Genomic DNA, 281,258 nt, shown 5'->3' with positions numbered 1-281,258 from the left:
AATTTATGAAATAGTATATTTGTAGCAAATAAAAAATATATTTGATTCAAATAAATGTTTGTTTGACTTATAAGTAGACGCCTGCGCATATTGCATTGCTATAGTAAAACAATAAGATGTTTTGCTTTTAACAGTTTAACGCGTACAATTATAAGAGGTTTATTCATCATGAATAGTTAACAAATTTAATTGATTTAAGTACAGAATTTTTCTTTTTAAGTGAAAATTTTAATTAGTACAAAGTAACAGATTTGTATGTGATTTCATTTACATTTTAGTGTCTTATTTGAGATTTTGTGAGAAAAATGTGACAGTGGACTTTTACATATGAAGTGAAAAAGTAAAGTAAAATGACTAACAATAAAAAAACCTGACTTTATTTAACAAATATTCTTATAAAAATAAACATTTATTTTAATGAATATTAAAAGTTCCATTAGTGATTGTGATTGTTAAATTTATTTGAAGGTTATAAGTGAATTTTAATATTTTAGAATGCTTACAGGATTTATTAAAATGAAAAGTGTTTTTTATTTGTTCTAAATATAAAATATATTTAAAGAAAATATAAAATTTTTTTCATTTAAATAAAAATGGATATTTAAACGAAATATATTAATTCAAATAAAAAATATTATTTGAGCTAAATAAAAGTTTAGTTGGTTCTGTGACAAATATCCTTTTTTATTTGTTTGAAATAAATTTTATTTAATTCAAATAAATCATTTCTCTAGGTGTATATATTGAAATTCGAATAATTATTTTTTATAAAAAAATACAATCGACTCTAGATAAATTGAATCTAAAGGGCCATAACAAAAATAAATTATCGAGGGTTTTATTTGTTAAATATTTTAAGTCTGAAAATTTTTTTAGAATAGACAAAATCAACTTGAATTTATGGAAAGTTTAATTATCGAGAGATGACTGTATATGTAGATCGTCGCTTTTTTTTCTTTTTTGAAACGCAGTTGCGAATAGTAACAACATTATCATCGAGAGAGGATGCGTATAAACAGCGATTTTCCCATAAAATAGCCTCCCACATATCCTCCGCGCGCAACAATGTAAATCAGGCGCTTAATCAAACCATTTAATCAGCAACATGATTGCAACCACATCTGCTCTCCGTTTGTTCGCAACCAATTATATTATCCACCGACCATTTATACCCCTCTATATACGTCCAGATAATCAATACAAAAATTACCAACATCAATATTGTCAAAATGGTCATTCCATTTTCGTTAAATGATTATCATCTCGTCGATGCCAAAAAAAAAGAAGAAAAAAACAGTCGCGCAAAAATTACAGTATCGAATTTTAATGCATCTTTAATGATCCTATTTTTCTTTCCTACGATCATTAAGATATTCTATATAAACAAACTATTGTTTGTTGTTGCTGTTTTTCCGCCTAATAATCCTTTCATAACCGCAATAAAAAATAAAAAGTTTTTTATTTTCAAAAACTTGTCGATAACTCGAAGGTAGACAGATTATCCGAATATTAATCCTAATAATAACAAATAGTAAAAAAAAAGTATCTAATACTATATCATAAAAATAAATCGTTAAGTCTAAACACGAAGAGGATGTCATGAAATCTAGAAAGGATTAACTAAAAAGGGTTTTCCTCCTTCGAGTATATTTTTAAGTTGTAAAAAAATACTAAAGCTTTTATATATTTTTACCACATTTACCGTTAAGGATTAGGGGGCGCTAACCATTAAGAAGCTTAAGAGAGGAGGACCAACGAGAAAAAAAACAGGGTAAAAAAAAATAGAGAAAAAAAATGAGTTCTGAATGATTGCAATTATTCAGGGGTAACACTTTTCTTTCTGGACAAAAATTATATTGCTCAAGATACTTAACGACTATAAAATAAAAAGGACTCTGTATCTCTCGGTTTAAGCGGATTAGTTTCCGAAAAAATGGGCAAGGGTTCGCCATAAGGCAAATATAGATGTATCGTAAAGGGTTGGGAGAGAGAAATTTTTATTTTTATATTGCCAACATTTGTAGTTGAAGAAAGGAACAAGTTAGCGGTATACATATATACTTCGTCAGGTAGTCCTTTTTTTCTTTTCATAATTTTTTTTTTTCCTTTTTTGCTACCAATATTTAGAGAAAAATTTCCTACAGTCGAACCAAAAATGTGAAAATCATTAAGTTAACTCTTTTCCCAAACTTCAAGGTAAGGGTTATAAAAATGGTACTAGAATTATTATAAGAATGGCAAAATCATAAAAAAAAGGATATTTTTAGTGTCGAAAAAAAATAATTTAAAGAAAAAAAAAGTTAAGGGTTAAGGACTAATATAAAGTGGACAAAATAAATATAAAAATAAACGAGAATTTATTGTGTTTAATTATTTTTCACTTATTTGATTAAAATTAAAATGCGATTGAAAGGATTCTTAGTAGAAAGAACGACAAACAATATTTTTCTAATAAAGAAAACAAACAAAATGGAACAAAAATAAAAGAAACGAAGTACAAAAATTAATTAATTGAATAGACGAAATAAACAAAATTAACAAAATAAAAATAAAATAAACTTAGCAATTTTACAAAGACAAAAGTAAATTTTATTATAAGTTTTGTGATTAGAAATTTATTTCGAAAATGTTAAAAGTTTCTTCGGAATAAAATATGACAAGTAAATTTGACTAATTATCACTAAAATTTACATTAACAATAAAATTTGCGACAAAAAAAAATGTTGTTACGTCGAAAGTAATTTTTAGTAATTTTTATAATTATAAATTTACTTTGGAAATAGTAAACATTACTCTCGAATAAATTTTCTTACGATCATAGTAAGTTTTAATAATTTTTACTAAAATTTACATTCAACTAATTTTTTACTAATTTTTTACTAATTTTAAAAATTAGTAAAATTTACTATGAAATATAGTAAAAATTTATTCCGGAGAAACTTCATTAACTATTTTCGATGTAAATTTTGCATTTTTAAAATTATAGTAAATTTTCTTACGATAATTGTAAGTTTTAATAATTTTTACAAAAATTTACATTCAAAAGTAAAATTACTCTCGAAAAAAAATCGCTAGGTCAAAAGTAAATTTTACTATTTTTAAAAATCCTAAATTTACTTTGAAAATAATAAATAAAGTTTCTCTGGAATAAATTTTACTTCGAAAAAAAGTTTGCTATGTCGAAAGTAAATTTTACAAATTTTTACGAAAATTTACTTTGGTAATAAGTAAAAGATTCTCTCCGATAAATTTTGCTACATTGAAAGTAAATTTTACTAATTTTTAAAATTCTAAATTTACTTCGAAAATAGTAGTTAAAGTTTCTCCGGAATAAATTTTACTGCGTTAAAAGTAAATTTTTACAATTTTCAACTACTTTAAAAATAAAATTTACTTCGGAAAAAACATCGCTGGTCGAAAGTAAATTTTCCTTATAAACTTACTTACAAAATAGTAAATAATTTTTTTCGGAATAAATTTTACTATTTTCAATGTAAACTTTACGAATTTTTGAAATCATGAATTTACTCTGAAAATAGTAAATAAAGTTTCTCTGTAATTAATTTTACTAATTTTTAAATTAAATTTTACTAATTTTGTACGAAAATTTACTTCAAAAATAATAAATTTACTTCGGAAAAAAAGTTTGTTCGTCGAAAGTAAATTTTTACTAATTTTTATAATTATAAATTTACTTCGTAAATTGTAAAAGTTTACTTTCGGATGAAGTTTCCTGCATTCATAGTAAAATTTAATACTTTTTACTCAAATTTACATTGAAAATAAACTTTACTTAGGAAAGAATTTTGTTACGTCGAAAGTAAATTTTATTAATTTTTAAAATCCGAAATTTACCTCGAAAATAGTAAATAATGTTTTTCAGAAATAAAATTTACATCGTTCAAAGTAATTTTTAATATAAAAAAAAGTAAATTGACGTAAAAATTATTAAAAAATAGTGAATTAGTAATAAAATTTATTAAAATAAAGTAAAATAAAAATACAAATTATTAAAAGTAGTAAAAAAAATTAAAAAGTATTAAAAAATTGCTCCCATAAAAGTGTTAGATTTTCGGTTGTAAAATTTTAAAGAATCAAAAGTATAGAAGGTACTAATCGTCAATTATATAGAAATAATAATAATCTTTTTACGATGTTTTTTATTGGAAGACCTTAAAAAAGTAGGTGAACCATTTTTTCTCCATTCATTATATATTTTTTTATTTTTTACAATTTTTGGCTAAAAGTCAATTGCCCTATTTTCATTTTATTTTTCTTTTTTTCTTGTAACAAAAAAAAGTTAAAAATGCAAGTTGTAAAAAAATGTAGATTCTTATACCTGAAATATTGTCTAAAAGATGCTTTTTGGGGAAAAAAATGCGTTCATTTTTTGAAATGGCAAAACCAAAATTAGAGCAACGGTACCAGGAAAGTCATATTTTATATTTCATAACAGAACTTATTGGTCTTTATTGGAATGGTCAACAATTTTTCAAAACGGGATCGATCTTTTTCTTTTTTTTCTTCATTTTTTTTTTTGTATATTTTCCGGAATATTTTACCTGTGTTTATATGTCATAACTAAAACTTGTGCCTCATAGCGTTTTCTCTCATCAATGTTTTTGTGATATACAACCGTTTTTTTTTTTTTTTTTGTTAAATATGGAGCAGTTTTTTTTCGTCTTCATCGTAAATGCTGCAAAAAATAGAATAGAAAATTATGGCGCAGATTTAAAGTAGAGCAATATGTCCAACCGAAAAAAATATATGGCGTGGCATCTTTAAAAAATACGGGAAGGAACCAAATTTTTTTGCCTGTCATTATTTCTGATGTTGGTCATTTTATTTTATTTTTTTTTTGTTTATTTAATTTATTTTTTATTTATTTTATTTATTCATTTCATAGTTTTACGAACAAAAAATGTTCTTAATTACATATTTATTATTCTCTTTATTCCTTTATATTGTCTATTTTTATTTTTAAAAAATTATGTCAAACATCGAAATTAGTAAAATTTACTTTTTAAATTCCAAACATATGTTTCAGAGTAAAATTAATTCTTTACGTTTGATACTTTTCAAATAAATTGTACATTATAAAAAGTAAATTTAGAATTCTAAAAATTAGTAAAATTTACTTTCGAAGTAGCAAAATTTTTTTCATTAGTAAATTTAATATTCAAAGTAAAATTTTGTAAAAATTAATAAAATTTATTCCTGAGAAACTTTATTTTCTATTTTCAAAGTAAATCTATATTTACAAAAGTGCGAGTAAAAAATTCACTGTCGACGTCGTAAAAGTTTTATTCAACAGGAGTAAATATTATTTTTCAAGTAAATTTTAGTAAAATTTACCTTGAAAAAAGTTTACTTTAAATTAACTTAAAATTAATAATTAACAACTTTATATTTTTTTTTAATTTTGCTTTGTAAGAAAGTAAATTTTATTTCCGAAAAACATTATTTACTATTTTCGAGGTAAATTTGGGACTTTAAAAATTAGTAAAATTTACCATGAAGTTTATAAAATTTATTCCGGAAAAACTTCATTAACTATTTTCGATAAAAATTCAGCATTTTTAAAATTATAGTAAAATTTACTTTCGACGTAACAAAATATTGCGTCTAGAGTAAATTTTATTTTTAAAGTAAATTTTTAGTAAAATTAATTATAAATTTTTTTTTTACTATTTTTGAAGTAAATATTAATATTTTTAAGATTAGAAAAATTTACTTTGGACGTAACGAAATTTTTTTCCGGAGTAAATTTTAAGTAAATTTTCGTAAAAATTAGTAAAATTTACTTTAAAAGTAGTAAAATTAATTTCAGATAAACTTTATTAACTATTTTTAAAGTAAATTTATGATTTTAAATATTAGTAAAATTTACATTGAACGATGTAAAATTATTTTGGAAAAACATTATTTATTATTTTCAAAGTAAATTTATCATTTTTAAAATTTGTAAAATTTACTTTAGACGTAGCAAAATTATTTTCTGGAGAAAATTTTATTTTTAAAGTAAATTTTAGTAAAAATTAGTAAAATTTACTTTTGAACGTAGTTTATTATTTATTTCATTAGGTGTAATATTTTAACAAGTAAATATTAGTAAAAATTAGTCAAATTTACATTAGTTTAATTTTGGTTCCAGTGAAATTTATTTGTATTTGCTAATTTTTATTTAAGTAAATTTTATTGTATATTTGCTTCAGAAATACTGAAAATATTGGTTCAAATCCATGTTTTTTATTTACATAGAAATTATTTGATTCAAGTAAATATTTATTTGGTTCGAATAAAATTTGTTTGCATCAACTAATTTTTATGTAAGTCAAATAAATGGTATTTGCTTCAAAAATACTGAAAATATTGGTTCAAATACAATTTTTTTGATTTACATAAAAATTATTTGATTCAAGTAAATATTTATTTGGTTCAAATAAGAATTATTTTTTAAAAAATGAAATTTTTGTTCATTGTATACAAATTTTTATTAACTAATACCTATTATTTTCTTGTTTCAGATAGCAAATCGGCCTGAAAAATTGCCGATATTCAAGTTTCAAGTGTTCGAATTTTTTTAAAATCGTGATCGTTGATAGGGTAGTACTTTTTTTTGCTTAGTCTCGTGTGTGTGTGTGGATTAAAATAAATTTTTTAAATAAAACGATCGAATGAAATTATCTTTTCAACAACGGAATTAACGTCGATGAATTGGTGAGTTTTATTTACTAATTCAAATAGTAATATTTCTACTGATCATTTAGTTAAAATTAAAAATAACTGATTGTCAGTTAAAAATAAATGATGTTTCAGTTTTTTTATAACTGATGATTGAATTAGGAATGTTTAAGTAGTTTTTAAATTATTTTTTACTGAAAATCAGTCATTTTTAACTGATTCAGAAGCAAAAAGTCAGTCACTGATGACCAGTTAAAACTATATATGATTTTTAACTGATTCAAATTTTGATGAGAACACAAAAACAGTTTAAAGAATTATTCAAACAAATAATACTTTCGAATCAAAATAGTAATTATTTTCTATATTGGGAGTAAGCTTAGAAACTAATTATAATAATAATTAAACAAAATCACTTAAAATTATTTTTGTATTTGGATCAAGTAGTCTTGTTTGGTATGTTAATTTAAGCTGCAACGCTTGCAAACAGAAGTATTTGAAGAAAAACAAACATTCGGATAAATATTTGTCGAGAACTTAATACATTAAGGAGAGTAAAACCACAGCAAAATATTAGTCAATCAGCCAATAGAAGAAAAATGGAAAGTAATTTTAGAAAGATAATTTTCACCGCACATCCCCAAATACTCTTGGTCATAAGTTACTCATGCAAAATTTAAGAGTCGTAAATATTAGGAAATATTGAAGAAAAATAAAATGCGAAAAAGGTTTGTTGAATTGAGTTGAGAAAAGTTAAACTGTGAGCCAAAGAAATAAGGAGTTTCATGAATGGCTTTAACGTGAAGACTAAGAAGTCAGGTATAGAAAGTATTTGACTTTTAAACGACTCTTGATGAATAAATTTATTAGACTGGAGGAGAAGTGAGTGGTTTTTAAAGGACAAAAATAGTGAAAAACGGGGTGGAGAGAGAAGTAGAAGAAGAAGTAGAAAAAGTCAGTTTGTGGGGGTAATTATCATTAGGGTGTTAATCCTGTTAAGTATTGAAAGAAATTTTGATGGGGGGTCACCGTTAGAAAGAAAATCTTTTTCATATGCCTTGTAACGAGACCCAACAACCCCCAAATCTGATTTTAACAACAATGGAACACGGGCTTTAGGTCAATTTTATTGGCACTATCTCCATTATTAGTGCCCTTTGCGAAAACTTGACTTTTGCCCATTGCCTTTTACCGGTTGACCTGTCATATTGGAGGAGAGAGTAAGAGAGTGCGAGAGAGAAAGATTTTTGAAAAACGGATCCGCAAATTTGCGGTACCGTTGCCTTTTTCAATTATCTTACGACACAAACCTCTCCAAACAGTAAAACTTTAACTTATTATATTCATCCATTTTGAATAACTAATTTTTCTCATATTTTACGATGGGGGACGACGCACAGTATCACTAAAAGTCATTTCGTTTTTCTTTTCTTTACCTTTCGATTATATGATTTGATTTATATATATATGCGTAGTGCGTACTGTATACACAACGGGCCATTGCTCTTGGAGTCAAATATTTATAATCATGCAATTACCAAAATATTTGTCATTTTATTGCGCCCATCAATATTATGAAATAAATATTATATTGACGAGTAAATAAATTATGCAGTTAATTTACATAAATGTGGAGTTTACGAGGTTCTTTAGTTTAAATTATAACATAGAGCTTGTAAGTCATCACAATTTTTATCAACTTTCTCTCTTTATATTCAAATTGTTTGTGAATAGTCATAATTGTTTGGCGAAAATTATTTTCTTTTAATCATTTAAATCTTATTTCTTATTGTTACTGTACATATAAATTCTTTTCGAAATTTATTTTCATTTATTTTCATTATTTCTCGTATAACTTTAGTATACCGAATCTCAAAATTTTAGAAAAGCATAATTATACTTAATTAAATGTTTTAAAAATGTTTTGGTTCAAATAAAATAAAAATTAAATTCTTCAGATAGAGAAAATTTTGATGCCTTTTCAACAATTTAAATTTAAAAAACGAAAAAAGGAAAATTGAAGTAAAATATTTGAATTAATCACTAAATTGCATGTTGTCTGATTTAACTCGCATGCGTTTATTAATTGGTGCGCACTTCTCAAAAATCGGCGAAGAAAAAAAAATTTACAGTAATTTTTCCAGTAGTTTTAATAACATTTATTTGGTAAAATCGTGAAAGGTATACTGCGTGTAATAATAATATAAATTATAAATTTACTTCGAAAATAGAAAATAAAATTTCTCTGGAATAAATTTTTTTTTACGTTCAATGTAAATTTTACTAATTTTTACTAAAATTTACTTTAGAACTTAAAAATACACAGGAAAATATTTTCTTACATAAAAAGTAAATTTTACTAGTAAATAAATTTAATCTGAATTAAATTTTACTATACGTACAAGGAAAATTTCAATAATTTTTACTAAAATTTACATTAAAAATAAAATTTATTAGGGAATTTAAAAATACACATGAAAATATTTTTCTACATAAAAAGTAAATTTCATACTAATTTTTAAAATCCTAAATTTACTTCGAAAATAGTAAATTAAGTTTCTCCGGAATAAACTTTTTATTGCGTTCAAAGTAAATTTTAATAATTTTCTCTCACGTTTTGTTTACAAATAAAATTTACACTGGGGAAAATTTAATACGTCGAATGTAAATTTTACTCACTTTTATAATTATATATTTACTTCAGAAAAATAAAATAAACTTTCTCTGGAATTAATTTTTTTTTACCTTCAAAGTGAATTTTACTAATTTATACTAAAATTTACTTTAAAAATACAATATACCCAGGAAAAAATTTTTACTACGTCAAAAATAAATTTTACTAATTTTTAAAATCCTTAATTTACTTCGAAAATAGTAAAGAAAGTTGCTCTGTATAATAAATTTTACTACGTACAAAGTAAATTTTAATCATTTTTACTAAAATTTACATTCACAATAAAATTTACTTCGAAATAAAATTTCGTGACGTCGAAAATAAATTTTACTAATTTTGAAAACCCTAAATTTACTTCAAAAATAGAAAATAAACTTTCTTTGGAATAAATTTTTTTTGTTGAATGTAAATTTTACTAAAGTTTACTAAAATGTACTTTGAAAATAAAATATAGTCAGGAAAATATTTTACTACATCAAAAGTAAATTTTAGTAATTTTTAAAATTTTAAATTTACTTCAAAAATAATAGATAAAGCTGCTCTAGAATAAATTTTACTACGTTTAAAGTAAATTTTAATTAATTTTTACTAAAATTTACATTCAAAATAAAACTTTACTCTCTTTCATAATTATAAATTTACTTCTAAAAGAGTAAAAAAGATTCATCCAGAATAAATTTTACTACGTTCAAAAGTAAATTTTAATAATTTGCTTCCTCATAGAGGAAGGATTGTATTTTACTAAATTTTAGATTGAAAGTAAAATTTACTTCGGAAGAAATTTTGCTAATTTAAAAAATACTAATTTTATTTCGAAAATAGTGAATGAAGTTTCTCCGGAATAAATTTTACTGCGTTCAAAGTAAATTTCAATAATTTTTACTAAAATTTATATTCAAAATGAAATTAACTCAGGAAAAAATTTTGCTACGTTTCTGAAGTAAATTTAACTAATCTTAAAAATACTATAAATTTACTTTGAAAATAGTAAAAATTTTTTCGAAATTAATTTTACTAAAATTTACTTTAAAAATTAAATTTACTTCGAAAATAGTAAATGAAGTTTCTCCGGATAAAATTTTACAACGTCCAAAGCAAATATTTGAAATTTTTATTAAAATTTATACTTTAGAAATTTTTAAATTTACCCTAATATTAATTTTAATACGTCGAAAGTATATTTTACTTATTAACAAATTACTTTTAAAAGTATTTTAGATTTTTACAATTTTCTTACAATTTTTGCTGAAATATAGTAAAATTTTCTCTGGAAATTAAAAAATTTAAATTAACATAAAAATATAATTGTGATAACATCTGAAGTAAATTTCACTAAATTTTACAAACATTTACTTGAAAATACAGTGAATAAATTGTACTGTAGAATGAATTTTATTTATTCATTCAAAGTAAATTTTACCGTTTTCTACTAAATTTGTATTTTGAACATCAAAATTTTGCTTTTGTCGCGTTTTCTCTCCAAATCGTAAAATACTTTTACAAAATTCAAAATTATTCTTTTCGTTTGCACTTTATATTTTTTGCACTCAGTGCAAAGAACGTAAATTACAAATTCTTAAAAATATTGTTATTATTTGTAATTTTCATTGTGAATTTCAAAGCGCAAACAATGCATTTTTATATGGTAAAATGGGAGGAGGAGAAGGTGGAGTAAAATAGTTGTATTTGTTTCTTTAGCGGAGTATAACAATTATTTGAAATTTATTAATACTACTTAAGTATAATATATATAGAAGATTGTAGGATAATAAGTAATTTCCATAAATTAGTATATTAAGTAAAAATTTTTGCTTATTTATTCTTTCTCGTTAATTTTCGATAATTTATAACCAATATTTTGAAGACACTATTCAATAGGTGTACAGCTGGTTTTAAGTCAAATTTTTACTGTGGGTTGAGTCATTATTTTAAATTTTCATGGAAATTAGTTTTTCATCTTTAGAATTAATGTTGCAATAGTTGCATGCTGTGCAAATCTTTCTCCTCAAGTTTCGACTTACAAGATTTAGGTATTACCCCCCATAAGCCCATTGACTTTACACTTTGTGTTAATATCCCTATTACTGTGGCTTTCAATATTTATTTAATTTATTGTTTTCAATTAATATTCAAAATAATCTTTCGGTTTAGTATTTGTGGAATTTTACGTTTTCGAACGTTTTTTTGGATTTGGAAAAATATTTGAAAAAAAAATTTTAGAGAATGTTAGAAACGTTTTCAGAAATTCAATTTTGTTCAAAAATTTAATAAAGTTCTCATCAAAATTTCAATTATCTTTAAAAATAATAGAACTCTTCTCAAAAATTCAATTATTTTCATAAATAATAAAAATTTCACGGGAATTCAACTATTTACAAATTTTCTATAAATTTCTTCGCAATAATTTAATTATTTACATAAATAATAACATTTTTTACAGAGATTCAATTATTTTTATAAATAGTAAAACTGATTGCAGAATTTCAATTATTTTTAATACAAATTTAATAGAATTTCTCGAAAAATGTGATTATTCTGAAAAAAATTTTATTAAAATTAGTCAAAACAATTTAATTATTTTACAAAATTGTTGATAACATTCTTTATAATAATTCAATTTTAAAAAACATTCAATTATTTTTAAATTAACAAAATTCTTTGCAGAAATTCAATTATTTTTAAAAAATCTGAAAAAATTGTCAACATTTTAATTATTTTTAGGAATTTTAATAAAATTCATTGCAAAATTCAATTATTTTCAAAAATATTAAAAAATTCATTGCAGATTTTCAATTATTTTTTACTACAATTTTAACTAAATTCCTCGAAAAATGTAATTATTCTTGAAAATTTTATTAAAATTCGTCAAAAAATTTCAATTATTTAAAAATTTGTTGATATAATTCTTTATGAGAATTTAATTTTGAGAAACGTGCAATTATTCAATAAATTGTTTTTTTGTATTTAAATAATTAAATTCTTTGCAGAAAATCATTATTTTTTAAAATTCTAATAAAAAAATGTCAACATTTTAGTTATCTTTATAAATGAAAAGCAAAATTCTTCGACAAAATTCAATTATTTTCAGGAATTTTAATAAAATTCATTGCAAAATTCAATTATTTTCATAAATAATATTATTCATCACAAAAATTCAATTATTTTCAAAAATAATAAAATTCAATTATTTTCAAAAATTGTAATAAAATTTATTGTAAAATTTCAATTATTTTAAATACAAAAATGTAATTATTCTGGAAAAATTTATTGAAATTCGTCAAAAAAATTTCAATTATTTTATAATTTCTTGATAAAATTCTTTATAAGAATTCAATTTTGAAAAACATTCATTTGTTCAATAATTTTTTCATTTTTCTATTTAAATAAATGAAATCCTGTAAAGAATTTTATTATTTATGAAAATAATTGAATTTCTTACAACGAATTTTATTACATTTTTTTAAATAATTGAATTCTTTTGAGTGGATTTGGAAAATATTTGAATTTCAGCGAAGAATTTCATTATTTTTGAAATGTAATCGATTCCTTGCAAAAAATGTTGAAAAATTATTACATTTTTCGAGGAATTCATTTAAAATTATTATATTAAATCGTAAAATTGAATTGTAAACAAATTGATTTAAAAATTCGCTAGGAACTTTTGCAATAATTATTAAAAATAATTAATAATTAATCATTTATTTCTATCGAAGAATTTTAATACTTTTTTTTAAATTAATTACATTTTTCGGAGAATTTTTTTAAAATTGTATTAAAAAGAATTGAGATCCTGTGAAGAATTTTATTATTTAGGAAAATAATGGAGGACTTGCAATTAATTTTTATTATATTTTTTTTAATAATTAAAATCCTTTGAAGAATTTGATTATTTATAAAAATTATTGAATTCTTGCAACGAATTTTATTACATTTTTTTAATAATTGAACTGATGTGAAAAAATTTTATTACTTATAAAAATAATTGAATTCTTGGGAAGGATTTTAATTTTATTCAAATTTTTGTAAATAATTTTTTTTTTTTTTTAAATTTTATTATAGTTAAAATTATTATAAAACATGGACATCGTCATGTTTTATAAAAATATTCTAAAAATTTGTTGAATTTCAAAAGGTTTAAATTTGAATTTTTTAAAAATCTTACATTGATTATCAGTGAAATTTTTTTAGTGCTTAGGTTAATAGATTAATTTAGAAAGAAAGAAAAATTATCAAATTATCAAATTATCAAATTATCAAATTTAATTATAATAAATTCTATCAATAAAATAAATTTTACGAAAAATAATTTTCTTTTTTTTTGCACAGCGGAGAAGAGATGTAAATTTCGAAAATATTTTTATATTATTCATCATATTTTGAGTAAACTGAATGTATAGGAAATAAACGAACCTTGAAAATTGCACAATTCTTATGCGAGAGGAACTAAAAGATTTTTGCTTGTGGTGTATATAAGAGGATAAATATGACGACACAGTAAAATTTTTCGGGGTCCGTTCAGGGCCATTAGGAATTGCCCAAAATCTTGAAAATTTCATTATTCATTTTGGCCAGGGTATTTATTAACGCGAAGTCAGTTTCCTTTACCTAATGGCTTTATGTCTATATTGCGCATCCATAACTGTAAAACCGCGTTGGGTAACCTTCAATTTTCGCATCTTTTTTCTTCTTCTTTTTTTCTTTCTAAAGTTGAGAAAATTTTTGACTTTTCCCCTCTCAATAATGTTGAGAAAAATGTCCCTTTTTTATTTACAAAAAAAATAAAAAAAAATCATACAGAGAAAAATTTTTTGTTCTGTAACCATATAACGTCTTCCGTATAGTTATGGGTATTTTTTAGCGTGACTTTCTATCTGATTTTTTTTACCTGTTTTATATCTATATACATTTTTATATATATAGTCGGTTTGACTTTTGAAATTTTTCGAGTGTCATATTATTAGTCAAAATTACCTGGGAAGATTCTTTTATGATGGTGATAGTATCATAAAGACATTATTATAGAAAATTAAAATTTATTTTTATAACCTAATGGAATTAATGTTCGACTGTATAAAAGTGTGTGGATGAGTGATTCGTGCGCCTCTGATATTAACTAAATCTTATTGTGATTTTTACTACTTCTATTATAGACGTTTGAAAGAGAGGAATTTTTTTCACTAAGTGATTCATTATTTCTTTTTATTGTTTATTAGATTTATTTTTCTCTCTTTTTCAGTTTTATTTTTCTTTGTATTTTCATTTTTCTATTAGAATTTTTCTTTTTATTGTTTCTTTCAATTTTAATGTTTATTAATTTTTATCTCTCTTTTTGTTTTAATTTTTATTTTAATTTTAATTATGTAGTTTAAATTTTTATTTTCATCTTTTCTTTGTTTTTTAATTTCAATGTTTTTTATTTAAATTTTCCTTTTTATTGTTCTTTCTATTTTAATGTTTACAAATTTTTGTTTTCATCTTTTCTTTGTATTTTAATTTCAATTTTTTAATTTCAATTTTCCTTTTTATTGTTTTTTCTATTTCGATGTTTATAAATTTTTATTCCTCTTTTCGTTTTAATTTATATTAATTAGTTTTAATTTTTATTTCTCTTTTTGTTTTAATTTTTATTTTAATTGATTTTTATTTTTATCTTTTTTTTTGCATTTTAAGTACAATTTGTCTTTGTGTATTTCAATTATTTTTATTATTCTGTAGGTATATTTTATTATAGAGAGATAAACTAAATTAAATTTTTTAAATTTTATTTTCTTTATTTTGCTTTTTTTATATTTTAATTATTAAATTTTTTTTAAATTTGTATTTTAATTTGTCTTTGTAAATAATTGCACACGAGGGGAATCGAACCTACGACCTCCGGAGTTGTAGACTAACGCTCTAACCACTTTGCTAACGACGCGTACAATTTTTCTTTGTAATTTAATTTTTCTGTTTATTTTTATTTTTCTCTGCATTTCTATTTTAATTTTCCTTTCTATTGTAATTTCAAGTTTTTTTAAATTTTATCTTCTGTATTTTGTTTTTTCTCTATTTTAATTAATTTAATTCTTATTTTTACTTTTCTTTCCACCTTATTTTTTTAATACTTATTTTCCAATTAATTTTTCTTTGTATTTTAATTTTTTGTTCTGTTGTAATTTTAATTTTTTTCTATTTTAATCTTGATTTTATTTATTTTTTAATTTTAATTATTCTGTTTTAATTTCGGTTTTTCTTTTTATTTTAATTTTTATTGTGTTTGACGAGTTGAGACGTTTTTTTTTGTCTTTTATATTCTTTTAGATGCTACCGACACTTATGTTCTCTTCATTTGATTCTTGTTTATAAAGAATTTAAGATATCAGCGCTACATTGATTGCATTATGAGTGCAAATATTGAGTACTGATATAAAGACGATTGAGAGTAAAAAAAAACGATTCTCCCACGTTACCATAATTTAATTTCCTGTTGATACGAATATATCCATATCGACGGTTTTTAAAGTAAAAAATGACAAAATTTAAATTATTTATATATTTATTATTATATTCAGTTATTATTTTTAATTTTTTTAATCTTAACCTTTAGAGGGCCGGGGAAAAAATGCAAAAGAAGGAATTAAAAATAAAATATGAAACTAAAATTTTTCTTTTTGAGAGAAATAAAAAACTTTGTTGTAAAGTTACATAAGAAAGTAGCAGAGGAAATAAAATATTGTCGAGAGTATAGAGGAAATTTATCATCGCAATGATAGTTGTCATCAGAGGATGAAATATTTTTTCCCTTTTTGATTATAATTATATTAGCGTTTGTGTATAATGTCAGCTCATTTACATTACACGTATATAATAATTAAATACCGGATTGAGATATTAGTGACGAAAAAGGCGGTGGCACATCGAGCGGCAAGATGAAAGAAGAAATTTCCTTTCGCTAGGTCGTTGCTGTTGTCTTCCATCTTCTTTTTTTCTCCCACTAAGACTCTGAAACACGCGCTTGTATTCTGTTTATATGAATATATATATATATATATATATTGTATTAAAAAAAGCGACTGCGCTCAGCTACAATGTTTAGTAGCCCCACGTTAATTGAAATATCCCACAAAAAGTTGTAAAAATCCGCACTCGAAGGAACAGAACGCCCGGTAGTCAAAATATTAAGACAATATTAAAATTAATACAATATTAAATGCCCTGTTACTATTGAAAAAAATTTTTATTTCTTTTATTATTTATTTTTAATTATTCGCATTTGTATATTGCAGTCAATTTTAGTTTTTAAAATCCAAGATCTATTTTTAGTTTCAATATTTTTTTTTATAACCTTCCTTTTTTGTACTTGAAATTTTTTTTCATCCATTTGCAGTTGGCCCTTTGCATTTTTGATTAATGAGTGGTTGACAGATTTCAAGGTTATGGTGGTTTTTTTCCCATTGAGTTTGATTATTTGACAAAACGGATCTCGGTTCGAACAGGATAAGAGAGGAAATTTTTCAGTAAATTTAAAGAGAGAAGCACTCCATCCACTTAGACGGCAATTATAAAATCGCTGTTATTTAACATCATCCGCTCGTGCGCGCACTGACTATCCTATTTCCGGGGTTATTTTTTTCTTTCTGAAATTGTCGAGAGTTTTCCTGTCACCTTGCCTATATGGTGCTTATATGTTTGGGTTTCGAGAACTTAAAGTTTCTTTTTTATGGTCGAGAGTCCTTAATGCGTTGAAAACACTTCATACGCAGTTGCACTCATTAGTATTATTTTTTAAAGTTTCTTCTATTTTGATACTTGTGTTTTAAGTGTAATGACTGATAATTATTAATACGTGGAGATGTATTTGGAATTTTAAACAATTTTTTTTATTTTAAATTTTTAACTATAATACTTATAAAGATAATTGAAATTTCGGAGAAGAATTGAATTATTTCTAATAATAATTGAAATTTTGAAAAATTTTTGAACATAACTGAAGTTCTGCGAAGAATTTTATTACTTTTGAAAATAATTGAATTTCTGCAATCATTTGTAATTTCTCTAAAATTCTTTTTTCAAAAAACTGACTTTTACATGGACCTAGTTCAAACCCTGCTAATATTATTTTTTTTTGTTTCAGATGGCGAATCCACAAAGAGTTGTCAAGTTTCCAAAGTGTGCGAATTTTTCTAAAATCGCGATCGTTGATAGGGTAGTACTTTTTTTTTGCTTAGCCTCGCGTGTGTTTGGATTAAAATTAAATTTTGTGAATAATACGATCGAATGAAATAAACCTTTCAACAACGGAATTGACGTCGATAATTTGGTGAGTTTTTTTTATTAATATCTTGACGCCAAAAAAATGAAACTCATTTATACAGATATGAGAATAATTGTTAGGTTTCTGTATTTGTTTTGAAATATTTTGGAAGAAATTAGAGAATAGTAGAAATTAAGATTCTAGTATGGCCATCCAGAGAGAATTTTATTTTTAGTCTTTTTCTTTTTTTACAAGACTGTTATAAAGATCCATTTTCATATATCGTATAATTCTTGACTAACGCCCTACCTCCTCATGGACGCCATAATAACCCTCTACCGAGAGTAAGAGAGTAAGAGGGGGACGAATGTAATAAGCGCGCAAAGTTTATAACCAAGTTTGTGAAATCAGAAGAGGGAAGGGAAAGAGAGATTTCCCAAGCTATGTTTGCACGAGGGCTTGATTAAATTAGAGGATGATCGCATGAAATTAGAGATATTAAATTTTCTTCCACATCTCGGGTGTGAAAATATTCGACGAATTTCTCTAAAATAAAAAAAATAGAGAAAGAGAGAGAGAGAGAGAGGTCGCAGTTGGTCTGAAAAATAAATAGAATATTTAGTGTTAATTTAATATATTAACTTGGGAAATTTGATTTTCGAGGAGGTTAAATTTTATCCTTATTGGAACTTTCGTCTAAATCGAAAAGGAATTAATTATCTCGTTCTATAAATTTCTGTAATTCTTTTTGTTTTTTGTGCTTTATTCCTTTTTTATGAAATTGAAATTATGCTGTACTGAATAAGCGTTAGTTGATTCACATCCTGAGTTTCATTCTGTCTGTTTTAATCTCACAGTAAAGCAACTGTCCTTATGGACGTCTGCTCTTTCTGTCGGCACATCATAAAGTCTTCCTTCTGAGTAGCTTATAAAAGAGAGACACTTGTAATTTCAAGTGGCAAATCCAATATATTGAAGAATATCGTATCATTTCCTCGGTCCAGATGCGACTCTCTTAATGTGTCAGAGAGGCCAGCTTTGGTTTTACGCATCGATTAGGAAGTGTACCACACTCTCATAATGCAGTGACGCTTGTAAAAACAAACATTCACTAGATTTACAATTTCATTTTTAAGCACATGCAACGCAAAATTTTCAAATTCATCTCTAGATTTTTAATTTCGATTTCATAGATTTACCGGAAATACCCATAATTAAGAAATTATTTTTTTTATTGAGAAATAATTGATTGAGAATAATTATACAGATTTTATACTTGACGAATATGACGATTAATTGAATTAATTGATATAGTTGATTTAAGAACAGGGTTGCCACAAAAAATTAATTATTTTTTGGTGTTTTTTTTATTTCTACTTTTCCTGACCTATGGCACAATCCTAAAGAAAAAAAGAATCGGTTTATTTTAAGTTGTTAAACTGCGGTAAATTCTCGTTTCTTCGTGTTACGATTACATTTCTCGTTCATAGCACGTTATGTATAGGTGAAGATAGTTAGTGTAGAAAATGAAAGGGGTAGATAGAATGGCGAAATTATATTTTTTAATTAGATCGAGAGCAAGTTCATAATTGGTGCTCACTACGCGGGGGATGAAGCTTATTACTCGGCAAGGCGTTACCACCGGTTAGAAAATGAACATGGCTGCCTTGTGGAATATAGCTATAACTATATACATATACATACCCAATTCCCAGGAACGCATCTCGTCCAATTATCTCTTTATTTTCTGCAAATTTTCCCTCTTTCTTCAAAACTTAAATAAAATTACTATTTCTATACGATGTGGGGCATGTTGTAATTTTGCATATATAAATAATTTCTTATTTATTTGTAAACAAATCTCGCTTTATTTTTTCATAAAAGGAATAATTGCGGGTTTGATTAGTATTCCCCAATAATTGACAATCGAACTTTCATTTAACAGAAAAGCATATACGTTTTGCAAACCGAATTAGGGCCAGTTTCACTAATACCGATTAAAAGTTAATCAATGATTAAATCCTTAATCACTCATGAGTCCTCAATCATGAGTCGTTAAACTGTCTTTAATGATTAACTTTTATTTGAGGTTTGTGGAATTAGCCCTTAGTCCGCTCAGTTAATTTTTGGAATTTTTGTTAAATAAACAATAAGGGACAAAATCGGAGGTTTTTTTTGGATAAAATTAAGGATTAGTTGTTTGTATAGCTAGATGAAAATAAAACCGCAGAGAAATGAAACTATCCGGTGGAATTGAGCGGCTTAGCTTATCCATGGTATGTAATTGGTGTGAGATGAACATCAGGGATGTGTTGAAAGACGTTGGGGGGATGAGTCTGGTATTAGTGTGGTGGTAGCAATAAGGCGCTGGGCACCGCGATGTTACGATCTCTGATCTGACAAAGTCATACACCTAAAAGGCACATTCGTGTTAGTGCGGTAAACTCGCAATTTGGTGTAGGTGAGCTATCAACTCTGTTTAGGACCTTAGATGCAACCACATGAAGGTCGCTTTCTGTCTCATCTATTTTTAATTTACTATTGCTGCGTCTATAAGGAAGGTGATTTTTCTCCCATTATACCTTCGCTAATGAATTTTATAATAACATTAAATTACACTTTTCTCCGCAAATTGTCCAAGGATAAATTTTTTAACAAGCTTCTTTATTTTGCGAAGAGGGAAAAATTAAATTATAAAGCTGAAAGTATAGCATACAGTTAGCAGCATTCCAAATTTGGAAATTAAATTTTAAAATTAAATATTTTTTGCTTAATACCAACATAAAATTTTGGGTCCTGCAGCACCTAGTTCATTTTTCAGAAATCTATGTTGGTTTATTATGATAACTATAGGTGCCAGATTTCAGCTTCATTGTTTCGTGTAAAACCATAAAATTTTGAAAAATTAACAATTTCAGGGCTCGAACCATAGTGAAAGTATTTAAAAATACGGACTTTACGGACCAAAAATAAAAAATTACTTTTAAAAATAATTGAATTTCCGCAATCATTTGTAATTTCTCTAAAATTCTCCAAATTATATCGTACAATTTACGAACTTTTCGTCATTTGTCAATTAAATTACGGACCTTTTTTTTAAAAAAACGTGACTTTTAAGAACTTCAAGCAAATTTACGGACTTTTACGAGATTTACGGACCTAGTTCGAGCCCTGCAGTTTCAGCTTTATAATTGGCACTTAATTGTCAGCTCCCACCTAATTTTAAAAAAGTTTTTTTTTTAAAACCGCCTGTGGCGGTTTCAGCATTAAAAAAATTTAATTTTAAACATTAATTTCCAAAATGAAGTGGATACGATCAGTTTCAGCTTGATTAATTTTAAATCTGTAGAATATAGAGGGGTGAAGTCGAAAATATAATTTATTTGGATATATATGTAAATTCTCTGAATAATTTGTCTTCTGGGAAATGTGCCTTTCTTGAAAAATGGAATACATTTTTTGCGACGTTCATCGACTAAATTGAATCGCTTTAACGCCATTATGGGAGGAAATTGGTGGATGGTACAACACCGGGGCTAGGTCGGGTCAATACTTTGGTCCAGAGAAAATCTAAACCTGTAGACAGGGATAGAAGAGAGTGAGAGACAAAGGAGATGAAGTCAGAGGGGGATTTCAGTGTTTTCCACTCCTCTTGCTTACGTCACCAGAAACTTGGCGATTGGTAGGATTATAGAAAAAGAGGGAAAAATGAAATGAGAGAGCTACCATCTTGATCATATAAAACTTCTTGTTAGATCCGTTTCTTTTTTCTATACTCGAATCTGCAAATATTTTTTTTTTACTCTTTTTAACTTCCTTTTTCTCTTTTTTACATTCTTTTTAAGTATAGAAAATGGCTAAGTGCTAATTATTTCTCTTCTCTTTTCTTTTTTTGATCGAAATATGAATTGTTACCACGAAATGTAATCGAAAATTATACCAAAATTGTTGACAAAGATGTTATGCATTAGGGAAAGATTTCTGTAACTGGTGAAATTGAGCGGAAAGGGATAAAAATCGGGGTATAAATAGGTCTTGTTGAATAAAAATATTTGCATTTATCGGTTAGTGGAAAAATATGATAATACGCGAATCATGAATACTGATAGGACGATAAGTCGAGATAAAATCGTCGATGTATGCTGGAGCTTCGAGTTATCGCGCCTGAAGGTTTCTTGAATATCGGGTCGATATCTTGGTCCAGTGTATAGCGAAATTCCGATAGCGCAGAAAGAGTGGGAGGATTCACCATTTTCTACCCCTGGAGGAGACGTGGGATTGGTAGTCAAGGAAGCTAGGGGAAAGTCTAAAGGATAAGAGATTTTCGAAGTTTGTGCAGCACACATTTTACTCTTTAAAGATTTCTCTGTATAAATAAACTAAATAAAAAAAAATTAATTAAAAATAATATGAAAAATAATTGAAATTCTTCCATGGGTTTTATTATTTACAAAAATAATTTTAGGTTAGGTTCTTTTTTCCAGGGCATGAGTTTTTTAGTTCTTTTTTATGTTATCAAATGGATAGAAGAAAACGTTATTTATTTTTGCACTAATCGCTCAAAATTGATCATGGTAACGTGAGACGATAAAAAAAGATCATCAATTTGAATCAAGCCAATGATGACGCCTCTCGATTTTTCTCCGATTGACATCAGTCCCGTTGCTGGAGTGGAAAGGAAGATAAAAAAAAGTATGATATTCGAGAGAGAATTTACATGGTGTCAATGCTTCTGTTGAGCCACCCGTAAAATCACTCAAATCTCTTGGATCACGTAGCATATGTGACATAAGGGGTGCTTTACACAGTTATACCACCCGTGGCTAGGACGAATGTTTTGTCATTGGAATTTGATGATCTCTCATCACCCCTCGAGAATTAGGTTCTATAAATATTTCTCAATCAATTCCCGTATCGTTACACTTGTTTTATTTTCAGTTCTAATTCTAATTTGCAATTAAAGAAATTCGTAAATAATCGTAATAGAACATTTTCTTGAAGTGCCTAATAATTTTCATAGTATATATTCTTTAGGGTCAGGAAAAAAGTCAAAATTTTGTCTGGAAATCAGGAAAAAACAAAATTAAATTTTCCTGGCAACTCTGATTTTAATGATCTGGATTTGTAAGTACGAGATTCGATGTTGATAGATTTTTTGGAGATTTCTTTTTGATTTTCGAAGTAGTAAAAAGGAAATGAAAAGTGTAAAAAAAGGCAGTGCGGCGATTATTGCTGAGCAATGTTCTGATGAGAGTAAGCCCATGTTTTACGGTCGATTAATTTTATCAACCCTCTCGACATTATCCCCTTTGACACTTTCCGGCTCTTATTTACTACTGGTAGCCAGCAGGTTCGGATTATATACCCCTTTCGTCAAAACTACTCGCCTCGGTACCATTACACAATAGAATATAAGCACCATTATTTTTCAAAGTTATGATAATAATTGTATTTATACACTAAATATTTTCGGAACACAACATCTGCTGTCGAATAACTCTCTAAATTGCCCTACACTTGTTTCGCATTCAGTTTTCATTTTTCAGTCATCAAATTTTACTTAGTATTTAATAAATTTAATTATGCTCTTTTCATTTACAACTTCAGCCTTCAAACATTTTTTTTAATTCAAAAATAAGTAGCCAACAAAAGAAATATGTTTGAATTAAATATATTTTATAATTAACACCACTGCACTGTTAACTCAAAACTATCAAATTGCAACGAATTGATACCAAAAATGTGGATCAAATTAAAAATTGATCCAAATTTTTGATTTTTCGCATTAATTTGATCCGCACTTTAGAATCAATTTGATACTTTTAAGAAAATTGTGACCGTTTCGAATTTTAGTATAAAAATACTAATTATTTTTTGGAAGAAAAAGATATATTGTCATCGCGTGAAACGGGTTTAAAATCATGATATTTTAAGAATGACCAGATGTTGCAAACGATTTTTTCTTCCTTTTTTTTTATCAATAATGCAGAGGTCTTAGCCCTCGTGATTTGAAAACTGGGGTCAACATGGGATTGATTAATCGGTTCTTTTTTTATATACGTATCAATCGAGTTTTCATACTATTTTGATTCCCTCGAGAATCGTTTATAATTTCATCTCGCGTGTCTTAATTATGTGTTTAAAATTATTTTTAAAAAATTATTTTTTATCTCTTTCTTTTATTTGGTTATTTATTATTTTATCATATTATTAATTATCACTTTCTTATATTATTATTTATCATATTTATTATAATATTTTGTATAAAAACAGGGTTGTCACAGTAGGTCAGGGAATTCAGGGAAAAGTCAGATAGAGGATAGATTTTGTGAGGAAAATCAGGGAAACGTCAAGGATTTTTATTAAAGTACTGGAAAAAATTAAATTTGCAGGATTCATAATTAGTTACATACAAGAATTTTAGTTAAAAATACTAAAAAAAAATTGAATTTTAGAAAAATTACAAATGTTTGCAAAAATTCAATTTTGTTCAAAAATTTTTTTAAATTCTCATCAAAATTTCAATTATCTTTAAAAATAATAAAATTCTTCTCCAAAATTAAAATATTTTCATAAATAAAAATTTTTGTTTAAAGTTTAATTGAATTTTTCGGGAATTTTAATAAAATTCTCTGCAAAATTCAATTATTTTTATAAATAACAATATTTTCCAGAAGAATTCCTTTATTTACAAAAGTAAACAAAATTCCTCCCAGAAATTTAATTGTTCTCAAAAATTTTTTTAAAATCCTCACGAAGATTTGAATTATCTTTATTTTAGTAAAATTCTTTGTTAAAATTCAATTGTTTTTGATAATTTTTATATAATTCTTCACTAAAGTTCAATTATTTTCAAAATTTTTTTTTTAATTCAATGATTTTCAAAATTTATTATTCGAATAAAATTTCTCAAAATAATTTAATTACTAAAAGAAATTGTTGATAAAATTCTACGCATTTTTTTAGTTTTTTTTATGTAAATAATAAAAATTTTACAGATATTCAATTATTTAAAATAGAATTTGCCAACGTTTTTTTAATAAAATTCTACGAAATAATTCAATTATTTCCAAAAATATTAAAATTCTTTTAAGGGATTCAATTATTTTCGTAAATAATAAAATTATTTTCATAAATAATAAAACTCATTACTATGAATTTCAATTATTTTTAATACAATTTTAATTGAATTTCTTGAAAATTGTAATTATTCTTAAAAATTTTATTAAGATTCGTTGATAGAATTCAATTATTTGAAAATTTGTTGATAAAATTATCTTTATCAGAAGTCAAATTTGAGAAGCATTTATTTATTCAATAAATTGTTATTTTTGTATTTAAATAATAGAATTCTAGTAGAATTTGCTAATAAAAATTGTTTTAAAAATTAATTTTAATTAAAATTTTAAATAATTGAATATTAAAAGCATTATAGTGTGAATTTTTAGAAATAATTGCATTATGAAAAAGATTAATTGAATTTTTTTTTTTGTTAAAATTATTGCAAGTTTTTATTTTCTAAAAATTTAATTGAAGAATTTCCGAATATAAAATTTCTTTAAATTAAATTATAAACAAATAAATTTGAAAATTCTCTAGGAAATTTTGAAAAAATTATTAAAATTAATTGATAACTGTTCATTTATTTTTTCCAAAGAATTTTAATAAAATTTTTGAAATTAATTATGTTTTTCGAAGAATTTACTTAAAATTGTATTAAAAATAATTGATAATGATAATAATTGAATTCTTACAAATAAATTTTATTAAATTTTTTTAAATAATTGAATTGATGTTAAAAATTGTATTGCTTATAAAAATTATTGAATTTATGCAAAGGATTTTATTAAAATTTTTGTAAATAATTTAATTTTTTTTTTGTTGAAAAAATTTATAGAAATATAAAAATTGTTATACAAATCATAAAGATAGCGAGCACTCCGAGTCGAAGACTCGGAGTGATCGCTATCTTCATGTTTTATAATATTATTCCTCAAAGTTTTTGAATTTCAAAAGGTTTAAATTTGAATTTTTAAATAATTTTGAGAGTGAATCAGAATATTTTTTAGGGTCAGGGAAAAAGTCAAAATTCTGTCTGAAAATCAGGGAAAAGTCAGGGAAGAAAAAAATTAATTTTTTGTGGCAACCCTAAAAAAATATTATTTAATATTATTTATTATCTGATTTTCTCTTGTGCAAAAAAAGAAGGATAAATTTCTAAGAAGAGAATAAGTATAAATAAAATGCAAATGATAGAATAGAAATAAAGAGAAAACAAATAAATTAAAAATAAATTCGCATCGATCAAAGAAAATTACTGTAAAACATGATAAAAAATTTTCATTGTAGATTGAAAAAAATCACCTTTTATAGTTCTCAAGACTCGACGATTTGGCGAATCTAGCTTTATTTTGTCCTAATTCAAGGAAACGACGGCCATAAAACGAATCAGAGGGGAATCATGCCTCGGAATTTCTTCGACTATGGCTGCTCATTCGTTCTTAGGTTCTGGGTATAGGGAAGAAAGCTCCATTGGGTATATAAGCAATTCTGAAGAAAATCTACTCTGAATAGTCTTACTGCATACTTGATTTCTCTCTCTCTCTCTCTCTCTTTTTCTCTCTCTTTTCTTCAATTTTTTAGTGGCTAAAAGGGCACAGAAAACACAATCTATGTTCGTAATAGTCTCGAATGAGAGAAAGCGTAACCGCGAATTGCAAAAATTGCAAGTGCTTTTAGTGTCCATAAAAAAAGGGAATATAAAAAGAGAGGATAAATGACGCATTTCCTAATACTGTTAAATCCAATTTTCAAAAAAGTAATTGTATTTGTTATTACCAATTATTTTATTGCCACATTGTGAGGAATTTTAATTTAAAACAGTCCCCTGAAGTTTGCGTCGAAAAATGTTTTTTTTCGGAAAAATATAAAAATAAAACAATTTTTTTTTGAGGTTTCAGATTGAAAAAGTGTCTTTTTATTTTTAACTATCAAGGTGAATGAAAGAAGTGGAAAATAATTTTAATTTGTCATTGTTACAATTAAGTATATTTTCAAAAGAAAATGGTTATAGGGAAAAAAAATTTGGATGAAAATAGACGAGAAAATGTAGATAGAGTTTAATCTCGGTGTGGAAAAGAAGAGAAGAAAACGGGAGGGGAAATAATTGGGTAACTCTGATTGGTACGAGATTCTGAAAAACTCGCGTGAATTTCAGAAACAATTCTTTTTTTCTCGCATTCATCCTAGTTGCTGTGCACTGCGGCACTTGCCTCGATCGCCGACAGACAAATCATATTTTAAATATTCAACCGTAGCAGGGGAAAACTTCCACACGGATGGAGAGAGCGTGGGGTTAAAAAAGATTAGGGAAAAATAAATTTTATTCTTTTAGAAAAATATTGTTGTTAATAGAATTTCTTTTTGTTTTTTTTTTCAGTAGAATAATTATAATTTATGTATTGGTTATTTTTTATTCTTGGTCGATGCGAATTTATTAAATTATTGAGAGACAATTAAAATTTATAATTGAATTAATAATAATTAAATTGTTTGCTAATCATTGTCATAGTATCGCATCGGTTATTATGGAAACAGTGGCTATTGTAATTATTACCATAGCAACCATATTCAATTATTTTCAAGAGTAATAAAATTCTTCGCAGAAATTCAATTATGTTAAAAATTGTTTAATAATTTTATTCTCGTCAAAATTTCAATTATCTTCAGAAATAATTCAATTCTTCTCCAAAAATTCAATTATTTTCAAAAAATTTAATAAAATTCTTGGCAAAATTTCAATTATCTTTAGAAATAAATGAATTCTTCTCCAAAATGTTAATTATCTTAAAAAAAAATTTAATTCTTCTTCAAAATTCAATTAGATTTTCAAAAATTTTAATAAAATTCTTGGTAAAATTTCAATTATTTTCAAAAATTGTCCTCAATTTTGAATATCTACTATTTTAATAAAATTTTTCAAAAGAATTCAATTATTTAAAAAAAAATAATAATATTCTACGCAAACCTTTAATTATTTTCATAAATTAATAATAATTTCACAGAAATTCAATTATTTACAAACTTTTTATAAATTTCTTCGCAATCATTGAATTATTTTCATAAATAAAAAAAATTTCTATAGGGATTCAATTATTTTCATTAATAATAAAACTTATTGCAAAATTTCAATTAATTTTATTACAATTTTAATCCAAATTCTCGAAAAATGTAATTATTCTTAATAATTTTATTAAAATTCGTCAAAAGAATTCAATTATTTAAAAAGTTTTTAAGAAACGTGCAATTATTCAATAAAACGTTTTTTTTTTTTTATTTAAATAATTGAATTCCAGTAGAATTTTCTCATAAAAATTGATTTAAAAATGGATTTCAGTTAAAATTTTTGATTATAATTAAATATTAAAAGCATTAGAGCATGAATTTTTAGAAATAATTGAATTTTGAAAAGGATTCAGATTAAAATCTTTGAAAATTGAAATTTTTCATAATTTTAACTAACAATTCTGTAAAATAAATTTTTTTCAGAAAAATTTTATTAAAATTCGTTGATAGAATTCAATTATTTGAAAATTTGTTGATAATGATTCTTTGTGGGAATTGAAGTTTAAAAATCATTCAATTATTCAATAAATTATTTATTTTTGTATTTAAATAAATGAATTCTTAGTAGAATTTTCAAATAAAAATTAATTTAAAAATTCATTTCAGTAATAATTAATTGAATATTTAAATCACCATAGCGCGTGAATTTTTAAAAATAAGTGAATTTTGAAAAGATTTCAAATTAAAATCTTTGAAAATGTGAATTTTTTATACTTTTAACTAACAATTTTTTGGAATTAATTTTTGTTTAAAGTTTAATTGAATTTTTCGGGATTTTTAATAAAATTCTTTGGTAAATTTCAATTATTTTCAAAATTTTTTTTTTAATTCAATGATTTTCAAAATTTATTATTCGAATAAAATTTCTCAAAATAATTTAATTATTTAAAAAAATTGTTGATAAAATTCTACGCATATTTTAAATTACTTTTTATAAATAATAAATATTTCACAGGTATTGAAATTCTATTTTTATCTATATTATATCCATATTCATATATAGTATTAAAAAAAAGACACACAATTTCTTATTGATCGCAGAAAACCCTGTGAATTTGGTTTGTTTTACGTGGGTGTAAAGGATGAGATTATAAAGAAAAGAAAATAAGTGATTGATCGATAATTCAGTGGAAATTAAATTTTAGCATGCAGGGAAACGATGGTTTTTATTGGATGAAATAACGCTTCATTATTCAGCAAAAGAGTATATATAGTGCACATATAGGCAAAAACTCTCTATGGAGATGCGCGCCAGGATTTTAATATCCACACTGGGGGTGGGTTTTATTTTTCTGTCATTCACGTACAGCATCACACCGACCATGCTATTGCTATGGAGAATCGTTTGCACTTTACAGATTTACGACTGTAAACGCGGAGGTAAAATTCAACTTTAAATACACCCTCATCGTTGATGTATGAAAGTCTCAAAAAAACGTTTTTATCTTTGGCAATTATCATTTTTTTGTATACTCTTGAGGTGCGAAGATATAGTTGAGGGAATATGATTGACAAAAATATATAACATTTAAATATTTATTTATAGACACATTTCTGGTAACTTTTACTAGTTTCGGAGTAAATTATGATTATTATTAATAAGATTATTATTATTATTTACTCTCTAAATTTGAATCAGTTAAAAATAACTGATTTAGAAGAAAAAAGTCAGTCACTAATTCAAATAGTAATATTTCTACTGACAATTAGTGAAAAATAACTGATGTTTCAGTAAATTTTTTCTTGACTGTTTCAGAAGCAAAAGTCAGTCACTGATTGTCAGTTAAAACCATGATTTTTAACTGATTTAAATTAAAGTAATTTAATGTATTTAATCCCCAACAGCATCTAAACTTGCAGCAACATTAACAATATTGCTGCAAGTTTCACAATATTGAGTCAATGTTGCCATTGTTGCTACAAGTTTAGATGCTTTGGGGGATATAATGTAATTTGTTCTGAATTTTCTAATTAATGAAATTCTAATTTAATTCGTTTTAAAGATTAAATTATATCTTAATAAATTAAGAACGAAAATTAAATAAAATTCTTTTGAATTAGAAATCATAATTTAATTTGTAAATTCAATTTAAAATATTCGAAAGCACAAAAAAATAGGGGTGAAATATTTCTTTCCCATGGTGTCTCCCTCTGTTATAAATCCCCTAAAATATTTCTCGCTCACAGAATCCTATGTACCATAGATCCATACATTACGAGTTCTTCTTTGAAAACCCTCGTGCATCAACTGTCGGTAAAGCGTTTACTTTTCCGTCCTAAGATAATTGGGTAAACTTTATTATATTTTTAAAATTTTGCAATATTAGTTAATAATTAATTTCTTTTAATTTAATATTTTTAAATTTATCTATAGTTAATTGTAAGTAATTGAATTCAATTACAATTATTATTAAAATAAAATGAAAATTAAATTTAATATAGTCTCTAAATCTGAATTAGTATAGACAGAGTAGCAAGCTGACTGGAAATCCGGGAAAACTAGGGAAATGACCAGGATTTTAAAAATTGATTGGGAGATTTTTTTTTGGACCGGGAATTTCTTGTGTTCTTTTTTACTATTTGTTCTATAGAAGTTAGGAAAAAATTACAATTACAATAAAATTTTCTATCCTTTAGAATGTTGTTCTGAAACATCCCAGCAACAATCTCAATTGTTTACAGTCCATAAAATTTATTAAAATTTAAAAGACATGAATTTAAACTTCTTTCTATGACAATTTTGATCTTCTGCTGGTTGGCGGCTGTGGTTACTTTTATTTAAAAGCGTTTAAAACTTTCAATAAAATTTTTTATTCGTCAGGATGTTGTTCAGCAACATCCCAGCAACAATATAGATTGTTTACAGTCCATAAAAATTATTAAAATTTAAAAGAAATGAATTTAAAGTTTATGATAATTTTGATCTTCTGCTGGTTGGCGGCTGTGGTTACTTTTATTTAAAAGCGTTTAAAAGTTTCAATAAAATTTTTTATTCATCAGGATGTTGTTCAGCAACATCCCAGCAACAATATAGATTGTTTACAGTTCATAAAAATTATTAAAATTTAAAAGAAATGAATTTAAAGTTTATGATAATTTTGATCTTCTGCTGGTTGGCGGCTGTGGTTACTTTTATTTAAAAGCGCTTAAAAATTACAACAAAATTTTTTAACCTTTAGGATGTTGTTCAGCAACGTCCCAGCAACAATTTAGACTGTCAGCAGTCCATAAAAAATACTACAATTGAATGGAATTAAATTTAAAATCTTTTTAGGACAATTATGATCTTCTGCTAGTATTCGGTTGTGGTTACTTTTATTTAAAGGCGCATAAAAGTTACAATAAAATTTTTTATCCTTCAGGATGTCGTTCAGCAACATCCCAGCTATAATCTTGGTTATGAACAGTCCATGAAAAATAATAGAATTGTATAGAATTAAATTGAAACGCAATTTCAATTGCATTAAAATTGAGTTAAAGTTGATGAATTACATTAGAATTAGTATAAATTAAATTTATTTATTTTAATTCCATCACTTTTTTGGGTATAATAATGATTTAGTTTGTCAAAAAGAAAGTTTTTTGTTCATATTTTACTGTCTAGTTTCCAGAAAGAATATATAGTTAATTTATTTTTTTTTTATTGCAGGTGTTTGTTTCTTCAAGAATGGAGTTTTGTGGAAGTGCTTCTGGAGGAGATTTAACACAGCTGAGCGCAATATTAACGTACGTTTCAATATTTATCTGAACTTTTTTTTTAAATTTAATTTTATTTAAGAACAATAACTTTTAATTTCATTTTTTTAAATTTGCAGTAAATGTTTATTACAAGATTTTTTCAAATTCTTAATTTTACAGGGAAGGAGATTTCTACGGTGAGAAAATCAGCAACTGTGAGTTATTTTATTCCTTTTTTTTATTTTCTCATTATCGTATTTCTTTTTAAATACTTTATAGGGTTTAATTTTAAAAATATTTTTTTTTATTATTAAAATTCACAAAAATTAATGTAATTTTATTAGTTATTTAATTTGAATTAGGTATCCCCCCCAGCCCTCTTAGTTTTGAACAAAATTAATTTTTTTAAAGCATTGTTTTTGACAAAAATGCGCAAACCGTTTTCGTAAATTTTAGGATTTGTTAATTTTTATAATTATACAATTAGAGAAAAACTTTATTTAAACCAAATATAATTTTTTTGCATTTCAAATACAAATTTGATTCGATACAAATAAAATTTTTATTTATTTATTTAAGTAAGTAAATAAAAATTATTTTAGTAAACAATTCAAATTTTTATATTAAAGAAATAAAAGGTTTAGGAAGCAATTTAGTGATTCAAATATTATAAATACCTTTTTTCTAGGTGTTTAAATATTTTAATTTATATTGTATTTTATTAATAATAAATAATAAACAATTATTATTAATTATTATATATAATAATCGTCGTGATTCCAGATTTCCGGATCTCTGTCCACACTTGAAGTTAGTTATAGTTATTCTTTTGTTTTTTATACGTTTTGATAGAAAATAGAAATATACATATACATACATTATAATAATCGTAAGTTTCCTTTCCGTTAGCAAATTATCTGCATTCATTTGTTTGTTTTGAAAATTTAATTTTGTGGGTTAAGTATTGGCATTTTTTATATATTTCTTAATGTCAAACTTTTTAATGTGGAAAATACTTTACTTATTAAATTGTCTCGACTCTTTGGTAAAAAATCTAAAATTATCAAAAATTCGAAAAGAATCAAAAATTTGATTTTCTTAAAATTCAACATTTTTTCCTCTCTTTTATAGGATTTAGCTTCATTATTTTTGTGCTTTTGGAAAATACTTTACTTATTTAATACTCTCGACTCTTTGGTAAAAAATCTAAAATTATCAAAAATTCGAAAAAATTCAAAAATCCGATTTTCTTAAAATTCTACATTTTTTCTTCTCTTTTATGGGATTTAGCTTCATTATTTTTGTGCTTTTGGAAAATACTTTACATATTAAATTGTCTCGACTCTTTAGTAAAAAATCTAAAATTATCAAAAATTCGAAAAAATTCAAAAATCCGATTTTCTTAAAATTCAACATTTTTTCTTCTCCTTTATGGAATTTAGCTTCATTATTTTTGTGCTTTTGGAAAATACTTTACTTATTTAATACTCTCGACTCTTTGGTAAAAAATCTAAAATTATCAAAAATTCGAAAAAATTCAAAAATCCGATTTTCTTAAAATTCAACATTTTTTCTTCTCTTTTATGGCGATTTAGCTTCATTATTTTTGTGCTTTTGGAAAATACTTTACTTATTTAATACTCTCGATTCTTTAGTAAAAAATCTAAAATTATCAAAAATTCGAAAAAATTCAAAAATTTGATTTTCTTAAAATTCAACATTTTTTCCTCTCTTTTATAGGATTTAGCTTCATTATTTTTGTGCTTTTGGAAAATACTTTACTTATTTAATACTCTCGACTCTTTAGTAAAAAATCTAAAATTATCAAAAATTCGAAAAAATTCAAAAATCCGATTTTCTTAAAATTCAACATTTTTTCTTCTCTTTTATGGCGATTTAGCTTCATTATTTTTGTGCTTTTGGAAAATACTTTACTTATTAAATTGTCTCGACTCTTTAGTAAAAAATCTAAAATTATCAAAAATTCGAAAAAATTCAAAAATCCGATTTTCTTAAATTGCAACATTTTTTCTTCTCCTTTATGGGATTTAGCTTCATTATTTTTGTGCTTTTAGAAAATACTTTACTTATTTAATACTCTCGATTCTTTAGTAAAAAATCTAAAATTATCAAAAATTCGAAAAAATTCAAAAATTTGATTTTCTTAAAATTCAACATTTTTTCTTCTCTTTTATGGCGATTTAGCTTCATTATTTTTGTGCTTTTGGAAAATACTTTACATATTAAATTGTCTCGACTCTTTGGTAACAAATCTAAAATTATCAAAAATTCGAAAAAATTCAAAAATCCGATTTTCTTAAAATTCTACATTTTTTCTTCTCTTTTATGGGATTTAGCTTCATTATTTTTGTGCTTTTGGAAAATACTTTACTTATTAAATTGTCTCGACTCTTTAGTAAAAAATCTAAAATTATCAAAAATTCGAAAAAATTCAAAAATCCGATTTTCTTAAAATTCAACATTTTTTCTTCTCCTTTATGGGATTTAGCTTCATTATTTTTGTGCTTTTGGAAAATACTTTACATATTAAATTGTCTCGACTCTTTGGTAACAAATCTAAAATTATCGAAAATTATCAAAAATTCAAAAATCCGAATTTCTTAAAATTCAACATTTTTTCCTCTCTTTTATAGGATTTAGCTTCATTATTTTTGTGCTTTTGGAAAATACTTTACTTATTTAATACTCTCGACTCTTTGGTAAAAAATCTAAAATTATCAAAAATTCGAAAAAATTCAAAAATCCGATTTTCTTAAAATTCAACATTTTTTCTTCTCTTTTATGGGATTTAGCTTCATTGTTTTGTGCTTTTGGAAAATACTTTACTTATTAAATTGTCTCGACTCTTTGGAAAAAAATAAAAAATTATCAAAAATCCGAAAAATTGAATTTCTTGAAATTCAACATTTTTTTTCGCTTTTATACCATTTAGCTTTATTATTATTTGAATTTTTATTCAAGAAAAAAAATGGAAAACTGAAAACATTTAGAAACTTTTAAAAATTCCAGGCCTTTTCCATGATTTCCCTGATTTCCAGAAGCCTTTTAAAAATTCCATACCATTTCCATGATTTCCATGATTTCCAGATTTTGTAGGAACCCTGCTTTTGTCTGACTTTCTTCTAAATTATCGAATTCAGTGATTTCTGGGGTGAATTTGGTTAAGTTGTAAAATGATTAATTTCTATTTGAATTCGTTTTTTTTGAATGTAGAAAATCTGATGTTAATTTAATTCTTTTTTCGTTATGCACGCCAAAAAATATTTAGCTGGATGAACTACAGATTTCCTCTTAGTAGCGAAATTATTTAGTGCTTCAATTAATACTTTCGTTATTCTAGAGAAACTTATCGCTATTTCAAGTAAAACTTTTTTCAGTGTGTAATAATTATTATTTCTTTAAAAAGTATTTAATTTAAAATGGCTTTATAAAATAAGCAATGCAAAAGATGACCCAGATACTAATTGTAATTGTTCTAGCCATAGTTTAAGTCTAGTAATGTAAATTCTATTTAAATTGAGACCATTGAGTGAAATTATTTGAATTTTAGTTAGTTAAATCTCTTTGTTAGGTTATAATAATTATTTCTTTAAAATTTTTTAAATTGTTTAAAATAAGCAGCCCCATACAACATTCCCGCGCGCTTGCGCGCGGATAGTTTGGCTAGTTTATTATAATATTAAATTAATGTGTATAATAAATATTATTTTATTTTTATTTTATTTTAAACACATTATTTATTTTAAACATATTATCTCAGTTTCCTTAAGGATAATTAAATCGAGACAAAAACGAATTAAAATAAATAAAATAAATAAAATAAATAAAATAAATAAAATAAATAAAATAAATAAAATAAATAAAATAAATAAAATAAATAAAATAAATAAAATAAATAAAATAAATAAATACAAAATAATGATGGAATAATATAGAAAAAAGTTCTAAATAATAAAAAAATTGAAATCAAGCTTTTTGATTTGATTTTATTATTATTCTTAAATATACAATCTTTAAATGACTAGAGTTTTGTTATCGTAATTTTATTTGTCTACATCGTCGCATAAGCTTCTTAAAAATTAATGGAAGACGTTTTCAGTCAATATAATTTTTGTAATCACTATAATGGATGTTAATTTGGTAAATAGTAGTCCCGTGGAATATAATCTTGCTTTGGACTAGACGCTTCGATTCCCAGTAATTCTCCCATAAATGCAATGTATGTGATAGCTAGTCGAAGTGTTTCGATTCTCGATAGACGCTTTTCGTAGGCGAAGGTTGGAACCTGTGAAAAAAAACAAAAAAGTTAGCTTATTTTTTTATTTTATTATTTTTTTCTGTACTCTAGATTAATTGTATTAGCCCAATGGGAAATGCCAGTGTAGTGCCGATGTTCACCACTGGCTTAGTACTCAGACGATTGTTCGGCGTAGTCTAGCCGAGCCTCGACAATTAGTGCTGGCGCAGTACAGAATTTTTGTTTCGCCAAAGCTTGGACAAGCCACGGCGGCAAGTGCTGGCTGAGTATAGAAAAATTGTTCACAACGCTCTTTGCCAACATTGCTTTTTTGACATAAACTTGAAAAAAATTATAAAAAAAGTTTATAAATGTTTATAAATATAAATTTATTAAAAAAAATTAATATTTTACTTTTCAGTTGTTCATTTTTTATTCTTATTAAATTTAATAATAACAATTTAACACAATTGTCTAATTTTGCAAATAATAAATTATTTAAACAAATTAAAATTATAAACAAAATTTAAACTTTAATCTCAATAATAATTTGGTTTCTATTAAAATACTATTATACTTCTTACTATGAATAAAAAATTATTAAAAAATTACGACGTAATTTAAGAATTACGTAAAATGTTAAATGCAATAAGTAAAGTAATTTAATTTTTAAAAATTTAGTTTAATTTATTTTATTTCAATTTATTATTTCTAACGTATCCCTATTTTTTTCTCATCTTTGACTCAATAATTGTATGTCTGAATGATACTGAGATATTAATACTTTACTGTACACATGTGTCGTTAGCATAGTGGTTAGAGCGTTAGTCTGTTAGTCCGTAGGTCATAGGTTCGATTCCCCTCGTCAGCAATTTTGTTTATTTTCATGGGTTTGCGATATTTCTAGATTCCAATCGTTAGGTACTAAAATATGAAAACCAAATGCACACTTACTGTAATTGTTTATTATTTAATTTTTAAATGTTATAAACAATTTTTTTCTACTTCATTTACTATATCCATTGTTAGTCTCCATCTTTAATACAATTTCTTTAAGAAGAGAAATATCTTATGAATAATAACTATTTATTAATATTATTTACCATTTTGTTGTTAAATTATTTATAATTATGAATTTGCGACTAATTAATAACAATACGGCATTTATTGCGGCAATATTCTCAGCCAGCACTGGTCCAGTGCTGCGCCAGCGCTGTCTGGCAGCACTGACAGACAGTACTTCGGCAGCGCCAGACGGCGTTATCATCCCAGTGCCATGCCAGTGCTGGCTCTCAGCCTTGCCGCCAGTGCTGCCAGTGCTGGCGCAGTACTACGCCAGTTGTAAATTTCCCATTGGGAGTAGTTGAATGTTTATTTCCTACTGATTTCTATTAATTGAGGAGTAAGAATTCGCTTATCAATTAAATAGTTTGTATTTTAGAAATTTTTAGTAGAAAACTGTTAATTTTTTTTGGAGCAAACTACTAAATGAAGGATAATTTATCTATTAAGTGAATGATTGTAAAATTTCAGTGTTTTAATTAACAATTTAATTTAATTAAGTTTCTTAATTTTTTTGTAGAAAATTCTCAATTTTCGCATAAGGAAATAATTTGCATTATTTCTATTCCTTATAATTACAATTACTTTTAATGAAATTAAAAGTTTTTTAAAAATAAAGGGTTATACAATAAATACAGTTTTCCACTATTAAATTAGTGATTTTAGAGTGATTAGTGGTTTTAGTAATTTTTTTGAACTTTCTGATCTTTTTTTTAATTTTTGGTTCTTCTTACAAAAATTACTTCATTTATTCGTGGATAGAGTATGGAAATATTTTGATATTTGTAATTTTATCTTCTCTAATTGGTTAAAATATATTTTGAATAATTTACCTTTCTGCGAAGTTTGTCGAAAGCTTCATTTAAATTAAACATTCTACGTCTCTCTCGAATGTTGGCTGCTCTTCTTTGAGACACGGTTGCAACTCTGCGTCTCGGTTTTTTTGACGATGATGTTGATAGATTCTGGCTACGACTATTTTGTGTGTAGCGACTGAAAAAAATTTCATCCTTTTCATTTAGGCTCATTATTATTCTCTAAATTCTAATCGTTGTTAACTAACTTTCTTGATTTTTATATAATAATTAAATATTGAAATAATATTTTCCAAATAATCTACGCACTGAAAAAAAATGTATTGGATTCAAATATAACCGCGATTATTTGTCTATTTATTGCAGATAAATATTTACTTGAATCAAATAATTTTTATTTAAGTCAATTAAATTGTATTTGAATCAATAATTTCGGTATTTGATTATTTGAAGCAAATACTGTTTGAAATAATTTTCCCTTCCATTATAATATTAATAAAAAAAATGTTTTTGATTTTTGGAAGATGATGGAAAAAAGATAATTGTTTTTCAATTTTAATTTTTTTCATATATCGTCTTCCAAAAATGGAAAAAAAAATTTCTTTAAAAATACGCAATTTAGTTAAGTCAAATAAAAATTATTTGATTCAAGTAAATATTTAATTGATAATAGTCTGAAAAGCTTGCTTACAAATTAAAAATCACGATTTTTTAGAAAGGAAAAATTTTTTCCTCCTAAGTTTAAAGAAGATTTTAATTAAAATATTGAAAATTTACTATAAAAGGGATTATAAATTATAAATTATGAATTAAAAAGCTATAATTAATCAAAGTACCTTTGATGTAAGAGAGCACAGGGTTGTCGATATAAACTATGTTCATTGACATGAGAATGGGTTGGTGGTGGTGATTGATATAAAACTGATCCGTCCCACATTGGATAATTGCTTAATTCACTTCCTACGTATTGTGACATCTCCGAACTTATTATCTGTCGAAAGAAATTTTTTTTTAATAAAAACTAATTTCATTTTTATTTTAATTCATTTTATTAATTAGTTAAATTAATTTTTTATTTTTATTGTAAAAAATTTAAATATTAATTTTATTTAATTAATTAATTTAATATTTTGAAAATTCATTTTTTAATAAAGTCTTTTTAAATAGAATTTTAAATAAAATTGTCGAAAAAGAAATTACGCATTTTGTTTAGCAAATATTATTTTTTGTATAAAATAATATTTTATATCTGAATTTACACGCTAAAAGAAATTAATTAAATCAAACAATTGATTATGTATGACTATTGTCTCTTTAAATTTTAATTGGTAAAAATGTTTACTAATTTCACTTAGTGACTTACTTTTTGCTTTAGAATTAGGAAAATTCAATTCATTTTACTAATAAATAGTAATTTCTACTAATTTATTAGTGAAATTTACAAATTCATAAGCAAAAAGTCATTCACTAATTTAATTTAGTTAACATTTTTATACTAATTAAAATTTAGAGAGAGCTATAAATATTTACGAGAAAGAAATATTTCATAAAAATATTTTATGTAATTTATAATAAATAAATTAATTAATTAATCAAATAAATTCTATATTCGAACTGATTACTTCACGTATTTAAAGCAAATACTTTTTTTTTAATTTTAAATTTATTTTCTTTGTTTTTCATTAAAAAATATTATAATCATTTGATTAAATAATTATAATCCCGTTTATACGAATAAATAAATAAATTATTAAAGAATTAATTCATTAGATAATTAATTATTGAATAAATAATTTATTAGCTAATTAAAAGTTTACTATTTTCTAGAATTTATTTTATGTTTGAATTAGGATTGCACCCCAAAGACAAATTTTCTCTGAATCAAATATAATAATTTATACGAGTTAAGCAAACGTATAAAATTATCTCAGAACCAACTAAATTATTCATTTGTTTTAAATACAAATTTTATTTGTCAAAAATAAAAGTTTCATTTGTAACAAATAAAATTTATTTGAAAGAAAATAAATTTTATACGCTTTCACTCTGAACTTTTTATTTTTTTTTTAATTGAACTTTTTATTCTTTCAAATAAATTTTATTTGGTAAAAATTGTTGGTTTCGAGTGAAAGTATAAATATATTTTAAATAAAAATTAATTGATACAATTATTTATTTGATAATAGTCAACTAATCAATTGAATAAATTAAGCATTTTTTTAAAATTAATTAATTAATTTTTGTTTAAATTCCTGTAGATATTAATTTTTTTTTCATATTTATATTTATTTTTATTCTTTATGTTTCTCATTGAAAATTTAGCGACTTACCGGTGCTTGATTTCCATTAATTTCCCACAAAGGTTCGGAGTAGTTCATATCCTGAAGTTTGTTCGTAATAATTGTCTTGTTGAAAAAATATTTTTTTTTTGTAAATTTATATTGAAAAATGAAAATAAAAAATAAAATTTAACACTGTTGGTCGAAAAGAAACAACCCCTTTTCCCGGGGGGGACGTAAAGAAGTGATGGATAAATATATTTTTTTTAATGATTTAAATTCTTTTTGAATGACACTTTTACTGGCACTAAAAATCCTAATCGACTGTAATCGGCGCGATTTCAATTATCAATGTGGTGCAAATCAAAATTTCGACCCAACTTATCTGGTGTGAAGGTACAAAAGAAGGGTGGGTGCAAAATTTCCTTGGCGAACGCCCCTTTTCACAGGGGTGTAGTCATATTCCCCGGGACAAATTTTTTACTTTGGGGTGGAGAAAATTTTTTTGAAAATTTTATTTATTTAGTAACTTTTTATGATTTTTTAAAAAAATTTATTTAACTTTAAATTATTATTTTTTTATTATTATTAGTATTATTATTATTTTTATTATTTATTCCTATTATTATTATTATTCCTATTATTATTATTCCTATTATTATTATTATTCCTATTATTATTATTCCTATTATTATTATTCCTATTATTATTCTTATTATTTATTAATATTATTATTAAATATTAATATTAATATTTAATATAAATTATCATATTCCTAATATTAATTAGAATTTTGTTCTGATTTTCTAATTAAATCCAGGCAGGTATTTTTTTAAACAACTTTTTTTAGAAGATAAATTAAAAAATACAAAAATACTTTATTAGTCATATTTTTTTTGAAAACTTTAAAAATTGAATTAATTTCTGTTTTTAGAAACAAAAGAAATTATTTGTATAAAATAACAAAATTCCTATCATAAAAGAAATTATTTTTTTGTTATTTTTTGTTTTGAAAAGAAAAATTATTAAATAGATATATAATTATTTGTTTAATTATTTATCTATTTATTTATATTACAGCCCCTTGAATGAAAAAATTTTAAAACGAAGAATTTTTTGATTATAAATAAAATAATTACAAAGTACAAAATAATAATTTCTTTCGTTGATAGAAATTGAAATTAATTTAATTTTTGAATTTAAAAAAAATTGAAGAATTACGAATTATTTTTTATCAAGATTAATTTTTCAAGTTTTAATATAAAAATTGTGCTTTTAGTTAATTTATTTTTTTTAATACAAATAATTTCTTTTGTTGATAGAAACAAATAATCGATTACATCATCAGTATTATTAAATAATAATTAAAAAAAAAGAATTTACAATTTACAAAAAATGGTAAAAATAAAAAATTATTTTTTGTTACTAGAATTAATTTCAAGTGTTGATGTAAAATCTAATTAGTTTATTTGTTTATTTATTCGATACAATAAATAAATATTGACGGATAAATTAAGTTTTTCCCGCGCATAAAAAAATATTTTTTTAAATAAATTTTTTTTTTCTTTAACGACATTAATTATTAATTAAAAGAAAAATAAAATTTTTTTTCATTTAAAAAATAAGGAATATTTATTTATAAATAATAATTGCAAGGGTGGGAAAATGTTAGTACGTCCCTGATTCCACCCTTAATTGTAAGGGTGCAAATGCACGTGCGCCAGATTCCTGCTTCGCGATTGGTTCTTCCGGAGAAGTAATAATTTCACCGTTGAGTCCATTGGCCAAATTTTCTATCGAAGGAGGTCTCTAAGATCCGCCTAGTTTATTATTATTAAAAAAATAATAACAATATTTTCATTTTTGTCTGTACATAAATTTTCAACAGAATGAGAAATTTATGTAAAACTCGAAAAATTTTCTACTAGTTCACAAAAAAATCAATTTTTCTTCTCTATTTTTAGTTTGTTTTACAATTATTTTTTTTTGTTTAAAGAAAATATTTTGAAATTGAGTGAAAATTTATAAAATTTTCCCTATTCTTTATTTTTGTTTTTTAAATATTATTTTGTTCAAAAACAATATTTTGAAATTGGAAATTTTTCTCTATTATTTTGTTTTCAAACATTATTTTGTTCAACGAAAATATTTTGAAATAAAAAGCGAAATGTCTCGTTTATTTTTGTAAATATAAAATAAAACTAAATTTATTTTTTGTTTGAGGAATAAACATTTTCGAACTAAATAAGAAATTTTTTGTTTGAAAGAAAATATTTCCAAATTTGAATGAGAAATATTTTGTTTGAAAAAAATATTTACGAATTAGAAAAATTTTTTTTTTCATAGGAAAAGATTTTTGAATTAAATTAAAAATTTATTTTTCGTTCCATTAGAAAATATTATTGAATTAAATGAAAAGTGTTCTGTTATTGACAAAATATTCTTTTTTTTCTTGAATGTGCACTAATTCTTAATTTTTTTGTTAAGATTGCAAGAAAATTGTATTATTGAATATTAATTGTTCTTTAATGTGCTTTTGTTTCGAAAATTTAGAGTGTTTTCTTTCTTTAATATAAATTATCATAATGTTTTTTTTTATAAAAGAAATTTATTAGATAAATGGTAATTAATTTGGGTAAAAAAAATTTCTTTTTGCTTTCAAAGACTAAAAACGTTTCATCATTAAAAATTATCATCAACAGTTTTTTTTCGTTTTTTTTATAACTGAAATTTATTAGATAAACGATATAATTAATGATGTTTCTTTAAATGTCAATTACATTGTACATTAAACACTAAGAGCTTTTATAGATAATTGACTAATATCTCTGAGCACTCTAAATTTCAATCAGTATATAAAATTATACTAAAAAATAATAAATATAAATAAATAATAGTTATTTTTTCATTAATCTTCAGTATTAATTCTTTAGTAGAAAATTTTTTGATTTTTCGTTAATTAACTATTATATTCAAAAAATTTAGATCGAAATTAATTAAATTAGTTTATTTATTTACAACTTTTTTTAACGATTTGCTACTATTTTGAAATCAAAAAACTATTCTCAAAAATTATAATCAAATTCTTTAAAACGATTCAATTATTTACAAAAAATATTCGAAATTCAATTATTTTCGATATCTAGTATTTTCATGAAATTTCGCAAAATAATTCAATTATTTTTTTTTAAAATTGATAATATTCATCAAAAATTGAATTGTTTGGAAGAATTCAATTATTTACAAAAAATATTATAATTTTTCCCAAGAAATTCAATTATTTTCAAATATTTTAATAAAATTGTTCGAAAGAAATCAATTATTTTAAATATAATTTTAATTAAATTTTTTTGAAATAATTCAATTATTTTGAGGCATTTTAACAAGAATTCAATTATTTTTAAAAATAATAAATTTCTTCTTGGAAATTCAATTATTTTTAAAAAATTCTAATAAAATCGTTGTCAAGAATTCAATTATTTTCATAAATAATAAAATGCTTTTTAGGAATTAAATTATTTTCAAAAAAATTTAATAATAAGCTAAACAGATATTCAATTATTTTCATAAAAATGAAATTTATCGCAGGATTTCAAATATTTATAATACAATTTTACAGGAATTGTTCGAGAAATGTAATTATTCTTAAAAATTTAATTTCAATTCCTCAAAAAAATCAATTAAATATAAAAAAATGTTTTCTAAAATTCTTTGGAAGAATTCAATTATTTACAAAAGTATTAGAATTTTTTACAGGAATTCAATTATTTTTAAATATTTGAATAAAATTGTTGGAAATAAATCAATTCAATTCAAGAAATTCATTTATTGTCAAAAATTTTAATAGAATTCTTTGTAAAATTTAATTATTTTTAAAAACTTTTTGCAATTCAATGATTTTTAATATCTACTATTTTCATAAAATTTCCAAACAGAATTCAATTATTTAAAAATTTTTTTGTAAAAATCTTCGTAAGAATTCAATTTTTTTTATGAATAATAAAAATTTCTTATGAATTCAATTATTTAAATTAGAATTTGCATAGAATTAGTCGATAGAAATTAGTTACTTAAAACTTTTTATAAAATTCTTCGCAAGAATTAAATTATTTTTATAAATATTTAAATTCTTCCATGAATTATTATTTATAAATAAATGAAATTTAAATAAAATGAATTTGGAAAAAGTCAGGAAAATTAAATTTAGAATGGAATTTTTGTCAGTTTTGTCAAGTGTCTAAAACGATTTTCTTTTTTGGTTTTTATTTTTTTTTTTTAGTTTTAAAGCTACTTTTTGATACTTTTTTAAAATTAATTATCTAGTGCGAAGTCTGAATAAGAGAAAAATAAAATCCTGGCAAGATCGAATTAAAACTAAAATTTATTTATATTTCTTTATTTTTATTTTGAAATTAAAATTATTTTTTAAAAACATAAAAAAGGGAGAATAAAATTTTTCCAAATAAAAATAAATAAGGCTTCCTTTGAGAAGAAGCAACAATTTTAAAAGCGAAAAAAAATAAATAAAATAAAAATAAATAGATAAATAAATAAATAAAATAAAATATAATTCTAGTTATTTATTTTTCTTTATATTTTATTTATACAAAAATAAACGGGACAAATTTTTTTTTAATAAATATTATTTTGCAAGCAAGAAAACCACAAAGAAATATTTTGAGAAGAAATTAAGTAATTAATTAATTAATTAATTAAAATAAATTCTGAATAATTATTTAAAAAAAACAAAAATGAAATTTAATTTAGTTGATAATCTTTTTTTCCTTGATATAAAAGAGGGAAATCATAATTGTGATATTAAAATGAAAACGTAATAAATAATCGGATAAATTCTCAAATGATAATCTCATGACAGAAAGAGAAAATAGTGGCACGTGCTGGAGAGAGAGTTTTGAAGGATCCAACACAACATAATGTTTGATTCTGTCTCTCCTCCTTTTCAATAGAGCTCCGAATTAATTAAATAGATATTAGCTAACTGGATAGTTTTGACGCCGAAAGAACGAATGCTTTGGAGTAAAGTGCCGTATAAGCATCGTGCAATTTTTGCGTGTCAAATCGGATCTTATTTGCTTGGCTAACACTGAGGGTGAATAAATTTATTAATATATATCTTCCGGATGCGATGGTCCACACACATATAATATGAGAGAGGGGAATCCTTGCATTCACTTTTGCCCTTTTCGTTCATTTCAAAACCCGAACAGATTTTCCGCGATAATCGTCCTGAGGATTCGTTACGTTTCATTTTACACGATTATGAATAGGAGTAAAAAAAATAACCATTTTTCTAACATTTTTTAGTCAAAAAGAATTTTTCCTCATTTTTTTCGGACTGAAAGTAAATTTTTATTTTTTTTTTTAATTTTTTGACTATTAGAGTGGAAGGGATGGTTCACGGTTATTTTTTGTCTGATTCGGATTTATTTGAATGTTAGTCAAAAGTCATTTACTAATTCAAAGTTTTTTAGTTTAAAAAAAAAATTTTTTTAATTTAATTTAATTTTTAATTTTTTATTTAATTAAATTAATTTTAAAAAGTTAATTTTCTCTACAAATTGAAATTGGTAAAAATGTTTACTAATTTGAATTAGTAACTTACTGTTTTATTTTGAGTTAGTAAATTTTACTACAAAATAGTCATTTTTACTAAATTATTAGTAAAAAACTTACTAATTTTCTAATAAATATTAATTTCTATTAATTTATTAGTAAAACTTACTAATTTTACTAGTAAATAGTAATTTCTACTAATTTATAAGCAAAAGTTAATTCACTGATTCAAATTAGTAAACATTTATATTTTTTACTGATTCAAATTTAAAGAGTTAGTGATTTTTACCAAAACTTTAGTAAAATGTATTTTTAACTACTAAATAAAATAGTAAAAAATATATTTTATTAAAATACTAAATAAAATACTAAAAATTAGTGCCAATTTTTACTAAATTTCAATTAGTAAATTATTTTTAAAAAAATTAGTCAACTTTTTACTAATTCAGATTTAAAGAAAACTAAAATTAATATTGAATCTACATTGAAAAAAATACCAATTTTTGTCAAAAATAGAAAATTTTTTTCTTGTTTTAAAGAAATCATTTGCTTTGACTTTTGTTTCTTCGATTGAAAATTAATATTTCTTTGATTAAAAAAAAATTTCTTTGATTCAGAAACAATTTATTTGTTTCAACAAAATTTTTCTTTCTAAATTAAAAAATTAATTTTTTGATCCTATATATCAATGATAAAATTCCTTAAAATTAAAGAATAAATTTCTTGGATATAAAGAAAGTTTCTTTGATTCAAAAAAATTTGTTTGATTCAAAAACAATTTGTTTGTTTCAAAGAAATTTTTCTTTTTAAATTAAAAAATTAATTTTTTGACTCTATATATCAAAGATAAAATTCTTTTGAATTAAAGAATAAATTTCTTGGATTCAAAGAAAATTTCTTTGAATCCAAAAAAATTTTTTTCATTTAAATACAATTTATTTGTTTCAAAAAAATTTGTCTTTCTAAATTAAGGAATTATTTCTTTGACTCTAAATATCGATGATAAAATTTCTGTGATTTAAAGAACAAATTTCTTTGATTCAAAGAAAATTTCCTTGATTCAAAAAAAATTTTTTTCAACAATTTATTTGATTCAAAGAAATTTTTCTTTCTAAAGTTAGGAATTACTTTTAATTTGACCCAATATATCAATAATAAAATTTCTTTAATTTAAAAAACAAATTTCTTGGGTTCAAAGAAAATTTCTTTGATTTCAAAAATTTTTTTTACATTGAAAAACAATTTATTTGTTTCAAAGAAATTTTTCTTCCTAAAATTGAGAAATTACTTCTTTGACTCTAAATATCGATGATAAAATTTCTTTTATTTAAAGAGCGAATTTCTTGGATTCAAAGAAAATTTCTTAGAGTCAAAGAAAATTTTCTTGATTCCAAAAAAATTTTTTTGATTTAAAAACAATTTATTTGTTTCAAAGAAACTTTTCTTTCTAAATTAAGGAATTACTATTTCGTTGATCAAGTAATAAAATTTCTTTTATTTAAAGAACGAATTTCTAGGATTCAAATGAAATTTCTTTGATTCAAAGAAAATTTGTTTAAATCGAGGAAATTTTCTTTGAACGAAAAATCCTTTTTTATTTAATAGAAAAAATTATTTTTAATTTTGATCCTATATATATATATTGTATGGAAAATTTCGTTTTTGGTAGTTTTTTCTTTTTAGGGAGAAAAAAATATGGAATTAAAATGATTTTTCTTCCGTGTTTTTCTTTTTTAAATTAACTTTTGATGTTGACATTTTCAATTTGAATTTTGTAGAAATCTCTCGGGGGTCTCTGTGAATTTCCGTGGTTTCTGTCCATTTCGATATAGTAATATAAGCGAACAGTAATAACTGCAAGCTGACGCTCTCGATCAATGCACGTAGGCGTCGGCGCTCCAACTCTCGCAAGTTATCCCTTTCTTTCAGCAAAAATATTTCTTTTTATCTTTTGTTTTGTGGAAATATTTCATTTTTACTTTCTCTTCCTCTTTTTGTTTTGGGGAGTTGAAATTTTTCATTTTTATTTGTTTTCGAAACTTTTTCCATTTTCTCCATTATTTTCGAATTTTATTTTGGATAATTTTTCAAATTTTTCTATCTTTCGAATTTTATTTTTGAAAAATTTTAAATTTTACAATTTTTTCATTTATTCTGGAAATTTTTTAAATTCATACTTTACTTTGCTTTTCAGAATTTTGCAAATTTTACATCTTTTGCTTGATCTGCAATTTTTTTTCTTCTTGAAAATTCATTTCCTTTTATTTTAGAAAATGTTTCACTTTTTATTTTGGAAAATTTTATTATTTCTATTTTTTGCTTTTTATTTTGTAAATTTATTCATTCTTACTTTTTTCACTTTTGTATTTTAAAACAATATTTTATTTTTCTAATGTATGTTTTCTATTTTTTAGATTTTCTATTTTTACTTCTTTTGCCGTTCATTTTGTAAATTTTATTACTTTTCTATTCTTACTCTTTTATTATAGAAAATTTGTTACTTTTCGCGTTTTGTTTTGGAAAATTTTTCACTCTAACAATTTTTTTCATTTTTTTTTTTTTTAATTTTTTCATTTTTACATTTTTTGTCTTCTCTAATTGAAAATTCGAAGTTTTTCCTCGCAAGGATAGAATGATAATTAAAAAATTTTTTTTCTCCAAAATTATAAAGAAAATAAATTATTTTTTCTTTTTTAATTTAATGAATAAGTTGATATTAATATTAATAAATAAATTGTTATTAATATTAATAAATAAATTGTTATTAATATTAATAAATAAATTGATATTATTATTCATAAATGAAAATAATAATAAATAGTAAATTCAATTTTAAATAAAAATGTTGACAAGTGAATTTTTTCACGAGAGAGGAGTAAATGACAAGAAAGTTGTTTCTTTTCAAAAATTTTCTTTAATATTTATAACGCTATAATTTTTGATAGACGTTGATTCAAGTAACTAACGATTTTCTTCTTAGTAATTGAAAAAGAAAATTCTTTAAGTAACGTGGCGCTTAATACGTCTTAGGCATTTTATTCTTGAGCGCAATTTATTTCCTTTTTAGATGCAAGAATTTATTTGATTTTGATTTTATTTTCAATTTCATTCGAATTTATTGTCTAATAATTTAAAACTTATTTTTCTCTACTTTTTTTTAATCGATTATTATTACCTACTAATTAACTACTAATTAACTCAACTAGTTTTCTTAAAATTACCCAGTGTTTTTGTAGATCAAAAAAATTTTCCTACTTTTGTACTTTATTTTTTTTTCCTATTTTAATTATACCCTAGAATTTTACAACAAAGTTTTATTCATTATTTTACAGCGCGAAAAATTGGGTTTTTTTCCATATAATTAATTTAATTTTAATAAATTTTAATTTAATTATTAATTCTTAATTAATTCACTTATTAAAAATTTCATTAACTAATTATTAATTTAATTTATGTAATATTTCAAATTATTCGCAAATCTTGAGGCAATAATAAAAATTTCTAATTTTATGATTTAAATTAAGGAAAATTAAGGAAAAAAAAATAAATCGTAATTAAAAAATTATTTCTCGCATCTAAAAAAGAATTTATAAAATTCTAAAAACATACCAATCGTTAGTTATAAATCGACGTTTACCAAGAATGAAAAAAAAAATAAGAGAATATTACATAAGTACAATGTCGCACTAATAATTATACACCTGTTATAATTATTTGCCTGACAAAAAAATTATTTATATTTACAATAAGATAAATCTTTTTTTCTTTATGCCTCGTATAAGTACAACTCTAGAAAAATACAAGCTTCTGTATACATTTTTTTTTCTCAATATATTTAAGCGTCTCTCTCTGCACCTGCATATGGCTGGCAACGATCAATTATCCTGACAATTGACAAATTTATTCAGATTTCGCAATTTTTTGGGGAAAAATACTCTTATTTTTTCAAACAAAACGAATTAGCAGAGGGATTGACATAATATGGGATAAGGGAAGGGGGAGAAGAGAAGAGAGAGAGAGTTTATATTGCAAGAAGTGCACACGTGTTCACTTGATCTAATTCTGATGCGCTTCGAACAATACTTCAACCCTAAGTTTTTGATGCCGCAACGGGGTCACGCCTTGTCTAATCGTTGACGATATTATGTATCTCTCTCTCTCTTTTTTGCTATATATATTTTGGGGTTTAGTAGCATTAAATATGGCTTTTCGACTGTCCCAAATCTCTCGACGCTTATTACTCTAAATTTGTTACATTCAATGAACTATGACACTGGAAATTTCAATTTTTTATTTTTTTTTCATCCCTCTGAATATTATCTTCACTTCATTTCGTTCAGTGGAAACTAAATGACTTGCGGTTATTTTTTTTTTTTTGGTTTTCTACTTTTCTTTTTTCACTTTAACAAATTTTAGTCGCTTTTTTAATGTTCGGCAATTTTTTCACAACGTTGGTAAAGTTGACAGCATTTACAATAAACGAATGTTTGAAAAAAAATTTTGTTTCTATTCAAATTTTGTGCTGACAAATTTTCGTGATAATATTTCTTTATCAACAATTAAAAAAATATTTGTAAACAAAAAATATTGATTTGTAAAAAAAAAATGTGCAAAAAAAATATTTTTCTCTAAGAATTCTTTTTCTAATTTACAATTTACAGTTAAAAACGTTTTACAAATTTCATTTTATTAAAAGTAAATTCCAAAATACATAGTTGAATTTACTTCGAAATAAATTTAATAATTTTTTTTTTTACTAAAATTAAACTTTAAAAATCAGTAAAAGTTACTTGAGAATAAATTTTACTAAATTTGTAATAAATTTTACAATTTTTTTTATTCAAATTTATTTCAAAATAAATTTTAATTTTTTTTTTTTACTAAAATTGATTTAAAAAAAGTGAAAATTTACCTCGCAATAAATTTTACGACGACTAAAATAAATTTAACGATTTAATTCCCCTAAAATTTAGTTTGGAATAAATTTTACAATTTTTTTTTATTAAAATTTACTTCGAAATAAATTTTATTAATTTTTTTTTTTACTAAAATTGACTTAAAAAATAGTGAAATTTACTTCGTAATAAAATTTTTAATAAAAAAATGTTTGTAACAATATTTCTTTATCAACAATTTAAAAAATAAAAATTTCCAAACAAATATGAGTAGAAAAATATTTTTTTTCTTGCAATCGTTGGATCATAAAGGATGTAAATTTTACCCACGTTCTTCTCACTCTATATCAAAAGAAAAAAATTGCAAATCTGTGAGATCTTTTTTTTAATAAGAATAAATACCGCAAATTTACTGTTATATAAGTTTTTGTGTCAACATTAAATTTTTTCTATTTTTGTTTCTATATTTAAACTATCTAGGTAAGTTGATTAAAAACGGACGATTCGTAAAAGGAAAACAAATCCAATTCAAAAGAAGGAAAAAAAACAATTTTCTACAAATTATTTTCGTCTGATGAGTTTTGTTTGAAAAAAATAATTAAATTGAAAACTAGCCTCTATTATAATTGACACAGGAAATCGTTTTTACAACCATATACTTACAAAATATATTTATACGTAATACTATTTCTCTTGTTTTCGTGTTAATTTTTCATGCGCAAAATTACCTACGACTGATACGAATATAAAAAATAATACATTATACATTTCTAGGAATGTTTTCTTTTTACATAGTTTAAAGCACCAAGCAAATATTTTTATTATACAATTTTTTTTTCTGTCTCATTGTTGTTCTTTATTTTTCCCTAAAGGCGTGAACGTCAATTAATTAAAAAGTAGACGGAAGAAAAAAGTAAAAGAAAAAAAAATTTGGAGTAGTTTTAAATGTTTGAATAAAAAATTTAAAATATTTGGAATTTCGGAGCATTTTTTGAGAAATTTGTACTGTTTTCGAAAGAAATTTTAGCTGATTTTTATGTTTTACTTCAAAAATTGTAAAATTCATTTTAGAATAAATTTTACTGTGTCCGAAATAAAATTTACTATTTTTTTTTGTTCAAATTTACTTAAAATTAATTTTTATTATTTTTTTATTCGAATTTACTTTGGAAACAAATTTTACTAATTTTAATTCTGAAAATTTACTTTAAAAATAGCAAAATTTACTAAGGAATAAATTTAACTATTTTTTTTATTCAAATTTACTTCGAAATAAATTTTACTAATTTTTTTATTCGAATTTACTTCGAAAATAAATTTTACTAATTTTCATTCTCAAATTTAATTCAAAAATAGTGAAATTTACGTTTGAATAAATTTTCTTAGGTTCAGATTAAATTTTACTAAGTTCTGTATGAAAATTGGCTTCAAATACAATTAAATTAACATCGAAATCAAAAAAATTAACTTCAAATATTCAAATTTCCTCCTCAAGTAGTAAAAATTCTCAGAAAATGTAGAAAAATTAAAGATAGTTCAGATTTTACTTTGTAAACAGTAAAATTACTTAATATTTTTTTGCCTTATTGGTAAAAAAACGCAGTGAGAAGAAACGATAATTATTTTTCGATTGTCAAAATTATAAGAATAATTATAATTTCCCCTTAAATATTTAATAAAAATATTAAATCATTTTTTCAAAATTAAATTTTAAGAAAAAAAAAACGTTCTTCGTTTTTTGCATTTTTTTTCAATTATACGGAAAGAATTTTTTTCTCGTAGTAAATTTTGAAAAGAAAGTTTTCTGTGTGTGAAAATTTTAAAATCCAAATTTTTATTTAATTTATAAATTAACGTAATTAATAAAATGAATATTCCAATCTCAAAAATGAGAAACGCCAAACTTGAAAAGTCAACACGCCCCTAAAGGAATCAGAACTATCTCAGTAAAACTTAATAAAATTCAATTCCTCATTGTTAACTATGCTCATTTATTATGCAAAAATTTGAAGAATTTAAACTATTAAAAAATTTCCTAAAAAACACGATAAATTTAAAATATCTTGAACTGAAAAAAAATGTTTTTTTCTAATTCTTTTTTTTCAATAAAGCGCAATTTACTCTTTTTTGTCATCTTGAACGGTAAATCCTACTGTTATATTGGAATTGTCCTTCAAACTGCTAGCTAACGTTAAGACTGGTTGTTCCTTTTGAACGCTCGAGGAAGAAATTGGTGATGAGGAATCTTTTTTGGAAGATGATTTCCAATTTTGTAAATCTTCACTCGTCAGTGTTGAAAATGAACTCTGTTGAGAGAGTCGTGAATCTTGTTTTGAACTTTCAAATTTTGGATTCGAAACACTTTGTGAACGTAAAAATTGTTTCTTCTTTGCTGAAGTGGACGCGCTGCCGATATTGCGAAGACTTTTCAAAAATGACGTGTCCTTTTTATAATCAGATGATGATGATGATAGATTTTTATCACAAACCTCAGATTCGGATCGTTGGAGAAAATTCGTTTTACTTTTGTCGGAAGTGTAACTCGAACTTAGGGAACACGATTCTTTTATTCTAACGTCCTCGTCTGTTATATCCATACTTTCGACTCGAAACCTTAAAAAAGAAAAAAGAGAATTTCACATTTAGAGTGAAAAATAATTCAATTTTTTTCAGATTCGTTTACAGAAATTTTTATTTTTTTCTGATTTCCAGATAGAATTTTTACTTTTTTCCCAAAGCTGAAGAATTCACTAGAAAATTAAAAAAAAAGCAAAGTTCACTCCAAAAATAATTAGATACGTAAAAAATGTTAAGACTAAATTTATTTGACAACATTTTGAATTGTAAAAATTATACAAAACATCAATAATTTATTTGCAATAAATATTCAATCGTTAATATAATTTTTCCCGAGGATTTCAAATTTCGGGAAATTTAAATAAATTTAAAAACCTTCTGAATATCAATTATTTTTCATCATTTTGAGAATATTCTTCGACAAATCCAATATTTTTAAATGATTTGTAATAAAATTCTTTAAAAAAATCAATTCTTTCAAATACTTTCAAAACGTCATGTTCAACAAAAATTCTATTAATCGAAAAATTTTCAATTCTGCTCATTCAAAAATTCAACTCTTACAAAAATTTTGAATTCAATTTTTCAAAAAGTTAATTTTTTTTAGAATTCTCCAATAATAATAAATAATAATAGTTTTTTGGAATTATTATTTTGAATAATTTTTATTAAGTTTTGCGAAAATTTAATTATTTTCATAAACTTTCATAAAATTCTTTTAAAAAATTCAATTATTTTGAATACAACTTTACGAAATTTTAATCAGTCGACGTTTTTTTTAACTAAATTGAATTCAGTTCAATTTTTCAAAATAGTAATATTTTTAGAATTCTCAAATAAAAATTAAATAATTCTCTAAAATATGTATTTAATAATTTTACTCATTTCTCTGCAGCAGTTCTCAAATCTTAACTGAAATTCAATTTTAAATCAATTCTTATTAGACAGTTCTACGAGAATTCAATTATTTAAAAACAAAAATAAATTATTTATTCAATAATTGAATAACATTTTCAAAAATAATTGCATTTTTTGAAGAATTTATTTCAAATTGTATTAAAAATAATTGAAATTAAACAAAATTAAATTAATTGAATAATTGAATTTCTGTCAAAATTTTATTATTTATGAAAATAATAGTTAAAAATAATAATAAAAAAATTAAAATTTGTAAAGATACAAATTCAATTATTTGTAATAAAAATAATTGAATTCTTCTAAAGAGTTTATCACAGTTTTTAAAAATAAGTGAATTCCATCAACAAATTTTGTTAAAATTTTTAATAATAATTAAATTCGATCAAGAAATTTTGATTCAAATATTGTATTGAGAATAATTGAATTTTTCCAAAGAATTTTATAACTTACGAAAATAATTAAATTCTTGTGACGAATTTTGTTAAATTTTGTTTTAAATAATTGAATTCTTTTGGGAAATTTTATTGAAATTAGTAAATATTGAAAATAATTGCAATTTTGAAAAATTTTTAAATTCAAGTTTACTTAGAATTTTATTAAAATTTTTCGAAAGTAATTGAATCGTTACGAAGAATTTTATTAAAATTGTACTGAAAATAATTGAATTCTTTAAAAAGAATTATATTTTATTTATAAAAATAATAATTGAATTCATGCGAAGATTTTGTGTTTTAAATAATTGAACTCCAGTGAAAATATTATTATTCATAAAAATAATTGAATGTTTGTAGTTTGTAAAGAATTTTATAAAAAATTTTTTGTAATATTTGAATTCTTTTGCAGGAAAATGTATTAAAATAGTAGAAATTGAAAATAATTGAATTTCGAAACCCTTTTGAAAATAATTAAATTTTTAAGAAGACTTTCTTTAAAATTTTTGAAAATATATTCTTTTAAGAAATTTAATTAAAAATGTATTGAAAATAATAAATTCTAAAAAAACAAATTATATCAGAATTGTTTAAATAATTGAAATCTTTCGAAGAATTATCTTTAATTGCATTTTTCGAGGAATTTATTGAAAATTGTATTGAAATTATTTCTTAAAAAAGGGTATTTCATTATTTATATAGAAATAATTGAATTCTTGGGAAAAATTTGAAGAAATCTTTTTAAATAATTGATTTTTTTCGCAAAACTTTATGAAAATTGTGTATTAAATAATTGAACTCTTGTGAAAATTGTATTATTTATGAAAAGAATTGAATTTTCGCAACAAATTTTATTAAAATATTTATAAATAAAATTTAATTCTAGAGATGTTCATTATTTATAGAAATAATTTGAATTCTTGGGGAAAATTTGAAGAAATCTTTTTAAATAATTGATTTTTTTCGATAAATTTTATGAAAATTGTGTATTAAATAATTGAACTTGTGTGAAAATTTTATTATTTATGAAAATAATTGAATGTTCACAAAGATTTTTATAGAAAATTTTTTTAAATTTTAAATTTAGGGATTTTTTTTTTAAATAGTAGATATTGAAAATTGAATTTCGAAACATTTTTGAAAATAATTGAATTGTTTATAAAAGAATTTTCTTAAAATTTTTTAGAATTGTTTCCAAGAATTCAAAAATGTTCAACAAGAATTATTTTCACTTAGTTCCAGATTGTAAAAAGGAAAAATATTACAAAATTTAATTATAAAACAATTTTTTAATGATTTTTTTACTGTAATGAACTTTTAAAAAATTAAGTTGCTTTTCCACAGGTTTCACTGTAGGGCAAATTTTCAAACATAAAAGTAGCTTTTAGTGTCAAATCTACAAAAAAAAAAGGATCTAAATAGTAGTAAATCGTGAAAAAAAGTGGTAAAAAATTTTAGTAGATGAGTTCGAAGCCTGAGTGGTTATCAGTTTCCTTATTATTTTTTTGGGGAAAAGAAAACGAATGTAAAAAATAGGAAATGATAAATAATTGTACCTTCCGATTCTTTTGAAATTACTCGACTTATTGGTATTTTCCGTTTGTTCAAAAATCGACTTGAGATCCTGTTTCTTTTGCTCCTCGCTCTGCCTTAACGTTAATGTGTAATCTTCTTCGTCGTCTAAGCATTCGTTGTTATCAGTTAAATCATCAGTACAAACTGGAGCTTGTATATGTGGAAAAGTACTTCCGTTTCCACTTCTTCGAATTTGTCCGTCTTCATTGCTGTAGTAATCAGTGTAAGAGACACTACCTCTACTCTCTCGATTATCCTTATCGATTGTCACGCAAAAATCATGAAAATCAAGGTCGAGACGAGGCGCTGTAAATTTCGCTCCTGCATTTTGTGATTGATTTCTAAAAGTACAAAAATCATTTTATTTACATTTGTAAATAAAAAAAAAATACCTTCTTTTCTTTTTCTTTATTTACCCATCGATGCTGATTAGACTGATTGACATGCTGCTCTCTCCAGCGGACGTTGGAGCTGGAGACGAAGGTTCAGAGGATAAAAATGATTGTGGTTCACTACTCCAACCAGCGCCTATGCGAAACGATAATTTAAACAAAAGAAAAATTTTAATAAAGGAAACGAAATAGAAAACTTGTTTTGATTTTTATGATAACACACACGGCAGACAATAGGTGACGTTTTTACGTAATCAAAATCCACTTACTGTTTGGACTTGTTGGCGAGATCTGACTTCTGATATCAATAGTGTCGTTATCAGTTTCTGTTTTATATTGTAGTGGCGACGGTGTTATGTATCTATCAAACAAACAATTTCCCTCAGTATTATATTCTAATGAATTCAATTTTCATTATTTACGGAACAGGAAACTAAAGAAAAATTTGGCAACATAAAAAATGGTATATTTTACCTTTCTTTTGGATTATAGAACTGAAAAATACATAAATCTGAATGAAGGGAAAACAAAAAAAGTGCATTAGGTGCGAAAATAGGAGAAATCATAATATTAGTAGAAAGAAGAAGAAGAAGAAAATAGAGGAGAGCTAGAGATACTCACTGATTAATTTGCTTAAATATCTTACGGTACCTGACAGCTTCCGAGTCGGAAGAGTGGTACTCGCGATTGATATCTCGAATGTTGAGATGAGGAATCATTGATTGATTTATTGTTCCACCGGGTGAGGGTATTTTCGGTGGTGACGATGCTGGAGTACGGAATAAAGGTGCGCTCGTCATTATTTCCAAAAATCCGTCCAATTGTCTTAGTGACAGGGCATTGTGAAGGGTTTCCAGTGATCTTATTGGTGGCACTCCACCGAATCCTTCTATAGCTGAAAATACAATGTTACTTTTGATTAATTGCCCTTTGGACCTAATAGAAATTATTTTACTTTTTCCGAAATTTGTAGCGAAAAATAATTAGAAGCATTTACTTCTTTAGGGACAAAATAATTAGAAGCATTTACTTCTTTAGGGCCAAAATAATTCGAAGCATTTACTTATGAAGGGAAAAAATAATTGTATGCAGGAATTTAAAATTTCTGATGCACAACAACACAAGTTGTTTGCCTCTGGTTTCAAAATTAGGGTCCATTCCTCATTAGTTGTATAGAATAATATTTGTTTCCGGTTGTACCATATCAGAACTTGTACTATTGTCTTGGTACAACTAATGTGCCGATTCTGGAATCTCTATAGTGCACCAACAGTTCTGTAGATACCACTCTTGATGCGTCTGTTGTTCCAAAATTGGTATGTCTGCTATTCCAAGTTATTGGGTCAAAGGCCAAAAAATTTTTGTGCTAAAGAGGCAAATGTTTTTGTTTGCAATGGTGCAAAGACCAAAGAATTTTTCTGCTAAAGGGGCAAATTGTTTTGTTTGCAATATAGTGCAAAGGCAAAAAAATATTGGTGCTAAAGAGGTACATGTAGAAGTATACTACAAGTACTTCTTTAGCACCAACATTTTTTGGTCTTTGCTGCAGAAAAACTTTTGTTGCTAAATAGATAATAGTTTGCTTCTTTAGGCAAAAGTCTTTCCGTACAGCATTTATAATTATTTACTGACAACGAAAAAAACAACTCACCGGCAACAGCAGAAGCATGCGCTGGTATCATATCCTTGAGATTTGGAGCACTCGACGAACCGCTAATCACAGCAGTGCTGAATAGACTGTTGGCTGACCCAGTGAGTTTCTTACTAACGTTGTACCCCAACAGCTTGAAATAACTCATCTGTCCAGAGATACTGTGACGGTGGCGCCTTGCTGTGCAGGTAGGGTCAGGTTCAATGATTGAAGGTCGAGTGTCTGGAGATGAGAAGGACCTCTGATGCTGGAGTTTTGGGATGGGAGTCATTTTCGGATTTTTGGAACAATGATTTTTTAAATAACCATAACAATGACAATGCTGATGATTATGATGATAATGACGACAATTATAGGGTCGATTATAAGGTTGACAATAGAGATGACAATTAGGATGACAATTAGGATGATAATTTTGATAAGATTGACAATTAGGATGATAATTATGATATAGTTGACAATTAGGATGAGAATTATGATAATAATTTTGGTTACAATGCGCAGTACAATTGTTGAAGCCAAACTGTTTATTATCTACTTCTAAATCTAATGAGCTATGAGCATTATTGTGATAGAAATGGGAACAATTGTGGCACAATGGATGCAAAGAATCTAGAGAATAACTGGAATAGAGGATACAAGAATTTAAAGCCGTGTTATTAGTACTATCAACTCCCAAAATTGGACATGACATTGATTTTCTGATTTTGAATTTTAATAAATTTATTATAGTGTCCGGTCTGCCATTAGTCACTCTCTCAAAACTCTGATGCACTTCAAAAATATTTTCTCTACTTTCTCCACTAATTTCTTTACACTCTCCACTATTTTCTTTAAACTCTTTACCATTCTTCTGTCGTAAATTAGATACAGCTAAAGACCTACAATCTCTAATCCTTTCAGAACTGGATTTTCTATTTTCATCAGACAATTTTTGGTGGCAAATTCTCGCTTGAAAGTTTAAATTGTCAATTCTTTCGGATGATGCTAGTGAATAACAGGAGCAATTGTAAAATTTGTGCGACAATGATCTGATAAAATAGGTATTGAAATTTGATTTTTCAGATGGCGAGAGATCGAGACTTTGTTTTATTAGTTTTGAGACATTGCAGTTATAGCACAAACAATTTGGTGGGCATGGCGAGAGGGAACGTGATCTTTTACTTTGGGTTCTTCGATTATTGTCGACTTCGAGAAAGGGCGAACGGGATCTTTTTATTATTGGGTTAGACTTGGTGGATAAAAATTCGAGTTCTACTGATGATTTTTCATTTAATGATGCTGGTGCGGTTTCTAGAAAAGTTTCGATTGTTGGGTTTGGTCTTTCGCAAACATCTGTTGGGGTTACGGTTATTGAAACAGTTTCATCTGTTAGATTTGGGTTTTTAGAAACAAGATCTAGGTTTGGGGTTTTTGAAACAATTTGTTCTGTTAGGTTTGCCATTTCTGGAGTATTCTTGTCTGTTAGGTTCGGTGTTTCTAAAACATTTAGGTCTGTTAGATGTACGATTTTTGAAACAGTTTTATCTGTTAGGTTTGGGTTTTCTGAAACAATTTTTTGTTTTATTAGGATTGGGTCTTCTGAAACAACATGTTCTGTTAGGTTTGCGATTTCTGAAACAATTTTTTCTGTTAGGTTCGGTGTTTCTGAAACATTTAGATCTGTTAGATGTACGATTTTCGAAACAGTTTTATCTGTTAGGTTTGGGTTTTCTGAAACAATTTTTTGTTTTATTAGGATTGGGTCTTCTGAAACAACATGTTCTGTTAGGTTTGCGATTTCTGGAACATTTTTATCTGTTATTTTCCGCTTTTCCAAAACATTTAAATCTGTTAGGTTTAAGATTTCAAAAAGAGTTTCGTCGGTTAGTCGTTGAGGTTCGGTTAAACATTGAGATTTCGAGAAAACAATAAGTGATTCTGGTGGAGATTTTTGAGGATTTAATTGTTCAGCATCTCCGGATTTGGGAGATGGTTTAAACTCACCAGTGACTTCAATGTTTGGCAGAATCATTTCCGAGTGTGATCGACCGTATTTCTTGGGCAATAAATATTGAGCTGTGAGATCATAGGTGTCATTGAGAATAATCGATTCGTAAATATCGTCAGCTGAAGATATATTTGTATTGGGTGAAGCTAAAGGAGTGCTGTGCAAAGTTATAATGGGACTTGGTGGATCATTGGGCACTTCTAGAATTGGGATGGGCAAGTCGGGAGAGCTGACTGAGTGTGCTAGAAACACTGGCTTTCCGAGATATTTTGGCACACTTGGACTGCAAGGTGATTCAGCTTTGAGAGAAATTTTTTTTTAGTATTCAGTCAGTTTTTGATTTTAGTTTTTTGTCCGTTTTCGTTTTTGATTGTTTGTCAATTTTTGATTTTGGTTTTTTGTCCAGTTTCGTTTTTGATTGTTTGTCCATTCTCGTTGTTGGTTTTTTGCCAATTTTTGATTTTGGTTTGTTGTCCATTTTCGTTGTTGGTTTTTTGTCAATTTTTTTTTTGGTTTTATTTTTTTTTTACAATTATTTTTTTGGAAATTTAATTTCAATGTCGCAGGGAGTGTAGTAGAGTGATAATTTTGGATTTTGCAAAAAGAGATAAAAGGAAAAGGGAGTAGAAAGAAAAAGAAAAGAAAAAGATTACTAGTTAAAACCCATCACCAAACATTACCAATCATGTACCTAATTGAATCTCTGTTTTTTACTACTACATTATAATATTTAAACTGACACATTTTTATTTTTCTTGGCAAAATAATTAATTCTCTAATGCGAGAGAAATAAATTAAAATTAAATTTTTGATAGTCTATAAAATAAATTTAGTTGCATAAATAAAAATTTTTTTTGCTTAAAAAAAATTATTTTTGACTAAAAAAAATTATTTTTGCCTAAACACAACTTTGAAACAATAATATTATTTTAAAAAGCAAAATTGTTTAAAACAGTCTAATTTTATATCTATTTGTCTCGAAATAATTTAAAATTGATGAATTTAATTAATTTTTTTTTATCAGTGCAATAAGATTATAAATTATTTGGCAATTAATTAGTCTGCCTTAAAGCGATTTTTTATACAGCAAAAGCCAACTGTATAATGTACAAAATATTGAAACAACAAAATAATTACACAGAATTCAACACTCAAATTTTACTACTTACCTAGTGGAGTAAATTTTGGAAAAGTTAAAATTTACAAAAAATTAATAAAAAAAAATACAAAGAATAATAATTATTTTTTAATAAAATGAAAATTGAACGAAGAAGATATCGACACTAAATATATTATAGTTTAAATTTTTGAATTGTGTCAGGTGTAAAAAAGCTGTTAATTATTATATAATCTGGGAACTATTATAGAAGCACAAAAAAACACAGATGCAGCCATGCTATTAATAACATAGCTAAAAAGGTAGAGAAAAATGGAATTTTGAAACATTACTGACGTGTATGGTAATGGGTAACAGGAGTACTTGAATTTTCTTCAAAATTTCTGTTTAACACAATTTTTTTCTTTTAATCATTCTTGCCAATATCTTAAAATTAAATTAAATTTTTTTATTTCTTATTTTCTTGGACAAAATTAAATTAACAAATTTTTTCGAATACTATTTTTTCCAAAATATAAAAAATACTAAAATAAACTCTAAGTAAAAATATGAATTATTTTTATTGGAAATACAATAAAAATTGTGAATTATTTTTACTGAAAAAAAATAAAAACTGAATTATTTTTTCTGAACAAAAATTAAAATTGTGAATTATTTTTATTGTAAAAAAAATAATGAATTGTGTTTTTTCATGAAGAAAATAATTATGAATTATTTTTACTTAAAAAAAGTAAAAGAAGATCAAATTGAGTTTTTTTTTTTTGTAAAAAAGTAAAAATGTTGAATTGTTTTTTTTTCTTGAAGAAAATAAATATGAATTATTTTTACTGCAAAAAATAAGAGTAAATTAAATTGAGTTAATATAATTAATAATTATTAAACTCGTTAAAAGTTGAAAATTGTGTTAAAAATAGAAATTCAAAAATATTCAAATCCCCTAAATTTGTTTTATGTGCGGAGAAAAATTAATTTCACAAATTGTTTTTCCTCATATTTAAGTACTTTGACTTTAAATAAAAAGAAAAGTTCGAAATTCCTCATCTTATTTGATTTAGAAGATTTTTATTTTTATAAATTTAAATCCAGAATGAAAAATTTTTTAAATTGAATTTATTTTACAATGAATACTTTTTTTAGTCCAATTTTGTATTTGGAATTCATAGCTCATTTTTGAGGTATAGAGAAAAAATAATAAACTGGGCAAGAATGAAAATAATTTTCTAATCGAAAAAAATTCATACGAAACATTGACTAAGAATATTTTGAAAATAAAAAATGTTGCTACTATTAAAAAATATTGAACGACATTTGTGTGCTTAAAATTATAATTATAATTTATTATAATTATAATTATTATAATTATAATTATTATAATTATAATTATTATAATTATAATTTTAATTAATTCTAAAATATTGTTGCAATACTCAACAATTATTATGGGGAATTAAATGCTTTTTGTTAAATGTGAAAAATGAAAAAATATATTTTTTTTTGTTTTTAACGAACTGGAAATACTAAATTTTCAGGAAATTAGGGATTTAGGAAGATGACTGAATGGATCACAGAATGTTATAATTTTTTCTTTTTTTTGTGATCCAAACAATCGTCCGTTGAAATTAGTTGGCTTCCACACGCACAACTATCACAGAGCAAAGAGTTATTTCAACTGATCTGCCTTTTGCAGTTGATCATCCACACTCGATTTTCCATTGTACACAAAATTAAGCAATATTCTATTAATTACAATAATATAAATTATAACAATTTAAATGCAAATTGTTTTTTTTTTTTTCTTTCTGAACACGCACTTGAAATTTCTGTCAGTCTCAAAATGTCTGTATGCTGAGAGATTTGTTTACTGTGAAGTATAGAGAGATTTCAGAAAAAAGGAGAATATCACAAAAAAAACATTCAAGAATATTCGAGAAATTTTTTTCTTTTGTAAATTAAAAGAATTATTTTGAGGGGAAATTTTTTTTTAGATTTAAAGAAAATTAAAAGGGAGAAAAGAATTATTTTGTAAAATTATGTTGAAGAAAAAAAGGATAATTTTGAAAAAAAAATTATATTTTGAATGAAATAAGAAATTTGGAAAAATATTTTCAAGAAGAGAATAATTATGAAAAATTAATTCAAGAGAAAAGAATAATTTTGCAAAATTATTTCAACAAAACAGAATAATTTTGAAAAATTATTTTGAAGAAGAGAATAAATTTAGTAAATTATTTTCAGGAAAGGAAAAATAATTTTTTTTAAATTATTTTGAAGAAACAATTTTGGAAAATTATCCTTAAAAAATGGAATAATTTTGGAAAACTATTTTCCAGACAAGAATAATTTTGAAAGTAATTGTTTTGAAGAAAAAAAATAATTTTGGACAATAATTTTTAGAAATTTTCAGGAAAAATTTTGAGACGTCAAAAGATGTGTCCTTTTTTGACAATAAAGAAAGAATTCAGAGAAAAATATAAAAGTACAAAATGCGCAAACATAATTAAGCAAGACATGTTTTTTTAGGCCAAGTTTTACAAAAGAAAAAACAACAATAAGGATATTTTTTGTCTTTTCTAGTTTCAAATTTTTTTTTATCTTTTTTTTTCAAGTCTGCTGTTAAATTTCTTTTTCCAAAAAAAGAAGAGGAGAAAAAAAATATAATATGGGAAGAATGAATTTTTGCGAATTAGAGAGAGTGAAAAAAATTCTAACTATTAATGTGAATTGAGAGAGAGAAAGGTCCGCAGTGCAGTTGCAGATTGCAAGACATTTCTACGTTTTTTCTACGTATTCAAAAAAAAAATTTTTTTTCTTTTTTTTGTCATTTTGAGAAAAAAATTGCTCCAAGAGAAAAGATGGCTCTCTGATGGCAAAATGTGTGATTTCGAAAGCGTTTCAAATAGTTGGGGGAGCGAATAAAAAAAAACCGGTAACAAAATTTTTTTTTAATAAAAGAATTGTAAAAAAATTTTTATTTTCGAAAATTGGAAAAATTTTTAGAGAAATGGAAATTTTTTGGTTTAATTTCGAAACATGGGAAAATTTTTTAGAGAAATGGAATTTTTTTTCATTTCGAAAATTATGTTTTTTAATTTCGAATATAATTGAAAAGAAAATGTTTTTCTATTTCGAGAAATGAACAGAGGGACATACCTTCTTTATTGACCGCGTCCAAGCTCTGATACTGCAGCTTGTCCGCAGCTACAAGAAAAGACACGAAAACACAAAACATTTTGACACTTTGTTATGCAGACATTTTCAATAATCATTCAGCATTGACACTAATGTTTTTTTGTTTATTTTTTTCAACAGTTATTTTCAATTATTTCGCGAGCCATGCCCTTGACAATTTCACAGATAAGACATCGAAAATTAGAAATAAAAAAAACACACACATTCTCCTTTAGTTACAGAAAAATTGAAATCCAAAAATAATTTAGAAAAAAAATAAACAGTAATTAAAATTTAAAACTTCATTAAAAAAAATACGTAGCATTAGAAAAAATTAAATAGAAACAATATGTAAAAATCTGAATATTGCACGATTAAAAAATATTAACAAAGAGAAAAAAAATATTAATTGAAAAAATTTAATTATAAAAATGTAATCAAGTAATTTGGAATAATTTTTGAAAAGAGAATAAAAATGAATTTGTCTGTGGGTGTCAGTAGTAAAAAATAGAGACGAACAATTATTATTAATTATTAATTAATTAATTAATTAATTAATTAATTAATTAATTAATATAATGAAAAATTTATTTCTGGGATAAATGGGAATATTAGTTGAAAATAATTTTACGAGATGTAGAGCCATTTTTTCAGTTAACAATCGAAATTATTAAATGTTTTGTGACAAAAAGAAAACCCAATATTATAATCCCGAAAAGAAAAAAGAAAGGAAAAAAAAGATACAGCATGCAATCGGAAAAGAAAGTGTAAAAAAAGTAAAATTAAAAGGACATCCCCATTCTCAAGTTTTACGCATGCTTTTTTTTATTTAATGCATCTATGTGGAAAAAGTGGGAATTAATTATTTTTTCTTTTGGGGGATTAATGGGGAAAGGGTCAGAAATTATATTATCAATTTTTATCCTTTGATAAAAATCGAATTCCTTCATTTTTTAATGGAATATTTACATATTTGATAGAGAGGAAATATTGTGGCTAATTTGTAAGAATTTCATTATTTTTCTTTTTTTATATTTTATATTCTTTTTTTAGATTTTGCAAATGAAAGACTTACTTTTTTCGGGTTTCTCCTGTCTCTGATGATCGTAACTACGAGCTCGTGGTTCACAAATTACACCCGCTTCTCTTTCCCTTCTTTGCCTCTGACTAGCTGCCAATTGACTTCCCAGTCTTGCTGCTTCATGACCCGCAACTGTACGAGCACTGAAAAAAATTGACAATTTAAATTTAACAACAATTAAGTATTCATTTGTTTACAATTCAATTTTACACGAAATTTCGATTACTCGAAAATTCTTCAATTAAATAAACATATTAGAAAAAAAATTCCAAATTATTTTTAAAAAAATTCAATTACACTTTTTCAAAATCATAAAAAAAATCATCGAATTGTTGCAAAGAATATTATCAAAAAATTTCAAAATGATTGAATTTCTTCGCAGAATTTCATTATTTAGGAAAATAATTGAATTCTCGCGAAGAATTTTGTTAAAATTTTTGAAAATTCTATATAAATAAATTCTTTGAATTTTTTTTTAATAATGGAGTTTCTTTAATACTTTTAATTGAAAATTTTGAAAATAATTGAATTTTATGAATAATTTCTTTCAAGTTTTTAAAATAATCGTGCCTGTTAATAATTGAAGTTAAACATTTTATTATTAACATTTATTAAAATTTTAGAAAAAAATTGAATTCTTTTGAAATATTTTATAACGAATTAAGAAAAAAATTTAATTCTTTCTTGATATTGTTTTGAAGGATTTATTAAAATTTTTTTAAATAATTTAATTCTTTTGGAATTTTTTATAATGAATTAAGAAAAAAATTGAATTCCTTTAAGAAATTGTTTTAAATGTAATTGATATTTTGCTAAGAATTTTACTATTTATAAATATAATTGAATTGTTTCGAAGGATTTATTAATGATTTTAAAAAATAATTGGATTCTTACGAAGAATGTTATTATTTATGAAAATAATTAAATCTTTGTAAAAAAAAGTTTATTATTTATGAAAATAATGGAATCATTGCGAAGAAATTTATAAAAAATTTGTATATAATTGAATACTTGTCAAATTTTTATTATTTATCAAAATAATTAAATGTTTCCGCAGAATTTTATTAAAATTTTATTTAAATAATTGAAATGTTGGAAATAATTTTATTAAAATTCTTGAAAATAATTGAATTTCGGAGAAGAATTTTATTTTTTTTTTGAAAATAATTGAAATTTTGACGAGAATTTTTAAAAATTTGAAACATAATTGAATTTCTGCATAGAATTTTATTACTTTTGAAAATAATTGAATATTTCTGAAACCGAAGTTCTTAAAATTCAACATTTTTCCTTCTTTTTTATGGCATTTAGCTTCATTATTTTTGTGCTCTTCAAAAATACTTTACTTATTTGATAGTCTCCACCCTTTGGTAAAAAATCTAAAATTATCGAAAATTATCAGAAATTCAAATATTGCAATAATTTATAACTTCTCCAAAATTCAAATTTTTTTAGTTATTTGTAAAGAAATTATTGCCAGAAATAGAAAAATTTAAAGGTTTTGTATTAGATTTCAAGAATAAACACAACAACTTTAGAAAACAACAATTTTCCAGAATTCCGCTTAAAATTCCCTGACTTTTCCAAGGTTTATAAAATTCCCTGACATTTTCAGGTTTTCTAGGTTGCGTTGCAATTCTGATTTAGGAATTGTAAAATTTTAATTGACATTAAAATTTAAAAGTTAAAACTGAAAATTAAAATTTACTTACTGATTTAGATTTTCTAAAGTAAAAATCATAATTTTTTTGAATTTGAATTTTTCTAAATTTTTAGTTTTCTATAAATACGAAAACTGAATTATTTCGGAGACAAATCCGAGAGATTAATTTGCAAATAGAAATAAAAATCTAGATAATTATTAAAACCTGATTGGAATTGGCGCAGAACTTTGCAAAAATCCACTGTCGTATGGTTCATCCATTAAAGCGGCATCCAAATCCATCATATCAATATTTCTACTCGCAGTTGTTGGACTATCCAAATTAGCATCGACGGAATCGATTTCCATCAATGGTGGTGTAATATTCTATGAAAAAAGTTTTACATTTTTTTAAAATTAATTAATTACTCCTGAAAATTTAAAATTCATAATTTATCAATTCCACTTATTTTATTTTGTAAATTGTGTATAAATATACTCACACAGTGATGTTCATTGTTTGCTGAATCATCCTCCAAAACTCCCAATTCAGAATCCTCCTCTTCAATTCGCGTACTGCATTGCGATGCATTATCCTGATTTGAACTTGTCTCGCCCTAGGTGTCACAGAAATTAATTAATCGAAACTGAATTAAAAGAGGAAATTGAAGAAAATATAAAGTAATTAAGGAAAAGAATTTGAGAATTTTGTTTCTACTAACTTTCTATTCTCGTTAAATAAATAAATAATAAATAATTTCATCTCTTCAAAGAAATAAATACAATTAAATAAGTAAAATATTTATTTTTTAATAAAAAATATAAATAAGCAAATATAAATAAATCTTTGCAAATAAATAAATATAAATAATTGAACATAAACAAAAGTAAACAAAAAATAAATATAAATTATAAAAATAAAAAGTAGATATAAATAATTATATGGGAGGTAAAAAAAATAAAGAGTAAAAATATTCAGAAGGTACAAAATATATAAAAGGTAAAAAGTATGGAAAAGGTGTAAACTAGCTAAATAATATAAAAAATATAAAATATATAAAATACAAAAGGTATAAAATTTTCAAAACGTGTGAAATATACAAAAGGTATAAATTATAAAATATCCAAAAGATGTAAAATATTCAAAAGATACAAAAATGCAAAAATGAAAAAGAAATTTATCAAAAATTTACAAAAAAAAAAACCAGAAAATATAAAAATATAATTTTAAATAACATTTAAATTTAAAAATATTGAATGTATTAGTAGAAATTAAAAATTAGGCCCTTTTTCCATTTGAAAGTTGTTAAATGAGTCAGAAAAAACGTTAGTCAATGTTAATAGATATAATAGATAAAAATAAAATCAAAATAATAAGTACCAATTTCAGTTTTCTTACAAGATTGTGGCTACTTTCATTGCGTGAATGTGGCCTAAACCCTGGACCAGGGGGCAAATTTTTCTGTACACAACAATTGACCCCCGGACTAAAATGCAATTCAACATGAAATCTTTCTTCGCTGCATGGATCCTTGGTTGGATCCTCGTAAAGCATCACAACAATCTGTGACATGTAATTTAATTCTGAAACCATGCTGACGTATTCCATTGCTCGCCTCCACTGTTCGTCCTTCACCACCTTGAAAAATTTAAAATTTCAAAATTCAATCTATTTTATTATTTGTCTCAAATTATTTATAAATAGCAGCAATTAATTTAATCAATTTAAATCAATTTAATTAATTTACTTTCAAATATCAACTTCAATTTTCGATTAATTTCATTTAGTTAATTATAATTAAATAATTCGATTGAAATATAATTATTATATAGAAAAATATTTATTTATAATATTAATGAAATTAGTTTTTTCTCGAATAATTTATTGAAACTATGTATTTTTATGTAAATTTACAAATTAAATTATAATTTTTTATTCAAAAGAAATTAGTTAATTTCTGTTATTATTTAAGAAGCTTTAAAAATACTGAATTGGAATTTTATTAGTTTTAAAAATTAAATTGAAACAAAACATTTAGAACGAAAATTTTTTGAAAACTTAGAAAAAAAATCTATTTCATTTTTTTTTTATATTTTGTATTTTGTTTATGTAATTATATTTTAATTTACTCAAGTTTCAAAAATAAATATATTTTATTTATTAAATATTAAAAGTGTTTAATATATTAAAAAATTTTTTTTTTCTTAATTTAAACTCACATCGAGCAAGCCTCCGTAGCGAAGAACTGTTAGTAAAGAATGAACGTGACTTTCGCTGGTAAAATAAAGTCTCGTCCTCACGTGTCGTCCTGGACTTGAAACTCCATGAGAGTATCTGAAAAGAATTATTTTTTAACTATATTTATAATCCTGATTCAATTGAATTGAATTAAATTAAATTTTTTAATTGCCTTCAATTCAAATAAATTGTAAATTTAATTTTGAAAATTTGATAATATTCTTCGCAAAAATTCAATTATTTTGTAAAATTTTGATTAAATTCTTTATGAGAATTGAAATACTTACAATTATTAATTCAAAAGTTTTGATAAAATTTTTTATAAGAATTCAAATACTTTAAAAAAAATTGAATTGAAAATTTGATAATATTCTTCGCAGAAATTCAATTATTTTGAAAAATTTAGATAAAATTCTGTATAAGAATTTACTTATTTTTGTAATTAATTTTAATAAATTTCTTACCAAGATTTTAATTATTTTCATAATTAATAACATTTTTGAAAGAATTTAATTATTTAAAAAGATTGTAATAAAATTTCTCCAAAGAATTGAATTATATTCTTAAAAAAATGTTAATTATAACATTCTTCGCAGAAATTCAATTATTATTAAAAATTTGGATAAAACTTCATAGAAATACAACAATTACTAGTATAGAATTAATTTAATTAAATTAAATTTAATTTTGAATTAAATATAAAGAATTTATCAATTTTCTCTACCTTGGATTGAGTCTGTTGACAGACTCTTCGCCTGACTCTTCAATATTTCGCTGAAGATCAGCTCTAATTTTTTTCAAAAGTGGCGTGCAAATTCCTTGACCAATAGTGAGCTTTTCTTGTACTGTCAATCCATATTCCTGCAAAAAAAGTAATAGTTACAATCATTTTAGATATAACAGAGAAAAGAATAAAAAAAAATTCAGAGATACTTTTTTTTTATCAAATTTGATGAAATATTTTTTTAATTTTATATATTAAAATAAATAAATACCTCATTAAAAAAAAGGAAAATAATAAATTGCTAATTACCTGAGGTATAACAATGTCGGCGAGATATTTAGCGTAAATATACAATTCCTCGGCTTGCTCGAACTGTAAAGTGTGATTATTATGCTGTAAATCATACTTTATACAGTCGTAAATGTCCGGAATTTTTGAAATATCAAATCGCTTATGCTTTGTGCAGAAATCTTTTTCAATTTTGCCCCAACGTCTGCCCATCAATTCCCACGTTTCGCCGTGATAGAGAATTGCATCTATTTAGAAAAAAACAATCGAAAATACAATTCGTTAATTTAATTCAAACAGTTTAACAAAATTAAAACCTAAATAAAATATTAAAATAGTAAATAAAAATATAAGAACAACAAAACTATAATAGTAATCAATTAAATTAAATTCAGTCAATTTTTAGTCAATTGAAATTCAATCATTAAAATAATTGAAATAAATTAAAATTTAATTAAAATAGTGAAATTAAATTTACCTTTTCCTAAAAGTAAAAAAAAAACTAATTATTTAATTCATTAAATTAAAATAATAAAAAAAAGCTTTAAATGATTTAGAAAAATTAAAATTAATTTATTTATAATAGTCATATCATAAAATGAAAATTTTGATTTATAATTCTAAAAACAAGAGTTCAAACCTTTTGTTTTAGGATCGTCCTTTTTAATTCTAACAATATCCATTAGCTTCTGAATGAGAGTCTGAACATGTTGACAACATTTTACAGGATTCTTCACAAAATCTAACGCAGCATTAATACTGAGAGCATTGCTAGGATTTATTTCTTCTCTATCTTCCCGAGTAAATTCTTTATCTTGTTGGAGTAATTCATGCAGACGTGTCTTCACCCTAAAAATAATATTTTATTATAAATAAAATTAGAATTCAAATTTAATAATAGCTGTAACTAATAACTAGTTCAATTTTAATATTAATTTTAATTAGATTTCTCGAAAGAACTTAATTATTTTTAAAAACTTCAATTTAATAATTCAACGAAACAAATCAATTCTTTTTAATAATTTTCATAAAATTGTTCGCAAGAATTTAATTAATTTTTAATAAATAATAAAAATCTTTTTAGAAATTCAATTATTTTTAATACAATTTTAATATTTCTCAAAAGAATTCAATTATTTTCAAAGATTTTAATAAAATTCTTCGCAAGAATTCAATTATTATCATTATAAAAAATAAAATTCTTTGGAAGATTTCAATTATTTTTATTATTAATAAAATTCTTTGGAGAATTTCAATTTTTTTCAAAATTTTTTTTCCTAAAAATTCAATTATCTTTATAAAAAGTAAAATTCTTTTGCAGATTTCAATTATTTTCTTAAATAATAAAATTCTTCGGAGTATTTAAATTATTTTCAAAATAAAATTCTTCCTAAAAATTCAATTATTTTCATAAAAAATAAAATTCTTTTGAAGATTTCAATTATTTTCAAAAAATTTTTAATAAAATTCTTCCTAAAAATTCAATTATCATCATTTTTTTTTCATTTTTGCAAGGAATTGAAAAAAATAATTGAAAAGTGTTTTAAAGAATTTATTATTATTATTTTAGAAAATAATTGAATTTTTATTATAAATTTTATAACGAATTAAGAAAAAAATTGAATTCTTTTGTGAAATTTTATTTAAAATATTTCAATTTTCGCATAAACTTTACTATTTTTAAAAATAATTGAATTGTTTCAATGGATTTATTAAAATTTTAGATGATTAAATTCTTTCGTGAAATTGTATCAAAATTTTTTTAAAAATAATTGATTTTTTAAATTAAAAAAATTTTTTTTTCAAAAATTGAAATTTGTAAATAAAAAATTTTGTAATTTGCATAAGAATAATAAATTTAATGTCACGTTCCGCGCGTAACATTTGCTAGTTGAAAAAATTTAAAAAGAAAAATTATTAAATAAATTAGAAAACAAAAAAGCAAACAACAACTAAATTCCAACTGCGTTAAAAAACCCGGAATACAACAATTATTAATATAGATATTTGAAAATTAATTTCGAAGAAATTTGAAAAATTGAACGTACAAATTCTGATATTTGCTACTATCACAATCATTATCCAATAATCCGTTGGTGTTTGCACTCTTGACCATTTGCACCAAAATTGGAGTGAGCTCTCCTTCCAGGGCGAGTAATCCTTTGGCGAAAGCGGCCGCGGTCATTTGAACTCTACCCTCATCACTGGCGTAAATTTTCAAATCGTGTCGGAATGTTGAATGTAATCTGAGAAGGCCAAGTCCCTGCGCACCGGCGTATTCACCTGAATGAAAATTAATTTTATGATGAAACAAAATTAAATAATTTCATTCACTAGGACATAAACAGTGCCTTTTTTTTCTTTCGACACAACACGTTTTTCTTTTTCGTGCCGAACATTATTAAATTATTGTCTGTGCACTGTTTGTGTTTCCATTTTTGAATTTCTAGAACCAACAGATATGCGAATGTCAAATTAGAATAGAAAAGTAGACACTTTTTGATGAATGGACGATGGAATGATTTTTCGAAATTAGTAATTTTATATTAAGTACCTTAATTATCCTACGAATCGTGAATTATTAATTTTCTTCTCCTCTAAATTTTCTTCGAAAATGGAGAAATGGAGAATTTTAATTAAAGTGGTTATTAATTAAATTAATTAAATGTATGCGAATAAATAAATAAAAATAAATAAATAAACTAATTAAAAATTTCTTCTAAATTTTCTTCGAAAATGGAGAATTTTAAGAAACGTGGTTATTAATTAAATTAATTAAATTATTAACTTTGTTGAATGTATGCAAATAAATAAATAAACTAATTAAAAATTTAGTGAATTAATAATCAAAATAAAGAAGTAAGGAATTAATAAATTAATTAAATAATAAATAAATTAATAATTTAATGAATTAATTAATTAACGAATTAATAAATAAATGAATAAATAAATTGAAAATAAAATAAAATTATTAATTTATTTAATTACTACTTTAATTTAAATTGATTCTGATCCAAATCGATATGTGATGTGACTGAAAATTTGATTTTTACATTTAATTAAATAATAAATGCTCGTGATTTGTGACTATGTTGTTGATTTTAATGAATTTACAAAATATGATGAAATGATTAATATTTAATTTCTAGTAAAAATATTTAATACAGTTAGAAAAAAATCAGTCACACTAATACACGAACAACAAGCATTTGGAGAATTGATATAAAAAAATGATGATCACATTGAACTACATTTAGCGTCGTCAGATTGAAAATTCTTTTTTTTTTCCTTTTGAAATAGAGTAAAAGAGAATTTTCCTTTTCTGACTTTGCTGTTTAACACTTTTTAGGTTCTGATCTTAATATTTAATCAGTTTACTTTTGAATAAAATAACTTTTTTTCGGACTCAATTTTCAAAGCAAACTGTTAAGATCTGCGGACGAATTTTTTTTTTATATTAAATACTGGGAATTGAAAAAATTATTTAAAAAATGTAGAAATTGAAAAATTCTATATTTTATTAGCGTTAAATTAATTTTGATTTAAGCTTAATTTTTTCTAAAAAGGAATCTAGAATTTCTTTTGTACGAAAAAAAATAAAAAAACATTGTTTCTGTTTATTTATAAAAACGAAAATAAATAATATTCATTCATAAAAACGAAAATTAATAAATATTAATTCGTAAAAAGAAAAATTAATAAATAATAATTCATAAAAACTGAAAATAAAAATATTGATTTTAAATTTTGGAATCAAAAATATTAATTTTAAATATTGAATTAAAAATATTTAAAATAGTGAAATTCGAATAGCAAATAAAATATTGAATTCGACTTTTCGCAATTTCTTCAATTTCCAGTATCAATTATTGGGCGTGAAATTCTGGCAGACATTTATCTACAGCTACTAAAAAGCGTCCATTCAAAATAAAAAGTTACCGTGATTTGGTAACATCTCAGTGTCATCCTCTGAAATAATATTTAAAAATTATCTATGAATCACACCAATTCAATAGTAAATAAACAAATAATTAGTGAACGGTTCTACCAAAAAAATTCAATCATCAGGAAATAGAACATTAAGACATTATTAAATATTAACAATTTTTAAAAACGGATTATTAAAAAAAAATAACAAAATATTTTACAATTAAAAAAAAACGGTTCAGACAATGCAATCAGAAAAGAGGAAATTTTTCCTAGAGAGAAATTCAAATTTTTCTCCTCTCGGAGGAATTAAAGGATTAAACACCAATTATTGATAAATTCTTTTAAACAATACAGACTAAAATTTTTTTTTTCATTCGGTCCATTCGGTCGTCGAGCCCCAAGAGCGTTGAAATCAGAAATTTAGAGAAAAAAAAATAATTCGCTTATTACTATTATTATTTAAGTAGAAGAAAGAAAATGTATTCATATCTGCTAGTAAGAAAAAAAGGGGAAAAAAGAACAAAAGATACGAACCACTAAGATGTCTACCTTGACCGCCAGGATACATGCAGCGAAATATTCTGCCTAATTCCTCAGCTTGAATTCTACCGGCTGGTGTCAATTCACCACCCCATTTTAAAATCAAAACTAGAGACGGTTCTCCAAGTCGATCTTAAAAAGAGAGTAAAAAAAAGAGATTTTTTAATATTATCATTCTAAAAAATTCGATGAATTTTAATTAATAATATTTCATTTGAATTGTTGACAAAAAAAATATTAAGTAAATAAAGTCCTCAACAAACTTCGAATTATACCACTACCATCATCCGAGGAACTACCTCTCGGCCTTCCGCGGGGTTGGTATTTCATTTGCACCTTACGATTAATTCCTGAAAAATGCCCGTACCTGAAACAATGGAAAAGAAATTTTTTTTAGTTACTTTACAATTTTATATTCAATAATTCTTTTGTATATTTATTTAATTGCAAATTTTTGTTTCGTTTTAAATATCAACTCTGATCTTTAAATAATTTCTGATTCGAAAATTTTTAAAATCCACTTATTAACTAATGAATTATTATTTATTATTCTTTACATTGTTAATGAAATTCTTTGTTAAGAATTGAAATATTTTTTTCTATATAATAAAATACTTTGCAGAAATTCTATTATTTTCAACCCAATTTTAATTAAATTTGTTGAAAGAATTCAATAATAATTGAAATTTTTGAAAATAATTAAATTAATAAATTTAATTATTTTCAAAAATTTCATAAAATTCTTCGCAAAGTTCAATTATTTATTTTGCAAAATTTTGATTAAATTCTTTATGAGAATTAAAATATTTTCAAGACAAGTTTAATTAAATTCCTGAAAAAGATTCAATTATTTTGAAAAATTTTAATAAAATTCTTACCAAGATTTCAATTATTTTCATAATTTTTAAAAAATTTTCGCAAGAATTTAATTAAGAATTTTAATTAAATTCGTCACAAAAACTTGATTAATTTGAAAAATGTTGATAAAATTATTTTCATAATTAATAAAATTCTTCCTAGGAATTCAATTATTTTCAACACAGTTTTAAGGAAATTCGTCGAAAGAATTCAATTATTAACTCAAAACATTTGATAGAATTTTTTATAAGAATTCAATTCAGAGGAATTTAATTATTGTCAATACGATTTTAATAAAAATTCTGAAAAAGATTAAATTATTATATTATTATAATAAGAAATTTTTAAAAATGTTATAAAAATAAAATAAAAAAATATAAATAAGTATTTAATAATATTTTATACCAATTAATATTATAAATAAAATAAATGTGATTTTTTTAATTACATTTCTAATACGTTCTTCAATTGCTCGAGTTTTCCCTGTTTCTCCTCGAGTTCAGAACTAGCAGCTCGATGTTGTATTTCGGCCAATAAACTTCGAGCTGTGTCCAAAATTTCTTGTAATTGCTTAGGCCGTTTTAGTTTCACGTGTCCGTGCTTATAACCATCGTATTTGGCAAATATTTCAAAAAACCTGAGGAAAATTACAAATTATTTACTTCGTTTTTTCTATTCAAAATTAATTATCAATTAATTAATTTTTGTAAATTTATCACTCACTTGGGATGTCGAACTTCGACTTTCATTTTTTGCTTCGGAGTTCTGTCGCCGTGCCTTATAACCGCCACCACACATCTTAATTCCATCCTTAAAAAAATTATTGCTTAGTAATAATTTGAACTTTCGTATTTAAAATATTTAAATTCATTAGTTGATAACTTTTAATTTTCCAGGTAACGAAGAATGAAAAAAATAATTTTAATATTTAATTACTAATTAATTAAAAGAATTAAAATTACATTTTGCCGAATGTTGTCGGAACAATTGGAGGATCGTCCAATTGAAAAGGAACACTCCAAGGAATGTGTAACGTTGGCGCGAGTTCCCGAAGAATCATATTCCCCAATATTTTCGCGCAATCGTCGTAATATTTATTTGAATTCTTCACGAAACTGAATCCATTAACATCACAAACAAACGACTTTCCATTGGCTCTGGAAATTAAATTTCAAATAAATAAAAATTAAATCCAAATAAATTAATTACAAAAAAACTAATAAAAGTCTAACGATTTTAGGAATTATTTTCTTTTATGCACCTGAGGAGATCAAATCCGCAGACAGTCTGTTTGAAGGCCAAACAAACTTTTCTGCTTATGAGTTTTTCCACATTACTCAAAATAACTGGATAGCGAATTTCCTTGCCCTCGGAATCTCTCTCGACTTTTCCATCGAGTGCTGGACTTTTTCTCGCCTCAGCGTGAGCGTAATCTGGCCCCACTGTATAAACTTTAACATCTGTACCATCGGTGGGCATAAAATCCTCATAAATATACGATCCAGTCTTGCGAACTCGAGATTCTAACGAATATACACTACTGCGACTTCCTATCTGAAAATTTTAAATTCCAAATCAAAATCGTTATTAATTTTATTTTATTTATTTATATACTCGTCTTTTACCTTCTGAAGGATAGAATATTTTATTTTTTATCATTCAATTATTTTCAATAATAAAATAATAAAATTCTTCGAAAGAAATTCAATTATTTTCAATATCTACTAATTTAATAAAATTTTTCCTTAAGAATTCAAATATTTAAAAAAAAATTAATATAATTCTGTGCAAAAATTCAATTATTTTCAAAAATTATAAAATTCTTCGCAGGATTTCAATTTTATATCCATAAGTAATAAAATTTTGACGAGAATTCAAGTATTCTAAATACAAATTTCATAAAATTTTTCGATACCGTATTTATTTATCATCAAACATTTTCAAAAAATTTTTCTCGAGGAATTCAATAATTATTTTCAATATCTATAATTTTATTAAACTTTCTCGAAACAATTAAATTATTTACAGACAAATTTGGACAAAACTTTCCAAAAGAAATCAATTACTTTTTAAAATTTTGATAAAATTTGTTTATTCTTGGAAAAAATATTCAATTTCTTTCATAGATAATAAAATTTTCAATGGATTTCAATTATTTTTAATTCAAATTTAATAAAGTTTTTCGAAATAAATCAATTATTTTCCGAAATATTGATAAAATTTGTTGAAAAAATCCAATTATTTTTAATTTAATTTTTATTAAATTCCTCGAAATAATTAAATTATTTTTTAAAAACTTGAATAAAGTTCTTTGAGAAAATTTATTTATTTTCAAATATTTTTAAAAAAATTTTCTCGCAGCAATTTAATTATTTTCAATATCTATACTGTTTTATTTTTCTCGAAATAATTCAATTATTTAGATAAATTTGGACAAAATTTTCCAAAAGAAATCAATTATTTTTTAGAATTTTAATGAATTTTGTTTACATAAATCAAAATTATTTTTAATACAATTGTTTTAAGAAACAATTTTTTTTCCTGGAAAAAATTCAATTATTTCCAAAATTTTTAATCAAAAATTCTTCGAAAAAATTCAATTATTTACAAAAATATTATAATTTTTCCTTAGGAATTCAAATATTTAAAGAAATTAATACAATTATTTACAAAATTTCAATCATTTTCATAAATTATAAAATTCTTCCCAGGATTTCAATTATTTTCAAAAATACTATAATTTTTCCAAAGGAATTTAAATATTCAAAGAAATTAATATAATTCTTTGCAAAAATTCAATAATTCAAAATAATTCAAAATAATTGAATTCTCAAAGAATTTTCTAATAAGAATTGATTCAAATATTAATTTAAGTTCAAATTTTAAATAATAATGAAATATTTGAAGCGTAATTTGGTAGGAATTTTCAGAAAAAAATTTCAAAAGATTTTACATTGAAATTATTGAAAATTTTAATTCCTATTGGAAAGTAAGTAAAAGATATTTAAATATTTATTTAATGAAAATTATCCAATTTTTGTAGAATTTAAATTTTAAATTGAAAATTCTGTAAAAATAAGGTATTTGAAAGATTGTAATTATTCGAAAATAGTTAAATTTCCGAAAATTCTTTTAAAAAATTGAAACAATTGGAAATTTTGTCAAAAATGTCATCAAAATTTATTGTAAAGAATTTTATTTTTTGACTTTTAGCAATTCTTTTTAAATAGAATCGTTTTGTTGAAGAATTTAATTATTTATTTACAATATTCCATTATTATTTTATTAATTTTTATGGAAATAGGGAAAAAATCTGTATAATAAATAATCAAATTTTTGTGAATTTTTTTAAATCGACTAAATAATTAAATTAAAATTTAAGACTTTAGGCTAAATCGTCTAAATTAAAGTGACTGAATTTTGATTGTTTATCGAATTGATAAAATTCTGATAACAAAATTGGAGCAAGATTTTGGAGATAGAATTGAAGTTTTTTCAATTGAAGTAGGTCGAGAAATTAATATACTTAGTAAATAAAAGAAAATAGTGAAAATTTGATAAAGATACCTTTCTAAATAATCTTTGACTCCCTCCACCTGCTGAGGTTGGATAATAAATATAAATATTGTGATCTTCGGCTGACACTGGTTTCTCTACAAAGGGCTTATTGAACGTGACCCCATTTACTTCGACATGATCTTCAGATTCAACCAATTCGTGATCTGAAATTTCATATTCAAAATTAATTAAATTGAATTTATTAATTAATTTCAATCAATTAAAATTAATTAATTAATATTAATAATTCAGTGAAGGAAAAGAAACGAAAAAATTCGGACAAATAGTTTTAGTTTATTTTCCCTCATTATAATTAATATTTCTCGGACATTAAAGATTGATTAATAATTAATAATTAATTTATATTTATTTTTAACTTCCAAGTATATCGCAATTTAATTTTTTAATTTTTTTTTAATTTTTTTTTTTAATTTTATCATCTTTATTTAATTATTTTATTTACGTTTCGGATCAGGTGAATCTCTATCGAGAACTGCATATCGAGGTATTTCGATGCCTTCACTTTCCAAAATGGCATAAACCCTTCTGCGATCCTGAAAAATAATTATTGGCAATTTTACTTTTTGGTTAATTAATTTCATTTAATTAAATGCTTTTGTATTTTGATTGAAAATTTTATTTTCGGTTAATAAATTTCATTTAATTAAATGCTTTTTGTTTTTTTTTTTGGAAATTATGTTTAAATTATTACATTCTTTTGATGAAATCAAAAAATCAAAATTTTGATGAAAATATAATTTTTCTGCTCAAAAATTGGATTCATTGAATAAAAAGAGATTATTACTTTTACCTGAATATCATATTGCATTGGAAGATTATTGATAATAAAAGGATTTCTAAGATTTGCGTAACTAATTGCCTTCTCCAAGGGGAAGCCTTTGCTGTGAAAGCTGATTAGACAGTCGACAATAGGCCAATTTTCTACAGGTTCCTGAAAAAGAAAAACAAGAAAATTAATTAATTTTTCAAGTCCAATAATTACTTCTATGAATTATTAATTTATTTAATTTATTTATTAATTTATAAATAAATAACGGATTTTAATTTAATTTTTCTTAATAACGGTTGATAATTGCACATTTTTCTCATTTTTTTCCCCGTATATTTATTTATAAATAAATAAATAAATTTTTGAAAAGTATTTTTTTTCCTTTTTTTTTCTTTTTTGTAAAAAAGTTGATTATTACCTTCAGAATAACGTCCTCGGCGAAAACAATAATTTTGATGTATTCAAATTCCTCGAGACGAGTTAAAATTTCCTTCATCGGTTTACTTTGAGATTTTTTGGCCATAGCACATATTCCCACCAAAACTTGCTTCCCCTCACCCTCGAGATCGCCCTGAAGGCAACCATCTTCACTAACACACCCGTCCGACAGTTCGCCCTGTAAAAAAAATTATTTTTTAATTAAAAAACAATTTTTAAAAAATATTTTTTCATTTAAAAGAAAAAGCAAATTTTTTTTTTGTCGATCGTCCTGTTGATCAAACAATTTTAATAAAGAAAAAAAAAGAATTAATGGATAATTAAAATTTCATTTACGTAGAATTTTTAACAATTAATTAATTAATAGGATTTTAATTAACAGAGGACAATTTTTATATTTTCACAAAAAAATGTAGAAAATATTTTTCAAAATATGAAAAAAAAAATGAATCCGACTTTTTGAGTTTATTAAGCTATTGCAGAGTCAATTTATTGACGCAGTAAAAATTACGGAAAAAATTGATTAATTTAATTGATTAATTAATTAATTATTAATTTAAACCGAAAAAATGTAGAAGTTTTCAAAATGTAAAAAAACCGTAAATTAGACTTAATTTCTCTAATTTAAAAAAAAAATGGTATAAATATTTTTCAAACGGGGAAAAAATACAATAATTCGACTTTTTGAGATTTTTAATTTAATTTTGTAACATAATTAATTTAATTAGTGGAGTAAATGATTAATTTTAATTAATTTCAAAAAAGAAGAAATTTGAAACTATTTTTTTTAAATTTAATTATTTTCTACAGATTTTTGTGAAAAATGTAATTTTTTATTCAAAAGAGGGAAATTTTTTTTATTAAGGCCCTTATTTTGAAAGTAATTTTACAGTGAAAATGTAATTTCAATCACTTTCATTAAACAATATGAGAGAGAGAAACATTAAAAGAATGAAGGCCAAATTGAAATTGCACGTAAAACACGCGAGTGATATAATTGACACAAGATGGTGTGACAGATTAATTAAATCTCTTAACAAGAATGTCTAAAGCGAGGCGAAATTAATTTTTAAATTCTTCTGAATAAATTTTTTTTGATTAATTTCAATTTTTTGTTACTACTATAATTTGTTTTTAAACAATTTCTGTTTATTTTTATTGTTCAATTTTTTCATGTCGGAAAAAATCTCGTTTTCAAAAGGAGTATAAATTTCCCCATTTAAATTAAATTAATTTTTGTAAATTAAATTATTAAATAAAATTAAACCAAGTTAAAAAATTCCAAATTAAATTGAATTGAAATGAATTGAATTTTATAAAATAAAATAAAATAAAAACAAATTTCCCAATTTGAATTGAATTGAAATTTGTAAAATAAAAAAATGGATAAAATAGAACAAAAATAAATTAACCAATTTGAATAAAAAAAAGAATAAATTTTTGCTTTTTCAAATTTTTTTCCAATGAATTTAAACAATAAATCAAACAATTCATAAAAAAATCAACATTTACAAAAACACCAAAAGAAATTAAAAAATAAAATTAATAACAAAAAAACTTTATACCAACACAAATAATTGACGTGAAATTCAATTGAAATATCCTTGAGAGAATGAAAAATTCGAAAATTCCATTTGACGAATGAATGAGAATTGTAAGAAACACGAATGTAAAATTCAATAAAAAAACAAAGAATGTGATAAATTTTGTAAAAAATAAATCGAATTCTTTGATTGTCATTCTCGAAAATAAATTTTCCTTTGCCAAACGATATCGTTTTAGCCGCATTTGAAACGTGAAATCAAAATTGAGAGTCAGGAAAAGTGTGAGAGAGAGAGAGATAGGAAACGAAAATAGAAAATTAATTATAAAATTTTAAACTGTCGAAAATGAGACAATTTAAAGCGAAAATAAATAATTATGTTCAATAAAAAACAATTTTCCGCGACACTAAATTTTATTTTCTTTTTGACATTTAACTCAAAGATGTTATTCCGAGCAACTAATTTTCTATTGCGTTAGAGAAATAATTTTGCCAAGAGGGACACACGGCATTTTGTATTCAAACTCTAAAACCGTATTATTACAAAAGCAGAGATTTCGCGGATAAAAGAGTCGAAAATCGTAACGACTTCTCTCTCCCACTCTCGCTCACTTTCTTACTCACACGTGTAGTTTATTTACAGAAAACAATGTCGATTTTTGTTACAATTTTTTTATTTTTTGGTAAAAAAATTATTTTTTAGTAAAACAATTTTTTTACTAGACTAGAAAATAATTTTCATACTGGACACGAATTTTTATAACTAAAAAATTATTTTTTCACTAAAAAATTATTTAATTGCTACAAAATTATTTTTTTGTTGCAAAATTATTTTTTTACTACAAAATTATTTTTTTACTAGACATTAGAAAATAATTTTCATACTAAAAAACAAATTAATTCACTAAACAATTATTTTATTGCTAAAAAATTATTTTATTACTAGAAAAGAAAATAATTTTCCTACTAGAAAATATTAATTTTTACTAGAAAATACTATTTTTACTAGAAAATATTTTTGCAATTCAAAATTTTTTTACTAGAAAATTATTTTTTACTACAAAATAAATTTTCAATCACAAACTTTTGAGTAAAAAAATTATGTTGTAGTAAAAAAATCAGTTTGTACTAGAAAATTGTGTTTTTCCTACAAAATAATTTATTTTACTAAGAAATATGTAATTTGTAAAATTATTTTGTAGTAAAAAAATTATTTTCTAGTATTTTCTAGAATGAAAATTAGTTTCTAAAATGAAAATTATTTTCAGTCAATAGCAAAATATATATTTTCGAGTAAAAAAATTATTTTCTACTAAAAAAATTAGTTTCTAAAATGAAAATTATTTTCAGACAGTAGTAAAATATTTAATTAGTTGTTCAAAAAATTATTTTCTACTAAAAAAAATAGTTTCTACGATGAAAATTATTTTCAGTCTATAGTAAAATATTTATTTTCTAGTAAAACAATTTTTTTTCTAGTATGAAAATTATTTTCAAGTAAAATAAATTATTTTCCGGTAAAACAATTTTTTTCTAGTAATAAAAATTATTTTCAAGTAAAAGTTATTTTACTAGAATAGTATTTTCATACTAGAAAATTATGTTTTTACTACGGAATAAATTTTTTCCTAGGAAATCATTTTTTTACTAAAAAATTTGTAAAATTGTAATAATATTTTGTAGTAAAAAATTATTTTATAGTAAAACAATTATTTTTTACTAAAAAAATTAGTTTCGAGAATGAAAATTATTTTCTAGTCTAGTAAAATATTTATTTTCTAGTAAAATATTTATTTTCTAGTAAAATATTTGTTTTCAAATAAAATATTTATTTTCTAGTAAAAAAAATTAGTTTCTGTCTATAGTAAAATATTTATTTTCTAGTAAAAAAAGTATTTTCTAAAATGAAAATTGTTTTCTATTCTACAGTAAATTATTTATTCTCTATTAAAATATTCATTTTCTATAGTAAAAAAATTATTTTCAATTAAGAAAATTAGTTTCTAAAATGGAAATTATTTTCTAGTAAAAAAAATTATTTTCTAGTAAAAAAAATTATTTTCTAGTAAGAAAAATTATTTTCTAGTAAGAAAATTCAGTTTCTAGTAAAAAAATTAGTCTCTAGAATGAAAATTATTTTCTACTCTATTAAAAAAAATCTTTTTTCTATTAAAAAAATGGTCTTCTAGCAAAACTATTATTTTTTAGTAAACAAATTTGACTAGAGTTGCACCTGTTTAAGAAAATCTATGTCAAGTATTAAAAGTATGTATGTAAAATCAATTGGCAGGTCACATACCAGCATTTGTGAAGCTGGCCACAACAAAGAGGTTCTGTAAATGTCATTACTAAAATATACACACCTCTATACCACCCCCCAAAAAAAAGAAGCTCTTGGAACTAAATTTAGAAACGCACGCAGACGGAAAGCGAACACTAAGTCAAAACATTTTCAAAAGCATGCGGTTTTAGAGAGATTATTATAATATAGAGAGAGAAAAAAAAACACCAAGGGGAAAAAAAATAAAAACAGGCGATAATAACACACGAGTAAAAAGCGTCTATACAAACTATATTGTAACGGTGATGCCAAACACACATTATGCAATTTTTCCGCTTTTGCTTTCATTGTACAATTTTGTTACGAATATTTTTCGTTATTAATAGACAAGACAATATTGTGAATTAAACTGTGAACACGGATTACGTAAAATTTTTTTCTCTTTTCTACCAACACTGACGTAGTGATAAAAAAAAATTTCTTTTTTAATATTTTAGCAATTAAATATTTGAATTTACGAATTTGTCTAATTTTGGGAATGTTTTTTTTACAAATTACAGCGAATATTATTTCTAGAAAAATTATTTTTGTAAATTTTGGCTGCAGTTTTTTAATTTTCAAATTTGGCAAATTTTGTAATTTTTTTTTACAAATTACTGTAAATAACGTTTTTGGAAAAATAATTTTTGAAGGAAAAAAAAAAATTTTCTTTTCCTAAAAAAATAATTTTTTTTATGAATGCAAAATGTAATTTATTTTTTCAGTTTACAAATTTTGGCGAATTTTGTAATTTTTTTCTCTAACCAATTGCAGTAAATAATATTTCGAGAAAAATAATTTTTAATAGGCAAACAAAAATTAGTGGATGCAAAATGCAATTTCTTTTTTAATTTACAAATTTTCTCATTTTTTTTCAAGTAATAGTAAAATAATGTTTTCTAGAAAAAAATAATTTTTGTAGGCAAAGAAAATTAGTGGATTTTGAAATAAAAAAAAAATTTTTGAGAATAAAAGTAAAAATAAAAGAAAAAATAAAATATTTGATAAATAAAATTAAAATTAAATTAAAAAAATTTTAAATTAAATAAAAAATTCAATTTTTTTATTTTTTCTTTAATCGTTAGTGATGAAATAAATTTACGAAAAATAAATAAACGAAAAAAAAAATAATATTAATAAATGAAAAAATAATAAATAGAAAATAAATTTAAAAACTTGCAAAAAATTGAAAAGACAAAAAATACTGAAAAAAAATGATTTAAAAACTTGTAAAAAAAACTGCAAAGATAAAAAATATTTACTCTGAGAAAATAATAAATTTTTCATAAATAAATAAAGGAAGAAAAAAATTCAGATGACAAGCGTAAATATTGTGAAAAATTTCATTGTGTAGACATAAAAAGCTTGTGAAAAATGAAAAAAAATGAGGACATTTTTTTGTCGATTATTTTTTGGACACTCGATTGATGAACGTAATTTATATTGATTTGATATTTATTTTGTTATTTAATTATTTTTTTTTTTGGTTCTTATTTTTTTAACGTACGAAACATTCATCACAGTAGCAGCATGCGTTGTAATCCTCGATATCCTCGTCATCTGTTGCAGATGCCGAACTTGCACTATTATTTCGGTGACGCCACTTTCTTAACCGCCACCAATCCTTCCACCAAGTCCACTCCATTGTTATGTTTTCTTAAATATAAATATAATTCAGACAATAACGTTCGATTTATTGTGTCCGGCATCACTTTTTCGCTTTTTTTCCTCTTCACTTTTCTTGGTTATTTATTATTATTTGTTTTGTTCACTCACTCAAGATTTTAAATTTGCAAAAAGAAACATACCTTCAAAATAATGTCGCAACACTAAGAAAATAATTTTTTGGTCAATTTTTTTTTTTTTTGCTTTAATTTAAAAAAATGTTTTTTTCATTATTAATTTTTTTTTTTTAATTATCTTTTTCTAAAAATTAATTTTTGTCATTATTTACTTTTTCCAAAAATTAATCTTTTCCATAATTAATTTTTTTCATAATTAACTTTTTCCAAAAATTAATTCTCATCATAATTAACTTTTCCCTAATTAACTTTTTTCACAATTAATTCTTTTCACAATTAACTTCTTCCACAATTAATTTTTTCCCTAATTAACTTTTTTAACGATTAATTTTTCTTCTAATTAACTTTCTCCACAATTAATTTTTTTCTCTGATTTACTTTTTCCACAATTAATTTTTTTCACTGATTAACTTTTTCCACAATTAATTTTTTCCCTAATTAACTTTTTCACTAATTAAGTTTTTCTTACAATTAAATTTTTCCTAATTAATTTGTTTCTTTAAAAACCATAAAAATTAAAATTTTCATTTTTCAAATAAAGAAAGAAGAATAAAGTAAAATTAAAAATTGCGAAAAGGAGAAAAAGGTGTTTTTATTCTAAAAATTCTTTTTCTAAATCTTTTAAAACAAAATTTAATCTCTTTTTTATTTATTTTTTAATTATCGATGAAAATGACATTGAATTTTTTATTATTTTTGTTATAAAATTTCTTTTTGTAAAAATTATTAATTTTTGTTAGAAAAAAAATTTTTTTTTCTTGAAAATTATTCATTTTTGTGAAAAAAATTTTCTTTTTTTATGAAAACAATTTTATTTTTTGCGTTTTTGAATTGTAAAGATTGAAATTGAAAGGAACATTAATCAATATTATTAAAAGAAGAAAAAAATAATACCGACAATCGAGTGAATGCGTTTTGTGATGTGAATGAAAGTTAGATATGAATTATACTGACATTTTTAATAAATCACCTTCGGTTTATTTCAAGACGAAACGATTCAGCAAGTTTAATGTACTTTGAAAATTTATTATTTATAAGTGAGCGCGTTTTCTCTTATCAGTTCAAGTCTCGTGACAGTAATGTTGAAAATATATAAATGAACGCACGTTTTCAGCCAAGGTTTATTTTGTGTTAATGAAAGATGACTTAATTAACTTTTGTTTTTTACTTTGCTTATTAGAAAAATTACATTTCATTCGCGGTCATTAATTTCGCGAATCTTTTTTTGTTCATTTGCATTTTATTTTGTTTGTTTGTTTATATTTTATTTCGTATTAAAAATGATTAATTAATTATTAATTTTTACATTTTTAATAAATTTTTTTATGATTTTTAATTTTTCTTTATTATTATTGAATAATTTATTTAAATCTGTTTATTATTATTAAATAAGTATTAAATAAAATAAAAATTATTTAACAAATAAATTGAAAATAATAGTAATAATAATTAATAATAATAATAATTTTTATTATATTATATTGAAAATAGAATTTAAAAAAAGAACAATAATAATAAAAATATGGATAAAAAGAAATAAACAAAATTGGAAAAATGAACTGAACAAATGTACGGAATTATTTTACTCACAAAAAAAAATTGTTTCAACTTGACAAGAGAGAGAGCAAAAAATGAAGAATGCCAAGTTGAGAATAATTTAACGAACGTAATATTTTTGTTTTTATTGTTTTATTATATAACTCTAACAATCGTTTTGAAATATTTCATAGAAATTCTCAAAAAAAGAAGAAAAATAATAACTAAGAACTAAAAAATTCGTAATTATATTTTAGAAAAATTTTTTCCTTGCCTTTTTTTTGTTTTCTTTTTTAATCTAAAGAACAGAAAATAATAAACAAAATTTACAAAAGGACAGTTTTTAATACAATTCAAAATTTATAAGAGCACTGCGAGAATGTGAGTCACGAATTTTATGAATCATGTAAAATTTTTCATGCACTCTTGTGAAACGAATTTATAAAAAGACATAATAAAATCGAGAAAACAAAATTTTGACTATAAATGGAAAAATTGTTTGTGAAGTTTTTTCTTTTTGTGCAACTGATTAAAAATTAATTCATCTTTATACAAATTTTGAATTTCAGTTTTATATACAATAATTCTTTTTCTATTATTTTTATTCAAATAATTTTTTTTTCATTTTTTTATTCAAATTTTTTTATTATTCTTATTATTATTATTATTATTATTTACATAAGTTTGTTTATTTATTTCAAAATTTATATTATAAATTACTGTCATTATTTTTATTATTGTCATTTCTGTGATTACACTAAATTTTTATTAATTAAAATTTACTTTATTAAATTGATTTGAAATTGGAAAAATAATAATGATTTTCATTATTATTGAGAAATTATTTAAAAGAAAAAATAACGAAAGAGAAAGTATTAAATTTTTATTAATTGAAATTCAATTTTCTGAATTTAGTCGAAAATTGAGAAAATTTGCTACAAAATAAAAGAAATTTGGAAAAAAATAACGGAAAAAGAAACATCAAATTTTTTTTAAAAAATACAAGAAAAAAATATAATTAAATTTTAATTAACTGAATTTAGTCGAAAATTCAAAAAAAAAAAAATGAAGGGAAAGTAAGAATTAAAAATTTCAGTAATAAAAATTTGATTTACTAATTATTTTAGTCAAAAATTGAAAAAAAATTTGAAAAGTAAAAATGAAAATTTTCATTAATAAAAATTCGATCTACTGATTGTGAAAATTGAAAAAGAAATTTGAAGAACTATGAAAAAGGAAAAAAAGTAAGAGAAAAAATCGAATAAAGTTACATTGGAGATAAATAAAAATCCTTCATATTTAACAAGCTTCTGCATTAATCATGACGCTGAGCTCGTAAAAATAGTCTAATAGTAAGCAGATGTGCACATGGTGACTGATTAACACTCCTTTCTGATTGTTTACAATATTTGCAAGAAGCAAAAAAAAAGTCGACTTTTATTTTCAATAATATTTTAACCAAAAAATAATTTTGATAATATTTAGGAATTAAATTTGAAAATTTGTTTCTCCCTTTTTTTTGCAAATTTGAAAAAATATCACCATCGCGTATTTAGAGATTTTTGTTTTTTACTCAAATGCGAGAGATAAGAGTAAATGCAATGTTACATGCACGAGTATCAATGGAGAACTAATTCATGATTCCTCCAATGTTGCACTGCCTCTATTAATAAGGACAAGTGCGTGTGAGTATATCGACAAACGTGGGTAAATAAATATAGACTCTTTTAAACAAAGGAAAATTCTCTCAATTTACGAGACTCACTATTCTCAACACTCCAAATTGAGAATCATTTTTCCCCTCATATTTCGAAAACAGGAAGTTTGGGAAATTAGTAAATTTTGAAAGATTAATAGGTAAATTTGATTTCAATATTTTGGCAAAATTTATCAATTCGATTTGAGAAAAATAAGGAGAAAATTTAATTTGGTTTATTATTATTTGTATTTTTGTCAGTTTTTACTTTTTCCTATTTTCTCCTTTTTCAATTATTTTTTTCGATTTTTAAATTTTGTCAATTTTATTTAAAAAATAAAGAGATAATTTAATTTCATTTATTATCTTTTGTTGTTTGGTAGTTTTTGTATTTTTGTCAGTTTCTATTTTTTTTCTTGTTTTCTTCTTTTTACATGTTTTTCTTAGATTTTTAATTGTGGCGAAGAATTAATTTTTTTATAGACAAAAAAAACAGAAAGATTTTTTAAAAAAAGCCTGTTTTTTTGTAAAGAATGAATTTAATTTTTATGATTTTATTTTCACAAAAAAAAACCCCTAAAAAACATGAAAAAAGAAGAAATCAAGACAAAAAATGAAATAAAAATGCCAAAAATACAAAAATTACCAAAACAAAAAAAAATAATAAACCAAATTAAATTTTCTCTTTATTTTTCAAATCAAATTACTAAATTTTGACAAAATTTTGAAATAACAAAAAAAATACTGAGAAAACAAGAAAAAATAAAATAAAAACTGACAAAACTACCAAAAAATAATAAATAATAAACTAAATTTTGGTTTGTTTGTTTGTTGAAAAGTAAAAAAAAATTCAATTTCCAAAAATAGGGGAAACATTTTTTGTCTTATTTTTTATCTATTTATATTTATTTTATACTTTGTAATTTCTTTATTTTTATTAGTGTTTATTTTTTTCTTGTTTTCTTCTTTATTTGATTTTCTTGTTTCTTTTTCGTTTTTTTAAATTTTTGGTTTCTTTTTGGTTTTTTTCTTGCGAAGAGTGAATTTATTTATTTTTTTTTTTTGCTGGCCAGTCCTCAAAGTTAGTTGAGTGAATAAAATACTTTGTTTGTTAAAAAATAAAAAAGAATTCTGGTACTTCACACGAAAATAATAATCTCCACTCTTTAATAATAATAATCTCGAATCTGTTGATTGCCTCGCTTCTCATCCGATACATTTTTCACGATAGATAATCCCACTCACAATATTTACACTGATTATGCCGTTTACTTAGGTGTTACGAAGTCTAGATAAACCAGATTTTTACAAACTTCTATTTATGCATTAGGAAATTTAAATAGAAAAATAGTAAATAAATTTAGCATTTCAAAATTATATTTGCCAATTATCTATACCAAAAACAGTCATTTTTTCAAATTTCGAGTAATAAATTCGTCTCAATTCATAAAAATTGTAATTTAATTTTTAAATAAAAATTACATCGAGAAAAAATTATATAATATTCAATTTTTCAATTCGAAAAAACAAACAAAAGGTTTTTGTTTTATCTTAATTGTCTGTTATAAAAACCGGTTTGAAAAAAAGAACTGGAAATTTTATAACTTTTTGATTTTGTATTCGTATAGAAAAAAAAAATTTTCAAATCATTTATCTCTCGAGATGAGCGAATGCAAATTTGAATTCTCATCTCGTATGCTTCTTCACTATCGTTAAGTAACGAATCATATCCGGGTAAAATATTTTTTTCAATTTTTCATCTTAGTAATTATCATTATTTGGAATTAATAATTAATAATTGCTTTTGATTAATTCGTTTGTCAATATTCTTTGAGAAAATTTTAATTTCAATTTAATTCAATTTTACACCCTTTTTAGTAAATTAAATTTTAATTAATCCGCTAAAAAGGGTGTGAAATTGCATCACATTGAATGAAAAAGAATTTTACTGTAATATTTTTTGAATTGGTGTAAACAATTTTTTGTTATTTATTTATTCGTTATAAAATTAAATTAATTCAATAGGACCTCGAGAAACATAGTTATAGTAAATAAATAAATTAATGATAAATGTAGAATATTTCTTTATTTTTTCGTTATAAACCGAAATAATTAATAAATTATTTATTCGTTATAAGACGAAATAAATTATAAATACACAATAACTAATATTTATTTATTTATTCGTTATAGAATAAAATTAGAGAAAACTACGTGTAGAATTGTGAAAAGCAACTCGAAATTTGAAAGAAGACTAATATTTAAACAATTAATAAGCAAAAAGTTTTTTAAACCATTTAAATTAAGAAGCTCACAATAAGAGAGTTTGTTAAAACAAACATTATTTCTACCCTTTAAGTATAAAAAATCATAAAATTCCCGTGCAAAGAAAATTTCTAAATTACAATCTCAAGCTAAGAATGTAGAAAAAATTTCTATAAAATTGAAATTTATGAAATTTATGCATATTGAAAAATTTCTAATTTTCAATAGAATTTGAAATTTTTATCAACTCACCCGAGTGGATCCTAGAAAAATAGAAGTGTTGGGATCTACAAGGGCTGGGACTGTATTACCGTCTCCTACGTAGAATATCGGTCGATTTGCGCTCCGAAGACCCTAGAATTTTATTTCAAAATAATTTTCCAAAAAAATTTCAAGTTTCTAAAATTTAATTAAAAAATATAATTAAGTACCTGATAGCCATGTTCCAGTTCAGTGTAAGACATGTCAGAAAGAGTTTCATTGATGAAAGAACTGTTCCACACTTTCAGGAGTAAAAAATATTCCCTTTCTCTCTTTCTCTTCTCAAGAAACTAAAATCTTTCCTAAAAAAAAAAAATTAAAATTACTTTCAAGGTAATATTTTTAGTCAGGACATTAATTGTCTAAAATCAATTTTTTACTATCAACTTTCCTTTCTCAATTGTTGAATAATTTTCAAAATTCTGTCACATCTTTCTAGATAGTTGTACACAAAAAGAAAATTCCTCTTTACAAAGACATCGAAATTCCTAATATATTTCGTAAAAATTAAATTTGATATTGCTTTTTGAGTTCCGAATAAATTTCAAAAGTAAAAAAATGTTGCTATTTTTTTATATTATGTCGAATTTTAGTTCCTTTAAACAATAAGATTTACTATTCAAAAATTTGAAAAAGTGGGAAATGCGCACAAATAAAATATGTGTCCATTCATAATAATGAAAATCGATTCAGGGGTGAAATCGTTTTTCAAACCACACACACAGACACAAAATTCTACGTCGCAGATTATCGACCCAGTTATATTTAAAATGCGGAATTTTATTGAGAGAGAATAGAAGTGTCACTGTAGTTAGATGAGTATAGTATTATTGAGGACATCAATTAAACCGAATAAATGAGTCTATTTTTCAAAAAAAGCAGTCGACAATCAAAAGCAATAATCTCAACAGTGGAATAAATGAAAATATTTAACAACTAAATTTTACTACTTTACAATGTCAGAAGCAAATGACAACTTACCTTTATTATCAGAAATACGTTGATAATTGTATTCTCTCCAATTCACAAGTCAAAATAATAATCTTTTTTTCAATTGAGCCAAAATATATCTTGATAAACAGCTTTTGAATTTGTCAATATCACTTTAGCACCGACATTTTGTTGAATATGAAACAAACACGGAACGACGGTCCGTATTCCGAAACGTGGTTTTCCACTTTTTGGCGCGAAAAAATTAAATTGATTTGACTAATTATTTAATTAATATAAATTATTTTTCTATCATTTATTTATTTTACTATATATATGCATGAGTTTTTTTTTATTTGTTTATTTTTTATTTTCTTATTGTAAATTATTATTATTATACATTTTGATACACTTTTCAAAATGGCACTTGACACTTTATGTTATCTTTTTATATAATAGTTTGCATTATTTATCAAACTTATTTGATAAAAAACTAAACAATATCTTTTTAAATGATTTACAATCATATTCCAGTAATAAAACTAAATTAATCATTGCTTTAATTAATTAATTTAGGTAAAAAAAAGTTAGTTCCGGGTTTGTCCGCAAGATATATAGGTAGATGTCGCCCCAAAAAATGTCGTTTTTTGGTAGTTTTTGAGTTTTCCATGTAATTCACCTTCGTCGAAACTAGCACTCTCATTGGCTGGATTCAAATTTGCGCGGGGACTAGAGCCAATCATAGCGACTCCTGTGGAAACGCACCTTTAGGCTTTATATTACTCTCATTGGCCTGCTGAATCCCCGCGCAAATTTGAATCTGACCAATGAGAGTGCTAGTTTCGACAAAGGTGAATTTGCATGGAAAAGTCAAAAACTACCAAAAACTGCCATTTTTTGGGGCGACATCTACCTATAACTTGCGGGCAAACCCGGAACTAACGTTTTTTTACCTAATTTAATTAATTAAAGTAATTATTAATTAGTTTTATTACTGGAATATGATTGCAAATCATTTAGAAAGATATTATTGAATTTTTTATCAAATAATATTGTTAATATAATGAAGAATATTATAAAGTGTGTAAAGTGCGCAAATTTGTAAACAACCTAACCTCTAAAAATGACAGATCACGTGATTCTTTATTTAAGAAAACAACGTTTTTTATTTTCGAAACTTATTATTCTTTGCGAAAATGAGTATTATTTCTAAACAAAAGTGTTCAGATGGAATTAACGTATAAATTGGTTCATAACGAAGAAGAAAATCTTATTCATTAAAAAAGAGACAATTTTAAAAATATGTAAGTAAAAAAAATTACTATCCCATTTGTTGTTATATTTATTACAATTTCGTTATTAATTATTAAATTAATTAAAATGCCAAATTATTAATGATTTATATTATATTTAAATGATAATTGAAAATTATAAAAATAATTAAATTCTTCTTAGAATTTTATAACATTTTTAGAAAATAATTAAATTCATCTTAGAATTTTATTACCATTTTCTAAAATAATTTAATTCATTCAAGGAATTTTATTATAATATAGAAAATAATTGAATTCTTTCAAAAACTTTCTTTAATTTATTGAATGTAATCGATTTTGTTAATAATTGTATTAATAATTTTACTTTTAAAATTTTATTAAAATTATTGATAAAAAATTTAACTCTTTTAGACAATTTTATTAGATTTTATTTTATATGTCTTCAATTTTATTATGTTTTTGTACATAATTAAATTCTTTTGAAGAATTTTTTAAAGTTTTTTTGAAAATAATGTATTTTTTTGAATAATTTTAATTGAAAATAATAAAAATAATTGAATTAAACAAAGAATTACTTTCAACTTTCTAAAATAATCGTGTCTGTTGATAGGTAATTGTAATTAAATATTTGATTATTAAAGTTTATTAAAATTGTATTGAAAATAATTGAATTTCTGAAAAGAATTTTATTATTATTTATAATTATAATTAATTCTTGCTATGAATTTTACTATTTATAAAAAAATTGAATTTATTTCGAAGGATTTATTGAAATTTCAGAAAATGATTGAATTTTTTTTTTGAAAAATATAATTAAAAATTTATTTAAAATTGAATTCTTTTATGAAATTTTATTAAAATTGTGTATTAAAAATAATTTAATTTTTGCAAAGATTTTATAACGAATTAAAAAAAAATTAAATTTTTTCGTGAAATTTTATTGAAAATAATAAAAATTTTAGCAAAGATTTTACTATTTAAAAAAATAATTGAATTCTTGAAGTTTATTAAAATTGTATTGAAGATAATTGAATTTCTGAAAAGAATTTTATTATTTATAATTTAATTCTTGCTATGAATTTTACTATTTATAAAAATAATTGAATTTTTTCTAAAAATATTATTAAAAATAATTTTTAAAAAATTGAATTTATGAAATTTTATTAAAAATAATTTTTTTGATTTTTTGAAAATTTCATGCAACCGGGTTTATTTTCTTAAATTTATCAATTTTTAATTTATTATGCGTTTATTTTGTATTTTCTTTTTTACAAAATATTTGAAAATTGTTATTTTCTAAAAATTTTTATTCCTTTTCACTTTTTTTTTCGTAAAAAAGAAATTAAATTTCGAAAAATGTCTTCTAGTATTTAAAAAGAATACAAAATTACGATTACAGTTCATATAAACAGTAGTGTATAGCTAAATTTACATATTATTATTATCGTAAAAAAACAGTTTACGAATTATTGTAAAATTTGTGAGAATATTTCTAAATACTTAAAAAACTTTGTGCTTACATTTCCTAAGCATAATTATAATAATTAATAGATCGATACTTGAAAAAGAAATCTTTCGATAATAAATAAATTTGTTAATTAATCAAATGACAAAAATAAATCTATATAATTATCATAAAAATGGAAAATTGAAAAAAATCTATCTACATAATTTTTCTATAATATTAAATAATTTTCTAATTGGATGGCTCTATATCTTAATTGTATGTAAAAAAAAACAAATGCATTGTAGTTGAGCTACAATAAAAAAATAATAATCTCACGGATATTTTAAATTTTTATATGTAAGTGTGTGATTGAATGCTGGGATTTTAATCGTAATCTTTCTCGAAACGATCATCATGACCCCAGACTTTACTTGAGCTATTTTGTTTTGATGACCAAACTTGTTCGTCGGTTAATTTATCCTTTTTTCCACGCGGCGATTTTTTCATATTTCTCGGATCCGTTGCACCCGATCCACGAATTGCTCGCGGTACATTTCCACTATTCACTGGTCGTTCGTTATTAATAACACGTCTTAAATCTTGTTTAACGATATTATCCGTCTTTGACGGCGCTTTCATTAAAATTCCAATAGAATCAGTCGATTTTGTTTCATTTTTCACTGGAACAGTGTCTTGATCACCGTCTGGAAATTGGAAATGGAAAAATTATTACCGGTTCTGATTTGAATTCAGAATTTACATACTTTTTTCTCTTACCTTCGATTTGATTTTTTATTTTTGTATTCACAGTGAGAAGATCTGTGTATCGTTGAATACTTTTGAATGTTGATATTCCAAGTTGTCCGACGTAGAAATTTTGTAACTCACCCGAGAGAGGATTATATCTTTGATTAGCGAGATCAATTAAAAATAAAAGCATTCCACGTGATCGTGGACTTAAATTACGATTAATAATCACAATCTTCACCGATTCTACGAAACTCTCTAATTGCTTTTGATTTTCCTCGTAAATCTTTCGGCCGTTTATTGAAATCTAAAAATTTGATGAATGTTTGTCATTTCAGGGGAAATTTTTAAATGTTAAAATTAATAATTTTTTTATATTTATATTTCTTTATTTATTATTATTTTGTAAATTGAAAAATGTTCTATTTTCAAGAATAAACATTAATTTTTGAATGATTACAGATTTTAAATTTAAAGAATTCACTTATTAAGTACATAGTATTAAATATTCTTGATTATTATTATTCGAAAATTCTAATAAAATTTGTCCCAAGAATTTCATTATTCTCATAAATAATAAAATTCTTTAGAGCAATTCAATTATTTTCAATACAACTTTAATAAAATTTCTCGAAAGAATTCAATTATTTTTATAAATTGTAAACTTCATGACAAGAATTCAATTATTTTTGTAAATAATAAAATTCTTCTGAGAAATTCAATTATTTTCAATACAATTTTAATAAAATTTTTAGGAAAAAATTCAATTATATTCAAAATAATTTTAATAAAATTTCTCTAACAGGTTCAATTATTTTTAAAAGTTGTAATAAAATTTTTCTAAACATTTCAATTATTGTTCTCAAAAGTTTTTAATAAAATTCTTTATAAATTTCAATTATTTTCCAAATTATCAATTAAAATTATTTTAAAAAATTACATTATTTTTACGAATTTTAATGAAATTCATAAAAAAATGTAATTATTTACAAAAAGTCTAATGAACTTGTTTAAAAGAATTTCATTTTCTATGAATAATTTTAATATAATCCAATATGAAAATTATTAATTACAATTATTAATAATTATTAATTATTAATTATTTTTAATAACAAACACGATTATTTTGAAAAACTTAAACAAAATTCTTCATAAAATTCAATTACTTTCAAAATTTTCATTAAAACTTATTGAAAAAAACTCCACTATTTTCAAGAATATTGAAATAAATTCTTAAAAACAATTCAATTATTTTAAACAATTTTAATAAAAATCTTTTCAAGAATTAAATTAATTTTAATACAATTTTAATTACATTTTCTCGAAAGAATTCAATTATTGTCAAAAATGTTGATACAATTCTTGAAATTAATTCAATTATTTTCAAATTCTTGAATAGAATTTTATTAAAACTATTTTAAATAATTGAATCCCTACGAAAAAATTTATTATTTCTATAAATAATTGAATTTTTGCAAAATTTTAAAAAATAAGTGAATTTTTGAGAAGAATTTTATTAAAATTGTTTTTGAAATAATTGAAATCCTGTGAAAAATTTACAATTTATTAATATTATTGAATTCTTTCGAAGAATTTAAAAAACATGTTTAAAAATAATTTAATTTTCCCTAAAATTCAATTAATATTTTATTTAAAATAATTGAATTCCGTAGCGAAAATTTAATTATTTATGAAAATAATTTAATTCTTGAATTGAATGTTATTAAAAGTTTTTTGAATAATTGAACTTCTGTGAAAAATTCAATTATTTTTAAAAATAATTGAATTTTTCACAGAATTTTTACATGATTTTTAAAAATAATTGAAATTTTCGAAGAAATCTTCAAACCGGAATACAACGATTATTAATATTGATTTCTAAAAAAAATAGTTTGAGATTTTGAATATAAAATTAAGTTTTGTTTATATTTAAATAAAATTACCTGCGTTGTGACGAGTTCAATATCAATTTCCTCACAAATATCGAGTAAAATTCTCATATAATGAAGCAATGGCTCTTCGAGAATTCTCAATGGTAGTGATGCGATTCTAAGTCGATTGTAAACCTCTCCCAGTAGTGATGTTGCATTTCGAAATTGAAATAAACTCTTCTTTTTTATTTCCTCATGATCTGAAGTATAAAAATATTACGAGAGTTGAGATAATAAAATGGAAAAAAGAGAGGCTCTGAATTATTTTTGAAATCTACACTCACTCATATATGTATTTTGTAGTGCTCTCATTAAAGCAATTTGCAATTTACCACCGTCACTGGTCTCTAAGGAATAAATTGTTTTGTCACTAAAAACGATAGCGAACTTAATTCCAAATTCTCGATCGTCCATAGCACGTTCGTAAAGTTCATCGAACACTTCCCTGAAGCAAAGAAAATTAATTAAATAACAATAAACAATAAAATTTAGTGACAAAAAATTAATTAAAATTAAATAAATAAATATAAATAAACAATAAACTTTAGTTTCAGTTAAATTTCATTAAATTTAATTTAGTGACAAAAAAGTTAAATAAAAATAAACAATAAAATTTAGTTCGAGTTAAATTTAATAAAATTTAATTTAGTGACAAAAAAATTAAATAAAATTAAATAAATAAAAATAAACTATAAAATTTAGTTTAGTTTAATCAAAAGAAAAGTCTGTTACTTCAATTTGTTACTCTTCGCAGCGTCGAGTAGAATTTTTTCCATTTCATGAACTTCGATGTCCGTTGGATATTCACTAATTTGTAATTGATCAATTAATTTCAAAATCTCATTGGATTCGTCATTTTTTAATGGTTTCGGTGAGAAAGTTTCAGTACTTTGTCCCGGTCGTTTGAGCATTTGATCATTTCGAAACCCTCTACCTCGACCTGCCATTTCGTTATTATACTGAAAGAAAAATAAAAAAAACAGTCACTTTTTTTCCTCATTTATAATCATTTCTATTATTAGGAATTACATTCAAAAAATTAATTTTTTAAAACAAGTTGTTGTGAATTGTATTTTTATCGATTTCAACCGGTAAAATAAAGCATACTTTTAACGGTATTTAATTTTCTCTGTTACAATAAATTAAAATACCGTTTTTTTAATATATTTGACATTTAACTATTAAACTTGTTCGAAAAAAGATTATTGTCCTCTTCGAAAACTAAATCTATTTTATGTTTTCAATGAAAGGAAATCGGTTTAAAATGAGCTTGAAAGCGCAGAAAATTGGCAGAAAGTAATCCAAAGTTTGCAAACTGTTTACATAACCTAAAAATCGAGAAAATAAATATATTCACAAGGTTCACAAGGTTCAACCGTTAATTAACTGTTACGTGCACTAATTTTATATTTACAACTATGAAAAATTGATTTACACAAGAAACTTATTTACATTTTTAATAGACTTTTTATTAGATAAAATTTACTTTTTTTTGGAGTAAATTTCAATCTGCAAAATTCACTTCCTTCACTTCACGATTTGAGCGCCTTTGAATTATTTTCGAACTAAAATTCAATATGGCGACTGGCGGGAAAAATTTGAAAACGATATTTATTTTTACAAATAAAATAATAATAAATAAATTATTTAAATATAAATTTGCTTTTCATCGAAGGGAAAGAAACATTTTACTCTCAGTTTTTATAAAAAATCGACTTTTTAGAAATTGACAATTATTTGGGAAATTAAAAATATTATTATTAAAAATAATAAATAATAAAAATATTACTATTAAATACAAATTAAAAATAATTATACTTTAGAAGGAAACAAATTTGAGGTTCTAAAAAATGTTAATTAAAAATTAAATTTCCCGCGGTGTGAGAGTCTTTTAACTTTGTAAATATTTTCCTAAATCTATAGTTTACTTAGAAAATTTCTGTTTGTCGTTTTAAAATAAATAATTATACATGCAAATTATCTTGGATAATAACCATAAAATTTTTATTTTTACTGTAAATTTTATTTGTTTTTCTTTTTTTTCGACTTTATTTCCACGCATGCGCGATGGGTACTTTCAGGAGCGTACCAATAGCCGGTATAAAATTATTTTTTTTTGCATTCGATATACGGATTTATTAGTGCTTTAAAAGTTAACAATTATTAATAAACAATATTAATTTACAAAGGGAAAATAATTTTATAACGAACTTATTTTCATAATTAAAATGTCATTCTTTGTGACAGTTTTTTAATTAGTTAAAATTTTTAATTTTTAATAGTTTTTTTGATTTTCTTTTCTAGCGATATTTGAATTAGTGGAAAATAAATTTTTTTTTATCTTTTCTGTTTATTTTTTTAATAACTTTTTTAGTTTAATTAGTTTAAAAATTGTTTTTTTGAAGACTACGCTCCTGGAGTTTGTATCTTCTGGTGCAGAGTGCAGACTAATCACCCATTGGTGCACATTCCCATTGGTAATTTGTAAGCCCGACGAGTTATTTCATTTACAGCCAAGCTGGCATATTGTTTTTATAATTCACAGTGAAATAATATATTTTTATTATTAGTGCATCAATTACGTTCGTTGACATTTCATTGTTAATATTCAAGAAAAAGTGTAATTTCAAAAATGTCAGTTGAAGAAAAATTTAACGCTGCTGTAAATGTCATTAAGAGTCTACCGAAAAATGGTAAGTACTAAAGTATTTTTATTACTTTTATTACCAGTTTACTAATTTCTAATTACTAATTACTAATTGCTAATTATTATGTATTATTCATATTATTTCTTCTATCTTCTTCTACTCTTCTTCTATCTCTAAGTTTAAAATATAGTCATGGTTCTCAGTGTTTAGAAGAATGAGTCTAATTCGTGTAATGTTTGTTAAATTGCTTGTTAAAGTTGGTTTAATACCTAATTTCCTCTTTTACTATTCTTCTAATTGATCCCTTTCCCCTTATTTTTATTTTCCTTCCAAGGTAAACGTAGTTTGTTTTCGTGTGAGAAAAATTTCTAATGCACTTAAGGCACTGTGGGATTTTTTTTATTTACTTTTATTTAGGTTACACGTTTGTTATTCACTTTGTACTTTCACTGTATACACATACAGATGCAACAAAATTCAATGTCACGTTTTTTAGTACAATTTTTGCCAATTTTCAAGTCTTTTGATTAACTAATTGTTTTTATCCACAGTTTATTTATTTTTTTATACTTATTACTTATTAGCAGTAGAATTATTCGTCACGTTCTTGATTATCATGCAATTTTTTTGATTCTTACTTTTTTCCCTTTTTTGTGTATAAATTAATTTTAATAAATTAATGATTAATTTTTCAATATTAAAAAATTCTTTCCCTTATTTAATAAGCTATTTATTTGTAAATTTTATTTTTGCAGTAAAATAATTTTTTCGTGTTTTTTTTTATTTCGATAAAATACTTTTTTGTTTAAGGTGACATAGTTTTCTCATTTGAGTTTTTTATCGTACTTTATTCTTCAATAATTTCGAGTTAATGACTTCTAAATTGCAGTCCACTTTTTATTTACAATTCTAAGTTAGAAACTTCGCATGTGTTCCACGATCTTAGAGTTACAGTGTGATCTTAAAGTAATTAAGTGAAAGTCGAATGCAGTCGATTGAAAACAAAGTAGATTTTATATATTTTAACACTTCATAAATTTTATAGGAAAAAAGTTCTTTTTGCAATATTGAGAAATTAATTTAAATTTATTGTCGATTTAACAGGAAATGGACATTTTTTATTTTGACGAATATTTAGTTAATAATTACAATAAATATTAAAATAAACAAATATTAAAATAAATAAATATTTAAATCAATAAATAAATATTAAAATAAATAAAATAAAAAATAAATAATATTAAAATCAATAAATAATTACAATAAATAAATAAATAATGTCAATAAATAATAAATTAAAAATAGTTCAAAAATAAATCCTAATTGAAAGAAAATAATTTAAAAAAACAAATATTGAAATTTTTTGTAGATTTTCGAAAAATCTTTCTCTCAAATTGTTCAATTAGAAAGAAATTACAATGCATTTTGTTTGTCTGTTATTTTAATGATAATTGTGTAGAAATTTCTCTATATTCACAATCTTATCTGAACATAACTTTATCGAAACGATATTAAAATACAAGTAAACATATTTTTTTAATTTTATTTATTAAATTTTTTTTTAAATTTTAATATTGTTATTTAATTATTAAATTTATTTTTTAATACAATTATTTCTTATTGAATATTTATTATAAATTTAGAAAGAAAATTAGAATTACAATCTAGTAAATTTATTTTCAAAATTGAAAATTTCTTGATTTTTATCTGACAAATGTTTCTAGTGATTGATATTCAGAGAAAAATTTATCTTTATTTACTTATTTTACTCTTTAATATTTTATTTTATTATTTACTTTACTAATAATTGTAATCTAATTTAATTTTTCAGAATTTTCCAATAAATTTAATTTAATTTCAGAAATTGCTAATAAATTAAATTTATTAAATAAATAAATATTAATTAATATTATTATTAATAAATATAGTAAATGAACTTAATTTAATTTCATAATTTTTTAATAAATATATAATTGTAATTTAATTACAATTATTTTAATTGTATTTAATTTAATTAATTAGATTTTGATTTATAATAATAAATAAAAAATTTTCATTCAATCTAAGGGTTTCACGCGTTAATAAATAAAAAAATAAATAATAAATAAAGAAAAATAAAATGAATACAGAAATAAATTTGATTTGTTAATTTTACTCAAAAGGAATTTTTAATCTATTTTTCATAAATATCTGAATTATATCTGCGAGTTAATAATAATTATCATTAATTATATGTCACATTAAACTCAATCTCTAATTAGATATGATTTTTGTAAAATTCAAAAAAGAAATCTCGAGAGTAAAAAAGTACAATTGTTGTTAAAAAGAATTATATTGAACGGATGCATTATGTATATTGATTCTCTGACTAAAGGTCGAATGATAAACTCATATATAGCAAATACTAAATAAAATAATTCATTCCGTATTTATAATCTGTCACTTGGAAGTGATTTCACAAGTCATTCCTTGTCTATGCAAAATAGTGTGTATTAAAAGAATTCCTTCGCGAATAGTATAAAGAAAAAAAATTTTTTTTTCTCACATGGATGGAAAAAAAATTTTTAATATCAATAAAAACAAGTAGATTTTATTTATATGAAAAATAAAATGCAGAAAATGGCATTTTATATACTCACACATAGACACATGTGTATGACGTTATTTCATTCCTCGATTGTTAATTATTGCTTTTATATCGCTATTATAGTTTATTTAATAATATATGATAATTAGATGCGGTGAAATAAATTTAAATAACGAAAAAAAAATTGGGAGAAAAAAAAATAAACATGATTGTCGCTTTTCAATGAACTGCTTTTGTAAGGATTAATTATTATATTTTACTTTTTTCTATTTTTTTAACCACGTAAATAATAATAATTCTAATAATAAAAAAATAATAATAACCACGACGCAAATTATAAATAATAATAATTATTATTATTCAAGTAATTTTACGTCCGTTGCTAAATATTTTGTCAAATTAATTTTACGAGGCCTCGTAAAATTAATTTGACAATAAATATTATTATTAATATTTTTGTTCTTATTTTATTTATTTTATTTATTTATTATTTTTTTTATTTTTTATTATATATATATTATTTTATTTATTTTATTATTCATTTTATTTATTTTTTGTTATCTGTATTATTTTTATTTCCATTTTATTTTTTATTGTCTCTATTATTTTCTTTATTCTCATTTAATTTGTCTTTTATTTTATTATGTTTTTTTTATTCTTATAAATTAATTTTGTGCTTGCAAAGAATAAAAAATTTAATTTTTTTTCGTCTATGAATAATGAGAGAAATTTTTTAATTTTTAGGAGCTTATCAACCAAGCAACGAACTTATGCTCCGATTCTACAGTTATTATAAACAAGCGACAGAAGGACCTTGCTCAAATCCAAAACCAGCTTTTTGGGAAGTTGTAAAAAAAGCAAAATGGGATGCTTGGACACGTTTAGGCAACATGAGTCGCACAGAAGCGATGAATAATTATGTCGACGAATTAAAAAAAGTAAAACAAAATTCCTTGACATTATTATCACTTTTTTTTCGTTTTTTGTTTTTCAAAGAAGAAAATATGAATTTTTTTTTTATTTATTCTGAATATATTATGTTAAAATTTGTTATGAATACTTATTACAAGAATAATGGAAAAATAATTAATTAAAATTAAAAAGTAATTAAAATTAAAATGTAATTCAAATTAATAAATAAGTAGTTAATTAAAATAAAAAATAATTCATTGATAAAAATTGAAAATTCAATCAAATTTCTAGAAAATTGAAATAAAGTTTTAAATTTAAGAAAAATTGTTTAAATTCTTTAAGATTTGTATTTAATTCATAAAATTAAGAAATGAATAAATAATAAAATAATTAAAAAATTCAATTATTCTTTTGATAAAACATTCTTTATAAAAAATTTTAAAAAAGTAATAAATTAAAATATTTTTTTTCTTTAGATTGTTGAAACAATGTCCTATACGGATAATGTGGCAAATTTTCTTGGAAGTTTGGATTCATTTTATGAGAGTGTTCCTGCTGAAGACTTGGAATTATTAGTGGGTCCCGTTTTGGAACGAATGCGCTCTCAACCCGGTTCACCTTTGTCTGGCTCTCCACTAGGTAAAAAAAAAGAAAAAGAATAAACAAAAAAAGAAAAGAGAACAGGAATTCTGAATTTATTGAATTAATTTTGAAAACGAGTTTTTTATTTTAATTTGTACTACATATTTATTTTTAATTATTTATTTAGTAATGTAAATGGACTGGTTGAAATAAAAGGAGATTTCGTATTATTTTTTTTATACATTTTTTTTATTTTTTGAATACATTAAAATTTATTTTTACTTTTTATACAATTATTTCAACAACAAAAAATTTTTTTCTTAAACTTTTATTTTTTATTTAATTTTATTTGTCTTTTTTGGAGATTTATATACAAAGTTGTCTAAATTTTATTCATTCGATTATAATTCATAATTTTTGTAATCTCTAATTATAATGTATAAAATTTGAATTTATAAAATTGTAATTTATTAAATTTGAATTTATAAAGTTTTAATTTATTAAATTTGAATTTATAAAGTTGTAATTTCTAAAATTTGAATTTATAAAATTGTAGTTTATAAAATTATAATTTATAATTTTATACAGAATACATTATAACCTGACAGAATGCAATTTTATTTAAAAAATTTTTTTACATACAATGTTGTCTGACAAGAATCATCATCACTTAATGACAGAATATGGTAAAATGGATTTTTATAAATTATTTTTTAAACTTTACTGCAATAAAATTTTAAAAATCAAATTGCTTTCAAACAGGTCCAAAAATAAAAAATAAAATTTATAAAAATTGACGAAAATTAAAATAATATTTTATTAGAGTCATAATAAAAATTCTCTTTCAATCATAATGATTGAATGAAAATTAATTTCAAAAATTAAAGTCCATGATTAACGAAAAAATTAATTGAAAATTTAAATTATGAATTTAATTTGTTATTCAATTTTTGTAAATTTTTTTAAACTCAATTTAATTTCTATTATGTATTCACGAAGAACTGAAATATTTCTTCCCAAACTCGTTTTCATCTTGAGTTCTAGAATTAATATTTATATATTGGTGTACAAAAGTGGTGGTCAAATTTGTTTTTCCATTGAGTGACATGTCAATTATTATTATAATGATTCGGAGAAAAACTAACTTATTACGCAATCGTCCACTTAGAAAAAAACAAGAGAACAGAAAGAGAAAAGTATTCACGTCAAGGATGTAAATTTTTATTTTGCAAATATTAAAATTAATTTATATATATTTTCATTTTATTTGTACCTATTTTTTTATTATTTATTTTAATATTCGTAGCATATTTTATAAATATCTAGAAAAGTTATATCGTCACTTTTTACATTTTGCCTTTATTTTATCAGGATCAAGAGAAACATCGCCGAACCGAGTGCGAAACACATCAAGACACATAACGAGCAGCTTGGAAACAAGTCCTGCAAGTAGTCATAGTGCAAGTCCTTTGCCTCCTGACACTGATGGCGAGGAAGAAGAATTCAAAGACACGCTCGAAGTACGTTTTTTTTCTCCCTCCTTAGACGATAAGAAAAACTTGCAAATAATTAATCACAAGTGATGCGATATTTATGATTCAGAAATTTTCTGTCATTTGTAAAAACGAATTAATTGAACAGGAGATTAATTTTTTTTTAAACACCATAAATTTTTACATTAATGATAATTTGAATTTATGGTGTTTTGAAAAAATAACGATGGTTATAAATAACAATTTTAATTTTCTGGTATTTTAGAAAATAACACTCGTTATAAATGATAATTTTTTTTATGGCATTTTAAGAAAATATAGCTCGTTGAATTATAATTTTTATCTATGATAATTGTATTTGCATAATTATAATTTGTAATTAATTGCAAATTGAATCAAAATTAGTTCGAATCGATAATAATTTTACAGGGAATTATCTAATTAATTGGTAATAATTAATGTTAATATTTCATGTTATTGCATAAATTAATTAAACTTTTAATTGTTTCAATTTTTTACATTATTTTCGGGAATTCAATTATAACTGAAATTTTTTTTCAAATCATTTCTTATCTCGATTGTTATTATATAAAATTGAATATAATATAATTTAATTACATTTTTATAAAAATTATAAAAGTTTTGAATAATTTTAATCAAAAATTCTAAAAAATAATTTAATTTTGGAAGAATTGCAGTTGTGATTTTTAGAAACAATTAAATTTGAAAAGGTTTTTTTGGTGAAATTTTTTGAAGTTTTAATTCCTGGGAAAAAATGAGTGTTTAAATATTTATTTAACAGAAATTAAGGATATTTTGAATAATTAAATTTAGAAATTCTGAAAAAATTTGTTTTTTGAAAAATTGTAATAACAATTTTTTAAAGGGCAATTGAAAAAAGTGAGAAAATAAAATTCTTTGAAATATAAAATGTAGTTTAATGAAAATTTTGAGAAAAATTCCTATTTTTTCAATTTTTAAAAAATTATTCTCATGAATTCAACTATTTTCAAAAAATTTTAATTACGTTTTTTTACATTTTTCCAGAATTTCTAAATAGAATTCTTCAAACTTTATTAATTTTTGTTCAATAATTATTTGAGCTGTAAAATAGTTTGAAATGAAAAAGACAAAAAGCCCTAATTTCTCGTGAGAACGAAATATCTTGATTATTATTATATAATTACAATGAATATAGTTATTAATTAATTGTTCGCAGACGAACAGAAAATAATTTTTAAATTAAGAATTCAAATAGAATAATTAAATATGTAATTTTTTTATAATTATTAATTTCTTTAGTTACACGAGCAAAGAAAAAATAATTTATAATTTATAAATGAAATTAGATTGAATTTAGTAATTAATTAATTGATTATTTTCAGTCGGCGCCAGAGCGATCGCAGAAAGATTTAATGAAGTCTTCCAATGGTTTACAGTCACACATAGTTAATAATTCATATTGTAAACATAACAAGCCGAATGTTGTGACAAAAGAAAATTCGACCGAATTATTAAATGGATATTCTCACACAAATGGCCATATCGAAAATTGCGATTCGAAACAGGACAGAGGTCGAACTCGAGTCAGGAGAGACGATAAAGCTGACGCTGAATTCTTCAATCACATAGCTTGTACAATGCAAAATTTACAAAAGGATTTGGACAGGATAACGGCGAGGGTTCGTAATTTAGAGGGTCAGGCATTGTCAGTTCTGACACCGCAGTCCGTGAGTGTTTTTTCATTTTTACTCTTCATTCTTTGTTCTTCTCTTTATTTATCATTCTATTCTATAATTAAATATTCTATTCTAAATTTTTAATTAAATTTTATAAGAAAAATCTCTTTGAAAATAAATTTTCTTAAATTTAAATCTCTACTTTATAAAAATCTAATTTACAATATTGAAGGTTTATAATTTTTTCTACAAGATTTATCATTGTTTCAAAATTATTTTACAGTTAATTACAATTTTGGATAATTATTCAAGTTTCGAATAATTGAATTTAGAAATCAGGGAAATAAAAAAATTAAATTTTTGTGACACGACTTTTTTGACTTTGACTAAAGCGACATTTTTTGTGCCTTAAAGTCGATCCAAAGCCTGTTGATAACAAAATAAAAATTAATTATTTAATTTTTTCTATTTTTAATCGACTAAAGAGACTTTTTTGCGCCTTAAAGCCGATTCCACTAAATAAATAAATAAAATAAATTAATTACAGTGTGAATTAATAAAATAAAATTATTTAAATTTGAACATTAAAATAATTTTTAATTACAGGACCAGCGAAGGAGTCGGGGCTATTCTAAATGGTGGCCATTATCCGAATGTTCGCCAAGAATGTTTGCGTTATTGATTGTTTGGCCTTTTCTAGCACAAGCTCTAGTTTTTTATGCACAGCGATATCGTCAACGAAAACTGTGATTTCCTTTTTAAAAATTCTTTAATACGAGAGATAATTTCTCTCCTTCCCCTCCAAAAAAAAAAAAGGAAAGAAAACATTGAGTCTTCAAGTATAATTATAATTATTGGCTGTTGATCCTAGTGTAATCTTATGGGTATATTGTATATAGTTTTAAAAGTTCTTATCAATTTACACGTAGATCAATTCTAAAAGTAAAGAAAAAGGCCAAGGAGAATACATTCCACATTTATGTTCATGTTGTGCAAAGGAAAAAAAAATATTCATTACCGGAAAAAAGAATTTTTTGTTTTGTTTTCAGTAACAATAGAAGTATGGAAACATTTTTTTGAATTTAATTCTCGTGAATTACGAATTAATTCACGAAGGAGAAAAGAGATTAATTTTTGAAAAGCTTAAGAGTCATTTTCATATAAAAATCGATATTCACTATCAATTTTTTTAATTAGGATTTTCAAATTTTAATCCCTTTTCGAAATTTACCATTCAATTGTAATTTATACAAAAATTTTAACTCGTAATATTTCAATTTTAAATTTTTTCTTTCATTAGAAGCAAAATTAGAAAAATTTGAAAGACATTTTTTCAATAATTCGTGAATGTTGCTTTAAAGTAAATAAATTAAATTAATTTAAGTCTAAATTTAATTTTCAAGTAAATTAAATTGTTTTTTAGGAAAAATTACCAAATTTTATATTCGAAATACTTCGAGATTGTTTATTGATTTGTGATTACTGATTGGTAATCGAAGTATAATTTATAATCGAAATACAATTTGTAATTAGAGAGAATATTATGAGAATGATTTATAGAAATCTGAATATGATGTGTCATAAAATGTTAAAAAAAATTGTAATATATTTAGTTTTTAATCGGGCAAATCCAAAGTTTCGTAATATTTTTTAGCTTGTTACTGGTTTTTTTTTTAATCATAGAAATAGAATCCATTGTTATAATAATGTTACATAGTTTTTTTTCTATATTTTTAAGTCACAATAATGTTTTACGAAGATAAAAATTGTTTTTATTTATTTACAGAAATATTATATTATTTTTATTTTCGAAAAGACAATGTTTGCCAAAAATTGGTTTTTTATTTTAAGAAGAGTAGAAATTTATCGTCAATCTCTTTGATGGTAAATTTTTTTTATTTACATTCAAATTGCAAATTTTTACTTGAAATTGAAATGCAATTGAAATTAATTACAAATTTTTATTTGAAATTGAAATTTAATTTAAATTAATTGACAATTTGTATTTAAAATTGAAATGTAATTGAAGTAAATTACAAATTTGTATTTAAAATTAAAATTTCAAATTTGTATTTGAAATTGAAATTTCAAATTTGTACTTGAATTTACTTGAAATTGAAATGCAATTGAAATTAATTGTCTCCTAGTGTAAAATGTGACATTGTTTTTATATGGCTGTGCAAAATTCTTGATGTCTGATAATGAAAGAACAGAAAAAAAAATTAAAACACGTTTTTAGAAATCTTTTATAATAGATTTTTTGTAATCTGAGAAGAAAAACGATTCGAAGTTAAAAGATTTTTCTTGTATATTGTAATATCCATTACCACTTACCAGTTCTTTTAATTTCTCTTTTTTTTTCTTTTTGTTCAGCAGCAATAAATCATTTCCTGAAAGAAAGTATAATTTTACGATATAATGGATTTTTAATGTCTTGTGAATCTTAAACAGATTTGCAATTATCCGTTTTTTGGTCACACTTTTTTGTGTTTGCGAATTACGTGAATTTTTATTGGTTATGATGCAAAAAAAAGAAGAAAAAAAAGGAAGGAGGAAAGAGTTTCATTGAAAGAGAAAGTAAATGAAAGTTAGGATATTTTTAAGATTAGATAGATTCGAAAGAAAATTGAAATTTTAATAGTACATACCTAGAAAATGAATCGTTTTTTTTTGTTTTTATTAAATTTTATAAAATGTATGGCATAATTATTTCCTAGAGCTTTTTATTTTTACTAACTTTTCGTAATATCGGAAAATTTTATACTTTCAAAAAAAAAATGTAATATTTGCTTGAGACTTTTTAATAAAGTAATTATCTATTATTGTTGGTTGTTAACTTATTTTTAAAGACGATTTTTTTTCGTTTTTTAAAGATTTTTATTTGTTTTTTTTTATACTTTAGATTTTAATGTTTTTGGAAAATGTTATTCCAACCGATTTTAAAGTTCGTTAAAAATTAATTTTCTGTTTTAATAATTTGAAATAATTTTAATAATTAATTTTATAATTTGTTTAATAATTAATCTATTAAATTTACGAATAAATTAATGTTAATTATTAAATATGTATTTAATAAATTGAAATTGTGATTATAAAATATATGATTATTTATTTAATAATCACAGCTTCAAATTATTTTTCCAATATTTTAAATTTTAATTTAATTGCGGTGAAAATAAAATTTATTTCAACCAATTTTACAATTCGTTAGAAATTCATTAATTTGTTGATTTAATAATTGAAGTATATAAACAATAATTGTGATAAATTAATTTATTTATTAAATTTGTGAATAAATTATTTATTAATGGCAATTTTTAAATATATATTCAATAAATAATTATTTATTTCACAATAATGAAATATTTATAAATTAATATTTATATTTAATATTATTAATTATTTATTAAAAATTGTTTAAATTTGTAAATAAACAATACGTTTAGCTGAAGACAATAGAAGTAAATTTAAATTGCTCTTCAATTGTGAAATATTTATGCCCTCGAAATAATATTCGCTCAATAAAATGGAACACTTATTAATTAAATTGTTTCGCTAATTATTATAATTAATAATAATTATAATTATTGTAGTGTTTAAAATTCTATTTTTAAAATGCGTTCAAAATTCTGATTTTAAAATGCGTTCAAAAAGTAAATTAGATTATTATACGCACGCGCGTAAACTTTCACTTTCAATTGGAGGAATTACAAGTTCTCATCACAGTATACAAGACGTGTTTTTTTGGAGCATCATTTTTAATAATTCCTTAAACAAAAAATCTTCGACAATATTGTATTAAGACTATTACATTGTCTTCATCAAATCATTATGATTTGAAATTTCAATCGGTGTTAATGATTCTCACAGAAGGGAAGACAACATTTTGTCAACATCATTTAAATTGAAAAGTGTTAAAAGTATGTTTGCTTCCGGATTGTTTTTTTCTATTGTGGTGGGAATCGCATTATTTCAAAATTCATCAGCTAATTATTTAACTGCTGATGATTTAGGAACAGTTATATTTTCCAGTTTGGTAATTATTTAAATTTTCTATCACTTTCTTTTCTTTGTGTTTATTAAATGTGTCATAATTTTTAGGTTATTTTTCATCTTTATTCAAACAATATGTAATGTTTTGATTTTTATATTTTTGTGTATTTTTCTTTTTTTCATTTAAAGAAAATACTTTGATTTGGAGAAATTTGAAAAATAAATGTTAATAATTTTAATAAATTAAAATTTGTATTTCGAAATAATTTCTATTTTAGTTTGTAGATCTATAAATATAATTTTAATCTTTTATTTATGAACGTTCATTTTAATAATGTATTTAATTGTTTCTGAGGTTCATGACTTTTTAAGTGAATTCATTTTTTGTAGAATTTTTTTGTCTCGATTATTATTCATGACTAATTCTTTTGTAATAATTAAAATACTGTTAATAATAGAGACTATTCTTTGAGTTGACAGACCATATGTTTTACAAGTTTGAAGGTTTTTTTTTTGTTTTCTGATAAAACGTCACACGCAGAGAATAAAACTTGTTTAACCAGGAAAACTCGTTTTTAAACTTATTTATAAATAAAAATAATTTTAAATTGTACATTTTCGGAGCAATTTTGATTGTAAAAAATATTTTATTATAACATTTACATGTTTTTAAATATTTAATTATTTATAAATAAAAATAAATTTTATTTGTAAATTTTCGGAACAATTTTGATTGTAAAAAATATTTCTTTTATAAATGTACGTAAGTGATGTAAATAATTAAGAATTATTTTATTTATTTTTAATTTTTTTAATAAAAATTTTTTATCCTACTATTTCCTTGGTAAAATTTATTTTATTAGGGAAGGAGAATATAATAAATAGATAAAATTAATTCGTACGTGGAAAAAAAGAGAAATTAAATACAAAGCGATAGTGGAAATAAAGAATGAAAAATGAAATGTGAGAAGATAAATAATTAGCTCAAGAAAATTGTTATTTTAATTCATTCCTAGAAGTTTATTGACTGCATCAATTTGTTGTGGATTGATAAAGAAATGTTCGGCCTCGCATGACTTGCATTAATAATTACAAGTTAATTAATTTTCATAATGATTTTCTCAACTTATTTTATTGGTCGTAAATTTGATAATAATTCATTTTTAACGCAGTTTTCAATATTTAAGAAATAAATATTTGTTCTTATTAATTTAATTATTTATAAAATCAGCTTTTTATCTAAAGTAAAAAAATTAAGTTTAGTTTATTTATTTTGAAATTTATTATTTATTTTTTATTATTAATTTATTATTGATTATTATTATCTATTTATTTATTTCTATAAATTGTCATTTAATAATTTCTCTAAATTATTGTTTATTAATTTCTCCAATGATCTTTCTCTAAAAAAAGTAGTAAAAAAAATTATTAAATTTCTCTAATAATCTATCTCAAAAAAAAAATTAATATTTCTAATAATTTTTCTCGAAAAAAATAAGAAAAGAAAATTATTAATTTCTCTAATAATTTATCTCTAAAAAAATAAACGAGAAATTAATTTCTCCAATTCCAGAAAAAAATAAAAGAAAATGATTAATTTCTCTAATAATCTTTCTCTAAAACAATGGTAAAAATATTGTGAATTCTCTCTAAAAAAATAGTAAAAAAAATTCTTAATTTCTACAAATTTTTATTATTTATTAATTTCCAGAAATTATTGTAGGAATAAAATTATAAAGCACGAAAATGATAATTTATGAATTATTCATATTCTCTCTTCTCCATAATAATGTGAACAATAGTTTTAAACAGGAAGATAAATGATTCATTTTATATTTACAATAAAATTGCAAGGATGAGCAAGCAAAAAAATATTTAATTCGCAAACTCAGTTAAAATGGTTGAAAAGTTGCATTTATCTGTTTATTGTAATTGTTCTTGAATTACATTTCTTTTTGTGCACATCAATATCGACCAAAGGTTGTTTTCTACAATAGTAAATATGTAACGAATCTATAAGCAACTAAAATTTTTATAAGTCTTGAACAATAAAACATTCGATTCAAGGACTGGTAAAATATTACAATTTTAATCATACACAAAATTTGTGCAAATCAACCGTTTATTAATAATAAATTATAAATCAAATTAATTGAAATAAATTATTTCGAAATACTTTTACTTTGGAATATTTAAAAAATTGTAAATATAAGAAAAAGAAAAATTTGTTTTATATTGAAAATTTGAAAATAAAAGAAAAAAAATTAAATTTACATTAAAAATTTGAAAAAAGGAAAGAAAAAATTAATTTTACATTAAAATTTTTTTAAAAAAGGAAAGAAAATTAATTTTTTATTAAACGTTTGAAAATAAAAGAAAGAAAATTAATTCTGTTTTAAGACTTTGAAAATAAGAGAGAGAAAAATAACTTTATTACAAATTTGAAAATTAAGAAAAAATAATTGATTTTCTATTCAAAACACAAAAATAAAAGAAATAAAAAAAAATTTTGTTAATAGAAGAGAGAAAATTAATTCTATATTAATTAAAATTAAAAATAAAATAAAATTCTATATTATAAATAAATAAATAAATAAATATATTAAAAATTTTGAAAATGAGGGAAAGAAAATTAATTTTGCGTTATAAATTTGAAAATTAACGAAAGAAAATTTATTCTGTATTAAAAATTGGAAAATAATTTACAAAAAAATGATTTTTTAATTAAAAATTTGAAAATGAAAGAAAAACTATTAAATTTTTAATAAAAATTTAAAAATAAAAAAAGAAGATTATTTTTTTAGTACAAATTTGAAAATAAAGGGAAAAAAGAATTTCTCCATTAAAAATTTCAAAACAGAAGAAAGAAAAATATTTTTTTATTAAAAAATTGGAAATAAAAGAGAAAATTAATTCGGTATTTTAAAAATTGGATAATAAAGGAAAGAAATTTAAGTTTTTTATTATAAATTTGAAAAGTAACGAATAAAAATTAATTCTATATTAAAAATTATTTTTCTTTCTTCTACTTATAAAATTTTAATGGAGAATTCGTTTTCTTCCTTTTATTTTGAAATTGCTAATTAAATTAAAATAAAAATGATTTTTTATTAAATATTTCCAAATAAAGAAAAAAAAAGGAATTCTCTATTAAAAATTTCAAAATAAAGGAAAAAAACGAATTCTTCATTAAAAAATTCAAAATAGAAGAAAGAAAAAAAATTTTTAATAAAAAATTTCGAAATAAAGGAAAAAAACTAATTATACATTAAAAATTTTATAACTGATACAAGAAGGAAAATGAATTTTGTTTATGATAGTTACAAACTGAATTCAAAATAAAAAGAATATAAATCAAAATATTACTTGTTTGAATATTTTCTGTCATGTAATGTTATTTAATTTTTTTCTGATTTAAAAATTGTGAACAATTTTTTTTAAGCTTTTCAGACATGGAGATCGAACGCCTGTCGATCCTTATCCAAATGATCCTTATCGAAATGAATCATCATGGCCTGTGCCCTTCGGACAGTTAACAAACGTAAGTTTTATTTGTTTATTTTTTACTTTCAAGAATTTTGAAAATTTAATAAAGTAAAAGTTTTTACAGTTTAACTGTATAAATTTTTTTTTATTTGCCCTGTAGGAGAATTTAAACATTATCTTAATTTTGTTAATTAATTAACTAATTAATTAATTACTTAATTTCTTATTTAATTAATTACTTAATTTTTTTTTTAATTTATTAGTTAATTTATTACTTAATTACCTATTTAATTTCTTAATTAATTAATTTTTTATTAAATTAATTACTTATTTAATTAATAATATAGCTTTTTAGGACCTTAAATTGTAAATAATGATGAGATTTTTCGTGGCCTTTGGTCCAATAAGTAGAAGTGATTTTTTAGTCAGTAAAAAAATTGGTTACTGACAAAAAATCACTTCTACTTATTTGACCAATGGCCTGAAAAAATATAATTATTTATTTAATTAATTTAATTAAAATATATAATTTCATAAATTAATTCTTTTCTTAAAATTAAAATTTGTTTAAAAAAATTGCAGTTGGGAAGACATCAGCATTTAATGCTTGGACGATGGTTGAGGAATCGCTACAGTAAACTATTGCCCGAGACTTATACGTATTATGATATTTTTGTTCGGAGTACGGACGTCGATCGCACTCTAATGTCGGCCGAGTCGAATTTAGCAGGATTATATCCACCCGAGGGCAAGCAAGTTTGGGACAATTTGAAATGGATGCCCATTCCAGTGCACACTGTACCCGAGAAGGAGGATCATATTCTATACGCCAGGAAATATTGTCCACGCTATGAATATGAACTCGAAAAGCTTATGAATTCTGATGAAATGAAGAAAATTAATCAGGAAAATGCTCAAGTCTATGCGTACCTCACTCTTCATACGGGAAGAAAAATTAACACTCTGGAAGATGTGAATACAATCTATAATACACTTTTTATTGAGGTAAATAGAAATTTTTTACCTTTGAAAATTAGAACATTTTTTTTGCAATTTTGTATTTTTTCTGAAATTTTTTTTCTAATTTCGTATTTTTTCTTTTTTCTGACATTTTTTTCTAATTTTGTATTTTTTCTTTTTTTTGAAAAACTAAACTTCATAAGACAATTGAGAATTTTGAGTTAATATTAATATTGATAATTTTAATTAAGTTAATAATTCACTTGAACGAATTTGAATTTAATTTACTTTGGATTTTTTAAGTTCAGAAATTGAAAAACTTTTTTGTTTTTTTTATTTTAGGAACTTTATAACAAAACGTTACCAGCATGGACAAAGGCAGTGTATCCAGATAAATTGAAACCGATTGCAGAGATGAGTTTCGAGACTGATTGTTATAATAAAATTTTAAAGCGCCTAAAAACAGGTTCATTGCTTGGTGAAATGGTGCAAAATTTATTAATGAAATCGAAAAATTCGTTGAATCCGGATAGAAAATTGTGGATTTATAGTGCACATGACGAGACGGTGGCAAATTTTTTGATGACGTTGGATTTATTCGACGCCCATTGTCCACCGTATGCTGCTCTTGTTTTACTCGAATTGAGAGTAAATTCGAAAAATCAACACATTGTCACGGTCTGTAGAAAAAAATTCTTTTCTTTTCAAATAATATTTCTTGTTTTCTTTTCAAATAATATTTCTTGTTTTCTTTTCAAATAATATTTCTTTTTTTCTTTTCAAATAATTATGTTTATTCTTTTCTTTTCAAATAATATTTCTTCTTTTCTGTTCAAATAATATTTCTTCTTCTCCTTTAATATTATAAAAATAATATTTATATTTGCTTTTTGTTAAAACTGTTTTTGTTTCTTTTTAAATTAAAAACTCATTTCATTCAGGTTTATCAGAAAAATTTGCTTATTTCCTGATTTTCAGAAAGAATATTAACTTCTTTCCTCGTCATGGTAATAAATTAAATTAAAATAAATTTTAATTAAAACAATTTAATTTTCTTTATTATTTTCAAAATTTTCAGTTGAAATTCTTCAAAAATACAATCTTTAAATCTTTAAATATATAATTTATTTCAATGAAATTTGACAATATTTCCTGTTTCAATTTTTTAAAATTATTTTCGGAAATTCGACTATCTTCAAAGCATTATAATTATAATTTAAAAAAAAAAACAAATTTTTTCAGAAATTAAACCTTTTCAAATTAAATTGTTTCTAAAAAACACAACTGCGATTCTTCCAAAATTAAATTATTTTTTTAGAATTTTTGATTAAAATTTCTCAAAACTTTTATAATTTTTATAAAAATGGAATTAAATTAATAATTCTATTATATATAATACTAATTGAGATAAATGATTTGAAAAAGAATTTCAGTTATAATTTTTGAATATATTTCAAGAATTGTTCTAATTTTAATTAAATTATAAAAGATTTCCAACAGAAAGTATTTTGAAAATTTTAATTCCTGCTGGACAAATAAATAATAAGAATTCAAATATTTATTCAACAAAAAATTAATGCAATCTGAAAAATTTTATTTAAAAATTAAGAGAAAATGTAAAAAATCGTAATTAAATTTTTTTGAAAATAGTCGAATTCACTAAACAAAATTTTTAAAATAGGAATTTTTCAATTTTTCTCAAATTTTATTAAAGTAAATTTTATATTTGAAAGAATTCTAATTTCAAACTTTAAAAAAATATTTTTAAATATTTTGTATCTTTTTCAAGACTTGCAAGTAAAAATTTGGAAAATAATTAAATTTTACAAAAAATTTTCTATTCAAATAAAATTATAAGAAGAAGTTAAAAAAAGGAATTTCAGAAAGAATTTTACTTAAAATTTTGTAAAATAATTCTGAATAATTTTATTCCAGAATTTAAAATTGACTTTGGAAATAAAATAATTGACTTTAGAAAAATTGCATTTGTAACTTTTAGAAAAAATTAAAAAAATGTTTTCCTTTGAAATTATTTGAAATTTCAATTAAAATAAATAACAATAAGTTTTTAAATATTTGTTTAACAAAAACTGTTGAATTTTTGAATACTTAATTTAATGTGAAAAAGACTAGAAAAAAGTTTTCTGAAAAATTGTAATTAGAATTTTTTTTTTTTTTGAAGATAATTGAATTCTTGAAAATAATTTTAAAAAATTGAAACAATTAAAAGTTTTGTCAAAATTCATTGAAATAAATAAATTCAGAAGAATTTTAATTCATTACTTTTAAAAATTGTTTTCAAATATAATAATTTTTATTTATGAAGAATTATATTTCAAAAATTATATTTTTTAATAACTAGTAAATTTTTATTAAAATACTTTTTTTTACTTTCAAGAATTTTTTTCACTTTCAAAAAGAAATTTTTTGTAAACTAACAATCGGTCTTGAAATTTCACCGCGCTTGCTTCATTTATTTATAAAAATAATTTATATTAATTTAATCAAATTTTTACGATTGAATTTTTTTTTTTTTTAGAAATATGAAATATTTCGTAAAAAATTGTAATTTTTTTCCATTTGTAGATTTCTTACAAAAATTCGAGTGCAGAGCCAACTTTGTTAACTCTTCCGGGTTGTGTTCCTGGATGTCCATTGAAGCAGTTTGTGAAACTGACGAAAGATTTAATTCCGGAGAATTGGGAAGAAGAGTGCTTAATTCGAGTGTTGCGCAATGAATTTTTAAGTCCTAAGGGAGTTATAGGTAAATTTTAATTAAAATTTAATAAAAGTAAAAAACTTCTCTGGTCCTAATTAACTAAAAAAAAATTCCAATATTTAATACTTTAAGTAACTAAAATTCAAATGAGTATTAATTGAATTAAATTAATTTCCCGGAAAAATTAGTTCCACATGTTTGCTCAGTTTTAATTTTTTCCATAATGAAATTAAATTATTGAAATTTTCATTATTTCGTGATTAATAAAAAAATGTTTTTCAGTGATGCTGACTTCATCTGTATTGATGTTGATAATATTGCTGATACTATTTGTTGGATTGGTTTATGGATATCATAGACGAAAATACGATCAGTATTATTTACGATTGACGACTGAACCTATGTAAGAAGGAAGAAAAATAATTGTCCTACCTCAAAGTTTATACATCGACATTGGAATGGTATTAATGTTATTTATTTATTTTTTTTTGGAACACTTGCATTACTTTTAAAAGCTGATCTTCCAGAAGTAAATTTAAGTACTGACCAAATTTTTACTATTTAAGTCTACAACTATACTGGTAAAGAAATAAAAAAAAAATTATATAATTATATAATTTACAATTATAAAATTGTATATTATATAATTTATAATTATAAACGTACTGTTATGCATATTATATAGTTATATAAAATAATAACAGTAAAATTTGCAATAATGAAAAGTATAGTAAATTCAAAAGCAAAGAGGCTTAATCTGGAATTCACTTGAATATAGAAAAAATTTTCAAGAAATTTATACATATTTTTCGAAATTTTATGGTAAGACTTTTTCCGTCTAGTCATAATTTTTTTTCTGCAAACTGTGAAATGTGAATGAAAACTTAGATTTATTTTTTACTATTTTTTAACAAGAAAAGAGAAATAATAAATAATATATAGATAAATAATAATAATAGATATGAAATAATGTTAAAACACAATTGTTTATTTTGAGAGATGAATATATAATCAAATATAGAAAAAATTAAATGAATCAAATCAAATGAAATCTTTTCTTATATTTTTTACAAAAGAGAAACGAAAAGAAATCAAATTAAATGAAAAGAAATGGAAATCAAATCAAATATTGTAAATGTAAAAAAAGGAAAATAAAATATTTTATTTTCAAATATTTTTACTGATTTTTTTTAGTGAAAAATATACTATTTTCAAATTTTTTTAACTGGTTTTTTTGTTATTTAAAAATATTTTTTATTTTCAAATATTTTTACTTGTTTTTTTAGTAAAAAAAATGTAATATTTTAAAATATTTTTACTGGTTTTTTGTTAGTGAAAAATATACTATTTTCAAATAATATAAGATCGTGCCAAATAGATAATGGGAGATTAATTAAATCTTCGAATGATTGATCATTTGCTTTTTTATTTTTCCTTTTCTCTCGATGAAATAAAGACTATTCTCAAATAAACAATTATGTTGATAAAAATAAAGACAATTGTATATTTCTAAAGAGAATCGAATCGCAAAACTTAGATTTTTTACCTATTGCTCATTTGTAATATGGCTGAGTTTTTTTTTTAAAGAAGAATATTTGTGATAAAGTATTACTTATAGAAATAATCAAATTTCTGTAATAAAGATAATTTTCGAGCACAATATTTCATGTGGATTTATTTGTGAAAATTGTTTTCACACTGAAAAACATTTTCTTTCGGATCTTTACTGCTTTAATTTTTATTTCAATTTACGGTTTTTAATTAATAAGATTAGATTTTATTTTCTATATATTGTTAAATAATATTATAATTTATTAACTAATCTAACCATTTTTATTAATTATAATAATTTACTTTTTTTTAATTAATAAGATTTCTTTTCAGGAATTTAATAAAAATTGTATTGATTATAATTTATAAATAGTAATAATTAATCCAATATCTTTGAAAAATGAATATTCAGTGATAAAACTTAAAATATTTATTGTCAATTATATACAATTTACAAACAAGATATTTTTTTCCGTTAAATATACAATAATTATGACTTTCGTTGAATTTGAGAATTTTTTTTTATACATACAAATTTACAGTGGTAAAAAAATTCATCGAGTCTGTTGTTGAAAATCTCAAAATTAGTTTATCGTTTGATTCATAGAAAAGATATTATTGTAACTATCCGAGGCCTCGTCAGCTGAAAATGCTGGATTTGTTCTGAAATACAATTTTATTTTCTTTATTTTCACACATTCACGAGCGTCACCCTGTTTCACTGATGATTTTTTCTGTTTTTGATAGTTATAAAAAAAGAAAAAAAAAGAAAATACTCGCAGTTAGTACAATGCTTGTGTTAAATTAGTGACACACAAGTATCGCTCGTTCGATATCTTCGTGAAATATCTCTTGACAAATCTTCACCTCTTTAGAAGTCCCATACTGTCTTTGTCAGAGAAAAACATGCAAGAGGAAAAACCATATTGTTAATCACTTTTCAAAAATGATAGAAAAAAACATTTTTTTTTGTTAATTAAAAAAAACACTCAAGGCAGCACACGAAGCTATGTTATTTTTTTTGAAACTATTAATATTTTTCTAATATTTAAATTTTAATTGCTTAATTATTTCGGGCAAATATTTCACTGCTTAAGCTACTTTTATATATTTTTTTTTTTGGAATTTTATACTTGAAGCAGAATTTCTCTATTTTATTCTAGTTTTCATTTTTTACTAAACAATTTTTATATTGTTTAGTAATAAATTTTTATTTTTTACTTTGGTGAAGTTCACGACGTTTATAATCGACGATTTCAAAAAAAATATTTTTTCTACTTTTTCCTATAGTTTTTTGATCAACAATAAAATAGATAAAATATTTTTCTTTTTAAATTCTCTATAAGAAATTTTTTTCCATAGTTTTTTGATCAATAATAAAATAAATAAAGTAATGAAAATATTTTTCTATTTAAAATTTTCATATTTTTTCCATGGTTTTTTTTTATCAATAATTTAAAAAAGAAGAAAATAATTTAAATATTTTTCTATTTCAAATTTTCATACTTATTTTTTCTCATCAAAAGATAAATAATTCAAAAATAAAAATTCTAAACGAAATACTTTATTGTTTTCGTCATGAAAAATTTGTTTTCCATTCAATCGTTGATTCAAAAAAGTTGTAAACTTCACCGAAATTATTTTTTAGCGTTAAATATTCTTCTAGTAAATTTTTTTTAGTGATAAACTTAATAATAAATTTTTATTGTAATAAAAAATTACATTAAATTTTTTTCTTTAGCAATTTTACTTCTTCTCGATGAAAAAATGTTAAAGAGAAAATTTTTCATTTCTTTTTTGTAAATTCGTTAATAATTAAAAAAAAAAATTATCAAAATTCGAGTTAATTTTTTTGAAAATTAAAATATTAATTATTTTTATTTTAATGAATTAAAAATCAAATTTTTCTTTGAAATTGGAAATTTTTTTTTCCTTTTATTAATAAGAAATCCTGCTTGGAGTATGAAAAATTTCCTGTTGTCCACGCACCTGACACATACCTTGGCAGCAGCAGTCACGGGAGCATGTATCAAATGGCACATCAGACAGACATCACAAAACTCGCGAATTTTTATTATTCTCGTTTCATTAATTATTATATTATGCTAATTTGCTTTCTATTATGTTTATTTTTATAGTAATATAGTGGCGCTAATTAATTTCTTTGGGCACTTTCGTTTGTTTTTTTTTCTGATTGATGCAGTTATTATGCGTCCAAGGAAAGATCCGAACCGTTGACGAAGCTATGGATAGAAGGAAAAGAGTTATGAGATGATAAAAGTTTACGAAAAAAAAAATTTTTTGAAATTCATCGTGTATTTTTTTTTTTGCAAATGCAGTTTGACTAAAAAAAAATTACTCATTTTATTTATTTTAATTTGTAAATTCCGGTAAAAAATAGTTTTCTATGTCTCAGTATAAAAATATTAGATAATCAATAAATTAATTAATTATTAATCGTTTAATAATGTATTTTTACTTTTTATTTATTTACTTTTTTATTTTTTACATAAAATAGAAAAATACGAAATAAAAATTTGAATATAGAAAGAATTTAATAGTACGAAATAATAATTTGAATATAGAAAGAATTTAATGATACGAAATAATAATTTGAGTAAAGAAAGAATTTTCCTTCACAAAAAATTCAAATTAATCGAAATTATTTTATTCTTAGTAAATTTGTAACCAAAGAAAAAAAAATAATCGAAAACTCCATTTGCAAAATGATAAAATGCATAGAAATGAAATTTAATGTTTTGCAATGAAAAAAGAAGAAGAAAATGAAGACATTTTGTTTTACAAAAATTTATATTCATCATGATTATTCAAAAAAAAAAAAAAATTATTCTACGAAATTCTAGTCTAAAATACAAAAGGCAAATCTAATCAACTATTAAGAATAACAATGACACACAAAATTCGTGCAGAAAATACAAAATACATGATACAAAACTACTACTAAAAAACTAATAATCTAAATACAACGAATTGCATGCAACGATAATTAAAATGATTTTCAAATGAATTTTCGAATGAATTTTCAAATCAATTTTCAAGTTAATTTTCAAATTAATTTTCAAATTAATTTTCAAATTAATTTTCAAATTATTTTTCAAATGAATTTTTAAATGATTTTTGAAATGATTTTTCAAATGAATTTTCAAATGAATTTTCAAATGAACAGTTTCGATTAGAACAAAGATTCGTTTGGAAAAGAATCCTTTTTTTCATGGACAGGAAATAAACTTGAAGGAATAGTGGTTTGATTTATTAAAATCCAAAAAGACGGAATTATTCATGAAGCAAAATATAAAGTTTGTGACTTTCCACAGAAAAGTGCTGCAACAGTGACTATCATGAAAATAATGATAAGATTTATTTTTCTTTAATAGGAAAAAACAATGATTCTTTTCATGCCGTCTTAAATTATTCTCATGCAGTTATTAACATACAATATAAAAATAGCAATAGTGTAAATCGTCAATGGAAGAGATCAAAATTATTGTCAGTATACATTAAAAAAAAAATACGTCGCATTATTTTTGGTTCGAATAATTTAATATAAATTACGTTACTTCTTCTTCCTATAAAAATTTCTCATTTACTTTTTCCTTTAAATACAAAATTTTCTAAATTAATTAGAAATACAATACGTAAATATATTTAAAAATATTCAAACAAATATTAACTATAATAAGTTTTAAATAATTATCTATCAAAAATTACTAACGAAAATTTGTTACTTATTTTTTTAAATACAATATTTGATATGAAGATTAAAATTAAAAATAAGTGTAATAAATTAAAATTTGGTTATTTTTTTCAAAGTTCAAAACAAATGTAAATATATTTTTATAAATAAATTTATATTCAATATTTAACAATAATAAAAATATTGAAATCACTTTGAAATTTTCATTTATGTTTATAAATCGGAAATTTAAACTACGTTTAAATTTTATTAGGAGTTGAAAACTTTTAAATTATTACACTTACAATTTTCTAAAAAAGATACAAATTGTAAATTTTTCAAAATTGTCGTCGATTAAAATTTTCTTTTCTTTTTTAATATAAAAAATAATTGCCGAATTCTAAATAAAATATAAAGTCTAAAACAAATTTCTATATAACTATCTTAATGTAATAATTAATTAAATAATGGTTAACCACAAATATATTAGTATTATTAATTATTAATTATTAATAATTTTCTTGCAAACAAAAAATAAATAAATATGCCTTATGTATAAGAACAATAAAAGTAATTTAATTTTTCATTTCTTACTTTTAGTATTCTGTACACGTTTTTTTGATTTTCATTGAGTATTTTTTTTCTATCTGTCGTTAAAACAAAAAGTTCCTTAAAACTAAGAGTTAGTAACGTGGTATAAAAAAAACCAGTCCGTTTTTTTTATTTCTGTCATATTTGGCACAATTAAAGAAAAAAATACTTTTACGAATCTCCAAAAAATTAAAACAAGGACAAATTACTTTTTTCTTTAAAAAAGAACTAGAGACACTCAAAGCAAAAAATTAAATTGCCCTCGCCTCCACGAGTATTTTGCACATATTTAAGCTAACACATTGGTACAAAATTATTACAAATTTTCCGCCTTTCATTACTGAACAAAATTTAAAAAGCAACGAAAGCATTACTTATTTTGCTAAATTTGTTAAAATAATAGGATTTGTGAAAAAGACGAAAGTCGAAAAATTTTTAAACTTTTTAACAAGTCCTATTAATTCAACTGTTTTAATTGTTTAAAAATTTAAAAACTAACACTGTTTATATTTACGTGAAAAAATATATTGAATTACTATTATAATCATAGTAATAATTATAATTATGATAATATAATAATCATAATTATAATTATATCATGATCATAATCATAATTATGATAATAATAATCATAATTATAACAATAAAAATATTAATAGAATAATAATAATAATAATATTAGAAGAATAAAAAAAAATAAAAATAGAAATAGAAAAATGTAACAATCTCGAGTTTTTTTGCACTATACTTAAAATAAATACTAAATTCTCTAAACTAATTGGTAAAACTCATTGCAATTTGCAGTTTATATTTTAAAATAAAACTTTTAAAAAATAGCAACTTAATTTTCTAATAATTTCCTTTTTCTTTTTCTATATAAAATCTTACCTCGAATAGACGGCAGGATTCGATAATCCAAATGAATTTTCTACCGGACCGCCAATATATTTGGCGACAAACTGTAATGAAAAAATGTATAATTTTAATAGAACGAAAATTATTAACAATATTGAAAATTATTAAATATTAAAATTATATTATATCATGTACATTAAAATTATTAAATATTGATAATTGAAATTATCTAACTGATTGAAATCAGTTAGATAATAATTAAATCATTAATTTTTAATAATTTAAATTACAAATTTTTTTTCTGGAAAACAAATTTTAATTTCTATTTTTTAATCACAATTTTTAAGGAAATTAAAATTTTTTTAGATATTAATTTAAAAAATCTGCAGAATTTCTATTTCATAATTACAATTTTTATTCAAATTCCTTTTTTCTCTTTTTGAAAAAGAAGAAAAAAGGAATAAATTTGAACCATTTATATATTTCTCAATCACAATTTTTCAACAAATCTTTCAAATTTTTTTTTTAGTAATAAAATAAAAAAAAGTTTGCGTAACTTCTATTTCTTCGCTACAATTTTTTTTATCAAAATCTAAAATATTTTTAGAAATAAAGGAAAAATTTTTTTTATAAACTCGATAGTAAGTTTTAATTGAAAATAAAACTGAGAAAGTTTAAAAGATTTTTATAAAAAGAAGGATAAAACTTTTCATAATTTTGATGTGTTAATCATTCTTTGCTTACCAAATTGAAAAAAAAATACATATTTCATTTTAAAATAAAATATTAAAAAATTATAAAATGTTAAAAATACATTTTTTTATTCAAAAAGAATTTGTGTAATTTCTGTTTTTTAATTACAATTTTTTTTACAAATTAATGAAAAAAATTTGCATAATTTCTATTTCATAATTTTCAATTGATTAAATTATTAATTATCTCATGTTTGAAAGCAAAATGAATTTTTACGTTTAATATCTATAGAGAAGAAAAAATGAAAAATACGAACCCAATGATTGCCTAGAGACGTTGCTCCCATATTCACAGCCATGTGTATTATCAAATACACACAAAACGTCAGGTACAAAATTGAGAAAATTGAAAAAGCTAAAATAACTGACCAATGATGTGACAATTTTTCATCGACAGTATTGATTACAAAATAAATATTTATCGATATTACTGTGACTGATAGTAAAGTCGCGACAATTTTATTTCCCCTGAAAAAGAAAAATATTATCATCAACAATAGTAAATAATAATATTTATTTAAAAAAAAACAAAAAGCAAGACCTCATTACACGTGAGAGAAAAAATCCATAAACAAAATTATTTAATTACTAATTCTTTAATTACTGATTATTTAATTACCAGTTATTTAATTACTAATTATTATTTTAACAAATAATCGTTGTGAGAATATTTTTGTTTTTTTCAAAACAGATAACAAATTATTAATCGTTAGAATAATGCATTAAATTATCAAATAAGGATTAGAAAAATAGAACTTACAATCCATTTTTAAATTCTCCCATAATATGAGCACTGCTGGTGAATGCGATAGTTGGTAGAGTGGCGAAAGGTAATTGTAGACTCATAACGGCATTGAGAAGGTCATTCATACCAGTGAGTTTTTCAATGTCCGCATAGAATGCCAATAAAAATGTTGGAATAATTGCAATTGATCGGGTGAATAAAACTCGCTTCCAACGCGCCCATTGTAAATTCAAAAAACCCTCCATTGCAAATTGTCCCGCATAGGTTCCCGTCATTGTTGACGATTGTCCAGCAGCTAAAATTCCAATCGCCCATATTATCATTGCAGCAAAGCCAAACTGACATCCAAGATATATTCCTCCGCTGTACAAATCGGCGTCGTCCAATTTTTCCGTTTTATTCTAAAAATTAAGTAGAAAAAAAATCATTAATTATCCTTCGCTGTCTTTTTTTTCTAATTGGAAAAAGATTAAAATTAAGATTATTATTATTACTCACTTTAAATGCTTCAATTCCAATCGTAAAATTATTATTTTCGCAGATTTCGTACTGAAAGAAAGAAATAGTTGTGTTTAATTATTCTTTTTTTTTAATTTGAAGAAACATTTTTATTCATTTTTCTAAATAGAATTATTTACTCACTATTTCGGAGCCAGTTTTATTAAACAGTCCGTAGGCAAAGACACCCACGACGAAGACATTTATTATAAACGAAATGAACAATGCAATCGCAGCTTCTACAAAATAATACTTATTCGCTTCCTTCACTTTTTCTGGACGTCTGCGATCAATGTCACGTGACTGTAAAAAAAATTAAAAAGCCAAATCATTATTATAAATAATTATACTTGATTGTTATTTCATTATATTTATTAAATTGATAGTAACATTAATTTAATTTATTTAAAAAAATTTTTTTATGGAAAAAAAAATCCCTTTAATTAATTAAACTTACTTTAACGAGTGCACTGTGAAGATATAAATTGTGTGGCATAATAACTGCGCCAACAACTCCAACCGCTTTTAAAAGTACATCACTATTGTAACCTTCGAACGAAGGGATAAACATTCCTTTGACAATTTCTAACTGAGGAGGCGCTGACACAATGTACTATTAAAAAAAAAAATTTATATTAGTCACGATAATAAAATTAATAGAACGCTGCTAGTAAAAATACAAAATTAATAAAGCAAATAATGGACAATTATCTAAATAATTAATAAACAATTATTCGTACCTATTAAAAATAAGAAAAAAAATCTAAATTATTGAATTTTGTTCAACTCTCAATAGTTTTGCATTCAACTGAAAAAAAGAAAAATAGGTAAAGTTTTGTAATTCACCTCATAACCGAACGTAACAGCCATAACAGTTATGAGAAAACCAAAAAATAATTCCAGTTTTCTCAAACCGTATTTATCCAGAAATAAGAATGTAAAAGTGTCGATGATAGTGATAAGAACGCCTGCATACAACGGTATTCTAAAAGAATCACTTTGTTTTAAGTATAGTTCGGAAAAAACAATTTTATAATTAGCGCAATAAAAAAAATATATATTTCGTAATAATTACCACTTTATAACTTCCGTTTCTTTAATAATCTCCTCATCTCTCTCTTTTTTTCTTACTTAATCGACATTTTTTTTTCTACACAGTTCGCGACAATTACATTTTTAACAATTATTTTTTCTCTCTCAACTCCCCCAACATCATCTTCACTATTTTTAATTTAAATTAATCAGAAATTTTTAGGAAATTAATTTTGTTTATATCAAATTTGTAAATTAATTTTGATCAATAGAGTAGAGTTTTAAAAAATAGAGCTATTTACTATTTCAGTTTTATCTTGGAAAGAAATTTTTATTTTTCAGTTTTAAATTGAGAAAAAATGGAAAACTTCAGTTTGAAGAAAGAAAATAATGAAATAATTACCGTTTATTTGATAGAAGATAAAGAGCAATTGCAGTGCCGATAACTTCTTGCATATCGCTTCCAATTATGGCAATTTCTATCATTATCCATAATATAAGTCGCGGTACTTTTTTATATTGTCTAAAGCACATTTCGGCCAAATGTAATCCGGAAACAACGCCCAATCGGGCACTCAACCTCTGCATAACGAGGCCTAAAACTGTTGCACTAAGTAAAATCCATAATAACTGAAATTTGAAAATTGCATTTATTAACAATTTTTCTAATTACCAAGAACTTTTAAATTAAAAATTTAAAATTAAATTAAATTTAATGACAAAAATTAATTGAATTACTGCGAAGAATTTTATTGAAATTCTTTAAAATAATTAAATTCTTGCAAAAAATTCTATAAATTATAAAAACAGTTGTAATATTGCTAAGAATTTTTTCGAGAAATTGAATTGAAAATAATTGAAATCTTGGTAAGAATTTAATTAAAATTTCTTCGAAGAATTTTATTAGTTATAAAAATAATTCAATTCTCAAATATAATTTTATCCAAATTTTTCAAATTAATTAATTCTGTGAAGAATTTTATTAAAATTCTTTAAAATAATTAGATTCCAGCGAAAAATTTTATAAATTATGAAAATAAATGAAATTTTGATACAAATTTTATAAAAATTTTCGATAATAATTGAATTTTTTCGAGGAATAGAATTAAAATTGAATTGAAAATATCTTTATTCTCATAACAAATTTAATCAAAATTTTCAAAAATAGATAATTGAATTTTTGCGAGGAATTTTAATAAATTTTCAAAAATACATAATTCAATTCTTTATGAGAATATTATATTTTTTTTCAGAAAACAGAAGTAAATTATTGAAATAAAAAAAGAATAATTATGCAATTATGTATGTAAAAATTATACAATATTACATAAATATTATATTTGTTTAAAAACGGAAATAAGTGATTTAAATTCTAAAAAAAACAAAGAAAAATTCCCCGTTGCTTTCTTTTTCTTTTTTTAAAATTTATTTTCATTCGCATAAGTTTTTTCCTCATTGTTGTGACTAATCTTCTTGGAAGCGTTCTAGAATTTTAATCTACTGGCTATCAATATTCACATAAAAAATTTATGTCCCGAGTATTAATTTTTTTCAAAACTGTTTTCTTTCTGCGACTGAAAATTCATACTGAAGAACTTTTACCATTTAATTTTGAATTAATAATAATTGACAATTAACAACAAAAAAGAAGTTAATTGACTATTTATTTTACTATTCAATTATGTAATTAATATTTTAATCTTTTCACTTTTATTGTAAAAAAGGAAATATTTGATAATTTTTTTAATTCTTCTACTTTTCTATATTCAAAAAAACGAAAAATAAGTAGAAAATAAAATTTGATGAACTATAAATATTTATTTTTTAATTAATCAGTGAATTTTTTTATCTTTTTGCTTTTTTTATTCCGAAAAGACAAGAAATATGGTAAAAGTAAATTCCCATTAACTATAAAATTATATTTTTATTTAATCAATCAGTTAATTTTTTAATCTCTTCACTTTTTTTTTTATTTCAAAAAGAAGGAAAATACGATTAAAAAAATTCTCGACAACAAGGTAAAAGAAGCAGTTTATAAATAGAAGAAAGAAACGTAAATAATTGAACGTGATTTAAATTGTAAATATGATTCATTAAATGATTCGTTTTAGTATATAATAATCATAATCAAAGACCAGTAATTTGAGAAATTAACATCAATCAACATCTGGTTAGGAAATGAAAAATTAATAATAATCAGATATTTCAAAATATGTAAAATTATAAATTTTTAATAAAATACCTTATATTGTGCTACTTTTCCTGATTGTAAATCTGACTCTATATTTCCAGGGTCCAAATATGCGATGGACATTAAAAATCCTGGACCTGTGAAAGCCCATAGTGTCCTAAAGCTAAAACCGGTCTGAAAATGAATTTTTATTTATTTTAATTTCAATGTAGAAAAAATAATTCCAATATTATAATAATAATAATTATTATTATTATAATTGTTATTTATTTATTATTACAATTATTTATAAAACTTACGGTATTTCTCTCGGGGATTTTTATTTTTTCATTTGCAAAATATGTTTGGCCATTATTGGGCGAGAGTGACGTACTTTCGCCAGCTTTTGATTTTTCTTGAATTTTTGGTACCACTTCGCTCACCGTTGGCAGTCCAGTCAAATCGGAACTGCCTTCCATGTCAAAATTAAAAGTACTCGTCTAAAAAATTAAATAAATTCCATTATTAATTCACTCAATACAAAATTAATCAATTTTTTTATTAAATAAAGCAAAGCAATTAAGAAAAAAAATTGAATATTAAATAATCAATGTCAACATTTAGAAAAATATTTTCAATAACTGAAAAATAAAAGTCAAAAATATTTGGAAATATTTTTAATTAAAAAAAATCAAATTTACCTAAATTGGTAATTTATATTGAATAATATTTTAGTAAAATAGAAAAACAAAATCCACATACGAAAAAATAGAATTTTAAATCAGTTTTATTTTAAAGACGTTTGAAAAAGTTTTTTTTTACTCCATTATGTAAACCCGCATTGGCATTGTTCATTATTATTATCATTAACAAAACTTTACGTGTTTCATTTTCAATTTATAGTATTGTGAATGTATTGTTATAAACTTCTCGGATTATTCTGACATCAGCTCTGGACTTCCCGCTCAGAATTACACAATCTCTATCTATTTTATAAAACAAAAAAAAAAAAAAGGAAGACTGTTTTCCCGAAAGTCTTCAATTTCTTGATAAATAATAATAATTGTTTCTTCCTCTTTGAATCACGATCGAAAAATATTCTCCACACACTTTTTCTTTCTATTTTACAGTTTTCCTTTTTTTTAATTTCGAATTTAATTTTTCTTTAAGTTCCTCGACGTTTAAATCAAGAGAAATTACTTATGTAAATAAATTATCATTTAAGCACTAAAAATAAATTATTTAATCACTAAAAATAAATTATTTAATTACTATAAATAGATTATTATTTAATTACTCTAAATAAACTATTATTCAATTGCAATAAATAAATTGTTTTTTAATTACAATAAATTATTATTGAATAAATAAATAAATTATTTAGTAAATAAATTATCATTTAATTATTATAAATAAATAAATTATTATTTAATTATTATAAATAAATTAATTAGCAAAATTATGAATTTTTCACTTAGCGTTAATTAATAATAATGATAATGTCGATCACTCTGAGTCAGGTTATTTTTATTATTATTATTTATTATTTTATTTTATTATTTATTATATTTTATTTTAATTATTTATTATATTTTATTTTAATTATTTTAAAGTCTTGGGAAATGCAATAATTTGGAAACAAATTAGTTTTATCACTTACAGATAGAGAGACAGAGAGAGAGTAACTATAGAAAAATTTTGACTGCTTTTTTTATGAATTTGTGGAGAATTAAAATATAACACGAGTCTTTTTATAGAGAACGAGATTAAATGATTGTAATAATATTTCTCGAAAATGAGAAAGGGAAGAGGAAACTTTACTGACAACTACATTACTAAACTCTTTGCTCCCCCTTCCTTTAACTCTCTCATTTCCTAACCGACACATTCGTGTGTTCAGAATAATAACTAATGAGAGCAATCTTTCAAATCAATCAACTTATTTCCTTGTAAATTCAATTTTTTTTTTTTGCATCGATCAATAAATTTCCGTTAATTCCAAATCTTGACATGGCTTATTTGGATTTTTACCTTCTTTAAAAACAACATAAAAAATAATTCGGCGCAATCAAAGACAAGTTTTAAAAATGCTTTCAAAAACCAAGAAAAAATACCCAAAAATATTTAGAAAACGATTTTAGTCTATTTATTGAGTTTATAATTAAAGAAAATGTAAACAAAAATTCAAATTTAATTACAAGAAGGTTATTTTTGTAATTCAGAGTCATTATGGATTAACTATTTCAAGACTCTCGTTTAAATTGTCATTTATAAATAATAAATCCGAAAATCAATCAAATTGAAATTTAACAGGAAAAATAAAGAAAAAATAATAATTCTCATCTCTCGTGTAGTTCAAGGAGAAAATTTATATTTTTTTTTCTGTGTGTACATAGACTTCTGAATCAGTGCAATAAAAATCATCACGTACCCACCTATCTAGACAGAGATTAATCAATAAACAGATAAGATAAATTAGACGTGAGAAAAAAATTCGTTTCAATGAAGAATCTTTCTTTGATAAACTTGCGAATTTTAGCAAAAAACAACAGTTAAATTTAATTTAAACAATTTAAATTATTACAAAAAAAGGAAAAAATAATTTTGAATGAAAGTTTCAATATTTTTCAAAGTGCGTGAATTTTTTTTTTATTTTCTATTTTTTTACTTTCTCTCTTTGATGAATTATATCAATATTCGATTATTTTTGTTTGATCTCTATATCATTTGATATCACACGGAAGATTAAATTGACAGGTACACAAACGGATTGTATATATAAATTATTTAAGAAACAAGAAAATTAATTATAGTTTCTTGTTTTGATTTCTCAATCTGTAAAAAAACGGAAATTAAAATTTTCATAAAAATATTACCTTGAATAATGCAGAAAATTAAAATTCGGTTCAAGAAAAATTGTCAAATTTTCTAATTAAAAATATAATATTAAGAAATAATAGAAATAAATTATAAAGTTATGTCTTCAAATGAGTAACTTAAAATTCTCTTTCAAATTGTTCGTCATATATGTAAATTGTATAACACGCAATTTAGAAGCTCATAAAATAAAAAGTTTATCTTCTTAAAAAATAGGAAATAAAAGACCTTTGATTTTTTTTCTACTTTATTGTGACAGTAACGAAAAAAGTTTAAATTATGAAAATAAATAGTTCATTGGCAAAAATTGAAAAAAATCGTTTTATGAAAATTGTTTAAAAATTGAAATTAGATAGTAAAGTAAATTAGTAAATTAAATTTGTTAAGAAAAACAATGCGAGTATTTATATATTAAGCAAATATGATTCATTCTATTTTATCATGGAAAAAAGTAGCAATTTAAAGATATACAAAGTTACAAAAGAAAGCACGTGGTCAACGGCTGATAAAAAATTCGTTTACTATATATAGTAAACGAATTAAGAATGTCCGTTGACTTCTGCTTTTTAGAAAATAAATTTCTGCTTTTAAAATTATTTTTATAAAAAAAAGAAAGCAAGTACACAATGAATTTAAAAATCATACACACAATTACATAAATAATGACGATAATGACTAATTTTAGAGGTTAATTTTTCTATTCACCCTTGAACTGTTAACATTTTTTGATAAAATTCCTTTTGCATTATTCAAGATCGATATAAATACAAGCGATAAATATAAAAAAGAAAAATTAATAATCCCAAAATAAAGAAAAGGACAATATTTTGAAATACAATGAATCTTAACTATTATAACCTCTAATTGTTAAAAATTTTACTTTACCTGTTATAAATTCGAAATAATCGATTTCTCTTCTGCGGTGGTATAAAAAACAATTAATAACGAAAATTATGCACAATAACTAAAAGACAATCACAAATTGATAAATAAATTACGTTTTAAATTCATTGACATTCGTGTTTTAACAAATATCACACAATGGTGTATAAATAAAACAATGCACTTCTTTTTTCTTATCCATATGCGTCAAATAATTTTGATTTACAAATTTCTTTAAGGTATTTAACAGCTTCCTTCACTTGGTGAGATGTTCACTTCATCACACATTCTTAACATATAGATTTAACTGCATCCGTTGGATTTTTATCTTATTATCTTTTGCAATAACCAACACAAAGCTCCACGTTACCAGTGGGGAAAAAAATATAAATTGCCTTTCTCCTGCGCTGAAACTTGCGCAGTATTTACGCGCAAGAATTTAAAATTTAATGTTAACACAACTTTTTTTTATTATTTTAATCAATTATTCTCATATCACTGTCACGAGACAACAATTAAAATAAAATTAAGTAAAAAACTGCAATAGATTTCAGAACTACACTACTGTTTGTTTGTAAACAAAACGTCATTTTCCTAACCTCAAAAACTTGTAATTGAAACATTGATTTATAATATATGTCACTATATTAATAACTATTATTCAATAAATAACTTAATTATATCCTTCTAGATGAATTACAATCATATTACAGTAATAAAAGTAATTAATAATTGCTTTAATTAATTAATTTAGGTAAAAAAACGTTAGTTCCGGATTTGTCCGCAAGATATAGGTAGATGTCGCCCCGAAAAATGGCGTTTTTTGGTAGTTTTTTAGTTTTCCATGTAATTTGCCTTCGTCGAAACTAGCACTCTCATTGGCTAGATTCAAATTTGCGCGCGAACCAACAAGCCAATGAGAGTAATATAAAACATAAAGGTGCATTTCCACGTAGGTCGCTTTCATTGGCTTTTTGGTTCGCGCGCAAATTTGAATCTAGCCAATGAGAGTGCTAGTTTCGACAAAGTCGATTTACATGGAAAACTCGAAAACTACCAAAAAACACCATTTTTCGGAGCGACATCTACCTATATCTTGCGGACAAACCCGGAACTAACGTTTTTTTACCTAAATTAATTAATTAAAGCAATTATTAATTAGTTTTATTACTGGAATATGATTGTAAATCATTTAGATTAATGTAATTAAGCCATTTGTCAAGTAAGTTCATTAATATAATGCGAAATATTGTATAATGCAATAATGCGCAAGTTTGTAAACAACATAACCTCAAAAAATGACAGTTCACGTGTTTGTTTCTGTCAGAAAACAATGCGAATTCTTTTATTTTCGAAATTACTTTTCTAAGAAAATGATTGTTATTTCTAAACAAAAATATTCAGATTGAATTAAATATGAATTGTTTTAAGATTAGTTCACAAATCTAGATTTTTATTTATACTTTCATGTTTCGTTTAAAATCAAATTTTTTGTCTTTGTTTATAAATTAATTGTTTTTTTAATCAAGAAAACAAAACAACTTCGTCATTAATTATTTAGAAGTGGTTATAATAATTTGCAAAAAAGGAAGAAAAAACGTATTGTTATTGTTAGATATTTATATTTTAAAATTGATTCAAAATTTTTTCAACTTATTATAACAACTGATAATAATTAAGAAATTGTTGTATTTAATTTTAATTACATAAAAGAATAATATTTAATTTTAATATTGTAGTTTACTAATTTATTAATTACTATTAGATAATTAATATTTACAATCTACTATGTTTTAAATATAAGAGTTTTCTATTTTTTAATAAAACTTAGTGATTCCATCCAGTAATTATTTTAGTATTATTTTCAAGAAGAAAATTAAAATTCAGAATTACACTGGATAATAATAATTATTTTTTGTTTAAAAAAATAATAATGATAACAATATGAAAAGAAATTTATTTTTTAAATTAGTATTTGATTTAAATTTAATTTAATACAGTAATAATTATATGAATTAAATAACAAAAAGAAGATCGAATAAAGTAAAAAAAAGCATTATTTCTAAATTAACTAATGAATTTTAAAAAATCGGTATTTAAATTCTTAAATATCTTTAAGAGAAACGGAAAGAAAAAATAATTAGTATTGTTATAAATATAAGTCTGGGTGTGTGTAAATAAATAAATAATTAAAATACCTGAATAATCGAATGTAACTGGTGATTAAATTAAAAGACATTTTTAAAAATATCCACATTCCCCTTATTTATTTATATTTTTACAAAATACGAAAAACTGGCACTCAACACTTATGTATAAAGATAATTTATAAAATTATATTTGAAAGTAAAAAAAAATTATTTCAAATGATTGTCATTGAATAAAGTTATAATCACACGACATTCACCGGTTGTCTGTTTTTTAAATAAAAAAATTGTTATTATACAATTTAGAGATCACTTTTTGCGAAGAACTTAATTTTATCCTTAGGATTTGGAATGATCTGAAAAAAAAGAATTATTTTTATTTCCTTTCAGTTCCTTTGGTCAATTAACTTTTATTATTAGAGTTAATTTAATTCTTTTAGTTAATTAACTCAGAGTTAATTACTATTTTCAATTTAGTAACTATTTAGTATTAAATTAATATTTTCTATTTAGTTACTATTTAGCATTAAATTAATATTTTCTATTTAGTTACTATTTACTATTTAGTTATTATTTACTATTCAATTACTAATTACTAATATTTTCTATTTAGTTACTATTTAGCATTAAATTAATATTTTCTATTTAGTTACTATTTACTATTTAGTTATTATTTACTATTCAATTACAAATTACAATTAAAAAAAATTATACAAAGAAATAATTATTTAATATCTTTTTGTAATTTTACTACTTTTTGAAAATACACTTTTGAAAAAAATATTCCTTTTTATTATGAAATAGGAAAGAATAGTAAAAATTACTTACAGTATCCTGACCGGGTTTCCAACCAGCAGGACATACTTCACCATGTTCGTCTGTATATTGGAATGCTTGCACTAATCGCAATGTTTCATCAACTGATCTTCCGACCGGAAGATCGTTCATTGTTATTTGTCGAAGAACACCTTTCCCATCGATTATAAACAACGCACTAAAATTAATAATTAACATATAAATTAATTAAATTCATACACTAAAATAATTAATAAATACATTTATTTATCTCAAAGTTTTACAACTAAAAAAATTGTTTATAACAAAAACAGATTCTAAAACAAAGACTACTTAAGTCTTCTTTAAAAATTAAAAAAAAAATATTAATTATATGTGGTATTTTCGTAAAAATGAAAAATACGATTCATATTCAATATTACCGAAGTGTGTGTCCCAAATCGTCCAAATAAACTCCATAATCCTTTGCTATCTTATGTGTAAGATCGCTGAGCAACGGGATTTTAATATTTTGCAAACCACCTTCCTTACGCGGTGTATTAATCCACGCTAAATGTGTAAAATGTGAGTCGACCGATGCTGCGACAACTTGGACATTCAATTTTTTAAATTCCTCCACTCGATCCGAAAATGCCAATATTTCCGTTGGACAAACAAATGTGCTGCAAAAAAAGGAGAGAAAATATATTAATGCAAATTAAGACAAATTATTACAAATTAATAGAAATTGATACGAATTATTATTAACTAGAAAATGTTATGCGCAAAACGCGATTTCAATAATTTTCATAATTTATAACATTTTTCACTGGAATTTAATTATTTGAAACAATTTTAAAGAATTTTAATAAAATTCTTCGCACAAATGTTATTATTTTGATTATTTTGAGAAAGATCAATAAAATTCTCTATTAGAAAAAAATTTAATTAAATAATCTGAAAAAATTTAACTCTTTTCCTAAATAATAAACCTCTGGAATACAAAGATTATTAATATAGATAGAAGATAGAATTTTGATTAATACTTACAAATCTAAAGGATAAAAGAAAAATACGAGATATTTCCCACGGAAGTCAGTCAACTTAATATCATGAAATTCTCCATTAACAACTGCAGTTCCTTCCCAAAACGGTGCTGGTTTGCCAACTGTAATTGAATTAGCAAAGGATTTAAAAACAAGACTCACGATTATTAAAAATATTAATTTTACAATTATATCAGATTTCATTATAAGAAAATCTTTTTTTTCCTTTCAAAAAAAAAAGTACTAAAGCAAATTTCTTGACCCTCGTCAGTGAAAATATTTTCACTATTAAGATATTCTTGTATTCTAAACAGACACTGGATTATTGCCAAATTACTACATATTCTCAAATTAGCAGACCTTCGAGAAAAATATATTTTTAATTATACAATTTTTTGTAAATTACACAATTTATTTATTTTTAAATAGAGAAGTTTTTTATTTTTAAATAGAATTAGTTTTTTAAAATAGAAAAATTAATGTTTATCTCAAATAAACGCCAAAATTTAATTTTTTGTTGTACTTTTCAATAAAATTAATAAATAATTGTTTTAATTTAATTTAATAAATTCAATATAAGAAAAAAGTAGTTCAGATGAAATTTTATTAAAATTTCCATTTGAATGTAAAATTTATTTTATAAAATATACAGAAATTAAATTCTGTAAATTTTATCAGCGAAAACACTTGAAAATGTTTTTATCAATGGCCTTCAGAATGTTAAAATATAATCATGAAGAAGGTAAATAAGGTAAAATTATAATCAGAATAAATTATAAATTTAAAAGTAATAAAAAAAATTTTTTTTCTTTCTAAAAATACGACTAAAATTAAACTTTAATAATTTTAATATTCAATTAAAATTATTTATGATTAATTTAATTGATTGAATTTAAATCAAAACTATTTTTTCAATACTTTATTTTAATATAAATTTTAATCAAACTACGAAGAGAAAATGTTAAAATATTTTAAAATAATTTGAAGTCTTCTTGACTAATTGGTGTTAATTACGAAAAATATTAATAATAAAAGAAATTTAGAAACATTTATTCAAAATTTAAGGGATGGAAAAATAATAATTCAAAAGGTTTAAAAAATGAACAAAATTGGATGCGGTAGGAAAATAAAGGCCAAATGTCAAAATGAAGAGGCAAAATAGACGATAATAATGAATAAAGAGGAAGCGAATGATAAAATGCAATTGATTAGCATAATAACAATGATAGGATAGGAAAATGAGGAACTTACTAACTGCTTTTGTTGTTTGTAATTGATGTCCAGCATGTTTTGCACCCGCAGGATAAACTGATCCACCTGCGTAGGAGTAACAAGTTTCTTCATTAGACGCTTTAATTTCGTTTAATCCCAAAAATATGTACAATAAACATATTAAATAACTCATATTGTAGCACCACATTATTATTAATCTTATTATTTAATTTTGATTAGCATTGACTCTTCGCAATCTCTATATAAACAAATTTAAACTTTGACACATTCCACGTTTACATATATATATATACTGAAAATTTTGAGGTTAAGTTAGCCGGTAAAGAAATCTATTTTACCTACAGAGGAAATAATAAATAAATCTGTTGGCAAGCCTGGTTAATACATCGCCTGGCAGGGCTGGCACCACTGATTTAAATTTTAAAAGGAAAGAACGTAAACGTAACGGTCAAGTCAAATAATTACATTCTCGCACAGTTTTTAATTATTATTTGATATAAAATAAACGACTAGTTAAAAGGTAATCAAGTGTTATTACTGTTCATGTTTTGTTAATTGCTCCAATTGTACTTTTCCATTTGAATTTTTAAAGGAATATTTATGGAACGTAAGTTTGTTGGGGCGCAACAATGTTTATAACATAACCTATAAAAAAGTAACAACTTCTACTAATATCGAATTAATAAACTAATAATAAATAATTAGGCGGTAAATAATAAGAAAATGTCTAGTTTAGTTTATTTATGAGTAATTAACTTTATATTTCAGCGAATTTGTCTTAGATTAATTGAAAAAACATTTTATTTGAATCGAAAATTATTTTTCGACAGTGTAAAATTATTTTCAATATTTGTTTTCAATATCCAGCTAAACATTGAACACTAGGATAATGAGATCGTATTGAAACGCAACGATCACGATCTATATTGAGAGTATTTTTTCTAATAATCAATTCACTCTCTATTTCCTTCCGTGATTTAATTAGTTTATCAAGAACATCTTCGGCATTTGCTTTTTGTCCCAAAATATTAGTCACATTTTCAGCAAGTATTTTTCCACTGTCAATCAATCTGTAAACGAATTTTAATCGAATAGAAACAAATTTTCCTTTTAGTAAAAAAAAATTGTTTTATATTTCGTGATTATTATTATTAATTTAAATTTTTAACCCCATTTGAGGAATGTCACGACAATTTTCAACGGATTCACGACGTTGACGTTCATTCAAACATGTTTGAGTTAATTTCATTGCTCGATCAAAATTTCTCACATTATTATTAATTTTATCTAATAATTCCTCTGTTTTTGATATTGATCGCAGACACTGAAAGTATTTTTTTAATTAAAATAATTATTTTTCCAGCAAAATAATTATTTTTCCAATAATATAATTAATTTTTTGTGTAAATAAATTTTTTGAAGTTTAAATTTTAAATTGGAAATGAAAAATTAATAATTAGAAAATTGTAAGTTATAAATTAAAAATTAGAAATTTGTAGGTAAATTAATAATTAAAAATTGTAAATTATAAATTAATAATTAGCAAATTGTAAATTATAAATTAAAAATTAGAAAATGGTAAATTAATAATTAGAAAATTGGAAATTAGAAATTAAAAATTAGAAAATTGTAAATTAATAATTATAAATTAAAAATTAGAAACTTATGAATTAAAAGAAAAATTAAACGATAATTACCTCCGTCAAATTGTTTTCAAGTTGAATGCATTTTTTAATTGTTTCGTTAATTTTTTCATCTAATACGAAATCAATTTTATTCGCTTGACCACGAAGATCGTTAGCTGACGATTCGTGAATATTTTTCATATTTGTGCGTAAAATTTGAGATTTTTGTAGAGTATTTTGACTCTGGATGATTGATTCTTTGAAAAATTGTTCGTAACTCACCGTCGATGATTGACTGTAAAATATATTTTTCCCTTTTTAGTAAGAAAAATGAAAAAACAAAATTATATTATAAATAATAGAAAAAAAATATATTAAATATTTAATAAATAACAATTTATTTAATACAATATTTATCGAAATATTTGTTTGTTAAACGATCAAATTGCAAAACATTTATTAAATATTAAATATATTAGAAAATATAATTTAATTAAATGTAAATTAATTTAACTATATTAAAACTATAAATTAATTTAACTACATTAAAAATATAAATTATTAAATATATTAAATAATATAATTTATTATTAATTTAATTATCACTCGAACGAAAAAAGGATATCAAAAATAAAGAAATAGAAAACTTGAAAGGACAATATTTTGCTAAAAAAATAATTGTTAAATCGTTATTTAGAATTTTTCAAATTGTATTTTAAAAATATTAATTATTTATTAATTATTTATTAATTAACATTATTTTTATTTTCATTTTGATTTGATTTCTATTGTTTTAGGTAAAATCATGTCTCTCACGTACTTTTGTGGCAATCGAATGGATCCAGGATACAATAAAATATTCGAGAAAGTAATTTTCGAGCCAATACAATTTGTGTCAATTTCGAAAGAATTTTCCTTCCTGGACCAATCGCATTCGAGTCTCTCCTTCGAGTCCTTCAATTCTTGAATTTGAAGATTCAAATGATTTTTACATCGTTTATAAATATGTGAAATCTCCTCAGAAACAATTGATTCCTGCGTGATAAAATTAAATTTTCAATTTTGAAAAACAAAATCAGGTTTGTAAAATTAGTTTTTCAATTTAATTATTTTTTTTCTTATTTAATTTATCTAATTATAAATGTACTTTAATTATTTCTTCATCGACTTGATCGTGAACGAGTTCAGATTCCTTTCGCAAACATCGAATTGATTTTGTTTCGTTATTAATTGACTTGACTAATTGAAGGGCATGAGATGATTTTTCCAAACGCTTCTTTTCGTTAATTAGTAAATTTATCTCTGAATTTTGATCGGAAATATTTCTTTCTAATTCCAATTTCCATTTAAAGACAATGCCGGTCCTTTCACGTAATTTCATCTTATTGCATAAAGAATCACTATCGAATTTTGCGAAAGAATTTTCCATTGATTTCAGAGCCATGAAGGATAATAATCTAAAAGAAAATCACGACTGCAGTTTAAATAACTTCAATTTAATTATATTTTAGAAATATAAATAAACGACCCGAAAAAAAGTATTGCTTTTAAGGAAATAATTTTTTCTGTATTTATTTTATATTATTTTTAACGTAATAATTGATAATTTCATAAACTTAATAATATATTTAATCATCTGTAAATTTTTTCTATTTTTTTTTTTATTGCAAATACCTGCGAAGAATTTTATTAAAAATTTTTAAAATAATTGAATTTTTTGTACGAGAAATTTAATTAAAATTGTATTCAAAATAATTGAATTCCCAAACAGTAGAATTTTTTCATTTATTAAAATAATTGAATTTTTGCGAAGAATTTTAACAAAACTCTTTAAAATAATTAAATTCCTGCCGAAAATTTAATTATTTACAAAACTAATAAATTGAATTCTTTTTAGAAATTTTATAAACAATTGATTTAAAAAAATTGAATTCCTGTGAATAATTTTCTTTAAATTTAGAAAAATAATTAAATTTTTTCCTAGAATTATTTTGAAAGTATTTTATTAAAATTTGTGAAAATAATTTAATCTTTTCAAAAATTTATTTAAAATTGTATTCAAAATAATTAAATTTCCCTAAAGAATGTTTTCCATTTATAAAAATAATTGAATTTTTGCAAAAAATTTCATTAAAGTGATTGAAAATAATTAATTTTGGACATAGAATTTGTTTTATTTATGAAAGTAATTAATTTTTTTGAAAATAATTTAAATTCCTTGACATGAATTTTATTATTTACAAAAACAAAAAATAATTAATTTTTTTCCAGAAAATTTTATTAAAATTGTGAAGAATTTTATTATATTTTCAAAAACAATTGAATTCTTTTAAAGAATTTTATTAGATTTTTTGGAAAGTAATTAAATTCCTATTAAAAATTGAATTAAAATTGTATTCAAAATAATTGAATTCGCGTGAAGAATTTTATTAAAATTAAATATTTAAATTAAATAAACGAACCGGAAAAAAGAAGTCTTTGTTGTTTTGAAATTAATAATTTCATTAATTTAATAATTTATTTAAAATTTAACTTAATAATCATATTTGAATAAAATTATATTAATTACGATGCATTATTGAAATTTTCTTGATTCGATTTAAGTAAATTTTCGAATTTTGTTTTGTTTTCTTCAGGACTGAATCGTGACTGAGAGTATTTATCGACATTTGGTCGTGTTCCTGAAATTGATGCCAAAGATGTCCAATAATCGAAGGGAACTGTTTTCGAAATTGGCCCTAAAGGTGGTGGAGACAAAACATTCGGTATGAGAGGACATTTAACTTCTGTTGTTGTTTTTCTATTTTCCTAGAATTCAGAATTTTCTTTAATTTTCTTTACGATTTATTCTTTCGTGATTTATTTATTTTTTTACCATTTATTCTTTATTAATTTTTATTTTCTAACAATTTCTTACTTTTATTATAATTTGTACATAATTGTTGTTATTTTTATTAACGTTTTCTCGCCCGCAAAACAATTTTTACCCTTTTACCATTTTAACCATTAATTTTTAAAAATTAAAAATTAAACAAATTTTGTTTGTACCATTTTTTACATTTTAAAAAATTTTTGTTAATTAAAAAAATTGTATTCCCTTTTTTTCAAAATTGTTTACCTCATCTTTAAATTTTTCCGCTGTAATTTCATTCTGCTGTTTACTTTGAAATTTTGTGGGAAAATATTCTTTAATTTGATTTTCTTTTTTTGAAATTTTCTTATTAAAGAAAAAAATTGGTTCCGATTTGGGATGAATTTTAATCTCTCGAGTTTGAGTTCCCTCCGGCATGATGATTATATTTTTATAATTAAAAAAGAAAAGAGAAGAAGAAAACAAACCTAAAATAGAAAAACTGTGACATTTGCCACTTATATTGAAAAAAACAAGTGAATATTCTTTTTTCTGTTTTATTTTTGTATTTTTTTTTACTATAAAACTGACAAAATTCTGCAAAATTCTTTTCGATAAATCATTCTTTTTAAATTTTCATTTTATATTCTGTCCCAAAATTTCGGTTGTTGATGGATAGAATGATCGAAGAACTAGTCCACGATCTCGATCGATGTACAAAGATTTTCGCTTAACAATTATTTCTTTTTCCAAATTACTTCTTGACTTCACTAAACCAGCTTGTGCATCTTCGGCTCTTCTCAATTTAATCATCAACTTCGATATACTCTCTCCTAGATTTTTCACTTCCTCAATGAGTCTGCAATGATATTAAATTTCAAGTCAAAAAATTTATTTAAATTTACTTTTCACAATAGAAAAAGTAATAGAAAAGTATTATTCGAATTTTTGAATGTATTTCTTTTTGCTATTGAATTTTTGAATGTATTTTTTTATTTCTTTTTTCTGTAAAGAAAATAGAAAATATTGTTTGAATTTTTGAATGTTTTTTTATTTCGTTTCTCAGTAAAGAAAATAGAAAAATAAATTGTATCTAATTTTTTGAATGAAAAAAAAAAGAAATCTAAATAATGGTAAGAAAAAAATTATAAATTACAAAAATAAATTCAATTAACCCATATTGTGGAATATCTCGGCAATTTTCGACATTCCGCCGTTGAAGACGTGTCGATAGACGACTTTGTGCTACTTTTAAAGCATCATTTAAACTTTTTGTCGATCCTCGAAGTTCTACAATTAAATTCTCAGTAATTGTGAGCTCCTGTAAGCACTTGAAAAAATTTATAATATAAAATTTTAGTTTTCTAAAAATGGAAAATATTATTTATAAATTTTTGTTAAAATAATTTGTTTTGTAAAAAGTGAAAATAATTTTAATAATATATTTTTTTCTTATTTTTGCAGCTTTCTACCTTGAGAAGTTCTTTTTCCAAATTTTGACAAACTTGTTCAGTGAGAGTAATTTTCTCGCCCAATGCTGAATTCACCCGATTCGATTGCATTCGAAGATCTTTCAATGAATTGGAATAATTGACATTCAAAGTGGATCGCAAATTTATGGAACGTTGTCTTGAATTCTCAGCTACTGTTAAATTTTCCTTTGTGAAATTATCGTAATCCTCGGGTGTTATTTGACTGACAGGAGAATTTTAAAAAGAAAAAGGTATGAATTTTTATAATTTTTTGCAACAAAATTTGCTTTATTATTACTATACTTAATGTAGAATTATATTAAATTATTATAATTAATAATTATTATTTAATATAGTAATGATAATAATATTATTATTAATAATAATATAGAATAATCAGATTAGCTGACTGATAACAATTTTATTAACTTATTCAGTTTTCTTAAATTTGATAAAGTTTACAACTTTCACGATCAATATATTAGAAGATAAAATATTTTTCAAATCAAATTTTTATTCATTTTCATCTGTAAAATTTGTTTTATTTCTTTATTGTAAATTCCTGCGAAGAAATTTATTAAAAGTTTTAAAAATGAATTCTATAGTCGAGAAATTTTATTAAAAATTTTTTAAACTATAATTAAAATAAAGTCTTTTTAGATATTTAATTAAAATTAGTATGTATTCAAAATAATTGAATTTCCGTGAAGAATTTTATTAGAATGTTTCTAAATAATTTAATTCTTGCTAAGAATTTTATTATTTACAAAAATAATCGAATTCTTTCAAGAAATTCTTTTAAAATTTGTAGGTAGAAAAATTTAATTCTTGAGAAGAATTTTCTTTATATATAAAAATAATTAAATGTTTACCCAGAATTATTCCGAAGTATTTTTTTGCAATTTTTAAAAATAATTTAATCTTTTCAAAAATTTATTTAAAATTGTGTTCAAAATAATTGAATTTTTGCCAAGAATTTTGTTAAAATGATTGAAAATAATTAATTTCGGATATAGAATTTCTTTTATATTTATTGAAGTAATTAATATTTTGAAAGTAATTTGAATTTTTGACATAAATTTTATTATTTTCAAAAATAATTGAATTGCTTAGAAGAATTTTATTAAAATTTAAAAAAAAATTGAATTCTTATAAAGAATATTACCAAATTTGTGAAAATAATTAAAAACTTTCCAAAAAATTTTTGCGACGAATTTTAGTTATAAAAATAAAATTTCCAAATTTTTTATCAAGATTTTTAAAAATAATTCAAATTTTTGCGATAAATTTTATAAATTATGAAAATTATTGAAATATTGCTAAGAATTTCATTAACATTTCTGAAAATAATTGAATTTTTTTCGAGGAATTTAATTAAAATTGTATTGAAAATATTTCAATTCTCATAAAAAGTGTAGGTAATGAAAATTTTTCAAAATAATTGAATTCTTTGCGACGAATTTTAATTAATTAAATTTAATTGAAATTGTTATTAAAATAATTGAATTCTCGTGAAGAAGAATTTTCTTCATTTACAAAAATAATTGAATTTTTGGAAAGAATTTTATTAAAATGTTTCAAAATTTATAATTTCGTGCAAAGAATTTTTTTATTTATGATAATAATTGAATTTTTGCTACGAATTATTATTATTATTATTATTTTAGAATTATTTCAAAATATTTTATTGAAATTTTTAAAAATAATTGAATTTCAGAAACTGAATCTCAGAAATTTATTTAAAATTTGTATTCAAAATAATTGAATTTTCCTAAAAAATTTTTTCCGCATTTATAAAAATAATTGAATTTTTGCAAATAATTTCATTAAAATGATTGAAAATAATTTAATTTTTTCTTGAAATTAAATTAAAATTGTATGCAAAATAATTAAATTCATTCGAGGAATGTATTTAAAATTTTTTTGAAAATAATTGAAGTCTCATAAAAAATTATATGAAAAATTTTTTGAAAATATATTTTTGCGAGTAATTTTATTAAAATTGTTTTGAAAATAATTGAATTGATATACGAAGAATTTTACTAAAATTTATTTTTCAAAATAATTGATTTCTTTCTATAAACTCTATTAAAATTATATTGAAAGTAATAATTGAATTCTTATAAAGTACTTTATCAAAATTTTTGAAAATAATTAATCAAGAATTTCATGAAAATTATTGAAAATAATCAATTACTCAGTTAATAAGTACGAATGTATTTAAATCTTGCTAGTTGTTTATAAAAGTTGTAAACTTGGCCATAAGGTTTATTGTTATTAGATATATTTTGAACTAACTTAGCGGGAACTCTAGTGACACCATCTTTGAACATAATTAAAGAAGACGAATTTTTCAGGCCCAAACAATAAGCATCAATATCATAAGTATCAGCTTTATCCGTCCAATCTGATTCCATTCGATTCTTAAAACTTCTGAGTTCAAGTAATTGCTCTTCAATGTCTTCTTTACTTTTTTCGAGAAATTTTCTCACCTCCCAACAGAGTGCTAATTCCTTTAAAACAAAAAATTCTATTACAGTATAATAATAATAAATAATTTTAAGGATCAACAGAGAGCTAATTCCTTAAAAAAAATTCTATTATAGTAATAATAATACATAATTTTAAGGACTACAAAGCTTCCTCCACGAGGAAGCAAAGTAAAAGAAAATAATAATTATAGTATAATAGTAGTGATAGTATTAATAATAATATCAGTATTATCAATTTAAACAAAAAAATATGAAATTTTGAAACTATATTATTGTATATATTAAATTTTCAGCGATGGAGAAATATCCTTCAGCTCTGCACCTTTACTAATTCCGCTTCAACATCGTCTTTCACGAGATCCGGCTCAAGTCTAGTGGAACGAAGCTGCAAGAACTCAGCAGCAATTGATTCGGGTATCGTGAGAACTGACAGAGACTGCTGGACACGACGTCGCTCCCCATCTTGCAATTCAATTTCCTGAGTTATGTCAAGAAGGGCTCGCTCCAATTCCGTTTTCCATCGATGAACAATACCCGCTCGTACACTGAGCCGATCTCTATTTTCCAGTTGGCTCTTATCAGTTTCTTTATAAATCTCCTCTTTTGATTGTCGGGCATCCGATCTTATTATTCTGCGCATATAGAAAACAATTTTCTCCGTTCATCTTATTTTCAAGGTAAGCAAAAATATACATAAACTTTAGTTCATTTCGAATTAACTTCAAAATTTTAAATTAATTTTGAATTATAGTTTAAAATTAATTGCAAATTTAATTCACTGGTTTAGTTGAATAATTAAGGATCAAGTAACTCGTCCGTTTGGTATTAGCGCGTGCGTCCGAACGTTGAGCGAGTTATTTGATCCAGAGCCTTAATTTAATCCTCCTGCTTATACGTTTCCACTAAAAAAAAAAAAATTTATCAATTTTTTTAAATCAAAATGATTGAATGATTATTTTAAATGAGAATTTAGTTATCCTGTTTTTTTAAACAAAAATGATTGGAAGATTATACTCGGCTTTATTTTATGCGCAGGAGAGTTAATTTAATTTAATAAGTTTATTCAATAATTTAGTTTAATTTCAGTTTTAAAGTAGAACAAGAAGAGGATTTAGTTTAGATTTTAGATAAAAGCATTGAAAGCTAAAAGATTTTTTTTCGATACAAACTGAGCTTCTCGAATTTTCTCGGTGGACTCGTTGAAAAATGTTTGATTATGAGCTCGCCATTCGCCGGGACTGTAACGAGTTATTGAGTAGCGATCGACTACGGGACGTACTCCCGTCATTCCACTGTGGGGACTGTATGTCACGCAACCTGTCGCCCAAGGTCCAATTGGTTCCATGGGACCTTCACTTTTCACGGGATGTTTATCTTCTTGTTGAGGAAAATACGGAGGATTTTCTCCAATTTCGTGGTGTTCCTTCAAAGCATTCGTCATTGGAGGAGATTTCTCCTCCGTCTAGAGAGAGGGAGAAATATTATTAAAATACATCTTGCTATATATATTTACAAACTATAAATAATTTTCTGCAATTTCGAAGCATTTCTAGAAATTTTTACTGTACTTTCCAAAGTCAAATTTATTGATTTTTGCGTGGGTTTTTCAAATTTCTATTCAAATTTACTATTTTAATAGAAATTTATTATCTAATTTTTATTAAAATTTACGAATAGTTAATATAAATTTCTAATTTGTAGTAAAATTTATAAATTTTTAGAGAATTTTTTAAATTTTTTAAAGAATTACAAATTTTTACTGTAATTTTTTAATTTTTATTAACATTTACCAACTTTTATTGTAAATTTCTAATTTCTAGTAAAATTAATGAATTTCTACAGAATTTTCTAATTTTTTTTAGATTTACGAATTTTTATTAAAATTTAGGAATTGTTAATATTAATTTCTAATTTATAGTACAATTTATAAATTTTTTAAAGAGTTACAAATTTTTACTGTAGTTATCTAATTTTTATTAAAATTTACGAATATTTAATATAAATTTCTAATTTCTAGTAAAATTAATGAATTTCTACAGAATTTTCTAATTTTTTAAAGAGTTACAAATTTTTACTGTAATTTTTTAATTTTTATTAACATTTACTAACTTTTATTGTAAATTTCTAATTTCTAGTAAAATTGATGAATTTTTACAGAATTTTCTAATTTTTTAAAGAGTTACTAATTTTTACTATAATTTTCTAATATTTATTAAAATTTAGGAATTGTTAATATAAATTTCTAATTTGTAGTAAAGTTTATAAATTTTGAGAGAATTTTTTAATTTTTTTAAAGAGTTACAAATTTTGACTGTAATTTTTTAACTTTTATTAACATTTACTAACTTTTATTGTAAAATTCTAATTTCTAGTAAAATTTATGAATTTTTACAGAATTTTCTAATTTTTTTAAAAGTTACTAATTTTTATTCTAATTTTTAAAAAATTTTTTGTACATTTCTATTTTCTAGTAAAATTGACTATTTTTTACTATATTTTTCTATAATTTTAATTACAATTGACTAATTGTTACTATAAATTTTTAATTTCTAAAAAATTTGATAATTTCTACTTAAAATTGGATAATTTCTCCAGATTTTCTAGTCTTTCTTAAAAGTTACAAATTTTTATTAAATGATTTTTTAATTATCAACAAAATTCACTAAATTTTACTACAATTTTTTAATTTTTATTAATTCTATAAAAATGTACTAATTTTTTTTTTTTACTTTAATTTTTGTATTTTGTTTAAAAGTTTAATAATTATTATTATAAATTTCTACATATCTACTAAAATTTACAAATTTTTACTATATTATTCTAATTTTAAATTAAATTTACTTGTTATTCATATAAATTTCTTATTTTTACCAAAAATTTACGATTTGTTACTTTAAATTTCTAAAATTCATCAATTTTTACTATATTTTCCACTATCTATTTAAATTTACTAATTGTTACTATAAATCTCTAATTTCTACTAGAAATTGCTAATTTTTTCAGAAGCTTCTAATTTTTATTCAAAAATACAAAGTTTTACTATTATTTTCTAATTTTTATTAAAAATTAATAATTTTTCTTTGTCTATTATTTTTCAATTGCTTTTAAAAGTTACTACTTTTGATTCTTTTTTTTCTATTGAAAATTAATACTTTGTACTGTAATTAAATTTACTATAGTTGTTATAATTTTTTTAGTTTTCGTTACAATTTTCATTAATTTTCATTAAATCTCTTTTATTTTTTTCAATTTTTCTAATTTTGACTAAAATATACTTTGTAAATTGTAAATTTTTCTCGTAAAATATAGTAAAAAATGTCAAGAGCAGAAATGCGTTGAAATTGCAGATATTTAAAAAAAATTTAAATTCTATAATTAATTTAATTAACAGTAAATATTTATTTTCTACGATTAGAAAGATTAGAAAGGTAAAAGAAAATACTAAGAAATATTTCGAATCAAGAGTATTTCCTTTCACATTTCTACATATTTTCCAAAAATCGAAAGAAATAATTATTCACCAATATTTGCGGAAAAAGAATATTTAATAATTAAATTCATTGTTAATTGAATAATTAATTTAAATACAAATATTATTTTTCAAAAATTGCCAGTCACTTTTTATCTTGAACTCACTTTTAATTCTTGAGAATCAGTGGAAGAATATTTTGCTTCTCGACTGTCGTTGGCAATTCTACTTGGTTCATTTAGTGAACATCTTTCATCAAGATTCGCTCTCTGAAGCATTGTGAGATTTTTCGTATTTCTTCTTGTAAAACTGTTCGATCTCTGTGCGTATAGAAACAAAAATGATTGTATGTAAAAGTTTCTTCACTCCAGAGAAAACAAACTTGATTAACTCACCTGGAGGATATGGCTTTTTCCGTGAGATTGGAAGGGCTGTTTCCTAGGTGCTAACATTGTAGGTGAATTCAACAATGAATTTATCGATCTGATGCGTGGAGGAAGACAAGCGAGAGGAGAATTTATTTACAAATGAGAAAAAAAAGTGTGGGTGTTTTTCTTTTGACTTTTAGATTTTGAGGTTCAAAAACTAGACTCATTTCACTTCTGTATATTTTTTGGGGAACTTTTCGAAATATTTCTGATACTAAAAAATTGTTCTGTCAATTGTTTTTTTTTTTTTTTTTGTTTTTGGTTGCCACAAGTCAGGAAATGTCAGGAAATTCCAGGAATAGTCAGAGAAAATAGAATTGGTTTGGGAAATCAGGGAAAAGTCAGGGATTTTTATTAAAAGAAATGGAAGGAATTAAATTTTTAGAATACGAAAATTCTGAATTTTTGGGTCTTTTTGTGAAATGTAATTGAATTCTTGCAAAATATGTTTGAAAATAATTACACGTTTCGAGGAATTCACTTAAAATTGTATTAAAAATAATTTAAATCCTAGGAAAAATTTTATTATTTATGATAATAATTGAATTCTTACCAACGAATTTTATTTCATTTTTTTAAATAATTGATTTGATGTGAAACATTGTATTATACTTATAAAAATAATTGAATTCTTGTGATGGATTTTATTAAAATTTTTGTAAATAATTTTTTTTTTTTGAAAAATGTTTTATAATTATATTCTTAAAAGTTATTGAATTTCAAAAGGTTTAAGTTTGAATTTTTTGCAAATCTTAATTCCTGAGGAAAAATAATAATGATTAAATATTTATTCAAAAATGAAGTTATTAATGCTTTTTAATAATTTTCTAATTAAAAATATTCGTAAATAAATGTAATAGAAAATTTTTTTTGAGTATCTAATAATTTTGAGAGTGAATCAGAATATTCTTTAGGGTCGCAGGGAAAAAGGTAAAATTTTTGTCTGGAAATCAAGGAAAAGTTAGGGAAAAACAAAATTAAATTTTTGTGGCAACCCTGAATATTTTTCTAAATACTATCTTTGCTTTTGGAAATTGATAAAAGAAAATTAGTAAAATTTCTGTGCAAGATAATAATAATAGAAATAGTATGTTATTGTTATTTTTTTTTGATTCGCAGTAAATGGAGATTTAGCCGTAGGATTTCTTATCGACTGAAGCGATGGGGGTGTGTGTGGAATTGTAACGATAAGGGGTGGTTCCAGGGGGATGAGAAAGCTGTTCAATCCTAAATCCTCGAACGTTGGCCGTGGTCGAGTGGACCCGATCGTGCCTGACAAGGTGGTCAGAAGGCCTCGTTGAGTTTGTTCAAGCGAACGACCGGGCTCAACTGAATACACACACCCACCAACCAAACTGTACGTTTGGCCAAATCCCCTTAATCATCAGACCGCCGATCTACCGTCAGTGGTTCACCACCTTTCCTATTGTTTCACTTTCGAAACATCAGAGAGCGAAACCATTAAACGAATCTGTCAAACTTGACTGGAAAAATACGTTCAATAGTTTTCATGATAGCTATAGCGATATCAAAGTATAATTTTCATTTTCACGATAAAAGATATTTATCACTTATTATTTTTATTAGGCAAATTAAACAATTTTTTTCTTTTCAAATTCCAATTTCGCAATAATTTCAGATTCAAAAATTTAAAACATTCAATTATCAACTAATTTACTAATTAATTATAATTATTTATTGCTTATTTTCAATACAATCTCAATAAAATTTTTCAAAAGAATTAAATTATTTTTCAATATTTGAAAAAATTCGTCGCAAAAGTTAAATTATTTTCAAAAAAATGCGATTAAATTTTTTAGGAGAATTGAAATATTTTCCATACAATTTTGATTAAATTTCTCAAAAAACTTGAATTATTTTCGCTAATTTTAATCAAAAATAGTAAAAAGGAAAGCAAAAGAAAATATATTTTACAGGAGAAAATTTTTGTGATTATATTTTAAAATTGTAAAAAAGAAATGAAAATGTCATTATATTCAAAAATAGTATAGAAAATAAAATAAAGATTGAATTCTAATATTTTTTTTTTTATTTTACAGATGAGGAAAAAAATGTGCGTCCCTGATGAGAAATTTGATCGAGAATCGACGTTATATATATACGAGACATTGTTTGGCGAAAGAGGCATGGCCATTCCAGGTTTTCAACCCTTAAATCCTTGACGATTGTCGCATTTCTCCTCGAATGGGGAATTGGTAGACGCGAGATAGAAAGAGGTAATGGAAAGAGGATTCCGTTTTTCAACGAAGCGACATGCAGTAAACCATTAGCTCGTGTAAATGCTACTTTATGATTCGTATGGAATTCCTCCCAGAGTGTCAGGGACGCAATTGAAAACAGGAATATGGAAGAATTTTCAATGTTTTCAAACCAATTTGATTTTTAACGGTAAGTAAATAAATTATATAAGGCAGAATTAAATGAGCGCAATTAGATTTTTTATATAAATTTTGGATCAAATTGAATAAATTAATATTATCAGTTTGTTTACTTCTTGGTTGAGATTTCCATTTCAGGTGCAATGCAACAGGCATTAATGTCATCAATTATTCTTCATTTTAATTATAAATTCCTTCGAATAATTTAATTATTTTCATTTTTTATAGAATTCTTTATAAGAATTAAATTATTTTCAATACAATTGTTTAGAAAAATATTAAAAATTGTTGCAGTTTCCGAAGTATTTTAATATTTAATGTTTATAAAGAATTATATTAAAATTATATTGACAGTAATTGAATTCTTGATAATAATTTTATCAAATTTTTTTTTAAATGAATTAAATTCTTTTGAAGGATTGTATTAAAATTTTCCAAATTAGTTGAATTCTTTCCAGAAATTTTATTAGAATTTTTTTAAATAATTCAATTTTCACGAGAAATTTTATAAAAAGGTTATATTATATTATAAAATATTTTAATAAAACGATAGAAAATAATTTAATTTTTGCGAGGAATTTTTTTATTTATATCAAAATAATTGAATTCTGGTTAATAATTATATAAAAGTTTTTGAAATGAATTAAATTCTTTTGAATCATTTTATTAAAAATTTTAGAAATAATTTAATTCTTTCCAGAAATTTTATTAGAATTTTTGAAAATCATTCAATTTTCACGAGAAATTTTATAAAAAAGGTTTAAAATTTTTTAATTCTTTCGAGAAATTGAACTAAAACTGTGTTAACAATAATTGAATTGTTGGGAAGAATTATTTTTACAATTTTTGAACTTAATTGAATTGTTTAAAAGGAATTTTACTAAAAGTGTTTTAAAAATATAATAATTTTTGAACATAATTGAATTGTTGAAAAGAATTTTATTAAAATGTCTGAATAAATATAACTGAATTCTCACTAGAGAATTTTATAAAAAGTCTTGGAAATCCGAAATTCAATTATTTTCAAAAATTTTAATAATACCTTCTTGGCAAAATTTCAATTATTTTCAAAAATTTTACTCAAATTAATGATTTTCAATATAGTTACTGTTTTAATAAAATTTTCCAGAAGAATTCAATTATTTAACAAAACTTTTAATAAATATTCTACGCAATAACATTTCATTATTTTCATGAATAATAAAATTTTCACAGGGATACAATTTTTATAAATTTCTGCGCAATAATTCAATTATTTTCAAAAGTATTAAAATTCTTTGCAGAAATTCAATTCTGCACAAAAATTAAAACAAATTCTCGTCAAAATGTCAATTATCTTTATAAATAATCAACAAATATTAATTATTTTCTAAAAACTGTTCTCAATTCAATGAATTTCAATATCTACTATTTTAATAATAATTTCCAAAAGAATTCAATTATTTAAGAGAAAATTTAATAAAATTCTATATACACAAACATTCAATTATTTTCATAAATACTAAAAATTTCACAGTGTAATAAAATTCATTGCAGAATTTCAATTATTTTTAATACAATTTTAATCAAGTTCCTCGAAAAATATAATTATTCTTAAAAATTTTATTAAAATTTGTCAAAAGAATTCAATTATTTTCACAAATAATAAAATTGTTAATTCTGGAATTCCAATTATTTAAAAAATTTTAACAAAATTTTTCGCAAAAATCCAATTATTTTCCTAAATATTAAAATTCTTGTCAGGGATTCAATTATTTTTATAAATATAATAAAATTCTTTTAAGGAATTCGATTATTTTCGTAAATAATAAAACTATAATGGCAGAATTTTGAATAAAATTGTAATCAAATTTCTCGAAAAATGTAATTATTCTTAAAAATTTTATTACAATTCGAATTGTAATAAAATTTTTAATAGTCATAAGAATTCAATTATTTATAAATTTGTTGATAACATATATTCTTTATGAGAATTCAATTTCAAGAAACATTCAATTATTCAATAAATTATTTATTTTTGTATATTTAAATAATTGAATTCTCGTAGAATTTTCTGATAAAAATTTTTATTTAAAAATGAATTTCAGTCAAAATTTTAGATCAAAATTGAATATTAAAATCATTATATAGAATGCATTTTTAGAAATAATTGAATTTTGAAAAGGTTTCATCTTATTTCTTCATGTTTTATAATAATAGTTGAATTTCGAAAAGGTTTGAATTTGAATCTTTTGAAGAATTTTAATTCCTGTGGAAAAATAATAATGATTAAATATTTATTTAAAAAAGGAGTTATTGATGTTTTTGAATAATTTTACAATTAAAAAAATTTGTAAATAAATTTAATAGAACCTTTTTCTTCAGCATCTAATAATTTTTAGAGTGATGAATCATAATATTTTTTAGGGTCAGGGAAAAAGTCAAAATTTTATCTGGAAATCAGGGGAAAGGCAGGGAAAAAACAGAATTAAATTTTTGTGGCAACCCTGATTAAAATTTATATTTTCTTTTTATTTACATATTTAGGTTATTGATCTAAATTTACATTAATTAGTTTATTGAACTAAATTTATATTTAGTTTATTGAACTAAATTTACATTTAGTTTATTCAACTAAATTTACATTTAGTTTATTCAACTAAATATTTATTATTAATTTAAATAATTGAAATTACGTGAATTATCCTGAAATTAATATTATATATTTACAGGTACAGAAGATTAATTGCCCGGCGTTTGGAAAGGAGAAAAAACTATATGAAGTCATTAACAAGATGACTTCTGACATAAAATGGATGGTCACCATATCAGTCTCAAAGTCTGACGCTTAATCACCATCCTCCTTATTTCCGGATGAGTTATGTACAACGAATAACAGACCAGTTTGCGGGGTGAGATCGACATGGGTTTTTCGCTGGCGGCGGTTAGTCGGCCGCATCACCCGGAGAAGCAAGAGATCGAGAGAGAGAAAGAGAAAGAGAGAGAGTCCTGGGGATTTCGACAGGATGGAAGGCGTGCCGAGTGGAGAAGCCACACCCAACAACCCCTTCGAAAGCGGAAGTGAGTACGAGGGTGGAGTCTACCAATGACATAGTGGTGTCGTGGAGCCGAGTCAGCTGACAACCTGGCCTTGGAGCCGCCCCCGTGGCTAACTAACAAGCTCCACGATGACGAGTGCGGCAGCCACTCGGCCAGCAAGTCCTCTCGCTCACTCCCCCTCTTTAAAAGAGCCATTCTCCAAAGGTGTTACATGTCGTTGCGTTACGCCGGGGATCGCATGTCGTTACAATAGCGACTTGTCGATGTGTGCCCCCGTCTTCTGCTCTCAAAAATCACACATACACACAGTAACAGGAGCAGCAGCAGCAGCATCTTTGCAGAGTTTACTTGCAATTGTATCCGATGGGAGTGCACACAAATGCAGCATTTGCCACATTTCTACGTGTTCACCACCCCTCAACGTTGCTAGCCGCGTCAAGATCTACGGCCAGGATACCAGGGAGAATTGGCCGGGACACTGCGAGTTCCTGCAACTGGAAGGCAACCGCCAGTCTGGGGATGTTCGACTTTTGATCGGGCGCGGAGAATGGGCACAGGTCAGTCGACTTGAGTATTTCAATTTACTATATACCCAAATTCTTCTTTTTTCAATCTTTCAAAATTTCTACTATTTATACTGTTTTGTGAATTTAAAAGAAAAAACGCGAGTGAATTCTGTGCGCAAACAAAATTATGATTCAGTATTTCACAGAAATTTATCAAACTATTGGAAATGTTCGGTGGTGATTTATCCAAGACAAGTGGTGTGTATAGTGATTTCAATTTTTTTTAAAGAATATTGGACCCGATTGATTCTTTATCGATATTTTTGGTGGTTTTTGGAAACTTGCTCCTATGAGATAAGGAAGATTAGGAATTTTTTTATTTATCAAAATCTTAATGAGAGACTTCGACTATATTTTTAACTGGGCGATTTAAATCTTCGATAAAATTATTTTTATAGTCAATTTTTGAGAGGAAATCAATGGTCAGAAAATATTCTTGACCATTTTTTAGATTTTTATTTTTCTTCAAAATTGATGGCTTTTTAAAATCCATCCATAATTTTGCAAAAAATATGTTTTTGTTATTTTTTTACAAAAAAGTGCAAAATAAAAAATTGATTTTTACAATTTTTGAAGCATTGTTTTGAAAAAAAATATTGTTTTTAGGTTGAAAATACTAAAACAAAAACCATTGTTATGTAATTTTTTTCTATGGAAATTCACTTGTTTATTTTTCTAACAAATTTCAAATCATAATTTTTTAAAATAAAAAATATAAAATATAAAAAAGTTTTGATAAAATTATATGATTTGAAATTAGAAAAAAAGTGAGAAAAAAACAAGTAAATTTCCATATAAAAAAATTGTATAATACTTAGTGGTATTTTTTATCAATTTCAATCTAAAAACAATGTTTTTTTTTCAAAAAAGATAAAAATCGATTTTTTCATTCGGCACTTGTTTGTAAATGCAAAAACATATTTTCTACAAAACTACGGATAGATTTTAAAATCTATCAATTTTTAAAGAAAAATAAAAATCCAAAAAAGATCAGAATATTTTCTGAACATTAATTTCCTCTCAAAAAATACTAAAAAAAAAATTTTGTGGAAGATTTAAATCATTTTCTTGATTAGGCAAAAAAGTTTAAAAATCATTGAATTTTTGTGAAGTGGTTATAAAAAAAGTTTGAAAATAATTGAAATCAAATTTAATTCATTTGAAGGTCTCTATATCAAAATTTTTAGAAAATAATTAAATTCTTGACAGAATTTTATTATAATTTTTCTAAATAATTTAATTCATTCATGGAATTTTATTTTATTTATTTATTTATTTACAACATGAGATCCCGCGATCCAAAGTGGATCATAAATGGGTAACGAGAAGTCATACAATCTTATCGTGAAAACCATTTAAATATTGAAAATAATTTAATTCTCGCAAAGAATTTAATTATTTATGAAAATAATTCAATTCTTCTAAAGAATGTTTTAAAAATTTTTGAAAATAATTTTATTTTTGGCAAAAACTTTATTAAAATTTTCGAAAATATTTAAATAGTTTTGAAGAATTTATTTGAATTTTATAAAGAAAATTTCTTTCAAGTTTTTAAAATAATCGTGTTTATAATAATAATTTTATTACATTTTATTAAAATTTTTATAGAAAACAATTAAATTCTTCTTAGAATTCTAATAAAATTTCTTTAAATTATTGAAATTAATTCAAGGACTTTTATTAACATATAGAAAACAATTAAAATTAAAGTATTTATCAAAAAATTGGAATATAATGAAGTTTTTTAATAATTTTTACTAAAAATTTTCAAAGTATTTGAATTTTATGAAGAATTTCTTTAATGTTTTCAAAATAATCATGATTTTTTAATAATTGAAATTAATAGTTTTATTATTAAATTTTATTAAAATTATTAAGCAAATTAAAATTCTTTTAAATAATTTTATTAGAGGTTTTCGCAAATAATTAATTTTTTTTTGAAGAATTACTTTAAATTTCTTGTAAATAATGTAATTTTTTGTATGAAATTAAAATAGAAATTTACAAAAAGAATTTTATCAAAACTTTTGAGAATAATTGAATTTTTTAGAAAAATTTTCTTATTATTTTTAAAAATATATAATTGAATCCGTTCAAGAAATTGTATTAAAATTACATTGAAAATAATTTAATGTTTCGGAGTATTTTATCAAAATTTTAGAAAATAATTGAAAAGTTTCGAAAAATTTTTTAAAATAATTGAATCCTTTTGTGAAATTTTACTGAAATTGTTTTGATTACAAAGTAATTTTATTATTATTATAATTAAAATTTTTCGTGGCATTCATGAAATTCTTTGTAGTTTTGAAATTAGGCAAAATAGAAAACTTAAAGTTTTGGGCCCGTTTTTTTGGAAAAAGATGAAAATTGTGGGCATTTTCGAAAATATGAACTATTTTCTTTCTATTTTGCATCACTAAATAAATCCATTAATACATTTTTTGAAATTCAGCGTGGTCTTTTTAATAGTTTCTAGCTTTAAAGTTTGTTGTCAAAAAAAGCAAACTTTATATATACAGTTTTGGACAATTTTTTGAAAAAAGATGAAAATCGTGGGCGCGTTGATTCCGACGTATTATGATTGTTCTGCGAAGCGTCGGCTATGCTAAAACGTTTACAAAATTTACATTCTGGACATTCCTTTAGAGAATAAAATTCACTTCATTCATTAAAAAAAAAAAAAAAAAAAATTCTCTCCTTGTGATAATTTTTTGTTGATAAAACATTTTGAAATAGGAAGATTAGGATTTTTTTCTAAAAATTAAATAGAAATTTAGTATAAGGATAGAAATTTTTTTGGAGTAAATCTTGCTATACGTTTGATGTAAATTTCACTAAATTTTACAAAAATGTTTTTCGAACATGGAGCAAAATTGACTCCGAAAATAGTAAAAAACTGGCACCTATAGTTATCAACATTCACTTAATTTTTCAACATTTTATATTGGTTTTAAGAAAGAATATTTAACTTTAAAATTCAATTTTCAAAATTAAGTGCGGGTAACAATTTTACCTTCATGTAAAAATTAACGAAAAAAAACGCAGAAGTTCTGCGGAGAGTTTAGATTTTACTGCGTATATGAATATAGCAAGAAATTAATTTAATTTATTTTATTTCCGATATAAAGTCAGAAAATTACTTAATAATTTATTAGATTTAATAAATTAAAGTAATCGAATAATTAAATTAATTTAACTATTTTACTATTTAGGAATAATGTGCTGAATAAATCAAAGTTTTCCCACTGGCTCCATTTCCAGATTTCCACTTTATAGTAAAGAGTGATTTAATTATTTTTTTTCTTTTTCTAGATTTGATTAAACAAGAGATTGAAATTACAAACTTGTTTGAAGACAAAACAACTGTAATATATAAAATTTGACGATAAGATTCTCGCAGTGTGTTTAGCAATTAAGTTTCTCTTGAAGGAGAAACAGGAGAAACTTGACGTTTTAGGAAGAAGGGAGGGAGGGAGGGGAAAATTACGCGCGCGATAAGGCAAAGGAAAGAGGTAGGTGAGGATGAAGGTAATCCCTTGGGGGCTTGAGTCGGTCTGGTTAGGTTAAAGTTGGCGTGAGGTTTAAGGATTGGATGTGCGAGAGAAGGAGGTTGGCAGTTGTCTCCATGACGAAAGGGGAATGAAAGCTTTGGTTGGCTTAGACACGGCAGTGTTTTTCTTGCCGCGGATCATTAGGACGATTAGGGTTCCTATGAAAGGGAGAGAACAGATTAGCAACTAAATTCTCTTAAAACCATCTTTCGCTTTTGTTTTATATTTTCTTTTTCTTCTTCTTTCAAATTTTTATTTCTCTCGTGGGTAAAAACAATGAATTTGCGACATTTTATTTATTCCTTATTCATTATTGCGTAATTTTCTGTTGAAAAAGAGAAAAATTATTTTTTTACTGAAATTTTCCCCTCTTTGAAAGATGAAATAATGGGGAAAAAAATCTATTTTGATAAATTTTGCACTCACTGTCTACGATTTAAATCGAAACGCCGCTTTCACTTATAAAATTGGAAATTTTTGTCATCAGTGTAAAAATTACAAATTTTTTTTTTATAGAAATAGATTATTTTTGATGTTTTCGGTATTAATTCCTTTCAAAAGCGTCAATATTATTATCAATAATTAAAATTTTTATTAATATTATAATTCAATTTTTATAGAACTTTTAATAAGAATTCTATTGAAATTCAATTTTTGTAAGAATTGCTATTTTGTAACTTTACAAAAATTATTTTCTTAACTAGCCAAACTATCCGCGCGCAAGCGCGCGGGAATGTTGTATGGGGCTGCTTATTTTAAACAATTTAAAAAATTTTAAAGAAATAATTAGGTTATAACCTAACAAAGAGATTTAACTGACTAAAATTCAAATAATTTCACTCAATGGTCTCAATTTAAATAGAATTTACATTACTAGACTTAAACTATGGCTAGAACAATTACAATTAGTATCTGGGTCATCTTTTGCATTGCTTATTTTATAAAGCCATTTTAAATTAAATACTTTTTAAAGAAATAATAATTATTACACACTGAAAAAAGTTTTACTTGAAATAGCGATAAGTTTCTCTAGAATAACGAAAGTATTAATTGAAGCACTAAATAATTTCGCTACTAAGAGGAAATCTGTAGTTCATCCAGCTAAATATTTTTTGGCGTGCATAACGAAAAAAGAATTAAATTAACATCAGATTTTCTACATTCAAAAAAAACGAATTCAAATAGAAATTAATCATTTTACAACTTAACCAAATTCACCCCAGAAATCACTGAATTCGATAATTTAGAAGAAAGTCAGACAAAAGCAGGGTTCCTACAAAATCTGGAAATCATGGAAATCATGGAAATGGTATGGAATTTTTAAAAGGCTTCTGGAAATCAGGGAAATCATGGAAAAGGCCTGGAATTTTTAAAAGTTTCTAAATGTTTTCAGTTTTCCATTTTTTTTCTTGAATAAAAATTCAAATAATAATAAAGCTAAATGGTATAAAAGCGAAAAAAAATGTTGAATTTCAAGAAATTCAATTTTTCGGATTTTTGATAATTTTTTATTTTTTTCCAAAGAGTCGAGACAATTTAATAAGTAAAGTATTTTCCAAAAGCACAAAACAATGAAGCTAAATCCCATAAAAGAGAAGAAAAAATGTTGAATTTTAAGAAAATCGGATTTTTGAATTTTTTCGAATTTTTGATAATTTTAGATTTTTTACCAAAGAGTCGAGACAATTTAATAAGTAAAGTATTTTCCAAAAGCACAAAAATAATGAAGCTAAATCCCGTAAAAGAGAAGAAAAAATGTTGAATTTTAAGAAAATTGGATTTTTGAAATTTTTCGAATTTTTGATAATTTTAGATTTTTTAACAAAGAGTCGAGAGTATTAAATATGTAAAGTATTTTCCAAAAGCACAAAAATAATGAAGCTAAATCCCATAAAAGAGAAGAAAAAATGTTGAATTTTAAGAAAATGAAATTTTTGAATTTTTTCGAATTTTTGATAATTTTAGATTTTTTAACAAAGAGTCGAGAGTATTAAATATGTAAAGTATTTTCCAAAAGCACAAAAATAATGAAGCTAAATCCTATAAAAGAGAGGAAAAAATGTTGAATTTTAAGAAATTCGGATTTTTGAATTTTTGATAATTTTCGATAATTTTAGATTTTTTACCAAAGAGTCGAGACTATTAAATAAGTAAAGTATTTTCCAAAAGCACAAAAATAATGAAGCTAAATCCCATAAAAGAGAAGAAAAAATGTTGAATTTTAAGAAAATGAAATTTTTGAATTTTTTCGAATTTTTGATAATTTTAGATTTTTTACCAAAGAGTCGAGAGTATTAAATATGTAAAGTATTTTCCAAAAGCACAAAAATAATAAAGCTAAATCCCATAAAAGAGAAGAAAAAATGTTGAATTTTAAGAAAATGAAATTTTTGAATTTTTTCGAATTTTTGATAATTTTAGATTTTTTAACAAAGAGTCGAGAGTATTAAATATGTAAAGTATTTTCCAAAAGCACAAAAATAATGAAGCTAAATCCTATAAAAGAGAGGAAAAAATGTTGAATTTTAAGAAATTCGGATTTTTGAATTTTTGATAATTTTCGATAATTTTAGATTTTTTACCAAAGAGTCGAGACTATTAAATAAGTAAAGTATTTTCCAAAAGCACAAAAATAATGAAGCTAAATCCCATAAAAGAGAAGAAAAAATGTTGAATTTTAAGAAAATGAAATTTTTGAATTTTTTCGAATTTTTGATAATTTTAGATTTTTTACCAAAGAGTCGAGAGTATTAAATATGTAAAGTATTTTCCAAAAGCACAAAAATAATAAAGCTAAATCCCATAAAAGAGAAGAAAAAATGTTGAATTTTAAGAAAATGAAATTTTTGAATTTTTTCGAATTTTTGATAATTTTAGATTTTTTACCAAAGAGTCGAGAGTATTAAATAAGTAAAGTATTTTCCAAAAGCACAAAAATAATGAAGCTAAATCCTATAAAAGAGAGGAAAAAATGTTGAATTTTAAGAAATTCGGATTTTTGAATTTTTGATAATTTTCGATAATTTTAGATTTTTTACCAAAGAGTCGAGACTATTAAATAAGTAAAGTATTTTCCAAAAGCACAAAAATAATGAAGCTAAATCCCATAAAAGAGAAGAAAAAATGTTGAATTTTAAGAAAATGAAATTTTTGAATTTTTTCGAATTTTTGATAATTTTAGATTTTTTACCAAAGAGTCGAGAGTATTAAATATGTAAAGTATTTTCCAAAAGCACAAAAATAATAAAGCTAAATCCCATAAAAGAGAAGAAAAAATGTTGAATTTTAAGAAAATGAAATTTTTGAATTTTTTCGAATTTTTGATAATTTTAGATTTTTTACAAAAGAGTCGAGAGTATTAAATATGTAAAGTATTTTCCAAAAGCACAAAAATACTAAAGCTAAAGCCCATAAAAAAGGGGAAAAAATGTTAAATTTTAAGAAAAACGGATTTTTGAAATTTTTCGAATTTTTGATAATTTTAGATTTTTTACCAAAGAGTCGAGACTATTAAATATGTAAAGTATTTTCCAAAAGCACAAAAATAATGAAGCTAAATCCCATAAAAGAGAAGAAAAAATGTTGAATTTTAAGAAAATCAAATTTTTGAATTTTTTCGAATTTTTGATAATTTTAGATTTTTTACCAAAGAGTCGAGAGTATTAAATATGTAAAGTATTTTCCAAAAGCACAAAAATAATGAAGCTAAATCCCATAAAAGAGAAGAAAAAATGTTGAATTTTAAGAAAATGAAATTTTTGAATTTTTTCGAATTTTTGATAATTTTAGATTTTTTACCAAAGAGTCGATACTATTAAATATGTAAAGTATTTTCCAAAAGCACAAAAATAATGAAGCTAAATCCCATAAAAGAGAAGAAAAAATGTTGAATTTTAAGAAAATCGGATTTTTGAATTTTTGATAATTTTCGATAATTTTAGATTTTTTACCAAAGAGTCGAGACAATTTAATATGTAAAGTATTTTCCAAAAGCACAAAAATAATGAAGCTAAATCCCATAAAAAAGAAGAAAAAATGTTGAATTTTAAGAAAAACGGATTTTTGAAATTTTTCGAATTTTTGATAATTTTAGATTTTTTACCAAAGAGTCGAGACTATTAAATATGTAAAGTATTTTCCAAAAGCACAAAAATAATGAAGCTAAATCCCATAAAAGAGAAGAAAAAATGTTGAATTTTAAGAAAATCAAATTTTTGAATTTTTTCGAATTTTTGATAATTTTAGATTTTTTACCAAAGAGTCGAGACAATTTAATAAGTAAAATATTTTCCACATTAAAAAGTTTGACATTAAAAAATATATAAAAAATGCCAATACTTAACCCACAAAATTAAATTTTCAAAACAAACAAATGAATGCAGATAATTTGCTAACGGAAAGGAAACTTACGATTATTATAATGTATATATGTATATTTCTATTTTCTATCAAAACTTATAAAAAACAAAAGAATAACTATAACTAACTTCAAGTGTGGACAGAGATCCGGAAATCTGGAATCACGACGATTATTATTTTCTTAATTTTTATTTTGCAAATTATAAGAATATTAATAAGAATCATAAGAATGCAATTTTTTGAATAAATATAATTTTTCACAGAAAATCAATTATTTTTAAAAATTTGATAAAATTCTTCGCAAAATTTAAATTATTTTCAAAAATTTTAATTAAATTCTTTACGAGAATTAAAATACATTCAATGATTATTTAATCAATAAATTAAATTCTTAGCAAGATTTCAATTATTTTCATAATTTACAAAATTTTTCTCAGAAATTTAATTATTTTAAAGAATTTGTATAAAATTCTTCGCGGAAATTCAATTACTTTAGCAAATTTTGATAAGGAATTGAATTATTTTCGTAAATAATCAAATGTATCGCAAGAATTAAATTATTTCTATGAATAACAAAATTCTTCGCAAGAACTCAATTATTTTCATTAATAATAAAATTCTTTTGCAGAAATTCAAGTATTTTTAAGATTCAATTTTAAGATAAATGCCTTGAAAGAATTCAATTATTGTCTAAAATTTGAATAAATTCTTTCCGAAGCAATTCAATTATTTTTATAAATAAAATCCTGAAAAATTCAATTATTTTCAATAGAATTTTATTAAAATTCAATAATCAAATTTTTAATTGTAATTATTAAGAGACGCAATTTTTTTTTAAAAGATAAAAGAAATTTTTTGTTGAATTCAATGATTTTTATAATTTTCAATTAAAATAATTCAAAAATCAACATTATTTACAAAAACTCTAATAAAATTGTTCAAAAGAATTGAATTTTCTATCAATATTTTTAATAAAATTTAATAATAAAATTAATAATTACAATTATTAACAAAATTGATTTAAATTCTTAAAGAAACACCATTATTTTTGAAAAAATTCAAAGAAATTCTTTAAAATAGTTTAATTATGATTTAAAAAAATTTTTTAATTTTTAATTGTATTATCAAGTGTAATTTTAGGGCAAATTTTTTTTTAGTATTTTAGGGCGAAACTATTTTAGGAAATTTTTGTTACATTTAAAAGAAAGTAATTTTATGACTGTAATAATAATTTGTCACTTTTCTTTTGCGTTTCAGCAGACAGGCTTTTGGACATTCTATGCGATGTATGTGGTGACCGTAGCTCAGGGAAACACTACGGTATCTACAGCTGCGACGGTAACGTCATCCGCTAGTCCGTACCAAAGAGATCACTTATTCTATAATGCATATCAATATTTTTTTTACATAAGAAAAAAATATAGTCAAATTTGCATGAAACTAATGATTTATTCTTCAGAGTATGTGACACTTTTTCTCATTTATTTTTTTTTTTGTATTAATATTTATTTACTATTTTTTATTTATTTATTCGTATAATACTTACTTAAAATATTATTCTTTTTGGGATTATTTTTTATACGCCGTTTCTTAAAAATATTTAAAATTTAATTTTTTATAAATACGACGATTATTATAATTCTTGTGATTATTTTTCTTATTTTTTTTTTAAACCTATTGTTTCTAATATTTGCTTTTTGTTAATTGTTTTTGCTTCCTTTTGTTTTTTACCGCTTTCATTGTTTTTAATTTATTTAAATATATTTTCTATTGTTTTGTTAATTCTTCTTATTCATGATCCGGCGGCTCTATTATTCTTCTTATTTATTTACTTTTATTGAAATTAATTTTTAATAGTTAAATTTAATACAAATTTCAGTAAAAACAATTTTTTTTAAATTTAGATTTCTTGTTTTTTACAAAAAAAAAAAAAATGTGTCACGTACTCTAATAATATTTCGAGACATCAGTCGTGTCTTTTACACAAAGTTTCCGCGATGTCTGACCATAATATGTCTGTTCTACTGTCACTGACTATAGCGTACTTTCAAATTTTATAATTTACTTACGAAATTTCTGCCAAAAGAGCAGATTCTTGAATTTTTTTTATTTTTCTATAAAGAATTCGCATTATTTTAATTAACATTTTGAAAATTAACGACAAACAAAAATTATGGTTAATACAAAAAAAAAAAATTACTGATTTCTTCTTGACTACAAATAACAAAGATATTCAATATATTACTATTTTTCTATTATTATGTACTCCATTATTTTAAAAAAATGTAAAGAAATTTTTCAAAACAGTTCAATTATTTTGAATACAATTTTAATAAATTTCTTCGCAAGAATTATTTTCAATTAAAAATAAAATTTCTCGAAAGTATTTGATTGTATTTTTTTAAACTTTTGATAAAATACTGGGAAAGAATTGAATTATTATTATTATTATTATTAGTTGCTATTGTTTGCTATTTATGTGAGAATTACAATTTTAATGTTTTTGAATATGCAGGTTGTTCGGGATTTTTTAAAAGGAGCATTCACAGTAATCGAGAGTATACCTGCAAGGCACAAGGATCTTTGAAAGGACGATGTCCCATTGACAAAACTCACAGGAATCAGTGTCGAGCTTGCCGTCTGAAGAAGTGTTTTGAAGCGCGCATGAATAAGGACGGTGAGTACCTTTGATCTATTCATTTCTAAATTTATTAATAATTTTTATTAAAATCCTCCATTTATTTAATATTTTTCATCTATAGTTGCAAAAAAAAATCGATCTCTTTCACAAAATTTTGTAACATTTGTTAATTTTGTACACAGTACAAGTTCGATTTCTTTCGCCGAATATGGAAAAAAAAGAATTTTTCCATAAGAAGTAAAATTTTTATTTACAAAACTTTTTCTACGCTTTTGGAAGATCATTTATGATCTCAGGATAATTTTTGTACTTTCTCCTAATTTTATTATATAATTTACTGAATAATTATAGTGAAAATTTATCGAATATTTTTGTAAAATATTCTTTTATAGTTAATAATCGAATATTTTTGTTGAAAAATTCTTTCGGTAAAAAATCGAATATTTTTGTAAAAAAATTCTCTCGGTAAATAATCGAATATTTTTCTTAAAAAATTCTTTCGGTAAATAATCGAATATTTTACTTAAAAAAAATCTTTCGGTAAAAAATCGAATATTTTTGTAAAAAAAATTCTTGCAGTAGATAAATAATAGAAAACCATAGAATTAAATTTTTTTAATTCGAATAAATCCAAAAGTATAAAAAAAGTTTTGTAAAATTTGATAAATTCTTTTCGTTCACAATAATCGAATATTCCTCAAGTTTTTTTTTTTGGAAACTTAGTGAAAATTTTTCCCAAGTTTAAAATCTTCCATCGAATAAAAAATAATAAATAAAATAATCTTCAATTATTATTCTACTGGAATATTTTAATATTTTTTTTCGAAGGAAATTGTTTGAAAAACATTTTTTTGCTACTGAAATTTTAACGTCAAGAAAAGCTTCCCCTAAGATTAAATTAAATATTTCTTCGTTTAAGAAATATTTAATTGTAAAGAAAAATGAAGAAAAAAAAATTATAAAAGAAAATATTCGAAAAGAGATTTTTTTCGATTTTTGAAAGATGATGAAAAAAAAGAAGAACAACTATTTTTTTTAATATCTTCCAATCATCTAAATCGAAAATAATTACTTTATAAATATTATAATGAAAGGAAAAATTAGTTCAAATGAAAAAATTTCATTGCAAGAAAAAAAGTAAAAAAAAACAATTTCATTAACCTTTTATAGCGAAAGATCTCGTGTACTGTGTGCGCGTATATACAAAAATTAATTCAATCAGATAATTTGTAAGATAAAAAAGAAATCCAATGAAATATATACTTTACAGTTCTATTGATTTCTATAGTTTACGCTCGGCTTACGATTTGAAGGGATTAGATTTAAACCCTTCGGGTACAAAGACTGATAAGATCAATATCGAAGATTCAATGTAAAGTTTGCAGGGCGTGATGAAATTTAATATTACCGTTCTTTGAATATTATATCACTTAGTTCTTTTTTTTTTTATCTTTTTCACTTTATTTTCATAACAAACTATTTTTCGACAAAAATTATAAATTTCCTAAATTTTATTAATTTTATAAATTCAATTAAACTAAATTATTTACGACACTTAAATGACAATTTTTAACTTTTTCAGTAAACATGGTAATAAATTTATTAATTTACTTATTGTTTCCCCATGGAGAAATGATTTATCTCTGGATCGAGTGAAATTAATTACTTTTCCAATTTAGTGCAATATATAATTATTTTAAATTCCATTTAAAAGTATGTTTATTTGTTATTTTCTAGATTGAAAGGTATAAATTGGTTAATTATTTTACTCAGCATGTGTATATTTGTGTGTATACAGTCTTGTGTTAAAATGAACTTGTCAATCGAAAAAGGGAGGAGTCACGCTACGTTTGATTTTTTTGTATTGACGCACCGCATACGAAATCCATAAAATGCCATGTCACGTTCAATCGCCAATATTTTTCCGATTAATGGATTTTGAATGATTCGTGACGAGCAATTCACGCAAAGTTTTGACAGGATTATATCTTCATCTTCGAATGTGAAATATATTTATATTTATATATTTGTGGAAAATCAAGTGGAGGGTACGGAAAGTGATTATCTTGTTACAAAGAAAAGGTTCTTGAAAGTTTCATCGACTAATACGATTGTGCAAATATTTGGGAAAATTCGAGGTGTTTTCAATTCAGAATAGCTGTGAGATGACAGTTTTCACGTAAAGTATGCAGACTTTTTTTTAACGTTCGTTAATAATAATAAGGTAAATAATCTTCATAATCAAGAAATGGAAAATTTGGATTTGTTTGAATCATGTAGGGATTCGAATGATTGAGAGAAATTAGTGAGAAATTAGTTTCTATTAGCAATATAGAATTTCCAGTTATTATAGCGAGGAATTATTGGAATTAATCGGTTAATTTTGGTAAATTATTAACCAGATTATAATTAAGGGGAGAATTTTGTTACATTCCCAATTATATTATGAAGATTTACTTGGAAAATATTGACAAAAATTATTTTTATACTATAATTTTTAGCAGTTGATTCAATGCTCATTACATTGAATTTATTGAATTAAATTGAATTCAGTAAAATATTTTTTGACATTTTTTTTTTAATTTTAATAACATTCTTCATAAGAATTCAATTATTTTTAATACAATTTTAAGTAAATTCGACAAATGAATTTAAATATGAATTTTCATAAATTTCACTTAAAATATTCACAAGAATTAAATTATTTTAATAAATAATAAAATTCTTTCCTGAAATTCAATTATTTTCAAAAATTTAAATAAAATACGTCCCAAAAGTTCAATTGCTTTAATCAATAATTATTATCAGAAATTTATTAAAATTCGTAGCAAGAATTCAATTATTTGAATAAATAATAAAATTCTTCACAAGAATTCAAATATTTGAATAAATAATATAATTCTTTGCAGAAATTCAATTATTTTTCTAAATAATTATAAAACTCTTTACCAAAATTCAATTATTTTTAGAAATTTAATAAAATTCTTCGTAAGAATTCAATTGCTTAAATAAATAGTAATATTCTTCACAAGAATTCAATTATTTAAATAAATAATATAATTCTTCGCAGAAATTCAATTATTTTTTAAAATAATAATAAAACTCTCTTTGCCGAAATTCAATTATTTTCAAAATTTTAAATAAAATTCGTCCCAAAAATTCTATTATCTAAATAAATAATAGAATTCTTAGCAGAAATTCAATTATTTAAATAAATAATAATAAATTTCTTTACCGAAATTCAATTATTTTCAAAATTTTAAATAAAATTCGTCGCAAGAATTCAATTATTTTTTTAAATTTGAAAAGTATTCTTGTCATAAATTTTATTTTATTTATAAAAAATAAAATGTTTTCTGATACAAATTTATTTATTTTAATATAAATAAGAAAATCCTTTTAACATTTTCGATTATTTTCTTAGATTTTAATATGATTTTTGTCAAGAATTCAATAATATTCCTAATAATAAAATTTTTGACGAAAAATCAATTATTTTAATAGATAATAAAATTTTAAAAACAAATTCAATTATTTTCAAAAATTTTTAATAGATTTCTTGACACGAATTCAATTTTATTTATAAATAATACAAATCTGGAGAAGAATTTCATTATTTTAATAAATAAGAAAATTCTTCGTATACAGATTCAATTATTTTTGAAAGTAATATAAATTCATGCAAGAATTCAATTATTTTAAAATTATTTTAAAACATTTTACATTTTACATTTCTTTTATAATAATTGAATTATTTTTAAAAAATTAAAGAAATGCTTTGAAAGAATGCAATTATTATTATTTTCAAAAATTTTTAATAAAAGTCTTGTCAAGTATTTAATTATTCTTCTAAATAATAAAACTTTTTGCAAGAATTCAATTTTTTTTAAATTTTAATAAAATTTTTATCCAAGAATTTAATTATTTTCAAAAAGTTGAATAAATTTATTCACAAGAAATTTCTTCGTATACAAATTCAATTATTTTTAGCACAATTTTAATAAAATTTCTCGAAAGACTTAAAATATTTCGTAAAAATTTTTTAATGTAATTTTTCTGAGGAATTCAATGGATATAAAATAAAAGGGGGACGGAGAAATATTTTAACCCTTTTTGAATTTTTATTTCGTTGAAAAATTGGTAGATTTCGAAATATATGCATAATTTTGTAGAAAATATTTTTTTTGAACCCTAAAAAAATTGCTAAATGAAAAAATCCATTTTTATATTTTTTCAAGCATTTAAAAAAAAACTATTTTTAGGCTGAAATTTTAAAAATTTTATCTTAAAAAAATATGGTCTGAAATCAGAAAGCAAAAAGATATAAATAAATTTTCAAATAAATAAATTTTCAAATAAAAAAATTGTATTTTTTAGCATTTTTAGCCTAAAAATGTTTTTTTTTCAAAAAAGGGCTTCAAAAATTATAAAAATCAATTTTTTGTTTGGCAATTTCTTATAGTGGATTCAGAAACATATATTTTCTACAAAATTACCCATATAGATTTCAAAATCTATTTGGGTAATTTTTTAAGAAAATTAAAAATTCAAAAAGGATCAAAAGAACATTTTTTGACGGATTTTATTTTATGACCATTGAATTCCTCGCGAAAAATTACCTTAGAGATAATTTTATGGAATATTTAAATTATTTTCTTGATATAGTTTGAACCTGTCCTTTAATATAGAAGATTAGTCAAAATTGGTTTAGTCAAAAAAGGCTATACAAAAAGTTATACAATTTTTTTATTCTATTCAATTTTTTGTTCGTTTGTTATAAAAAGTTTGAAGAAACGAAAAAATGTAAGGTAATTTTGAAGGAAATGAAAATTAATTATATATTTAAGGTAATACAAAAAGAAATAAGAGGTTTATTTTTTATTTTTAGATTTGACATATAACGATGATAAGAGAAATGTGAGAGAGTGAGGAAGGGAGGAAAAACGAAAGGGCAAGCCAGGTAGACAGACACAGCACAGCATCCGTGTTCCATGAGCATCAACGAAACGAAACGCGAAAAGTGAGGGAGGAGGTTATAGAGCGGCAAGCAAGTGGGGTGATGGGAATTGAGTAGGGGGCTTTTGGGCGGGACAGAAAAGCGACCACCGCTAGTCGTGGATGAGGGTTCCAGGGTGTCAGGGGTGTTTAATGCAGAACGAGTGTTCCGGTTCCCAGAGGCCGGGGGGGTTTCAAGCTCGAGTAAGAGAGGAGATTCAATTAGTGGCAGAGCTTCCTAACGTTAAGGAGTCTCCACAAGGATCTAAATTCACTTATTCCCTTTTACCCGACACGTATATATATGTATACACACCTTTGTATATACTATTAAATATTTAGTTTCAATTTTCAAAATGTCCTCCTCAATAATTGCGATTATAATTTCCAGTTGCACTCTCGAAATATTCGTATAGAAAAATTTTCTCTTCTTCTCTCTACTTTTCCAAAAATGAATTTTTTTTCAAAGTTTGCTATATTTTTATAACCCGAATCATCAAAATTCAATTATTTTTACACTCAATAAATTTTTTCGTCATAAAATCAATTATTTTTAATACAATTTTTAATTGAATTCGTCAATTGAATTCAATTATGAATTTTCAAAAATTTTAATTAAATTATTCACAAGAATTAAATTATTTTTATAAATAATAAAATTATTTCCTGAAATTCAATTATTTTCAAAAATTTAAATAAAATACGTCGCAAAAGTTCAATTATTTAAATCAATAATTATTATCAGAAATTTAATAAAATTCGTAGCAAGAATTCAATTATTTGAATAAATAATAAAATTCTTCACAAGAATTCAATTATTTAAATAAATCATACAATTCCTCTCAGAAATTCAATTATTTTTCTATATAATAAAATAATTCCCTGGAATTAAATCATTTTCAATCATTGTAAATGAAAATCTTCAGAAGAATTCAATTATTTTCAAAAATGTAAATAAAATTCGTCACAAAAATCCAATTATTTTTACAAACAATAACTTTCTTTGTTAAAAAATCAATTATTTATTTTCAATTTTAATTAAATTCCTAAAATGAATTCAATTATGAATTTTCAAAAATTTTAATTAAATTATTCACAAGAATTTAATTATTATTTTGTTAAGTAATCAATTTTTTCGTATGAATTCAATTATTTTTAATACAATTTTAATAAAATTTCTTGAAAAGATTCATATGTATTCAAAAAATTTAATAAAATTCGTAGAAATAATTTAATTATTTAAAAAAATTTTTTTTTAATTTTTCGAATAAAATTTAATTGATTTCAAAAATTTTATAAAAATTCTTCGATGGAATTTCATTACTTTTAGTGTAATTTTTTAAAAATTTTTTGAAATAAATGTAATATTATCGAAAATTCTAATAAAATTCTGAGAAGAAATCAATGATTTTCAAAAATTTGAAAAGAATTCTTGGCAAGAATTCAATTTTGTTTATAAATAAAAATTTAATTATTTTAACAGAAAGAAGAAAATCTTTCGAACAAATTCAATTATTTTCAAAAATTTTAATAAAATTCACAAGAATTCAATTATTTTTTTAAGTAATAAATTTTTTCGAATGAATTCCATTATTTTTAATAAAATTTCTCAAAAAGATTCAATTAGTTTCAAAAATTTTATTAAAATTCAACTTCAGACATTCGTCTACAGAAAGATTTTCTTTTTCTCTCCACTTTTTCAAAAATTTATTTTTTGACAATTTTCAAAGTTTATTCAAAATATTAGGAGTGAATTACAAGTAAATAATTGAATTCTTGTAAGAAATTTCATTATTTAGAAAAATATTTCAATTCTTGCGACAAATTTTATTTAAATTTTTAAAAATAAATTCCTTGACTAATTTCATTTAAATTAGATTGAAAATAATTAAATTCAGAAGAAGAATTTTATTATTATTTAGAAAAATAATTGAATTCTTTCGACGAATTTTATTTAAACTTTTGAAAATAATTGCATTCTTCAGAGGAATTTATTTTAAATTAGATTGAAAACAATTAATTTCCAGAGAAATATTTTTATTATTATTTATAAAAATAATTGAATTCCTGAGAAGAATTTTATTATTTATAAAAAATAATTGAATTCCTGGTAACAATTTTATTATTTACAAAAATAATTAAATTCCTGCGAACAATTTGCTTGATTATAAAAATAATTCAATTCTTGTAAATAATTTTATCAAAATTTTTCAAAGTAAATTGATATTCTGCGCAAAGAATTTTATAAAAATTCTTAAAGATAACTAAATTTCTGCCAAAAATTTGATAAATTATGAAAATAATTGAAATCTTGCTAAGAATGAAATTGAAATTTTGAAAATAATTAGATTTAATTTCGAGAAATTGAATTAAAATTCTATTGAAAAAGATTTAAATTCTCATAATGATTTTAATCAAAATTTTTTTTAAATAATTGAATTCTTTTGAGAAGTTTTATTAAAATTATATTGGAAATAATTTAATTCCTGCGAAGAATTTTACTAAAGTTTTTTGAAAGTAATGCAAATTATAATTAATTAGTTAATAATTGATTCAATTATTTTTAGTAAAATTTAAAAATTACAAGTAATTTATACAATTTTTTGCTTCTAATGTCAAAAAAATATTTTTCATATTTTTACGCGCTCTAAAGAACTCTTGTTTAGAAAAAAAAAGAGTTCTTTAGAGTGCGTAAAATATGAAGAATATACGTTTTTGAAAAAAATTTAAAAGAAATGTAAAATTTCTTTTTCCCAAATCGTCTGGGGGGTGAAAATGGAAATAAACTGAACCGCAGTAGTATCATCCCGCTAATGTATCCACGACGCGTCGCACGATGTTGTCACTTTCGACCCTTCTTCACCTCTAAAAACCCCATTTATGCTAAAGGCGATCTCTTCAGTTAGACACAGTTTCAAACCAAATGCGCCTTAAATGACAATTTTCCGTTCAATCAAACATTCTTTTCAAGATTCTTTATTAAATCAGTCCACGACAATTGAAAATCAAGAAATTAGAAATAAAAAAAATAGTATCAAAAGTGTCAGGGAATTTTATGAAAAGTATTTCGGAAAAATATTTAAATGTTAAAAATAAATGAATTCTTATAAAGAATTTTACCAAAATTTTTCCAAATAATAAATTTTTTTCCAAATTATTTATTAAATAGACTTCTATTTTGAAATAGATTCTAAAACAGATTCTTAAATATTACCATAGTAATAATTTGACTCCTTTTACACAATTTTCTCATTTAACAAAGATTTTAATTCAAGAGAAAACCTTTTTTTCTTTATATTTATATACAAGTATAATTCCAATTTTCACGCAGTTATTTATTTTCCCTTTTGGTCCTAAATGGCTTTTCGGAAAACAAATTCAGCTCTGCTGTTAGGTCCTGAATCAATAAATAATACTGCAGGGATTCCCATATACAGTACTCCGTCCCTTGTGTCGGAGTAATTTTTTTCGAACGCGAAAAAAAATGCTCCGACGAAGAATGCACGATAAAATAACAGAAAACACATAATGAATATATTTTCCCGGTACTTGGGGTGATGGTGGTGGCTTTTTTATTTCTTTTTTTGGAAATATAAAGCCAGGGGCGATTAATTAAAAGAAAAATAAATAAATAACGTACACCTGTAATTTGGAAATACTCAAATTTTTTCAACGAAAATATCGATATAAAGGGGGGAAAAAAATTCTGTTAATATTGAAAAAACGGACGCAGTGAGAGAGTTTCCGATTCGTTAACAATTCCACAGGGTTAGAAAATCAAATTTTTTTTATAGAAATTGTAATTAGCTAAATTAATCAAAATTTCTATAGTTTTAAATTTTTAATAAAAATTGGTAAACAGATTTTTTAGCTAAGTAAGTTACTCTATTAATTAGGAGATTAAGAATTTTTCTCGGCTCATAATTATGCTTTATTTTACTATAAATAATTCTTCTAAAGAATATTTTCAAACGTTTTGAGAAATTCCATAAATATTAATTAAAAATAATTGAATTGCGGGAAAGAGTTTTATTATTATTTAGAGAAATAATTGAATTTCAGCGAAAAATTGTATTATTTTTGAAAATAATTAAATAGTTAGAAGAATTTTATTATAATTAATAAGAAGAATTTAATTCCTGCGAAAAATTGTATTATTTATTCAAATAATTGAATTTTTGTGGAGAATTTTATTATTTATTCAAACAATTGAACTCTCATGAAGAATTGTATTAGAAGTTTTAAAAAAAATTGAATTCTTTTGAGGAATTTCATTTATATTAGTTGAAAAATAATTAAATTCTTGTGAAGATTATTATTTAGACAAATAATTGAATTTATGCAAAGAATTCTATTATTTATGTAAATAATTGAATTGTTGTAAAGAATTTTCTTAATTATTTAAACAATTAAATTTTTGCGACGAATTTTATTAAAATTGTATTGAAAATAATTAAATTCTTTTGAAGAATTCCATTTATATTGATTAAAAGTAATTATATTCCAACAAAGAATTTTTGTTACTATCAGTTTAAAATAATTGAATTCTTGTGACAAATATTATTTAAATTTTTTATTTGGAAATAATTGAATTCCGGCAAAGAGTTTTATTTATTATTTAGAAAACTATTTGGATTTTTGAAAAAAATTATATTATTTATGTAAATAATTGAATTATTAGAGAAATTTTATTATTATTTATAAAAACAATTGGATTTTTGCGAAATATTGTATTATTTATTTAAATAATAGAATTCTTGTTAAAAAATTTATTATTTATTTAAACAATTAAATTCTTGCAACGATTTTCATTTAATTTCTAAAAATAATTGAATTCCGGCGAAGAATTTTATTATTATATTTATAAAATAAGAATTGAATACTTGCAAAGAATTTTATTAAAATTGTATTTAAAATAATTGAAGTTCTGCGATGAATTTTACTATTTATAAAAATAATTGAATTTTATTTAGATGGAATTGAATAGAATTAAATTTCGTCGAAAAATTCTATTATTTATGTAAATCATTGAATTGTTGTAAAGAATTTTCTTAATTATTAAAACAATTAAATTTTTGCGACGAATTTTATTAAAATTGTATTTAAAATAATTAAATTCTATTGAAGAATTCCATTTATAGGATTGATTAAAAGTAATTATATTATAACAAAAAAATTTTGTTACTATCAGTTTAAAATAATTGAATTCTTGTGACGAATATTATTTAAATTTTTCATTTAGAAATAATTGAATTCCGGCAATAGTTTTATTTATTATTTAGAAAACTATTTGGATTTCTAAAAAGAATTATTTTATTTATGTAAATAATTGAATTGTTAAAAGAATTTTATTATTATTTATAAGAACAATTTGGATTTTTGCGAAGAATTATATTATTTATTTAAATAATTGAATTTTTGCGACGATTTTCATTTAATTTCTAAAAATAATTGAATTTCGGCGAAAAATTGTATTATTTATTCAAATAATAGAATATTTGTGAATAATTTTATTATTTATAAAAATAATTTAACTCTCATGAAGAATTTTATTAGAAATTTTGAAAATAATTTAATTCTTTTGAGGAATTTTGTTACTATCAATTTAAAATAATTAAATTCTTGTGACGAATATTATTTAAATTTTTTATTTGAAAATAATTGAATTCCAGCAAGTTTCCGGCGAGTTTTATTATTATTTAGAAAACTATTTGAATTTCTGAAAAGAATTGTATTATTTATACGTAAATAATTGAATTGTTAGAATAATTTTATTATTATTTATTAAAATAATTGGATTTTTGCGAAAAATTGTATTATTTATTTAAATAATAGAATTCTTGTTCAAAATTTTATTATTTATTCAAACAATTAAATTCTCGCGACGATTTTTATGTAATTTCTAAAAATAATTGAATTCCCGCGAAGTATTTTATTATTATTTTTCTCAAAAGAATTGAATACTTGCAAAGAATTTTATCAAAATTGTATTTAAAATAATTGAAGTTCTGCGATGAATTTTACTATTTATAAAAATAATTGAATTTTATTTTGATGGAATTGAATAGAATTAAATTTCGTCGAAAAATTCTATTATTTTTGAAAATAATATTACATTCTTGATGAGAATTTTATTAAGATTTTTGAAAATACTTTAATTCTTTTTGGGAATTTTATTTTGATTACATTGAATTTGAAAGTAATTGAATTCCGGAGAAAATTTTTTTATTATTTTTTATAAAAATAATTGTATTCCTGGAAAATAATTTTATTTATTATAAAAAATTATTTCTTCTTGTGAATTCAATATTTAAGGAAATAATTTGAATCTTGCGTCGATTTTTATTTAAATTTCTACAAATAATTGAATTTTCTCGACGAATTTTATTATTATTTTAGAAACTAGTAATAATTAAGTAATAAGTGGATTTTTTAAAATTTTGAATCAAATATTATTCAACAATTAAAGTTAATATTTTAAAAAAAAATCATATTTCCCTAATAATAAACAGTTATCGTTTTTTTTTTCACTTCTTAAAGTCGAAATTTCATTCTTACACTTGTTGTACAAGTAGTAATGGTAAATTTTTAGTCAGACAAATGATATCCTAGCAGGGAAACTGTTTTATTCAGATAAAACTTTCATCTTTGGTGTTAGTACCCAAAAAAAAAAAATGATACAGTCAGAAAAATTTTCCAAATTTCCGTTTAATTTTTGTTTCAATTACAAGCTCGTCTAAAATTTGCTAATTACTGATAATTCTCTAAATATCTGAACTAATTGAATGTCCATAATTAAAAAAAGGTTTTCTTCTCTTTTTCAGAGCGTAGAATTTTTTTCCAATAGTCGAGAATTGGAGCACGTTTATTTTTCCTGATGTTTTTGTGGCAAAATTTGGAGTCTTTCCAATATTCTCGACGTTATCCATAGAAGCAGGATTGAATAACAAAAAACGAAAGAACTAAATTACAAAGACGTTGGTAGTAAAACTGGGCATTAGAGGAGTTGTCGACTTTTCTCCATAATATACAAAACTGATATATAAGCTTGAAAGTTCGTATACAGAATTTGAGTTTTTGTGAGGAAAGGGAATGCGTGAGAGTTGACGGCTGGTAACGCAGTGAAGCAAGGCGTGCCCAACACGCGCGCGGCACAACGGACAGCATCAATCCATCCACGTAAACTGCAAACGGGGCCAGCATCAGATCATGAGGCAATTCTCGTGTGTGTGTGTGTCTGTGTGCAAGCTCTACAATTTTCCTCTCTTTTTTTTCTTCTTCCCTTCTCTTCAAATACTATCCAACACTTAAATGCACACACACACTCACACATACGCGTGTTCAATGTTGTATCTCTCGGATGCTGACACGCAATGCCTGGACAAAACGGGTCGTTGAGTTAAGCTGGGCTTTGATCGTCACCTGTCACGCTATCCGTGAAGACAGCACAAAACTGCAAGTGTACAAAGCCAGCCAGGGACGATGGAATTTCTGTTTTAAAAATCTGCTGGAGAAAAAGAATTTTCCTCAATGCACTTTTCTCGGTCCTTTCTCTTCGTTTCTGCGGAAATATGGCCGAATCCTCTCAATTTTATTCGCTTTAGCGAATAATACCTGAATAAAACAGTTTCCCTCCTAGGATATCATTTGTCTGACTAAAAATTTACCATTATTACTTGTATTACAAGTGTAACAATGAAATTTCCATTTTAACAAGTGAAAAAAAACGATAACTGTTTTATTTAATAATAAACAGTTTTATCGTTTTTTATGAATATGAATTTTTTTTTTTTTGTTTTCAAATATTAACTTTAATTTTTGAATAATATTAGATTCAAAATTTAACGAAATCCACTTATTACTTAATTATTACTATTTTCTAAAATAATAATAAAATTCGTCGACAAAATTCAATTATTTGCGAAAATTTAAATAAAAATCGACGCAAGATTCAAAATTATTTCCTTGAATAATGAATTCGCAAGAATTTAATAATTTTTATAAATAATAAAATTATTTTCCAGAAATTCAATTATTTTTATAAATAATAAAAAATTTTTCTCCGGAATTCAATTACTTTCAAATTCAATGTAATCAAAATAAAATTCCCAAAAAGAATTAAAGTATTTTCAACAAATTTTAATAAAATTCTCATCAAGAATGTAATATTATTTTCAAAAATAATAGAATTTTTCGACGAAATTTAATTCTATTCAATTCCATCTAAATAAAATTTAATTATTTTTATAAATAGTAAAATTCATCGCAGAAATTCAATTATTTTAAATACAATTTTAATAAAATTCTTTGCAAGTATTCAATTCTTTTTAGAAATTAAATGAAAATCGTCGCAAGAATTCAATTGTTTGAATAAATAATAAAATTTTTAACCAGAATTCTATTATTTTAATAAATAATACAATTCTTCGCAAAAATCCAATTTGTTTTTATAAATAATAATAAAATTCTTCTAACAATTCCATTATTTCGGTATAAATAATATAATTCTTTTCATAAATCCAAATAGTTTTCTAAATAATAATAAAACTCTTTGCCGGAATTCAATTATTTCCAAATGAAAAATTTAAATAATATTCGTCACAAGAATTCAATTATTCTAAACTGATAGTAACAAACATTCTTTGTTGGAATATAATTACTTTTAATCAATATAAATGGAATTCTTCAAAAGAATTTAAATATTTTCAATACAATTTTAATAAAATTCGTCGCAAAAATTTAATTTTTTAAATAAATAATAAATTTCTTTACAACAATTCAATTATTTACATAAATAATAGAATTCTTCGCCGGAATTCAATTATTTTTAGAAATTAAATGAAAATCGTTGCAAGAATTCAATTGTTTGAATAAATAATAAAATTCTTCACAAAAATTCTATTATTTGAATAAATAATACAATTTTTCGCAGGAATTAAATTCTTCTTATTAATTATAATAAAATTCTTCTAACTATTCAATTATTTTCAAAAATAATAAAATTCTTCGCCGAAATTTAATTGTCTTTAACTCTATCTAATCGAAATTTCTTAAAAGAATTCAATTATTTTTATAAATTCTAGTAAAATTCATCGCAGGAATTCAATTATTTTCAATAGTTTTAATAAAATTCTTCGCAAGTTTTCAATTATTTTTATAAATATTAATGAAATTCTTTGCCAGAATATAATTATTTTCAATCATTATAAATGAAATTCCTCAAAAGAATTCAATTATTTTTAAAAATTTAATACAAAACCTTCGCAAGAATTTAATTGTTTAAATAAATTAAAAAATTCTTCACAAGAATTCTATTATTTTAATAAATATTAAGAAAATTTGTCGCTAGAATTCAATTATTTTCATGAAGAATAAAATAATAGAATTCTTTATAAGAATTCTATTATTTTAATAAATATTAATAAAATTCGTCGACAGAATTCAATTATTTAAATTTAAATAAATAATATTAAAATTCTTCGCCGGAATTCAATTATTTTTAGTCAATATTTATGAAATTCCTTAAAAGGAATTTAATTATTTTCAATACAATTTTAATAAAAATTATTGAAAAATTTTTTTTCATTTCAATGACATTCAATAAAATTCTTTACAAGAATTCAATTATTTTTATAAATAATAAATTTCTGTGTCTTAATTAAATTATTTTTAATAAAAAAAAAAATTTTTAATCCGGAGCCTCAATTAACTTAAATAATTTTTTTTTTTTTAAAAAACTATAAAGAGTTACAGATGCAATTATAAAAAATAGAATTTTGGTATTTATATAATTGACTTTTAGAAGTTTCGGAAAATTATTAAGAATAGCAATTATTTAATTATTTATACATATAACAAAATTATTGAAGTTTTGAATAATTGATTTTAGAAATGTACGCGAAAGATCAGAGAAATACAAAATTAAATTTTTGTATGACAACAGTGAATATACAATAAAATTACTTTTTATTGTTTCTTTGTTTTTGAATCTTTAATCGACGGAAGTGATTTTTCTGCCTTAAATTCGATCAAAGTCGTGATAATTTGTTATCTTTTTCATTAATTTTTTATTTTTTATAAATCATCTAAGTTTTAATTTATTTTAATTCTAATTTACCTTCAAATTCAATTTATCCAAATTCAAAGAGAATAAGTTTCGTTGAAAAACGTTTTTGACGACTGAGTGATAGAATTATCATTATTATACCCTTAAAAAAACATTTTTTAAGGGTATAATAATGATAAAATTTAATTCTATTTAATTCTATTTAATGATAATTAAAAGAAAAGCAAACGCTTTTCTTTTTGAATCTGACTTTTTGTTTTCTTTTCAGATACTCCTTTATGTTTACGGATTTTTTCGCATACAAATATTGATTTAAACGAATAATTGAAGAATGGAATTATCAATAACTGGAAGTCAAATTATTCTTGGAGAGCTTAAATCCAATTCCGCATTTGCAAATTGATCCATAATTTTGGATTTCCAGAGTGAATGATTCTTGAAGTTTAAATCCAATTCGCCAAAATTAATTTGCAATATTGCAACGGACTTTTGTGCCCATTATGGAAAAATAAAAATTGTCGGAGTTCAAATCCAATTCCGCAAAATTATTTTGCACTTTTGTGCCCATTATGGAAAAATAAAAATTGTCGGAGTTCAAATCCAGTTCCGCAAAATTATTTTGCACTTTTGTGCCCATTATGGAAAAATAAAAATTGTCGGAGTTCAAATCCAGTTCCGCAAAATTATTTTGCACTTTTGTGCCCATATTATGGAAAAATAAAAATTCTCGGAGTTGAATCAATCCAATTGGAAAATATTATTCCGCAAAATTGCAAATCGATAATGAAGAAATGAAAATATAATTTGAGGGAGAGTTTGATAAATTGGATGAGGTGGGGGTCGATTAGTAGAAAACAATCAAGTGTGGACGGAGCAATAACCCCCCTCACTTTGCACGCTCAATCGAGAGGAGAATAATTTTCTCCAATGATTTTGCAAGTCGACATGGCGATAAATTCCATATGAATAGAATTTGGTCTATCCGGCCGATGTACACATGTAGAACTTGGGTCGCGGCAGAGAACATGTGGGGCAAAGTTGTAGCGCTCGGCAGCCAGAGTGTGGGGGAGTTGTTTTCGAAAAGGAAGGGTGAGAGCCAGAGCAATGTATCCAAAACCCCCGCTCTCTCTCTCTCTCTCTCTCTTGAAGGATTAGCCTCGGAGATCGCTGACTGTTGAAATGTTCACAGATCGGTTTACCGTTTAGCAGGATAGAGAGAGAGTGTGAGCCTATCATCCACGGACCACCACCCACGCACCCTTCACCTTGCTTACCCAGAGGGGTCGCCTGCAGGGAGCTCGACGTGTGGGAAATCGCATTGTGACCCACACGTGCTACGCAATGTATTACGTTTATATCCTTTTCCTCTCTCTCTCTCTCACACACTCGAACACATTGAATTTGTTTGTATATTCTCCGGGTCGGACACCCTTTTGATCCTAATTCTACGTGCCACTCGGTGCCAAGTGATGCGCACAACCAACAAATTCGTTTCAGCGTTAAGTCACATTTGTACGAAGATTGTAAAATAAGTAGGAAAGCTTCACTTCAATCTTCTTAAGCGCTTCTTACAGCGGTATTCCAACCGTGGGGGAGGAGGAGGAAATTCGAAATTCACTCCAAAATAAGGGAGATTTTTTTCTTCTCTTTTTATTGAAGAAGAGCTTTTTCCGAAACACGGAGGTACTCCCACAGATCAGGGAAATTGGGGAATTCAGTGAAAAGTCAGGGAAAGTAGAATTGGTTAGGAAAATCAGGGAAAAGTCAGGAATTTTTATTAAAAGTACTGGAAGAAATTTTTTTTTTTCTATTTCTGATCACAATGGATTTTTCAATATTGTTCAATTTATTTCAAAAATTTTAACGCAATTATCTTCGTAAATAACAAAATTCTTCACGGAAATTCAATTATTTTTAAGAGTTTTAATAAAAATCTTTGCAAGATTCAATATATTTTCATAAATAACAATATTCATCACAAGAATTCAATTATTTACAAAAGTAACAAAATTCTTCGAAGAAATTCAATTATTTTTAAAAATTTTAACGAATTTCTCGTCAAGAATTCAATTATCTTTACAAAATAGCATAATCTTTCGCCAAAAATTTCAATTATTTTTAAAAATTGAAGTTAAATTCTTGGCAACATTTCAATTATTGTCAAAAGTTTTTCGCAATTCAATAATTTTCAATATTTTCTATTTTCAAAAAATTTTTTAAAAAATTTAATTATTGAAAAAAATTGTTGATACAATTCTACGAAAACATTCAATTATTTTCATAAATAATAAAATTTCATTTAGAAATTCAATTAATTTCATCGCAGAATTTTAAATATTTTTAATAAAATTTAAAAAAAATTCCTCGAAAAATGCAATTGTTCTTAAAAATTTTATTAAAAATTGACAAAAGAATTCAATTTTAAGAAACATTCAATTATTCAATAAAATAATAAAATTCGTTGGTAATATTCAAATATTTTTATAAAAAACTTTTAATTCGTCGCAGAAAATCAATTATTTTCAAAAAATTTTTAAATAATTCTGCAAAAGAATTCAATTATTTTCATAAATTAATATTAAAATTCATGGCTTTTAATTCGTCGCAGAAAATCAATTATTTTTAAAAATTTAATTTAAATTTCAAATCTTTATCATATTGGAAATTCTTTTTATTGAAAAAGAGCTTTTTTCGAAACACGGAGGTACTTAGAAGTTTTTTAGAATTTATTTCCGATTCAGAAAAAAATTGTGTCTTGAAAAAAAAATACGCTGGTCTTGATAATTTTTTTTTTACAATTTCTAGAGTCGAATATCAAATTTTGCCTTTTTCTTATCAAATTGGAGCTTTTTTTGTTAAAGAAGAACTTTTTCCAAAACACGGAGACACTTAGAACTTTTTTAATATTTATTTCTGATTCAGAAAAATTTTTTGTCTCTTGAAAAACAACGCTGGTCTTGTAAATTTATTTTCACAATTTTTGGAGTCGAATATAAAATTTGAGTTTTATTGTTAAAGAAGAGCTTTTTCCGAAATACGGAGATATTCGGAATTTTTTTAGAATTTTCTTACGATTCAGAAAAAAATTGGGTCTTGAAAAACAACGCTGGTGTTATAAATTTATTTTCACAATTTTTGGAGTCGAATTTTAAATTTGGACTTTTACTCATCAAATTTGAGCTTTTTTGAAAGAAGAGCTTTTTCCGAAAGACCGAAACACAGAGGTACTCGGAACTTTCTTAGAACTTATTTCCGATTTATTCAAATAATTGAATTCTTGCGATGAATTTTATTTTTCATGAAATATATTGAATTCATGCGACGAAATTATCATTTATTAAAATCATTAAAATCTAATAGAATTCTTGTGACAAATTTTATTTAAATTTTTGAAAATAATTGAATTCCGACAAAGAATTTTTTTATTATATATAAATAGAATTGAATTTCTGCGAAGAATTTTATTGTTCATGGAAATAATAGAATTCTTGTGACGAATAAATTTTAATTCAATTTTTTAAAATGATTATAAATACTATTGGAGATTTTCATTTATATTGATTGAAAAGAATTATATTCCGGCGAAGAATTTTATTATTATCTATAAAAAATAATTACATTCCTGGAAATAATTTTATTCTTTATAAAAATAATTTAATTCTTGCGACGAATTTTATTCAAATTGTATTGAAAAATAATTTAATTCTTGGAAATAATATTTTATTATCTATAAAAATAATTGAATTCATGTGAAGAATTTTATTAATTATGAAAACTATTCAATTCTCATAAATAATTTTATCAGAATTGAATTTCTACGAAGAATTTTATTAAAATTCTTTAAAGTAATTAAATTTCGGAAAAAAATTTTATAAATGATGAAAATAATTGAAATCTTGCGAAGAATTTAATTGAAAGTTTCGAAAATAATTGAATTTTTTCAAGTGTATGGAAAATATTTCAATTCTCGTAAAGAATTTAATAAAAATTTTTCAAAGTACTATATATTTTTGCGAATAATTTTATCAAATTTTGTTAATAATAATTGTATTGTGTTGAGAAATTTTATTGAAATGGCATTTTATGAAAATAATTAAATTCCTGCAGGAATTTAATTTAATTTAATTTAATTTTTTTTTAATTTTTAATTTAATTGAATTTTATTAAAATTTTCGAAAACAATAAATAATTATAATTAATTAGTAAATTAGTTAATAATTGAACTTTTCTATATATTTTTGTTGAATCTGAAATGATTTCCAAATTGAAATTTGAAAATTAAAATTTTTTTTAATTGACTTAAATAATAATAAAAAGAATAGATTGTGTTTCATAACATTTGCTAGTATAAAATTATGAAAATATGTTTTCAAAGCCAAAAATTCTGTGATAACATAATTTTAGAATTGTGCTCCAAATTAATATTTTCTCAATACACATCGAATTTAATCAAAATGTAGACTTATTTGAAGGGGGGCTGATAATATCTGGACCCGAGGCAAGTTTTCTTAATGGATCTTATTTTTCATCGAAAGTTTTTAAATAGCGCAGGTTTTTGTACAATATATTGAGCGCACTATCATCCCCTAAGTTTATACTTCACGCGACCATCTGGTCAGATCTCATCATCTATTTCGTTCTGTATTTTTCTTTTTTCTTTTTTTTTTTGTTATCTATATATATTCGAAACGATTTATTCACCAGCTTCTATATTAACGGATTATTAAAACTTTTGTTATACAATTTTATAGATCGCCTCAATATGTTATGTGGAGCTACAAAGGTAGAATGTATACAATAGAAAGATGAAATTAATTCATTGCGAGTAATCTACGCGATTAGTTATTGTTACTTTTCACAATATTCAGTAAAATTATTTTATGTTCGCTCAATGAACCAAAAATTTGTTTTTGAATATCGTTTATTTTACGGTCTAATCGCAACAATATTGTATCTGTAATCCGACGGGGTTTCGATTTCTAAAAGAGAAAAATTGAATTTTTTATTTTAAAACTGGAAAAACGGGGTTTATTTTATTATTATTTTATTGCCTATTTGGTAATTATTTTAGGGGCAAAATTTGGTTTATTTGTTTATTAATTTTCTTTTCGTTTTATTTCAGGTGAATATTCAATATTGTGAATCGGAAAAATTTAAAGTACATTCACAGGGTTATTGCCACAGATCAGGAAAACCAGGGAATTCTGGGTTAATTCAAGGAAAGTAGAATTGGCCAAGAAAATCAGGGAAAACTCAGGAATTTTTATTAAAAGTACTGGAAATTTTTTTTTTTCTATTTCTGACCACAATGGATTTTTTGCAAAATTCAATTATTTTCATGAATAACAATATTCATCTCATGAATTCAATTATTTGCAAAAGTAATAAAATTCTTCGAAGAAATTCAATTATTTTAAAAAATTTTAACGAATATCTCGTCAAGAATTCAATTACTATTTTTGTAAATAATAAAATTCTTTGCAGAAATTCAATTATTTTCAAAAATTTAAATAAAATTCTTTGCAAAATTTCAATTAGTTTCAATAGTTTTTCGCAATTCAATAATTATTGATACAATTCTACGGAAACATTCAATTATTTTCATAAATAATAAAATTTCATTTAGGAATTCAATTAATTTCATCGCAGACTTATAAATATTTTTAATACAATTTTAAAGAAATTCCTCAAAAAATGCAATTATTCTTAAAAATTTTATTCAAACTTGACAAAAGAATTTAATTTTAAGAAACATTCAATTACTCGAAAAAAAATAATAAAATTCGTTGGAAAAATTCAAATATTTTCATAAAAAACTTTTAATTCGTCGCAGAAAATCAAATATTTTAAAAAAATTTTTAAGTAATTCTGCAAAAGAATTCAATTATTTTCATAAATTAATATAAAATTCTTGGCAAGAATTCAATTATTTTCATAAATAATCAAATTTTTCGAAGGAATTCAATTATTTTCATAAATAATAAAATTCTGCAAAAGAATTTAATTATCTTGATGAAAAACAAAATTCTTTCCAAAAAATCAATTATTTTAAGGAATTTTAATAAAATTAACTATCAAAAAATTCAATTATTTTGATAAATAACAAAATTCATAACGAGAATTTAATTCTTTTGAAAAAAAAATAAAATACTTTGCAGGAATTAAATTATATTCAAAATTTTTGAAAAATTTTCGTCAAGAATTAAGTTACTTTTATAAAAATAGGTTTCGAAATTCTTCTCAAGAAGTAAATTATTTTTAAAAGTTTTAATATAATTCTATTTAAAATTTCAATTATTTTATAAAATTCTTTGTATGAATTCAATTATTTTCATAAATTAATATAAATTTCTTGACAAGAATTCAATTATTTTCATAAATAACCAAATTTTTCGAAAGAATTCAATTATTTTCATAAATAATAAAATTCTGCAAAAGAATTCAATTATTTTGATAAAAAACAAAATTCGTTCCAAAAAATTATTTTAAGGAATTTTAATAAAATTATTTTCCAAAATTCAGTTACTTTGATAAATAGAAAATTTCATAACGAGAATTCAATTTTTTTGAAAAGCAATAAAATACTTTGCCCAAAATAAATTATTTGCAAAATTTTTAAAAAATTCTTGTCAAGAATTAAGTTATTTTTATAAATAAGTTTTGAAATTCTTCTCAAGAAGTCAATTATTTTAAAAAATTTTAATATAATTCTTGTCAAAATTTCAATTATTTTATAAATTCTTCGCATGAATTCAATTATTATTTTTATAACTTATTAATTAAATTCTTCTCATAAATACAATTATTTTTTAAAATTTTAATAAAATTTTTCAAAAGTTTTCAACTATTTTCAAAAATTGTGATAAAATTCTTTAATTCAATAAGTTTCTGTAAAATTTTAATTAAATTCCTTAAAAGAAGGAATTTTTTTTGAAATTTTGAAAAGTTTTTAATAAAATTCTTCATCAAAATTCAATTTTAAGAAACATTCAATTCAATTTTTTAATTTTTTTAAATTTAATTAATAATTTAATAAATTATTTAGTTTTGTATTTAAATAATTATTGAATTCTCGAAGAATTTTTTAATAAAAATTTATTTCAAAATGAATTTCGGTTAAAATTTTGGATAATAATTTTAATATTAAAAGCATTAAAGCATTAATTTTTAGAAATAATGGTTTTTTGAAAACGTTTCAAATTCAAATCTTTGGAATTATAAATTGTTCGTATACTTTTAACTAATAATTAATTTAAAGAAACAATTGTAGTTAAAAATTCTAGAAAATATTAATTAAATTTAAATGATGAAAATAATTTCGAAGAAGTTAGAGTAAAAATATTTTTATGTAAAATAATAATTTTATCACTGGGTAATATTTAATATTTAATTAAATTATAAAAACATGAAGAAGTCAATCACTTCGAGTCGAAGACTCGGAGTGATTGACTTCTTCATGTTTTTATAATAATAAAAGAATTCTTATAAGTTATTAAATTTCAAAAAGGTTTAAATTTGATATTTTTGAAAATCTTAGTTTCCAAGGAAAAATAATAATCAGAATATTCTTTAGGATCAGGAAAAATGGCAAAATTCTCTCTGGAAATCAGGAAAAAAGAAAATTAAATTTTTGTGTCAACTTTGATCGAACTGCGTTGATTTGAATAAAGAAATTAAGGAAATAAGGAAGAGGAGAATATTTTTGAGCTGAAAGTTGAAAATTTATGAACAAAAAAAAAAAAAAAAGGCTGATAAAATATAGACGTGTGTGTACAATGGGAGTGAATGGCGTTGCTCTCAAAAAGTAAAAGAGATTACAGAGAGTGGAATTAAAAAGTGATTTGCTCCGTCGTTGACACGGTCATATACGCGTTAAGGGATAAAACGGATATTGCTGCGCCACTGGGAACGTGGGAATTCGCGGCTGGTATCCGCTCAGCCTCATTAATGATGATGTCGGTATATAGAGCTCTCATGCCTCCAAAACCCAGCTCTCTTCGAGAACCAAGCTCAAAACCCTGCCTGCAAGCTGAAAACCCAGGCCGCACCACATTTACTATACCTCTCTCTTGTACTTCGACGGAAAGCGCTTTCCTCCCTTTTTCGCCCACACACACATTCACATTCACCTTCGACATCGTCGTCTCACCATCAGTTTTGTTATACACTTTTCGAAAAAAAATTCTCTGCAATTTATATTACAGCAGGGATCACAATTTGGCAACTTTTCAATTTCTTTGGCAAACCGTTTTTCTATTTTCTATTTTTTTTCTATTGTATATATTTCTATACAATTATTTATCAATCAGGCCTATGATAGGCGACTTTTTCTCAAAAAAGAAGAAAACAGTTGCCATAGGTCAGGAAAATCGAGAAAAATAAAAATTTTCAAGGAAATCGGGGAAAATAGAATTCACCAAGAAAATCAGGGAAAAATCAGGAATTTTTATTAAAAGTACAGGAAAAAATTAAATTTTTAAAATTTATGAGAAAATTCTAGATAAAACAAACCATTTTTCAAAAATAAATTATTTTTTTTCTTTACATTCTTATGATTATAATAATAAATAGGTACGTAATAATTATTAATTACTACAGTAAACATAAAATCTTTTTCGCAAGAATAAAATTATTTAAAACAATTTTTTAATAAAATTCTTATTAAGAATTAAGTTATTTTCAATAATTTTAATAACATTCTTTGGAAGAATTTGATTCTTTTCATAAATAATAATATTTTTTGCGAGAATTCAATTATTTTTAATACAAATTTTAATTAAATTTTCTCGAAAAAATTCAATTATTTAAAAAATTTTTTTGATAAAATTCTTCAAATCACGTTAATTATTTTCAAATTTTTGTAGAAAAACTTGTGAAGAATTTACTAATTTTCAGTGCATTAATTTTAAAATTCTAAACATTGAAAAACAAAATTAAAAAAGTTGAGAAGCAAACAAAATTCAATTCAAACCGAAATTCAATTATTTTCAAAAATTCTTGGCAAAATTTCAATTACTTTCAAAAATATTCCTCAATTTAATGATTTTGAATATCTACCTATACTGTTTTAATAAAATTATCCATAAGAATTCGAATTATTTAAATTTTTAATAAAAGTCTACCCCAACAATTAAGTTTCACAGGAATTCAATTATTTACAAATTTTTTTTTATAAATTTCTTCACAATAATTCAATTATTTTCATAAACAATCGAATTTACAGAGATTCAATTTTTTTCAAATATTAAATTTCTTTTTAGGAATTCTATTATATTCAAAAATAATAAAACTCATCACAGAATTTTCAATTATTTTTAATACAATTTTAATCGAATTTTTCGAAAAAAGGAGCAATTTTTTATTAAAATTCGTCAAAAGAATATTTACTTATTTACCAATTTTTTGATAATATTCTTCGCGCGAATTCAATATTTTTAGAAACATTTTAATTATTCAAAAAATTATTCATTTTTGTATTTAAAAAATTTAGTTCTCGTAGAATTTTCTAATAAAAATTGATTTAATAATGAATTTTTCCGTTACAATTTTAGATAATAATTGAATATTCAAAGTATTATATAGCATGAATTTTGAAAAATAATTCAATTTTGAAAAGAGGTTTCAAATTAAAATCAAAATTATCTTTATAAATAATAAAATTCTTTTCTGAAATCCAATTATTTTCAAAGAATTTCCGCAATTCAATGATCTTCAATATTTACGATTTTAATAAAATTATCCAAAAGAATTCAATTATTAAAAAATAAATTTTAATAAAATTCTACCCAAACATTCAATTATTTTCATAAATAATAAAAATTTTACAGAAATTCAATTATTTACAAATCTTTTGTAAGTTTCTTTGCAATAATAAAATTATTTTCATATAAATAAGAAAAATCTTTTTTGGAATTCAATTATTTTCAATTATTATTTTAAATAATTAAACTCGTAGCTGAATTTAAATTATTTTTAATAAAATTTTAATCAAATTCCTCGAGAAATATAATTATTCTTAAAAATTTTAATTAAATTCTTCACAAGAATTCAATTATTTTAACAAATAATAAAATTGTTAATTAGAATTCAATTATTTAAATTTTTTTTTAATTTTAATAAAAATCCTTCGCTAAAAATTCAATTATTTTCATAAAGTTTTAAAATTCTTCTCAGGGATGCAATAATTTTCATAAAAAATAAAATCCGTCATAGAATTTCAATTATTTTTAATATAATTTTGAAGAAATTCCTCGAAAAATAAAATTTTATTCTTAAAAATGTTATTGAAATCAAATTCGTCATAGAATTTCAATTATTTTTAATATAATTTTAAATAAATTCCTCGAAAAATACAATTTTATTGTTAAAAATGTTATTGAAATTCGTCTCAAATTCAATTTATTCAAATTTCAAATATTTATATTTCTGAATTCAATTTGTTAGTTTTTCAATTTTAAAAAATAACAATTGCTATACAAATTAATGTATTGCACGTCAATTTTTTGTAAATATTTTTTTGTCAACTATATTTTCGGAAAATAATTCACTTTTTCTTTTATTTTAAAGAATAAAAGTATTGTGATCCCTGTGGGTATTATATTTATGTTTCCTCCACGTCTCTCTATATTGATGACAAAAATTTACGATCTATTTTATAACTATTTTTATTTCACGTTGTTCGAATATATGTTTCATTTTTGTTTCTTTTTCGAAAACAATGAAAAAGAAATGGACGCGAATAAGGGTATTTTAGAAATGTACAGAAATTCTAAACGGTTTGATTTTTTTCCCCAAAAAGAAAATAAATAAAAACAGAAGTGACGAATTGTGTAATTAAATTCTAAATGATCGATGTATTATTTTCACCTCTGATAAACATCATTAGTTAATTTCATTACGTCTGCAAATAATTTGATTGCGAATAAATAATTGTCGGCTTAGTTTCTATACACTAAGCTATATATAAAGTTTAAAGGATTATATTTGCTTTACATTTGCATCTCATTTATGTGTCAAATTTTAAACAAAAATGATGATGATGATGATGATTCGTAAAAGATATTTTTTGTGCTAAAAAAAACAAGAATGAACCGAATAGTAATTTATTAAACTAAAAAAAAAATTAAAGTAAAAATAAATAATAAATTATCTCTTTATTTTCAGCCGTACAACATGAACGAGGACCGCGGAAAGCAAAACAACATTCAGTATTGTCGGATAAACATCAACAACCGCCTTCAATTTTAACGCAGCTTTCGCCTCATCACAACGGATCACGAATGGACATTAATTCAACACATCCCTTCGTTCCACAAAGGTTATTTGTTATGTTCTCTTGTTAACCATTTTTTCTCCACCGTTAATTTGTTTTTAGAATATTCTCAAATTTATTCTAAATATTTGCTAAAAAGCTAACTATTTATGTTTTTTTTTTATTAGAGAGAAAAAGAATTTTCACTACTTTAAATTCGCTAATACTAAAAATCAAAAAACTATTCTCAAAAATTATAATCAAATTCTTTAAAACGATTCAATTATTTTCAAAAAATATTCGAAACTCAATTATTTTCAATATCCAGTATTTTCATAAAATTGCGCAAAAGAATTCAATTATTTAAAAGAAAAATTGTAAAATTTATTCGAAATTCAAATATTTTTATATAAATAATAAAATTTTCACAAGAATTCAATTAACTTAGAATAGGATTTTCAATAAAATTTTCGAAAAAATCAATTTTTCACAAACTTTTTATATAATTCTTCACAATAATTAAATTACTTTTACTAATAATATTTTTCATGAAAACACAATTGTTTCAAAAAATTGTTGTTAAAATTCTAAGCAAAAATTCAATTATTTTCGTAAGTAATAAAACTCATCGAAGAATTTCAATTACCTTTTAATATTATTTTTAATTAATTAATCGAAATATTCAATTATATTCACAAATAAAATTTTCCACAAGAATTCACATTATTTAAAATAAAATTTTCATAATATTTATTATTATATTGAAAAAATTAATCATTTAAAACATTTTTTTATAAAATTCTTATCGAAGAATTAAATTATTTTTAAAAATATCAAAATTTTTCAAAGAAATTCAATTATTTTTAATAACATTTTTCGCAATAATTCAATTATTTTCATGAATAATAAAATTCTTCTCAGGAATTCAATTATTTTTGAAAATTTTAATAAAATTCTTTGCAATTATTCAATTATTTTCATAAATAATACAATTTATCGCAGGATTTTCATAATATTTATTATTATATTGAAAAAATTAATTATTTAAAACATTTTTTATAAAATTCTTATCGAAGAATTAAATTATTTATAAAATTAATAAATATCTTCTTGGAAATTCAATTATTTTAAAAAATTCTAATAAAATCGTTCGCAAGAATTCAATTATTTTTATAAATAATAAAATGCTTTTTAGGAATTCAATTATTTTCAAAAAAAAATTAATAAAATACGACACTGACATTCAATTTGTATTCTCAAAAATTTAAATAGAATTCTTTGTCAAATTTAATTATTTTTCATAACAGAATTCAATTTTTTAAATTAGAATTTGCATAAAATTAATCGAAAGAAATGAATTATTTAAAATTTTTAATAAAATTCTTCGCAAGAATTAAATTATTATTATAAATATTTAAATTCTTTCATGAATAATAAAATTCGTTGCAGGAATTCAATTTATTAGCAGGATAAGAAGGAAGTTTAATTTTTTGATGAAAATTAGGAAAAAGTCAGGAAAATAAAATATAGAATGGAATTTTTGTCAGTTTTGTGAAGTTTCTAAAACGAGTTTTTTTAATCAAGTTTAATTTTTTGATAGCTACTTTTTTACTACTTTTTTTTAGTTTGAAAGTTACTTTTTGCTACTTTTTTAACATTTGTTATCGAGTGCAAAGTCTGTATTTGTTTAATTTGTCACATTTTTAACTTGAGAATATTTTTTTCTTTTAATAATAATAATGATTCTATCACTCGGTTTTCAACACTTAATTAATTTTTGTTTTCCTTTGCAATTATGGAATTGTTTTTCTAAATTATGGAATTGAATTTCTATACAGAAAAATAAAATGAAAATTCTAATAAAAAATCATTCTAAATTTATTAGATTAAATTTCTATTAAACCGAGTAATAGTAATAATTAAATTCATATCATGAATTTAATTAATTTAATTAATATTATTAAGATATTTTATAATTAAGATTATAGAAATTCTATTTAACGGAATTAAAAAATTTAAATATTACTTTACTCTATTAATTTTTGTTGTCGTGTGTATTTTATATATGAAAATTGAATAATTTTGCAGAAGATTTCGAATGGATCAACGATTTGCGCCTTATCCAACGCCTCTTCGTATTCATAAGTCATCGGAGGATTCCCCACCGCCTGCACCATTGGCACTTACTCATTCTCCATCGACGACGACCCTCTATCATACGACGACAGTTACCGTCGCACAACCACCGCAACCGCCCCTTCTACAACTAATTTTAGCCGCAGAGAAATGCCAGGTAAGTAATTCACCCCAAATTGTTTCCCCTCATTCCTTTCCACTTTTCATGCTAATAATCCCTGAATAATTTTCACTTTCAAAACAAAGTGCCAACAAGTTGCGCTTTTCTCTTCTTCTTCTCCTCATTCTCTTTCTCTTTCTCTCTTCATCCGCCTCACTAATTCCATTTTCTACTGATTTTCCCTCATTTGTAAATTATACGCGGTCGCTATTGTAATTCGTTTAAATCAAATTTTAATTAATTGCCCTCCCTTTTCTTTTGGTTCCTGCACAAAAAATAGATATTAATTGTCCTCTCTTTTTTTGTTTCCTGCAAAAAGCAGAAAATTATTTAATTTTATTAATTGTCCTACCTTTTTTGTCAACCTTGTAAAAACTAGAATATTGTCAGGAAAATTTTAATTTTATTAACTGTCTTCTCTTTTTTGTTTGTGTGTCAAATAGGAAGTAGGATGGAATACACGTTTGCAGTCAGACTTGGAAGAAATAGAACAAACTGAAACAGAAACAAGTCGTAGTCCATCGGCAGTTGCGACTATTTTTAGTCCAACTTGGGAAGTTTTACAAGTGAGAGATAAATATTTTATTGTTGTTGAAAAGAATTGAATTTTTGCAAAAGGATTTTACTATTTATAAAAATAATTAAATTATTGTGAAGAATTTTACTATTAATTTAAAAAATAATTGAATTATTGCAAAGTATTTAATAAAATGTTAGGAAATAATTGAATTGTTTTGAAGAATTTTATAGAAATATATTTGAAAATACATAATTAAATTCTTTCGAGAAAAATTGAATTTCTGTAAAGAATTTTATTATTTTTTGAAAATAATTGAACTCTCAATTTTTTTTGACAAATATATTTAAAAATATTTACTATTTATAAAAATAATTGTATTATTTCGAAGGATTTATTAAGATTTTAGAAAATAATTGAATTTATTCGATATCTTTTAAAAATTTTATAAAAATTGAATTCTTCCGAGGAATTCAGTTAAAATTGTTTTTAAAATAATTGAATTCCTACAAAGAATTTTACTATCTATAAAAATAATTGAATTATTGCGAAGAATTTTACTATATTGATAAAAATAATTGAATTGTTTCGAAGGATTTATTAAAATTTTAGAAAATAATTGTATTTATTCGAAATGTTCTAAAAATTTTATAAAAATTGAATTCTTCTGAGGAATTCAATTGAAATTGTTTTTAAAATAATTGAATTCCTGCAAAGAATTTTACTATTTTTTATATAACTAATTAAATTTTTTAAAAATCTCTACATTAAATTATTCAAAACTTTAATACTTTATTGTTAAACAAATATTTTTAAAACAAAATTATTTCCTAAAATTTATTTATTTATTTATTTATTTAAAATTCCTGTTATAAAGCTTCCAATATTCAGTAATTTTCAAAATTTTAACTGGAATTCTTTTTGAATCAGTTCTTATTTGAAATATATTTTAGTACAAGAATTTTTGAAAAAAATTTAATTATTCTCCAATTTTTTAGTTACAATTCTTCAAAAAATACAATAATATTGAAAAATAATTTTTAAAAGTGATAAAATAAAATTCTTTGAAGCATAAAATTTAATTTAATGAAATGTGAGAAAATTTACTATTTTTTCAATCTTTTAAAATTATTTTTAGGAATTCAACTATATTTTCAAAAACTTTTTTATTACGATTTAAAAAAAAATCATTTTTTCAGAATTACTAAATAAATTTTTTTAAATTTGATTAATTTTTAAACCTTTTGTTTAATAAATATTTGAATACTTGTTATTTATTTGTCCAGGAGGAATTAAAATTTCGAAAACTAGGACATTTACGAAAAATACGTTAATTTTTTTGTTAAATAAACATTTTTTTAGCTTTTATTTTTTTCTAATTCTCTTTTTCATGTGGAATTTTTATTTTTTCCAGGAAACGACAGCGAGACTTTTATTCATGGTGGTGCAGTGGGTTAAATGTCTTGCTTCATTTCAAGCACTTCCAGAATATGATCAACGATTACTGTTGGAAAAAACTTGGACACAGTTATTTCTTCTTCATTTCGCTCAATGGTCCACATCATGGGACATCATTGGACTTTTGGACGATGAACAGGCACGAAAAAGACTTCCCGATAGCAGTTCACGTCAGGAGTTACGAACTATTCAGGTGGCTTTATAAAAAAAAATATTATTTTTAAACTATAAATTGAAATAAATTCGGAATTTCTACAAAAATATTCGCAAAATCCAGGAATTTCGATTTTTTTTATTCAGATGATTCTGTTTCAAATTATTTGCTTTTGTTTCCTAATTAATTTTTGCCAATTCAGATTTAGAAAATAAGCTTTGTAATACAATTTTTCCAAAAGAATTTTATTATTTTCACTTATGAAAATAAGTGAATTTTTTTTTATTTTAAAAGACAAAACTTGTGATAAGAAAAAGTTATAATTTTTATAATTTTAAATCTGAAATAATAATTTAAGTTTGGATAGAATTTTATTAAAATTGTATTGAAAATAATTGAATTGTTTCAATTTTTTTGCTGTAATTTATAAATATAAAATCCATATAATTTATTATTTGGAAATAATACCTAGTTTTTTCATTTTTCAGAAAATAATTTACAAGTACAAGCAAATTTGTCCCGACAGTGGAGAATGGGGTTGCATGAAAGGTGCAGTTTTATTTACTCCAGGTAAATTTTTAAAATTATCAATTACAAAATCAAGTAAAATTCAATTCACTTCTTTTCTAAAACTAAAAAAGCAATGAATTCCCTTCCCATTATTTAAATTATTTATTGTTAAAAATAAAAATGTATTTTGTATCTTTTGAAATTAAATTTAAAAATTATTAACATAAAATTGAAAAATTTGTAGAAAATAAAATTTAAAAATTAGTAAAATGAAAGTTAAAAATTTGTAAAATAAAATTCTACATTTCATTTTTTTTTTTTGCTTAATAATGATACAGAAGTGGACGATCTAAACGCTCCAGAAGCAGTTGAGATGCTTTACATTCAAGTTCACTCGATATTCTTAGAGTATACAACGCATCGTTATTCGCATCAAAAATTCTGGAAACTCAAACGTCTATTGCAATTATTAGACGACGTTAAACCAAAGACTATTGAATATTTATTTTTCCGCGAAACTATTGGACAAATACCAATAGCCAATCTATTAGACAACATATATAAAATGGAATCTCATACTCAAAATACTCACTGTTAGGAGATTATATCGTATATATAAAAAAAAAGTAAATGAAAATAGTAATTTTCTTTGGTAAAATTTCGATATATCATAATTTTAAATATATCAACGAGACATAAATAAATATATAAAAAAAAGACGGAAATTTTTCTAAAGATAATTATATCATCGTTACGCGATCATTTTTATGTAAATGCTGTAATTAAAATTACTAAATTCGTATTTAGAATATTATCGATATTCAGAATTAAATCTGAATTTATTCAATTTTCTCGCTTTTTAGGTGCTTTAGCGTTTAAAGAATTTTTCTATTTCGAAAAGAAATTATCCTATCGACTCTAATTTTTCTTCTTCTTCTTCTTTTTTCTATTCTGTAAAAAAATTAAACTCGACTTAATTTTCGCTTTGGAAATTTGTTATTTTTTAAATTATCATTCTTTTTTCGAAATGAAATTTTATTGTTGTTTTCTAATGTTAAAATTTGTATATTTTTTAAATTTGTTATTTATTTGTCAATTATTCGTTTTTAATTTTAATTTAATTTTAATTTGTAAATATTTTTTCTTTCCGTTATCAATAATATTCGTAAATAGAAAAGATCTTTTTGGAATAACTTAATTTTTATTACAACACAACAATATGCAGTTATTGTCATAATTTAGAAATTTTTGTTCTAAGTACAATAGCGATTTTTATGAGATAAAGACTGGAAAATTTTTTTCGCTATAAAATAACTGTAATGTACACTGCAAAAAAAAATTCGACGATGTTTTTGTCAATAGAATTTATTTCTTTATAATTTATGATTTATAATTTCTAGTCTCTAAAAAATTGATAGAAATTAGAAAAGAAAAATTATTTTTTAATTTCGAATAATTAATGATTAAATTTTTACGAAGAATTTAAGTAAAATTGTAGATTTGAAAATAATTGAATTTTTTACAAGAACTTTATTGTAATTATTAAAAATTATTAAGAAATTTTATTATAATTATAATGAACAGAATTGAATTCTTGCGAAGAATTTAATAAAAATCCTATTGAAAATTGAAAATACCTAATTGAATTCTTATAAAGAATTCTTATAAAAAATCAAAAAAAATTTGAAATACAGTTCATTTCTTGAACAGATTTAAAAAAAAATATTTGAAAATAATTTAATTGTTATGAAAAATGAAATTAATTAAATTCTTCCGAGAAATTTAACTAAAATTGTATTAAAGATAATTGAATTTTAATTTTATTACAATTTTGAAAAAAATGTAATTCTTGAGCAGAATATTATTTTATTAATAATTTTTGAAAATAATTAAATTTTTTCGAGAAATTCAATTAAATATTTAAAATTGATTAACTAAATTTAAAATTACGGAGCAAATTAATAATTCAATTAAAAATTAATTAATATATTAAATTCTCGTAAATTTGATTTTCAAAATTAATTCTCAGTTGAAAATTTTTGCAGTGTACAATTTATTTCCAAAAAAAAATTTTTATTTCGTTCCAAAACACTTCGCGAATAATATTCATCAAAGTGAGTGATAAAAAAAATGTGCAATCTCTCATAGTATTTTTTTTTAATTTATCAAGATTATAGAATTTTTTGTTCTTTGCTTCAATTCTAGTGTAAAGAAATTTTCTCCTTCTAATTATAAATATTTAGTAGGCGTTTAATTATAAAATGTAAATAAATTCGTCTCAACTTGCGACGATCTATGACGGCTGTTCTAAAAAATTTCCATATAAATATAATTAATTAATTACTGTATAATTTTTCAATTAACGATAAATTTTAAGCGCAATATTCTAGAAATTGTAAATGTACCGCTTAGTTTACGAATAGAATTTCAAAAATTACTCCTATAATTACCTAACTATAGAAATTAATTTTTCCATTCTCTATCGTAACAAATTTTTTATACTAAAATTTTAATCATCAACTTGTAATTAATTTATTTTTTAATGACTTACATTAAAAATTAATTCATTCATTTTGAAATTATGGAAATTATTAAATAATTATTATTATTATAGTTAGTGAATACCTAAACGTTTAAATGAATACAAAATACAATAATTTTTTTCGACAAAATTTTTATTGAAACTTGAGGTGAGGTTTTTTGAAATATAAAAACAAAGAAACATCTTCTTGGAAGTTTAAGACTTTTATGTGATTTCGAAAAATTATATCGGCAAATTTCCAGAAACTTGATATATATTCAATAAAAAGAAAAAAATGACAAAAAAAATTTATCATTTTGACTTTACTTGTCAATAGGAGGAAAAAAATTAAAATGTAAAAATTGAAAAATGGAAAAATTAGGATAAATTGAAAAATTCTTGAAAAATGCCGATATAAAATAGAGTATAAAAAATCTGCATTCTAACATTGTAAATATCTTCATTGCACATTGGAATTTGTCTTGTACATGAAATTAATGTATAAATGTAATACAGATTGTAACTGTAAAATATAACATAAATATTAAATCACACTGTTTTCATTTTCTCCTTATGGCAAATATTTTTTTTCTCTCTCTCTCGAAATAAATAATTAATTTCCAGCAAGAAGAAAAAAATATATTGTAAAATACACTTTAATATTTTTATCTTTTTTTTGAAGACATGACACAAGACAAAATAAGAACTGGAAGAACGTCACAAAAATTGACATCAATAAATATTCTAACACAACGCTACACAAACTCTTTCTCACTGTAAATAAAATTCTAAGTACACGGAGATAAAAATTTTAAATATCTTAAAAATTTCACTTCAAAAAAAAGAAAAGAAATCTGTTAGTCATCAATAAAAAAACTGTATTTTTTTATTCCTATAGCAAATCTTTTTTTTTTTTTTTGTATCTGGAAACAAAAAATTCGGGTCATTGACGATCAAAATATTTCATAAAATACTGACTTTGTACACGCATTAAAATAATTTTAAAAAAATTGATTATAGGAAGCAAATCACAGTTCATCGTGTGCTTGTAAATGATTCATGACAAATTCATAGAGATCGTCTAAGCTACGCGATCCATTGTACTCGGAAATTTTCTTTCCATCTTTATATAAAATTAAAGTTGGAAAACCATCGATTTCTTGCTCGCTACACAGTGATTTACTTGGTGTCATTGTACAATCAACTTTTGCAATGCTTATACCATCTTTGCTGGAAAATTTCTTTCCTAAATCCTCCCAAGTTGGTGCTAATCGTTTACAATGTGCGCACCATGGTGCAAAGAATTTAACAAATGAAATTCCATTCTCGACGCCGTGATCAAATGTTTCTCCGGTTAATACAGCCACCGATGGAATTAAACGATCGGCATCATTTTCTTCACTGTCATCACCTTCTGCACTCTTGCCAAGCATTGTCGACACGTAAGTCTTCAAATCCTCGTGACTTCTCTGTCCAGTGTATTTATCTTTCTGTAAAAAAAAAGTTGATTTGAATAAAATTCTTCGCAAATGTTTATTATTTTGAAAAATTTCAATAAAATACATTACAAGAAAAAACAAAATTAAATACTTTGAAAAAATTGAATTGTTTTCCGAAATAAATAAAATTATTCGCAGAAATTCAATTATTTTGAAAAATTTTGGTAAAAGTCTTTATAAAAATTTACTTAATTTTAATAAAATTTTTACCTCGATTTAAAAAATTTAAATAAAATTCGTCGCAGGATTCAAATTAGTTCCATGAATAATAAAATTCAATTATTTTTATAAATAGTAAAATTCATGCAGGAATTAAATTATTTTCATTACAATTTTAATAAAATTCTTCGCAAGAATTCCATGGTTTTTAATACACTTTTAATAAAATTCTTCGCAAGTATTAAATTATTTTTGTAAATAATATAATTATTTCTAGGAATTTAATTATTTTTATAAATAATAATATAATTTTTCGCCGGAATATAATTATTTTCAATCAAGAAGAAAATCTATAGAAGAATTTAATTATTTTTAAAAATTTAAATAAAATTCGTCACAAGAATTCAATATTATTTCCATGAGCAGAAAAACATTCAATTATTCACATAAATAATATAAAACTTCTCAAAAATTCAATTATTTTCAAAAATGTAAATAAAATTTGTCACAAGAATTCAATTATTTAAATATATAATAAAATTCGTCGCATGAATTCAATTAATTTACATGAAAAATAAAATTCGTCGCAAGAATTAAATTACTAATAGTTAATTATAATTATTTATTGTTTTCAAAAAATATGATAAAATTCTTCGTAAAACTTCAATTCTTTTGAAAAATTTTAATTAAATTCTTTATGAGAATTGAAATATTTCAAATATAATTTTAATTAAATTCCTTGAACACAAATTCAAATATTTTCGAAAATTTTAATTAAATTTTGAGCAAGATTTCAATTATTTTCATAAATAATTATTAAATTTTTCGCAGGAATTTAATTTTAAAAAAAAAAAATTGAACATAGAAATTCAATTACTTTTGAAAATTTTTAATAAACTTATTTATGAGAATTCAATTATTTTTGTAATTTATAAAATTCTTCGCAGAAATTTAATTATTTTAAAGAATTTTAATCAAATTTTCCGCATAAATTTTATTATTTTGAAGAATTTTAATAAAATTGTTTACAAGAAAAAAATTTAGTTAGAACCTTTAAAAAAAAAATTCAATTCTATTCGTAAATAGTGAAATTTTTCGTAGTAATTCAATAATTTTGGTAAAATTTTTTTATAAAAATTTACTTATTTTTAATATAATTTTAATAAAATTCCTACCAAGACTTCAATTATTTTCAAAATTAATAGCATTTATTAAAAGAATTCAATTATTTATAAAAATTGTAATAAAATTCCTCTAAAGAATTGGATTATTTAAAAAAAATGTTAATTATAACATTCTTTGCAGAAATTTAGTTATTTTAAAAAATTTTGATAAAACTCTTTACAAGAATTTAAATAATTTTAATAATATTTTAGCGAAATTCCTCGTAAGAATTAACTTATTTTTAAAGATTTTAAATTACATTTTTCGCAAGAAATTTATTTATGTTGAAAAATTTTAATTAATTCCTTTGTAAAAATTCAATTACATATTTCAGATTGAGAATCACAAGAGAAATAATATAAAAGAAATATTTTGAATTGAAAACAATGTGATTTATTTAATTTTTGGTATTTTTTAATCTTCAAAGAATTAAATTAGAATTTCATTAATTTTTTAAATTCAAAACATCAAAAAGAAAAATTTAAATAAAAAGTAGGAAACAAAAAGCACCAAAATACAACCATTAGGAATATAGTTTATTATTATTAATTATTATATTTATTTAAAATTCCAAAGGATTATAATCGTTGCCAGTAAAAATCATAATTAAATATTTATAATTTACTAAAAAGAAATGTTACCAAAATTTGGTTAATGTTTCCCATTGCTCCCTGTGTGACAAATTTAATAAAAAAAACAAACAAAAGGCTATCTAAATCTTTTGAGTAAGTCAAAGAATGAAAACAATGACATTGTTTTCATTCTCATTTTCATTTATCATTTGAAAGACATTGTCTTTCAAATGATAATAATAAAGGATTTTTTTTTCTACAAAAAGGAATAAAAATTGAAAATGTTTTGTAAATTTACCTTTTTACCGTCTTCAATCCAGAGTAATGTGGGATATCCCTTAATGTCAAATTGACCGCAAACGCTACGATATTGAGTGCAATCGATTTTGGCAATGCTCACTGATTTCTCGTGACTCAAACTGTTGGCAAGTTCGTCCCATGTTGGCGCTAATTTTTGACAATGTCCACACCAAGGTGCATAGAATTTAACAAAATGATTACCATTCGATACATGCTTGTCAAATGTGTACTCAGTTAATTCTATCAATCCATTCACAGCCTCTGGAATTGAAGGTACGATTTCCTCTTCTTCATTTTGTTCCTCTTCCTGAAAATTTATTTTTTTCATTTAAAGGTAAATTATTTTCATTGTACTTTTAAAAAAATAAACAAAAGAATTTAAATAAAAAAAGATTCCTACACGAGGAAGGAAAAAATTAATAAAACAAAATAAAAAGACAAAAAAAATGAATAGAATGAAACAAATAAAGAAACAAAACGTAAATAAAATAATAAATACAAAAAGTATAAAGAAAGTAAATAAATACATATACAATTTAAATAAACGAAAAAAGAAAGAAACAAAAAAATAAACAATTAAAAAGAATAAACAAACAAAAATAAGGAAAGTGAACAAAAAAATATACAAGAAAAGTAAAAAAATAATCAAATAATAAAAATAAATAAATAAAAAAATTACGATAAAAAGAAGAAAAAACTTAAGAATAAATAATATAAAATTTATGTACTGAAGGACTGCTGCCCAATTGTTCATTGATGAATGAAGTTAAAGATGGTAAGTCGCGAGTTCCACGGAATTTTGTACCCTGTGATTCGCCAGCCTTGAAAAATTTGAGCCTGCGTTTAGAAAGGAAAATTCAAATTTTTTAGTAAATTAAAAGAATAATGCGACGTCAACAATGAAAATTTTTAATAAATTCTAAAATTAGAATTAAACATAATTTAAAAATTAGAATTTAATACATAATTCTAAAAGAAATAATTGTAAAAAAAAATTACTTACGTAGGATAACCAGTCACATCATGTTCCGAACAAACTGTATTGTCTGTTGTACAATCGACTTTTCCAATTCTAACACGACTGTCATCGTCCTCGTTCAACATTTCTGCAAGTTGCTCCCAAATGGGACCAAGTCTTTGGCAGTGACCGCACCTAAAAACAATTTAATCAGAAAATAATAATTAAAATTTTTATTACACAAGAATTTAAAATTATATTCGAAAATACTTTTTTATTTTCTATAACTACAAGCTTTTTAATTTAATACACATTTAATTATTTATTTACAGTATAAATGAACTTACAAAAAAACTAAAACAAAATTATTTTATTATAATTAATTGGAAATTTAAATCTAAACTAAAATTTTATAAATAAAAAATCTATTCCAAGTAACTTTTTAGTTTTTGCCCCCGAATTTATTTATATTCTATTATTATATTATTTTAATAAAATTCTTATTCTCATTAATATTATATTATAATATTACTATTATTATTTTATTATTTTTTTTATACATTATTTAATCTACTGTATGACTTTCATTGGAACAATAATTTATTTAAATTAATTTTATTTTTAAAAAAATATTAGCATGATAATAATTTTTATCAATAATTCAATTATGAGATCAATTAACAACAAAGAAGAGAAATTTAAAAATTAAACATTTTTTCAAGTGTTTTACAGAAAAAAATAAATGTTTTTTTAATTAGAATAATTTAATATTAAATAAATATATGTGTATTATCTCGTGAAATGTGATAAAAATAAAATTACTCAGACGATTATTCACGAAGTAAATATTAATGTAGAAATTATTATCATATGCATTAATCTCCCTAATAGATAATTAAAATTGAAATACAGAAGCATCAGTCCATATCTCAATCGCTTTCTTTAATCTCATTTATTAATTTCATTTCTCATTTACAATTAGTAATTTTATTAATGTAGCATTTGAATAATTAAAATTGTAAATTAAATTTATATTTTTTATTACGAAAATTTAATTAAATTAAATTTGATTTAATTTTTAATTGAATTTAAATTTAATTTTACATTTTTCGATCTTAAAGTGAATTTTATTTATTAAATTCATTTGGTTAAAAAATATTTCTTTCTCGTATTTTTTAAACAAAAAATTTTAATATTAGTTTAAACTCTTCAAATCACCACGTATGTAATAATAAAACTGGACTTTTATCTAATCATTCACATTATCATTCAATACCATCTTCCTTTCGAAGCAGAACCTCGTTTTTCTGTACATTTTCAATAAAAATAATTTTCAAGCAATTTCGTTATTTATTATCAAATTATTTCCTAAGAAATAGTAAATAAAATAATCAATCGACTGTAATAAATAATATTTAATAATAATAATAATAATAATAATAATAATAATAATAATAATAATAATAATAATAATATAATAAGAATAATAATTATAATAATATTAATATCAATAAAATAAGAATAAAAGTAGTAAAAAATGGATTACTCCGAAAAATTGCAGTACTTAATTAAAAATAAATATACAAAATCTTACCAAGGTGCGTAAAACATGATAAAGTGATTTTTCTTGCTGACTGCTTCTTTAAATGTTTCCTCATTATACTGAACAGTATGTACATCTTCTTCATGAGCAAATCCACAATAAATTAAAGTTAATACAAGAAGGAAAATGCTTTTCCGAAACATGATTGATCTGCTCTCAATATATTATTCTCAATAATTATTGATATGCACGATATATATTTTTTTTTCAAAACGAAACTATTTTTATCACACAAACAATGGATTTATGAAGAAAGATATTTCAAAAACGTAATTATATATATATACGAGAAGAAAACACAAAGTGAAACAAAGAAAAAATATACTTTATAATAAAGAAAAAAATGCTATCAACAAATAGAAGGTTAGGTTATAATAAACTGCAAACAAACACTATTTGAACAATTACAAAAATTAATATAAATTAATTTATCACTTATTAATGGTTAAAAATATTTAATTTACACTAAATATTTTATGAAATTTCCTATATATTTACAGGATACAAAAACAACCGGAGACCGCCCACTAAACGTTGACAATGGGACTCAAAAACACACATCATGCACACACAAGAAACAACCAGTGTTACCAAAATAAAAAAAAGTCACCAACAATTAGTGATACATTTTTAAAATTAATAATTACTAATTTACTATTACTAATATAAAGTAGTTTTTAAAAAAATGTTAAATTAATTTTAAAGTATTAAAAAAATTTGTAATTTGTATTTTTCTATTTTTTACTATAAAAATAACATTTTTTAACATTTTAAAGGTGATTGCACAGTACGCGTCATTTTCCTAAACCTCCAAAACTTGTAATTAAAAATCAAAACATTAATATATAATAATACGTCACTATATTATTAACTATTATTCAATAAATAACTTAATTATAATTCTTCTAAATGATTTACAATTATATTCCGGTAATAAAAGTAATTAATAATTGCTTTAATTAATTAATTTAAGTGAAAAAACGTTAGTTCCGGGTTTGTCCGCAAGATATAGGTAGATGTCGCCCCAAAAAATTGTGTTTTTTGGTAGTTTTTGAGTTTTCCATGTAATTCGACTTTGTCGAAACTAGCACTCTCATTGGCTTGATTCAAATTTGCGCGCGAACCAAAAAGCCAATGAAAGCGACCTACGTGGAAATGCACCTTTATATTTTATATTACTCTCATTGGCTTGTTGGTTCGCGCGCAAATTTGAATCTAGCCAATGAGAGTGCTAGTTTCGACAAAGTCGAATTACATGTGAAACTCAAAAACTACCAAAAAACACCATTTTTCGGGGCGACATCTACCTATATCTTGCGGACAAACCCGGAACTAACGTTTTTTTTTTACCTAAACTAGCGCCTCAGACGGCCTTCGGCCGTCTTCGTTGCTTCTATTCCATGTTCATTTTTGTTCAATTTTTAAAAGTTCAAATGTTAATTTTTTCAATTTAATAATTTTTTAAATAAAATTCTATTTTACTTAAAATATTTTTTTGCTAAGTGTAAAATTTTCTATTAATTTAATTATATTTTTAATTACAAATTATATGTTATTTATTATTTATATTATTATTTATTTAGTGGTAAAAGAATAATTTCAGACTGCAGCTCCATCTCTTAAGTATATGTGAATTTTTAATGTACTACAATTTCATTTGGAAACATGAGTTCGCCCTTCTATTCATATTACCGATGCTTAATCTTTTCGATACTTTTCGAGTTACACTTTCGAGTGCATTCGATTCTTTTATCCCATGTCTTTTTTTAGAAAGGATTAATTAATTAAAGCAATTATTAATTACTTTTATTACTGGAATATGACTGTAAATCATTTATAACGATATTGTTGAGTTATTTATCAAATAAACTTAATAATATAAGGCAGAATATTATATAATGCGAAAGTTTGTAACGTTTGTAAACAACCTAACCTCTAAAAGTGACAGTTTGACAGTTCGCGACTTCACGTGATTGTTTCTTTCAAAAAACAATGCGAATTTTTTTTATTTTCGAAATTACTTTTAAAAGAAAATTATTATTATTTCTAAACAAAAATATTCAGATTGAATTAAGTATTTTAAATTAGTTTACAAATCTAGATTTTTATTTATACGTTTGTTATTTGGTTTAAAATTAAAATCAAATGTTTCGTCTCCTTTGTTTATGAATTATAGTTTTTGTTTTTTTTTTTAAATTACAAAAAGTGGTTCATTGTTATTTTCTATTGTAACAAAAGGGAAGTATATTCACGTCTTTTATTATCAAGAAAACTGTAAAAACATTATCAATCATCAGAATTTCGTCATAAATTGTTTACAAAAGAGATAAACTGTATTAACAATAATCTAGTGGCTATTATTAATTATTGAGATGATAATAAATTTATAATAAGTAGTCTAGTGGCTATTGTTAATAGTAAATTTATTCCATAGTTGAGAATTGGTTTCACACAAAGAGAATAATAACCTCTTTTGTTGTTATAAATAAATATATCAGAATGAAGCCAGAGAAAATTATCGTCGACTGTGATGCTGGAACTGATGACGCTTTATCTTTAATTTTACTAATAGAGGCTCACAAATTAAATGAAATTGAATTAATGGGCATTACTTGCGTGAATGGAAATACTTCCGTAGATAATGTCGTTTCTAATGTATTTAGAACTTTAGAAGTTTGCAATGGATCTGAAGTAAGTTCAATAATTATAATAAGTTACTACAATTAACAAAATAATTAATACTCTACTATTAAAATATTTTTCTATTATTTTAAAAAAAGGTAAATTTTATCCAGATATGTAAATATATTTGATAAAAAATATATTATTATTATTAATAATTTTATAAATATCTTAATAATTATTATTACAAAATATATTAATATAAAAATAAAGAAAATTAAATTAAAATAAAAAACAAGAATTAAAACACTGTGTACAGTATTTTAATTCTTGTTTTTTTATTTTAATTAATTTTCTTTATTTTTTAAATACTATAAATAATAAAAATGTTTTATTTTATTGTAAATGCTGATAATAAAATAAGATTCTTTTTTCTAGATTCCCGTTTATAAGGGAGCGTATTCATCGCTTCTTAATACGGAAAATGCAAAAATTGCCGCAAATATTCAATATCACGGAGCTGATGGTTTTGGAAATGTTTTTCAAAACAAACCCGATATTAGTAAATTAAAATCAGAGCACGCCGTTTGTGCTCTGCAAAGAATAGTTTCAGAATATTCTGGTATAATATTCATGTGAGCATTTAATTCGAAACAAAAAAATCGAATTGAAAATTTAACAAAAAAATTTTCTTCTTTTTCAAGGAGAAGTTTCGATTTTAGCACTTGGACCATTAACCAATATTGCATTGGCAATTAAAATGTATCCAGAATTTGCAAATCATGTAAAAAGATTTTATGTTATGGGTGGAAATTACACTGGTTTGTGTTCTTTTGAATTTCGATTTTTTTTATTATTTTTATTTATTTTCTTTTTATTATTATTATTATTATTATAAATATTAATTAATTATTAAGTTTTTTTCTTTCTTTTGTTTTTTTATTTTTAAAAACTGAAATGTTAAATAAAACAAAATTACTTTCGTTTTATTTATTATTTAAGTTTATATTACTTTCGTTTGTTTATCACTATTTTATAATTTATAAACTGTCGTTTTATTTTATTTTTTTTTAAAGAAATTTTTTTTACATTTTTTGAAGATGATGAAAAAAATTGTTTTTATAAATATTAATAATGGAAGGAAAAAATATTTCAGGTATTTTCTTTTTTTATTCTATTACTTTTGTTTTATTTAATATGACATTATTATTTATTATTATTTTTGTTTCGATTTTTATTTTCATTTATTGACGAATCAATGTGAATATTATTCTAATAACAATTTATTTTCAGCTTTGGGAAATACAACACCACAGGCGGAATTTAATTTCTTCTCCGATCCAGAAAGCGCTCACATTGTTCTTTGTAGCACTAATAAATTGTGGCTCTTTCCTTGGGAAACTTGCTTAAAATCACAAATTACATACGTATGTTTCTTTATTCTACGCTATTTTTTAATTATTATATCAATTATTTTAATTTTCTAAAAATTAATTTTGTTTTTATTTTCTTCTATTGTTATGTTTTGTTAATTTTTATTTATTTATATACCTACATTTAAATAAAATATTTAATTTGGTTAAATTTGTTTTTTTTAGGAATGGCGAAAGGAAGTTTTCGGTCAAATAGACACGCCAGTTGTACATTTAATGAATGCAATTGAAGAGAAAATACTATCGGCGTCGGCGGAAAAAATTCTACCATTCTACGTACCTTGTGACGTTTTTCTAACGGCCGTGGTATTAAATCCAAAAATGGCCTCGAATTTAGTTCCGTATCACGTTGATATTGAATTAAATGGAAACAAAACAAGAGGACAAGTCGTTATTGATCATTTCAATAATAACGAATCGAATGCCTTAATTATTCAAGATTTTGATAATGAAATTTTCAAAGATTTCTTATTATTTGCCGCGAATCCTTTAGAATATAAAAATCGAATATTTCACAAATGTAGTTGAAAGAAAAACATTAAAAGGACTTTTTTAAAAATAAATATTAGAATTTTCAATTAATTATCCTTAAAGACAATTATTCGACAATGATTCAAAAACAAGAATTTGCAGAATATTTTCCACTTGAGATGATTTTAAACATAAAATAAATAAAATTTATGATTTGATTCTTCTGTTATTCATATTTATTATTTATTTTTCCGTCTTCTTTAAATTTTTAATTACTAATTTTTCTGTTTTATCTAAATTTTTAATTTCTGGATAAAAAATACGAGGAAATTTGCAGTTAGGAATACTTATTAAAGTAAAATAAATTCTTTATTGTTCTTTTTAGTAAACAACAAAAATTCAGTAAGTGATAATAAAATAATTTTTCTCGATGAGATTCAACTTATTCGAGGAAATAAAAATTAATAATTGCGCAAACGCCATAAAATTACATTTTCGTTTTTCGTTCATTTCGCAATTAGACAAAATATAACTTTTTTAAAAGAAAATAATAATAATTGTAAATATACAGAAAAAATTGAAAAATCGACGCACAAATAAAAATTAACTGACACTTTTGGTGTAAATCGTTCTTCAAGTTAACAATTTTCGTTTTATTGACAATAGTTTTTATTTTCTCTATTTTTATTGTTTTTATTGATTTTTATTTTATTACTTTTTTAATTATTATTATTTCATTATTATGTTTTTTATTATAATTTCTTTTCTTATTATTTTCTTTATTATTTAATTCTTTTTTCTTATTATTTCCTTTCTAATTATTTTCTTTACTATTATTTTTTTTTATTATAATTTTCTTCAAATTTTTCTTTTTATTGTATCACTTTTGAAAATCTGTTATTTTTCTATAAGTAAAATGCGGCATTTTATTTAAAAACTACAAGAATGTAGTGTTTTGTACTTAAATTAAAACTATTTTCATATTTCTGAATTCGAAAATTGAATAGTTTTCTTCTCCTACATTTTTTTCTTGTTTTTTTCGCAAAAATTAGCTAATAAAATTAATAACAAATCTTAATTACTCTTCTTGACCAGCCTCTTGAATTTGCTTTCGGAATTTCCGATTCGATTCCAATAAACTCTTCAGCTCAGCGTGAATGTCATCGTTTTTCCTTTCCAGAGAATCCAAAACCGAATTCAATTGATCCAATTTGTTGTTCAATGCTTGGTATTCTAAATAATTTTATTTACTCAGTTACCATTTATTTTGATGGAAATTTTATTTTTATAACAAGCAACAAACATAAATACAACAAAATCTAATAATTGGATTATTAGATTTTTTTATTTAGAACTGTTGTATTTGTATTTATTTAATTAAATCAATTAAATTACGTCTCAGGTTCTCAAACTTTTCTGCTTGAAATTATTTCAAGAAAACAAATTTTAGACTCGTAGAAAAGAAATTGTAAAAATACCTTCTGGATTTAGGGTTTCGTCTTCATTATTGTCCACCTCCATTTCGTTATTCTTGTTATTTTTATTATTTTCCTGGGGTTGAACAGAAAAATGCACCATGTTTTCGTTAGCCATTAATCAGCTGATCTGTCACATGTCACATGTGCGATCACATGTCAAATGTTGCATTTAAAAAAAGAATGAGAATCGAAACCAATGACGTGCGTTCAATAAACGGAAATTACCAATTAGATGAGACATTTACTGAAAAATGTGAACGGACCTTAGTGAATGCATATAGCGACCTATGTACGAGATTTAATAGTATGTGTCAAATGGGTCAAATGACATGCAAATGACGTCAAGAACCTAACCTCAAAGTTGCTTTTCTTTTTTCGAACTGAAATTGTAAAGATTGTAATATTGTAAATAAAAGGTGTTTTTATTCGAAATTAAAAAATGTCTTTTATTTTATTTACAAGTTTATTATTTTTAACTTTTTGAAAAATGTGAAAAATGTTTATAAGGTAAGTGTAAAGTGCGAAAAATGGAAATATTGTTGTACGCAATTTCTTTGTTTTTTTTCCATCATTTTTGTCATGTTTTGAATAACAAACAGATATTCTTACTATTATTATTATTATTACTATAATTTAATTCGGACTTTTTTTTAAATAAAAACGGAGTTTTACGGACTTCAAGCAAATTTACTAGTTCGAGCCCTGTAGTTAAGATAAGATAAAAACTATTTTCGTATAAAATGTGAATTATAAATTATAAATTCCTTTTTAATTTCTTTTAATTTTCGTCATTTATTTATATTTTTATTATTATTTTATATAATTATTATTATTATAAATATAATTATTATTCATAAATATTCTGAAATTCTCGAATTCTTTTTGTTTAGAAAAAGAGTCAATGAACTTGAAATAAATTCTCTCGTATCTCAATTGAGTTGAGAGGAAGAAAATTTATCGAGATGAACGGAATTTCGGGACAATTTCGTAAGACAACATGGGATCCATTTTTAATAATATGCCAAATAATTGCCGTACAGACAATAATGTATTTTTTCCTCGGCATATGGATATGGATGACGGCAACATTAATGGGCTCGACACGTTCCCTTGACTATGCATTTCAATATAAAGAAATTCATGTACGTGATTTTGGTGGTCATCTAGTGATAACGATATTTATAATAAATGCCCTAATTGGTGCACTTGCACTATGGCGAATTGTACAAAGAACAAAGCAATGCATGGATTTTGCCTGTACAGCGCATTTAATTCATCTTATTTGTTGTTGGCTCTATAATGGAACATTTCCAACGACATTCAGCTGGTGGTGTTTAAATATCGTCTGTGTTATTATAATGTGCGTGTGTGGTGAATTTCTTTGCATGAGAACTGAACTTCAAGCGATTCCTCTCAGTATGAATAGTCAAAGAACAGCCTTATAAAAAAAAAAAAATTTAACGAAAATGGAAACTTCTTCCCCCCTTTAGTTAATTTATTTAATTTTTTTTTAAATTCTGTATAAATCAATTTTTTTTACCTAAGTAAAAAATACTAGATATTCAATTTATTTCTACTTGTAAAAAGTGAAAAATGGAAAATTATAAAATTATAAAAAATTAGGAAAAAAGGAATTTTTTCAACTAAATGAAATTTCGTTATAAAAATGATATTAAGACATAAATATAAATTAAAATTTTATTATTTTGCAATAATAAAAATTCTTATTTGAAAATTAAATAATATATCAACAATTAATTATGGACTAAAATGTACAGAATTTCGCCTATGGTTAAAGTTTTGATTCTTTTCCGCTAAAATATTTTTAAGTGCCTTTTGACTGTTGTTGCGCTAGTAAATATTCATCACGAGCTTTCTTGTGACGATCTTCTACTCTTTTTTGCAATGAATCACCCTCTTTGGCACTTTGCTTTCCACTGAAATATCCATAGGCGCAAATAATTAGACCGAATGCCATTAAAATATTTCCAATTCGAATACGACTTTTGTCGTGAATATGATCGAGTTCTGCGTAACTGAAATTCATAAAATTTGTCATGAATTTCAATTGTATTTATTTTTTTTTTATATTTTAATAAGAGAGAAAAATTTTATTAGCAAGCTTTCATAACAAAATGTACTTTAATATCAAAGTTCATATAATATTAGTTTTTGATTTTATTATATATTAGAAAACAGAGCCTTAGATCGACTTTAAAAGAGAGTTGAAAAAAGGCGCTTTAGTCGAATTAAAGATACAAGAAAAAAATCTAAAATCATTTATTTCTCATTCAATTTTTTTTCTCCAAATTCAAAATTTTTTATTTTCCTGACTTTTCACTAATTTCTAAATTTAATTATTCGAGACTTCAATAATTTTATTGTATAAATAATTAAATACTTGTTATTTACTTTTTTACAAGAATTTGAGTTTTTTAAATTAAAATTTTTATGATATTGTAATTTCAATTTTGTATATAATTTAAATATTTCCAAAAATTGTAATTTTAATTCTTTCAAAATTCAATTATTTTCCACAATATATTTCAGTAAACTTCTTCTCTAAATCAATTATTGTTTAATAAAATTCCGAAAATTCTTTGAGAAATCAATTATTTAAATACAAAAATTCAATTCTTTTTTTAAAAAAATTGAATTTTTGTATTTAAATAATTGTTTTCAGAATAACTATTAAAAAATAATCAAATTTTTTGAAGAATTTTAATTATAAACATGAAAAAACATCATTTTTCTGAAGAATTCTAAAAGAAGCAGTTTTTTAAAAACTTAATTTACTTTCTTTTTGAAAAAAATTTAATTTTTAAAGATTTTAATTAAGAATTTCGAAAATGAATAATTTCTCCAAAAATTTGAATAATAATTCTAAAAAATTACTTTTTTTTGCAAATATGTATAATTGAAAATATTTTAATTTTTGAATAATTATAAATTATAACTAAAATAATGTTTTATTTTGTTAGCAATACATATTTGTAAAAAAAAGACGAAAGACTCGCATTTTTTGCAAATAAATTGAAAAAATTCAAAAAATTATGTTTTTAATTATTTAATAATTAAAAATTTAATTCGAGGCCTAATAATAAATAAATACTTACGGAATACGAGATGGTATATCCTTGACAGATTTATATTTTTTAAACCAAACGAGTAACCATTTATCGACCAGTCTAAGTTCCCTATATTGACGCATAGAATCTGTTCGAATAAAGATAAATATAATCGATTAAATAAAATAATACGTATAAACTTTAAATTAAATTAACAAAAAAATTATTCTTAATTTCTTCAAAAATAAAAAGAAATTTATACACTACCACTTGTATTTTTCGAAGAACCAGGTAGAGGAGTATTTTTTGCCTCCTGTTTCTCCGCATTCTTCACATTATCACTATTCAAACTTTCCTGAGTTCCTTTTGTACAAAATTTCCCACTTTGATGAATGTTTCGAAAAATATTAAAAATAAACTTTCTTTGTACTTGATTTCCAGACATCTCTGCAAAAATTAATTTTAAACAATTATAAATATCTAAATTATTAATTATTTATTTAATAATAAAATTAATGTAGAAATTCGTCGTAAATCCCAAACTTCTTGTTTATTATGCAATCAATAATATTTTCCTCAATAACCAAAGTCTGATAAAATTATTTCAATCTATTACGATATAAATTATTTATATCTATTGAAATTTCACGTGAAATATACAAAATGCGTAAATAAATCTTTTATTTGTGCTAATTGTCAAAATCTTATCTTAGAAATAATAATAGTGTAATAATTGAACAATGTCCTTGACAGAACTTGTCATAAATTTTACACTAATCCATAAACATTTATTACTTTTCGAAATTGTCAAATAAATTCTTTCTCACCTGTAATTAAATTATTTACAAATAACAGTCACTGTTAAATAAATTACATAAATAATTTTCTAGGGTTTAAAGAGTATTCTCGATTCCTTAAAACAAGAATAAATATTGTTGAAACAATCACAGATGACAGCTGACGACAGTGAACATATGTTACCAGATGAAAAATTCTCCGGTAAATTTTAAATCAAAATTTTTGGTAATTTTAAGACAAAATTATTGTTTGGCACCAAAAAAAAACCGTGTAATTATTTTACTTATTCTTTAATATTTATTTCTAAATTTCACTTTCATAGTAGATATTTAATTGTTATAAATTTCAAATTGAATTTAAATAAAAAAATTTCCCTATCGATTAAATTGTGGCGCGAGATTTGAATTTCGTTTCTCTCTCTCTCTTTATAATTTTACTTTTTGCGCAGCAATAATAAATAAATTTTTTCTGAACTTGAAATATCTAATTTATTTAATTTATTGATTATACATTTTCTTTGAATTAATTAAATATATTATACACAGAAAACTAGCATTGATAACGATGATCAATGATGATGATCATCTTTATAAAATCGAAGTCCACAATAACCGCAACTGTGATTTCCGGGTTTATCCTAAGAAATAAAAATATTTTTTTTACTTCTCAAAAAAAAAACGATTCAAAACTTAATTCTACAATTATTACTGAAGAGAAAATAAAATATGAGTAAAAAGTAATAAGAAAAGGAACAAAACTATAGAAATAATTGTAGAGAAATTGTAAATATTTTTATAGAGAAAATTAATAAAGAAGATAAAAATCATAAGGAAAATTTAATTTTAATTCATTACCAAGTTTATGTAAACTTTAGGATGTCCTAATGGACCACCACCTCCATCACAGGCAACAATACGATCTTCTGTAGCCATCGGTGGAACTTTTTCGATTAATTTTATTGCCCAATTTTTATTCACTTCTTTTCCTTCCAATCCAGTGAATCTCACCATTCGATAGTCGTTAGCATCGAATTTCTACACACGAAAATAAATAAAAATAGAACCAAAAAAACAACCTTTCTCTTTTACATTCAATACGAATTTATCGACATTTCCTTTATTTACAATTTTTTAATATTTCAATAATATTGGAACTTTTAATAATAATAAAATATAAATACTATAATAGTAAACTATTTACTGCTTTAATATTAAACAGGCATTGTAATTTGTTAGAATATTGAATAAATAGAATAAATACAAAATAGAAAATAAAACCATGTAGATGTATTTGAGACAATTATTTATGGAACCAATTTCTCAATTTGGAAATTATGGGTAAAATTTAAAAAGGAGAATTATCGGTATTTTAATAATACTTGTATCGATTATGAATATTAATAATAAATAATTAAAATTCATTTTCATTTACTATTTTTTAAAAATAAAATCCAAAGAGAACTGACGTAATCAAAATAGAATTTGAGGTTATGTTTTGTTAAATGGTATTTTTATGGTATTTCCCTACCTGTCCTGTGTGAGTTTCCACATCTTCTGGTTTATTAGAGGAATAATCACGACATACTATTGACAATGGTGATTTATTGATAACTATTTGCAATTTATTTACATCTTTTGCTAAACAAATGGCTCTCTTTGTCGCCATTTTTTATTTACAATTTCACACTACATCTGATTGGCTGCTCTTGAACAACAGGTATGCCTGCCAACCCAAGATTACTGCAAACAGAAACAGAATTTAATTATAAAAAAATTTGAATTTAAAAATAAATAATTATTTTATTGTCGATTTATTAGTGACTGTAGCTGATTAAAAATTGTTTTCTTTAAATTCATTTAATTTAAGCTACACTATTGGGTGGATTAAAATTAATAATTTATTTATAAAACAAATTTTATTAAGTTGCTGAAACTGTTGCAAAATTTTCTGGGAAATTTAAATTTCTCAAAAATTGTTTTTAATATAACAATAATTAATAATTTATTTTTAATAATTTTTCGAAAAATAATTGAATTCCTTTAAATGAATTATTTTTAGGCAATTAAAAAAATTATAATCAATTATTTTAAAGAATTATAATTAAAAATTTTGAAAATCATTATTTCCTCTACAATATTGTAATAATTATAAAAAATTAGATTTTTTAAAGAATTTTAAATTAAATTATTCTTTTTTTATAAATATTTGAATTTTCAGAAATATTTAATTGAAAATATTTAAAATAATTGAATTTAAAAATATTATTTAAAAAAATTTCTAAAAAATACTTTATTAAAAAATTGAATTTTCCTTTTTTGATGATAATTGAATTTTCGAAAATTGAAATACAAAAATTGTAATAAATAAAATTCTGCAAAATTACATTTTTTCAATACATTTATTAAAATACTTTTAAAAAAATCAATTACTTTTATAAAAAGTATTTTACAGTAAATAAAATGTTATTAAAAATAATTAACTTTTTAAAAGCATTTAATTAAAATTTTCGAATTTTCAAATTAAAATTCTCCAAAATTTAATTTGCAAAATTTTATTGAATTGCTTTTAAGAAAATTAATTACTCCTTTTTAAAAGTATTTTTAATAAAAATGAAATTTTACAATTCTAAAATTTTTGTGGAATATAATTGATTTTTTAAAATAACATTTCATCAAAATTCATTGAATTTTCGCAAATTACAATTTTGGAAAATTTTAATTGCAAATTTGAAAAAAAGAAATTAAATTATTATTAATTTGTATAGTGATAATTCTTTAGCGATACATTTTTAAATAAATAATTTGTAATTAATATTCTCCAAAATTTAATTTGCAAGAATTTAAAAGAAATATTTTCTATATTTAAGAGATATTTAATATTTCAAATCGAAGTAAGTTCCATTTTATACCAAAAAAAATTGGAAATAGGTAAAGAAGTTTATTAAAATTAATTTAAATCAAAAATAAAATTAAACATATGTAAAAATCAAAATAAAAATTATTAAAAATAAATAAATTTAATAAATTTATTAAATAATAAAAGAATTCTACTATTTACGGAAAAAATTTATTATTTTTTAAAAAAATTGAATTTTCTATTTTCACAAAGAATTTTATTATTTTTTCAAAAAAATTTAAATTCTTGCGTTGAATATTAATATTATTTTATAAAAATAATTGAATTCTTGCAAAGAATTTTCATGTTTATGAAAATAATTGAATTCTGGCGAAGAATTTTAATATTTATGAAAAAAATTGAATTCTTGGGAAGAATTTTATTTAATTTTTAAAGAGATTTGAACTTCTACGAAGCTATTTATTATTTATAAAAATGATCTCATTTTTGCGAAGAATTTTATTAAATTTTTAAAAATATTTGAATTTCTATTCAAAAAATTTTTTTACTTTCGAAAATAATTGAACTGCTGACAAGAATTATTAAATTTTTTGAAAATATTTGATTTTGAAAAATTTTTTTAAATTGTCTAGAAAATAATCAAATTTTAATTACTTAGAATTTTATTATTTAATATGAAAAAAATTTAATTCTCACAAAGAAATATATAATTACAAAAAGACGAATTTTAATTATTTAGAGACAAAAAAAAAAGAAAAAAAATACGAAATTCATCGAATTAAAAACAATATTCATTTACTTTCAAAGTGAAATTATTGCCATTTCATTGAGTGTATTTGTCATCCTTTTTGCGCTCATCACTGAAAACAAATCTTGTCAGCAAATAATTTCATGGTCACCAAAGTTTTCCAGCATCTCGAGTTCCTCGCAACTTCTTAAGGCAAATAATTCACTCAACTGCCTCTCAAAGAAGAAATAATATAATAATAGAATTTCTAAAATAGTTGAGAAAATCTGTAAAAAAAAAAGAAAAGAAGAGAAATTATCCAAATCAATAACAGGCAACAGGTCGGAAGTCTATTTGGACTAAAACCGAATTTTCGGGTCATCCTCCATATATACATATATGTGTGTGGTCGTTTTGTTTTATTATCATTATTATATTTTTTTTCTATCGACCGGATACTAACATCAGTCTGGAAATTGCTCTTGGATCTCGTGGGTCACTGTCAAGGGCTTGCGCGCGTAAAACGTCGTGCAAACGCGCAGGAGTTCACGCAGCTCTCCGATTAAAATATATAGATAGTAAAGTCTGACGACTATTCCTAGTGAACAGGACATGTTGAATTTTTGAGGAGTGATAGCGATAATCGTCCGTCGTCATCTCCTGTTTCAATTTTCATCCTCATTCATGAAAAACATTAACAGTGTGATTATTTGGTGAAAAACAAAATCCTTTCTCAAAATTTCTCTCTTCCTCGGGTTCCAAAGTGTCCCTCTCCATAAACCTGGAAAAATGAAATCATATTAGCGGAAACCAAAAAGAAAAAAAAAGGGTGGTAAGTAATCCATGTGGCACGTTTAAATCTATTCCGCATTAAAATAAATTCCTTTTTCAAAATTAAAAAATCGAATAAATACGAAATTACATAAATTCCAAATATTTAATTACTGAAAAAGTTTTTGTATTTCTTTTTCTTTATTTCCTTCCTTTTATTTATTTAAAAGTCAGAAAAATAATGGAGGCTGAGAAATAAGGGTGGTGTTATAGTTTTCTAAGAACGCTTGCGCGCATTTGTCTTGATTAATTCCTTCCTTCCTTCCTTTTTTTTCCTCTATCAGTCACGTTTTGCCTTCGTATCTAGGGTGGATTTTTCATATCAATTTAATGCGCTCAAGGATCTTTCGAGCTTTCATAGAAAAAAAAAATTTACATTTTATTTACCACTCTCTCTCACCCTCCTTTTTTTTATTATATTTTCCCTTGTGATTTCTTTACTTTTTTATATTTAGAAAATGGAAGCGATTTTTATATTACAATTTCTGGAATTTATTGCGAGTGATGGGAATTTTTATTAAAAACTTCTCTCCTCTCGTCCCGGCAGTCGAAGGTTGTGAGAGTTTGTTGTTTAATTAAATTCCATAAATGACTGTCACCTTCTGGGATTAAAAAGTTAGGTGTGAATTATTGTGAAATACGGAGAAATTAATTGGAAAATTTGTTTACAATACTTTTGTATAAATTATTTTTTTTTAAAGAAAAAGAAACCGGAAAAATATAAGAAAGTGTTGCGATTAAAATTAAAAAAGTGGATTTTTTTAAATGTTAAATGTCGTTTGAATTTATATTTAGTTATTGTTTTACCTTTGGTATTTAATTGCTAAAAATATTTTTATTATTTGAAAATATTTCTATTATTTGAAAACATTTATAGTTAAAATATTTTCATTATTTGAAAATATTTAAAGTGATAAATATTTCCATTATTTGAAAATATTTAAAGTGATAAATATTTCCATTATTTGAAAATATTTAAAGTGATAAATATTTTCATTATTTGAAAATATTTATAGTGATAAATATTCTAAAATAATGAACTTTCATATTACAAAACTAAAAATAAAAAAAAAATTATAACAAGCACTTATAATATTTTTATTTATTTCCATTTTATTATGATAAATAAATATAAATATTATAAACATTATTTAATTTGACATTTATAATTTATTTCTTTATTTTACTGTTTTTCTAGAAATATTTTCGTTTTGAAGTAGAAAAAATAAAAGATTTTTTACTTTTTTTCATTTCAAAAGGAGAAGAAAACATTGTAATGGGAATTTTAATTTTTAAAAATTAGAGAATGTTCTTAAATGTGAGAAAAAGGGAGAAAGATAATTTTGAAAATTGCAGAGGGATAGGAAATGGATACTCACGGTGCAGGAGTTGTTGCCATCCTGGGAACAATTGGAGCAGCCACGGGAGCAATTTCAGCGGTTCTTGTTTATACAATTTGTGCTCGTCGTCGTCGTCTTCCTTTATTAAATCCTAGTGGTCCTCTTAACTGGTAATTTCAATTTTCTTCCATAATTCCGAATGTTTTATCTGTAAATATTAAAAAAATAATAATAATAATAAATTTCTTATTAACAATTCTTTGACAAATTCCACAAAATTTTGAAATATTTGTAGGAAATTTGGGTAAGAAAATTTGAAAATTTTGTGAAAACTAGAAAATAATAAAAATGATAGAAAAGAGAATGAAATTTTTTAAAAGTAATTAACTTCTTTCAAAGAATTTTATTGAAATCTATTACAATACATTTATTGAACTTCTGTGAAGAATTTTTTTAAAAATTGTTAAGTATAATTGAATTTGTGTGCAAAAGTTTATTAAAATTTCTGAAAATAATTGAATTCTTTTGAAAATTATTATCAATTTTGAAAAGACCAAATTAAATTCATAAGAATTTTAATATTTATAATTATTAATATTTTTCAATTTTTATTATGTAAATATTTAAATCTCATTAGAAGAGAAATTCTCGAAAATAATTGAACTGATTCAAAGCATTTTGTTATTAATAATTGAATTCTTGCTAAGAATTTCATTACATTTTTTCCAACAAAATTGGAATTCCTTCGAGAAATTTTATTAAAATTAAATTAAATTAAACATAAAATTAGAAACAAATGAAAAGGACTGAAAAAAATGAATTTGTGTGTGAATAATTTTATTATTTATGGAAATTATTTCATTTTTGCAAAGAATTTTATTAATTTATGAAAATAATTAAATTCTTAGGGAGAATATTATAAATTTAAAAAAAAGGAATTCTTGCAAAAGAATTTTACTTAATTTTTAAAAATATTTGAATTTATTTTTAAAATAATTTTATTTTATTTTTTTATTTTTTTTATTTTAAGAAATTTGTATTATTTATAAAAATTAATAATTTCTTGCGAAGAATTTTATTAAATTTTAAAAAATTAATTAATTTCTGCGAAGAATTGAAGGGCTACATAAAATAAGGGGACGAACGCGAGGCTTGGAAGGGATACTACCAGTCGGGTAGCAGTGACAAGCCTTGAGCCGCTCGCTGCTACCTGACTGATATTATCCCTTTCAACCACGCGTTCGTCCCCTTATTTTATGTAGCCCTTCAATTTTATTTAACTTTGTGAAAATAATTGAATTATTTTCAAGAATTTTATTAAACTTTTTGAAATCATTTGATTTCTTTTGAGATATTTTATTAAAATTGTATAGAAAATAATTAATTGAATTTTTGAGAAGAATTTTATTTAATTTTTAAAAATTTCTGAATTTCTATGAAGAATTTTATTACTTTTGAAAATAATTGAATTGCTAACAAGAATTATTAAAATCTTTAAATATATTTCAATTTTTATAAGTAATTTTATTATAATTGTATTTAAAATAATTAAATTCCTACGAAAAATTTTATTTTACTTATAAAAAAATTGAATTCTTACAAAGAAATTTATTATTTTTGAAATAAATTGAATTCTTGTGCAGAATTTTAATATTTATGAAAATATTTGAATTCTTGAGAAGAAGTTCAGTTAATTTTTTAAAATATTTGTATTGTATTCTATGAAGAATTTTATTACTTTTGAAAATAATTGATTTGCTGATAAAAATTATTAAAATCTTTAAATATATTTTAATTTTTTTTGAGTAATTTTATTAAAATTGTATATAAAATAATTAAATTCCTACGAAGAATTTTATTTTACTTATAAAAAAATTGAATTCTTAATTTGAATTCTTACAAAGAAATTTATTATTTTTGAAATAAATTGAATTCTTGCAAAAAATTTTATTAGTTATAAAAGTAATTGAATTCTTGGCAAGAATTTCACTAAATTTTTATAAATAGTTTGTTAATTTCTACGAAGATTTTTCTTATTTGTAAAAAATATTTAATTTTTGTGAGGAATTTTACTATTTTAAAAAATAAACAAATTTCTGCCATGAAATTCATTACAATTTTTTTTTTAAATATTTGAATTTTTTGAAGCAATTTTATTAAAATTGTAAATGAAATAATTAAACTCCTACGAAGAATTTTATTATTTATAAAAAAAAATTGAATTTTTACAAAGAAATTTATTATTTTTCAAAAAAAATTGAATTCTTGCAAAGAATTTTATTGTTTATAAAAATAATGGCATTCTTGCGAAGAATTTTGATAAATTTTTAAAAATACGTATTTGAATTTCTACGATGATTTTTATTATTTATAAAAATGATTTAATTCTTGCGAATAATTTTGTCATTCATGAAAATAATTGAATTTCTGTGAAGACTTCTATTGAAACTTTTGAAACTAATTGAATTCTTTTCAGAAATTTCTTTAAAATTAGTTAATTTGAAAAGAAAATACGAACAAAAATTATTGAAAATAAATGAATTCCTGTGAAGAATTTTATTATTTATGGAAATAATTGATTTCTTTAGAGAATCATTTTATTATCTATTATTGTGAAGACTTTTATTTTAATTTTTGAAAATGATAATTAACTTAATTAATTTGTGAATTTTTATATTAATTAAAGTTATTATTTAAAAAGAAAAAATATTTAAATCTTAAATTATTCAAAAATTGAAGTATAAAACTATTTATAAGTAACTCAAAAAACATAAAGATTACCTCAAATTTTCAAGGTTCGAAAAGGATCTCCTGAACAGAGCAGCGGAGGAAGAAAATTCGAAGGAAACATCATTTGATATCGGCTCTAGTCGAAAACTTCAAAGACAAAGCAGCAGTCGTAATGACGAAACCTGGCAATTAAGTGACATTGAAAATGCCAGAGAATCACCCAGACAAGGTAAAAACAAAATAAGGGAAAAAATCCCAAAAGTTTCCTCCTTTCTCCATAATTTTTCCGCACGTCTTGAATTAAAATTCAAATTGTGTAATATATTTCTTCTTCTTTGTTTTTTTCCAAAGCAAAACGTCATTTATCATCGGAGTGTAGTTGCGATGACGCAATTGGAACAACAGTGAGTCCAATTGCACCCCCATTACCGGGAGGAGCTGTTGTTGCATCAGACGAACGAATGGTGATTGTAAAATCATTACCAAGATCATCCGACAGTTCATCAAATTCAAGATTGAATAGTGCCGACAGCGATGAAATATCCTGTCCAAGATCAGCAAATGAAACGCGAGGCGAAATTGAATTGTGTTTAGTCTACGACGCCTCATCTGGAATTCTCAATGTTAAATTAATTGAGGTAACATTTTTCTCCCTGTAAAGAAAGGAAAGAGAAAAATAATTAAAAATTGCAAATACTTTTATTTTATTAGTTAATAAATATTAATTGGAAATTATTTTCGTCTCTAGAGGAAGAAGGAGAGAAAGAAATATTAAAATTTGCGAATATTTTCATTTTACTAATTAATAAATATTAATTTGAATGTAATTGAATTCATTTCAAGAATTTCATAAACATTTTTTTCAATAATTAAATTCTTTTGAGAAAAAGTAATTAAAATTGTATTTGAAAATAATTTAATTCTTGCCAAGATTTTTATTAAATTTTTTTTAAATAATTGAATTGTTTTGAAGAATTTATTTCAATATTCTTAAAAATAGTGGAGTATTTTATTTTATTAATTTTTACTGAAAATGTTTAAAATAATTGAATTTTCTAAAGAATTAAATTATTTTCAATAATTGTAATAAAATTTTTTGTAAAAAGTCAATTTATAAATAATAAAAATCAGCGTAAAAGAATCCAATTACTTTTATATAAATAATAAAATTGTTATCAGGATTTTACATATTTTCAATACAATTTGAATTGATTTCTTCAAAATTTCAATTATTTTTAAAAATCTTGTAAAAATTCTTCGAGAAAATTCAATTATTTAAAAAAAACAATTCAATTTTTCACAGGACTTCAATTTTTAAAAAACTTTTAATAAAATTCAATTCAAAAATGAAATTATTTTCATAAGTAATAAAATTTTCGATGGAATTAAATTATTTTCAATTCAATTTTAATTAAATTTCAAGGAAAATTAAATTATTTTTAAATTCTACGTAATAATTCAATTATATCAATAAATAGTAAATTTTCCCCAGGAATTAATTATTTTAAATACAATTTTCATAAAATTCTTCTAAAAAATTCACTTTTTTAAAAAATTTTGCAGAAATTCAATTATTTGCAGAAATAATAAATTTTTTCACAGGGATTCAATTATTTAAAAAGTTTTAATAACATTCTATTCAAGAATTCAATTATTTTCAGAAATAATTAAATATTCGATGTACTGAAAATAATTGAATTTCTCGGAAGAATTTTATTATTTACAAAAATAATTGAATTCTTGACAAACATTTTACAATTTATAAAAATAATTGAATTGTTATTTATTAAAATTCTGGAAAATAATTGAATTTAAATAATATTTTTAAAAATAATTGTATTCTTTTGTAAAATTTTATTAAAATTGTATTGAAAATAATTTAATTCCTCTGAAACATTTTATTATTTATGAAAATAATTGAATTCCTTAATTCCTTTGTAGAATTTTATTATTTATGTAAATATTTTAATTCTTGTGAAGAATTTTCTTATTTATGAAAATAATTAAATTCTTGCGAAGGATTTTACAATTCATAAAAATAATTGAATTGTTTCGAAGAATTTTATCTGAATTTTTTGAGAATAATTGAATTTTTTGAAGGAATTTTATTAACAATTTTGAAAATAATGATTTTTTAAAAAGAATTCCATCAAAATTGTTAAAATAATTAAATTTATATTAAATTTCTTAAAAATTAAAATTATTAACGTTTGGTTTTGAAAATTAACTTACAGGCACGTGATCTTCGAGCTCGTGATCTAAGCGAAACGGCGGATCCTTATGCAAAAATTCGATTACTTCCTGATAAAAATAATGTCTGGCAGACGAGAATTCACAGGCGAACTTTAAATCCTGGTGAGCGTTTCCATTTATTATTTGCCTACAAAAAAACATTCACAAAAATTAACAATAAATAAGTAAATAAAGAAAATAAAGAATGAAAGGAAATAAATAAATAAAGAAGGAAATTAATAAGTGTAAAGAAATAAAATAGATAAACAAAGAAAATAAATAAATAAAGAAAATAGACAAAAGGAAGAAAATAAATAAATAAAGAAAATAGACAAAAGAAAGAAAATAAATAAATAAAGTAGAAAATTAATAAATAAAGAAAATAAATTTTTGAAATAACGAAAAAAATACCAACCAAAAATTAAAATAAATCTGTTTGGTGATAAATAAATTTTTTTCCTCTGCAATTTCAGTATTTGACGAGGATTTTGTCTTTGAAGTTCCGCCTCATTGCTCGCTGGCCGAGAGGACATTGGAAATTTTGTTCTACGATTTTGATGCATTTTCACGTCATCGTGGAATAGGATATATGAAACTTGCGCTAACAAATTTAGAATTAAATTTGACTCCAAAAACAGTGACGAAATCAGTTCTTCGTTATGGCGCTGAAGGTTTTCGTGCACCTCCACTTGGCGAACTTATGGTCTCATTATCCTATCAGCCATCCTGTGAAAAACTCACCGTCATTGTTATTAAAGCCAGAAATTTGCCTCTTCCCGATGACACCGCCGCTAATTTTGAACCCTACGTTCAGGTAAATAAAAAAAGAAATCAAATCAAGAAAGCAAATTTTTTTTCTCTCAAAAAACAGGCCTTTCATTGATTTCTAAACTTTATTATTCAAAAAACTTGAATAATTTTTTCAATATTTAAAAAATACTTATTTATTTTTCCACAGGAATTAAAATTTTCTAAAATTTCAATTTCAATTCTTCTGAAAATCAATTATTTCCAAAAAATTTTGTTTGCAATATTTTGAAGAATTGTCGAAAAAATAAAATGGAAATAATAATAAAGAAATAAATTAAATTAAATTAAAATCAAATCAAAATTAGAATAAATAAAATGGAAATTTAAATAAATTAATATCTAAAATTAAAGTAAAATCGAAATTAAAAAAAAAAATTCTGTTAATAATCAATTATAACAATTAATTATTATTGCAAATAGGTGACAGTTATACGGGACGACAAGAGTGTGAAGAAGAAAAAAACTGGCGTCCGCAGAGAGGGTTCAAGTCCCGCCTGGAGTGAAATTCTCAATTTTGACATTAGCAGCGAAGCATTGTCCACATCGCGATTACAATTTTCCGTATTGCGTTCAGCTGGTCAACTTCTAGCAAAATGCGAAGTATCCGAGAAATGTCATCGTGAATTATTCCGTCGCGTTCTGTCCGGAACTGGAGCCTCAGCCCAATGGATATCACTAACGGAACCTGAAAATTCTGTCGAACTTCCCGAATAAGAAAAGCAAAAGAAAAGAGAAAAAAAAAATAACCATCAGGGTCAAAATCAGTACAACTTTTCTTTTGCTATTATTTTTCATTTCAATTTTCAATCAAGAAAAAAAAAACGATTCAAGAGATCGTCTAATTTTTTCCCCCCTCAATTTTTGTCCATCGAGCTTATTCTAAATCGAAACCTGAAAGCCTCAAGAGTCACAACGCTCGAGATATATTTTTTTATTCAAAGTTATTTTCCTATATACAGAGAGAATTTTAAATATATATGAGAAAAATAAAATATTGCTTTTTTATGAGACGGATTTATTCTATATAATATATACTATATATATATAAAAAATGTTGGCAGAGAAAAAAATTTTAGTGTATAATAATAAAAAGAGAAAAAAAATAAAATTGTGTACAGAAAAGAAAATTATATGAATTGAGAGAAATGGTCTATAGACTTGAGAGGTTTTTAGATTTTCTGATTAGAAACGGTTGCGTGGACCAGGGCTTTATTTGTCCATTAAAGTCGTAAGCAAAAAAAAACAGTGCAGCGTTCAAATGTACAAAAATGCAAAAATTCTTCCTCTTTCCTTCCATTATACAAAAAAACTTTTTCTACTCCCAATTCGAAAGCAAATTCATTTTTCAAGTTTTTTCTACTTCCATTTTTTGTAATTTTTTCAAATCACTTTTCTATTTTTCTATTCCTTTTATTTTCCATTACAAAAACTTTTTCTACTTTCAATCCGAAAGCAAATTTATTTTTTAATTTCTACTTTCATTTTTTCGTTTTTTTATTTTTTTTAAATAAAGTCCCATTGGCTTTTTTTGTAAAAATTAAATTTGCCGAAAAATACTATAGATATTTTTACTTTCAAGAATTATTTTTTGATAGTCGATAAATTATTTCCCGTTGATTTTTTTTTGTAAAAAGTAAATTTGTCAAAAATATTGTATTTTAACTTTCAGGAAGTTTTTTCATTTGTGAAAATATTTTTTTAATTTTAATAGATGTCGAACTAAAGACTTCTTTTGGAAAGAAAAAAAACTCACTCTTTGAAAGACAGTATTAATATTTATTAATATTTACGATTAAATTTATTAGTATCTATAAATTAACAATTTTAATAAAAAAACACAAGAACAAAAAAACGCACAAATAGAATGATTTAACCGCTCCAGAAAAATTGCAAATTTTGTCAATTATTTTTCAAAAATTCAACATATAGCTGTACGTTTTAAAAATGCTTACGACTGGATTTTAGCGAATGCATTTTATCTTCAGAGAATATTATATCATAAAAAAAGGAAAAAAAAAACTGTAAAATTTTATGATGCGCATGCACCATCATTTTTGTAAGGCTTTGATCCTTGCCGCACATATTATTATAATAATGAGAAAAAAAAACTATTTTTTTCAACTGTTTCATTTGATTATTAAAAGTGTATCTTTTAGCGTATATTATAGACAAGTACAAAAAAAAAAATTATATGAAAACGTGTCTAATAAAAAATTCTAATAACTTCCAAATATGTTTTGCAATTTTCTTTTCATTTTCAGAGTTGACAGAAAAATTTGATTTTGTTTTTCCGATTTTTCAGTTTTTACGGTTGAAAAAAAAATCAATAAGACATTTCCCTGATTTTCTTTTTGGAGAAAAAAAAATCTTACCTTAAAAAAATAGCGAGAAATTCATAAATCAATTTGTTCAAGTTTCAATTTTTTTTCGTTTTTATTAAAATTTCAATGTACAGTTTGTACAGTCGAAAAGTTTTGGTGACGATTCATCGACTTTTAGTCAAAGAGACCTGAAAAAGAAAAGTTTTTTATTAATACGGGAATGTAATTTTAAAACAAAGAAAAAAGTATTTAGTAATATAAATTCTCATTTTTTAATTTTGTCTTCAAATTTGTATTCAGTAGCTAATACATGTTAAAAGTAATCATGGAATTTATTTTTCCTATCGAGGAATTCTTTTTTTTTAATAAAGAAAAAAATATTTTGTTATTCGTACCAAAGCCCATGTCATCGTCGGATTCTTCTTCTGGTTCTTCCTTCTTCTTCTCCTCCTTGGCAGGAGCTGCATCACCGCCTGCAGGAGCAGCAGCAGCGGCCGCTATTTTCAAAATAAAATTCATATTTTAACTTTCATTCAATTTCAAATTTTATTTAGCTAAATTCAATGTTTAGTTTCTATTTTAATTTTTTAGAATAAAATAAACATTTAGAAATTAAAATCAAAAAAGAAGACTTGTGAATAAAAATAACAAAAAAGAAAAGATTTGTGAATTAATAAAATTAAAAAAACAAAAAAAAAAAATGCTTTGGAAATGAATTTGTTGTTCAAAAAAGCCGAGGACTCAATCTATAGTTATCGATTAAACCCATAAGGCTAAAATGATCAATAATTGATATTTCCTCTCTCGCTGTCCGAACTAGTCACAAAAAAACCAGTTTCGGAGGATGATTGGAGGAAAATTACAAGGATAACAGCAATTTTTTCAAATAATATTAGGCAAAAAAGGGATTTTAATTTTAAAAACGGAGATTCAGTTTTAAAAAAAACCGATTTTTTTAAATTAAGTAAACAAAATTATTGTATTATAGCGTATAAAGTTTATTTTCAAGATATTTTATTACTTTTTTCTCTGAATTTCAACTTTTTGAAAACAGACTTTTTTTGTTAATTTTTAACATTTTTTAAAACTTTTTCCATAATCTTCAATTTTTCTAAATTTTTGACTAAAAATTTTCCTTTGAAATTCCGTAAATTTTATTACATAAGAAGTAAATTTCAGCAAAAAAAAATTAGTAAAATTTACTTCAGACTTGGTAACAGTTATTCTCTGATAATAATTTTTAATAGAAAATATTTCAAAATTCAATAATTTTTTTGGAATTTTTTAAATAAAATTATTCAAAACTTTAATAATTCTTTTCGACGATAAAAAATTAATTTGTTATCATAAATATTTAAATATTATTAGTTTTACAACAATTAAAATTTTCGAAGAAAGGTATTTTTTAAAATTGAATTTTTATAAAGTATTTTATCAAAATTTTAAAAATTAATTGAATTCTTTCAAAGAATTAACATTTTTAAGAATAATTACATTTTTCGAGGAATTTATTTAAAATAATTGAATTCTTGCAGATAAAAATGTTCTAACATTTTTGAAAATATTTGAATTGTTTCAAAGAATTTTATTTCAAAATAACTAAAAAAACATGTTTAACTTACAAAAAATGACATTTGTAAATTTTTATAAAAGTAAAAAGAAAAAAGGGTAGAATATTAATGATTTTTAGAAGATTTTATTAATTTCAGGGGATAAAAAGGGGGAAGGGGAAAAAAGGGAAGTATCTGTGATCCCTGAATTAATTATTTATAAATAAAATTTTTTTATATAATTAATTTAAACTTACCACCACCGGCGGCGGGTGCTGCTCCAACGCCGGAGCCGATCTTTGTGATCAGTTCCTTGACGTTGACTCCTTCCAGGGCTTTGGCGAAGAGTCCTGGCCAATAGGGTTCAATGTCGACACCAGCAGATTTCAAGATGGTCTGTATCTTCTCACCCTACAAGGAAAATAAATAACTTAATGATAAAACATCAAAAATATAATCCAAATTTAAAAAAAAACCTATTTTATTTAAATTTTAGGAATTTGAGAATTGAGAGACAGGAATTATTCGCAAAGTGAGGTTAAAAAGTGTTCTTTTCAAACCACGTGGGGAAAAATAATCCCTTTTTTCATAAATATCTAGTAATCAATAAAAGAAAAGCAGCCTCCAAATAAATAGAAATTACAAACAAGTTAATTAATGACGAAATATTAAATTAAACTAATAAAATAATTACATGTACATAAGGTACATAAATACATTTTTGAGGTTAGGTTGAAAATCTTTTGTTGCAAACTTACCGTTACGGCGACATCGTCGTCAGCCAAAATTAGGGCCGAATAAACACATGCAAGCTCAGCTTTTGTCGACATTGTTTTTTTGATTAAATTTTATTGCGAATAAACGTGTAGTCGCCAAAAATTGGCCTTAGCTCCGCAAGAGAACCGACACGTTCAACAGGCAATTTACAAAAGGAAAGATGGACGCACCGCGCCGGAAATTGAACCCAACCGGATGACAATCAGCGCCCTCATAATTATTCACAAAGTTTACCAACCGAGTTTCCTCTCCCTGTAAATATAATTAATTTATATTAATTTCTTTTGACAAAAATATTTAATTTTCATGTTTCGAATGGCGATTTCAAATTCCTTTCCGAATACAATAATTAAAGTACATAATAAACAAAAAAACGAACAAAAGTAAAAAAAATTGACATTTAATTTGAAATTCCCGCAAAAAAAAAAAATTATCGACTGTTTTTGCAGTAGTTAGTTCGGCGAATTTCAAAGTACAAAAGGAAAAATAAAATTCTATTTATTTATGTAAATAAAATAAAGATAAAAGAAAGTATTGAGAGCCTCATATATTATTATTATATTAATAAAGAAAAAAATAATTCGGTCTTATCTAGAGAGTAAATTGTCATTGGCGAAAAAAAAACCCATTTTTCACTTCTCGTATTTGTTAAGTTCGTGGTCAAAGTGCTATCACCGCGCAGCAACGTACGAGGCAAACGAGGGCTGCGACTTGCAACTTTATCTTTCACAATCTGTTTTTCTCTTTAGCTCACATTAGATAGGAATTTAATGGTGATTAGACCAATAATTAATAGAATTCTAGTATAGTAGTTATTTTGCCGGAGTGAAAAAAAGTTAGAAAACAAATATAAAGAAGAAAAAATGGCTGTGGCAACTAGAGCATTTTCAAAATTTGCAGGTAAGTTCAATATACCGACAATGTATAGTGATTCACAAACATATTATACCCTCATATATAATTGGTTACAAAGGTCATTATCTTCTCTTCCTCTTTAAATAAACAAGAAAAAAAATAAATAAATATAATTTCCTCTCAACCCATTAAATCCAATTTTATCGCTCTCAATTTGTCAATAATAATCAGGTCATTTGTCCGTTGTTCATTCAAATTAACATTTTATTATGTAATTGACACATTCTTCCTGTTTTTTCAAACATTTTCAATAAAAATCAACTTTTATTGTTTGAATCCAATTGTTGGATTATTTCCTATATTTCCAAGGGGAATTCTAACCTTAAAACAAAATATTAATTTCTTAAAGTCTTAAAGAAAAAGAAAAAATTCAATATTTAGATTTACATGAATCGGTGAATATTAAGTAATTTTATCGAGTGAGAAAATTTGCAAGACTTGTTTTTGTTTTTATAATTATTGTATTGTTCATGACCTCGTTCCTTGATGATCAATCAGAGACCTTGATCTCGAATTCTGGGCTGAATTAGAATTGGCTAAAAATAAAATTCTTGTGCGGTGTTAGCTTTGTCTGTTAATACTTTGTTATTATTGCATCTGTTAATACGTCAGAAATATGATATTTGGAGTAATATTTCTTCTAATAAAAAAGATCTTTCTTTAAAAAAAAACTTGAAACTCTGTTTTATTTTCTGTTTTGATTAAATAATATTATGCAAAAGTTGATTGTTTTTTTTTCTCTATTAAAGATTTTTATTAATTTATTTTTGCAGTTGGAAGTCGCAGTAGCCTCTTACGCACTCAAGTAAGATTTAATTATACAGACACAAGAAAAAATCTGGTAATAGATTCTAATACAAAAGTCATTTGCCAAGGATTTACCGGTAAACAAGGAACATTTCACTGTCAACAAGCTATTGATTATGGCACAAAAATTGTCGGCGGTGTTAATCCAAAAAAAGCAGGCACCCAACATCTTGGAAAACCTGTTTATAAATCTGTCAAAGAGGTAAGTTTCCGCTTCTTTTTATTTCGAGATTCATAATTTTAAGCTTCCATTTTTATTCGAATTTAAATTTGAAATCAAATTTTTAATTTTTACTCTATTAATTAATTTACAAATTTAGTAAATTCTTCGCAAGAATTCAATTATTTTATACAATTTTAATAAAATTCTTCACAAGAATTCAATTATTTTCCCAAATAATAAAATTTTTACGAGAATTAAATTTTATTTACAAAAACAAATAAAATTCTTCGCAAGAATTCAATTATTTTATACAATTTTAATAAATTATTCAAAAATATTCAATTTATATTTAAAAACAGTAAAATTCTTTGCAAAAATTCAATTATTTTCTAAAGTAATAAAATTCTTCTGAGAAATTCAATTATTTTTTAAAAAATTGATAAATTCTTGAAATCTTTCTTTAATTCTTCACAATTATTCAATTATTTTCCCAAATAATAAAATTTTTTACGAGAATTTAATTTTTTGAAAAAAAATTAAATTAAACTCTTTGCAAAAATTCAATTATTTTTAATACAATTTTTAAGAAAATTTCATGGAAGAATTCAATTTTTTTCTAAAATTTTAATAAATCCTTCGAAACAATTCAATTATATTTTTGTAAATAGTACAATTCTTTGCAAAAATTTAATTATATTGAAAAGAATTCCACTAAAGAATTTAATTTTTTCTTAATTTTTTATAAAATTTTTCAAAAGAATTCAATTAATTTCTAAAATTTTAATAAAATTCAATAATTAAATGTTTAATTTCAATTTTTAACGAACATGATTATTTTTAAAAATTGAAAGAAATTGTTCATAAAATTCAATAATTTTCGAAAATTTTAATTAAAATTATTAAAGAAAGAAATAACTAAATTTTAAAAGATTATATTAAATTGAAATCGTTGAAAATTTTAATTGTTGTAAAACTGTAATAACATTTAAATTTTTACTTTGAAAAATTATTAATTTATTTTCTTAATTTCTGTGAAGAATTTAAATTAAATTTTATTAAATAATTCAATTTGTTTACTTTAAAAAATACTTTTAAATACAATTGCATTTTTTAGGATAAAAATTTAGAATTAAATTTTCTCATCAGGATTAGAAAATAAATATTTTTGATTGGAATCAGGAAATAGTCAGGGAAATACTAAATCAAATTTTTGTTAATTTTTTTTTCCTGCTTATATAGAATTTTATTTTTTTTTAAATCAAATTAGTTTGTTGCACTTGTGGAGAAAATGTAAAACGAGAAATGAACGATTTAATCGTGCTGACCTTAATGCACTCATTTGATAGATGAAGAAATATGCATCAACACATTTATCGTGTTTTTTTCTTTCATTTTCAGTTGATACTCATTTTTAGATTCATAAATAAAATTGTACTCTTTTTAATTTTTAATTCCCTCGAGATAATTTTCTTCTTGAAGCGAGGCTCAAAGTTTAGGATTAATATTTTTAAAAATTTCTATTTATTGTAGATTACTATCACAAGTGGATGTAGATAATTTTTTTCTAAGAAACAATACGGCTCATAAAACAATTTTTAATTTAAATTACTTGTGAGACGAAATATCCACTTTAGTTGAGAAAATTTATATTTTATTTTCTCTTTTATTCAAAAAATCGTTTACTTCTTTTTATTTTGCATTTTTTGATTTTTTTAATATTTAATAACATTTTTTTCATCCGTTTTGATAAATTGAAGAAATTTTGTTTCTCTAATTAAATTTAGTGATAGCTTCATTAGTTTTAGAAAGTTGATTATATTTAGTTTTAAGTAGTTCTTAATAATCTTTTAATTATATCTCTAAGAAAAATGTTTCAGTTTTTTCTTTTGAGAGAAAAGAATTTTTTTCTGGGTAAATTTTAATAAAAATGTTGTATTGAAATGAAAACATAGTCAAGTAAATTAAATTATCAATTATTAACTTTAATTTTTTTAAGTAGATTTGAATTTATCAAAATATTTTATTTAGAAACTAATTTGAATTAAAAAAAATATTTTGTTGTAAAATAAATTCAATTTTTGAATTTAAAAGATTACTTGAAAAATAGTTTAAATATCAAAAAATATTTTGATGAAAACTAAAAATTGTTGGGATTATTTTGTCGAAAAATAATTTCAATTTAAAAAAAAACATTTTATTGAGAAATAATTTGATTTTTTCGAAATATTTTGTTGAAATATAATTTGAATTAAAAAGAAAAGATTTTTTTTTGAGAAATAATTGGAATATTTAAAAAATATTTTATGGAATAATAATTGGAATTTAAGAAAAGAATTTCTACTTTGCAGGCGAAAGAACAAACGGGAGCTACAGCTACGGTAATTTACGTTCCTCCACCCGGTGCAGCGTCAGCAATAATGGAGGCACTAGAAGCTGAAATGCCTTTAGTTGTTTGCATCACTGAGGGTATTCCCCAACACGACATGGTTAAAGTTAAAAGACGTCTTCTCGAACAAAGTAAATCGCGTCTAATTGGTCCCAATTGTCCAGGAATTATTGCTCCCGAGCAGGTTTGTGTTTATTCCCAATTAAATCTATTTTTACATTTTTTTCTTCTCCCAAAAATTAACAATACATTAATCGTTGAAAATTTAAATTTTACAGTGTAAAATTGGAATTATGCCAGGACATATCCATCAAAAGGGAAAAATTGGAATTGTCTCTAGGTCAGGAACGCTGACTTACGAAGCCGTGAACCAAACAACTCTTGTAAGTTTTCTTTTTTAGAAGAAAAAAACAAATTTCTTTTTTCAAATTTAAAAGGAAATTCTAGACTATTTTATGAAAAAATGTGTTAAAATTTACAGACCGGTTTGGGACAAACGCTGTGTGTTGGAATTGGTGGCGATCCATTCAATGGCACAGATTTTATCGATTGTTTAGAAGTTTTTCTAAATGATTCTGCCTGCGATGGTATTATTATGATCGGTGAAATTGGAGGCAGCGCCGAGGAAAAAGCAGCGGAATATCTCATTGAGAAGAATTCGGTTAGTTGACAATAATTCCGATTTTATTAAACAAACGTGTGTTTTAATCACATTATTTGAATATATTAAAGTCATGGAAAAGCCTCGAAAATTATGGAACTATCATCGAATTTCATTTTGTTTCACAGAATCATAAAAATCTAATAAGAAATGGATTTAATTAATAATATTATTAATTCAATAATTTAATTAATAATAATAATTAATTTTGAAAAAAAATTTCGTTTTAGGGGCCAAAGGCAAAACCAGTTGTATCATTCATTGCTGGAATTACTGCGCCTCCTGGACGTCGAATGGGTCACGCAGGTGCCATTATTTCCGGAGGTAAAGGCGGAGCTCAAGACAAAATTGACGCACTTGAAAAGGTAAAAGCTCTCAAAAGAAAAACAAATTTAATCTATAAATAAATTTATAAATATAAATTTATAGAAATAAATTTATTTATTAACTCTCAATTATTTTTTGCTAATCAAAAATTAAAAATTAATCCAACAGGCAGGCGTAATTGTAACAAGAAGTCCAGCACAAATGGGAAACACATTATTGAAAGAAATGACCCGACTTGGTCTTGCCGGCAAATGAATATTCTAAAAAGAAAAATAATTCTACTGCTAATCTAAGTAGTTTCGTCTCCATGTTCGTGTATCTTCATGAATTATAAAACAAAAAAAATTAAAGCTTAATTTCATCTGCTAAAGGGAACGAGTCGTCATAAAAGAGAAAGGGACTAATATTGAGAATTAAACTGTTACTGTACATGATATAATATTTATATTTATATATACATATTCTACATGCCATTGATAAAAAGAATAAGACCTTTGAGATTATATCCAATTCTACATATTATTGAACTCAACAAAGAAAGTTTTCTCCATTTTTTCTAATTCAGTTTTTAATGATTGTACAGTATATTACTAAGCAGAAAAAAAAGAAATTCCCAACGAACGTTATTTTTGTTCGCGAATTGAATATTGTGAGGTCCACGCAATTTTCTCCTTATTAAAATATGAAAAAAAAAATCTTGTATAAATTATAGATAAATGTTTCTAGACATTGACGTGAGTACCTCTTAAACTATCCGTCAAATTTTTAACTATCGAAGAATGCGTATGACGCTTACATTTTATTGTAAATTATGTTGAATATCGAAATATATCTATTAAAGTATTAAAAAATCGAATAATTGAAATTCTTTTCTGTTTTTTATTTAATATTTCTTCATTTTTATTTCTTCATCATTTCATTTTTATTTAAATTAAATTAATTTTACAAGCAAATGTTACGTTTTTAATTTATCATTGTGCAAATTAAAAATTATAAAAGAAATATCCAGACTTCATACTCAATAATTAATTTTTAAAAAGTATCAAAAAGTATCTTTAATACTGAAAAAAGTAGCTATCGAAAATTAATTTTAACGAATGAAAAAAAATTGTTTTAGTCCATTCACAAAAATTTGATTCAGTATTTCCCTGACTGTTTTCTGATTTCAATCAAAAATATTTATTTTTATTCTTTCTGAAAAGTTTTATTATTTGGGGAAATAATTGAATGATTGTGAAGAATTCAAGAAAGAATTTATTAATTTAAAAAAAAATAATTTAATTTCTGAGAAGAATTTTATTATTTTTGAAAATAATTGAACTCTTGCGAAGAATTTTATATAACTCTTGGTAAATAATTTTGTATTCTCGTGAGAAAATTTATTAATTGGGAAAATAATTGAATTCTCGTGAAGAATTTTGATATAATTTTTGAAAATTCTAATTAAATTCTTTTCAAAAAATTTGTTATTATTATTATTATTATTATTATTATTATTGTTATTATTATTATTGTTATTATTATTTGTATTTTTTAAGAATTTTTATCTTTTTAAATGGAGTTGCTTTAGTCATTTTAATAAAATATTTAAAAATAATTGAATTTTATGAATAATTTCTTTCAAGTTTTTAAAATAATCGTGCTTGTTAAAAATTAAAATTAAACATTTAATTATTGAATTTTAGAAACTAATTCAATTTTTTTTTTAAAGTTTTATAACTGATTTTTGAAAATAATTGAATTTTGACAAAGAATTTTATTATTTATGAAAATAATTGAATTTTAGCGAAGAATTTTATTTAATTTTTTTAAAAATAATTGAATTCTCGTGAAAAATGTCATTATTTGGAAAAATAATTGAATAATTGTAAAGAATTAATAAAAGAATTTATCAATTTTTTAAAAAATAATTGAATTTCTGAGAAAAAGTTTATTATTTATGAAAATAATTGAATTCTTGAGAAGAATTTTATTTAATTCTTTTTAAATAATTCAATTCTCGTCAAAAATGTTATTATTTGGAAAAATAATTGAATTTTGGCAAAGAATTTTACTATTTACAAAATGTAATTGAATTGTTTCGATGGATTTAATAAAATTTTAGAAAATAATTGAATTTTTTTGAAAAATATTATTAAAAATTTTTTAAAAATTGAATTCTTTCATGAAATTTTATTAAAATTGTATTAAAAATAATTGAATTTTTGTAAAGAATTTCATTTTTTGTAAATATAAATAAATTAAATTTTTTCGAATAATTTAATTTAATTTTTTTTTAAATAACTGAATTTTAGTAAAAAAATTTTATTATTTGGGAAAATAATTAAATAGTTGCGAATAATTAAAGAAAAAATTCAAGATTTATCAATGTTTTAAAAAATAACTGAATTTCTAAGAAGGATTTTATTATTTATGAAAATAATTGAATTCTCGTGAAGAATTTAATTAAAATTTTTAGATTTTTTTTTATTTCAAGTATTAGCGATGCAAATTTTCCTCAAAAATAAAGAAAAAAGTAGCTTTTTAATTAAAAACAATTTGGTTTAATTAATTTTTGGTATTTTTTAATCTTCAAAGCATAAAATTAGAATTTCATTAATATTAAAATTTAAAGCATTAAAAAAAGAAAAATTAGGAAACAAAAAGCAAAGAAAACGATTAATCCTGGAGATTATTTATATTAATTTCGTTTCTAGTTAAAAAATTTTCATTGAAACATAATTCAAGCGAAACCCATAAATTTATCAATTTCGGCAGCTATTTGTTTACTTTTTTCATAGACGAATGGTTTTAATTCGGATAAATCTGACGTTTGAAGAGTATTTAATAAAGTGCTGCAGGTGCAATAGTATAAGTAACCATCTTTATATAGCTGTTCAGCTAATTCCAGTTGATGATTGTCCATTAGTAATTCATTTGTTACGACAATTAATGGCTTTTTAGCTTCGAGTGCCTCCAAACAACTTCCGGCTCCTGCGTGACTAATTATTAAATCAGCTGATGAAATATATTTCTCAAGAGACGGTGATAAATGAAATGATTCAATTTTTTTGAATCCACAGCGAGCCGTACAATCAGGATCCAAACTAGTGTTACCGATTTGCAATACTAAATGATTATATCCCATTTTATTTAATACCTAAAATTGTTTTTCTTTTTATTTTATGCAAAATAGTAACACTTTCTTTCTATTTTAAAGAAATAAACATTTTCTTCTTTTAAACTATTTTTGTTTTAAATAAGAAGAAAGTAGGGAGAATATATACCCTTTCTTCTTATTTAAAGAAACAAATTTTTGGTTAAATTAAATTATTTACAGTAAAAAGTATTTTAAAGTCAGAATCTGACAAATAATCAAAACAAAAGTTAATCGAATGTCATAATTTCGTATTTTAAAAGAGAAAGACGAATTAAATTTCAAATTTGTTTGGATAGAAAGTAAAGTAATAAATTTTCAATAATTTAGTTTTATTTTTTGTATAAAAATTACGACTTCCTGTCAATGAAAAACGATCGAAACGATTTAGGTAACATAACCTAAAATTTTACTAATCCTCTTTATTGCGACAAAAGATATTAATTTTTATTCAAATACAACTTATTTAAAATCTTGAAAATTCTCTACCCTTCTACCAAAACGAATTAAAAATTTAATTTGTCTTTTTCTACAATAAAATACGAAACTACTTACTTTTCATTCGACTGTCAGTCGGATTCTGTCAATATTGTATTTTTTATTAAATTGCAAAATTTACCTTCAAAACATCATTGCTGGTTACAGTTGTTATTAAATTATCAAATTTTGTTGTTCCCACAGTGACAAATATTGTTTTTCCACTCATTTTTAGGTTAAAATTCACTTTTTTTTGTTTATGACAAAATTTTATTTATTCGTTTATTTACAAATGAGAAAATTCATTTCAATTATTAACAAAATAATTATTAGTAATATTTTTAAATAAATACCTAGACTTTTAAAATAGTTTACTATTATTTATATAGCAAATAACGACTACTAAAGAACGTAAACAACTAAACTTTATCTAAACAAACAAATTAACAACAATTGATAGTTGATACACTGATACCAACAGTACATAAATAAAAACTTTCTGACTTTTGCATACACCGCCACCTGGTAGGCAACTTAAAAACTAAACTTGTCCAATCACCGGAAACCGTTACCGACAGTCGGTGTCTTCTGGACAAGCGGAGCGGAATTAACAATACAGCGCATGCGCACTATTACCACTAGACATGTTTAATTATAATTTTCTCTTATTTCTGTGTAATTAATTAGAAAAAATGTAATTAAAATAACATTGCATTTCTGTATTCTTTCGACTAAATATCAAAGTCCGATAGTGTGGAACAAATTACTATATTTACAACAGAAACTTTACAGTGATTTGCAAAACCGGAAATGAAATATTCAAAATTTGGTCACGTGACTTTGTTGAACATTTAACGAACTTTCCTGAAAGAAGTGAAAAAATTCAACCAAGAAGCCATCTTTGTGTCAATAGTAATTTGTTTATTTTCAGTGAATTAATTTACCAATTTTATCATATGCATGATGAAAAATTAAGAAAATATTAGTACAAATAGTAATAAGTGATAGTGAGTGATAAAAATCAATGGAATAAATCAAGAAAATGATAAATTTACCCTTTTTCGTGTCCATGTGGTGTACCGGTTTTTCATGACACTCAGCAATTTCCTCAGGTTTGTATTCAATTTTAACAAGTTTCTATTCCTTTTTTTCCAATAATTTTCGTTATTATGATAGAAAGAAATGCAATAGTAATATGTATATCGAATTGATTATATGATTTTTATTTCTTATTGGACTGTATATATAGATATATACATTATAGAAACGTATGTTATTTCAGTTATTTCGTAAAAAATTATGTTTTATTTTTAACTTTTTTTAGTGTTTTATTTTTAATTAAAGTAAAAATATTTTTTATCAATATTCAGTTAATGTTATTTTCTAAGGATCTTTAATATTTTTCACTTGCAAATTGTTTATAATTAATTACAAATTTTAATGTAGAAATTAAGTGTTACATAACCTCAAATTTTTCGAGTTTTTATGGTTTTTATGTATTTTTAACATTTTTTCCTTTTCAAAGTGATAATAAAATTAATATTTCACTTCTTAAGAAATAAAAATTCTCTAAAATTGTAATTTTACAGTTTTTTTTATTACTAATTAATAATTATTATAAATATTCACAATTTACTGAAAAATTTTTATTATTTCGACTATTCTCTGTATTTTTATTTATTTTGTTATTTACCTCAATTTTTATCGATTGTATTCAAGATAATTTCCTTTTTTTCGAAAATTCTATTAATCGAATCAATTTAATAATATGAATTCCTGTCAAGAATTTTACTGATTTATAAAAATAATTGAATTACTGCGAAGAATTTTATTATTCATAAAAATAATTCAATTCTTGCAAAGAATTTTATAAAAACTTTGAAAAATAATTGAGTTCCTGTCAAAAATTTTATTATTTCTGAAAATAATTGAATTCCTGTCAAAATTTTATTATATTAAAAAAATATTTGAATTCCTGCGAAGAAAATTATTTTTAAAAATAATTCAATTCTTGCAAAGAATTTTATAAAAATTTAAAAAAAATAATTGAATTTTTTCTAGAAAATCTATTAAAATTGTATTGAAAATAATTGAATTTTTTCGAACAATTTCATTAATTAAATCAATTTAATAATTGAATTCCTGTCAAGAGTTTTATTATTTATTTATAAATATAATTAAATTCTTGCGAAAAATGTTATTATTTATAAAAATAATTCAATTCTCATAAAGAATTTTATAAATAGTTTAGAAAATAATTGAATTTTTTCTAGAAAATCTATTAAAATTGTATTGGAAATAATTAAATATTTTTAATTAATATTGTATTCAAAGTAATATTGAATTTCTGTCAGGAGAATTTTATTATTTTTAAATATATAATTGAATTTGAATACTTGCAAAGAATTTAATAAAAATTTTGGATAATAATTGAATTCTTTCTAGAAAAAATTAATTAATTGGATCTATTTAATAATTGAATTCTTGTTAAGAATTTTATTATAATTATAAAAATAATTTAATCCTTACAAAGAATTTTATAGAATCTTTAGAAAATAATTGAATTCTTTGTACAAATTCTTGATTATTCGAATTTTTTTTACATTCAACATATTGTTTAATAATTTAAAAAAATTACTTTAATGTTCTGTGAAAATCCTGTTATTGTAAAATTTCCATAGGGGAACTAATTTCACTAAAACATAATTTACAAAATTAATTGGCAAACTTTTAGCATGAAAATTTGAGTTGTAAAACAATTTGAAATCAAAAAGCTCTAAATTTACGTGCAAAGACAGAATATTATCTCGATTATTATTATTATATAAATAAAAATAATATTTTTAGTCGAAAAATAAAAATAAAAATATGATAATCAACATTTTTAGTGCATGTACTACGTTTCTTTTTATTTCTCCCAGTATTAAGTAGCCGTTTTTTGAAGTCAAGCTTGTATCAAAGGCATAGTGATTATCCGGTTCTTTGTTTCAGTATACATGTCATTTATTCCACGCACACTTTGGAAAACTGCACTGTCAATATGGGTTACTCACCATTATACTTACTTCTCAGACAAGATCGTCTCTCTCGTGTGCACACTTCAACCTCTCGCCTTTACAAACGTCATTTTGAGGGAGTTCCTGCGAATATATACGAATATATACCCACACAAGGGTGCAGAAAATACCGCACAAGTTGAAGTTGACTACAACCACTATTTGTTCTAGTCTCGCTAACTCTTAGCCAACCGATTTCTCTCTTACTCTCATCTTAACTCTCAAAATTCATCATCCGCACACGCCCAAATATCAAAGACTTTGCCTTTACTTATATCTTTATAGCAAACTGCGGATTAATTTCGAAGTATTATAATCATCTTGATTTATCTCTATATTATATTTCGTATATATTTTATTCTCAAACTCTCTAAACTTGTCAAAATTGCTCGAAAATTTTAAATGCATTTCTTTTCACTGGATATTTATACAATTTTCTTTCTTTTCTTTTTGTTGAAAATTTTCTCTGAATTTCAGACTTTGCACTCATCTACTAAATTTGCGACAAAACTTATATTATTTTTTGTTTTCTGTATTTTTTTTTTTTTTTTGCATTTTCTATATTTCTGTATTTTTTTTGCATTCTCTACATTTTTGTATTTTTTGTTTTCTCTATTTTTGTTATTTTTTGTAATTTTTTTCATTGTTTATATTTTTTATTTCCAGTATTTCTTCTACTTTTTGTCTTTTTTTGCATTTTCTGTATTTTTTGTTTTCTGTACTTTTGCTATTTTCTGCAATTTTTCTATTTTCCGTATTTTTTTCATTTTCAATATTTTTTGTTTTCTGTAATTTTGGTAGTTTTTCATTTTCAATTTTATTTATTTCCTGTATTTCTATTCTATTTTTTTATTTCTTTGCATTTTCTGTATTTTTTATTTTCTGTTTTTTCTACAGTTTCTGTGATTTTCGGATTGTTTGCTATTTTCTGTTATTTTTGTATTTTCTGTATTTTTTATTTCCTGTATTTCTTATATTTTTTTCATTTTCTTTTTTTTGTTTCCTGTATTTCTTCTATTTTTTGTAATATTGCATTTTCTGTATTTCTGTATTTTTTGTTTTCTGTATTTTCCTTTTTCTTTTTTTTTTATAAAAAAAAATATTATAAAAAATAATTATAAAAAAAATACGGAAAATACAAAACAATTTACAGAAATTCGAAAGAATGCAAAAAATAAAAAAATACGGAGAAGACAAAAATTACAAAAAATACAGAAAATGGGAAAAAATACGGAAAATGCAAAAAAATACAGAAATTAGAAAAAATGCAGAAAATAAAAAAATACAGAAAATGAAAAATACGTAAAATTACAGAAAATTACAGAAAATGGAAAAAATACAGAAAATGCAAAAAAAATTACAGAATTTGCACAAATGCAAAAAATAAGAGAATGCAGAAAATGAAAAAAACAAAAGTGACAAAAAAAAAATACAGGAAATAAAAAATACAGAAATACCAAATTATTTTGTCACCATTTTGTTCCATAAATTTCTCTATTTTTTCTATTTTATGCCTTTTTTTTGCACTTTCTGTATTTTTTTCCATTTTTTATGTTTCTGGAATTTTTCCTTTAATTCTGTATAATTTTTTAATTTTCTGTATTTTTGATAAAATTCTGATAGAAATTGATTTAAAAAAATTTTAGTTAAAATTTTAAAAAATAATTGAATATTTAAAGTTTTTCTAACAGGAATGTTAAGGAATTAATTTTTTTAAAGATTTTTAAATTCAATTCTTTGAAAATTTAAGGGAAGCAAAAGTATACAAATATTTCAATTTTTATTTCAAAAAATTATTAATTAGGTACATTATTTTTATTTAATAATTCTTAAAAAGTTTTAAGAATATAATTTTATTTAAAAATTCTCAAAAAGTTTTGAATATAATTTTATTCAAAAATTCTTTTAAAAAATAACTGAATTTTGGAAAAATTACAGTTGCAATTTTTTGAAATTGTTAAAATTTCAAAAGGTTTTTCATTGAAATTAATTGAAATTTTTATTTCTTGTGGAAAAATTAAATAAGAGTAAGTTCTTTTGAATTGATTAATGAAAAGTATTTGAGTTTTAAATAATTTAATTTAGAAATTCCGAAAAAATATTGTTTCCTGAAAGAATTGTAATTAAAATTTTTTTTAAATAATTGTATTTTTGCAAATAATTTTTAAAAATTGAAACAATTGAAAATTTTGTCAAATTTCATTGAAAAATTTTTTTTTTTATTGAATTTTATTTGTTTACTTTTAAAAATGATTTTAAAATATAATCATATTATATTTTTCAAGAATTATTCTAACTAAAAATTTGGAAAATAATTGAATTTTACAGAAATTTAGAATTAAATTTATTATATCAAAGGAAAAAAGTTTGTATTCTTTATGGACATCAGAGAAAAGTCAGAGAAATATATAATTTTTCGTGATAACCTCGAATAAAATAAGTAACTTTTTCTGTATTTTTTTTCTTTTTTGAATCAATTGAATTTTTTTAGTCAAATTTAATTTTTCGAATACTTTTTTTTTTACAAATTTTTAATCCTAAAGTTCTTTTTTTGTATTAATTAACGAATGCGAAGTCTGAAATTCCTTTTCTATGTGGATATTCGTAAATAATTTTCATTTTTGGATAATTTCTTTTTATAAAAGTAACACAAATTCTGTTACTTGTTAATTAATAAATTAATTAAGATATTATAGAAATAAGGGCCTGAAGATTTATTTTATTTATAATTAAACTTATTTATTTACTTAGATTGAGATTAAAATTAATTTAATCGTATTAACTTTTTACAATTTTTAACAATCTCTTTAGAGTGAGACATATATATTTTCCATATTAATAAACGGACAGTAATTTTGAAAAGACATCAATTTCAATACACTCGAGAATAATTATTTTGATTCAAGGAACGTTTCGCTTCAACATCCGGAGAGGAGATTTTCAAGAAGCTGAACTATATACAGGGAGAGAAAGCGAGAGAAAGAGAGAGAGAAGCTGCGGTCAAAAGTGCTTTTCGCTCTCGTTTGTGTGCAACAGTAGAAGAAGAATAGGGCAAATGAAGCCTCCTAAATTTCAACACCCTCTTTAACGTTTGCAAAACCTCCCTTCATTTCAAAAAAACCATCCCCCCCTCTCATCAGCACCAGCTTCTTCCTTTTTACGTCTCTTTATTTTCTCCCTCCTCCTTCTCTTTCTCTCTCTCTCTCTCTCTCTCATCCCTTCCTTGAGGCGAAAACCTCTCGATTCTCACCCTCTCTGAAACAAGCGGCGATGACGCGAAATCTGAACGGGCCAATGAACTGGCTGCTGGTTGAGGGTGTTGGAGGCTAGATTTGGGCGTGGTCAGGTTTGCGAGAGATATATTTTACGAGGATGGCGAAAGCGTGCCCCGGGTTGCAATATCATACCGCTGCTGGATAAATAGACGTGTGAGACGAGTGGGTGGTATGGCCAAAGAGGAGAACGAGAGACGGGATACTGCGAGAGTCAGTAACAAACATCGGTCAACTTGCGCCCGGATGAGCTTTCATGCTTTTCATTCCCTTTGCCTCTTTTTCATTTTCCTTTCCTTTCCCTCTTCTCTCAACCCTTATGTATAGCCTCACACACACACACACACACACACATACACACATCGAAATCCTGGTGGAATTCTAAGCTAAGGTGTCCTCTCGACGAATGAACCGATAAACATTTTATTAGCAGACTAGTTTTCTTGAATATTTGTTTCTCCATTTTTTTTTCTCTTTTTTCGTTATATTTGCCGAATTTTTTATTTACAGTAATTTTGTTTTATTTTCTCTATTTTTTTGCATTTTCTTTTATGTCTTCTAATTTTCTGTATTTTTTATTTTCAGTATTTTTCTAGTTTCTGTAGTTTTTGGTTTTTGTATCTTTCTCCTTTTTTGTGTTTTCTTATTTTTTGTATTTTTTATTTCCAATATTTTTTCTAGGTTCTACAATTTTTGTTTTCTGTATTTTTTATTTTATAGTATTTTTTTACTAGTTTCCGTTTGTTTTCTGTATTTTTCCAATTTTCTGTATTTTTTGCATTTTTTTTGTATTTTTTGAATCTTTTAATTTCCCGTATTTTTTGTATTTCTTTATTTTTACTGTTTTCTGTAATTTTTATTTTCTGTATTTTTATATTCGATGTATTTTCTTCATTTTTTATTTCCAGTATTTTTTCTAATTTCTGTTTTTTTTTAATTTTCTGAATTTGATTCTGTATTTTTTTCAGTTCAAGTAATTTTTGTTTTCCGTATTATTTTCAGTATTTGTTTTTAATTTTCTGCATTTGATTATTTTTTCTATTTTCTTTTTTTTAAATTCTCTGCGTATATTCTAATTTTCTGTATTTTTCATCTTCAGTAATTCTTTTGTATTTCTGTATTTTTTTTAATTTTCTGCATTTTCTATTTCTTCTATTTTCTGTAATTTTTGTATTTTTCGTATTTTTTTATCGTTTTTTCATTTTCATATTTTTTTAATCGTTTTTTCATTTTTTTATTTTTTGTATTTCTTCTAATTTCTGTAATTTTTTTATATTCGTATTTTTTCCATTTTCTATATCATTTTTCTGTATTGTTTAGCATTTTTTTTGTATATTTTGTATTTCTGGATTTTTCATTTCCTATATATATTTTTTTACATTTTCTGTCTTTTTTGCATTTATTTTTATATTTTTTAATTTCCTGTTTTTTCGTATTTTTTGTATTTTTTGTATTTAGTATTTTCTTATTTTCTGTATTTTTTACTTACCCTATTTTTGTATTTCTATTTTTTCTCTATTTTCTGTTATTTTTTGTTTTCTCTATTTTTTGCTATTCCTCTTTTTTCCTTATTTTTTGCAATTTTTTTCATTATTTTGAATTTTTCAGATTTTTTTACACTTTTTTCATTTATTTATTTATTCATTACATAAACGGGTAACAATTAAGGCCATTTAATAATTACATATATAAGTAAATTTTCATATTTTAAATTTTCTCGTTTTTCCGTGATTCTGTATTTTTTATTTAATTTTCGTTTTGTTTTTTAAATGAATTTTACATAAATTATTTTTTCAACAGATAAGATGCGTGCCAAAATCGGAGGATTATTTTACTTTCTGGATGTGGAACGTTGGATTTCTTGTAATGTTCAGCATAGTGGAAGGACAAAATTGCCGCGTGGATATACTTGAGAACTTGGCTCTGAAAAGTTACCGCAAATAGTTTACAAAATTTTTTCCTGCCTTCTGAATGAATATTATGGACTTCTTGAAATATCTAGCAAACTTAGTGCATATTTTCTAAAATATTTTCTGGATGGATATTATGGACTGCATATAATATTATCAAACTTATACTATCAAATTGCAAAAAAAAATATTTTCCTGCTGGATATCGATAACGATGCTGATTATGTGTGGACTTTTTACAAAATTTTGAACAAATTTACTGCAGACTTTATACAATATTTATTTACTTTCTTCGATGGATACTATATGGAAGACGCCCATTTCTTGCAATGGGCGTAATCAACGGATTTTTTACAAGTAAGATTTTAAAATTCTTATTTAAAAAAATAAAATTTCCAATATTTGCGCGGAAATTTGTTAATTTAAAAATCTTTATATAATGTTGATTTGATCTAATTTGGTATCAATTTGATGCCGCGTCATTGAAATTTGAAAATTAAATCCGAAAATATCTTCGATAATTGCGGTACCAAACATTTACAGACAAATTTTATATTAAATTAAATTAAATTTTTTATTTTACTATTTATAATAGTAAAATCCAAATTCCTATCAACTTTTATACTATTTTCAGAATAAATTTGACTGAATCCAAAGAAAATTTGCCTAGTTTTTATACTGAAATTTACTTCTGGAAATGGTAAAATTTACTTTGGAAATGAGAAAGTTTGTCAGAAACAAGCAAAAATTACGCAGATATTTTAGACATTCTGAAAATAAAATTAAATATAAAATAAATAATAATACAAAATAATTTAATTGAATAGTTAAGTAAATATTTAATTGGACTAGATATAATTTTTTATGTAAATTACATAAACTTAATTCGAATCAATAAATTCTGAATTCAATTTACTGGAAAATTATTAGGTACAAACAGTAAATGTTTACTTAACTTAATAAACTATATTCAAATTTGATTATAATTTTTTTTACCATCAGGGGCTAACTGTTCAGTCGAAAATTATAATTAAATGTCTTTTAAAATCGAATTCTAATAGAATTATTAATCAAAATTACTAAATTTTTCGTGCAAATTCTGTAAATTTTTTTTTGCATTTTACATATTTTTCTTACATTTTTTGTTTCTTTTATTTCGTGTATTTTTTCTATTTTCTGTAATTTTTTATTCTTTTTTTTTTCTTTTTCTGTATTTTCTTATTTTTTGCATTTTTTCTAATTTCTGTAATGTTTGTTTGCATTTTCCGTATTTTTCCCATTTTCTGTATTTTTCAATTTTTTGTCTTCGTATTTTTTTCTGTATTTTATTATTTTCCACATTTTTTCTAATTTCTGTAAATTTTTTTGCATTTTTCTTTATTTTTTTTTAATTTTCTGTATTTTTTATTTCCTTCATTTTTTTTTTGTTGACATTTTCTGCATTTTTAAATAGAAATCTACAGAAATGCAAAAAAATACAGAAAATAATAAAATACAGAAATTAAAAGAAATCAAAGTGCAAAAAAAATACAGAAAATAAAAAAAGAAAATGCAAAAAAATTAAAAATGTAGATTAAAATACAGAAAATGGAAAAATACGGAAAATACAAAAAAAAATTGAAAATAGAAAAAAGAGAAAACAAATAGTTTTGTGAATTAAAAAATTTTCCATATAATCTTGAATTCATTTTAACTAAAAAAGTCAAAAAATAAAAATTGAAAATTGTAAATATTGTTTTCGCTCTCGCCAGGCGTGTAAAATACACACCCATTAGATAATTTTTGCAAAATTCCACAACAATAGAAAGAGGAGTTTTATTAAGTGCAACATTACTTTAGGGCATTTTTAACTTGATATCTTGAAAACAGTTCTCTCTGTTCATAATTTGTGGGATATATATTTTTTTCATAACAAAAAGAGAGTCTCTCTCTCTCTCTTTCTCTTTAAAACATAAAGTTTTAGTATAGAGAAAACTCTGTAGAAGAGAATAGCTTGAGGCTATGTAACTTAGCGGAAGTATGAAGCTTAAAGATTAAACGTCCTCATTGCCCTCGGGTCTTACACTGGGGTCCAGTGAACAGACAAATTTAAATCTCGCTAAGCTCAGCCATTAGTACGAAGCGTAAACACCAAACACTGCATTAAACTATATGGTCCTGTCCTTAAACGCGAAGCCAAGTGTCCATTCCCACGAGGATTTCTGGGACACTGCGCTTCACTTACATGCTTTACGCCTCTGTTATGTATACTTACTGTCTCACTACAGAAAATTACATTTTACACATTCTACAAGCGGTTTAAACTATTCATTCTTAATTCTAATGATAAACAAATTGACAAAATATTCTCCCTTCTAGTTCTTCGTAATTTTTATCTCCGCAAGCCTATAAAGTTAAAAGTTCAAGCGCACGCCTCATGCATAGATAATATGACTTTTTTCAACTATTTTCAAAAAATTCCAACGCTTTTTTCAACTTATCTTCGAAAAATGCTACTATTTCGACTTTTTTAAAACTATTTTCAAAAATTCGAAGACTTTTCTCGACTTATTTTCGAAAAAACGACCATTTCGACTTTTCTTCCAAATATTGCAAAAAAATACTTTTTTTGGTATAAAATGCAACTTATTTCAAAAAATAAAGTCAAATTTTTTCATTCAAAGTGTCTTGTATTTTGCAAAAATTCTAAGTTTTGGTGAACTTCGAATCATGAAGAATGAAATAATGTTTATAGAAAACTGAATTTTTGTATTTTAAAACTTGAGTTCTATTAGGAAAACTTTCTGAAAATTAGAGAAAAAATTTAATTCAAAATTCAAAATTCTGTAAATTGAATTGTGGAAGAGATGATAGTAGAAATTTTCGTAAATAATAGTAAATTTCAAAACTAAACAATTGAGGTAAACTTTCTTTCTCTTTTTTAAGTAATTAAAAATTCTAAACAACTTTGCAAAATTTTGATTAAATTTTTTTTAACATATTTATTAGTAATTTTTTCAAATTTATTTATTTATTTTGAACAATTTTAATGTAAAAATTTTCGAATAATTAATTAAGATTTCGTAGAATGAAATTGAAAACAATTGAATTTTCATCATAGGTATTTTAAGTAAACTTTCTTTTCTTTTTAATATGTAATTGAATTCTCAAATAAATTTCTCAAATTAAGTTATAAAATCTTTTATTTTCAAATATCAATTGCAATTATTTTTAAATAAATTTCAGATTTAAAATTTAAATAACTGCACTAATTAACTAATTTATTATTACTATTTATTATTTTCAAAAATTTGAGTAAAATTCCTCATAATAATTCAATTATTTCCATTACAATTTTCTTAAAATTTTTCGCAGAAATTCAATTATTTAAAAAATTTAATTAAAATTCTTCTCAAGATTTCAATTATTATAAATACAATTTTAATAAAATTTTGTCAAAATAATTCAATTATAGAATCTTTAATAAAACTTTTCGAAAGAATTCAATTATTTTCGTAAATAATAAAATTCTTTCCAAGAATTCAATTCTTTTACAAATAGTAAAATTATTCGCAGGAATTCAATTATTTTCATAAATAATAACATTCTTCAGAGGAATTTAATTATAATATTTGAAATTAATAAAATGTTTCAAAAAAATTCAAATATTTCGAATACAATTTAAATTAAAAATATTTAATTATTTCCAATACAATTGTAAAAGATTTTCTAGAAAGAATTCAATTATTTTCTAAAACTTTTATAAAATTCTTTGCAAGAATTAAATTATTTTTAAAAATAATAAAATTCTTCGCAAGAATTCAATTATTTCTATAAATAATAAAATTCTTGACTGAAATCCAATTATTTTTTAAAGTTTTTATAAAATTCTTTGCAAGAATTGAATTATTTTAAAAATATAATAAAATTCTTCCCAAGAATTCAATTATTTTTATAAATAATAAAATTTTTGGAGGAATTCAATTACTAAATTGATTCAAATAATGAAATTTGTCGAAAAAATTCAATTATTTTGAATTTAATTTTAATTAAATTCCTCGGAAAAATTTAATTATTTCCAATTCAATTTTAATACAATGCCTTGAAAGAAATCAATTTTTTTCAAAAAGTTAATGAAATTTTTAATAAGAATTTAATTTTTTGTATAAATAATTAATTTGTTCGAAGGAATGAAATTCAAAAGAATTCAAATTGTATTTTCGTAGTTAAATTCTTTATAAGAATTTATTTTAAAAGAATTAAAATTTTTTTAAGATAACTGAATTCCTGGAAATAATTAACAAAAAATTGAAATTTCTAGGTTTTTTCCAAACTTTTTGGAATTTCAACTAAATTATTGTTTTCTCGCCTCGGAAGCAATCTTTTTCTCTTGATAATTATTTATTTTAATGTCAGATGCCATTTAAAAAAATTGCAAGAATATCCAATGCAGGTAAGGCAGTGATTTTGATTTTTTTTTCAATAATAATTTATTTGAAATTCCAGGATTTTTGGAAAATCCGTGAAGAAAAATCAAAATTACTACTTTCCCAAACTTGGATCCTCTTGCAATTTTTTTTAAATACTTCTAACATTAAATTAAAAAATTAGAAATTATTAAAAATAAAAACAAAAAAAATAATTAAAGAAAAGAAAAAATTTTCGTCGAATAAACGTTGGTATAACTTTAGTTTCAGCTTTTATGAGAAACATTGATTTAGAATTGAACGATTATATGCGGATGAGATTGGTTGCGTTTGGTATATATGAATAAAAATAAGGTCTCATCGTCAGATTCAATAATAAGAAAAGGAGACGTTAACCTGTTATGTATTAGTGGTGCATGATAAACGCTGCGGGTGGTGTCGCAATGAAATGAGAGTGGCTGAAGGGATGAAATAGATTGAGAGGATGCTGGGGGTAGGAATAAAACAATTAGGGGTGCGTCGACGCACACTTGAGCAGGCACCCCTCCCGTAACCAACTATGTATAGGGGTAAACTGTTTGTAAGCAATCGTCGAGCACTAAAAATCTCTGTTTTATTCATAGGTACACTAAATTTCAATATGAATTTCATTTTTTCATTTATGCTAATTTTTTCTATTTTTCTTCCTTTTTTTTTTTTTTTGAACGAGAAATTTTTCCACTTGTGATGTTTTTTAGTTTTTCGACGCATTTTTGCTTTCTTTTGTATAGAGTCTAAAAGTCTTGACAAGTCTCGGAAAAGCTAAAAGTCATCGAATTGAATTTCATTTTGCTTCATGGGATCAAGGAAACCAGATGGAAATTCTGATTATGAAAATTTTGTTGAACCTGATGAAAATTCTCCAAAAATATTAGTTCCAACTTCTAGTGTTTCCAAAGTCATCAAATTAAATTTCTATTCAAATTCTATATTAATTTTGTTTTAAATTTTATTTCAATAGTAAATTAATAAATTTGTTATTTTTGAGTCTATGGAAATTCTCCAAAAATATTAGTTCCAACTTGCAGTTCTAAATTTTAATTAGTTCCAAATTCGTCAAAGCAAATTTCTATTCAAATTCTACTAATTTTGTTTCAAATGTTATTTCAATTTTAAATTAATAAATTTGTTATTTAACGGAATTTCTATTTTATCCAACATTTTTACGGGAGATTATCTATTAGTTAGCCAAATCTTTGTTTAGGACAATTTTCTATTTAACAGAATTTATAATTATAAGAAAATATATTTTACCGAATTGTTCTTCAGTCGAATTTCTACTTAATCGAATAATCATTTGATAGAACATTCATTTAAACTGAATTCACATTTTTGAAGGGTGGCATGACAAAAGGATCTAAACGCCGAATTTTCATTTGAAAAAATCAAATAAATTCATTTAAACATTTCTTTAAGAAGACTTTCTGCTTAATTGCGTTTTTTTAACTCCATTGTTAAAAATAAAATTTCCTATATGTTCACAGTTTTGTTGTGGAATTTTATTTGAAGCCTGTAAAATTACGTTTCTAAAAATTGCATTTTTCAAAAAAAAAATTTTTTCTGAATTTTATTCAAAATTTTAATAATTTTCTAATAGGAAAATAATGAATTAATAATTTTTTAAAATAAATATTTAAATGTTTTTATACTTTTACAGTGATTACAATTTTGAAATTGAATTTAATTAAAAAATCTTTTAAAATTTAATCATTTCTTAAAATTGCTGTTAAAACTCTTCAAATATTCAATTATTTTCTAAAATTTTAACTGAATTTTTTCTAAAATTAAAACTCTTTAAATATTCAATTATTTTCTAAAATTTTAACTGAATTGTTTCTAAATCAATTCCAAATAGAATTCAATTACGAGAATTGAATTATTTTAATAGAATAATTTTTGTAAAATTCTATTATTTTCTAAATTTTAGTTAGAATTCTTTAAAAAAAAATGCGCAATTACGATTCAAAATAGATTTTAAAAGTAAAAAATAAAATTCCTTAATTTAAAAAATTTATTTCAATCAAATTTGACATAAATTTTTATAGATATTTTTTGTAAAGTTCAATTATTTTCTAAATTGTAGTTAGAATTCTTAAAAAATGCGCAATTACAATTGAAAATAGATTTTAAAAGTAAAAAAATAAAATTCCTTAAAGTAAAAAATTTAATTTCAATCAAATTTGACATAATTTCCAATTGTTTTAATTTTTTGAAATTATTTCCAGTAATTCGGTTATCTTTAAAAAAATTTAATTACATTGTTTCAAAGAACAAACTTTTTCAGAATTTCAAAATTAAATTTTTCACATAATTTCAATTTTAATAATTCCTTAAAAAATCAATTCTTGTAATGAATTTAACTCCGAAAATTCAATTTGAATTTAATTCCTCCGAAGAATTAAAGAAATTTATTAATTTTTGAATAAAATTTATTTTTTTCCAGGCAAAGTATTAAAAAATTAAATTGGAAACAATTAAATTTTTCCGAGGAATTTAATTAAAATTACCTATATTGAAAATAATTGAATTTTTTTCAAAAAATTTATTAATTATATCAATTGAATAATTGAATTCATGTGAAGAATTTTATTATTTATAAAAACATTTGAATTTTTTAGAGAAATTTTATTAAAATTGGATTAAAAATTATTGAATTCTTTCAAGAAATTTTATTTTTGTATATAATTGAATTCTTTCAAGGAATTTTATTTAACATTTTTAAAATATTTGAATTTCTTCCAGAAATTTTATTAAAATTACATTCAAAATAATTGAATTATCTCAAGGAATTTTATTAAATTTTTTTTAAATAATTGAATTCTATCAAGAAATTTTACTAAAATTATATTCAAAATAATTGAATTCCTTTGAAGAATTTTTATTATTTATGAAAATATATAATTAAATTATTGACAAAAGTTTGATGAAAATTTTTTGAAAATAATTTAATTGTTTCGAAGAAAATTAAAATTATTTTTACAAGGAATTTAGTTTAGAAATTCTTGAAATTCTTGTAGTGAAATTTGTATTGAATTCTTGAATTCTTCAAGAATTGTATCAATGTTTTTGAAATTAATTGAATTCTTTGGATCGAATGTTATTAAATTTTTTTTAAATAATTACATTCTATCGCATGACATTTTATTGAAATTGTATTTAAAATAATTGAATTCCTCTGAAGAAATTTATTATTTATGAAAATATATAATTCAATTCTTGACAAGAATTTGATTAAAATTTTTGAATATAATTTTGTTACTTATAAAAATAATTTAATTCTTGCTAAAAATTTTATTATTTATAAAAATAATTGAATTTTTACGAAGAATTTTATTATTTATGAAAATAATTGATGAATTCTTGCGAGGAATTTTTTACTAAAATTTGTGATTGTAATTGAATTGTTTCGAAGAATTTGATTAATATTTAATAAATAATAATTGAATGTATAAGTTCATGTTATAGAAATTGTATCATTTATTGTCTATATGATTTTTGGTAAACTCATAAAATTTTGCAAGGAAGATTTTAAAACAATTTCTCTCTTGTGAAACAATTAAATTTTCTAAAATATGAATTAGTCTCTAATGTTTGCATTTAAAGAAAAAGAAGATTTACAACGAGAATAATAAAATGCGGTCTATAAATTTGAAAAGAAGAAAGTATCCGCACAGAAGGCAGTTTAGAAGAAATATTTTTCCAGCTTCTGCTAATATTGTAGTAAATAAAATATGCGGGGGATATACACCACAGGAAAGAAAGAGAGAGAAAAGGAGAGATAGATATTTATGTCGACTCATCTATTTATTACAAGAAGTTAGTAAATATAATATAAATACGGTTTAGTAATAATTGTTATCGCCCACCAAAATATATAAAAGCAGATCGCATCATGAATTCGCTAGGGTATTTACCGCATCCCTTTTTTCTCTCCAGTAATGACATATATGATCTATGGGACAAATTGTTGGCCACACCATGCAGTTTCACGTACTAATACCCCACATAATATACCGAGGTGACCCCGCTCGTTAAAAGCTTCCGCGAGGGCGTATAAAGCCATTGTGATTGCCATTTACTATGGGCACGATCTAAATCCCCCTTTTCAAATGCGACCTGTCACAAAAATTATATCGAAAGTCAAATATTAAAACTGATTCAATTGAGAAACAGTATGCTCCAAGAATCGAGAGAAATATTAGAATTTAATAAATTGTTCGCCAAACTCATCATTACATGTGGTTTATACCAAGAATCATTCTATTATAGGGAATATTTTCTATTGTTTGCAAATAAGACACACCACGTGTTTGATAAATTTATTTTAATTTATTATTCCTTTTAAAAAGACGTGGCAATTATATTTCTCTATTTACACGGGGAACTTTTAATTAATAATATTTATTTTTTGAAACATTTTTTTATATTAATTTATTTTTCAATATATTTTAATTAAATTAATTATAAATGATTATAAAGATTAAAATGTATACGGATGTATTGAATGAGGAATTTTTGTATTAAGTCCGTTATTCGTAATATTTAATTACTGACGTATTTTATTTGAAATTGTGAAATTTTGTTAAATCAAATATGTTAAAATTGCTCTTTTAATAATCGGCAAATTCTACCTAATTTTTGCTTGCAAATTTTTTTAAATTTAATCTTTAAAAAAAACAGTTTTTGTATTTTAGTCTAAACAGTCAATTTTTTACAATTTTTCTAATATTTCACTGATTCTAATAATTTTTTACCTCTTTTCATGACACGATTAATTTTCGGATGTAGTATAAATAGTTAAATAAATAAAAAATAGTTAAAATTAAAAATAAAAAGAAATTTTTTACCTAAAATCTTCACTCGAATTGATTCAAAATTCTATTTAGTTTAAATTCTCATCTACTTTCAAAATATTATTTCTGTAAATTTTAATTTATTCAAAATTTAGTTAATAAAAATTTGAATTTATCCAAATTTCAATTCGACTAATTTTCAATTTAGAAAAATTTTAATTTATTTAAATTTCAATTTGTCAAAAGTTTTATTTATCAAAATTTCAATTTATCGAAATAATTTTGATAAATTAATTATTTAATTATAATTTTAATATTTTTAATATTAAAATATTTAATTAATATCTAAATATTTTTAATATTAAATACCTATTTAATTATTATTTAAATATTTTTAATATTGAATTTCAATATGAAATTAGAAAATAAAAAATTATATTGAAACAGTTTCATATAATCGTCATAATTTGGAGACAATTTTTCTGTGAGATTCTACAAATTGTTGATATGAAGATTTTCAAGTTTAAGCAAACATGTACTTGAGATTTTCAACATTCTTATTGCAGTGACAATTGTTACTAATATTTGCAATTCTTTATCAAACTATCTTATCAGTAACTATAAAATCAAAACCAGTTTATAAACTGCATTTTCTGTCAATTCATCTACATAAATATATAGTACAGGCACCTTTTGTATAATGCAATTAAATTTTTGAAAATTGTATTACAGTACAGAATATTTAAAAAAAAAATTTTATTATTATATAATTATGTTAAATATATTCAAAGACAACATAAAATACAAAATCATAACAGAAAAACACAATTATTATGCCAAATTTAATTGCGAGATCAAATTTTTTATGACTTTTTTTTACTCTCAAGTTTTCTCTGACTATAATTTTGTATCTTTTACGTATTTTTTTGGAATTTGCATTTTATAAGATCTGAATAATTTATATTTCATATAATTATTCAAATTTAACAATAGAAAAATATTAAATTATCTTTAGAAATAATATTCTTCTCAAAAATTCAATTATTTTCAAAAATTTTAATAAAATTCTTTGCTAGAATTCAATTATTTTTTATAAACAATAAAATTCTTTGTAAGAATTCAATTATTTTCTAATTTTTTTACAAAATTTTTTGCAAGAATTCAATTATTTTCAAATTTTTTTAGAAAATTCTTTGCAAGATTTCAATTATTTTCATAAATAACAAATTTCTACGATGGAATTCACTTTGAAAATTTTTTTCGAATATTCTTTACAATAATACAATTATTCTCATAAATAACAAAATTCTTCGAAGTGATTCAATTGTATTTAAATTTGTTGATGATATTTTTCGCAAACATTCCATTATTTACATAAAATACTACAAATTTCACAAGAATTCGATTATTTTTATAAATAATAAAATTTTTAGGGATTCAATTCTTTTCATAAATATTAAAAAAAAAACATTGCAGAATTTCAATTATTTTTAATACAATTTTAATCGAGTTCCTCGAAAAATATAATTATTCTTACAAAATTTTATTAAAATTCGTCCAAAGAATTCACTTATTTAAAAATTTTGTTCATAAAATACTTTATGAGAATTCAATTTTAAGAAACATTCCATTATTCTAACATATATATTTAATTTTCTAAAAAAAATTAGAAAATAATTGAATTCCAACGAAGAAATTTATTATTTATAAAAATAATTGAATTCTTACAAAGAATTTTATTATTCATAAAAAAAATAATTGAATTCTAGCAAAGAATTTTATTAAAATTTTTGAAAATAATTGAATTTTGAAGAAGAATATTACTTCTATAAAGATAATTGAAATTTTGACGAGAATTTTTTTTTATTTTTGGAACATAATTGTATTTCTGCGAAGAATTTGATTACTTTTGAAAATAATTGAGTTTTTCAAATTACGTACTTTGCGGACTTTTTAAAAAAAAATTACTTTTACGGACTTCAAGCTCTGCTTTTTTCGACTATTCTCAGAAAGGGCGACTTTTTTGGACTTATTTTCAAAAAATGGGATTTTTTCGACTTTTCTTTTAAATATTGCAACAAACTATCTTTTTTTTGCGTATAAACTGCAAAAAGAAAAAGAAAAGTATTTACAATCTTAAAATTATAAATTAAATTCTCTAAAAAGTAGAACTTATTTTTATTTTTCTTCTTAATTTTTTTGCACTCAATATTATGTCCAAAAAGAATTATTATTATCACTCGATTCAGAACAATATTCCAGAATATTGTTACAATATTCTAGAATCGATTTCAATTCTCAAATTTATTTAAAGAAGTAACAATATTCTTATAATATAAAATAATTATTTTATCACTGGGCCATTTTTAATTATTATAAAACATGAAGAAATGGATCATTTCGAGTCGAAGACTCGGAGTGATTCATTTCTTCATGTTTTATAGTTATGAAAAATTTTAATTTATAGTTTTAAGTAAAATATTTTCTTATTTGACTCGGACTATGGTTATATATTTTCGTTAGTATAATTGGTTCCTAATTTTTCAGTTTTGGTCCCTAAAGTCTGTATTTTCAAATACTTTCACTGGTTCGAGCCCTGCAGTTCCGAAAACAAAATCCAAAAAGTCTAACTGTCCAAGGCCTGTAATCACAAAAATTTAATATCTCCTCTCGCCCTTTCGGTGAAATCAGTTATTCTTTCGGTTTGTCGAAGTATAAAAAAGCACGTTTCAAGTTTGGAAGAAAAAAAAAGAAAAAGAAAAATAGTTTCTCAATCTTTTACAATCTGTACGTATATGTATACGTGTACTTTCTCTCTTTCTCTCTCTTGGCTCAATTTCTCGTTGACAGTTTCTAAGCGGTCGCCTTTGTCGACACGACCGGAACCATTGTACACCTACATTCTCTTATCGTCTCGCGTTCAAAGCAAAGCAGCCCCCAGAGTGCTACAATTTCATCCTCTCTCCCTTATATAGAGAGAGAGAGAGAGAGAGAGATCCTTTATCTATCTTGCTATTTTCCTAGCTCTGCCACCCCTACCGTCACTCGGGATTAATCTCCCGCAAAGCCTTTCACAAGGGTGGCTGACACCCTCCCCCACATTCTCAAAAAGTGGGGAGAAAAGTCTCCGCCCCACGTTCCGCCCCCGAACGAAGGAGGCTTTCAAATCAATTCGCGAATACCCTTCCAGTCATAGAGGTACGTTTACAGTTAACTCATCATCAATAGTAATACGGATTTCCTCATTCCTGACAATTGTGTTCACTATTTTTGGAATTTCACCGTGATTTTCATTTTACTCACGAAAAAAAGTGTTTTCTTTTTTTTTTCATTTTTTACTAATGTCTCAATATTGGTGCTTGTGTTGCAAAATAACAAGATGAAATTGATTAGAAAAAAATGTCCAATTGTGAGAAATCGTAAACTTGAGATTCAAAAAGTGAACCAGAGTAACGTGCAACGTGACAATATAAAGTTTTTCCCCCCGGGGCGGTGCAAGGGGGAGAAAAAAAAAAGAATTTCTTATCACTAAGGAAACAAACTATTAACCTAAGAGAGAGAGATGATAGCGTAGAGATAACATTGACAACATTAACAGTCGTATTAGGGTCTATCGAGGGAAAATGACGAGTATTCCTTGAGCTCTTAATGAACTTTTTTTTTTTTTCTGTGAAGAAGAGGAATCTGTGATTCTGTGAAGATTCTTTAAGGAAGAAAAAAAAAAAGAAGTTTGAAAAAAAAGTGTACGGCCTCGAAATGTTAAATTCGAGTCAAGTGCAAAACCCCGGTCTACTGACACCAGTGGTGAATTCTCCGAATAATCATCGTTACGCATCAATGCTGAATATGGAGATGAACATGATGTCAAACGCATCGTGCGATGGTTGTATGGACAGTGATCGTGATTCGGACAGCAGTAGCATGATTGTCGATCCAGTGAGTCTCGATAAACAGGATTTATCACCGGAACCATCGACAAGTCCCATAACACCATCAACAGTCTCTGCTTCATCAAGAAATCGTAATAATAAAAATTACAAGAAAAACTATTCAATGTCAACGAATTCAAAGAATCATCATCATCATAATAATAATCAGGGTACAAATTATTCGTCAGATAAATTATCCTCATCATTGATAAAACCGCCGTATTCATATATTGCCCTGATAACAATGGCAATATTACAATCGCCACAAAAGAAATTAACACTCAGTGGTATTTGTGAATTTATCATGACCAGGTTCCCTTATTATCACGACAAATTTCCCGCCTGGCAAAATTCAATTAGGCATAATTTATCGTTGAACGATTGTTTTATAAAGATTCCAAGGGAGCCGGGAAATCCGGGCAAGGGAAATTATTGGACATTGGATCCACTTGCTGAGGATATGTTTGATAATGGGAGTTTTTTGAGGCGACGAAAACGTTATAAGAGGCCACCACCTCACTATGTTTTGCGAGATCGAGCAATAATGGCGACATTCGCTATTTGTGGTGGTGATAGGAGTTCGTGTACTGGTGGAGGTCATCCTGGTGGTATACCGTATCCTTATTTAGCGACACCATCGGGATTGCCGCTATTGGACTTTCCATCGTCGGCATTGGATGCGTTGAAGTTGAGAAATTTTTTGGAACCACCGCCACCGCTTTATAAGCCAGTGGCAATAACTGCGCCGCCATCAATTAGGCAAATTAATCCTGTACCGAGGACATCGATGCCTAGTAGTGCTAATACTGCGTCGTCTGTTGTTATTGATAAGAAGAGGAGTTTCAGTATTGATGCATTAATTGGAAAACAAGTTGGTAGCGAACAAAATGTTGTTGGTGGATTGCTTGATTTGAGTCCGTCGGAACATCGGGAAATTAGAAGTCAAGCGTCGGCATTTTCACCGTTGATTTAAAGCGGATTTTTTATACTGTAACGAATTTCTTTTGTTTTTTTTCCTTTTTGTTCTTCTTCGAGCTTTTTTTGACTTTCGATATTTATTTATTTCTCTCTTTTGTTCTTTCATTCGTTTTTCCTCTTGTTCTCGTTTTTCTTTGTTTTTTCTGGTTTTTTTTTGTCTTCTCTTTTTTTCGCTTCCTTTCGTATTTTTTCTCTATTTTTCGCCTTTTTCTCTTTTTTGGTTTTTTCCCTTTTTTCGTTTCCTTCCTCTTTTTTCTTTTTCTTCCCCTTTTTTCGTTTTCTTTCTCCGTTTTCTTTTTCCTTTTTGAAAAGGGTCGAGTGATAAACTGGATTAAAAATAATTTACAATATTGGAAAATAATGCAAAAAAAAAGGAGAAAATGGTAGATCGTTAATCTGATTTATCATTAATAATTTATACACTAACAAATTTATTTTGTTCTAACAATATTTCAGAGATTTCAGAATTCAAATTTTCTATTATTATTTATTTTATTTTTAATAATTTTATCTACTAAACTTTGGTAATTTATTTTAATTCAATTTCAATTTTGAATACAATTTTCAATACAATTTTGAAAAAATTAATTAAATAATAAATAATAATATAAAGAAGAAAGCAATCGACAGTTTTGTTCTGCTGGTAAAATAATAAATTTCAAAAATAATCTATATTAATAATCATTGAAATTACGGTAATTTACTCGTTTACTTTTTGGTTTCCTAAATTTTTAAATAATTTTTCTTTCCAATTGTTTTTCATTTTTAAATTAATGTATTGAAAACCATTGAATGAATTCTTGCAAAGAACTTTATCAAGAAAATTAAAAATAATTGAATTTCTTTGAAGAATTTTATTATTTTAGAAAATAATTGAATTATTGACAAACATTTTCTTCAAAAAATTTTTAAATAATTGAATTTTTTTCGAATAATTTTATTATTAATGAAAATAATTGAATTCTTGTAAAGGATTTTTGCAAAAAATTTAAAATGAATTGAATTCCTTCGAAGAATTTTAATATTTATGAAAATAATTGAATTCTATCGAAAAAATTTATTATTTATGAAAATAATTGAATTTTTGACAAAAATTTCATCTAAAGTTCGAAAAGAATTGAATTTCTTTGAAAAATTTAAATATTTCTGAAAATAATTGAAATCTTGTAAAGAATTATTAAAAGACATTTGAAAATAATTGAATTCTATCGAAGAAATTTTATTATTTTTGAAAATAATCGATGTTTTGCAAATATTCTATCAATAGTTCGAAAAAAATTGAATTCATTCGAAAAATTTTATTATTTCTGAGAAAATAATTTAATTATTGTAAAGATTTTTAAAAAAACATTTGAATATAATTGAATCCTATCGAAGAAATTTATTCTTTTTGAAAATAATTGATGTTTTGCAAGTATTCTATCAAAACTTCGAAAAAAATTGAATTCCTTTGAAAAATTTTATTATTTATGAAAATAATTGAATTCTTATAAAGAATTATATTAAAAAAATTTGAAAATAATTGAATTTCTATACGAAAAATTTTATTGTTTTGGGAAATAATTGAATTGTTGTGAAGAATTTTATTTAAATTTTCGAAAATTCCAATTAAATTCTTTTGAACAATTTGTTTTAATTTTTTGGCAAATAATGGAGTTTTTTTTAATAATTTTAATTGAAAATTTTGAAAGTAATTGAATTTTATGAAGAATTTCTTTCAAGTTTTTTAAATAATTGTGTTTAATTGAAACAAAACATTTGATTATTGTGACAATTTATAATTTTCATAAAGTAATTAAACTCTTCTCAGAATTTTGTTACAATTTATGAAAATAATTTAATTCATTCAAAGAATTTCATGAAAATATTGAAAATAATTGAATTCTCTCAGAAAATTTCTTTAATTTTTTGAATATAATTAATTTTGTTAATAATTGTAATTAATAATTTGACTCTTAAGTTTTAATAAAATTATTGATAGATAATTAAATTTTTCAAAAGTTTTTTGAAAAAAATGATATTTATAAATTGAATAATTTTTAATTGAAAATTTTGAAAATAATTAAATTAAAATTAAACAAAATTTTTTTTAACTTTTTAAAATAATTGTGTCTGTTAATAATTATTTATAATATTATTTATAAATTTTATTGAAATTAATTGAATTTATGAGAAGAATTTTATTATTTATAAAAATTATTGAATTGTTTAGAAGAATTTATTAAAATTTTAGAAAATAATTGAATTTTTTCGAAAAAGTTGATAGAAATTTTTTTAAAAAAATTAAATTTTATCAAGATATTTATTAAAAATTAAAATAGTTCAAGTCCTCCGAAGAAATTTATTATCCATTAAAATAATTGAATTCTTTCAAAGATCGTTATTATTTATGAAAATAATTGAATTTTTGAAAATAATAAACAATAATAAGTGGATTTAGAAAAATTTGAATTTAAAATTATTGAAAAATTGAAATTTACATTTAAAAATAAAAAATTTTGTAATTTGCGTAAGAATAATAAATTAAATATCGTGTAACATTTTCTAGTTAGATAATAAATTGTAAAATTTGTTTTGAGAACGAAATTTTGCAATAACGATAACAATAAAAATTTGTTAGTTGTATATTAAACAATTATTTTCTTCCTGTAGATTTTTCTTTTTATTTAAATTCAAAATTTTTCTTATTTCTATTCGCTTTGTTAACGAAAACATCGAAAACAGTTCACAAACTATAATAAAAAAGAATTCATTTATTTATTTCAATTAAAATAGTTAAAGAACAATATTAATGATCCTAAAGTTCTGAGCATTGAAATGAAGAACAAAATTGATTTATTTCTCCTTGAAATTAAATTTTCATTTTTTCAGAATTATATTTTCCGTCACTTTTAAGAAAATTAATTATAAAATTTCTAAATGTAAAATTTAAGTCTTTAACTTTTATTGCAAGCAGTAAATTTGGAAAATATTTGTAATAAAAAGTATTTTGTTTATTGGAAAGTTTAAACCTTGTTATAAAAATGATAAGAAATTAAACGAGTAAAAATACTATACGAAAACTTTTGTTCTAAATTAGCAAAAAAATTTTGGAAAATAAATTATTTTCGTATTAAAATAATATCGATGACAAAAATTTATTTTTCAATTAGGTAAATTGGAAAATTATTAAAAGATTAATACAATATTTCCTTCTCTTTTAATTAATTTCAGTATTTTAATTTATTTTAATTAACACACGAAGCAGAAATAATTATATAGAAATATATTTTATTTTGGTGAATGATTTCTGCAATTTTGCATTATTTTCCAATACCAAACAATTTTTATTTTTAATCCACAAAAATGGAGCCAGAAATAAAATTGCAATGATACTTTTCATATAAATTTAAATAAAATCACAAAGCAATCTACTGGTTTAATTTAATACCATAATTTCCAATATTTATCTCTGGCTCTTCTCAACTTTCGAAAAGTATTTGAAACCAAAGCATTTTCTGAAAAAGAATTAATTTCCTTTTCTTCTATTTTTCTTTGAAAAATTCTAACGCAAATAGATACCAAAAAAAAAGAAGAAATGAATTTGTTAATTTATTTTTGTTACATAGCATATATAAATATAAATATAAATATAAATAATATATATACAACATTTAAGTTGAAAATTTACAATTAAAAAATACAAAAAGTGCAATATGTCCTGAATGTTGAAACTCATAGGATCCGTCTTTAAATTGAATGTCCTTTAAAAAAAACCAAAATGTAAGATTGTACATTTTTGAACAATTGTGACTAGAACTTAACATTATTTTTTTCAAACATGTGTAATATAATGTCCAAAAAAATATTATTTTATATATAATATTCAATGACATGAAAAATATTTTCCCCTCACTTTTTTGTTTTTTATATTAATAAAATCGTGTGGGGAAAAAAAATTCTAGTAATTTTCGTTTCGAGAAAAAGAAAATATTCGATGTTTTTTTTACTTATAGCTTATAAATATGTTTTTTAACTAATTTCTTTTTATACCAAAATTTTTTTAAAATAACAGAGTGTCTAACAATCAGAGAAAAGTAATGAAATTGATTTTCGTCTTGAAAAGTCATGAAATTTCTTTAATTTCTTGGAATTATGAAAAAAACTTCTTTTATTTTATAAGTTTTGAAAAATGAAATATTTTTTATTTATTTCATATATTTTTAGCTTTTATCAGACCTCGGATCGAATTAAAGACGCAAAAATCGATTCAAAGTACGGAAAAAGTTAATTTTATTCTGATTTCCAGAAAAATTGTTTACTTTTTCACCTCGGATCGAATTTAAAACGTAAAAATCGATTCAAAGTACGAAAAAAAATGTTTTATTTTATTCTGATTTCCAGAAAATTTTTTTACTTTTCCCCTTGTTCAATTCAATTATTTTCAAAACATTTTTTTTACATTTTTATTCAAAAATACGATTATTTTCAAATAATTGTGAATAAAATTCTTTGAAATATAAAATTTATTTTCATAAAATTGCATAAAATTCAATTATTTAAAAAATTAAGAATATTTACTTGAAATATAATTTAAAAATTAATTGTTTTCAATTTACAAACTTCCGATTACTCGAAAAAGTGGCAGAAAATTTTAAGAGACTTTAGAGAAAAAGATTTGACTTAAGTTATATTCCACTCTTTGAAAAAGGGGCACAACTTGTAAATTTGTTAGACACACTGTCGTTTTTATTTAAATTTGAAAAATTAATCAGTTAATTGAATTTTTTTCTATAATAAATAGAGTTAACTGTAATATTGTTCTACAAATATACAATTTTATTGTATTTTTTCTGCAAAACCTTCAAATAACTGTATTTTTTCTAGAGTAAATAATATTAACTGTAATTTTTTCTACAAAAATTACAATTAACTGTATTTTTTTCTACAAAAATTGCAATTAACAGTATTTTCTTCTCTATAAATTGCAATTAATTGAATTTACTCCACAAAAACTGTGATTAATTCTATTTTTTCCTACAAAAACTTCAAATTGTATTTTTTTTCCAAAAATTGCAAATAATTACATTTTTTCTTTTAAAAAAATACAATCAACTGTATTTTCTTCTACAAAAACAAAAAAAATACAATTAACTGCATTTTTCGAATAAAAAGTGCAATATTAACTGTATTTTTTCCAGAATAAATACTAAATATTTTTTTCTACAAAAGTGACAATTAATTGTATTTTTTCTTATAAAAATACAATTTTCAATTCTATTTTTTTTGTTTAAAAAAAACTGTAATCAAGTTACAGTTAATTGTATTTTTATTGTAAAAAAACAATTTTAAACAAAATACGTATTTTTTTCTACAAAAACTACAGTTAACTTTAATTAATTACAGTTTTTTACAATAAAAATACAATTAACTGTAACTTAATTATAGTTTTTTAACCAGAAAAATACAATTAAAAATTTAAATTGTACTTTTTTGATCCAAAAATTTGCAATTAACTGTATTTTTTGCATTAAAGAAAAATACAATTAAGTTTATTTTTTGCTTACAAAAACTGCAATTTACCGAAATTTATTTTCTACAAAAACTACAAGCAATTGTATTATTTCTACCAAAAATAGAATTAATTGTGTATATATTTTTCTTCAATGAATAATGTTAACTATTATTTAATTAGTTATTTTACAATTAACTCTAATTTAATTACAGTTTTTCAAAAAAAAAAAAAAAAAATACAATTAACTCTAATTTAATTACAGTTTGTTTACCAAAAAAAATACAATTAACTGTAATTTAATTTCCCAAACTGATTTTAACAAAATTACTCAATTTCGAAATTTAATTTTCAAAATCATGTTTCGTTTTGCCAACTCTTCGCAAAGAATAACTTTTTAACGATTCCCTTTAATTTATTTAACATCGACATGTTTTATTAGTACAATAAGTGTATGAATAATAATTTCGTGAGTTTGTGAGAGAGAAAAAAAAGTGAAAAAAAAAATAATTGACAATGAATGTTAAATAGAAGAATGCGAAGAATTTGTAGGAAAGATTGTCTTTAAATCGATGTAAGATTGTCAGTCTATAATTTATTTATATACATATATATATATATATACTAGAAATTAATAATAGGCGCACTGTAAATACAGTTCTTGATCCAATATGTGCATAGCACTTGATATTTCATGGACTTTTTTTCATTGTGGATCGCATAAGACTTTTTTCAGTACGGTATGTGGTTCATGTGAATCCAAAGTGGACGTTTAGTGTACATATGGTGAAGTAGTACCTATTAGTTATTATATAGGATATAATATATACGTTTACGTATGCGCAACCAAAGTCGAAATAATTTTTTCTCTTTATTTCAACAAAGAATGTAAAAGGGGAGAAATATTATCTTTTTTGAAAGAAAAAAAAACAATTTTTTGTTTTGCTTCCTCAAGAGGAAGTTTTGTATTAAAATTCTGTAATTTTTCTTGATTCGTAAACAATTATTGTAGTAAATGATTTCAAATTTTTTTTAATAAACTTATTAATATTTTTAGTATTTTGATAATTAAAAAATTATAAATTCCAGACCTCGGATTTTTGTTTAAGTACTTTTTGGACTTTTTCTGACTGTATTTCCGAAAAGTGCAAATACTTTTTGCTTACTGTGACTTTTTTGACTTTTGTTTCAAATAATGCAACAAAATATCATTTTTTCGGTATAAAATGCAGCGTATTTCGATTTTTATATTATAAAAATATCTGTAATAGTTAATTTTTTTTTTTAAAAAGAGTCTTACTTCTTTTTGTAAGTAAGAGCATAAATCAGATTTTTCTTTTCTGTGTAAAAAAATAATTGTCAAATTACGAACGTGTTATTAATTTAGAACCAATTTTGAGTACTAAACCATTATTTGTTTTAATTTAATACCTAAAAAAGCCTTGAATTCAAAATTTATTTTGTTATAGTTTAACAAGTATTTTTTACACAAAGAAAATTAAAAAAGTGAAAGTTCTGTTCAAAATTTAAAAAAAGTTTAAAAAATTTAGTTTTAAATATTTTTGAATATTTATTTTTGAGTTATAGACTCGTATTTACATTTTTATGAATTTTGCCAATAACAGAGTTGCCGCAAGTCGGGAAAATCACAAAAATTCAGAAGAATTTTTATCCTAAGTAGTGGGAAAGAAATTTAATTTCTAGAAATGTTGCCCAAAATTTGTTTCTTTTGTATTTAAAAATACTGAAGACTTTAAATTTTCTTTTTTTTTGCCTACCTTCACAAATTTTTTTTAAACTCAGAAAGAATTGCAGTTTGCAATTTTTATTTTTAAAAAATTATGTTTTGTATTTAAATAAGTTCAATTCCCGAATAATTTTCTAAAAAATTATTAAAAATAATTGATTTAGAGAATAATTTTGATTTAAAATTCTGGAAAATAAATAAATATTGGAAAAGATTGTAGTAAAAAAATTTTGTTTAGAAATCATTTACTATCAAAAAGTTTCAAATTGAAATTTTTAAATATTTGAATTTTTTGTAACTTGAATAAAAAATTCTAAAGAAATTTAATTTAAATTTTTTTTGAAATTAATCAACTTTTTGAATACTGTATAATATTTTTTATAAATAATTGAATTTTTGACTGATACATAATATTCAATTCGATTTGTTTGAAAGTAATTGAATTTTTGAATATTAAATATTATTTTTAAAAATTTTTTGAATATTGAATACAAAATTCTTGAAAATAATTGAATTTTTGAATACTAAATACTATTTTTTTAAAGTAATTGAATTTTTGAATATTGAATACTAAATTCTTGAAAATAATTGAATTTTTGAATATTAAATACTAAATTCTTGAAAATAATTAAATTTTTGAATATTAAATACTATTTTTTGAAAGTAATTGAACTTTTGAATATTAAATAACATTCAATTTTATTTACTCGAAATTAATTGAATATTTGAATATTAAATACTATTTTTGTTAAAATTAATTGAACTTTTTGAATATTAAATAACATTCAATCTCAATTTGTTTAAAATTAATTAAATTTTTGAGTATTAAATAATATTCAAAAATTCTACTATAATTTCAAAAAAGTTTGAACTACAGTTTTTTAAAAAACTAAGTTCTTTAGAATTGTTAATCAAAGTAACTCAAAATTTGTATTTTCAGAAATTTTCATTTGATAAATTTAATCAAACAAAACTTTTAAATAATTGAAAATTCTTAAAATTGAATTGAAAATTTGAAAGTAATTGAATTTTAGACGAATTTCTTCTTTTTTTTTAATAATTAAATTCTTGAAGAATTTTCTCAAAAATATTAAAAATAATTGATTTAAAAAAGAATTTCAGTTAAAAATTCAATAAAATAATTGAATTTTGAAGAAGTTTTAATTGCAATTTGAAAAAAAATAAATAAATTTTAGAAAGTTTCAAATTATAATTTTTTGAATATTTCTATTTATTTAAAGAATAAATTTCTATTATGATTCGTTTTTTGAGAAAAAAAACAGAAAATAATTGGAAAATTTTATAAAAACTAAGAATTGAACTTATTAATAAGTTCAATTCTTATTAATAATTAATTAATTATTAATAATTATAAGGGAAAAAGTTAAAAAATTGTTCTTTTCAAAGTTTTCAAATTTTTCCTTAGGAAAAATCAGGGAAATAGAAAAAAAAATATTTGCTACAACTCTGAATGAAATAAAAGACTTTTTCAACTTCTTTTTGTAATTTGAATCTACTAAACTTTTTTTCAACTTTTTTCTGCTCCTTAAACTCGATCCGAGGCCTGAAATTCTGGAAAATTATTAAATGAAAAAAAATTGAACTTTTGATTTAGATAATGATAGGTTTTCTTTTATTCCTTTATAAGACACGTGTGTGACGTCAACATTTCAGATTTACAAAACATGTGATAAGAAATTCTGCAACAAAATGTATCTTGACAAGTACTAGCAATTTTAAAAATATTAGACACAAAAGATTGTAATTTTGTTTTCAAAAGACAAAATTTCATCCTTTTTTTAATTTTCTTTTCTTTTTTTCTTTTCTGATTTTCGATTGTGAATGGGACATTTTTTATTGTGATGATAAAAGCTGCGAATATCTAAAAAAAGAGAGAGAGAGAGAGAGAGAGAGAGAGAGAGAAAGAGAGAAAGTACGCAGAGAATCTAGCTTGTAAAAATAACCAAAGATTTGTTTTTCCCTTCTGAATTTTTTTTTTCTTATCGTGATGAAATATGGAAGTGATGGTTTCGTATTGTTTGATGCATATTTAATTCCACGTCTTCTATTAATAGAAGATACCAGGCATCACCGTGAATGTTTAGATATCGACCACGAAACAATGGCATAATTCTTAATACTAAAAAACTCATTCCTGTAGATTATTAGTAAATGTGTCAAAATGATAGATTTATAATATAATAAAGCACACTTCAGTATATTAATATTGATTTTTTTCCTGCGAATCCTTACCCCCAGGGGATGAATATTTCTTTTTCTGAAAAAGAAAGCAGTGGAATTTACAAAAAATATTATTTGCAGACTGGTTTTGATAACTAGAAACTCAATTTTGTGAAAATAGGTATTTTTAATTTTGTTTCCTGGAAATAAGAATGAATTGACAGAAAGTTTTTTTTTTACTGTTTTTGCTAAATAAGCACTAAAAGTATTGAATTTCCTTTTTTTTTTACAATATTAAATCGACAAAAAGTATTTTTTGAACTAAATTTTCAATTTTTTTCTGTAAAAAAATTGAATTAACAAAAAGTATTTTTTTACTGTTTTTAAATAAGCTAAATAAGCACTAAAAGTATTAATTTTTTTCTGTAAAAAATTAAATTGACTAAACGAATTTCCTAAACAAAATTTTCAATTTTTTTCCTGTTTATAAAACTTGAATTGACAAAAAGTGTTTTGTAATGAATTTTTCAAAATAAACCCTAAAAATATTTTTTTTTCTGCAAAAAAATTTAATTTTTATTTTCAGAAAATATTTTCAATTATTTTTCTATGAAACAATTGAATTGACTAAAAGAATTTTAAATTGGTTCAATTTCAATTTTTTCATAGGAAAAAAGTTGAATCGATTAAAAGTATTGTTTAGACTAAATAATAAACTCTAAAAATATCTTTTTTCTGCAAAAAAAATTTAATTGACTAAAAATGTTTTGTAAAATAAATTTTCAATTTTTATTTTTGTTAACAAATTTAATTAGCAAAAAGTATTTTGTAAATTTGGTTTTTCTAATAAGAGACTAAAAATTACAATTTTCAGAAAATATTTTCAACTATTTTCCTATGAAACAATTGAATTGACTAAAAGAATTTTAAATTGGTTCAATTTCAATTTTTTTATAGGAAAAAAATTGAACCGACTAAAAGTATTTTTTTAAACTAAATTTTGCTAACTAGAGATTAAAAATCTTAGTTTTATGGAAACATTTTCAATTTTTTCCCTATAAAAAAACTGAATTGACTAAAAGAATTTTGTAAAATAAATTTTCAATTTTTTATTTGTAAAAAAATTTAATTGACAACAAGTATTTTGTAAAGAAATTTAATTTAAAAAAAACTAATTTGCAAAATTTTTTTGCTAACTGGAGACTAAAAATCTCAAGTTTTGGAAAAAAATTGAATTGACAAAATTGTTTTGTACAGGTTTTGCAAAATATTCATTAAAAAATATTAATTTTTTTCATGAAAAAAAATTGAATCGACTAAAAGGATTTGTTATAAAAAAAATTTCAATTTTTTCCTGTAAAAAATTGAGTTGAATTTTATTGAAATTATTAAAAACAAACTTCTTAAATTTAACGAATCTATTAAATTTGATTGACTGTAATTAATATCTTTACCGAATTTAATAAATTCGATAAATAAATTCGAATTTAAATACAATAATAAGTCTCATAAAATTATAAACATTAAAAAAATTAACATTTACATTTTCTTACATAAACGAATAGTTTTATTTCGCGTCTAATTGCAAAGCGCTGATAAGGTTGACACTTGCAGCCAAACTACAAGCAATATTGATAAAAGATAAAACAATTTGATTAAACGAATACATCCTGACATTTGTTGATTAACTTTTACAATGTTTTTCCCCTGACGGAATAATGAAACTTGAATTTCCACTTGTTTACCATCAAGTTTCCTTTTCTTTTCTTTTTTTTTTCTTTTTTTAATTAAAAAAGAAAAAAAAATGTTGTGATCTCGCATGCGAGAAAAATTAAGACCAGTTAAGCACTATAGTGAAGATTCGAGGGCAGATAGAAAATGTTAAGGGTTTGGAGAGCAGCTGTTATCTTCGTCACGATCGAGGAATGCAATATTCTCACCCTAAACGACAAGAGTTGCCTTCACATTGTCGTTTAGAATCCAGAGAGGGGATTAAAATGCAATGGAAATCCACTCATAGCATTTAGTCTCTCCTCGCATTATTTCGATACGCCAATTGAAATAAACAAGTTACCACTTTAAATCGGCCATGAATAAATAATCGCATTCTCTGTAGTCTTTTTCTTTTTTTTCGTTTCATATATAAAGAGAAAGAGAGAAATACTTATTAAAAGTGAAGAATTATGTATATTCAATAGGGAGGAAAATTTTTAATTAAAATTATTTAAACTTTTTAAATTTTAGTCGAAGGCCTTGAACTCACGCTGATATTTATACTTTTTTACATTTTTTGTGCAAACATTTATTTTATTTAAATGTTTTGAATTTGAAAATTAATGTACTTATTGAAAATAAATTCTTCTAAAGAGTTTTATCAGAATTTTGGAAAATAATTGACTTCTTACGCAAAATTTGTTATTTCTTTGAATTTTTTTTAAGTAATTGATTTTGTTTTAATATTTTGAATTGCAAATTTCGAAAGTTACGAAAAATTAAATTTTACGAAGAAATTCTCTCAAGTTTTTTTTAAAATAATCGTGTTTGTTAATAAATTTAGATTAAAAATTTAATTATTGAATTTTATTAAAATTATTGGAAAATAATTGAATTCTTTCGAAGAATTTTGTTATTTATTAAAATAATTGAATTCTTTTGAGAATTTTACGAAGAAATTCTCTCAGATTTTGTTTAAATAATCGTGTTTGTTAATAATTTAGATTAAAAAGTGAATTATTAAATTTTATTGAAATATTTATAAATTAATTGAATTCTTTCGAGAAATTTAATTGAAAATAATAAAAATTTTTTTTTTTATTTTATTTAAAATTTTGAAAATAATTGAATAAATTATTTGATAAACAGATTTACTTTAAAATCTGAAAAATAATTGAATTTTATAAGAGTTATGTTTACAATTTTTATAAATAATTGAATTTCAAATTGAAAATTTAGAAAATTTGAATTTTTAAATAATCGACATTAACGTTGGAGAGAAAATAGAAATAATTGAATTCAATAAGTTTTATTCGAATAATAGTTTATAAAATAAATTAATAAACTTCGGTATTTGAGGCAAATACCAATTGACTGAGTATTTTTTTTCTTATATGAGACAATAAAGTTTTCATTTACTTTGATAATATGTATTTATTAGATTGAAACGGAAGTTCTGTCGTCTTTCAAAAGGCAACAGAAGATGTGTTCTCAAAGAAGAGGAATTTCCTTTCATCTGCAATTGAAATGAGAAAAGTTCCTGTAAAGTTAGATACAAAATGTGCTTAATTAATCTAAACACAAGGATTTAAAAGAAGAAAAAAGACAAATGATTATTAATTAATAACAAAAATTTCAAACATTAACTTATTTAATCAAATTATAAATGAAACGTTAAATAATTGTGAGTTAGAAAGAATTTGCAATTTTTTGTACTAGCAAGAAATTTAATTATTTTGCAAAATTTGGGTAATTTTTTTTTTAAATTCAATCATTTCAGGTTGAGAAGGAATTCAATTATTTTCAATACAATTTTAATAAAATTTCTCTAAAGAATACAATTATCTTTAACAATTTTAATTAAATTCGATTATTTTCAACAATTTTAATAGCAATTCAATTTTAACAATTTTGATAAAATTCTATTAAGAAATTATTATTTTTAAACGTTTTAATATAATTTTTCGATTAAATTAATAATAATTAATTAATTAATTATAATTAATTAATTAATTTATTTATTTATTTATTTATTTATTTATTTATTTATTATATTATTTAAAAAATTCTTAATAACATTCTTTCAAAAAATTTTATTATTTTCAAAAATTTCTCAGCAGTAATTCAATCATTTTTATAAATAATAAATTTCTTCGATAGAATTCAATTAATTTCAAATTTTTTTTAAAAAATACTTTACAAGAATTCAATTATTTTCATAAATATTGAAATTATTCGACAGAATTCAGTTATTTTCAAATATTTTTAGAAAATTCTTTACAAGAATTCAATTATTTTCATAAATATTGAAATTGTTTTTTTTTTTTTTTTTAAATTTTTGGCAAAACTTCAATTATTTTCATAAGTAATAAATTTCTTTGAAGAAATACAATTATTTTTAATTATTTTAAGAAAATTATTTACAAAAAATAAATTACTTTCATAAATATAAAAATTCTTTGAAAAAATTCTTTTTTTTCTTCATTTTTGAATAAAATTCTTCTCGAGAATTCAATTATTTTCAAATATTTTTAGTTAATTGTTTACAAGAATTCAATTATTTTCATAAATATTAAAATACTTGGAAGGAATTCAATTTTTTTAAAAAATTTTTTAAATAAAATTCTTCGCAAGAATTCAATTATTTTCATAAATAATAAATTTTTTCGAAGAAATTAAATTTTTTTCAAATATTTTTAAAAAATTCTTTACAAGAATTCAATTTTCTAAAAATTTTTTTTATATGAATCCTTCGTAAGAATTAAATTATTTCCATAATTAATAATCAAATTCTTGGAAGGAATTCTATTATTCTCAAATTTTTTCATAACATTCTTTGCAAAAATTTAATATTTTTCATGACATTAATTTTAAAATTGAAAATATTTAAAAAGAAAAATTATTTAAAAAATTAAGAAAGAAAAAAGCAAACAACTAATTTAAATTCATTCAAACTGCGAACAGATTACCGAAATACGATTATTAATATAAGAGTGAAGAGATGCTGATGCGATCCAAGTTTTAATTTATCGAAATTTTCCATCGATTTAAAAATTGAAATTTTAATAAATTTTCAGAAAAATTGATAATAGGAACCTTTAGAAAGACAGTAAAAGGGTAAAATTGGCAACATTCGTGAAACAAGTTTCCTTCGTCATCAATATATATATATAAATGAGGTTAGACAAAAGTTGATAATAGCGTTTATCAGGCATAAATTGGCATGAAATTAACCGCAAGTGAGAAACTATTTTGGCTCTATATAGTTGTGATGGAAAATTAGGCACTATTCCAAACACAATGGATCTCTGACTAGAATGATCCTATCCGAGTAAGTACGAGATCGTTAAGCGTGAATGTCGTCGACGTCGTTGTCGTTGTCGTCGTCATCTTCTCTCGTCGTATTTCGTGCGTATACACACACCCCTTTAATCGGTCCTCGAGTGTGTGTGCATTTGGAATGTAATATATCCCGGCGGGCACGTGAACGTCACGTGCCGGTAAGTGTTTGTTTCGGTTTGTATTGTCACCACGGATATGAGCCTCCCGGGTATTTTGTAGGATGTACACACCCGTAAAGCTTCAGTGTCTCAATCCTCCTTCATTATATATCCCTTTCCAGAGGTAAATAATGTCCCAGCATGTAAACTATGGCAAATCTTCAATCATGAGAACTAAGGTGAACGTGTACTATTTAAACCTCATTAAATTCTCCTTTTCATTTAATGTTTATTAAATACTTTTTCATTTTTAGGCTCACAATCAATTTCACTATAATTAATTATTATTTTCATTATTTTCTGAAAAATAAGTAACAATAAAATACAAATTTGTTAACAACAAATAAAATTTAAATATAGTTATCAAAATTTAAAACATTTGACACATTAATTAATTACTAGCAAAAACTGACGCGCGCGAGCGCGCGTGCATTTTTTTTTCAACGTTTTATTTTAAATAATTAAAACTTTATTTTTTCAGCGAATTTGAACCATTATGATGTCACAATTTTTTAGCAAATGCTGTGAACAAATTGTGACGTCATTATGGTTCAAATGCCATTAAAGAAA

At 22.9% G+C, this 281,258-nt stretch overlaps 21 protein-coding genes and 1 long non-coding RNA gene across 53 annotated transcripts; 8 read left to right on the top strand and 14 right to left on the bottom strand.

Annotated features, from left to right (window-relative positions):
- Positions 1–35,381: 35,381 nt before the first annotated feature.
- On the bottom strand, positions 35,382–40,169 carry LOC122500099 (protein Fer3-like). Its single transcript, XM_043608831.1, has 4 exons — positions 39,860–40,169; positions 38,366–38,520; positions 37,548–37,707; positions 35,382–35,700 (listed from the first exon to the last, which is right to left on the bottom strand). The coding sequence occupies exons 1-4, from the start codon at positions 39,905–39,907 to the stop codon at positions 35,548–35,550; spliced, it is 516 nt and encodes a 171-aa protein (XP_043464766.1). The 5' UTR covers positions 39,908–40,169; the 3' UTR covers positions 35,382–35,547.
- Positions 40,170–52,033: 11,864 nt separating this feature from the next.
- LOC122499950 (inositol hexakisphosphate and diphosphoinositol-pentakisphosphate kinase 2) lies at positions 52,034–92,727 on the bottom strand. Of its 14 annotated transcripts, none has more exons than XM_043608563.1 (30): positions 92,589–92,727; positions 91,778–91,909; positions 91,599–91,700; positions 80,165–80,362; positions 79,768–79,908; positions 79,420–79,510; positions 78,966–79,120; positions 76,660–76,952; positions 76,361–76,555; positions 76,122–76,208; positions 75,847–76,035; positions 74,804–74,907; positions 74,535–74,672; positions 74,010–74,039; positions 72,119–72,353; positions 70,711–70,919; positions 70,092–70,318; positions 69,783–69,919; positions 69,040–69,154; positions 68,201–68,458; positions 67,323–67,436; positions 67,046–67,206; positions 65,172–65,320; positions 64,079–64,126; positions 57,822–60,110; positions 56,792–57,065; positions 56,440–56,531; positions 56,195–56,306; positions 55,760–56,119; positions 52,034–52,890 (listed from the first exon to the last, which is right to left on the bottom strand). In XM_043608563.1, the coding sequence occupies exons 2-30, from the start codon at positions 91,808–91,810 to the stop codon at positions 52,395–52,397; spliced, it is 7,032 nt and encodes a 2,343-aa protein (XP_043464498.1). In that variant the 5' UTR covers positions 91,811–91,909; positions 92,589–92,727; the 3' UTR covers positions 52,034–52,394. The 14 variants fall into 14 exon arrangements, with proteins under 14 accessions (XP_043464498.1, XP_043464580.1, XP_043464548.1 ...); XM_043608645.1 differs by having other exon boundaries at positions 68,219–68,458; XM_043608613.1 differs by lacking the exon at positions 74,010–74,039 and having other exon boundaries at positions 68,219–68,458; positions 74,822–74,907.
- A 2,445-nt stretch (positions 92,728–95,172) lies between these two features.
- On the bottom strand, positions 95,173–99,106 carry LOC122500071. Its single transcript, XM_043608796.1, has 6 exons — positions 99,088–99,106; positions 98,669–98,895; positions 98,221–98,381; positions 97,949–98,136; positions 96,036–96,312; positions 95,173–95,962 (listed from the first exon to the last, which is right to left on the bottom strand). The coding sequence occupies exons 2-6, from the start codon at positions 98,881–98,883 to the stop codon at positions 95,643–95,645; spliced, it is 1,161 nt and encodes a 386-aa protein (XP_043464731.1). The 5' UTR covers positions 98,884–98,895; positions 99,088–99,106; the 3' UTR covers positions 95,173–95,642.
- A 1,271-nt stretch (positions 99,107–100,377) lies between these two features.
- On the top strand, positions 100,378–109,085 carry LOC122500080 (acyl-CoA-binding domain-containing protein 5). Its single transcript, XM_043608806.1, has 6 exons — positions 100,378–100,629; positions 103,916–104,109; positions 104,560–104,722; positions 106,037–106,185; positions 107,544–107,888; positions 108,444–109,085. Exons 1-6 carry the CDS (start codon positions 100,569–100,571, stop codon positions 108,585–108,587), a joined length of 1,056 nt encoding a protein of 351 aa, XP_043464741.1. The 5' UTR covers positions 100,378–100,568; the 3' UTR covers positions 108,588–109,085.
- A 2,315-nt stretch (positions 109,086–111,400) lies between these two features.
- Positions 111,401–119,920, top strand: LOC122500063 (prostatic acid phosphatase-like). Its single transcript, XM_043608786.1, has 6 exons — positions 111,401–111,873; positions 115,273–115,371; positions 115,899–116,321; positions 116,619–116,954; positions 118,863–119,040; positions 119,278–119,920. The coding sequence occupies exons 1-6, from the start codon at positions 111,760–111,762 to the stop codon at positions 119,400–119,402; spliced, it is 1,275 nt and encodes a 424-aa protein (XP_043464721.1). The 5' UTR covers positions 111,401–111,759; the 3' UTR covers positions 119,403–119,920.
- Positions 119,921–120,953: 1,033 nt separating this feature from the next.
- LOC122500002 (protein Malvolio) lies at positions 120,954–135,170 on the bottom strand. 11 transcript variants are annotated; one of them, XR_006301427.1, is made up of 13 exons: positions 134,646–135,166; positions 131,204–131,383; positions 130,956–131,078; positions 129,117–129,343; positions 128,528–128,666; positions 128,139–128,294; positions 127,826–127,984; positions 127,682–127,732; positions 127,199–127,584; positions 126,696–126,906; positions 125,720–125,790; positions 122,536–122,789; positions 120,954–121,431 (listed from the first exon to the last, which is right to left on the bottom strand). XR_006301427.1 is itself a non-coding variant. In XM_043608661.1 (13 exons), the coding sequence occupies exons 3-13, from the start codon at positions 131,360–131,362 to the stop codon at positions 121,351–121,353; spliced, it is 1,767 nt and encodes a 588-aa protein (XP_043464596.1). In that variant the 5' UTR covers positions 131,363–131,383; positions 134,646–134,677; positions 134,759–135,170; the 3' UTR covers positions 120,954–121,350. The 11 variants fall into 11 exon arrangements, 6 of the variants coding, with proteins under 6 accessions (XP_043464596.1, XP_043464637.1, XP_043464621.1 ...); XR_006301430.1 differs by having other exon boundaries at positions 120,954–121,209; XR_006301426.1 differs by having other exon boundaries at positions 120,954–121,435; positions 122,547–122,789.
- A 1,710-nt stretch (positions 135,171–136,880) lies between these two features.
- LOC122500089 (peroxiredoxin-2-like) lies at positions 136,881–140,149 on the bottom strand. Its single transcript, XM_043608818.1, has 5 exons — positions 139,861–140,149; positions 138,614–138,731; positions 138,007–138,246; positions 137,618–137,783; positions 136,881–137,145 (listed from the first exon to the last, which is right to left on the bottom strand). The coding sequence occupies exons 1-5, from the start codon at positions 140,027–140,029 to the stop codon at positions 137,092–137,094; spliced, it is 747 nt and encodes a 248-aa protein (XP_043464753.1). The 5' UTR covers positions 140,030–140,149; the 3' UTR covers positions 136,881–137,091.
- A 549-nt stretch (positions 140,150–140,698) lies between these two features.
- On the bottom strand, positions 140,699–141,668 carry LOC122499829 (tektin-3-like). The gene is made up of 3 exons (XM_043608352.1): positions 141,540–141,668; positions 141,012–141,166; positions 140,699–140,912 (listed from the first exon to the last, which is right to left on the bottom strand). The coding sequence occupies exons 1-3, from the start codon at positions 141,666–141,668 to the stop codon at positions 140,699–140,701; spliced, it is 498 nt and encodes a 165-aa protein (XP_043464287.1).
- Positions 141,669–144,954: 3,286 nt separating this feature from the next.
- LOC122499819 (tektin-4-like) lies at positions 144,955–152,202 on the bottom strand. The gene is made up of 8 exons (XM_043608345.1): positions 152,147–152,202; positions 151,919–152,071; positions 149,452–149,744; positions 148,605–148,914; positions 148,089–148,303; positions 145,791–146,013; positions 145,494–145,648; positions 144,955–145,177 (listed from the first exon to the last, which is right to left on the bottom strand). Exons 2-8 carry the CDS (start codon positions 152,027–152,029, stop codon positions 144,955–144,957), a joined length of 1,530 nt encoding a protein of 509 aa, XP_043464280.1. The 5' UTR covers positions 152,030–152,071; positions 152,147–152,202.
- LOC122500034 (protein dissatisfaction-like) lies at positions 148,872–200,949 on the top strand. Of its 6 annotated transcripts, none has more exons than XM_043608747.1 (11): positions 148,872–148,959; positions 154,240–154,588; positions 157,290–158,174; positions 167,351–167,447; positions 168,609–168,770; positions 194,959–195,112; positions 197,138–197,339; positions 197,786–197,908; positions 199,274–199,510; positions 199,960–200,041; positions 200,320–200,949. In XM_043608747.1, exons 3-11 carry the CDS (start codon positions 157,746–157,748, stop codon positions 200,577–200,579), a joined length of 1,746 nt encoding a protein of 581 aa, XP_043464682.1. In that variant the 5' UTR covers positions 148,872–148,959; positions 154,240–154,588; positions 157,290–157,745; the 3' UTR covers positions 200,580–200,949. The 6 variants fall into 6 exon arrangements, with proteins under 6 accessions (XP_043464682.1, XP_043464677.1, XP_043464668.1 ...); XM_043608742.1 differs by having other exon boundaries at positions 148,880–148,959; positions 167,354–167,447; positions 197,135–197,339; XM_043608733.1 differs by having other exon boundaries at positions 148,880–148,959; positions 197,135–197,339.
- A 1,756-nt stretch (positions 200,950–202,705) lies between these two features.
- Positions 202,706–209,306, bottom strand: LOC122499940 (thioredoxin domain-containing protein 5 homolog). The gene is made up of 5 exons (XM_043608549.1): positions 208,749–209,306; positions 207,200–207,349; positions 206,925–207,033; positions 206,195–206,503; positions 202,706–203,992 (listed from the first exon to the last, which is right to left on the bottom strand). Exons 1-5 carry the CDS (start codon positions 208,898–208,900, stop codon positions 203,531–203,533), a joined length of 1,182 nt encoding a protein of 393 aa, XP_043464484.1. The 5' UTR covers positions 208,901–209,306; the 3' UTR covers positions 202,706–203,530.
- A 1,070-nt stretch (positions 209,307–210,376) lies between these two features.
- Positions 210,377–213,460, top strand: LOC122499648 (inosine-uridine preferring nucleoside hydrolase-like). 4 transcript variants are annotated; one of them, XM_043608104.1, is made up of 6 exons: positions 210,377–210,582; positions 211,192–211,448; positions 211,818–212,001; positions 212,084–212,200; positions 212,673–212,806; positions 212,978–213,460. In XM_043608104.1, the coding sequence occupies exons 2-6, from the start codon at positions 211,257–211,259 to the stop codon at positions 213,338–213,340; spliced, it is 990 nt and encodes a 329-aa protein (XP_043464039.1). In that variant the 5' UTR covers positions 210,377–210,582; positions 211,192–211,256; the 3' UTR covers positions 213,341–213,460. The 4 variants fall into 4 exon arrangements, with proteins under 4 accessions (XP_043464039.1, XP_043464045.1, XP_043464054.1 ...); XM_043608110.1 differs by having other exon boundaries at positions 210,377–210,604; XM_043608119.1 differs by having other exon boundaries at positions 210,377–210,663.
- A 698-nt stretch (positions 213,461–214,158) lies between these two features.
- On the bottom strand, positions 214,159–214,923 carry LOC122499639 (bublin coiled-coil protein). The gene is made up of 2 exons (XM_043608095.1): positions 214,762–214,923; positions 214,159–214,516 (listed from the first exon to the last, which is right to left on the bottom strand). The coding sequence occupies exons 1-2, from the start codon at positions 214,874–214,876 to the stop codon at positions 214,362–214,364; spliced, it is 270 nt and encodes an 89-aa protein (XP_043464030.1). The 5' UTR covers positions 214,877–214,923; the 3' UTR covers positions 214,159–214,361.
- A 154-nt stretch (positions 214,924–215,077) lies between these two features.
- LOC122499630 (protein SYS1 homolog) lies at positions 215,078–216,228 on the top strand. Its single transcript, XM_043608084.1, has 2 exons — positions 215,078–215,268; positions 215,652–216,228. The coding sequence occupies exon 2, from the start codon at positions 215,724–215,726 to the stop codon at positions 216,204–216,206; it is 483 nt and encodes a 160-aa protein (XP_043464019.1). The 5' UTR covers positions 215,078–215,268; positions 215,652–215,723; the 3' UTR covers positions 216,207–216,228.
- A 217-nt stretch (positions 216,229–216,445) lies between these two features.
- Positions 216,446–218,816, bottom strand: LOC122499604. Its single transcript, XM_043608053.1, has 4 exons — positions 218,657–218,816; positions 218,097–218,276; positions 217,878–217,977; positions 216,446–216,797 (listed from the first exon to the last, which is right to left on the bottom strand). Exons 2-4 carry the CDS (start codon positions 218,272–218,274, stop codon positions 216,587–216,589), a joined length of 489 nt encoding a protein of 162 aa, XP_043463988.1. The 5' UTR covers positions 218,275–218,276; positions 218,657–218,816; the 3' UTR covers positions 216,446–216,586.
- Positions 218,817–219,096: 280 nt separating this feature from the next.
- On the bottom strand, positions 219,097–220,330 carry LOC122499610 (NADH dehydrogenase [ubiquinone] iron-sulfur protein 6, mitochondrial). Its single transcript, XM_043608059.1, has 3 exons — positions 220,155–220,330; positions 219,482–219,661; positions 219,097–219,264 (listed from the first exon to the last, which is right to left on the bottom strand). Exons 1-3 carry the CDS (start codon positions 220,290–220,292, stop codon positions 219,196–219,198), a joined length of 387 nt encoding a protein of 128 aa, XP_043463994.1. The 5' UTR covers positions 220,293–220,330; the 3' UTR covers positions 219,097–219,195.
- A 1,944-nt stretch (positions 220,331–222,274) lies between these two features.
- LOC122499584 (synaptotagmin-5) lies at positions 222,275–231,578 on the top strand. Its single transcript, XM_043608034.1, has 7 exons — positions 222,275–223,042; positions 224,398–224,551; positions 227,177–227,340; positions 227,463–227,749; positions 229,346–229,466; positions 229,817–230,157; positions 230,574–231,578. Exons 2-7 carry the CDS (start codon positions 224,409–224,411, stop codon positions 230,865–230,867), a joined length of 1,350 nt encoding a protein of 449 aa, XP_043463969.1. The 5' UTR covers positions 222,275–223,042; positions 224,398–224,408; the 3' UTR covers positions 230,868–231,578.
- LOC122499624 lies at positions 227,630–229,900 on the bottom strand. The gene is made up of 3 exons (XR_006301350.1): positions 229,759–229,900; positions 229,344–229,491; positions 227,630–227,764 (listed from the first exon to the last, which is right to left on the bottom strand). It is a non-coding gene; the product is annotated as an uncharacterized LOC122499624 (long non-coding RNA).
- A 983-nt stretch (positions 231,579–232,561) lies between the features above and the next one.
- LOC122499616 (60S acidic ribosomal protein P1-like) lies at positions 232,562–234,966 on the bottom strand. Its single transcript, XM_043608067.1, has 4 exons — positions 234,783–234,966; positions 234,282–234,435; positions 232,870–232,971; positions 232,562–232,662 (listed from the first exon to the last, which is right to left on the bottom strand). Exons 1-4 carry the CDS (start codon positions 234,852–234,854, stop codon positions 232,649–232,651), a joined length of 342 nt encoding a protein of 113 aa, XP_043464002.1. The 5' UTR covers positions 234,855–234,966; the 3' UTR covers positions 232,562–232,648.
- Positions 234,967–235,457: 491 nt separating this feature from the next.
- Positions 235,458–240,925, top strand: LOC122499594 (succinate--CoA ligase [ADP/GDP-forming] subunit alpha, mitochondrial). Its single transcript, XM_043608044.1, has 7 exons — positions 235,458–235,701; positions 236,490–236,725; positions 239,035–239,256; positions 239,351–239,455; positions 239,554–239,733; positions 239,964–240,098; positions 240,229–240,925. The coding sequence occupies exons 1-7, from the start codon at positions 235,665–235,667 to the stop codon at positions 240,313–240,315; spliced, it is 1,002 nt and encodes a 333-aa protein (XP_043463979.1). The 5' UTR covers positions 235,458–235,664; the 3' UTR covers positions 240,316–240,925.
- A 1,793-nt stretch (positions 240,926–242,718) lies between these two features.
- On the bottom strand, positions 242,719–244,132 carry LOC122499600 (UDP-N-acetylglucosamine transferase subunit ALG13 homolog). Its single transcript, XM_043608049.1, has 2 exons — positions 243,816–244,132; positions 242,719–243,199 (listed from the first exon to the last, which is right to left on the bottom strand). The coding sequence occupies exons 1-2, from the start codon at positions 243,900–243,902 to the stop codon at positions 242,783–242,785; spliced, it is 504 nt and encodes a 167-aa protein (XP_043463984.1). The 5' UTR covers positions 243,903–244,132; the 3' UTR covers positions 242,719–242,782.
- A 20,215-nt stretch (positions 244,133–264,347) lies between these two features.
- LOC122499569 (forkhead box protein D1-like) lies at positions 264,348–266,151 on the top strand. Its single transcript, XM_043608012.1, has one exon. The coding sequence runs from the start codon at positions 264,906–264,908 to the stop codon at positions 266,049–266,051; it is 1,146 nt and encodes a 381-aa protein (XP_043463947.1). The 5' UTR covers positions 264,348–264,905; the 3' UTR covers positions 266,052–266,151.
- The last annotated feature ends 15,107 nt before the right edge of the window (positions 266,152–281,258 follow it).

This window comes from Leptopilina heterotoma, unplaced genomic scaffold (genome assembly GCF_015476425.1).
Source record: "Leptopilina heterotoma isolate Lh14 unplaced genomic scaffold, ASM1547642v1 Lhet_101, whole genome shotgun sequence".
Classification (NCBI taxonomy): domain Eukaryota; kingdom Metazoa; phylum Arthropoda; class Insecta; order Hymenoptera; family Figitidae; genus Leptopilina; species Leptopilina heterotoma.
Note: the sequence above shows the minus strand (reverse complement) of the source record. Positions and strands in the feature narration are given on the sequence as shown.

Coding starts and splice junctions, on each gene's coding strand:
- LOC122500099 (XM_043608831.1), bottom strand. CDS start 39,907: ATGAACTACTCCGAACCTTTGTGGGAAATTAATGGAAATCAAGCACCG. Junction 38,521..39,859: donor TTAATGGAAATCAAGCACCG/GTAAGTCGCTAA, acceptor TTCTTTCGACAG/ATAATAAGTTCGGAGATGTC. Junction 35,701..37,547: donor TCGACAAACTTCGCAGAAAG/GTAAATTATTCA, acceptor TTTTTTTCACAG/GTTCCAACCTTCGCCTACGA.
- LOC122499950 (XM_043608558.1), bottom strand. CDS start 85,692: ATGGAGTGGACTTGGTGGAAGGATTGGTGGCGGTTAAGAAAGTGGCGT. Junction 74,040..74,534: donor TCAAGGTAGACATCTTAGTG/GTTCGTATCTTT, acceptor ATATTATTTCAG/AGGATGACACTGAGATGTTA. Junction 70,319..70,710: donor GGACGATCCTAAAACAAAAG/GTTTGAACTCTT, acceptor TTTTCTAAATAG/ATGCAATTCTCTATCACGGC.
- LOC122500071 (XM_043608796.1), bottom strand. CDS start 98,883: ATGGCAGGTCGAGGTAGAGGGTTTCGAAATGATCAAATGCTCAAACGA. Junction 96,313..97,948: donor TTGAACTCGTCACAACGCAG/GTAATTTTATTT, acceptor TCAAATTTTTAG/ATTTCAATAAACGGCCGAAA. Junction 95,963..96,035: donor AATAAAAAATCAAATCGAAG/GTAAGAGAAAAA, acceptor TCCAATTTCCAG/ACGGTGATCAAGACACTGTT.
- LOC122500080 (XM_043608806.1), top strand. CDS start 100,569: ATGTCAGTTGAAGAAAAATTTAACGCTGCTGTAAATGTCATTAAGAGT. Junction 104,110..104,559: donor ATGTCGACGAATTAAAAAAA/GTAAAACAAAAT, acceptor TTTTTTCTTTAG/ATTGTTGAAACAATGTCCTA. Junction 107,889..108,443: donor CAGTTCTGACACCGCAGTCC/GTGAGTGTTTTT, acceptor TTTTAATTACAG/GACCAGCGAAGGAGTCGGGG.
- LOC122500063 (XM_043608786.1), top strand. CDS start 111,760: ATGTTTGCTTCCGGATTGTTTTTTTCTATTGTGGTGGGAATCGCATTA. Junction 116,322..116,618: donor ATAATACACTTTTTATTGAG/GTAAATAGAAAT, acceptor TTTTTATTTTAG/GAACTTTATAACAAAACGTT. Junction 116,955..118,862: donor AAAATCAACACATTGTCACG/GTCTGTAGAAAA, acceptor TTCCATTTGTAG/ATTTCTTACAAAAATTCGAG.
- LOC122500002 (XM_043608661.1), bottom strand. CDS start 131,362: ATGGAAGGCAGTTCCGATTTGACTGGACTGCCAACGGTGAGCGAAGTG. Junction 131,079..131,203: donor AAATCCCCGAGAGAAATACC/GTAAGTTTTATA, acceptor ATTCATTTTCAG/ACCGGTTTTAGCTTTAGGAC. Junction 128,295..128,527: donor CTGTTACGTTCGGTTATGAG/GTGAATTACAAA, acceptor TTTTTTTAATAG/TACATTGTGTCAGCGCCTCC.
- LOC122500089 (XM_043608818.1), bottom strand. CDS start 140,029: ATGTGGTGCTACAATATGAGTTATTTAATATGTTTATTGTACATATTT. Junction 138,247..138,613: donor TTCTTTTATCCTTTAGATTT/GTAAGTATTAAT, acceptor CTTTTTTTGCAG/CACATTTGTTTGTCCAACGG. Junction 137,146..137,617: donor GGAAACCCGGTCAGGATACT/GTAAGTAATTTT, acceptor CTTTTTTTTCAG/ATCATTCCAAATCCTAAGGA.
- LOC122499829 (XM_043608352.1), bottom strand. CDS start 141,668: ATGAAAAATATTCACGAATCGTCAGCTAACGATCTTCGTGGTCAAGCG. Junction 141,167..141,539: donor TTGAAAACAATTTGACGGAG/GTAATTATCGTT, acceptor AAATACTTTCAG/TGTCTGCGATCAATATCAAA. Junction 140,913..141,011: donor CGTGACATTCCTCAAATGGG/GTTAAAAATTTA, acceptor ATTCGTTTACAG/ATTGATTGACAGTGGAAAAA.
- LOC122499819 (XM_043608345.1), bottom strand. CDS start 152,029: ATGCTTCAGAGAGCGAATCTTGATGAAAGATGTTCACTAAATGAACCA. Junction 148,915..149,451: donor GAGAAAATTCGAGAAGCTCA/GTTTGTATCGAA, acceptor CTATATGCGCAG/AATAATAAGATCGGATGCCC. Junction 146,014..148,088: donor GTCACTAGAGTTCCCGCTAA/GTTAGTTCAAAA, acceptor TTCTCCTGTCAG/TCAAATAACACCCGAGGATT.
- LOC122500034 (XM_043608733.1), top strand. CDS start 157,746: ATGACGAGTGCGGCAGCCACTCGGCCAGCAAGTCCTCTCGCTCACTCC. Junction 158,175..167,350: donor GGCGCGGAGAATGGGCACAG/GTCAGTCGACTT, acceptor TTTGCGTTTCAG/CAGACAGGCTTTTGGACATT. Junction 168,771..194,958: donor AGCGCGCATGAATAAGGACG/GTGAGTACCTTT, acceptor CTTTATTTTCAG/CCGTACAACATGAACGAGGA.
- LOC122499940 (XM_043608549.1), bottom strand. CDS start 208,900: ATGTTTCGGAAAAGCATTTTCCTTCTTGTATTAACTTTAATTTATTGT. Junction 206,504..206,924: donor AATTGGGCAGCAGTCCTTCA/GTACATAAATTT, acceptor ATAAATTTTCAG/GAAGAGGAACAAAATGAAGA. Junction 203,993..206,194: donor GGATTGAAGACGGTAAAAAG/GTAAATTTACAA, acceptor TTTTTTTTACAG/AAAGATAAATACACTGGACA.
- LOC122499648 (XM_043608104.1), top strand. CDS start 211,257: ATGAAGCCAGAGAAAATTATCGTCGACTGTGATGCTGGAACTGATGAC. Junction 212,201..212,672: donor TATGGGTGGAAATTACACTG/GTTTGTGTTCTT, acceptor ATTTATTTTCAG/CTTTGGGAAATACAACACCA. Junction 212,807..212,977: donor TAAAATCACAAATTACATAC/GTATGTTTCTTT, acceptor TGTTTTTTTTAG/GAATGGCGAAAGGAAGTTTT.
- LOC122499639 (XM_043608095.1), bottom strand. CDS start 214,876: ATGGCTAACGAAAACATGGTGCATTTTTCTGTTCAACCCCAGGAAAAT. Junction 214,517..214,761: donor CGAAACCCTAAATCCAGAAG/GTATTTTTACAA, acceptor AAAATTATTTAG/AATACCAAGCATTGAACAAC.
- LOC122499630 (XM_043608084.1), top strand. CDS start 215,724: ATGAACGGAATTTCGGGACAATTTCGTAAGACAACATGGGATCCATTT.
- LOC122499604 (XM_043608053.1), bottom strand. CDS start 218,274: ATGTCTGGAAATCAAGTACAAAGAAAGTTTATTTTTAATATTTTTCGA. Junction 217,978..218,096: donor TTCTTCGAAAAATACAAGTG/GTAGTGTATAAA, acceptor TTATTCGAACAG/ATTCTATGCGTCAATATAGG. Junction 216,798..217,877: donor GATATACCATCTCGTATTCC/GTAAGTATTTAT, acceptor TATGAATTTCAG/TTACGCAGAACTCGATCATA.
- LOC122499610 (XM_043608059.1), bottom strand. CDS start 220,292: ATGGCGACAAAGAGAGCCATTTGTTTAGCAAAAGATGTAAATAAATTG. Junction 219,662..220,154: donor TGGAAACTCACACAGGACAG/GTAGGGAAATAC, acceptor TTTCGTGTGTAG/AAATTCGATGCTAACGACTA. Junction 219,265..219,481: donor CTAAAGTTTACATAAACTTG/GTAATGAATTAA, acceptor TTTATTTCTTAG/GATAAACCCGGAAATCACAG.
- LOC122499584 (XM_043608034.1), top strand. CDS start 224,409: ATGGATACTCACGGTGCAGGAGTTGTTGCCATCCTGGGAACAATTGGA. Junction 227,750..229,345: donor TCAATGTTAAATTAATTGAG/GTAACATTTTTC, acceptor ATTAACTTACAG/GCACGTGATCTTCGAGCTCG. Junction 230,158..230,573: donor ATTTTGAACCCTACGTTCAG/GTAAATAAAAAA, acceptor TATTGCAAATAG/GTGACAGTTATACGGGACGA.
- LOC122499616 (XM_043608067.1), bottom strand. CDS start 234,854: ATGTCGACAAAAGCTGAGCTTGCATGTGTTTATTCGGCCCTAATTTTG. Junction 234,436..234,782: donor ACGACGATGTCGCCGTAACG/GTAAGTTTGCAA, acceptor TTTTCCTTGTAG/GGTGAGAAGATACAGACCAT. Junction 232,972..234,281: donor AGCACCCGCCGCCGGTGGTG/GTAAGTTTAAAT, acceptor TTTTGAAAATAG/CGGCCGCTGCTGCTGCTCCT.
- LOC122499594 (XM_043608044.1), top strand. CDS start 235,665: ATGGCTGTGGCAACTAGAGCATTTTCAAAATTTGCAG. Junction 236,726..239,034: donor TTTATAAATCTGTCAAAGAG/GTAAGTTTCCGC, acceptor TCTACTTTGCAG/GCGAAAGAACAAACGGGAGC. Junction 239,456..239,553: donor CCGTGAACCAAACAACTCTT/GTAAGTTTTCTT, acceptor TAAAATTTACAG/ACCGGTTTGGGACAAACGCT.
- LOC122499600 (XM_043608049.1), bottom strand. CDS start 243,902: ATGAGTGGAAAAACAATATTTGTCACTGTGGGAACAACAAAATTTGAT. Junction 243,200..243,815: donor CCAGCAATGATGTTTTGAAG/GTAAATTTTGCA, acceptor AAACAATTTTAG/GTATTAAATAAAATGGGATA.
- LOC122499569 (XM_043608012.1), top strand. CDS start 264,906: ATGTTAAATTCGAGTCAAGTGCAAAACCCCGGTCTACTGACACCAGTG.